At 48.9% G+C, this 235,519-nt stretch overlaps 5 protein-coding genes and 2 non-coding genes across 21 annotated transcripts; 3 read left to right on the plus strand and 4 right to left on the minus strand.

Moving 5' to 3' along the window:
* Positions 1-41,173: 41,173 nt before the first annotated feature.
* TEKT5 (tektin 5) lies at positions 41,174-77,471 on the minus strand. The gene is made up of 7 exons (XM_074345431.1): positions 76,881-77,471; positions 73,976-74,059; positions 73,324-73,394; positions 68,774-68,917; positions 65,111-65,333; positions 46,037-46,191; positions 41,174-41,563 (listed from the first exon to the last, which is right to left on the minus strand). The coding sequence occupies exons 1-7, from the start codon at positions 77,454-77,456 to the stop codon at positions 41,347-41,349; spliced, it is 1,470 nt and encodes a 489-aa protein (XP_074201532.1). The 5' UTR covers positions 77,457-77,471; the 3' UTR covers positions 41,174-41,346.
* On the plus strand, positions 41,984-42,056 carry TRNAA-UGC (transfer RNA alanine (anticodon UGC)). The gene has a single exon. It is a non-coding gene; the product is annotated as a tRNA-Ala (tRNA).
* A 7,114-nt stretch (positions 77,472-84,585) lies between the features above and the next one.
* Positions 84,586-84,658, minus strand: TRNAP-AGG (transfer RNA proline (anticodon AGG)). Its single transcript has one exon. It is a non-coding gene; the product is annotated as a tRNA-Pro (tRNA).
* A 12,462-nt stretch (positions 84,659-97,120) lies between these two features.
* NUBP1 (NUBP iron-sulfur cluster assembly factor 1, cytosolic) lies at positions 97,121-127,324 on the plus strand. 5 transcript variants are annotated; one of them, XR_006726694.2, is made up of 12 exons: positions 97,121-97,229; positions 97,307-97,411; positions 98,834-98,967; positions 105,000-105,068; positions 107,387-107,419; positions 108,038-108,128; positions 108,801-108,955; positions 112,161-112,271; positions 112,655-112,757; positions 116,495-116,590; positions 117,310-117,432; positions 117,518-117,585. XR_006726694.2 is itself a non-coding variant. In XM_074346776.1 (11 exons), the coding sequence occupies exons 1-11, from the start codon at positions 97,211-97,213 to the stop codon at positions 126,952-126,954; spliced, it is 909 nt and encodes a 302-aa protein (XP_074202877.1). In that variant the 5' UTR covers positions 97,121-97,210; the 3' UTR covers positions 126,955-127,324. The 5 variants fall into 5 exon arrangements, 3 of the variants coding, with proteins under 3 accessions (XP_074202877.1, XP_010958878.1, XP_010958943.1); XR_006726717.2 differs by having other exon boundaries at positions 116,495-116,578; XM_074346776.1 differs by lacking the exons at positions 117,310-117,432; positions 117,518-117,585 and adding an exon at positions 126,950-127,324 and having other exon boundaries at positions 116,495-116,578.
* Positions 115,168-169,677, minus strand: TVP23A (trans-golgi network vesicle protein 23 homolog A). Of its 4 annotated transcripts, none has more exons than XM_045520523.2 (10): positions 169,550-169,677; positions 146,327-146,717; positions 146,005-146,084; positions 121,414-121,558; positions 120,769-120,858; positions 120,220-120,348; positions 119,095-119,223; positions 118,429-118,488; positions 117,021-117,694; positions 115,168-116,867 (listed from the first exon to the last, which is right to left on the minus strand). In XM_045520523.2, exons 2-8 carry the CDS (start codon positions 146,333-146,335, stop codon positions 118,429-118,431), a joined length of 642 nt encoding a protein of 213 aa, XP_045376479.1. In that variant the 5' UTR covers positions 146,336-146,717; positions 169,550-169,677; the 3' UTR covers positions 115,168-116,867; positions 117,021-117,694. The 4 variants fall into 4 exon arrangements, with proteins under 4 accessions (XP_045376479.1, XP_074202878.1, XP_010959042.1 ...); XM_074346777.1 differs by having other exon boundaries at positions 117,021-118,034; XM_010960740.3 differs by having other exon boundaries at positions 117,021-118,034; positions 146,327-146,604; positions 169,550-169,674.
* Positions 169,678-187,967: 18,290 nt separating this feature from the next.
* LOC141573831 (testis-specific Y-encoded protein 1-like) lies at positions 187,968-188,692 on the minus strand. Its single transcript, XM_074345413.1, is given in 2 exon segments — positions 187,968-188,501; positions 188,618-188,692. Coding segments are annotated over 2 exon segments (609 nt in total).
* A 2,016-nt stretch (positions 188,693-190,708) lies between these two features.
* Positions 190,709-234,974, plus strand: CIITA (class II major histocompatibility complex transactivator). 8 transcript variants are annotated; one of them, XM_074346779.1, is made up of 20 exons: positions 190,709-191,094; positions 211,985-212,131; positions 212,371-212,466; positions 214,724-214,786; positions 214,963-215,043; positions 217,306-217,350; positions 218,879-219,031; positions 219,494-219,637; positions 220,573-220,737; positions 221,289-221,357; positions 222,203-223,853; positions 224,754-224,912; positions 225,568-225,639; positions 228,354-228,434; positions 228,992-229,084; positions 230,236-230,322; positions 232,585-232,668; positions 232,842-232,925; positions 233,614-233,711; positions 234,261-234,974. In XM_074346779.1, exons 1-19 carry the CDS (start codon positions 190,812-190,814, stop codon positions 233,687-233,689), a joined length of 3,633 nt encoding a protein of 1,210 aa, XP_074202880.1. In that variant the 5' UTR covers positions 190,709-190,811; the 3' UTR covers positions 233,690-233,711; positions 234,261-234,974. The 8 variants fall into 8 exon arrangements, with proteins under 8 accessions (XP_074202880.1, XP_074202884.1, XP_074202885.1 ...); XM_074346783.1 differs by lacking the exon at positions 190,709-191,094 and adding an exon at positions 192,835-192,908; XM_045520047.2 differs by lacking the exon at positions 190,709-191,094 and adding an exon at positions 198,304-199,095.
* Positions 234,975-235,519: the final 545 nt, after the last annotated feature.

A 235,519-nucleotide genomic window follows, 5' to 3' on the forward strand; every position in this document is an offset into this window, starting at 1 on the left:
GGGCACCTAGTCACGTTTGAAATCTCATGTTATTTACTCTACTATCTGGCTTCCAAACGAAGTTAAGGCAACTTGGGATCAAAGACATGCACACAATAGAGCTGACACAAAAGGAAATAAAAACTACAGAGACTGAGGAGGAAGCACATATAGGAGCCCAGAGATTTTGAAAGACAACAGCACATATGAATCACCTGGGGGAGTCTACTAGCCATGCAGATTCCTGGGCTCCCTGTAGGCCCGGGGTGGATCCCAGGAATCTGCACATTTAACAAGCTCTTTTCCACCCCACCCCAACTGCAAAGTGTTTCTAATGCTGATGGTGTGTGGACCACATTTTGAGAAACACTGCCTTAGTCCTTTAACCTAGCATGGCCATAGTCACTGAGCATCGAATTTAACATTGGATTTCCTGACACCCTGGGCACGTGTGAGTTGACATCGTACAAGATGGCTGGTGGAAGACCACCTTACTACCCCACAGAGGTGGGTCCCAGGAGAGCATCATTTTAACCACCTGGACCTGCAGTCGCATCTCTCTGCTGCTATAGAGGGCTTTGCATGAGCGCTCAGGTGGGTGTGGGCAGGTGTTGTCACTGAGGCAATGTGGAGCACCCGCCACTGGAATATCCAGGCCAGGTGTGTTCAACTGCTGGGATGTGCGTGGTGAACTTGGCATTGAGAATGGAGACAAGCAGGTGAGGCAAAAGGGCTAGGTTTTCTGGCCCTGGAACAACTTTTCTCCTTCCCAGGAGAGATCCTGGGCAGGCAGAGTGGGACCATCTTTGTCCAGCTCCCCCAGGTCTAGACAAACCAGCTCATTAGGCTGTGAAACCTCTTGAAGCCCAATGTGCTTTGCTCAGCTAAGCTCCTGCAGCATTTTTAATTCTGCGCTCCTTTGTAATTTCTCCTACTTCTCTGTTAATCCTTTCTTGGCTTTCACTAGCCACCTCCTTGCTTCTGAAATGCTTGAGACCTCTCCTCAGGTATTGAGCAATGAGAAAGGGTAGGCTGGATGGCTGATTAGGACAGACTTCCCTTAGGTCATTGCTGCTTAGGGTGTGGCCACAGACCAGCAACTTCAGCATCCTCTGGGAACCTGTAAAAAATGCAGACTTTCAGGCCCCAACCAGACGTATTGAATCAGAATTTGCATTTTAACAAAATCCCCAGTTGAATCATGTGCATGTTAAAGTCCTGGTGTCATTATTCCTTCATCCAACAACTATTTATTAAGGGCCTCCCGAGGGCCAGGCTCCATACAGTGTCGGGAGATGCATGAAAGAAGGATAAATGAAAATGACATGGTCCCCAACCCAGTGGAAGGTACAATTTGGTGGAGGAGTCATGGGATAAAGAGGTAAACAAATAAACATATAATTACAAGTTGTGGCAACTGCTATTAAGAAAGTGGAAACATATTAGTGATCAAAAAAAAGTCCAAAAAAAAGTTGTAAGACAAACAACAGATTTGGAGAAGGAGTTGTATGAGACAGAAGAGTCAGAGGGATCAAAGGGAGGAAGGCCTCTCTGAAGAGGTGTCTTTTGAGTTTGAAAGTTGGGTGATCCTCAGTGAAGGAGTTGGAAGATTCTAGAATGGATGCCCAAGTCTTGTCCAGGATCATGTGGTGAATTGGAACCTGGGATGTCAGAGGTCAGATTGTATGATTGCTGAAAAAAGAGAAGCCATTGAGATGGTTTGTTTTTTACTGAAATGGACTCTAAACAACCCCACTCTCAGGACTACCAACCACCTCTCCGATCAGTGGGTTCCGATGCATGGTGGGGACCCATAGCATCTGTTGAAGTCTTCACATGAGCCCAGCTCCTGAGTCAGTTTCCCTCCCTGCTGGCAGCATCAGCATCCCCTGGGAGCTTGTGAGAAGTGCAGCATCTCAGGCCCCGCCCAGACCTGCTGAGTCAGAAGCTGCATTTTAACAGGATCCCCAGAAGAGGCGCATGCACACTAAACTGAGAAGACTTGTCCTACATCGTGAGGTCACACAGGGGTCAGTCCACACGTCGGATCCCAGAAGACGGCTTACGGTGGTCAAATCCACACAGATCAGGAGAGCTAAGTGCTGGCCTGGAGAATCTAAAGACACTCAGCAGTCAAGCAAAGGCCTGTGAGAGCTGACCACTGGGCAACTGGGGACTATACCCATAGTCCTGGGTAACTGGTCCAGTTTTTACATTTCCCAAAGTGAGGGACATACACCCTGGCAGTCCTGGAGATGGTTTCAGGGGATACATGGGCATACACTTAGTAACTAATAACTAATAACTTATAACTAATACATAACTAAATTATGGATTAAGAATGCTGTTCTCTCTCCAAGTCCTGTTCAGTCTCTCTGATGACCAGGAGGAGGAGGGCTCAGTTGGGTGCTAGGATGCCTTCAGCACCTACAAATGGAGCTTGGTTGTTGACAGGTACTCCAGGCTGCCTGTATCCACGTATCCACGTCCAGGCTCTGCTCCTGTGTTAGCCCACTTGGGCTGCAATAACAAACGGGCACAGATGGTTGGCTTACACAACAGAAACCGACTGTCTCATAATTCTGAGGCTGGTAGTCCAAGGTCACGGTGTCAGCAGGGCTGGTCTCTTCTGAGGCTTCTCTCCTTGGCTTGTCGGTGCGCATCGTCTCCCTGGGTCCTCACATCACCTTCCTTCTGTATGTGTCTGTGTCCTAATCTCCTCTTCTCCTAGGAAAACCCAATGGCCTCATTTTTACTTTAATTGCCCTTCTAAAGACCCCATCTCCAAAGACAGTCACATTGTGAGATCCTGGGGGTTAAGACTTCAACCTAACCTACGTGAATTTGGGGGCTGGATACAACTTAGCCCATAATCATCTTCCTAGTTGTTGGAATTTTCACAAATTTCTCAACCTCTCTGTACCTCAGTTTGCTCATCTGATAAAAGGGGATAATGGTGCCCATTTACAGGCTATAGAGGGAGTTTAGCACATTAGTACAGATGAAATGTTTAGAACAATAATTGGCACCAAGGAGGCCCCCAAGGGCAACAGCAATTATAAGGCATGATACACTGTAGGCAGTCAACAACAATCTGTCGTATGAATGCGTGAGGGAGGAGGAAATTCTCCTCTACCATCCTAGGTCCTTTTTGCTGGTCTAGGAATTAAATTGACATGAGACAGGTTAACAGGAGAAAATCAAACAAAAGTTTAATAACATGTCTACATGGTAGAGACCCAGGAAATCTGAGTAACTCCCCCAAATGGCCAAAGCCCTCACCTTAAATATGATCTTCAACTGAAGGCAAAAGAGGATGTTGAAGGTGGTGAGAGTCAGTTCTGGGTCGTGACCAGGGAGAGCATAGTAAACAAGGGTAAGGTTGTTATGCAAATACAAGTCACTGCTTTCTCCACTGATAAGAGTTTCTAGAGATTTGGCCATTCTTCTTCCAGGTACAGAGACGCCGTTACAAACAAAGATTTCCCTTCCAAATTTTTCTTGCAAAAGGGTAACTCTTATTTGGTTTTCAGAGTTTTCCCCATGTCTTCTGTTTTCACAAAAAAGAACCAGCTTAAAAAAATTAAAATGCCAAAGAGACAGATTTTAGGGTGGCAAATTCTGCTCATTTACAAATGAAAGAATACTAGCCCTTGGCCCAGCATGTCCATGGCTCCTGGAAGGATGCCAGGGAATCTCTGGGCTTCTTGGGTTGAGGGTCCCAAACCTAGAGTTGGTGCTGACGGGGGCTGGAGAGACTGCAAACCAGCTGTCTCCCTGGAGTCCCTACCCATCTCTAGGGTGGGATCGTCACAGTTCTCTGGCTGGCACCCTTGCCAGCCCACACCCTATCCTCGCCCAACCAGTCGGACTACACCGCCCACATGCCAGGCAATGTGCCTCGACAGGCACACGGCAGGACCCAGCTCGCTGGCTGCCTGTCCTCCCATCTCCCCACGTCCCAGATGCCTCCAGTCTCCGTGTTCAAAGCTTCCTCCTTCCACGCATGTTTGTCTCAAAGAAGAGAAGCAAAGACTCCTTCCTGGAAGCTCAGGGAGAGGAGAAAGGGAGGCTTCTAGATGGGGATTCCTTGTCCTCGGGCTCATGAGTGTGGGAAGTGACCCCAAAGCCCACGCAGGCGAAGTGGAGAAATTCTGCTCCCTCAGGGAAGGCAGGCCAAGTGGACTGAGTTCTGACATGGCCACCTCTTCTCTTACTGGGCCCCAGTTTTCCCGTTTGAAAACAGAACAAAGAATTCCCTCATTGTCACATTCCTTGAAGTATTCCCTATGGGAATTCCCTGGGTTAGACTTAACCCATGGTCCCATTCATTCAAATTCATTCAAATTTATTCAAATTTATTGAGCACCAACCAAGTTCCAGGGGCTCTGCCAGGCCTGGGGTGGCAGTGGGAGGTGAGATACTCAGAGGTGGGCTCCCGTGGGACTGACCACAAGTGAGGGGAGGCAGAGAGGAACAAGCCAACAAGTAAATCAGCAAAACAAGCTGAGCTCTGATGTTGTGTACCATGAAGAATTCACAGCTGGAGAAAGTGGTAGACGCTGACCAGCTGGGTGGTACAGGGTTCACCCGGGTGATCTTGGAAGGCCTCTCTGAAGATGCCTCTGATGGAGGCTGAAATGATGAGAAGAAGCCAATCGTGTGACGGAGCTGAATGTTTCAAGTGGCAAGAACAGCAAGTGCAAATGTCCTGGGGTGAGAAGGAGCCTGGCTTTGTAACCGAGGAGGACACTCCGGGGCCTTCCTGGGACAGATCCGTCCCTCATATCCTCTGCCTTAGCTCCTCTCTGAAGCCCATAGATTACAGGCATGTTTCCTGAGTTGTTTTACAGATGCTGAAACCCCCCACCAAATGGAAGATGTTAACTACTTGATGACCGTGAGCACACAGCCCCCAGACCTACTGCTGTCTAAGGACTGGTAACATTAACTCCCACGACACCCACTGCCTTTTACCTCACCATCAACCCATCAGAGAATCGCGCAGGAGCTGATTGCATACCCTGGGACACCCTTCCCTCACTTGGCCTTTAAAAATGCTTTGCTGAAACCCGTTGGAGAGTTTGGGCTTTTTCAGCACTAGCTGTCCTGGACTCCTTGTACAACACCTCACAATCAGCACTGCACTTCCCTTCTCCACAACCCGGTGTCAGTAGATGGGCTTTACTGTGCGTGAGAGTGAGTGGACCCCAGTTTGGTTCCATAACACTTTACCTGGGGAATAGAAAATTGACAGTGTTGCCGGAATATGGCAAGTGATCAGGAAGTGGTAGGAAATGAGGTCAGACGGGGAGGCAGGGATTTCTGAGGATCATGAGTACAGCAGGGGGCTCCCCTGCGATGGGGGATGTGCACGCTTTGGGCAGAGTCTGGACTGAGCAACGTCTTCCTCCTTCCCTCCTGCTTCCCTGAGTCAGGGTCCCTTGTTTGGAGAGCGGATTTGATATGCTTCGGTTGGGTCACACGCCCACCCCATGGCCAGAGGACGGTGGGGCACCTTTACGGACAGCCCCCTCCCCCCAACCTTCCCTCCAACCCTGCCAGGGTGTGGTTCCTAAATGAGAATGGGTGCTGGCAGCAGAGGAAGAGGGCCTGGACACTGTGCGAGCAGAAACTAGAGATGTGCACCACACTCCACATCCCAGGTTCTGACCTGGATCTTCCTGCCTGTCCCTGCCATCTGAGCCCCACTCACTGTCATCTCCCCTGCCTGTCCCATCCTCTTTGCACTTTGGAAATGGGGAAACTGAGTCTGGGGTGCAGGAAGCAGCGGGGCTTCTGATTCACCCCACCATGAGATTCTGCTGCAGCCTGATTACACCCTTGTAGGGTGGCCACCTGCAACAAAATGGGTTCTCTCTGTCTTGTGCAACCCATCTAAGTGATTGGCATCACATCTCGTAGGTGGTACGTACAGCATAGAGAGCTGGCTATGCCTGGGTTTGACCAGCTCTGTGGCCTTGGGCAGGTCACTTATCCTCTCTATGCCTTCATTGTCTCATCTGTAAAATGTGAATAATACTTTTACTACCTACCCTACAGAGTTGTTGAAAGATTTAGTGAGTTTATATACTTAGAGCATGTAGAACATTCCTTGGCGTGTATTCCATTTTGGATGGTGATGTATTCATTTCTAAATTCCTATATGCTTTGAAACTCGGTCAGTTTCTTTCATTCGTCTATTCATTCATTCAGCCAACACTTAACTGCACACTTGCCAGGCCCAGGAACTCAGAGCAAACAAACCAGACAAGGTCGCTGTCCTTGAGGAGTTTACTTTCTCGGGGTAGAGACAGATCATGAAGAAAAACACCAAATCAATGAAGAAGACACATACTTACACTGAAGTCTAGTCGATTTACAATGTTGTGTTAGTTTCTGGTGTTCAGCACAGCGATTCAGTTATACACATATATGTTCTTTTTCATTATAGTTATTATAAGCTATTGAATATAGTTCCCTGTGTTATACAGTAGGACCTTGTTGTTGATCTATTTTATGTATTGTAGCTTCTATCCGCTAATCTCAAACTCCTAATTTAGCCCTCCCTGCACCTTCTCCTTTGGTAAACATAAGTTTGTTTTCTATGTCTGCGGGTTCCTATTTTGTAAATAAATTCATTTGTATCATTTTTTTTAGATTCCACCTATAAAATGATATTATGTATTTGTATTTCTCTGACTTCACTTAGTATGATAAACTCTAGGTCCATACATGTTGCTGCAAATGAAATTATTTCATTCTTTTTTATGGCTGAGTAGTATTCCATTACATATATGTACACCACATCTTCTTTATCCAGTCATCTGTGGATGGACATTTAGGTTGCTTCTATGTCTTGGCTATTGTAAACAGTGCTGCTATGAACATTGGGGTGATTGTATCCTATTGAATTAGAGTTTTAAAGATGTCTGAAGGATAACAGGTACAAGAGAGGAATGACCAGCCAAGGGAATAAAGAGCAAATGCAAAGGCTCTGGGGGTAGAGGGGAAAGCCAAGTGCGTCTGAGGAAAAGGCCAGGCTGGAATGAGCAAGGAGGGTGGAGGGGAGGAGAAGTCAGGGACCACACTGAACAGCTCTCACAGGACATGGGAGGAGTCTGAATTTGATCTTCGGGACAAAAGGAAGCCCATGAAAAATTTCAGCAAGGGAACGATTGATCCAAATCATGTTCTGCGAAGGTTCTTCTGGCTGCTGTGGGGAAAACAGGTTGAAGGGGACCAGGCTGGAAGGGGAGGGACTGGTCATGTTGAGATAGTCATCCTCAAGTCCCTGCAGAGCATTTAGACTGGCACCTGGGCTGCTGCCATCGAAGAGCATGGCTCACCAGCCAGCAGGCTGGTCCTTGTCTGCAAGGCTGTGTTATTCCAAGACAGAAAGAGAACTCCCTACCTCCTGGGTGCCCTGGGCAGACAGCTCGAGCTGCAGTAGCTTTGCCAGGAACACCAGTCCAGGATCAGCCCGCGGTCAGTCCGCCCTGCCAGGGCCACATCCTCTGGTCCTTCCCACCTCCAGGGAGTGCCCAGGGCAGAAATCCGGCCCTGCCCACCTTGGACGTGGTCCGATAACCTCCCTGAAGGGGAAGCCATTTGTTTGGAAGGAAATGGTGCAGAATGAGGCAGTGGCGACCCTGAAAATAGGGCTGCGGCACGTTTTCAGGACTGAGCTGGGAGAGTGAGGGCTGAGAGTGCAGTGGCTGAGAAATCAGAAGAGCTTCCTGGTGCTGGGGAGGTCTGATTCAGCTAGGCACCTGCTCCACCTTGCCCCAGGGAGCTTCCCAGAGTTTCCGTTTAATGCCACTTTGGGAGCACTGCGCCAAGCAATCAGGGACATGACGACTTTTTAACCCTCAGTCCTGTGAAGCGGGCTCAGGAGGAAGACCGTGACCCCACAGAGGGGCCTTCGGGGCTGACCCAGGACGCAGGTTTGCCTCTCTGTCCCTGTCTCCTCCTTTAATCTGGGGTTTTCTTGCCTCCATCCCACCCAGTGTAGAGCAGAGGGAAGACAGAATGTGGGGAATTACAATCGCCAACTGCACTTGGCAGCCCCTGGGGAGATTTTAAAAGATGCAGCTGCCAGGACCCCACCTTCAAACATTCAGTTCAGCTCTAGGGTGTGGCCTGGGCCCTGGTCTTTTAAAAAAGCTCTCTCCGGGGGATCCTAGTGTGCCACCAGGGTTGAGAACTTCTGCTTTAGAAAGCCTCTAATTCCGTGCTTCTCAGCCCTGGCTGATCCTCTCAATCTTCTGGGCAGGTTTTTGTTTTGTTTTGTTTTTTTTTAACAAAGCCGTGTCTGGGCCCCACCCTGGACCCATGAAGCCAGGATCACAGAGGATGGGATGTAAAAACTATAGTTTTTAAAAGCTTCCCCAGGTGACTTGAAAGGGCAGTCAGGGTGGAAAGCCGCTGTTACAATCCTCCTGGTGTACGAATAGGGAGACCAAAGCCCAGAGAAAGGTGATGGGTCTGAGGTCACACAGCCAAGTAGTGGTAAAGGCAAGCTCTGAAACCAGGACACCCAGGGGTGGGGGGCAGCTCAGCTATAGAGCACATGCTAAGCGTGGAACTCCTGGGTTCAATCCCCAGTACCTCCATTAAAATAAACACATAAATAAATAAACATAATTATACTGCCTTAAAAACAAAACAAAATAAAATAAAATATACACTCTGAAAAAGTTAAAAAACAAACAAAAAACCTAAGACTCTCGAGTGCCATGCCAGCGCAGCTCACCCTGACGGGCGGGTCTCAGATGAGGGGTGCGTGGTGCGTCTGGGACCAGATGGCGGCAGGTAGGCAGACTCAGGCAGACTTGGGCAGAATTGAAAGAACGGCTCCCAAGGGCGCTCGCCCTTGTCTAACCCTTTAGCCGTGGGGGGGCCTGTGGATATGATGAGCTATGACTCGTGTCTGTTACCTCACATGGCAAAAGGAATTTATCTTTTTTTTTTTTTTTTTAGAATGGAAGTATGTTTATTCAGGGAGATGCACACTCCATAGAGTGTGGGCTTTCTCAGAAGGCGAGAGGCCCGGACTGAGTTTTGAGTTCCTCAAAAGGGTGATTATCCAGGTGGGACTAATCTCATCGCACGAGCCCTTTAAAGCAGGGAGTTTGCGCTGGCTGGTGGCAGAGGAGGGAATCAGAGACTCCAGAAGCGCGCAGTGTGCTGCTGCTGGCTTTGAAAATGGGGCCACGTGAGCAGGAATGTGAGGGGTGGGGGGCTCCAGGAGCAGAGGGCAGCCCTGCTGACAGCCAGCAAGGAAGTGGGGCCCTCGGACAACACCCACAGGGAACTGAATCCTGCCAGCAACCAAAAGAGCTGGGAAGCAGAGCCTCCCCTCCAGAGCCTTCCGCTAAAAGCCAACACCCTGATTTCAGCCTCATGAGGCCCAAAGCAGAGAACCTAGCCCTGCTGTGCCTGGACCTCTGACCTGCGGAACTGGGAGCTAATAAGTGCATGATTTTGGCTTCACAGTTTGTGGGAACGTGTTATGTACACAGAGGGAGAAACCAATTCACTTGCTACAGCTGGAGAAGGAGCTGCTGAGTCCTGACCCTCAGCCCTCACAACCAGGTTTCTCCCAAAGCACATGGAACCGGGGAGACTCCAAGAAGAGAGTGAGGATGAGGTTGGAGGCCTGTTGCCAAAGAGACCAGGCAGACAGAGCAGCCAAGGGGACGGGTGCAAACAGGTGTGCAGGAGCACGGCCAGGGTCCCCCTGCCAAGACCACCCCCCTTCCTGCTGCTGCCGCTCCCTGTTTCAGTGCATCTCAGAACTCACGTTGGCACGTGCTCAGAGAAGGCGCTCAGGACTATTGTGATTTGCAGGTAGGAGGGGATGGCGTGGGGTTTGGGACAGATCAGTGCCATTCTATAGGCCACACCCCACATCCAGGGCGAGATCTGGGGACCCTGGGAATGAAAGCGGCTGTGAGCAGGACCACTTGGGAGGTGGGAGCAGGTCAGAGGGGGAGGTCCTCATCGTGCCTGTGGCTCTCCTCATAGAGGTGGCTGGGCTCCTCCAGGGTTGGGAGCAAGCAGAGAAACCAGGCTGACCTTGAACTTGGGCAGGGCAAAGCCCCCGGCACTCAGTTCCTCATTTTCTGCCTGTCACATGGTCCTGTTTCATTTCTCCCTGAAATCACCTGGTTCATCCACTGATTTGTCCATTGCCGACACCTGCCCCAGCCATGAGGGCAGGGGCCTTGTCTTATCTGGTACCTAACGCAGTTCCTGGGTCAAATTTACGGGACTGAATGATGGAGTCACAGGGAGAGCCCCCATGAGGCTCCAAGGGGAGGGAAAGGGGCTACTGGTGAAGAGGAGACCCCACAGCTAATTGCCCTCCTGGAGTCCCCTATGTATCCTACCCCAGGCTCCCGGAGCTCGGCCCTGGTCCCCCAGACTTCAGCAGAGCCGTGCCCACTCCCCACCCTCGAGGGGAAGCTCTGGAGGGTCCCGATGCTCCCAGGGATCTGAGCTCAGAGACCAAGGGAAGGAGGGTGGGGCCAGTGGGCTTGCTATCTCCCAGCGGAAGCTTTTTCCTGCCCTGCGGTACCCGGAGCTGGTCACTTGGCAAATCTATGGTGAGGAACCCTTCGGCTTGTTTGGTTTTGTTTGGCGATTCATCACCACCCAATACTTCCATAACATGGGACAATAATCACGTGCCTGCAGGTCGCAGCAGTGTGGTGTAAACACTTTGGGGGCTCAGAGCACACTCTGAGCTGGGTAGTTCTGGACACACTGATGACAGTGATGCCTGACGGTGGGTAGGGGGCTGTGCGCTACTCCAAGGCCCCAGAGGCTGGGTGTTCGGCTGCTCAGGGGGCCAGCAAGGAGAAGAGACCAGGGGTGGGAATGAGGAGAAAATCTCAGGGGCAAGGCTGGTGGAGGTGGGGAGGGCTCCCCCAGGCCAGCCAGCCTCCTGGGCCCTCCCACGGCGCAGGGGAAGCTTCTTCGGAGGAGGGAGCAGCTCTGCCCTGTTCTGTGCCTGCCACCACCACACCACTTTGGTCTGGAGTCCTTACACTTCTTTCAAGATGTTTGTTTTATACCTTTTGGCTCAGATTCCAGCCCAAGAGGAATGCACACTAGTGGCAGGGCCAAGGGACAGCTGGCTCCAGTCCGTAGGCATCAGGGCTCCCTGACGGGGTGGGGTGGCCATCCTGACCCAGCCCAGCATTCATTCGCGGAGATGGCAGCTCCAACCGCCCCGCCCTGCCCCTCCCCAAGCTCTCCAGGAGCCAGAGAGGCAGAGGAGAGGCTGGATCAAAACTCTCCCCACTCCTTCTAGAGGGGGCTGACCCCGCACCCCGCGGGCTGGCTGCCATGGTTTCTGGGCAGGGAGCTCAGGAATGCCTCTCCCCCGACGTCTTGCACACAGTAGGCACTCAGGGTATTTGCGAAGGCCACTGCAGCTGGGCCTGGATGGAACCCTGCCCAGCATCACCTCCCTGCCCTGGGCCCATGGTGATGCATTGTTCCGATTCCTCCAGGTTTGGAATGTCTCTGTTTACCATCAATGTCAACCTGACTCAGAGAGCATCCAGCTCCGAGGGTCTGGGGGTAGGAGAGACATGGGGCTGAGTGACGGGATCTGGCCACACATGGAGCTGCTGGCGTCCTTCATGATCTGCTGTGTTGGAGAAGCCAACCCAGGTGTGTGGCCACTCAGGGTCCTGGAATCAAGTAAGCGATAGGTGTCAGGCAGCGGGAGTTTGTGGGTCTCGAAGCTCTCTGCCAACTCCCAGGTGCCCTCTCATTGCCCTTTTCAGCAGAATACTAGGAACAGCGGGTCCTCCTCCACGGAGCGGCCCTCTCCTGTACCTTTGACCACACAGGTCTCTCAGTGGGACACGACCCCTCCCATCTCCACCTGTTCCCAACCCTCGCTGTCCATATGAGCTCAGCTCTGTCACGAGACAGCTGGGATTTGAATCTAACCTCTGCCATTTCTAGCTGTGTTGCCTTGGACAAGTCCTCCAACCTCTCTGTGCCTCTGTTTTCTCATCTGTAACGTAGAGCATTGGAGCCATTTCTCCTATTCGTGGTGCCTGGCATCTTGCAATCACCTTCTGTCCCTGGGGAAATACCCACATTATGAACTGCACTCACCAACGCAGAACTCAGTTTCGAATGAGTTATCTAGGACCCCCGCTCTGGATCATAAACCAGATGCAGCCTTGGAAGACTTCCATGCAAACGAGGGGTGGTCAGCTTGGGCACCATCTGCTTTTGATGCACATGGGGGCAACAGCAGCTGGGTCTTTAGGGGCTGTGATGGCCAGGCTCGTGTGTCTGCTGGAGTTCTGGCGTCAGGGCCACTGCGTGTTTGTCAGTGCACCCCCCCATAGTATGTGTTATCTGTCACTACTATACAAATTCAGTTTTGTCTCCCACCCGGAATACAGAGAGCAGCCTAATATTTCTTAGGAAAAGCTTTTCTGCCTAAATGAGCCAGAGTAGATTCTGTTATATGCAACCAAAACCCTTAACCAATTCATGGGACCATAATAATATATACCTCAGAGGCTTGGGGTGAGGATTAAATACCCCTACAGCCTTGGTGGGAAACCAGGAGGAAGACAGTCCAGCAGTATGAGGGTCTTCCTTGTAACTGGGGCATCCAGCTTCATGGTTTGGGGACAATGTGCTATGCCTGTGTCCCAGAGCACACCTCCCTCACAGGCAAGTTGCTTTTCCCCTCCCAACCCATGCATTCCTTCTCCCTTAGGAAGCCCAAGAAACACATCTGGTCCCAGGGTCATGCTGACCTACACTTACCTCCCAGTAAACATGGACATTGGGCCCACGTGCCACAGGGCCCCACTCTGAGTCCAGCATTGAAATAAGACGTGTCTGCCGCAGAGGGTACTGCAGGGGCCGGGACTCCTGCAGCTGGGAGCAGCCCCTGTCCCCGCGGGGAGTCTGGTGCAGACTGGGCGGCACTGAGGCTCCTGACCCAGAGGCACGTCCCCAGCCCCCGAAATGGCTGACTAGTACTGGGTCCCAGCTGGTGGTTCCCATGCCCCGGGTCACTGCCATGGAGGTTTGGGGGAGGCAGGTCTCAGAACCCACTGCCTGGCAGTCCCAGAACTGATGTCTCCCAATTTTCCATTCGTGGGGAGCTGCCACTCTGGGACTGGGCTGGCCTCCCCAGCGCCCTGAGAGTAACCTGTTGGTCCCTGAAAGAGATGATGCAAATCCGTTAGGGGCCGTGCCCATGATGCGGGTTTTTTTCCCCGTTTGCCTGTTTTAGTCAACAAAACAGTCACCTTGAAGAAGACCTCATTAGCCCCCCTCGAGTAGGTCCCTGTGCTGGGATGAACAACACCCCCCTCCTCCTAATTCAGGTGCACTGAAACCTCAGAATGTAACCTTATTAGGAAATAGGGTCTTTGCAGATGAAATTAGTGTTTAAGATGAGGTCACACTGGATTAAGGCAAGCCCCAATCCAATGGCTGGTGTCCTGGTCAGAAAAGGGAAAGTAGGACAGAGACACACGGGGGCAGGAAGTCAGGGGACATGTGAAGACGAGGGCAGACTGGAGTAACGTGGCTACAAGTCCAGGAATGCCAGGGATGCTGGCCACTCCCAGAGCCTGGGAACAGATTCTCCATCAGAGCTTCGAAGGAACCAACCCTGCCAACTCCTTGGTTTCTGACTTCTGGTCCCCAGAACCGGAGAAGAATAGATTGCTGTTGCTTTCAGCCACTTAGGGCTGGTGTAACAAGTTACCACAATCCAGGAGGCTAATGCAGTCCCTTTTTCATTAGCGTGGTTATGAGCAGGAAAGAGGGCATGGGAGCGAGTGCTAGTGGAGGTTCTGATCTGTGTTCTGTTGGCAGATGAAGAGGAATCACCTCTCCTCCTCCTGCGGTGTTTGCAATTTAAAGGTGGCTCGGATACGGTTAGGGCATTTTGATAAGAGACTCAGGGGCCATCTGAAAGGGAAACGATTGAGACACTGTCCAATGGACACATTTAATTTTATATTTTCTAGTGGCCACATGAAAAAGCTGGAGAAACAGATGAGAGTAATCGTAATATACCTTCTCTAACCTGGTATGTCTCAATATCACTGCCACATGCAGCCGAGATAAAATGGATCAATAAGATATTTTATATCCCTCTTTTTTGTATTAAGTCTTCAAAACCTGGTGTGTATTTTGTACCTAGAGCACTTTTCAGTTCTCATGGGCCACCCTTCAGACGCTCAGTGGCCACCTCTGGCTTGTGGCCTCTGTGTTGGACAGTGCAGCTACCATTTGGTTAAGTTCAAAGCTACTGAAACCTGCTGGGACATCCAGGGTGGTTTGACCAAGGCTGGGTGTCAGGGAAGAGAATGAGTCTCACTGAGACATGAGCCTTCATTCTCGTAATTAAAAATCTAGCACCACCCCCTGCAGGGCCTCTGATGAGCTCTGAGCCTCCATTTCCTCATCATGTGATGGGGCTAATTGCAGTATCTCTCTCAGGATGTTTACATGGAGGTCAGGATTAGGCGTAACATGGGTACTGAGTACCGGAGAACAGAACAAATGAAATTTATTTGTGGTGGGATTTATGTCTGAGCATCCAAGAGTGGCTGAAACAAGAGAAGCGTTAAGGAGAAGTGGCCCTATGACATCCTCATTCTCCTTCCCAGCTGGTGGCCAAACCCCGTGCCCAGGAGAGCAGTTCCTCATCTACAGAGGCTTTCCTCCTGGTACCGAATGGTGATCACACACCGGAACCCTGATGCCAAGGGCTGACTTGGACCTTCAGGGAGCAGAGCGTGTGCAAGAGCCCTGCCCTACCCCTTGGGGAGCTGGCACTCCGGGATCCCTTTGCTCACATGCCTGATGTGACTCCTTGCTGTAAACAAGGTGTGTTTTGTCCGGGGGTGAATGGGACAATTCCTTGGCCCTACTTGTCTATGCGATCGCCCCAGATGCCTGGCAGGGCAGGCTGGTACACCTGACTGCTTATCTGCAAGCCTTTGTACGTGATTACACACCAGCCCTTTGTGTCACAAGAGGTTGGAGTGGGCTGCACGCAGGTTCCCTCCTCTAAAACCCATCCCATCCCAAAACTTGTTTCATCCAAACCTGCACGACATGCAGGGGAACAGGTTCTGCACATACCTGGCACCTTCAGCTGCCGGTGGGAGGCGGGGCAGGTAGAGAGAGTAAGGATGGGGAGGGGCTGAGGAGTCCTTAGAGCCTGAAGTCCCCGGAATGCAGGTGTGTGAGCCCGGACTAGGCAGTCTGGGAAGAACAGCCCTGTGTACGGCTTTGGTGTTAGAAGATGTTTATACTCAATAAGCTGAAGGTGGATTTGTCTGTGGTCACTCAGGATAAAACTTGAGGCTTTGGACTCCTGTTTGCTAGTGCGGCATCTAGTAATTCCGAGGGCCCAGGGACTAAAGTAACGTTTCTCTAAGTATGGTCCCAGGCTCTCCAGTGAGGGGATCCCCGCTGGGTGTGTGGTGGCGGGTGGGGGGGTGGGCAGGGGAGGGGACAGAGGGGAGGGAAAGGTGGAGCAGAATGCTTGTTAGAACAGATTCCTGGACCTCGGGAAAGACTTACTGAATCAGAGCCTCTGGGGAAAAGGCGGAGGAATCTGCATTTTAACTACTTTCCAGGTGATTTTGAGAGGCAATGACATTTCACGGATGAAAATGCAGATTCTGTGTAATTTTTTAAATTGATACAGAGTTGATTTAAAATATTATATTAGTTTTGGGCGTACAACATAGCATCAATGTGTCTCTAGAATGTACTCCATACAAAGTTATTATAAAACATTGACTTTACTCACCGTGCTGTACATTACATCCTTGTAACTTGTTTTAACCCGATAGTTTGTACCTCTTAATTTCCTTCCCCTGTTTTTCCCCTCCTGCACCTCCTCTCGCCTCTAGTGACCACTCGTTTATTCTCTGTACCTGTGAGTCTCTTTCTGTTTTGTTATATTTGTTCATTTGTCTTATTGTTTTAGACTCCACATATAAATGAAAACATGCCGTGTCTTTCTCTGTCTGCCTCATTTCACTAAGCATAATACCCTTTACATCCATGCATGTTGTCACAAATGGCGAAATTTCATTTTTTTAAATCACTGAGTTAGACTCTGTTGTATGTGTATCACGTCTTCTTTATCCGGTCGTCTGTTGCTGGACACAGAGGTGGTTTCCACATCTTGGCTATTGTAAATAGTGCTGCTGTGAACATTAGGGTGCACACATCTTTTTCTTTTTTTCTTTTTTCCCCCCAAGGTTTTTGCTTTTCTTTTCTGTTTGTTTGTGTGTTTTTGTTAGGGAGAGGTACTTAGGTTTATTTATTTATTCTTAGAGGAGGTACTGGGGATTGAACCCAGGGCCTCATGCATGCTAAGCATGCGCTCTACCACTCGAGCTATGCCCTCCCCCCCATATATCTTTTTCAAATTAGTGTTTTTCTTTTCTTAAATACTCAGGAGTGGGATTGCTGGATCATATGGTAGTTACGTTTTTAATATTTTGAGGCGCCTCCATCCTGTTTTCATAGTGGCTGCACCAATCTACCTCCCCACCAGCAGTACACGAGGGTTCCCTTTTCACCACATTCTCACTAACACTTGTTCTTTCTTGTCTTTTTGAAGATCCCCATTCTGCTAGGGGCGAGGTGACATCTCATTGTGGTTTTGATTTGCATTTGCCGATGACTAAGGATGCTGGGCACCTTTTCCTGTGCCTGTTGGCCATCTGTGTGTCTTCTAGATTCGGAGTAATTTGTTGTATGACCGTTGGTGGTTGCCTTCCAGGGACTCAGTTTCCATGTGTGTAAAATAAAAGTGTTGAAGCCAATTTCTGAAGGGCTGTCTAATGCTGCTTTCTATGACTGTATTTATCCAGTGTGTGTGTGTGTGTGTGTGTGTGTGGGTGTGTGTGTGTGTGGTGGGGACGGAGCAAACGCAGAGCCCCTACCCCTGGAGCAGGCAACCACCATGAGTGTGGGACCACGTGGTGTGCAGCCAGCTGGGGGAGACCTTCCCAGCAGCTGTTCTGTCCAACCGCTGCCACGTGGAGATGTGGGTCCAGGGTTCCCAAACTTACAATTTTCCAAGAGGGAGCCAGGAGCCGGATTTTTCTATAAACTGAAACGCTGCATCTGATTTCTAAATGTTAAAGTGTTGTGTGGTAGAGCTGGAGGTGGCAGCTCGCGTCCTCTAATTTTTATGAAGCGTGCGGCCCCAGACTGTTGGTATAACTGTTTGTAGGTAGCTTTCCTAGTCTGTTCTCAGCAAAAGGCTCCCTTTCTGCTTTATTTGAGCAGTTCAACCTGTGACCTTGGGCCAGTGACTTAGCCACTTTGTGTCTCCGTTTCCTCATCTGTAGAATAGATGTAGTAGTTCCTACCTTGTAAGATTTCTGTGATGATGAAGTGAATTAATTTTGTAAAGTGTGCATGGAGTAAGTGCTTGGGATTTGCTCTATTATTGTTGTTGTTAGCAGCTTGAAGGGGGGGAATATCTGTGTCTCAGGATGTGGCCAGCTTAGCCCACTCTGAGTCCCTGCGTTTCCCCTTACCTGCCATCTGATGGCTCAGCCAGAGGAGACCCTGCTTCCTGATCCATTGCCACCAGCATGTGGGGAGCCCAGCAGGGCATGCGCTGTCCTTGCAAAGACAGAAATTACATCCTGCTTTCAGTGTCGTCAGGACACAGCCTTCCCAGACTCTGTGCCCAAAAGTCACGTTTGCAAAGCGATTGTTCAAGACCAATGATTGGGAGGCTGAACTGTTCAGGGTGGTTCCGGCTGAACAGTAGATGAGAAGGGCCCCTGGATTCCCAGAGGAAGGGGGAAAAGGACTGACTGAGGGACCGGAGAGCAGTGGGCAGAGGTGGGGGGCGGGGTGGGGGAAGTGGCAGCTCAGCCAGGAGCCCACTCGCCACTGTGGTGAACAAGTTAAAATTATCCTCCTCTCCTTTGCTTGACATCATTCCATAACTCTTGGAACCCTCAGGTTAAGTCCACATTCCGCAGCATTCAGGACCTTCCTCGAATGCCCCCTCTTCTCCCTTGACACCTCTGTCCCCTGGCTTTGAACTTAATGCTTAAAGCCTCCATTACAAGATACCCCGTCTCTTGCGCAGCAGCTTGCACCTGTTGTTCTTGTGCTGGGAAAGCTCTTCCCCAACCTCTCCACTCAGCTAGGATTCTTGTCCTCCTTACGATGCCTCCTCCAGGAAGCCTTCCCGATTCTTCCCAATGGGATCAGCACCATTCTTGATAAGCAGGCAATTTCTGTTCACTTGGCCATTTCCCCCATCTGGGGCAGCAGCACCACACGGGGTACTGTTGGGGAGGACCTGGAGGACCCTGCAGGGCACCTTCCATCCTCTACTCGCAAGTCGTTCCCCATCCCCCTAACCTTTTTACCAAAGTTCATCTGAGGATCTCAGTTGAGCCAGGCCTGTGAGGGGTACAGGGGAAAGAGGCTCTTCCTGCCTTTGAGGGGTGTTATAAGCTGAATTGTAGTCCCCAAATTTGTATGTTGTAGTCCTAACCCCCAGTGCCTCAGAATGTGACTGTATTTGGAGACAGGGGTCTTTGAAGAGGTAATTAAGTTAACATGAGGGCACCTGGGTGGGCCCTAACTCCAGTAGGACTGGTGTCCTTATGAGAAGGGGACATTAGGACACAGACACGTACAGAGGGAAGATGATGTGAGGACTCAGGGGAAGACCAACAAGCCAAGGAGAGGGGCCTTAGAAGAAACCAACCCTGCCAGCACTGCAGTCTTGGACTTCCAACCTTCGGAACTGGTAGAAGACACGTTTCTCTTCTTCAAGCTCCCCATGCGTGATACTGAAACTTTGTTACAGCGGCTCAGACTATTACAAGGGGCTTTTCGTTTTCTGTTTCTGCCTTTGTAAAATGAAGACGCTCGTGGTCCACACCTTGAAAGGCGGCTGGGAGGATTGAATAAGTTAATTGCATGTAAAGCTGACACTGACAAATGCCAGCTGCTGTTTGTTGTTGCTGTCATCGCTGTCACCCAGTTGGGACAGACAGGACTTGGTGAGAAATAAGAGGATGTCACAGACAGGAGCTATGAGGAGCTGATGTTTAGGAATCAAAGGATCCCTGAATTAAAAAACTGAAAAGGCCACTTGGTGTCCCCCCTCTTTGTTTGATGACTAAGGAAACCCCAAAGAGGGGAAGGGACTTGCCTGAGGGGTCTCATGGTGATGGGAGAACATCAAGGCTAAAACATAGCCTCCAGGCTACACCGTCCTGCTGGTTGTGGGTTTGGTTGCTTGGCTCGCATCGGACAAGCCTACTCTGGGATACAGGGTTGACCCTTCCCTGATGAAACAGAGACTTTGGGTAGGAAGCTAGCTGGCCGCTGGGGCGGGGGAATCAGCTACTCCCTGTTCACATCTGCTAAGATACTTACTCCAAGGGCCTCTCCACGTGTCCAGGCAGCCAAGAGCTCCTCTCATGTGGGAGATTTGCCCAGGATCTGGATCCTAGCGGACAGCAAGAGCCCTCCCTCTAGACAGTGTCTGGGAGCAGGAGAGAAGGGAGACCTCATGGACTGACCTTGAGCTGGTCTAAACCACAAGGACACAGAAAGCAGTCAGGGCCACGTCCTTCCTCTGGCCAGTCGCTGCCCCCTAAGCCAACAGTGTGTCATGTTGGCCTCCTGTTTGGAATAGCTGAGTCTTGCAGTGCAGGAGTGAGGGCTGGTTTCTAGGCCACCTCCAGACAGATGGTCAGCCTGCCAGCCAGGCGCTGAGCTGTAGCCCCAGAAGCCCCTTGGTGACGAGGAGACTCAGGCTGAAGAAACCCGCAAGTCCCCAACTCTGAAGTCCTCATGTGCCTCCCCTACTTCCCGATCACCCATCTTCAGCTTGAAACACTCCCATGATGGGGAACTCACTACTCGACCAAGCATTGCCTCCCATTGATGCAGGGTTCTGAATCAGTGCTGTCCAACAGAAATAGAATGTGAGCACATTCATGTTACTTTAAAAAGCAAAAAGAAATTAATTTAAAAAAATTTTTTTTTATTGAAGTGTGGTTGACTTACAATGTTAGTTTCAGGTGCATAGCAAAGCAATTCAGTTATACATATACATATATATATATAAGTTTATATTCTTTTCTATTGCAGCTCATTACAAGAAATTTAATATAATTCCCTGTGCCATACAACAGTCCTTGTTTAACTATTTTATATATAGCAATGTGTGTCTGTTAATTCCAAACCCCTAATCTGTCCCCCCCCCCACCCCTTTCCCCACCCTGGTCACCTCAGCTTGTCTTCTATGTCCATGAGTCTATTTAACAAGAAATTAATTTTAATGATATATTTCCTTTAACCCAGTACGTCCAAAATGTGATCCTATCAGCATGTAATCAACATTAAAAATTTAGTGAGATGTTTTACATTCTGGTTCTGGTGGGGATTTTTTTTTTTTTTTTTTTTTTTTTTGCAGTAAGTCTTGGAAATCCATCATGTATTTTACTCATCAGCATTTCTCAGACGAGCTACTTCGGTTCTCCATGACCACGTTGGGTTGGTGGCTATAGTATTGGACAGAGCAGCTCTTAGTCGGGGAGTTTTTTCCTTAGGCTGAATTAAAATCTAACAAACACCCTGCCATTTTTACATGTTGGTTTTGATTTTGTCCACTGTTTACAGACTTACCAGCTATTCGGTAATAATTAGTAATTGCAAATAAATAATTTTGTTACGTTCTTAACTCTGCGCCAGCCAGTGAGCTGAGCACCGTTATATGGATTCCATTTAAAACCCAGGCTGGGGAGGGGACAGCTCCGTGGTGGAGCACATGCCTAGCATGCATGAGGTTGTGGATTCCATCCCCAGCACCTCCGTTACAAATAAATAAATACCTAATTACCTAGTCCCCCCCCCATTTTTATGTAAAAATTAAACTCACACAAGCCCTATAGCACCATTTTTCAAATAAAGACATGGGAAACCAAAAAAAGTCACACAGCTAGCAAGTGACTGGGCCAAGTCTGTGGCCCATTCTCTTAGCCTCTAACACCTGGCTGCCCAGTATGGTAGCTGCCAACCATTTATGACTATTGAGCACTTGAAATGTGACTGGTTTGAATCAAGCTGTGCTGCACGAGCACCCCTGGGAGATACTGCGGGTTCAGCTCCAGACCACCTCAAAGGAAGCAAATATTGCAATAAAGCGAGTCACACAAATTTTTGGTTTCCCAGTGCATAGAGAAGTTATGTGTATACTAAGCTGTACTCTATGAAGTGTGCGATGGCATATGTCGAAAAAAACAACGTACATACCTTAATTTTAAAATACTTTACTGCTAGGGGGAGAGTAGAGCACATGATTCGCATGCATGAGGTCCTGGGTTCAATCCCCAGTGCTTCCTCTAAAAATAAATAAATAAACCTAATTACCTCCCCCCGCCAAAAAAAAAAAAAAAAAAAAAGAAAATAGATAGAAAGACTTTATTGCTAAAAAAATGCCAACCATCATCTGAGCCTTCAGTGAGTTGTGGGAGTAACATCTAAGATCACCAACCACAGGTTACCATAGGAAATAAAATCACATTGACAAAGTTTGAACTACTGTGAGCATTACCAAAATGGGACACAAAAAGACAGAAAGTAAGCAAATGCAGTTGGAAAAATGGTGCCAAATTTGCTTACTGCAGGGTTGCCACAAACCTTCAATCTATGAAACACACAATAACTGCAAAGGACAATAAAATGAAGCACAATAAAACGAAGTATGCCTGTTCAGTGTAAAATACACGCCAGATTTCCAAGACACAGTCCCAAAACCCAATGAATAATTTTTATCTTGATTATGTGTCGAAATGACGCTATTTTGTTTCAGTAAAATATATTATTAAAATTAATTTCACCGGTTTCTTTTTTGCTTTCTTGAAAGTGGCTACTGAAAACTTTTAACTTCATATACGGCTGGTGTTATATTTTATTGGACGGTACTGCCCCCATCTATTTCCTTCTGGGCTAAATATTCACCATGCCTTCAACCGTTCACACGTGACATCATTTCTAACCCCCTCCCGGAGCTGCTCCTTCTGATCAGTGCTTCTAGGAGTGAACAGCGGTCTGGCTGGCTGTTCCTCTGTGATTTGCTCGTTCATGTCCTCTGTCCAGTTTGGGTCTGAGTGGTTTTTCCTTTGGTCCTATTGTCAAGCCTCTTTGTAACTAGAGGTATTTGCATCTATTTGTCCGTTGTGGTGTTGCAAATATTTTCTCTCGGTTGTTGTGGGTCTTTCCACTTTTTCTGTGGTATCTGATTATACAGGTTTCTGTTTTTATGCAGCCAACCTGCAAATAGTCTCCTTTTGGGGGTTTCTGGATTTGGTGTCAAGCTAGGGGTGATTTTGCCCACTCCCAAACCCAGGGGAAAGTATAATCCTACATTCACTTTTTAATTCTTTCATCTAACTGGAGTCTATTCTGTTTGTGATATGAGGAAGGGAGCTGACTTAATTTCCCCTAAATGTGTAGCCAATTGTCCCATTTAGTGAACAATTCATTCTTTCCCCCCTAATTTGAAATGCCACTGAAAAAATCCTCTTTAGGCTCTGTTTTCCCTCTGTTGGCTGGCAAGTCGGCCATCAGCAAGTCGCACTTTATGGCTGACCAGCTCAAGAAGCTCCATAAAGAGAGGTCTCCTCCTCTGTCGCTGTCCCAGCACAAGTCCCAGGCCTGGCTCTCAGTGGGCAGCTTGAACCAGTATGGTGGCAGGGAGTGTGCCAGCTAGCCAGGGCTGACCTACCTGTCCCCATCTGGAGTGGAGGGGTGAGGTCACTTGAGAAAGTGGGGAGGGTGGTTCCTCAAAGGGAAATTGGGATGCTGATCAGGCAGGTGTCTACCACAGCGTGTACTCTCCTAGCCTTTTCCTGGGTGCCTCACAGCCCTAGCTCTGTAGGCATTTAAGAAGGGGGGAGGTCCTCAAATCCCCTCTGTTCTAACCTGCTTGTCCTTCAAAAGACCAGCTAGGGTTGTGCCTGCCCCAGGGACTCAGGTCTGACCCCAAGTGCCCTTGTAGGGGAATTCCTGCAGGCCTGGAAAGTCAGTCTAGGGAGGTTGGGGAGGACCGTCCTGCCCACTCCTGCCCCAGGACCCTTGGCCAGGTCCCTTCTCCCTGCCAAAGGAGGCAGAGCTCCTGGCGGGAGGGGGCAGAGGTGGGAGAAGGAGGCCAGCAGGGCATAGCTGCTGTTAACAAACAGAAAGTGCTCCTTCCTGCCCTGAGAATGGGGCTGTCTGGGCTGGCTCAGGCAGCGGAGCTCCTGCAGGGAGGGTCCCCCAAACGCCTCTTCAAAGGCCACTAGGGAACAGCCTGAGAATCCAGAGGCTAGGCTCTTCTGTAGAGAGGTTTTGCAACACAGGCTAGAATGTTAACCTTGGGGAGCTGACGCCTATGTTTCTACATAAGGTGCCCCAGCCCTCGAACCTCACGCCACAAGGCGGCACTGCAAGCCCCTCCCTCTCGTTCTAAGCCAGCAGGGAGCAGGGTGTGATTTGGGGCGGAGTCAGCGTGTGAAACTGGGATCCCATTTCTCTTTTGGTGGCATGCCATCTCCATCAGCCCTCCCAGAGCCCCACCCCACCCTGTAATAATACACCGACCAGAACTATAGTAAGTGAAAAGGTCACAGCAAATAAGAAGCAATGTCTCTTTATAAAACTTTGCTCCGCTGTTTGACATGGAATGGGACAACGGCAGGGAAGCAGGGTGCTCGCCACACAGAGCGAGGATGACTGGGTTCAAAGCCCAGCTCTGCCGCGCGTGGGCTGTGACCTGGGCGGCTTTGAACCTGCTGCGCCTTTGTAGATGCCCCTGTAAAAGGAGGCTGAGGACAGTCCCCACCTCACCTCATGAAGCTGTTATGAGGATTCAAGAAACAAATAACTGTAAGAAATGACCAATAACAGCAGCAATGGGCTGGGCGGTTGCAGCACACGGAGGGAAATGAGTGGCAGCCACGTTGTAAGGGAAGGGCGGGAGGAATAGGGAAAACCCTCTGAAGCAGTGTAGTGCTATTTGAAAGTGGGCTCAGATTCGTTGTAATGGATACTGCAAAACCTCGAGGGCAACCACTAAATTTTTTAAAAAATATATATAATGAATAGGCTAAAGGAGGAAGAAAAAAAGCAATCACATAAAACATCTAAAAACAGAAGGCGTAAAAAGAAGGGAAGATTTTTTAAAAAGGAAGAACAATGCACTGAATGGAGTTACAAACATGGTAAATATCAGTCCAACTACATCATTATATTAAATGTGAACAGTGTAAATACACCAATTAAAAAACAGACTGTCAGAGTGGATTGAAAAAAACAAGACTCAACCACATGTTACCTACAAGAAACCCATTTTAAATGTGAGCAAATGGGAGCTCTGGCAGAAGGTGAAGGGCCGTGGAGCCAAACTGCCCAGGATTGATGGGCTGCTATGTAAACCTCGCTGAGACTCAGTTTTCTCTTCTGTAGAATGGGAGCATAATAGCGATGATCGTGTGGAGATGTTGTGAGGATTCAATGAGCTAATTTATGTAAAGCATTTAGAACAGCGACTGGCACATAGTAAGCGCTGTAAGAGCGTGCCGTTTTGTTGTTATTTTTGTTATGATTACGGTATCCAAGCGTAACCTCAGGACAAGTTGCTCAGCTCTTACTTCCAACCAGGTTTTCACTTCCAAGCTTCCCCTAAATAGAAACTCTAGAGCCACCACTTTTTCCTTGAATTTTAAGACCAAGATCACCTACTTAATTTTCAGGGTCCAGTGCAAAATGAAAATGCAGGGCCCCTCCCTCAAAATACTTAAGAACTCCAAGCTGGGCCTGGCAGAGCATGAAATCGGGTGCAGGGCCCTTCTGTGTGGCCGCGTAGGTCTCACGCCCATAAAGCTGGCTCTGCTTAAGATCCACAGAGCGAGAGGGCAAAGTGAGAATCCAGGACACCAACCATGCCACCCCTCCCACCCTTCCCTGTCCCCTGCCCCAGCCTGTTCCACCCGCCCCTGGGTCAGGAACACTGTCACCTCCTGGCTGTGAACACACCTTACCCCTCCAGACACATGCAACCCTGGCCCAGATGTGCTTCTTGCCAAAGAGACGCTTTGCTGCATGCTTCCTTTTGAAATCCTGAACCCCAGATTCCTAGGAGACCTCCTTTCTGGACCCACCGGAGCTGGGTGCCAGGTTTGGGAAGGGGAATTGGGGAGCTGACGCTGATTCTGGGAAACCTTGTTCAGGAGTGGGCTGAGTGTTCCTGCTTTCAAGGGAACACCTGCTCCAGGGAGCCCCAGGCAGGAACAAGTCATGGCCCGTCCACACGCTCCCCTCTCCTGTCACCCAGTTGGCCACGCACAGGCCCCCCTCCAAGGGGGGGCTGGTGAAACTGGCGGAGACTTCTGAGTTTTTCTTTCCTCCCAGGGGCTATTTACCAGGCCTGGCAAAGTCCAGAAGCTCCAGTCACTCTGATCCCTCCCTGCCCTGCCCCAAGTTCACCCGGAGGCCCTTGCCCTTTGAGTCTCTCAGAGCTGCCCCTGAGGATGCAGGCGTGCAGGCAGGGAAGGGGAGGGACAGCTGACTGGCACAGGCAGTGGCGTAAGTGGCAGCCCCCGGGGTGCCTGGCCATGCAGGCAGTTCCCAGCGAGTGTGGGCAGCAGGCGAACAAGCCTTCAGTGTCGGCACAGCCCACCCAGCTCTGAAACGCTCCTTTCTGCCTTCCTGGGGTGGGGCCTAATAGTAACCCCTTGGGGCCCAGTGAGTGTAGGTCCCCGACCCCTCCCCCTCCCACTGCTTTGCATACCCATCCCTCCTCTCCCTCATCAAGGGAGAGGGACTCCCCGCCAGCCTGGGCGTGGGCCAGCTGGTTTTTTGATCTCAAAGATCCTGTCCACCCCAGCCTGGGCCGGGCCCAGGGAAAGCCTCTAGCTCCTCCCACCCTGTCTTTCCATTCCCTGCCCCCTCAGAAATGAACCTCGCAGGCGTCCTGCCAAGCTCAAAATCCTGAAATACAAAATGCAGCCTCATGGATGCCCAGACTTGGGGTGGAAAGAGCTGGGATGGGGCCTCCTCCCCTAAACCCTACACTCCTCACTCTCGCATCAGACAGAGGGGCCCCGCCACGACCCACACCCCTCCTCTAGGGCAGTGGCCATGTTTTCAGAAGCCAAAGTCAAGACCGCGGTGTGAGAGGCAGGCGTGCCAGCGTGGAGAGATTGGGGAAAGGAGGGGACTGCGTGAAATCCAGGAGCCGGCAAGGTGGAGGGAGGGACAGAGCTGCTCCAGTTCAGAGCTTAACACTTGGTGGGAGTTGAGGGGGAGGAAAGGGAGAGGGGGCAGGGCAGGAAATCAAGGTACTTTCTCGGCCCAAACAGCTACCTGATTGCATGAGCTAACTCGTGCAACCTCAGAGCAGGGCTCCCGCTACAGGGAAGCCAAAAATGCATGTCTTCATCGTGATTACTATTACTGCTATGGCTCTGTTGTTCCCCTGACCTCTCTCTGGGGCCTCAGTTCCCCACAGGCCCTAAACCATTTCTCCACCTCCACCTGTGTTAGGGGCATATTGTCTTCCCCGAAAAGGGGGTGGGTTTAGCTACCTCAGGAGCATCTCCAGAACACTTCCGTCCTCTGCTGTCACAGCATGGGCAGGGTCCCCTGCTTGGGTTTATTCACATCCTCTTCAGGCTGTCAGCTCGGGGGCACATCAGCCCACCTTGGGATTCTCCTAGTGTGGGGGTCTTGTATAGGCAGGGTAATAAATACTCTAGGAATTGAATTAAAATTAGTCACCAGAATTAATTCCATTTGTTCTATAGTCATCCATTCATTTAACAAATATTTCTTGAGGCCAATCGTGGACCAGACTCTGTGCTGGAGGCAGGGTTGATAGAAAAACGAGGTTGGTGCCCACCTCTGGGCCCTCAGAGCCAAGCGGGGGAGGGTGTACATGTATCAGCCAACCACCCGCGGTGATGGGGAGAATCACCCCGGTGGGCTTGCTCCTTAAACAGCGCCCAGCGCCCTTCTCCTGGAGTTGCTGTCTCTAAGGCTTGGGAAGGGCCCAGAAAAATACTTTACAAGGTTCTAATTATTGAGTGAGTTTGGAAACATTGCCCTAGAGAACAGGATTTATACACAGAGCTGGAAAGGAAAGGAAGCTGAGGACCCATCAGAGAGATTACGTAAGGCTTTCCTTGGGGAACTGACTGAGAGCTGTGGACTAAAGCACAAGGCTGTTAACTGGGTGGAGAAGGAATGGGCTCATGTTCCTGGAGTGGGAATAGCATGTGCAAAGGTCCTGCGGTGGGAAAGTGAAAGACCAGTGTGGCAGGAGGGAAGGGGAGCTAGAGAGGTGGAGCTTCTTTGAAAAGATTTTTCATTCTTCAGATACACACACTGAGCCTTACGGGGCCACCTAGCTTCTGGCAGAATCAGGCTTCTCTCCCAGCTGCCTCCTTCGTGGGGCCCTAGCAGAGGGAAGAAGGGAGCACAGGTAGCCTGGAGGCCCACCTTGGCAGGCAGGAGGCTCTGGACTTGGTTTCTGCTCTCACAGGCTGTGCCCACCTCTGCATCCCATCAGGCCTAGCAGTCAGGGGCAGCTCTGGAGAGAAGGAAGCTGTTTTCCAGTCCCTCTGCCAAGATCCACCTCTGGCTCCCTTGCCCCTCAGAAGGCAGTACCAGAACATATCTCCCCCTCTCCCCATTGCACCCACCTCCTCTGCCCTCTGGGGTCACCTGCCAAGGTGCTAAGAGAGGGGCGCAAGGGAATGTGGAAGAGCAGACATTCAGGCCCTCAGGGGACCCTCCTCCCCAACCCAGCATCTGACTGAGCCAGTTCTCCCACCACCCACACACCCTACACTCTGGCTGACAGACGGGGACCGGGGGGTCCTCAGCGCCTCCTCCATCCCATAGAGGCTGCTGGGTAGGAGGCAGTGGGAGAAAGTGGACAGTGCCCACAGGGGTTGGGCTGCCAAGCACGCTTGGCACGGAGCTGGCCTAGTGCCCTGACATCCACTCAGGGGCATGGGGGGTGGGGCGCGGGGCATGGGGCAGGGCTACGGACTGCGCCTTATTTGCCTACAACTCTGTGTGGCGGGGCCAGGTGGCTGGCGTAATTATTGATACCATCTCCCTACATCCACAGTAGCTGGACCTACCGCCCCTATAGCCCAGGGGACACTATCACCCACCCATCCAGTGTCTTTATCTCCTCTTTGACTAGATTTAAAGTTCCTGGACTAGTTCCTGGAATCCAGGGAGGGTAGAAGGGAGGGGAGAAAAGATGCCCATCTTTCAGATGGATGAAAACACTCTTGGGAAGATTTCTGGGAAAAGTTGAGACCACTGGGGTTTATGAGAAACCAGAATGGAGAGGCAGGGTAGGGCTGAACCAGCGTTTTCTACATCCTTCCACCTCAGTGGTGAGGCACCCCCTTCATTTCCCTGCTGCGGGCCTCTGACTCTTCCCCCTTCTTCTGTTCCAGGGAAGCATGTGCTTCCCCAGTCAGCAAGCTCACTCCACACTTTGCTAAATTGGCCTGTGGATCATCAAGTCCTGGACTGGCCAGGCCTCTGAAGGGCCCCCTGTGTTTGTAGCTCTCTGCCTGGCCGAGGTCACTAACAGATATTGGGTGAGCAGGACCAGCCTAACAGTCCCGACCAGCTAGGAGCCCCTGCAGTGTGCCAGTATCTGTGGCCTGTGTTTCATAGACATTTCCCCCAAATAGCTAGCTAAGCCCCTGTGAGTAATTGTTGTTCCCATTTTACAGATTAGGAAACTGAGGCTCAGAGCAGTTAAGTGAGTTGTCGGAGCAGTTAAGAGACTGAGCTGTAGTGCCTGGTTTTAAACCCGGGCAGAGGGGCTTTGGACCCCTCACAAGGGGTGCTTTTACATGCTGACCCACAGAGAACGTAGAAGTTGTCCGTCTCACTTATACCCAAGGGGAAAAGGGGTGACAATAGCCCAGAGCACTTCAGGAAGTGACTGGGGGCGGGGCCAGGACAGATAAGGCAAACCAGGAGCTGAATGTAAGGAGGCACTGGGGCTCCTGGGGGTGTGGACCCTGTACTTGTACTTGTTCTTGCAGGTGCCTGAGCCCGAGGGCCCCTTATTAAGTGTGTGTATTGATTTAGTACATAAATTTTCAAGATATTTTCCAGTTTTTTGATTAATACATGTTCTTGTATCTAATGGAGATGTCCCAGCGTCCACACAGATATTTACTTGGGGATGAGAGAGAACAGGGTTGGAAGGAGGGAACGGGCTGGGCCACACAGCTGTAACTGATTCTCTTTCCTTTCTTTTTATTTTAAATCGAGGCAAAATTCACATAACATGAAATGAACCATTTTAAAGTGTACAATTCAGTGGTGTTTGGTGCACCCCCCATGTTGTGCAGAATCACATTTCTAGTTTCAAAAAGATAACCTAAGCTCTCTAAGCAGCCTTTGACTCCCCATCCCCTCCTCTCCCAGACCCTTAAAAGTGAGGAGACCCTGCGTGGGGGAACACCTCCTTAGAGCCCTGCCCTGCTACGGTGCGAGGTTCCCTGGCCTCCTTCGCGGTTCCCCTCAGGATGGCCCCTTGTTGGGACGGGAGGCTGCACACCCCTCGGAAAGGCCAGTTCTCTGACTCACATCCTCCACTGATGGGTCTTCCTTATTTTCTGAGACCACCAACAGCCTGGGGCTGAGCTGTGGGGACCGCCTCCCAAGACACACACACACACACACACACACACACACACACACACACACACACAAACACACACACACGGGCATGGACACTCTGCCAGACTCAAACCCTCTAGGCAAGTGGCAGGGGAGGGGCCATGCCAGGATCCCCCCCGTTGCCCCCCCCAACTCAGGCTATCCTGGGCTCCTCGGCTCTGCTCCCCATGGGTGCCCACACCCATGCCTGCCCGCGGAGGAGCGCCAGGAATCCCAAGCAGCATAGTTGGGTGGGGAGGAGGGAAGGACCGGCTGTCTCTGGGACATAGAATTCCTCCGGGAGCCTGTCTGCAGTCACAAGGGGCCGGAGAAGGTACACAAGAGGCTCAGAGCCCAGCCCCCAGCCCAATATAGAGACCAAGAATGTTGTGTGTGTGTTCAGGGGAGGAACAGAAGGACTCCACATAGCTCCTTAGGAATTTTAATTGTGTGCCTCGAAACCGCCTCCCATGCCTGCCCCTCCCCCCTCGGCCTGTGTGAGGGGGCACTTGTCAAGAGCCCCCCAGGAACCACAGGAACAAACAGCCAGGACTCTGTGTGATGGTGACGCACTGACATTTCTGGGCAAGGCGAAAAATGCAGCCGCCTCCCAGCGCCTTTGGTCTGATGCTGGCCCGGGTCGGGGGAGCCACCTGGGGGCCAGTGCCAGCTTGTCCTAGCTGGGCCACTGTGGACACCCCATAACATGTGGTTGGGAGCACGGACTCTGGGCCTGACCGTCTGGGTGTGAGTCCTGGCTCCACCATCTCTGTAACCTTGGACAACCTCCCTAACCTCCCCATTCCTCCATTTCCTCATCTGTGAAATGGGAATAGTCATAGCAGCTACTGAGACAGAGGGGAAAGCGTTTGGCATCTCAAGCATTCAAGGTGTTATCATCAATTATTATTATTATTATTGCTATTTGTGAGCAGAGAACAGAGAAATGCTATTCCCCCAGGTCAGCTGCTTGGTGAATAAGGCTGTAGGGGGCCTCTGTTCCCCTTCGACCACCCTGCAGGGGGTGATTTGCCAGCAGCCTTGCCAGGCCCCTCCGGGACTCTAGGTCCACCCTAAACAATAGCTTGTCCTTGATTTGGGAGGCTGGGGTCAGCAGTTCAGCCCCTAACATCATACACCTGGTCTTCTGTACTACTGCCTCAGCCATTTATTCACTGTGTGACTGTGAGTGAGATTCTTAACCTCTCTGGGCCTCAATGTCCACTTCTATAAAATGACATGATAAAGAGAATCCATGTTCCAGGGCTGAGTGATGGTGAAAATGAGATAGTACTTTAAACAATTGCCTGGCACAAAGCCAGCACTGAATAAATGTGAGATGTCATTTGAAAAATACTACTGAATACCCTTTACAGACAGAGTCATACTTAGCCCTAATAATCACCCTATAAAGGGGTGTTTGGGTAACAACAGTGAAAGAGTGTTATTGACCCCATTTTAGGGATGAGGAAACTGAGGCTCAGAATGGCTAAGCAGCTCTCCTGAAAGTAGCATGGCTGGCAGGGAGTAGTGGAGTCCAAATTAGAACCCAGATCTAATTCAAAAGCCCCGCTTTTTACCATGACATTATCCCACCACTCATTTTAAACATCAAAAGGCTCCCATCCCCCCATGAAAGAGTCTTTGTTTTCAGAATTTATCAAGAAAAATCTGTAGCAATGGAAGGCCAGTACCAATTCCATAATGTATTGGTTCAACACAATGGCATCGACAAACATTTAAATCGTAGTTTAAATGCTGTTTGAAATGTATTACGTATTTTTTCTACCCATGTCTTCACGTTCACTGGGCTCAAGGGACTCTCTTCTGATAGTGCGGAGGCTTCCCAAGGGATCTGCACAAAGGTGGACCATTATATAGATGAGGAGACTGAGGCTCTCTGAAGTTCGGGAAACTTCCCAACTCAGATCTCTGTGACTTCCAAGTTTATCTTTTCTGAAAGATGACCAACTGAATGTTCACTGTGCCCTGTGTTCAGGCTCTTTCTCTCCTTGTGGCACCTGTAAGTCATAGGCAGAGGTGACTCCTCTCCATCCCCTATTGTACCTGTTGCCCAGGTGAGAGATGATGGGTGCTGGTGCAGGATGGTAATGGAGGAGGTGAGCAGAGGTCAAGTGCAGAAGAGGTTATGAAGGCAGAGCCACTGGGACTTGCTGATGGATTAAATGTGAGGCGTGAGAGGAGAGGAGCCCAAGATGACCCCCAGGTGGGGAGAGTTGGGGGAGGTACTTAGGGAGCGACAGGTGGTGGCACTGGTTCTGGACAGGTGAACCTGGAGATGCTGTCAGGCGGGGGACACGGGTGTCTGGGATGAGGAGACTGGAATCTGGGAGTCAGTAGCAGGTGAATGGGATTAATGGGGTGATACAGTTGAGATCACCCACAGAAAATGTGTGTGAGAAGGAGGACAGAGCAGCTCCAGGGCCTGCTGCTGTCAGAGGCTGGGAAAAAAATGTCTGAACAGACTCTAAATAGCCGGGGTCCCAGTTTCCCAAGTAGTTGGCTCTGGCTTCCAGAGTGGGAAATGAATCTTTTCACTTTGATTGACACCTGTGTGGGCCACAAAGTGGGCATCATCAAACCTACAACTGAGGGAGAGCGCAGAGGTGGAGCTGGGGGTCCCAGGAAACGGATCCTGGGGGCACAAGAGCCTCATTTCTGGGATCGTCTCAGTGGAATGAAGCCAGGCCTTTTGAGTACAAGACAGCCAGCAGTGGGACTGAATAAAGCCCTAAAACTGGGTTCGAGTCTGGGGAGGGTTCTGGTCTTTAGTTACTGCTTCCCGAAGTGGGAATTAAAATGCACTACTTGGTTCAAGTGTGGACATCTAACTAGATGTTCTGAAGTTTTTTCAAACTCTGTGGTTGATGGTTAATTCCATCTTTGTCTTACTGAGATTGTACTGGAGTTTTTTTTTAACCTAAACCTAAGCATCATTCATTCATTAAGTCATCCTGCTCTTGTGGATTTCAAGTGGTGGTAAGTTCTGTGAAGTTTGGAAAATAAGGCAATGGGGCAGTCACAGAGATGGGAGGTGAGGTAGAGAGGTCAGGCAGGCTTCACAGAGGAAGCGGTATTTGAGCTCAGACCTGAATGACAAGCTGGAGCCATACACACAAAGAGTATTCCAGGAAGTGGGGACAGCAAGTGCAAAGGCCCTGGGACAGACATAAACTGGATGTGTTGAGGAATGGAGAAAAATAGAGGATGGTCAGCACAAAGTGAAGGGAGAAATGGGTAGGAGCTGAGGCTGTGGAGGGAGGCAGGGGGCAGATCATGCAGGATTCTGGAGCGACAGTCGGAGACTTAGGTTTTATTCAAGTCACAATGGGAAAGACAGTGGGCTACTCAACAGTAAAAGGGAACCAACGACTGATGCATGCAACAACATGGACGAATCTCAGAACAAATATGCTGAGCCCAAGAAGCAAGGCAAAAAAGGAATGCATGGTGTATCATTCCATTTATGAAAAATTCTAGAAACCACAGACTAATCTATAGTGACAGAAAGCAAATCAGTGATTCCTTGGTTAAGGGAGGATTCCCCAGGGGAGCGACGAAACTTTGGAGAGTGATGGAGTCATTCACTATCTTGATTAGTGGCTGTGGTTTCTTGCGTGAACACATATGTTAAAACTATCATATTGCACTTTAAATATGTGCATTTGCAACTTGTCAGTTACACATCCGTGAGGCTGGGAAAAGTTGTGTGGGAAGCTGCCGGTGGATTTCAGCGATGAAGGGGCGTGGTGTGGGCTCAACAAGTAGACCTGGGGCAGAGCCTGGGTTGGAGCGGCACCAGGAGATGCTGCCCAGGCAGAGCAGGTGGTGGATGGGTCCCTGTGGAGCAGGCAGAGCTCAGCTTCAGGGAATTTCAGAGCCAGGTGCCTCTTCTGACCCTGCCCGTTGAGAAAAAGAAAGGCCTTGCAAATTCACCTTTTCAAGAGATGAGAATACATTTGGAGCACATTGTTTAAAATCTCATTTGATTCCTCAGTGAAACAGAATTGTTTTCCCCTGGGATGTTTGACAGACAACTGTGGCTGTGAGTTCCATGAAGGCAGGATGCGGCTGGTGGGAGTCCCTGCTGGGGCCACGATGCCCAGCACAAGTGTTGGCATGCGCCAGGTGCTCGGTGAATATTTCAAATGAAGATGTGAGTGAATGAATGAATGAATGCAAGCTCATATCAAGTAAGGCAGCTCCCAAGGCCTAAGAGTTCCAAAAAGAACAGAGGACCAGCTCCACCTCTAACTTGCTGTGTGACTGTGAGCAATTCACTGTGCCTCTCTGGGCATATGCTTTTCTGAAAAATGAGAGGTTAAAAGGCCCTTGTGAGCTCCACCTATATGTTCATCCATTCACTCAAGAAACCTCCTGTAATTCTAAAGGTTGAAACCAAAAAGGGGCCTCTGATTCACCCTCATTAAGCAGAAAATGAAAAATCCCCAGGACTTTCACATCCCTAGAACATTGCTATTGAGGTTTTACTATACTTTTCCTGGACCTGGTTTTGCTGAATTAGTGAAATGGGATCGGAAAAGAAAATACAATAGCATTCAAATTAATAAGCATCTTGGCCCCCAACAGCTCCAGCCTTTATGTCTCAGACCCCACGCCCCTTCTTTTAATGCACCCTGATTGGGAAGTAGACTGACTGCAAGGACAGAGTCACTTTTGGTGTCAGGCCCAATAATAAAGCATTCTGAAGCATTCACATGGAGAGAAGCCTAGTGTCATAGGGAGTCAACTGGTCAGGAGTCAAGTGATCTGGTCCCTACCCTAAATCTGCCTCCTCTTTGGTTGTGTGGCCACACTTGAAGTTCTTCTCCTCTCCACCCCCTGGATCTCAATTTTCTAGGCTGGATCAAAGGGTCTTTCAGGAGCCTCAACAAGGTTGAGCGACAAAGTCAGCTGCCTAAAGGGTCAGTAGGTGACATATGTGAGTGAAGCAGGACTAGTGTGTGACAATAGGGAGTGGTGTGGACTGCGGCAAAATGACTGCTGCGAGCTCAGTATGTCAGCTACAGGGGGAGTGGGTGCAGGGCAGCTAGATAATCCCATCTTTAAGAGAAGTGTTTACATATATATGTGTGTGTGTGTGTATATATATATATGCAGAATGTATTATTTAAATGTTGGCAATTAATTCAATACATTTTTGAAGACTTCCTATTAATTGAGACTCAGGTCCACACCCATCAGCCTTGTCAGTATTACATCTTCAATTTCATCTCCTTTCTTGTGGTTTCTCACTTTGTCTCCAAAGCCTACTGGATTTTGAGCACAAGTCTGGTCTCTGAGAAATGCTGAAATGCTGGCTGAGGCCATGTAGGCAGGAGATGGCTACAAGTGTGAGCACATGCTAACACGCATGCACACACACACGCACACACACACACACACACACAGCCTGCGTGGGGAGTGGTGTGTTCTGTGGAGCCAGCTGGAACAGCATCCCTCCTGAGCCCCCAGGGAAAGCAAGTTGATTGGGCTATCCTCCAAGTTCTCCCAATTTGTTCTCAAGCCTGGCAGGGAGCCAGCAGTGGGGGTTGTCTCCAGGATTTCCTGCCTGGGCTACAGCAAAGGAGCCACCCTCTGGGGCCGTGGTCAGCGTGCCAGCTTGTGAGAGACACAGTGAGGTCCCACATTACTGGCCCCTCGGCTGTAAACAGCAGAGAGGTCAAGAGGCTTACGTTCCCCGCATCCAAATGCAACTATACTCTTTTTCTCCTAAAACTCGAAATAACCCCCCTGTCCAAGATAGATACACATGCAGTTTGTACACACTTGTTTGGCCATTTACTATTTGTCCAGTAAAATATTTACAGACACCCACTGTGCACAGGGACTGAGGGCACAGAGGTGACTAATCTCTCAGGGCATCCCCATTCCTTCTACTTTGCTTTCTGCCCCTGTCACTCTGCCAAAACTACTTCTTACAGCTCATCAAACCCAATAGTTTTTCTTTTTTCTTATTAAAAATTTTCTTAACTATGAGGACATCCAATATCACTAATCATTAGGGAAATACAACTAAAACTACCATCTCACACCCATTAGGATTGCTACTACACAAAAATAACATTTTGACAAGTTGTGGAGAAATTGAAAACCTTGTTGATGGAACTAGTATGTTGCTTCCTCGAAATATTAAAAATAGAATTACTATATTATCTAACAATTGCCCTTCTGGGAATATACTCAAAGGAATTGAAAGCAGGGTCTCAGAAAGATATCTGTATACCCATGTTCCCTGCAGCCCTTATTCATAATAGCTAAAAAGTGGAAGCAAACCAAGTGTCTGTCAATGAATGGATAAGCAAAATGCAGTATATCCATACTATGGAATATTATTAAGCCTTAAAAAAGGAAATTTTGCAATATGCAAAACATGGATGGACCTTGAGGACATCATGCTAAGTGAAATAAGCCAGTTACAAAAAGACAAATATTGTATGAGTCCGCTTATATGAGGTACTCAGCATAGTCAAAATCACAGAGACAGAAAGTAGGATAGTGGTTGCCAGGGGCAAGTGGGGAGTCTGCACAGTTATTGTTTAATGAGTATAGACTTTTAGTTTTATAAGATGAGAAAGAATTATGGAGATGGATGTGGTGAGGGCTGCACAACATTATGAATGAATTTAACACCAATGAACTGGAAACCTTAAAGTGGTTAAGATGGTAAATTTTATGTTATATGGATTTTACTACAATAAGAAAAATTGGGAAAAAAATGTCTTAATGAGCATGCCCACCACCCAGACTTTGGTTTCTAAATACCATTCTCCAATAAAAGGAACCAGCGCTCTTGGAGAAATAGCTGATTCTAGCACTGAAGCAGGAAAAACAAAATTCAAGATGAGCCTGGAGCATCTCATAGGACCAGAAAGTAAGGAAGTGCTCAAAAAAACAAAAAGATGGGGACGGACGTGTCAAAGAGACTCAGGAACCAACCTGCAAGAGCTCCCGATGCCCAAAGCTGGAACAATCTGAGCAACACAACAAATAATGTAGTGCTGGATTGTAACCCAAAGTATAAAATAAATATCCATGAGTCGTATTGATACAAATAAGTACTAGAAAAAACAAGGGTGATGGGACATACTTTTCTTAGAAAAGAATTACAAATACTGTATCACCAAGAGGTAGAGCTTAATGACCCCTGTCCTTGATTGTGGGCTGGACTTAATGACCCAATTCTGAAGAATGGAGTATGGAAAGAGAAGAGGAGTGAACGGGCAGTGGAGAAACCTGGAAGATGCCACGTTAACCATGTGATCGTGTTAACATCACCAGGGATGTCGTGCGGTCATCATGAATGCCCTCATAGCAGCAGATGAGAAGGGCACTTTACCTCTGTGGTCTTCCCCCTCAAACCTGTAACCCCGCACTAGTCACGAGAGAAACAACAGACAAACTCAAGTTCGGAGACATTTAACAAATACCTGCGATTACAAGCACTCTTCAAAACTGTCAAGGTCATGAAAAACAAGGAAAGACAGAAATGGTCGCAGAAAGAGGAGGCTGACAACTAAGTGAAATATAATACCTGGGATTGGATCTTAGAACAAAGATAAAGAGTGGAAAAACAAATTCTGAAGTTTAGTTAATGGTAGTGGACTAATGTTAATTTCTTAGTGTGAATGAAAAATCTTGCCAGCCTATCAGTAAACAAAGGATTCTGTAGCCATCGAGTCATCAGCTGCACCCTTCTTCCCACCCAGTGAGCGGAGGGAATTCAGGATGCAGATAAGCAGGCAGCCCGCCCTCTGCAGCCACCTCCAACGGTGCACCCTGAGGGAGCTCAGGATGTGAAAGAACAGGACACTGGCCCTAGTTAGCTAGATGCACATCAAAGGAATGATTTCAATGAGCCCAGACCTTTGTACCTTCCTATACACAGAAAAGCGCTGAATTCCTTAACTTGAGATATCTGGTTTTCCTTAATTAACAGTAATCTTTTGATGTTCTATCTGGTCTTTGTGGCAAAAACTCCTATATATCCTGGTTTCTACCTTGCCACTTTGGATCAGCCTCTTAGAGCCATGTGAGAGGCTCTGTCCTGGGCTTGAGTCCTCAGGAAGTCTGCTGAATAAAACATAACTCTCAGCTTTTAGGTTGTGCATTTTATTTCAGTCAACATTAGGTTTGACAAATACACCGTAACAAATGGTTTACATAAGATGTTAACATCAGGGGGCAGCCGGTAAAGGATACATGGGAACTCTCTGCGTTGTCTTTGCAACTTTTCTATGAATCTAAACCTATTGCCCAATAAAAAGTCAATTTAAAGCAGCATTTCCTTCTTATTAAAAAGAAACACATGTTCACTGTAGATAATTTAGAATATAAACAAATAAGAAACCAGCAGTTACTTACCATCAACTTGTTACTCTATTAACATTCCAGTGTTTCAGTGCAATCTTTTTTTCCTGTGCACAATTTTGTACTCTGCACTTTTAGCCTCATAAGCATATTCCTTCAGCATTCAAGCATTTGATGAGCATGATTTTGGCAGCTACTTAGTATTCCATGACTTGGTTGTGCTATATTTTACTTAGCTGTTCTCTCTGCTGTTGGGCACAACTTTCCAAGGTACCTATGATAAGTAACTCCTTAATGCATAATCTTGGTCTGCATTTGGAATGGTTCTCCAATGATAGTCTTCTCTATGATTCATCAGTTGAAGGGTGTGGATATTTTAAGGTTCTTGGCACTTACTGACAAGTTGCTTTCCAAAATTGTACACCCATAGGTATCCAGGTCCATGGTATGTTTAGGATGCCTGCTTCCAAAGGACTTTCCTTATTCTTCATATGAAAATTCCCACTCTTGTAATTCTGCAGTGCCCTTGACATTGCTTCTTCCGGGCTCTGTTTGCCTCTGTGTGTGCTCTCTCCGTCCCCTCTTGGTCCTCTGTTCACCTCAGCATCACATTACTCCAGTGAACCTCTTTCCCACTTCAGCATCTCCTGCCGCAGCCCATCTGTTCCTGAGGCTGCAGATCCCCAGATCACTGATCCCAGATCACCAGCACAGCCTCGCTAGCCTCTCCCTTGAGCTCCAAGACCACATTTCCACTTGCCTGTCAGATATGTACCCCCGGACATCCCTCAGGCAATGAAGCAAACTCCACACATGAAGGGAAGATAACAGTATTTCTCTGCCTCTATCCAGAGTCTCCACTGGATGCTAAGTGTTCCTTAACACCTCTTCAAGACTTGCTTATCTCCCTTTTGAACAAAAGAAGGCTTCAGACATACTACCTTGGACAGACAATAACTCCTAACCAGACACCATTAGCAGTATTTTGTTTCTTCAACAGCTGACAAAGCAGGTTTCCTATTTGCAGTCATGCCACATATTTGCCTTTAAAATAGATTTAAGTTTTTAATTAAGTGCAAAGATCTAAGAGATTGAGTGAATAGCAGTAGAGGTGGTACAGGCAGACCTCAGAGATACTGCGGGTTCTGCTCCGGACCATTGCAGTAAAGCCAATATCACGATAAAGCAAGTCATATAATTTGCTTCGGTTTCCTAGTGCATATAAAGCTTATGTTCACGTTACACTGTAGTCTATTAAAGTGTGCAATAGCATTATGTGTAAAAAAGTACATACCTTATTTAAAAAACACTTCATTGCTAAAAAAAAAAAAAAAAAATGCTACCTATCACCTGAGCCTTCAGCAAGTTGCAGCAGTAACATCGAAGATCGCTGATCCCAGGTCACCACAACAAATACAATAATAAAAAAGTTAGACGTGCGAGAATTACCGCAGTGTGACACAGAGACACAAAATAAGCAAATGCTGTTGGGAAAATGGTGCTGATAGACTTGCTCGACACAGGGTTACCACAAGCTCTCAGTTTGTGAAAAACACAAAACAAAAACAAAACAAGAAAAACGTAGTATCTGCAAAGCACAATGAAGTGAAGTGCATTAAAACATGATGGCCTGGACTTGGTCACGGCAAACACTGCAGAGGTGTCATTTGAGTGCTACTCAAAGTCTGGTCCCTGCACTATCAGCATCATTAGGGAGCTTGGTAGAAATTCAGAATCTCAGGCTCCACCCAGGCCGACTGACTCAGATTCTGCGTGTTAACGAGATTGCCAGGTGATCCGAGCATGTGCTTTAAACTTTGGGAAGCACTGATGTGAATAATGAAGTTTGGGAAACATTGATCTCGGGAAAAAAGTTGGAACTATTTGTCCTTCATGATCTGGCCTCAGCTGACACTTCTAGATGATTCGCAGCCTCCCCAAGACTTCCCCATCCAGGACAACAGCTCCCTGCCTTAATCCACGCTGTTCTTCTCACCCTCTTCTGCCTCAGCCTCCTCATCATTCAAGACTCAGCTCCAACAGTACTTCTTTCTTCTCTTGTTTGAGGTGAATTTCACATAACATAAAATTAACCACTCAAAGTGAAGAGTCCTACAGCATTTAGCACATTGACAATGTTGTCCAACTACCCTTACCTCGTCCCAAACACTCTCATCACTCCAAATAAATCCCTGTACCCACTAAGCAGTCACTTCCCATCCCCCTTCTTCTTGGCAACCGTCAATCTGCTATTTCTATGGAATAGTCTATCCCAGGAATTTCACATCGGTGGAATCAGACACTATGTGGCCTTTTGTGTCTAGCTTCTCTTAGCGTAATGTCCTCAAGGTTCATCTGTGTGGTAACAGGTGTCAGCGCTTTGTTCATTTTTATGGCTGAATAATACTCAGCTGCGTGTATAGACCACATTTTGTTTACCCACGCACCCACTGGTGGACATTTGGGTCGCTTCCACTTTGTGACTACTGTGATTAGTGCTGCTAAGAACGTTCGTGGGTTAAGTATTTGTTTGCATATCTGTTGACAATGTTCTTAGTTCTACACCCGAGAGGATTGCTTGGTCGAATGGTGTCCATGTTTAACTTTCAGAAGCAGTGTTACATCTCCCTAGAGCTTTCCCTCAACCCTAACCTGCTTCCTCCTGCCCCACCCATAGGATGGATTTTGCCACCTCCCTCCCCCTACTGCAATTTCTAAAACACCCCAAAGCTAGGATTCAAACCCAGGACTTCTGTCTCCAAATCCTATTTTTTTTGCACTGCCCCTCATGGCTGACAGCCACCTCCACCTCGAACTGACTTCATTTTATAGAACACGTGCAGGTTGGAAGCTTGTTCAAGGCCACTCGTCTCCTAAGTGACAGCTGGTCTCTGATGTCTAATCTTTGGACACCACAGTCTATGCTGTGCTTCTAAGTGGACAAACAGGTTTAAAAACTGTGGCCTCTTTCATTCTTGGGGATGCTGACAACCTTGCCCTGCTCCGTCCCTAAGGGAGTCCCACTCTGTCTCCTCCTGGGATCAGCCACGAGGTGGGTTCTGCAGCAAGGAACTCGAACCATGGTTTGGGCACGTTTATTTTGGCTCTTTATATATATATACACTTTTTTTTTTTCATGATAGGAGGAAAGGGAGAAAATGACACTTTCTTTTATTTTGTTTTCCCACCTTTTCAAATTCTATGCTGCATAAGGAACCTGCTTGGAGCAGGGCGCCAGGGGCTGGTGGCAGCTCAGGGGCAGATCCCCATGCACGGGGTGCTGGGGAAGGTCTTTCTCATGCTCATGCACTTCTCCTTGTCGATGCAGAGCGTGTTGGCCTTGATGGCCAGCTCGTGCTCCAGTCGGCACTTGGTCATGACCAGCAGGTGCAGTGTGTCCCGCGTCTCCCGCAGCCTCAGCTTGAGGGTCTGCAGGGTGTCATCAATGGTGAAGACCTCGTTCACAAGCCTGCGGAGAGAGCAGAGCTGAAGGCACGGTTCATCCGGCAACACAGAGGCACTGCCTGTGTGCCAGGAACTGTGCCAGGCGCTGGGAGAGGCGGTGAGCTAGGAAGGCAAGGCTCAGCTGGCAGGGAAGACACAGGCGAACACCCAGCAGAACTACCGAGGGTGATGAGCACAAAGGGAGAAACAGATGAGATGTTCAGGAAAATAATCCGGTGGTTCCTCAGCTAAATGCAGACTCACCACAGGACCCGGCAATTCCACTCCCAGGTACACACCACGAGAACTGAAAACAGACACTCAAATACTTGCACAAATAATTGTACATCACTAATAACAAGAGTCAGGGGGCTTCAAGATGGCAGAATAGAAGGACCCAGCGTTAACCCTCTCCCACAAATACATCAAAAATATATCTATGGGGGGAGGATATAGCTCAGTGATAGAGTGTATGCTTTGCATGCACAAGGTCCTGGGTTCAATCCCCAGTACCTCCATTAAAAAAGAGACAGAGATCCATCCATGTTACTGCAAATGGCATTATTGTGTTTTTATGGTACACCAGAAATTGATACCTTGTAACTGACTATTGTCTAATTTTAAAAAATGAAAAATTTGGGGGGGGGAAGAGAAATACATCTACATGTGGAACAATTCTCACAATACCTACTGAACTCTGGCAGAGCTTGTACAAGTGGAACTACAGGGAAAATCTTCACAAAACCAGGTAAACAACAAGGTCCTACTGTAGAGCACAGGGAATTGTATTCAGTACCTTGTAATAGCCTATAATGAAAAAGAATAGGAAAAGGAATATATGTGTGTAGAACTGAATCACTGTGCTGTATGCCAGAAATTAACACAACATTGTAAATCAGCTATACTTCAGATTAAAAGAAAAAAGAATCAAAAGGTGGAAACAACCCAAAAGCCCACTGATGGATGAATGGATAAACAATGTGGTCCAGCCCCACACTGGGATGTTATTCAGATGTAATAAAAAGGAAGGAAGCCTTGACGCAGGCTACAACATGGATGGACCTGGAGGCATTATGCTGAGTGAGAGATACCAGACACAGAAGGTTATATATTGTCCGATTCCATTTATATGAAATGTCCAGAATAGGCAAATCAATAAAGACAGAAAAATCCGTAGATTAGTGCTGCCAAGGCTGGAGCCGGGGGGGGGGGGGGGGGGCGGGGCGGGTAGAGAGTGACTGCTGATGAGGACAGGACTTCCTCTGGGGTCAAAGAAGAGTGGAAATGTTTTGGAGCTAGTTTGTGGCGGTGGTTGCACAGCATTGTAAACGTAGTAAGTGTCACTAATGGCGTGTTATTTCATGCTGTGTGTATTTTATCACATTTTTTTTTTTAAAAAAAGCAGATGACTGGGCCAGCCTCATGCAGGTAAGATGGGCAGGGGTGGTATCTGGTCTTGGTCCTCGGCTCAGGTGCCCCAGCTGCTGTGAACATTGGTCCACACGTCGCCAGGGACGCCAATGGCTCCCTGACACGGGGGTGTGAAAGGCCATCCCCTGTCTCGGGGTGGAACCAGCTCCGAGGTGTAACTCACACTCCAGGGGTCAGGATGAAGCTAGGCTCCCCTTTCCTGCCTCCCTGCACCCCTTCTTCTGAAGTTCTGCTTCTGTGAGACCTTCCCAAGGCACCAGGAAAGGCCTGTCTGAGGAGGGAACTTTTGAGCTGAGAAAAATAGATGAGAATGAGCTGGCATGTGAAGACCCAGACGGAAGTGGTCTACAGCAGCTATTCAAGAGAGCTCCATGCGATGCTGGTAATGGTCTACACCCGCACCGCCCGATCTGGTTGCCACCAGCCACGTGGAACTCACGAGAACTTGCAAGGCGGTGAGATCAACTGAGGAGCTGAATTTTTCATTGTTTTTCATTTTAAATCATTTAAGCATAAATGGAAGAGCCACGTGCAGCTGGTGGCTATTGAACTGGACAGTGCCGTTCTGCAGAGACGCGCACGTGTGAAATCGACTGGGTGGGATTTTGTCCTCAGTGCGATGGGAAGGCGTTGGGGGTTGTTGACATAGGGGATGAGGTGCTGATTCCAGTTGGGGGATAACCTCCAGGCTGCTGGGGTAGGATTGGATTGGACAGGGACAAGAGTGGAGGCCGGAGAGAGACCAGGGTTCTGTTGCTATCCAGATGGAGTAGGTTGAAGAGCGCCCCCTCAAAGATACGTCCAAGTCCAAACCCCAGTACCTGTGAATGTGATGCTCTTTGGAAACAGGTTTTTTGTTGATGTAATTGAGTTAAGGATCTTGAGATGAAATCATTCCAGATTTAGGATCGGCCCTAAATCCAACAACTGATCTCCTTATAAGAGAAAGGAGAGAGAGATTTAAGACACAGAGAGATGCACAAAGAAGCAGGCCAGGTGAAGACAGAAGCAGATGCAGTGATGTGGCCACAAGCCAAGGACTGCTGGCCACCACCAGAAGCCAGGAGAGAGGCCGGGAAAGGATGCTCTCTCAGAGTCCCCAGAGAGAACCAATCCTGCTGACACCTTGATTTCAGAAGTCTGGCCTCCAAAAGTTTGAAAGGACACATTTCTGTTGTTGTAAGCCACCCAGTTTGCAGTAATCTGTCACAGCCGTAGGACATGGATAGACCTGGCGAGCTGTGATGGTGGACTGGTTGTGGGGCTGCACTGGGGGTCCCGCCTCATGGGGGAGGGACAGTGAAACAGGGCTCAGGACTGGAGGACACGCTGCTGGAAGGACTTGGGTTGGTATCAGGGTGAGCATCCCCTGTGACAAGCATGAGCCAGAGAGAGGTGACAGGAGCAACTTGGAAACGGGTCTCTCCTTGGGGCTCTCTAGACCAGCACCATCCAACAGGACTTTCTGCAGTGATGGAAATACTCTGTTCCGTGCTGTCCAGTACGGTAGCCCCCAACCACACGTGGCCCCTGACCACTGACCCATTTCCAGCCCAGAGGTGGCAAAGGAGGGGGCAGGGGGCAAGGAAGGTAATTTGTGGAAGAGGAAATTCAGCTGCTGGAGAAGGCAGACAGCTTGAGTCCTACTGCCTGCTCAGTTCCCAACACACATACACAACATACATATAGTTGTGCAGATACACACATACATACACATAGTACACACACACACACACACACACACACACACACACACACACTGTACTGCCTGGGGCTCCAGAGCCAAATACGCCCCGTCTGTGCTCTCTGTCTACACCCCTTCGTGGCACAGCTGGTGGACAAGGACGCCAGGAGCGTGTCCCAGGCTAGCAGGTCCTCCAGGACAACATCTGGTCAGTCCCCTAAGCTCTCCCCAGGGTGGACCAGTGGGCTATCAGAGCCTCTGCCCAGGGGTCGCTCCAGCCCAGCCTGAGCATCTAAGACACAGGGGTATGGGTGGAGGAGGGGTCGGGAGAGCTTCCCTAATCCTCACCCAGGACTGGCCCCCCTTCAGCCCAGGCGGGGCAGGACCCTGGCCACCCTGCACCCACTTCCAGGGTGAAGACCTTCCAGGCCAGCCGCAGGCTGAGGAGCAGGTGGCCAGGCCTTCAAGCTCAAAGCCTGGGGTTGCTTTGCATCCACCACACCCCCACCCTAGCCACACCCAGCTTTTCTGTTTCCTAAGTGATTATCTCGGGCGGTAACTGAGGCTGTGCAAACATCAGCAAGTGGAACCGCCCCGCATTTTCTCTCAGAACGTCCTTCCTCCTCCTCTTCACTCCTCCAGCTCTCTTCTCCACATCTCAGCTCAGAAGGAAGACAAGCTGTGGGGGAATTTGTTACGCAGCAATGGAGAATGAATACAATGCCCCTCGCATGAAGGGAACAGAGCAGCCGAGTGGCCAGCCCCAAGTCACACAGCACTGTCATGAGAAAATAGTACCCTAGGTCTGATGACCATTTCCTTCCTTGCGTGGCCATTGTCCCACTCCAAACCCCTACCGCAGGCACACACAAACCCTGTTCCTGGGCCTGTGTGAGCTTTTTACCCCTCTCCTGTGAGGAGGCCCTTTGGCAGCAGGCGCAGCCCCTCCTGAGCTAACCAGGATGGACAAGGTGAGTCTATTCCAAGGCTTGCAGAGAAGAACTTCACAAAAAGGGTGACGGAGGGGGAGGGAGGTGTGGGCTAGGCACCTCTTTCATGGGAGTCAGGAGAAAGAGGGGGTGAAGCCAGCGAGGGCAGAGGCCACGTCTCTGGTCTGGGCGGTTCCTCTTGTTGACCTTTAGGGGAAAGCTGGAAAGTTCCCGGGGGAGAACAGAGCTACAGAACCACCCTCACACAGGCAGGTGAGAAGACTGCCATGCAGAGGGGTGGCCTCCATCATGGGGGGCTATCGAGGGCAACCCCAGAACCCCAGTGCCCTGTGGAGTCTTGGGCCCGGATGCCCTGATTGGCAGTGGGACCATTTTCCAGACCCAGGTTTCCTGGGAGCCCCTGAGACCCTCCCCTCCAGCCTCCACCACTCACTTGAACTGTGGGATGTCCCTGCACAGCTCCACGTTGGGGCGCCGGGTCCGGCATTCCAGCCTCGTCTGTGCCACCTTCAGCGGGCACTCCTTGGCCATGATGGACCTTTCCAGCAGCATGATGGTGTTCTCTGTCTGGAAGATCTCCTGCAGCGTCTGCGGGGAACATGTGCGGTATCAGAAGGAACCTGATCTTGCACTTATCCAACCCAGAACTGAGTGTACTAAACAGACGTCACTTCACTGTGGCTGAAACATCCATTGTCCTCCCCACCGTCGCTGGCAGCCCTCGATCTGTGAGCAGTTCTTCTCTTCGTGGTGTCCCTCCCCTGCAGGAAGGCTCTTTGTGGTAGGCTGTGCTAAAGTCCCTCCCAGACTTGGCAGGACCCAACGGCGTAGTGATGTATGCTCTGCTCCTGACAAGCCTAAAAGCGGTGCCCTGCCACAATGCCCCCCCAGAATCCCTCCTTTGGCTCTTTCTTTGCTTGTCTGTCTCTCTCACTCGCATATAAGCTCCAAGAGGTCAGGGGCTTTGCTTTGTGCGTGCTGTATCCTCATCTCCAGGAACAGAGCTTGGTGCAGAGTGATGGCTATTGGATAAAATACAGGATGCCAGTTAAATGTGAATTTCAGACCGACAGCAAAGCCTTTTTTACTATATGTCTCAACCACTGCATGAGACACATTTAGATGAAAAATTCATTTGTTGTCAATCTAAAATTCAAGTTTAACTGGACATCCTGGAGTTTTGTTTGTTAAACCTGGCAACTCACGGTAGGAGCTCAAGGAACATTCAATGAAAGTAGAAGAACCAGTCTTGCCTTCAAGGACTTTACAGTCATGTTTTTTTCACTCTTTTCCATCAGCTATGAAATATTCACAAATCAAAACAGGTACTGGGATGACTATTTGGGGTCCATATTTTATGGGCGCCTAGAAATTGCTTAAAGGACACTTTTTCCCAAAGAAAGTCCTAGCTTCCTTGTTAGCTCAAGGAAAAAACCTAGAAAGAGAACATTTCACGACTTCGAGAGAACAAAAGGACGCCTTTTTCCTACTGGGGTTGAGATGGGGAGCCAGGGGAGCTGCACTGCCTCTTTCAAAGCCCACAGAGGCGGAAGGCTGGCCCCCTCACCTGGTCCCCAGTGAGCCCAGCACGTCGGAACACAAACACATCAGTGAGTGGGGGGAATACCTCTCTTAGAAGCCCCAAGGATTTTCCTTAGAAACCTGCCCTTTGGGTATGTAGATATGCGAAACTCAGAAAGCAGCACCCCAGCGTGATAGAGAAGGAAATTAAGCCTTCTAAACGTGAAAAATGCTTCTTAGTGCCACATTGCTCTGTGTGGAAACAGCCCCTCGATCTAGCATCTAGATGTCCCCACTGGGGGTTGGGGGGAATTACTGAGGGTGGGGCTGCTGGTGGTACCCAGCCCAGGATGCTCTGCTCGCGCCAAGAAGGCTGTTGCTGGGAGAACCTGAGGTTGTACTTCACCTTGGCTTCTTCTGTTTGCTGTCTCCACCCGCCCCTCTGGCCCCCAGCTCAGGGCCTGGCCAGCCTCACCAGGGGTCTGAAACTTTACCAAAATCCTATTTCTTGTCTATAGGGAAGGGGCTGACACTCATTCACGAGCTCAATCATTTCTTCATTCACTCTCTCTTTAATTTATGGGTTCATTGATTCACTCATTGACTTAAATGTTCACTCGGCATCTGTTGGGTGCTGAGCACTGTCCTAGGCGGTGGACACAACGGTGAACAGAACAGGCAGGAAACCCCACCTTCGCCAAGTTACAGTCTAGTGGATTATTTGCCCTTTCCTTTGCTCCTTTACGCAACATTTACCGAGTACCTACAAGCCCTTACTATGCTTGTGACCATCTTTAGCATCACAGAAGTTCAAGTTCTTTCCTCACCGTTAAAAACAGGCATTGAGGTCCTACTGTCTAGCACAGGGAACTATATTCAATATCTTATTATAATAACTTATAAAAAGTATTTAAAAGAATATATACATGTATAACTGAATCACTGTGCTGTACACCAGAAACTGACACAACATTGTAAATCAACTATATTTCAATTTAAAAAAAAACAAAACCAGGTACTGGAAGCCTTTAGTGTGCAGGACCTTGGTGACAGATGATGCCACCTAAATGGCATCCGATACATACTCATTTCAGTTTTCCAGGAACTCTCGTGGGAGCACAGCGGAGGGACAGGGACACAGCAACACAATGAACGGGAGCTTCCGGAGAACTGGAACTCACTAATTACTTTTCAAGCCTGTTGATCCCTTCCAGGAGTGCGGTGGGGGCCTGTCCTGAGCACCGCCTCTCTAGCACTCATTCCTCTCTCTTGATTGACAAAGCGCAGCTGGGGAATTAAGAGCTCTGCAGGCAACAGGCTCCGGCTACCTTTTAACAAGCTTGCCCTGCTTTCATTTCATGGATCTTTCTAGCCGCCCTCCACGTATGGCAAGTGCTGCTGGTTTTCCATCTGTAGAAGTAATATAAATACATTTTCAACAGCTTGATTGAAACAGCAACGCAAAGTAAATAACAGCCCAGGTGGCGCAGGAATATGGCAAAATCAGGAAGGCAGCTCAGGAGTGGCTGCATCTGGGAAACAACGTGTCATGCGGCGTCTCCCAGGCAGCTAGATCCAGCAGGAGAGAGAAGGGAGGGGAAGCTGGGGAGCTCAGCGGGCGGTGACAGCGGGTTGAGGATGCTAAGGACTGGGGGCCACTGTGAAGTCCCTTGCCCCCACCCCCATCTCCTCCTCAGGGCTGGCTTCTGGTGGTGCTGGGGGAGCGGCTGGAACAGACTGTTGCTTTTTCTCCATGCCACCATGCCCTGTCCCGCTCCTGGCATTTCTTGAGCAGGCCTGCCTGTGGATTTTCCAGAACACTAGGGGTTTTCCAGAACTGGCTGCTCTAGAACCCAGTGATGACTCACACCCAAGGCAAGTCTGCCCAGGTGGGTGCATACTCTGCCCAAACTGGTCCCTGCAACCTCCTGTCCATCCTCTGTCACTCATAGCCAGGATCCTCTTCACTAGAAGGTAGAAAAAAGATACACATACACACACACTGTCCTGGGGGCAGCCCCTGACACCCACCCCACTCTTGCCAGCCTTTGCACCTCCAGAAGCCCCGGGAGTAGTGACTCAACCTCCAGAAGTTTGAGGAATGTGACCCCCAGGCGTTGGGAGGCAGAGACCACGTGGGCTGACCAGAGGCAGGGGCCAGAGGCAGAGCAGCTTTGACCTTCGTGCTCAAAGGAAGGTAAGGATTTGCTTGGTGCCAACACTGAACTCTGAGCTCCAGGTCAGTCTGGTCCCTAGACCCCAAATTCTAGGACATCCCCTAGGAGAAGAGCCTGAAGTCTAAGAGGCTGACCCGCATATCCCAGCACGCCCACTGCGGGTCTGTACTGTAGGAACCCAGGACCACCAGGGAGCATACACACTAAGGCGGTTCAGTGAGCTGGCAGCACCTGGGTGCCCGTGACCATGGAGACAGACACGTAAGAGAATATAACTGAGCAGGTGGAAAATTTCAGCAGCCAAGAGATGAAGGATTAACCTCACCTAGGAACAAGGGTGGGTCTTTAAAATGATGCAAGGTGAGAAAACCAGGCAAGAGAACGAGCTACTTTACAGTCCCCTTTGAGCAAACTAAAACTCTGTGCACATAAACGGCCGTCTACCTTTTGTAAGAACACATTTAAATCAAGAGGCCCATATGCATTAAATTAACAAGGTCATAGTCATTCATTCAAATTCATTCATACTATGGGAAAGTCATCTATGGGAGAAAGGGAGTGACCACAAAGTTTGGGGATAAAAAAGGATAAACAAAGAAATGTGCCAGGAACTGTGGAGTGTGATAAACTCACCTCTTCAGCAGGTTCAAAAAGAAAAAAAAGTCCCCATAACCCTACCAGATCTAAAGTTTCCTTTTAAAATAATGTTTTTAGTTTTTTTAAGGGAGAGATTCAATTAAACAAAAATACTATCTAATAGTAAAGGATATTAATTCTTAAATTTGGTTGCATGTCAGAATCACCTGGAGAGTTCTTAAAACTGCAGATGCCTGCCCCCTCCCCCAGAGGGTCTGATTTCATTGGTCTTGGGAACACCCTGGGTGCAGGACGTTTTAGGAGCTCCCTGAGTGTTCAAAGGTGTAGCCAGAGTTACAAACCATTGGTACGAGTGATACAGAGATGTGTAAATGTTAAAAAGTCTCAGAGGACTGCGGTTAGGGAGTTGGTTTGTAAATCAAGGCTGTCTGGGTTGGCAGGAAGCCCCAAGTGGAGTCAAGAGAGAAATTTCATCCCTAATCCTGGCGGAGCAGGTAGAAGATATTTTTGGAGATGTGCACGCGGGTGATCTGTTTGCTGCGGGCTTGAGTTTCCAGGAAGGGGCCCGGGGAAGGGGTAGTTGCCTCCTCACAGGGTTTTCAGGTTTCTGGGGGAAATCTGATGTCAGCAACTTGAAACCGTGGTGCTCCAACCCCCAGGCCCAGAGCTGTGCCCTCATCCCACCATGGCTCAGGCAGTCCAGCCCCTGCCCCAGCAAAGGGGAAGCTCAGGGCACAGGCAGCCTTCCAAGGTGGGAAGGCCTGGGCAAGTTTGTACACGCTCCCCAGCTCAGGAGCCCTCAGACTCAAGGCGCCTGTCATATGCAAGTACGCCCGCGCACGCACATACACACACACAAAATGACTGACTGTCTCAGATGCCTCCACCTCCCTCTGCAGTCACCCATCCACTTACCCACCACCTACCGCCAGAGCTGATGTATCTCATACATCCATATCAAACCCAGCATGCTCCCACCGCAGGACCTTTGCACAGACTATCCCCTCTGCTTGGGATGCTCTTTCCCCAGGTAGCCACATGACTCACTCCCTTGTTTCCTTGCAGTGGTGGCTAAAATGCCCAGAAGACCTTCCCGGATCATTTCCCTTAAAATTGCAACCCCTTTAAACTGGCCAGCACTCCCAATCACCCAAACCCTGCTTTATTTTCTCTATAGTCCTTACACCTTCTGAACACTGTGTTTCACTCATTAGTGTTGTTCATCTTCCCCCACCAGAGAGTAAGCTCTGTGTGAGGAGGGGTTTTTGTTTTGCTTACTGCTGAATCTCCTAAACCAATCAATGCCTTCAATATTACTATGTGTATGTATATATTACTGTATCATAATAACAACAACCATAAGACTATCGAACACTTAAAATAGTGCTTACTGTGTGCCAGGCATTTTGCTAAGGGCTTTGCATATATCAACCAGTCAGTAAGTGCTCAATGAACACTTGCTCCCTGGATGAATCAATACAAGACCCTGGTTAAGAAGAGAATATAGATTTTGGCACTGGACTGCCTGAGTGTCTCCAAATCCCAGCCCAGCACATCCAAGCTGGGTGACCTTAGGTAAGTGTCTTAGGCTCTCTGAGTCTTTCCAGTAAAACAGGGATCACAACCATTCCCACCCCACAGAGTGGAGGTGAGGCGATTGGTGCCCGGCCTGGGAGGAGGAGCGCCTGGAAACCTTAGCAGGTGTATAAACCCCTTTGCTGTGAGCACGCAAAGCTAGTGACATTCACACTCCTTTGCAATCATGTGAAGAGCACCGGGGAGCCGTGTCCCACTCTTCCCAAAGCAAGTGTGTGCATGTGTGTGTTTGTGTATGTCCCAAACACACCCTGGAAAGTGCCACAAGAAACTCATCGTGCCCGTCCCCATCTTTCCTTGGGCAGCTAGAGAGAGGTCTCTCTTTCCCTCTCTCCCTCCCCAGTCTCTAAGCTGGGGAAGGGCCACCCTGAGCCACAGAAGCACCCTCCCCTTCAGTCCCCAGAGATGTTAAATTTCCTGCTCCCACAAAGCCAAAGCAAGGAAAAAGAGGCCCCTCCCCAGGGCAGGGCACAGCCTGGCTCAGCTCACTTGAGTGGCTGGAGGTTGGGGGCGGGGTCAGTGGGTGGGGAGTCACCCCATGAGCGGAGTGTCAGCAGCCTTGGCTGGAAGCTGGAAGTCAGTTCGGAAGGAGGGGGTGGAAGTGAAAGTGTCCCCTCACTCCGCTCCCTGGGCCCTGGCTCTATGCTCTGTGTGCTGCAGGCCCGCCAACTGAAAGCTTCCCACTGCCGGGCATAGGGGGCAGGAAGGGCAGGTCACTTCAGCTCACGGAGCCCCTCTGCGGTCACACAGATCTAGGCTCAAATTCCTGCTCCTGCTCTCCCCTGCTGTGTGACCTTGAATGGGTCACTTAACCTCTCTGTGCCTCATGCAATCATGTACTCAACATCTACTGAGCCCCATCTATGAAGCCAGATACTGTGCAGGGAACTGGTTCTCGTCTGTAAAGCCAACGTGATAACTCACCTACCAGGTTGCCGTGAGGCTTAAATAAGATAACGTGAACAACAAGTTTAATCCGGTGCCTGACATGCCGTGGGGCTATCCAGCCTCCCCACCCTCCTCCCAAACCCCCATCCTGCAATGTTCAGTCTACTAGGGGAATTGTCCTTTGGGACCACTGGTCTTTTTTTTTTTTTTTTTTTTCTTTAATGTAGGACAGTAGGAAACTCAGATTCATTTGACAGAATTTGCCTTGGCAGGCAACTTAAATTCCCTCAGGCCTCCAGTCCAGGGCTCAGGCTCAACCGCCACCAACCCACTTATTTGAGCATAAGGGGTCAAGGAAGGGGTCGCCCTGCAATGGAGGAGGACTGTCCTCTCGGCTTCTGGAATGTGGCTCAGAGAGGGAGTCAGCTCAAAGGGGCCACATCCCTCCGCCTGGGGAACCAAAGATCTTTTTGTTACCCAACCGCTCCTCCAGGCAGATTCCCAGCCACAGGGGCCTCCACGCAGGGTATCTTGGAGGGACGAGCCTTGAGTGGGCAGTCGGGAGGCCCGGTTCCCATCCAAGCCCTAACACAAACCAGCTGCGGAACTGACACCCCTACTGAGAAACCTGGGCTGTGTGGGGGCCCGATTTCCTTGTCCAGCAAATGAGGACTTGAGACCTGTGCTTGCTTGCTGGCTGGGGCACTGCAAGTGCCCTTGGACCATGTACATGGTCCAGTCCATCATCCACCCCCCGCTCCACGTGCCCCGAGCCACCTCCTCCGAGCTCCAGCCTGAGAGCTGGTAGCTGCAGGTATGCCTCTGGATATGTGTGTGTGTGTGTGTGTGTGATTTTGTTTTTAAGTCTTCAGTCATCCCCCTCCAAATAGCCAGGAGTCCCAATACACATCCTTCCAGAGCACCTTGAAGATGCTGTAGACAGTGGACACATTTTTCTATAAAGGTCTGGGTGGTAGATAGTTTCAGCTTTATGAGCCGTATGGTCTCTGTCACAACCACTCAGCCATTGCAGTGCAAAAGTAGCCATGGATAATACTAAACTATGGGAGGGGATCCGTGTTCAATAAAACTTCATTTACAAAAACAAGTGGCAGGGGTAGATGTGGCCCGGGGGCGTAGTTTGAGGCCCCTACTATGCTATCACAGAAGTCCTGATGCCTGTAAGCTGCCCACCTCACACAAAACTGCTGCTCCTCCGAGGTTTCCCGCCTTTAGAGAAGAGAATAATTTCTCTAGTGCCTTGCTACTCAAGGTGTGGCCTGTGGACCAGCATCACTGGATTCTGAGCACTTGTTAGAAATACAGCATCTCAGGCCCCACCCTAGATCTACCTACAGAATCTGCATTTTAACAAAATGCTCAGGTGATCATTGGCGCGAGACGTTTTAAGGCAGGAGGAGGACGGGCTCGGGTTTGCAGTTGCAGCAAGTCTCTCTGGCTGCCATTTGGAGAGTGGACAAAGGGTCAGAGGCAGGGAGCAGATGGCCAGTGGGGACCTGAGAGAAATGAGGGCCCACACCAAGGCAGGATAGACAGACGCAGGAAGGAAGGTCACGGAAGTTTACAAAAGGCAAAATGGGGAGCACTGGGAATGGCTAGAGTGTGCTGAGGAGACGGCAGCCCCTAAAATCAGGAGGTGCTTCCTATTAAGGAGAGGCTGGGGAACGCCAGCTGGTGTGCAAATGCCCCCACCACACTGCGGAGCACGCGGCCTTGGCAAATTGCCAACCTCTCCAAGCCTCAGTTTGCTTATCTATGTCATGGAGTTAATAATAGTGTCTACCTCAGAGGGTGACTGTGAGTACTAATGTAGCTATTCTATGTTTAGCACAGTGGCTGGTACATAACAAGCACTCTACCCATCCATCCATCCATCCTTTCATCCATCCATCCATCCATCCATCCATCCATCCATGTATCCATCCATCCTTTCATCCATCCATCCATCCTTTCATCCATCCTTTCATCTATCCATCCTTTCATCCATCCATCCATCCATCCATCTGCCCATCCATCCATCCTTTCATCCATCCATCCATCCTTTCGTTCATCCATCCATCCATCTGCCCATCCATCCATCCTTTCATCCATCCATCCATCCTTTCATCCATCCTTTCATCTATCCATCCTTTCATCCATCCATCCATCCATCCATCTGCCCATCCATCCATCCTTTCATCCATCCATCCATCTGCCCATCCATCCATCCTTTCATCCATCCATCCTTTCATTCATCCATCCATCCATGTATCCATCCATCTTTTCATCCATCAATCCATCCATGTATCCATCCGTCTATCTACTACCTTTTATCCTTTATTTTTCTTTTTTCTTTCTTAAGTCAAACCTTAATGCCAGAAGACCAAGGCTTTTCAGCCTTGGCACTATTGGCATTTGGAGCTGAGTTGGTCTCTGCCATGGGGGTAGTGATGTGCACTGTAGGGTATTTTGCCCATCCCTAGTCTTTATCCACTAGATGCCAGTAGCACTCCTTGCCAAGATGTAACAACCAAAAGTGTCTCCAGACATTGTCAGATGTCCCCTGGGATAGAAAATTGCCCCATTGGAGGGCTATTGATCTAGATATTACTGTTGTTGTTGTTGTTGCTGTTGTTGTTGTTGTTGTTGTTGTTGTTGTTGTTGTTGTTAGGTTGAGGTGGTGGGAGTGGGGGAGATGTTCACATTAACTTAAAGAATGAACTCAGCAGGATACTTAGATTCAAATCCCGACTCTGCCATTTACTAGTTGGGGTGGGTGTGGGTGGGAAGCTTGAGGAAAAACACGTGTCCTCAGTTTCCTCATCCATACAATGGGGCTAATAGTAACCCCTTCTTCATGGGTTTGTAGGAGGGAACGATGAGTTAAAGTAAGGAAAGCACTTGGCGCTCTGGCTGCACGGAGTAAGGCTAATGAGTCTTCTGTGGTGACGGTGAATTGTTTTCGCTTCTCCTTCCACTTGCAACAGGACAGCAAGCTAGACCATGACCGTCCACCCTCAGCCCTTGTAGGGGACCAGCTGAGGGCAAGCCCCAGGCCCCAGCATGGGGAAAGGGTGGGTTCCGTGCTGAAGATGGTCTCTGGCCCTGAATGGGGTGTGAAAGGCAGGTGCCAGATTTGCCTCAGACGAAGCCAGCCTCAGCTCAGCGGAAAAGCACGCTGATATTCCTGGCTAGAACAGAAATCCACCCAAAGGCTTTGAAAAGGGGGATGTGTTTGGCAGGGCTGTTTGCCATGTAAAACTATCTGCCTGCATCTTGTCTTGTGACAGTAGAGAAAGCCTCTGGGGCCAGGAAATTATTTTGAATGTAGAGAGGGGAAAAAACGGATTTAGCAGTGCTAGCCGGCTTTGGGCTCCTGGATAATATGTGCAACTTTGCAAATGTATTGTTTTCCAAACTGTATGAAGCCAAGGGGTTTCCAAGGAGATGCCTGGCTCAGTGCAGCTTCTTCAGCTCAGGAAAGGAGAAGGCAGCTTGGAATTCTTTTCTGGTCAAATGGTAGAAGGGTTTCAAATACAGCCAAGCCCAGGAGCAAGAAAAGCAAGTTGGGGAGGGCTCCAGGGGGACCTGGCCAGAAACACAGGGCATGAATGCCCCAAAGCAGGGAGTCAAACTCAGCACTCTTGACGTTTGGGGCTACAACGTCTTTGTTGTGGGACGCTGTCCGGTGCATTGCAGTCTTCAGCAGCCTCGCTGGGTTCTACCTACTATCTGTTAGTAGCACACCCCTCCGCCCTCTGCCCACAATCTGCAACAACCCAAATGTCTCCAGACACTGGCAAATGCCACTGGGTGAGAATTACTACTCTGGAGAAGAGATGTTGAGTCAACCCTGCTCACAGTTGTTTCTGTCCAGAGGCGGCCAGCTAGCTGCCTTCAGACAATGCCAGGCCAATACAAATATCGGCTGCTCAGAGGCCGTCTGGGGTCGGCTGTCCTGAAAGTTCTGGAGGGATCTGGAAAATCCTTGAGGGGTGGGGGCTCCCTGCTACAGAGGACACGTGTCTGATTCTGGGAAAATTCCTGGGAATCCACTCTCTCAGGCTCTTGAGGGGCTCCTTCTTAATGTTTATCACAATTTTTAATTAATTGTCTATTTACTTATTGTTTTAAAATGTCTCCACCATGAGAACATCCTCGCCCTGAGGATCTAACTCAGAGTCTAGCACACAGGATGTGCTTGGTAAATACCGACCTCAGGCATTGTGGGGAGGGGACTGGCAACCATTTGTCGCGTGTCTACACCTGGGAGACACACCTGGAGGACTGGTTAAAATTCGGATGGCTGGGCCCAGAGTTTCTGATTCAGAAAGTCCGGGAGGGGGCCCAAGCATGTGCACATCTAACAGGTTCCCTGGTGCTGCTGATTCTGCTGGTCCAGGGACCACAGCTTGAGAACCATTAGCCTGAGCTCTGAAACTCTGGTTCTCAGTCTTGGCTGGGGAGTTTGAAAGGCTGGATACTCCGGCCTAACCCCAATCAATTAAATCAGAATCCCTAGCGATCGGGGTGATTCCAACATGTGAAGGTTGAGAACTGCTCAGCTGCAACTTTTCACTTGATCCTCGCTGCTGGTAGGATTACTCCTCAGAGATTAGGAAACTGAGGTCCAGAGGAGTTAGTTACTTGCCCAAGATCCTTTAGCCATACCAAGTTCAACCCTGGTCTTTTGATTTCAGAGGCCGTGTTCTTTCAGTCACTTTGCTTGTCCTTCTCCATCAGCAGGTCACCAATCAGACCATGGCTTTGTACCATTTTTATAGCTAACAGTCACTGAGCACTTGCGAGGTGATCAGTGTGGATGGTCATGTTCTCACAACGAATATTTGCCAAACACTATTGCTCCCACATGACAGAGGGGAAACCGAAGCACAGAGAGTTGGGGCAACCTGACCTTGGCCACATATTCAGGTGGTGCTAGAGCCAGAATTGAACCCAGCCATCTGCACTGCACTTTGGGGCTCAGTGTGGGAGATGAAGAGTGTTGAGATGGAAGGGGAATCTGGACCAGGACAGGGCAAGCAGACGTAAAAGCTGGGAGTGTGAGGCTGGGCAGCGGGTCCCAAGCAGGCAAGGAGCTGAGGACCCAAAGGTAGACAAGTCACAACTTGGGAGAAACTAGGAGACTGCTGGGACACACCCATACCCAGGAGGTGCCAAGGCAGCCCTCTGCCTCGGCCAGGCTGCGTCTTATATTCTTCTGGTGTCAGCAGTAACCAATCCCAGTGATTGTCTCACGCGGAGCTTCTGGTCAAAGCATATGATTGGCTACCCTGTTGCAGGGTGCAGTAATAGCTTCCTTGGTTCACAAAATGAGCTCAGAACAGCTTCATCTGCACTGTCCCCAGTTCCTGCCCGTGCCATGCTGACCTGTGCTCATTTTCTGCCCCCTCTCCTGTCTGGTCCCTCCAACTTCCTGCATTTGTTGGCTACCTTCCCAGCTCTGAACCTTGGCTCTGTTTTCCTGATTCCAGCAGTTCCTTTCCCACTTGGCACCGTGTCATCATGGACAGATAACTGGTGACACAGCACCCTCCCATCACCCCACCATTCAGCAAAGCCCTAGGATGGCCCACATCTGAGCTCTCGTGGACCCCTCATGCTGGGTGTCCCCAGGCACACACTGCCCAGGTACAGTGATGAGACCTGAGCCCAGGTGACACGGGAGAGCCTTTGATTCCTCTTGGCACTCAGTGAGCATCAGGCAAAGAGACCTACTGTGTGCAGCCCTGAGATATTTTTTTCCTGAGAATTACTCTGCCATACCTACATACCCACAAACCCATGTATGTCTGTACAATTATTTAATCTGTTTCTTCAAATCAATTCTTTTATCAGCGTTGGACAAATATATTTGATATGGCATCTTTATATTATTGCCACATGTGGAAAACGAGAATGCCTTGCCACTAAGAGAGGTTACCATCATAATAGAGAAGATGCTAAAAAAAAAAAAAAAAAAAAGGGAGACATTAATTCTAAGTTCTGTGTCTCTCAAAGGTTCAAAGCCAGCCTGAGGCTTGGGGCCCGGCTGGCAAGGGGATCTCAAACCAAAGAGAGACAGCAAAGACAGGCGAGCATCACATCAAGTCTTGCTTGATGGAGGGAACTTGGAACGAGAACTCCCTCACTAGATGCAACGGTGTTTAAGGCCCTGTCCTGCCCCGTCCTCACCAGACTGTCCGCTGGGGCGCAGGCGGGCTGGCTCCACGTCCCCTGGGCTGGGCCAGTTTTAGAAACCAGCCGTCAGGAGCTTGGCTGCGGGCACTGGTGCTGGAAGAGATCTGGCTGCTTGCAAAGCACAAAAGCATTTCCCACTCTACAAAGGGTTCCAGTCCTCTCTGGACAAACAGACGGGCTGACGGCAGGCACTGGGGCCCCCAGATGGCAACTGTGGGCCCTCACCCAGGGACACCACGCCTTCCTGCTCTGGCGCTGCCTTCCAGGGGAGGGTGGTTCTGCTGGTGTTAAGGACCACTTGGAAGTCAAAACCCCAAAGAAATGTCACAATAAAAGCAAAAGCTTTCAATGTGGAAACTCAGAGGCCCCTCTGTTCTCTTCAGCTCTTTCCAGGCCAGACTGCTTTCCTGCGTTTCCTCCGACGCACAGAACAAAACGGGCCAAGGCACAAGCCTGCTGGAAATAGGCAGGGGGTGCAAATAAGCCAAGTGGCCCATGGGGGGTGGGTACCGAGGCCAGCTGGAGAGCCCGGGCCCTGGCCAAAGGGAGGCAGTGCCCACTCAACTCCTGCCCGCTGCTCCCCTGCAGAAATGTGGGCTCAGAGCTGTGAGAGCCACCAAGTTTTCAAGAGATTCTAGAAACCTGAACTTTTACCTAAAATCTCCATTTTTTAACCAAAATATTTTTTAAAAACTCTGAAAGTGCATAGAAATGGATGTGCACAAATCTTCAGAGCAGTTTTATTGGTAACAGCCCCAAACTAGAAACAATCCTAATATCCATCAGCAAAAATTGGGCTGTATGGACACTTTCCACACTAGGGCTGTCTATGTACAAGACTGTATCCATACAGGACATACAAGGCTCCAGAACAAGGGGGAGGGGATAGCTCAGTGGTAGAGTGTTTGCTTAGCATGCACAAGGTCCTGGGTTCAATTCCCACTACCTCCATTAAAAATAAAATAAAATTTAAAAATAAACCTAATAATTACCTACCTCCCCCTCCACCCCAAATTAAAAAAAAAAAAAAAGACTCAGGAATAAGAAGGAAGAAACTAACAATCACAACCACGCTGAATGAACAAAGCCCAATGAGAAAAAAAGAAGGCAAAAGACATGGCCCCTTTATATAATTATTCTAGAAAATGCAAACAAATCTGTAGTGACAGTAGATCAGTGGTTGTGTTGGGAAAGGAAAGGCAGGGACAGGAGGGAGAGAGGACAAGGGACACAAGGAACCCTCTTCATGTGCTCACTTCCTTGACTGAGGTGGTGGCTTCATGCCATATACACGGCACAGCTGCTCCAGGTCTACACTTAGAAATACCTGTCAAGCTAATTACGTGTCAAGTAAAAATAAAGCTGTTAAAAGGAGAATGCCAAATAACATGTGGGCCAAGTTCAACCCCACGGACTACAAGTGTTTATCCTCTGACTTAAAAGCCACTCCATCCACATTTAATTAGACCTCACCAGGCACCACGCATTTCGAGAGGCGCTGCAGTTGCAAAGGTGAGAGGTGCAGAGAAATCCCCACAGGAGCACCGCCTGGCCAAGGTGAAAGTCGCGACCCAGGGACACTGGCAGGGAGAGCCTGTCACCTGCCTTCTCCAGCTAAACTCTTCACAGTTTTCTGAAGAATCTAAAGCAATTATTTTTCCTCTCTGTGAATCTAGTCGGCCAACTCAAGGATCGAATGCCCTCTTAACAGGCCACCAGCTCATCAGTTGGCAAACAACAAAAACAGAGCAGTCAGGAGAATAGCAGCGAGAATCCAGGCAAGAGATGACGGACGGAGGCCCGGGTCAGGGTGGAAGCAGAGCAGAGAGTGGGAAGTGATGAGATTCTGAAAGTAGAACCAATCGTATTTGCTGATGGGGTGGATGTGGGGTGGGAGAGAAAGAAACGTCCACGTGGACTCCAAGATTTGGGATTGAGTCCCTAGAAACTTCTGGAAGAATCTGGAAGTGAGAGCCATCCACTGAAATGGGGGAGGAGGTGCCAGGTGGAGTAGGCGGGACGGTGAAAGGTCTGGCCCCTCCTGTTCGCTCCCTCTGGCTGCAAGAAAGCCTTGCACAAAGGTGAGAGCAGTTGAGAGAATGCAGAGAAATCTCTCCGTCTCTCCTACAATCTGGTCGAGGCTGTGCTTCTGGCTTTTCCTGCTCCCCCAGCTCCTAATGTCATTTGCTCTGACCACATTCATAACCAAGATGGGAAAACGAGATTTTGACTCAAGGGCAGGCATTGCTGAGGGGTGACAGAAACCGCGGAGGGGTGTTTGCATCTGTGTAAATCGGACACGATCCGTGTGGTGGGGTGAGTGGGCCTGATCCCTCGAAGCTTGGCTCGGAAGCTTGGAAGCAAGATGCAATTAGAGAAAATCTGATTCAAATGGGAGGACTGAGCCTTGCCCTGTGGAAGGATTTGGTTCCCCCCGTATTTGGAAAGGAGGAAGACAGAAAGGGTGGAAGACGAGGAGGAGGAGGGAAGGAGACGGCCACTTGGTCAAAGCCAACTCGCTCCACAACCTACACTCTGCCTGCTTCCCACAGCAACATTGGCAACCCCCTCAGGCTGTTCAAAATGCAGGTTCCCAGGCCCAGCCTCAGACCCGCTCAGTCAGAACCAGCACGTCGATGCAGTCCCCAGGTAACACGGGGGATTACTGCATACGCCGTAACGTTGGAGACACACGGGTTGACATTGCTGTTTTCCAACAGTCAGGATTTCACCTACCATCCTTTCCACTCTGTCCACATCCCCTCACACCCCTCGTAACACGATTAACAATCTTTTCAAAACCATTGGCTTAAAAAAAAAAAAAAACACCTGAAATACATTTGTTTAAAAACAAAGCATTATATCACTATTACCAGTGGAAAATCAGCATCATTTGCCATAATGGAAATAACCAAAAAAACGCATGAACAAGAGGAAGGTAAAACCACGTGATTTAAACTCTGGCGGGATACAGCTGCCTGCCCAAAGCTCTCAGCCTTTTCGGTTGAAAACGGAGATCAGCTGGTGTTAAAGAGGTGAGGAAGGCATTCCAGCATCTGACGGAGACTTTCCTCTTGAGGGCATCACAAGGCTTGAAAAAGGATTGAAGGAATAACTTCCTCCCCGTGTGATGCGATGCTATTAACGCTGCATGCATGTAACTAACACACCTACTGTCGTTTCCCACAACTTTAGAACAAGTGCTGCCCTACAGCAGTGTCCCTGCCCCCATGTCTTCTCCCCCAGGATCCACGCATCCCTTCCCCCTCCTCGAGTCTCCCTCTAAAAGTCACCTCCGACTGGGTAACTGGCTGCAGGCAGGGACTTATGATTATCCAGAAGACACGCCCCTCCCCCGGGCGCTGGTTCTCAGGAGCAATCAGTTTTCAAAGGCCATCAACTCTGTGGCCATCAACTGCTTCAGCCCAAAGAAGCCACCAGCCCCTCTTTAAGCAATCTGACAGAATGATTCTCCAGGGTCCCAAAGTACAAGGACCCAGGACAAGTTACAAAGTTTGGGGTGTGGGCTTGTGGACAGAACCCCAGGATCAGGGTGAACAGCTAAGGCTGTCTATGGAGCCCTAAACCACAGGGGCATTCAAAGTCTGCGTGGGGAACAGTGTAGACCTGGTCTTTCAGAGTGGATTCCTATGGCACGTGGGCAAGAATTGCTTTGCAGCATGGGTAAGGATAGGGGCCTAGAATTTTCCAGAACCATCTCTTGCCAAGGGGAATCAGGCCAAGCTCAACAATTAACAGTAGACATTTAAAGGGAGCATTTCAAATCCTCCCGCTGAAGCGAGCTGTCAAAAGGCGAAATGGTTGCTATATGTTGATCTTCATTACATCAACTCCTTCGTTTACTATCTGAGAAAAACACCATGTGAGGTAGTCACCAACCAGAAGACACATCAAATGTCGGTCGGGTCATTTTGGGGTTTGGTACATTTCAAATGGGTTATGGCTTATTTGCAAAGCAGCTGGTGATTCAATAGCACCTATTAATAATCCACGTGGTGGCAGAACACTCTGATCAGCAGTGATGAGGCTGTTAGTAAGCATTCAAAATTTCCCTGGAGACATGTGGAAAGGGAAAAGGTTTTGCTCCCCACTCCCACCTAAAAGATCCTTTTTCTCTCCATCAGTAATAATGTTAATCCTTACAGTTACCTTTTATCGAGTGTTTACCATGTGCCAAGCACGGCTTTAAGAGCTCCTCAGAGCTCAGCTCACGAATCCTCACAACAGCGTCATCAAGGAGGAATTCCTACTCCCCGTTTCCCAGGGAGAAACCAGCCGCCAAGACCCGCCACAGGAGACTTCCCAGGTCACCCCCAAGCCCTGGGCTCCAGGCTGTGAAACATGACGATGAACTATACTTCATCCACCACACGAAATGCCTCATGAAAAGAAAACACTTCGGCGACAGTCAAAAGGTGAAAGCAATCCAAGTGCCTCTGGAGGGACGAATGGATTCAGGGCATACACATCCACGGAGTATTGCTCAGCCTTAAACAAAGGGAGGACATTCTGACATGACCTAAAACAGCGATGAAACCTGAAAAAGACCGTGCGGAGTGAATAAGCCAGACACAAAAGAACAAATACCACACGATTCCACTTGTATGAGCAGTCAGTTCATCGAGACAGAAATCAGAAGTGGTGGGTTGCCAGGGGAGAGAGGAATGGGGAGTCATTATTTCATGGGCACAGAGTTTAAACACAGGGTTCTTTGCAAATGGGACGATGGGAAGTCCTGGAGACGCGTAACGGTGATGCTCGCTTGCTGCACCCCGTAAAGATGCGGAACCCTACGGCGCGGTGCACTCAGTAGTGGTTGCTATGGCCTGAATGTCTGTGTCTCCCCAGATTCAGGCATTGGCACCCAACCCCCTCTGTGGCAGTATCAGGATGTGGGCTCTGTGGGAGGGGATTAGGTCAGCAGAAGGCCCGTGAGTGGGATTAGTGTCCTTATGGGAGAGACCCCTGGGAGCTCCCTCACCCCTTCTGCCACGTGAGGACGCGGGGAGAAGACAACATCTGTGAACAAAGCAGCAGGTTCTCACCAGACCGCTAATCTCCCAGGACCTCGATCCCGGACTTCCCAGTCCTCGGAATTGTGAGAAATAAATGTTGTTGATAAGCCACCCAATCTATAATGTTTTTGTGACAGTAGCTCAAATGGACTAAGACAATGGCAAATGTTTTGTTATGTATAGTTTATCACAATAATAGAACAATTTTTCAAGAAAGGAAGGAAGGAGGGGAGGAAGGGAGGACCCGTGTGACCCGCCGAGCCGGCCCCTTCCTCCAGCCTCACCCCACTCACATCCTCTCGGGAACACTGGCTCCCCACCCGCTCCCGTCCTTCGGCGACCCGACTCCCTGTCCATCTGCTCTTGATGTAAATGTCACCTGCCTGTCTCATCCGCCTGGTGTAAGATCTCCAGGAGAATCTCCGGTGAATCTCCTTGCTTCTTCTCTCTTAACACTTATTACAACCTTGCAGTTAATTTTAGAGAGACTTCTGTTTTATCTGCTTCCTCCACACCCCAGGCCAAAGGGTGGCCTGGGTGGGTGGGTGGGCTCAGTCTGCCCCTGTAATTTCCATCAAACCCTGCATGCAGCCCACTAAACCTCCCTAAACACAAACACAATAAAAAGGGGTACTGTTTTGCAAGTTCAGGTTCAAGTCTAGTCCCCTGCCTCCCCACCCCCTGCCAACCAGATTGTCATCCGAAGTCTTTCCTGCACCTAAATTTCACAGCTGTCACTGCTCCCCAACCAGAACATAAATCCCCTGAAGACAGGGACCAGGTACTGTTTGTGTGGCTCCTCTTTTCATGCCAGTCCCTAGCACAGCATCTGGCAGCCAGTGGGTGCTCTAAATTGAGCAGAGAGGATAAATTCCACGCAGAGAGGACTCCCCCGGAGGTGGGAAACAGCGTGACGCATTCAAGCATGGGAGTAGGGAAAAGGGCACGTTGGCGTGGGAGCAGCAGGAGAGACTGGCAGGATTAGGCTGTCCTTCCGGCTCCTCAAATATAAAAAGCACCCACCCCTCCCCAGGGGGGTCCTGATGCTGTTGAAGCCTTTGAAGGTCAAGGGGTTACACTTCAAAGATGCTGCTGTGGGTGGAGAAGGGCTGCTCAGACCCATTTCCTGGGGCTCCGATATCAACACGCACCCTTGCTGGTCACTCTCAGCCACTTGGCCCTCAGATGGAGTGAGGGGCCCTGGGGGTCATGAGCAGCCTCTTTGGGTGCTGCTGTGACAGGCAGGCCAAGCTCCAAGCTCCATCATCCAGTGAGCAAGGAAGATGTACCCCCAAGATGCTCAAAGCGTCTCTAGGACGCTCATAGCCTCTGCCTCCTTTTGGGGTGGACAGGCTCGTAGACCGTGGGGTGGTGGGACCATCTTGGCAGTAACACGGTGAGTGGCAGCTTGGCCGGGAGGTGCTGAGGCCCCTGGGAGCAAGACGGGGGTTTGGCGGCATGGACCACGGTCCTCACACACATCTCGCTTACCTTAGCCAACTGCGTCTGCAGCTTGTTCTTTACGTCCGTCACCTCGGCGATGCGAGCGTTGAAGGCCAGGTTGGTGTTAGTAAACTGCTTCCACATCTGGTCTGACAACACCTCGAAGAGGTTCTGGGCCTCCTCCCGCAGCCGGATGCAGTTGGCCCTCATGTTCTGCGAGTGCCTGATGTTGTCATTACTGAACTTGGCCCAGGTCTCGGGCACGGAGATCCTGCAAGAGGCACAGATGCGATTTAACCCAGGCGAGGAGCCCAGGGTTTGTGGCAGGACTTGGAGAGCTCTGAATCCAAGGTTTCCCAGCCTGGGCACTTCTGACATTTGGGTTGGAGAATTCTCTGTTACAGGGGGCGTCCTGTGCACCGTAGGACGTTTGGCAGCACCCCTGTCCTCTGCCCACTAGAAGCCAGTAGCAATGCTTCTCCAGTTGTGACAACCAAAAATGTCTCTAGACAGTGCCAAATGGGGGAGGGGGCACAACTGCCCCCCGTTGAGGGCCATTGAGTTGATCCAAACCCCTCACTTTACAGACGAGGCAACTGCAGGCTAGCAAGGACAGCTGATTTCCCCGAATGGGCACGTGGTGAGCTGCAGGCAAGGAGAGATTCACTGGAAGAGCCGTTTTCTCTAACCCTCCCTCCACCACCAGCACCAAAAACACAGAGACAGACCAAGAAGAGGACATTGGGCATGATGCTGGATGCAGGGCTCCTTCGATTCAGAGATGAGCCTGGGGCCAGGCTACCTGCACTGACATTCATTCTGTGAATGTTCTTTGAACACCTACCACATGCCAAGCCTTATTCTAGACACTTGGGATAGAGCCGGCAACATCCCCATCCTCATGGTGATAAATTTCCGGGGGATGGAGGTAGACGATAAATAAAGAAGATGTTTACACGAGGTGTTATGTTCTGTGAAGGAATTTAGAAGCAGGGTGATGGAAGAGAGACAAATGGAGTGGGTCATTATGCGTCAGTCAGGATCGCAAAAGGAAATCAGTGGAATTTATACTCGGAGGGTGTTGAGATGCTCATGGATTTGCAAATGCAGGAAGCTGTCACCACCCTAGCTGTGAAAGGCAAGAGAGGGAACTGGTAAGAGAGGAGGAGCCGTGGAGAATGAATCCCCAACATCTTTCTCCTCCGTCTCCTGCTGGTGACCCTCCTATTGGCTGAACCCATCTGAGAACCAGATGGCAAAGAGCCGGGAAAGGCAGTATGTAGAGGGCAGACTCCCCTAGAGGACTCATAGCTGGGCAGCTGGGGAATGGATCTGGGAGGACAAACGCAATTCAGGCTACATTAGAAAGGGCAGACTGGGGAAAGGGCAGACTGGGGAAAGGGCAGACTAGGAGGGCTTCTTGGAGGCGGTGGCACATAAAGGATTTGGTTTAGGCAACAGAAAGTTGTTCCCGGCCGAGTATGTAAATCCCTGCAACAAGCAACCAACTTTTATACAGGAGCTTCCTCCTCTGGAAAGCCTTTCTCTGAGCTGGCTTCAGTCCCCAGGGAGACCAGATGAGCTAACTTTTCAAGGTCTTTTCTAGCTGAGAAGTCTCTAGTTCTTAAAATAAAGCAGATTTTTATTCTCAGGCAGTAGGAAAAAAAGAGATTCAATTATCTGAAATAGAAGACTCTTTTAGGACATGTTAAAGCACCCTCAGATTGCAGGGTGAATAGAAATATGTTTAAAAACATACAAAATGTGGTTGTTTTGTCTGGCTTTTGCAGGAGTTAAAATTAAGCTTCTGGAGAGTCTTGGGGTTCTGGAGATGTGAGAGGGCACTGAATCTGATCCGGAGCTTTCATCCAACAAAGACCTGAGGCTCAGAGAGGTCAAGTGTCTTTTCCAAGGTCACACAGCTACTCACCATGGATCAAGGAAGGAGGAGGCACCAAAGGCAGCAGGGAGCGACCTGTAGATTTACTCTGAGGGTACCTCCCACTGCTCAATGGAACAATGTCAATGTCACGGGCAGCAGCAGCCAGGCCCTCCCCTGGAGCAGACAGCTGAGCTCCCGGGGGAAAATAGCTCTCCTTATCACGCTCTCCCTGCGGGGAATACGCCAAGGCAGCCGGTCTCCTGGCAGGTGACATGCCTCAGTAGGGGGGACGTGCTTCCTGGAGCCCCTGTCCTCTGAAAACAGAGGACACAGCAGGCTTTGCTGGGGAGGCAGGAAGACATCATGGCAAAACACAGGCCCAGTGTCCAACGTGGGCTCAGATGGAGACTCTGCCACTTGCTGTGTGAGCTTGGGCCAGTCACTGCACCTCTCTGAGTCTTAATCTCCTCACTGTAAAATGGGGATAAAAATGGGGATAAAACCCCCTCTGGGGTTGTTGACTGACTAAATGTGGAACCCCCATCACGGCACCTGACAATAGTAAGCATTTGATAAATGTTTATTATTCATGAGATGCTGTATAAGGTCCCAGCATAGTGCCCAGGCTACATCAAACATCAGGTACAAGGCACGGATAGCATCGTTATCCTCATCAGCGGTTAATCCACGGCAATGAGAACTGTGAACAGAGATCAGGCAAAGCAGAGTCCCCAGACGTCCTCTTCCCTGCCCAGACGTGGCCCCGCTTTAGGAAAACCCCAGGTACAAAGCCCTGAGCTAGCACATCTGGGGAGCGATTAGTCGCCACAAATGGCAGCTTCAGTTCTCCAGCTGAATCACTGGACGGGGGGCTTTAAATAGCCAGCCCCTCCTGGGCATGGAACTCGGAGACTCCGCCAGCCAGCCGGGCTGCCCCACTTTCAGGGAGGCACCTTTTTGGGAAGGGAATTCTCTTCCTCCTGTTCAGATGGGCAGCTGGGGCTGAGGGGACTGGGTCCCCGGGGCCCACGACAGTGCCAGGCAGACAGAAGTCTCCACCTTCATAGCCACCATGACGAGAAAGTGAGGTCACACAGCAAGCACTCAATAAATGTTAGCCATTGTCATTCCCTACACGAGGCTCTGTGCTCTGTGCTCAGTGCTCCACGCCCACCTTTCCGTGCTCTCCGCAGCTCTGGGAGGTGGCTGCTATTTTTATTCCAGCAGTAGAAGTGAGGACACAGGGCCCAGAGAGATGAAGTCCTTTGTCCCAGTGTGCATATGGAGACTGGATTTGAAGGCAGGCAGCCTGGCTCCAGAACCCACCACCAGCCTGGTTCTCCCCACTGAACCTGGATTCCTCCTCCTCCTGGTCACAGCTGTTTTGTTGTAGAACTTGCCTGGTGCGCCCAGCAGTAGTGGCCGTGGGACCGTCGCAAACCAATCACTCATGCTCTCTTGCTGGAATATGGGTCTTGGGCAAAGTGGGGCAAGAGGGGAAAGACAGTGGTGCTCCAACTACAAAGCCGATTAGCTCCCTCACCCTGGCTCGTTCCGGTCACCGCAACCTCCTCCTCCAGCCTTCCCCTGGAACCTGTGGCTCCCTGACAGCCTTTTAGGAAATTCATTTCTATCCTGTCCTCAGTTAGCCAGAATCGGATTCTGTGGCTTGCAACCGAGGATCTCCATTCAACCAGAATTGAACGAGAAGACAGAAGGAATAACTTTGAGCAGGTTGACGCCCCTTTGTGGTTCCTTGGCGGGAGCAGACCCAGAAACCCCATTCCCATCAGGCATGGCCAGGTGGGGACCGAGAGCCGGGTACTTACGTGCCATCAATTTTCTCCACGCCGTGGAAGAAGCTGATGCAGTCTGACGTGTTCCTCAGGTTAAGGCACTTCTCATCGATGAACTCGGCTGAGTTTTTGTCCTCGAGGTCCCTCTCCAGGGCGTGCTGAGCATCCCGGTTATCCCTGTGGGGGCAAGGACGTGCCCCTGGGTTGTGCACTTACCCAGAGTCCCTCACCCAAGGTCACACGGGCGGTCAGGGCAGAGCCACTGCTGGAAGCCAAGTCTCTGGCCCCCCAGGAGGGTGCTCTGTCCACCCCCAGTGGCTTCCAGCCTTCTTTCCACCTCAATGCCCTACTACATACCCAGGGCCACCCTCACTCCCCACCCGCCCCCCAAGCCAAGCACTGTTGTCACTTAGAACAGGGCTAGGCAAACATTTACTGTAAAGGGTCGAATGCTAAATATTTTAGGCTTTGTGGGTCACACGGACTCTGCTGCAACTACTCAGCTACATAGGAAAGCAGTGCAAATGGTAATGTGTAAATGAGTGGTTGTGGTTGAGTTCCAAGAAAACTTTATTTCCAAACACAGGTGGTGGGCCAGATCTGACCCTCCAGCTGCAGTTTTCTGATAGAGAAGATATGAATTCATACTTGGGGTAAAGCCTGGAGTCAATTTAAACCAGTTCACAAATTGCTGCGCCTGGCCCCATGCCCAGCACGAAGGGAAAAAAAATATGAATAGGGCCCAGCCACTACCTTCAAGTTGCTCACAGATTTGTGTAAATAAACACAGTAAAAATAAACAGACTAAAGAATGATACCCGGGACAGCACAGATTTGAAAAGAATATAAAGTAACCCAGAGGAAGAAGCCGTTAACTCAGGGTGAGGGGTGGTCAGGGAAGGCTTCCTGAGGAGGTGTCTGAGCTCAGTTTTCATAACACTAGGAGTAGATATTATGGACAAAGTTGGGTGTGGGGTGGGCAGGGGCTGAGAATTCCAAGCCGAGGATGGGACATGTGCAAAAGCAGAGAAGCAAGAGACATCCAGTTGCTTAGGGACCCACAAGTAGCTCATTAAGACTGGCAGAAGCAGGGATTGGGTAGATTCAGGGACTGGGCGGGGCCAGGGACTGGATGGAGTCAGGGACTGAGCTGAGAGAGGGGAGGACAACTGAGTGGGGCCAGGACTTGAGCCTGCAGGGCTGGTATCTTGGCTGAGACGCTTAGACTTAAAGGCCACTGTTGGCCAAACTCCAGACATTGGAGAACCACTTTCGTGATTCTTGCCATGTTCCCAGAGGACCTGTACTGTTATTTACTTTCTACTTTTCTTTTTTCAGTCATAAATAAGTAAAACACGTAAATAAATGTATTTTAAAAGGAAAATCTACATCACACTCTTTAAAAGAAAACCAGTAACCCTTTTTTCCATTAATAGACAGTCACCTGACACGTAAATACTAAGTAAACGCTAACAGAATCCTAGCGAGAATCTCTTGTCTCCAGGAGGTTCTAAGCCTGAACCTTTCTCTGTTCCTCTTTTGGTTGAAAAAAAAGGAAATTAGGGTTAAAGACACACAAGCATCAGCTGGGACTTCCGCATTGGCATGCTCAGAGGAATTGAACGAGAAGACAAAAGGAATAACTTTGAGCAGGTTGATGTCCAGACACAACCGAAGTGATTGGTGCACATCCTCCCAGGCTGGTCTCTCTTTTTCCTCTCCTGCAGCTTCTCATTTTCTCCTTCTCTCCCTTCCCCTCTCTCTCTGTCTCTCTGTCTCTCTCATCTTTGTCTCTTCCTGCCTCATCTTGCTTGGTTTCTCTCTGTCTTGGGGCCTCGGTGTATGTCTCTTCCTCTCCCCATGTCCTTTTTTTTTTTTTTTTTTTTGCTACATTCTTTTTCTGCTATGGATAGTGGCAGCTGGTGAGGGGTTTCAAACAGGCCAGGAGCAATGAAATTAAATCCTAATACTGGGTCCCCACCCATCAGGATGCCCAGGGGGTCATGTTGGGCAGGAGGAGCCATCCTGGGGCCCTTGGGGACTTCAGAATTGGCAGAGCAATGGATAAACGAGGCTCCATCTTGCCTAATGAATTGAAGTATGAAGCAAGACCAGACTGTGGAGAGAAACCTGCCAGAGCATCAGAGGGCAACCTGGAGCCCCAGAATCCTGGGTCAGCTGGTCCAGGATCCTGCTCATGAGGCCCCCGAGAAAGAAGGCAGCAGCCCCTGTCTCCCCCAGCTGGAGACCCTGGTCAGTGGCAAGGTTCGCCCCACTGTCAGCCCACCAGGAAGAGCCCGAACTTGACTCCTGCTCAGTCAGGAAAGCCCTATCTGCTTGGCTGGGGCGCCTGGTGAGGTGAGGACACAGCCTCACCCAGATTCGGGACTCAGGCCTCAGCCAGAAAACCGAGCATCAACAGCCCAGCACCTGCCGGGGCCAGGGCGGCCGCCCGGGCGGGTCAGTGGCAGAGCCTCCCCGCAGGGCAAGGGCACTGACTTCCTCCCCTCTGCTGAGGCTCTGGCCAGCGCCCAGTCTATCAGGCTGCCCCAGCAGCACCAGCCGCCTCCCTGCAAGATGACAGGCATCCTCTGACAAACGGACCACTGCCCAAGGTCAAACAGCCTCTCTCCAGGGTGCCTGGGCCTACAGTCCTGGCAAAGAGGGGTCCCCCCTCCACCTGCTCTCAAACCCTCCCCACCTTCTCTGCCTCAGCTGGTTTCATCCCAGCCTCTCCTGCTCTTCCTCTTTCTCTGTGTCTGTCCTTCTCCATCTCTCTGTCTCTCTCCCCTCTTGATTTCTCTCATTGTCTGCCATATCTGTGTCTCTCTCTGCCCCTCACCTCTCTCTGATTATGGCTTCGTGTCTTTCCCTTTCTGTCCCTCCCTCCCTCTGACATCTGTGCTCACTCTGTTCTGTCTCCCTGTCAATGAGACCATCTTGGTCTCTTCTAGTTCTCCCAACCCTCCCCCTTCTTGCTTCGTCACCTGGGGTCACACAGGCAGCCCTCCACCCACCTCAGGTTCAAGATTTCTCTTCCAGAGTCCAGCTCCCCGATTTCAAGTCTGGGCTTTTGCTCCTTCTTTGGCTCAAACTGTCCCAAACTTCAGCCCTCTCATCACGCCAACACTGAGCTGTCATAGCCCCATGCCAAACACTGATGGAAAACCATTTTTTTTGCCAGTAGCAGGTGATCATAAAAATAAGGGCAAGGAAAGTACAATCAAGGCATTCGCCTGCCCAAAGAACACCCTTTGTTAAAACTTCCCTGCTTAAATACAAGTATTTAAGGGTTTTTTTAAGTGAATTAATTTATAGACCAATATTAGGCAAGCATAGTCCAAATGATAGGTTGAATTGTCAGAAACCAGGACAGAGGCATACAAATGGTGGAACTCGACCCTGCTTTCACCCATTCAACTGCCGCCTCAGCCACTGCTGTATCTGCACCTCATTTCGACAGGCCTGCGCCTCTCGTGTCTCCCTGGACCGTCCCAGCTCATCCGCCGCCGGCCACGCCCTTAGATCTGCTGGGAGCTTTTCAGCACTGCCCTGGATGCTGTTTTATCTGGGTGATTCTCTCCTATCCCTGCTACCCCTTGTTACTGCCTCAGTGGAGTTGAGGGGCTGCTGTGCGTGTGTTGGATGGGGGTGACTGCTGTTTCCGGGGTACAACCAATCAGGGCACCAAGCCCCCAGAGCCTCTTTGCAAGCTTCCTGACCCCTTAGCATCCCTTGCGGGCTGCCCACACGCCCCACACAGCAGGAAGGGGCAGCTCTGGCAAGGTTGCCAGCTCATCACCTGTGATCTACATCTGAGTAAACAAAAAGAAGAAACCAGCAGAGCAGTTTGCCCTACAAGAGTAAAAGGCACGCAAATTCATGAAGCATTCCACATTAAAAAAGAGAGAGAGAGAGTTAAAGGCCAGTACCCAGCTCAAAAGCCAGGAAGGAAGGCTGCTGCCTCCAGGGAAGCTGGGTGCCAAGGGCTTAGCAATGGGTCCCAAGCCCTGTAAAACTTGAACTTCCTTTTAATTACGGGGGGAGCCTCCTGGCTTGTCATGATACCAGTTACACAATCTTCCAAGAACAAAAAGCTGATTCCTTTGAAGACCCAAAGGAATGGTGGCTCAAGGTGTCCACTGGCTCCCCTCTGGAGATGCCCAGGCCCCTCATCTTGGTCCCCAAGGCCACCCACTCTCTGCCATGTTCCAAGATTCAAAACTGGCTTGGGGAAGACACCGGCTCAGAGGAGCCTCAGTGAGGTCAGTTTCTTTTGCCAAAACCCTCACTGCAAACAGGAACAACCAATAGTGTTTTGACTCAGGAAAGTCAGTCATGCACATCTCAGTAACACCATGTTGGCAGACTGAGATCAGCCACGACGGGAGCATTTACACCACTGAAATTGGCAAATACAGCAAATCAAGATTCTTTTCTTTTCCTGGCGAGCTGGTTGTTAAACACTTACCAGCACTAATCAAAAGAACCACGTGGAGATGTAGGACCCATCTGTCTTGCCCCCAGCAACCTGGGAGACCCCAAAACAAACTCGAAGACAGAGGAGAGAAAGCAGCTCTTACCGCATCTGGAGATCAATCCTTTGAGCTAGTTTTCTCATCTGTTCTTGGCAACATTTTAGCAAATCTACTTCCTGCAATGAAAAATGTCAGAGACAGCCCCTTAGAAACTCACAGCATCCTGTCTCCCAGGCCAGCGCCCCCATCCCCATCTCTCTCCCCACCCTCCATCCCACAAGGTGAAATTCCATTTCCTGCCTCAATTCAGTGATCCTTGGGCCAGGCAACAAAGAGTCAATGGTGGAAGCTCCACCTTCTTTGCCCTACTTTCTTTTCTTTTCCTATCCCTCCAGATCAAAAGAAAACACAGTATCTACTATGTGTCAAGTCCTCACTTACGCCTTATTTTATCACTAAATTAAACAGTGCATATGAAGTGTTACCGTATGTGACTTACAGTAGGTGCTCAACAATGCTAGCTTTTACTATTGTTATTTATTGGGGGTATTATGATGATGATGCCCATTTTGGAGATGAAAAGACTGAGGGTCCAATGACCTCATTTCTCACTGTTTCTGAATTGCAACCCAGGCCCCCACCCACGCTTTCTGAGCCCTAACTTTGCTCCTGGCAGGCAGCTCTGAAGCCTCTCTCACCTGCTGACCTTCCCTCCTCCCTCAGGGGGCTGGCTGGCCAGACCCAAGAGGCACCTTACCCGGATAAGATTTTTCTCCACGTTGTCATGGACCAAATCAATCCCGATCCTTTTCTCTCGCTGGTACAGACACTCCAGAGCCATCTACAGGGAGCAGTGGGAAATCCTGTGTTTTCCCTGCGGCTGTATGTAGACCCCGAGCAGAGGGGTGACTCACGTCTGCCTTTGCCATGGTCTGTTTCATTCCTGGGAAACCTGGATGCTTCATGTGGCCTCATCACTGTGCATTTGGGGTGGGGGTGGGGCTTCTGCCTCCCCTTCTCCCTCAGTCAGGGCTGTGGGATGCTGAGATGGCAGATGGAAGCAAAACTGGTGCACATCTCCAGTTTGCCGTGCCGGTTAAGTCAGCTTGACACGTGTCAAGCACTTAGAATACTGTCTGTAAGTATTACATATGAATATATGTGAAAATCCTTTTTTGGAGATCTCTAAATAGGGGGAGAGCTTTGGAAAGTGGTCAGGAACAAGTGAGACCCAGGCAGCCCTGCCACATGGCCATGGACCTTACAACCATCAGGGGGACACAAGCAGAGTAGAATAGACGCTCAGTGGAGCTCAGCTGAGAAAGAATGGTGACAGGCCATTAGCCTGTGATGTCACAAAGAGCAGCCAGAGTGAGAAGGAGGCAGGGGAGCAGAACATCTGGTGTCAGGATGCAGATGCATCTGGAAATTCAAAAAGGAAGCAGGGTCCATTGATTCACTTAGAATTTACTGACCCCTTCCTTCTCTGTGTCACACTTGATCAAGGTCCCTGGGATAATGCTGTGAACTACACAGTCCCCATTCTTCCATCAGAGGAGAGAGGACACACACACGCGAACACAGGAAGAAACCCCATCATTTCTGACTGTGAAAAGGGCTGTGATGAAAATAGGGTGATGTGGGTGAGTGGGGAGGAACCAGCAGGGTAGTCAGGGAGGATTTCTCTAAAGAAGTGACAGACTGAGACCTGGATTAGGAGATGCAGCAGAAATGAATGGGAATGATGTGCCAGGAAGATGGAACAGCAGGTGCAAAGGCCCTGAGGTAGGAGAAGCAGCAGACAGGAAGTCATTGGGACCAGAGTGGAGAAAGTGAGGCCAGAAGCCATGACAGGGAATTCAGATGTGAACTAGGGGGCACTGGAAGCCACTAATGGGGTTTTAGCGAGGAAATGCAGTGATCTAGTTTAATATTTAAAATCATCCCTGTGGCTGCTGTCTGGAAAATGGGTTGGAGGAGGCAGAAGTGAGGAGGCCAGGAAGGAAGCAGTCACCATTGTCCCATGAGAGGCACCTGGACTGAGGTGGTGACCTTGGAGTTGGAGACAAGTGGATAGAACTGAGATGTCGGCAGTCCCTGTGCCAACACGTGGCTATCAGAGGAGGCCACACGTGATGAGGCAGAGCTGGGCTTTCCAGAAAGGCTGGGGGAGTGAGGAGAGAGCGAGGGTAGCTGCCATGGGTCTCTGAGAAGCAGCCCTGCTCACTCGCCTTCCCGGGGAGAAACCTGGGGACGGAGGGGAACAGTAGGGACCCCACCCCATAGTGATCAGAGCCTGTCCCATGTCTCCTGCAGGATCTGGAGGCAGGACCTGGACTGTAGAAGTCCCCACACCAGACATGAAGCAGAAACAGCTACAGGAAGTTTCCAGGCAGGCAGTTCTGAGCCCTGACGTGCTCCAGGGTGCGGCAGAACATCAGTCTTGTGTGGCCAAGATTACCTCCCATGGAGCAAGGCAGATAATGCCACTTCCACGCCCAATGTCCACTCCAGGACCCAGTGAAGGATGCTCACTTACCCAGACTCCTCTGCAGCCAGGGAGCCCGCGGGAGTTCGGGCGAATGGGCTAAAGATGGAATCACATAAAGGGCCTTCTGGAAAAGCAACAGTCCCTGGTAAAAAGGGACAGATACAGTCCCCCCTGCCCTACCTCCCTCTTCCTGCCTCAGATGAGACTATCCAACTGCTCCTTAGCAGGTGGGAGTTTGCAATGTGAGATATGAAACATCCTTGAAAGTAGTTAAGACAAAAGCCACACGCTAAAGACGGCCGAGCAGAAAGCTAGGAACCTGGGTCCCTTCTGGAATCAGGCAGAGGCTGCAGTAGCCTCATCTCTTTCCCTCTGGAATTCTCATTAGGACAGAAAACAAAACCCCTATCAGACTGAGCCGCTGTGGGTCAGATATCTGTTCGCATGCAGCCCAAAGCCATTCCAGCTGCTCCAGGATATGACTGGAGACTAGGAGACCAAGGAAGGGTGGAGGATGTCCACATTCAGATATCCATCACTTATTCAGCAAGTGAGTATCCACTCTGTGCCACACCCTGTGCAAGACTGGGCGGATGTTCAGAGCATCAGTCTAGACGACAGGCAATCAGCACGGACACCAGTCCTTAAGGACCAGCATAGACGGACTGGTCCATCACAGCTGACTAGCAGTCCCTGGTAACAAAACAGGCAGAAATCCCTGCCCTCACGGTGCTTATATGCTAGCATGGGGAGAAAAACAATAAGTAAACACAAAAATTACAGAGTGTGTTAGCAGATCTTAAGGGCTATGAAGAAAAACAAAGCAGCTCTTTGCAGGACATCCTCTAAAGACCATCATATACACACATGCACACGCAAGCTTGTAATGTCTTATGAAACCCCTGTCATTTTGATGTAACTGCAAGGAGACAAGGAAATTCCATTCAGACAGAGGAACTGATTGCACTGGGATTATCCTGAATTGACTAAGATTCTATATGTATAATCTATGTATATATATTTACTTAAAAATTGCTTATAGATGATGCTGCGTTCAAGCTGAACTGCAAAGTGCCTGTCACCTTGCTCTTCACCCAAGGGGAGGGCGTGGGCCACCCTGCAGTGGTTGGGTGGCAGCGGCCGCCAGGCCCCCGCCCCGCCCCACACTCACCTGCAGGGGACAGGTCAGCTCCTCGGCCACACACTCCAGCCGCCGCTTGACTGCGTCCATGCTGTGGCTCTCGTTCAGAAGCCTCTCCAGCTCATAGCTCAGCTCCGACTTCCAGAAGCCGATGTCCGACAGCCTCTGGCCCAGGTTGCGGCAGGTCCCCTCCTGCATCTGGCGCGTCAGCTGGTCTTTGTCCTGCATGAGCCGCACGGAGTCGCCGGTCAGCCGGCCGGCCCACAGCCGCGAGGCCTCTGCCCCGCGCACCTGCAGCTGGTTGGACTGGTCCCAGTCGCGGGGGCTGTAGCGACAGAAGAGCGCGGAGCGGACGGCAGGCAGGATGGTGGGCGGCCGCAGGGCACTGCGGCACGTGGCCCCCTTGTCCCCGCAGGTCTGGCCGTTGGAGATCTTGTAGAAGAGGCTGGGTCTCCATGAGTTGAGGTAGCGGTACCCAGGCAGGTAATAGGGCTGATAGCACTCCTGGATCACTGGGGCTGGCACTGCCGGAGGCAGCGCACGGATGCCACAGGCTTTCTTGGGGCCACAGTAACTGGCGGTCTGAGTGGTTCCAAGAAACTCCATCTTCCCCCATCAGCCCCGCTAGGGCAAAACTCCGCCCAAGGGGGCCAAGGCATCACAGGAAGGAGAAGAAGCTTCTCTTGGGGACGGGCAGGACCTCTATGACTCAGCACTGTTGTCATAAAGGCTGGGGGCCCGCGGGGCCATACTGGGCCCCTTGCTCACTTGCTCCATTTGGGGCCCTATTATCACCATCAAAACACACACAAAAATGAACAAAATGAATGTGAGTGTTTCAGTCCACAGAGCTGGAGGTGCAAGAAATGGCATTTATCTGTTTTTCCATAATAATCGAATCTGCCTTTCCTGACCTAACTCTGCCTCCGTTGGGAGAAGATTTAATGTGCTCCGCTCCAGTAAACTCAGTCAGTTCGGGGCCAGTTTGGTCACAGTTAGTTGTCTTCCTTCTCTTTTTGTCCCCAAGATGGCACCAAAGTGGTCCGTCCACAGCTGGGGATGGTGCAGTAAAAGGGAATGAGCTCTTGGCACACAAAACAATGGGAGTGAATCTTAAATGGATTAAGCTAAGTGGCAGCAGCTAGACTCACGCATCCTGTACGCTCCCATTCAGAGGACATTCTGGAAGAGGCAGATCCATGTGGGCAGAAGACAGATCACTGGTTTCCTGGGGGTGGGGGGAAGACTGACCACAAAGGAGCAGGAGAAACTTTGGGAATGGTGACAGCACTGGCCTACATCTTGATGGTGGTGGGGGATTGATTACATGACTATCTGCATTTGTCAAAACCCATGGAATGGCCCACAAAAAAACGTGAATTTTACTTTGCATAAATTATACTTCAATAAAGCTGAACTTAATAAGGAAGGGGGAAGGGACTGAGAGCTCCATGGCAGGGCTCCGCCACGTAGAATCGGCTCACGGACAAGTCCCAGTACCCGGCACAGTACTGAACGGGTGAATGGGCACCTAGAGTAAGGGTGTCATTATTCCAGAAAAAGTATTCAAGGGGGAGAGAAATAGCTCAATGGTGGAGCAAGGTCCTGGGTTCAATCCCCGGTACCTCTGTTTAAAAAAAAACAAAAAACCAGTAAAAGTATTCAACCCTCTATTCTACCAGTATTTTTATCCCATCAGGAAACTTGCTGCCCTCCTTGGCTGGTGGGACTGGCAACAAAGTCTCAAGATATACAGCAGGAGAGGTGCTTAATGTGGGATGCCCTTCCTCCCTTTTGAAATGGGAAAGAAAATACTCTAACCCTCAAATGGTCCTTGTTAGCGGAGCGTGATGGTTAATGTGAATTTTCTCCCCAAATGCCTAAAACCAGGACTGCAAAATGGAGTGGGTGTGAGAGAACTAAGGCAGAGAAAAATAACGTTATTAAGCACCTTCTGTATACCTGGGGTTTTACATAGACTCATTTACTTAAACCTACAAAAAAAAAAGCAGCTTGACAGCCCATTTTACAGGGTAGGCTCTGGGCTCCTCTGTACCTACAATGTTCACCTTGCAGGATCCTTTAAGGGGCAAAGTCCCACACAAGAAGTTCTTGCACATTGAGGCAGCCAAGAAATGGGCCAGAAGGACTCAGGGTATTTTTTAAGCACTAAATGTTCATGGTAAAAACATTAATGTGAGAAATACCTAAGGGTATAAAGTAAAATTTGGATTTTCTCGTTACTCCTAGCTACTTCCGGTCTTTCCAGATACAACTAGTATTATCAGATTTTTGTATTTTTCTAGAGATAGTCTATGCATATACAAGCATATGTAAATCTATATCTTTTTTATTAAAGTGTAGTTGATTTACAATGTTGTGTTTCTGGTGTACAGCATAGTGATTCAGTTATACATATATATTCTTTTTCATTATTGTTTATTGTAAGTTCTTGAATATTTTTCCCTGAGCTATACAGTAGGATCTTGTTGTGTTTATCTGTTTTATATACAATAGTTTATATCTGCTCATCCCAAACTCCTAATTTATCCTTCCCTCTTCCCCTTTGGTAACCATAAGTTTGTTTTCTGTGAGTCTGTTTCTGTTTTGTGAATAAGTTCATTTGTATCATTTTTTTAGATTCCACATTTAAGTGATGTCATATGATATTTGTCTTTCTCTTCACTTCACTTAGTATGACAATCTCCAGGTCCATTCACATCACTGCAAATGGCATTACTTCATTCTTTTTCATGGCTGAAAAAATATATATATACACACACACACACACACACACACACACACACACACACACACACACACATATATACACCACATCTTCTTTATCCGTTCATCTGTCAGTGGACATTTAGGTTGCTTCCATGTCTTGGCTATTGTGAATAGTGCTGCTATGAACATTGGGGTGCATGTATCTTTTCAAATTAGAGTTTTCTCTGGTTATATGCCCAGGAGTGGGATTGCTGGATCATAGGGTAACTCTATTTTTAGTTTTTTAAGGAATCTCCATACTATTTTCCATAGTGGCTGCACCACTATGGAAACTGCATTCCCACCAACAATGTAGGAGGGTTTCGTTTTCTCCATGTCCTCTCCAGCATTTATCGTTTGTGGACTTTTTAATGATGGCCATTCGGACCAGTGTGAGGTGACACCTCATTGTAGTTTTGGTTTGCATTTCTCTAATAATTGTGATATCGAGCATCGTTTCATGTGCCTGTGGGCTATCTAGATGTCTTTATTGGAGAAATGTCTGCTTAGGTCTTCTGCCCATTTTTGGATTGGGTTGCTTTTTTGTTATATCTATTTTACATAAATGATAAACACCATACACACCATTTCCCTCATAACTGTAACTCTCGGAGATCATCTCATTTTGATACATAAGCATCTCTCTCTTCCATTGAGTAGCTGCACAGTGCTCCCTTATATGGAGGTGTATTTATTCGATCATTCTCCACGACCGGGCATTGAAGCTGTTTCCTGTCTTTTTAAATACAATCATCTCTGCAGTAACTGTCCTTCCACCTGCATTCTTTAAGCCAGGCTCCCGGACGTACAGTTCACCCTCAGTGCCCAGTCTCGTGGGTGCTCATGAGGGCATACAGACCCACCGCCACCACCAAGACAAGATCGTTCCCGTCACTCAGGAAGACCTTGGTGCTCTGCCCTCCGGCCCTAACCCAGCAACCACCAACCGGCCCTCTGTCCCCACAGAATGCCATGTAAAAGGGACCGTGCAGAACACGGTCCTTTGAGCCCGGCCTCTCTCCCTTTGTGTCCTGCGTAAACACAATCACCATCTTCCACATACATTTCTGGGCATGTCTGAGCATAACTTCTAGAAGAAGTTATAGGATGGAAGAGCATGCATTTGTTTTTTTCACTTGAAAATATATTGTCCTGAAGATTTTCCCATCTCTGGGTCGCTGGGGGGAGTAGTGCCCTAGAATGGCTTCTGATTCAGACACAGACGGACATTAGTGGTGGCTCCTGGCTGTGTGAGGGAGCCCAGGCATGAACATCACGGGCCCCCCGCCTGGCACCACTTACAGCGCTACTGCGGAAGGGGGTGGGGCCTTAGAAAAACCCAGACAGGTGGCAAAAGTGTCCCTTGGTGACTTCGAGGCTGGACAGCTTGCCGCAGGCTGGGAGTGTCTGGGGCCTCGCTCACCTGGGCTCCAGGTGGCTTGCTTGAATGATCTGGGGAGGAACCCCACTGATACCTACCATCCACAAAGCGAAACTGTCACTAGAGGAACTAACCCACCTGCCTGTCGGCCATCTGAGGCTCTGGCTTGATTTTCCTAAGGCAGGGGGGGGTTCCTCGGAGAGAAGAATTCATCTCCAAGTCCTGAGATTTGACTTTGTGTGTTCTATCTACGTGTATATGTGTATCATATATGCATGACCCATGTGCTTTTTTGGGGGGTTTTTTGCTTTTTTTTTTTTTTTTTTTTTTTTCTGTAAAGAGAGAGAGGAATCTATGTCGGGGTAGAGAGTTAGGGAGAGATCTTATATAAACAAATCATGTGCTCAGACCTGCGGAGCACAGCCTGGGCCCTCCTCTCCAGCCTGCATACAAACATGCCAGCGAGTGACTGCGATGTGACCAGGAAGCGCACATGTAGGGAAGTCTGTTCAGTGCTGTCAAGGCAGAGGAGGCCTTTCCCTCGAGTGGAATGCCAGCTCTGCCCCCTTGCCCAGCCTGGAAGATGCTGGCGATTGTGCCTCCTTCACATGGAAGCTGTAAGAACCAAGTGAAGGTGCAGCAAGGTATTTAGCACACAGTGAGTATTCAACAACTGTTATTGGTGTTACTACTACTATTGTCATAGGCTGCTTTGCCCCATCATTTCATGTAATCCTTTTGACAACACTGGGAGGTGGACGTTATTCATACCCTTCCTTTCCAAGGGGTCAAACGGAGGCTCAGAGAGGTGAATTCATTTGCCCAAGGGCACACAGCTAGTCCCAGAAGTGGCTCCAGTGATGCCCTCTGTTTCCCGCTGAGGAAAAGGAAAGAGAAAAACCCTAGATGTGCTTCCTGCAGGGCTGACAGGGAGCTCAGGGAACATCTCAGTGAAGTCCGGTTCTATTTCTCCCCCAACATTTTTAAATGCAGTGGTCTCAGAACACATTCTCTAGTACAGAAGGTTGTCTTCAAATAAACTGTCCCACAGAAGCAGGCCACGGGGCACAAAGCCCGGAGGCGCTCTGGCTGGAGGGAGTGGGAGGTGGGGGGACCCTTCCCCATGAGTCCCTAGGGCTCCACAAAGCTCAGAGGGAAGCCCCTGATTTAGTCCCCCACCCCCACCTCCCCTTTTCACAAAAGAAGAGGCACAAAGGTCACCTCACCAGGAAGTGGAAAAGCTGGACTCAGGTTTTCTAAAGTCACACTAATCAACTAGAGAAATAGTTCAATTGTGATGATAATCAAAAGGCATTCTGGGGGAAGAGATAGCTCAGTGGTAAGAGTGTCTGTCTAGCAGGCACAAAGGCCAGGGTTCAATCCCCAGTACCTCCACTTAAAAATTAAGTAGACAAATAAACCTAGTTATCTCTTCTCCTAAAAAAAAAAAAAAAAAAAAAAAAGGCATTCTTTCTTCTTTGGATGCTAAGTAGACTTACTGTGGTGATCACTCTGCAGTGTATACAAACACCAAGTTATTATGTTGTGCACCTAAAACTAATATAGGGGGAGGGTGTAGCTCAAGTGGTAGAGCACGTGCTTAGCATGCATGAGGTCCTGGGTTCAATCCCCAGTACCCTCATTTTAAAAAATTATTGAATAAATAAACCTACTTAACCCCCCACCAAAAACAAACTAAAAATAAATAAATAAAACTAATATAATGCTATATACCAATTTTACCTCCAAAAAAATTGGAATCATGGTGACTGTGGTATATTGGTTTCCTATGGCTGTTGTCACAAATCACCACAAAGTCAGCGACTTTAAACAACACAAATGTATTCTCCTACTATTCAAGAGGTCAGAATTCCAAAATCAGCCACCAGGAGCTCAAATCAAGGTGTGAGGAGGGCTGGTTATTTGTGAAGGCTCCTCGGGCGCTTCCGATTCCTTGCCCTTTCCAGCCTCCAGAGGCTGCCTACATCCTTTGGCTTGTGGCCCCTTCCCCCATCTTCAAAGCCAGCAGCTAGCATCTTCTCTCCCCCTGACCCTTCTGCCTCCTTCTCACAGGACCCTTAGGATCACCTCAGATTTACCCTGATAATCCAGGATGATCACCCCATCTGGAGATCTTAATCGCATCTGCAAAGTCCCCTTTGCCACATATCCACAGATTCCAGGCATTAGGACATGGACATCTTTGGGGAGCTATTATTCTGCCCACCAAGGTGAGCATTAAAAAGAACTCTGGGTGATAAGAAAGGCAGACAAAAGTACTGTGCTGTGGATTGTCCAAATGTGAAAGGACTCAGGGTTGGGGGTGAGAACTGGAGCATCTCCCAAACCATTGCTTGGCCCAAGGTCTCGTTAATTTTTGGTGCATTTGTTTTATTCTGAAAACAATACTGTGTCTCACCCAGACTTAAGTTCCCATGTAGTCCTCTCAGTCTGCGCCTCTCCCACAGGAATGGGTCCACAAACCGTGTGAGGGTTGTGTTCAAATGCAGATTCTGATTGAGTAGACCTGGGGCAGGGCCGGAGATGCTGCATTTCTTACAAGCTCCCAGGTGAGGCTGGTCCACAGACCACACCTGGAGTAGCGAGGCTCTGAAATAAGTTCTATGAGGGAAAGGACCTTGTTTGATTTTGCTCATCACTGAATCCACAGCACTTAGTAGAGTAACTGGAACATGAGGAGGTGCACAATTTGGGTTTGCTGAATGAATGAAAAATGGACAGATGGTTGGATGGATGAGTGGGTGTGTGTGAAGGTATGTAAGTGGATGGATGGACAAGTGGGCGGATGGATGGATGAGTGGGTGGTGGATGGGTGGATGGAGAGATGCGTGAGTGGGTGGATGGGTGGGCAGGTGGGTGGATGATTGGGTGAGTGGGTAGGTGGTTGGATGAGTGGGTAGTTGGGTGGATGGTTGGATGAAGTGACAGAATTTCAGATGCCATTAAATGAGAAAGGTAAATTCAAAACAGCTGGCTATGGTTCAACCGAAAAACAGCAAAAGGAATAGTAAAACCTGACAACTCAGGCCAAAAGACTCAAGAAATCAAATTCTAAAAATTGAGAAAGTGAAAATACTCAAAGTAAGGCCCTTTGAGTATGGTTGTGAGGGAACCCCTGAGCGCTGCCTCCCAGAGGGTGGGGCAGCAGGGCTCCGGGGTTCACCGTGTTGTCTCAGGTGTCACTGCTTCATCCCTTTTTATGGCTGAGTGCTATCCCATCATAGGGCCAGACCACATTTTATTGATCTGTTCATCTATTGATAAATATTTGGGTTGTTTCTACTTTTTAGCTATTACGAATGCTGCTGCTGTGAACATTTCTGTACAAGGTTTTTTTTTTTTTTTTTTGGGCATAAATTTTCGATTTCTTGAATCAATACCTAAGAGCAGAACCACTGGGGCCTGGTAACTCTGTTTTGGTAACTGTTGAGTTTTAATAAAATGCTTGCGAGTTTCGTATCAGTGCATTTTATTACTTATTTATTATTTTTGTTTTTGTGGGAGGAGGGGGAGGTCATCAGGTCTATTTATTCATTTGGTAGTAGTTTGTTTGTGTTTTTTTGACGGAGGTACCAGGGATTGAACCCAGGACTTCGTGCATCCTAAGCACACACTCTACCACTGAGCTATACCCTCCCCCTTTTATTACTTATTTTTAAAAATAAATATTGTATTATCCACAGAAGTTAATTCACAGAACTCTCAACTACACAGTCAGCCCCGCCATTCGCAGGTTTGGTCAGTCAGTTCCTCAAGGCCGGGAATCTCTTTGGGTGCAGTTCGTGTCTCCAAGCCCTGGGGCTGCTTTGTCTCCCAGAAGTAGACTCAACACACACAGGTGGGCTGTGATGGGAAGACGAAGGAACCAGAACACAGGCTACTTCCACTCTGTCATTCTGTGTGACACTGGAAGCTTTTATTTGTGTCTGGAATGTAAAAGAGTAAAGCAGCGTGTATGGGACCTGCGAGGCGTAATATTTTTGTTTGGAAAGGAGACGTTTTAGTTCACACAGGAAATCTTTTACTGAACTCAGTATCTTTGACATTGAAATGTAATCTTCGCGTCTGTCAGTTTTGTATCAAAACTAAAAAACGAACCAAGAATATCATAGTTATTGGCAATATTGTTGTGTAGAGGAGGAAGGTGTTTTAAAAAATTGTCTACTTTTGGTGTCAAATACAGGAGGCGCACCACTGCTTAAAGATCCCTCATCCACCACTAAAAGATCTTTTTTTCAATCTCTTGTAAGGTGCACTGATGGAAAACTCATTCTCTTTCTGAAATCTCTGTGGGAGGTGGAGTAGGGGAGGCTGGGGAGATGGGGAAGGGAAGACCAGACTGACCCCAGGCTTGGGGTTCCCAATCCTCCACCAGCTCCACCACCCAACCTTTGGAGACTGCAGACTCGGCACTGCACCATTTTTCTCTGCCTGGACTTTGCTGTTTTGAGATGGCTGCCTGACTCCCACAGGCTGTGAAGGGACCGCTCCACGTCTGTGAATTTAATGTGAAACCCATCTGTCTGCAGAGGGCAGGCAGGGAGATTGCCTTAGGTGATGGCCAGAGCAGTGCTGTCCAGGGATAGAACTTTCCACAGCCATCACATCGACTCAGCAAGCATCCCTTGGCTGCCCCCTGTGGGTGGGTAGGTATCTGTCACCTGTGCCTTCCCAGCGGCCAAAATCAGTGACTGGAAGTGGCCCCAAGCAGTGCTTAGGAAACCAGCAAAATACGGAAACACACAGGAAGGACAGAAAAAAGTCCAGAAAGAAGCTACTTTCTTTCTTTTTTTAATGGAGGTACTGGGGTTTGAACCCAGGACTTTGTGCATGCTAAGCACACTCTCTACCACTGAGCTACACCAACCCCTGAAATCTACTTTCCATTCAGCATCCACATCAGTTTGTATTATTCAAGAACACAAGTTACATTTTACCAATAAAGCTTTTTTTTTTTTTTCCACTTGGCATTTCAGAAGATATCCTTTTGGGGCTTAGAGCCCTGGCCCTGGCTGGTGTCCAATGACCCAACAATCTTTCTGGAAATCTCCCTGCGGATACACACATACCTGTGTGCTCAGCCACATGCACGCGTGTGCTCATGGATTATAGCAGTGGAAAAAGTGGAACGACACGTCCCTCAGTACAGGATCGCTAACGCAATACAGAACACCTACTGTATAGAGTTCTCTTCATCCTGAAAAGAAGTCAGGCCTTTATTTGGTGACATGTAAAGATTTCTAAGATACAAGTGAAGAAGGCAACGTATAGAACAGTTTCTGTGGTATGATACCACTTAAGCAGGCATACAGGTAAGTGTAGACGCACAAACACTCCTGGAAGGAAGCGTAGGACCCAGCGCCAGGGTCATCACCTTTGAGCTGGGGTGGGAGTGGAACGGGGACGTGGAGGTAGACTTTTTTTTTTTTTTAATTAAAAATTTTCTTTCGGGAGAAGCAAGGTTGCATTACTTTCACCAAGCAAGAAGAGCAGCTGGGGATCTTTCCCAAAGCGTGTCACAGACTTTCATTTTTGGATTAAGACTTCCATACTGATATATATGCATTTAGCCCTTGAACAGCACCTGCATGAGGGGAGCTGACCCCTCCACGTGGTTGAAAGTCTGAGGATAACTTAGAGCCTGCCTGTATGTGTGTTTCTCTCCATCTACGGAGTCAACCCACTATGGGTGCTGCAATGCCTGAGTATTTACTGTTGAAAAATATTTGCTTGTAAGTGGACCCGCGCAGTTCAAAGCCCATATTGTTCAAGGGTCACCTGTAATTTTATTTTCGTGTCTATCTATATATTATATATAACAATATATGTAGGATATGTAGAATAATATATATGTAATTTACTCATTTATATAACGTAATAGGACATCTACTTCTGGCCAAGACGGTGTAGTACGGGTTGGTGGTACCCTCCCAACTGAAACAATTCAAAAAACACTCAAAATACATAAAGCAATGATTTTTGGTTTTTGCTTTGTTAAAAAGTTTTTTTTTATTCTAATTTTTTTTTTAATGGCGGTACTGGGGATTGAACCCAGGACCTTGTGCATGCTAAGCACACTCTCTACCACTGAGCTATACATCCCCCCTCCCATAATACAATAATTTGAAGACACCGGATATCAGGCCTGAAGGACAATCCTCCACGAGAGATGGGAAACAAACAAAGTGAGTCCTACGACTGCCCCAGCTCACTGCCTGGACTGAGTTTCGTGTTTAGGAGATGGAGCTGGGGAGGTGGGTGTCGGTGTGTCTAGAGTCTGTGGGACGGAGCTGCCCAGAGAGGGAGCTCTGGACACTGGCAGAGGCCCCCCTCCGTCTCCAGCTGAGCAGGATCAGGGCACACATGCCAGGAAACAACCCTGGGCTGGGAAACAGCCACCGAAAAGCGTCAGAGGGAAGAATCCCCACGCCTCCCCCGGGCTGGGAACACCTCCCGTCACACCAACCTCAGGAGATTTCATTCTTTGTGCAGCATCAAGCCAAACACCCAGAGGGTGTGGCTCAGTATTAGGGCAAAATTAGCCCCGGACTTAATACCACTCTCGTCCTACCTGACAAAGCAAGACTCCAAAAGACTAAAATGTTTCCAGTCCATCTGCTGTGCCTCAGAAAAAAGATCTAGGATATTTGTAGAAATACAAAAACTTTCAGCAGAAAATAAGGTAAAATTCACAATGTCTGGCATCCCATGAAGCATGATTGGGCATACCAAGAAGCAGGGCACTGTAAACCATAATGGGTGTGGGGGCGGAATCCATCAATTGAAACCAAACCAGAAATGACACGGATAATAGAATTAGCAGACAAGGTCATTTTAAAAGTTACAACAGCTGCATTCTGTGTGTTCAAGAAGCTAGAGGAAAGACGGGACAGGTTAAGTGGAGACATGGAAGATATTAAACAACAAAACAGCTGAACTGAACTTCTAGAGATGAAAACCACAGTGTCTGAGGTGAAAAACACATAGGATGAGATTAAAGGCATGTTTTAGTCAACCCTGGCTGCCATTCAAAATACTATAAACACCGGAAATTTAGTCCTTACTGTTCTGGGAGCTGGAAGTCCCAGATCAGGGTGCCAGCTGGGTCAGGTTCTGGTGAGGTCTCTCTCACCAGCTTATAGATGGCCTCCTTCTCATTCACTGTGTCCTTACAGGGCCTTTCTGTGGGTGGAGAGAGAGCAAGCTCTCTGGTGTCTCCTCTTATGGAGACACTAATCCCATCAGGAACCCCCACACACCCACTCCCACCAATGACCTCATCACCTCCCAAAGGCCACTTCCCATACTATCATGTGGGGAGTTAGGGCTTCAGCATGTGAATCGGGGGGCATTGTGGGGGTCGGGGGGACACAACCATTCAGTCTATAATAAGGCAGATTAAATATTGTGAAAGAAAAGATTAGTGAAGTTGAAAAATACAGCAATAGAGGCTCCCCAAAATGAAACAGAGAGAAAAAAATAAAAAGACTGAGAAACAGAACTAAAAAATACTCCCAAGAGAAACTGAAAAGGACCTAAACAGATATAGCACGTGTGTGAAATGGGAGACTTAATACTGTCAAGATGTCAGTTCTTCCCAAATTGAAGGTTAGGTTGAATTTAAACCCAACTGAAATCCCAGCATGCTTTTGGGGATAGAAATTAATAAACTGATGCTAAAATTCAAATGGAAAGAAGAACCTAAAATAGCCAAAAGCAACTTTGAAAAGCAGAGTTGGCGGACTCAGACTTTCTGACTTCAAGACTTCTGTTAAAGCTGCAGTATGGTGTTGGCATAAAGACAACGATCAGTGGAACAGAATAAAGAATCCAGAGTATACCCACGTATTCATGGTCAGTTGATGCTCAGCAAAGGTGCAAAGTTAATTGTGTGGATAAAGAATAGTCTTTTCAACAAATGCTGCTGGAACAATTGGGGGGGTGTGTGTGTATATATGTATATATGTCTATATATATATATATAAATGTAAAGTCTGAAACTATGAAAATCCTAGAAAGAAACATAGGAGAAAATCTTTGTGACATCGTCTTAGGCAGATTTCTTAGATATGTTTTCCGAAGTACAATACATAAAAGAAAAAAACCTGATAAACTGGACCTCATCAAAACTGAGAACTGCTCTTCAAACGACATTCTTAATTTTCATCCTTAAGTCGCAGACTAGGGGTTACATTTAGAATATATACAGTATTCTCAAAATTCAATACTTAAACAACCAAAAAATTTTTAAATGGGCTTAAAATTTCAACAATTTGGCGAAAAAGATATGCTGATGATAAATGACCTCCTGAAGAGATGTTCAACATAATTACTCACCAGGGAAATGCAAATTAAAACCACAATGAGATATCACTACGCACCTATTAGAATGGCAAAAACCCAAAAGACTGGTTACACCTGCTGCAGGTGAGAATATGGGGCAACAAAAACCCTCAGACACTGCAGGTGGGGAGACACAGCCACTCTGGAGAACACGATGGTTTCCTACCATTGCACACCTAGGTATTTACTAAGGAGAAATGAAGGTGTGTGTGTCCTTACGAAGACTCGCATAACGACACTCATAGCAGCTTTATTTGTAACATCTCCAAGCCAGGAGCAACCCAGATGTCCATCCCCAGGTGAATGGATTTACAAGCTATGTATAATCATACAATGGAACACTACCCAGCAAAGCAGAAGGAATGAACTTCATACACGCAACAACACGGGTGAACCGGAAATCAGTACGCGGAAAGAAGCCGGGTGAAAAAGAGCACACACTATGTGATTCCACTTACACAAAATTCTAGAAAATCCACAGGAATCTATGGAGACAAAACAGAGCAGTGATTGCCTGCGAGGGGGCAGGGGGCAGGTCTGCAAAAGGTCATGAGGAAATATTGGGGAGGGGTATGTGTGTTTACTCCTGATTGTGGTGATGGTTTCACAGGTGTACACATAAGTCAAAACTTTGTACGCTTTTAATATGTGCAGGTTTTTTTCTATCAGTTATCCCCGAAAAAAGCTGTTTAAGAAGTAAGCTAATAATTGCTAACACCTATATACGGCTCAAATGTGCCAGGCATTTTTTAAAAACTTATTTTACTCATATTAACATATTTAATCCTTCCAACAATAACCCTCTAAGGTAGTTAACATTATTATTGCCATTTTACGGAGGAGGACACTGAGGCATGAACACAAGATTTGAAAGCTGGTTAAGTGCAGAGCTGGAATGTGACCACAAGTCACCAAGCATTCAAAAAAACCATGTTTTTAACCAGCACTCGAGTCAACTTCTCCATGTATAAAGGATCCAAACCTTATTTTTTGACTCAATTATGTTAAGTGCCTGCAGTGTATGTAGTCCTTTGTTAGATATTTTTGGTGGATTCAAGGGGAAAGGTAAGAAATTATCTTTAAAATGTTTTCCAGGTCCTATTTTGATCATAAAAAAGGAAAGACTGTCATCTAGTGGTAAAACACAAAACTGCAGGCACCTCCTGAGCATGTCACAGGGTCGTGCTTTCACCACCGGCAGTGTGTTTAAAACGCTCCAATTTTTAACCAGTTTGACCCAGGTGCTAGTCTCATTTCGTCCACTAGCCTGCTATGTGATTAGGGGCAACTTTCCCTGTCTAGACCTCAGTTCTCCCATCTGTAAACAGGGGTGTAGATCTCACCTCTGCAACTCACCTGCAACCCTAAGTTTACTTAAACACAAGTGTGTATTGGGTCTTTGCTCTCTGGATGCTCTGCGCTTGGTGCTTTGCATAAATTATTTTATCCCCACAGCAACATCATGGTGCAAATGCTCTTATTATCCCCAGTTTACAAGTGAGCAAACCGAGGCTGGCCACGTGAAGGGAATTGCCTAGTGTCATTCAGCTCGTTAGTCAGGATTTGGAGATCCTTGGAATTTAACAAGTGGTGAGAGCGATAAGGGTGTTTCTTGTTATGTAAATTAGGTGACTTTTAAACCTCATGTAAGGACGGTCAGGGGAACCAACCCAGTGATTGGAGGGTTGGAACTTTCAGTCCCGCCTCTCCAGCATTTGGGGAGGAGAGATGACCTGGAGGTTTAACCACTCGCCGATGAGTTAATCAATCGTGACTACGTAGTGAATTCTCCATAAAAACCCCCCAAAAGACAGAGTTCAGAGAGCTTCCAGGGTGGTGAGAACTCGGAGGTTTGGGGGAGAATGATGCGCCTAAACAGGGCTTGGACTCTCCGCTCCCTTTCTTCATGCCTTGTTCTCTGCACCTCTTTCGTCTGGCTGTTCCTGACTTACAACCTTTTATGATAAACCAGGATCTGGTAAGTAAAATGTTCCTCTGATTTCTGCGAGCCTCTCTAGCAAATTAATCACATCCAAAGTGGGAGGAGGTCATGGGTAGCTTTGATGTATATAGTCAGTGAGTCAGAAACACATATAACCACCTGGGCTTTTGCGACTGGCACCTGGGGGCAGGTTGCAGTCATGTAAGACTGTGCCTTTAACCCATGGAATCTGATGCTGTCTCCAATAGTGTCAAAATTATTGAATTGTAGGACACCCAGCTGGTACCCGGGGCATTTTTTGTTGCTTTGGGGAACCCCCCGCATCACTTCCCACCCACATAGGAAACTAGGTTCAGAACCTCCTTACATGCCCAGGCCACAGGCATAAGATTCTAATTTAACTGGTGTGGGGGAGGGGGGCCAGGCATAAAATATCCCAGGTGATTAGAATGTGTAGCCAGGTTGAGAAGCCCCACTGTAGGAAGTATGTACATGGCGTCTCAACAGTCTTCATGCAGATTTAAGCTCTAATAACTTCAGAAGTATAAACAAAGTTTGTTTTTAGAGCAGTTTTAGGTGTACAGAAAAAAAAAACAAAACCTTTCAGGAAGTTCAGATTTCCCATATATTTCCCCAACCCTGTTGCCCCGTTAGTTAAATCTTGCATTGGTGTGGTACATTTGTTATAATTGGTGCCCAATACTGATACATTATTATTAACTAAACTCTTTTTTTTTAATTGAAGTACAGTTGATTTACAACGTTATGTTAGTTTCTGGTGTACAGTGTAATTCAGTTATACATGTATATGTGTACTCTTTTCTATGTTCTTTTTCATTATAAGGTATTACAAGATTTTGAATATAGTTCCTGTGCTATACAGTAGGACTTGCTGTTTATCTATCTTATATATAGTTTGTATCTGCTAATCCCATACTCCTAATTTATCCCTCTTCCCTTTCCTCTTTGGTAACTGTAGTTTGTTTTCTATTTCTGGTTTGTAAATTCATTTGTGTCTTCTTTTTTTTAGATTCCACATATAAGTGGCATCATATTGTATTTGTCTTTCTCTGTCTGACTTACTTCATTTAGTATGATCGTCTCTAGGTCCCTCCATGTTGCAGCCACTGGCATTATTTCATTCTTTTTTATGGCTGAGTAGTATTCCATTGTGTATATTCAGTCATCTGTCGATGGATAGTTCGCTTGCTTCCACGTCTTGGCTGTTGTAAATAGTGCTGCTGTGAACATTGGTGGGGAGTAAGGGGGAGGGGTGCATGTATCTTTTTGAATTAGAGTTCCCTCTAGATATATGCCCAGGAGTGGGATTGCTGGATCATAGGGTAACCCTTATTTTTAGTGTTTTAAGGAATCTCCACACTGTTCAGTGGTTAGGGCTCAGCGTTCACACTGGCCCACGGCAGAAAATGAGGCAGGAGGGGTAAGATGGGGCATAGAGGCCACTGAAAACCATATGAAGATTGGGTGTTAGGCTGTGGGCCATAGGGAGCCATTGAAGGTTTAAGAGCAACAGAGTGACACGGTCTGATTTGTGTGGGAAAAGGACAGCAGACTTGCAGAGAAACCACAGGAGGAGCTATGGGAGATGGGCCACTGGCCACCGCTGTCCCCTTCCCTTCCAGGCATACATGACAGCACTGCCTGTGCCTTTCTAGGTGTGACCACGGGACTAAATCTCACCAGTGGAAAGTGAGCAAACAGGTGTCACATCTGGGTGGAAGCATTTAAACAGCAGGGCACAGTTCACGCTCTGAAGCCTGGTGTTCAGATGGTGGCCAAGTAAGATGGTGGAGCCTCTGTTGTCTGTATCCCTGAGGATTACAGTAAGCAGGGACCTCTGTCAATGAAGTGCTATATGTAGCAAGAGCCAAAAATAAACCTTGCTGCCTTGAGCCTCTGCACTCTGGGGAATGTTCTTTTTGGCAGCCTAGCCTAGCCTGACTGACACAGAAACTTGCAGGCCCAGGAAGATGAGGGCCTGAGCCAAGGATGATGGAAGGTGTGACATGTCAATTGTCGGTGGCTGCCCCAAACTCAGTGGCTTCAAACAGTATGCGGTTTTTTTGGTTCTGTTTTTAGCTTGTGAGTCTGTGGGTTGGCTGGGTGGTTCTGGTGGACTCACTCACGCATCTGTGTCATCGGTGGGTCTGCAGCTCTTAGCTGGATGCTCCCATGTGTCTCAGGGTCACTGGGTGGGGATGGCCGTGGCCGGTAGCACTGGGGTGTGGCTCGGCTCAGCTCTGTGCCTTACCTTCAGCAGGCTAGCCCGGAGAGGGTCTCCTAGCCATGGCGGAGGTCAAGAGTGAAAACAGGCAAGCGCTTTTACAAGGTTTTTCTTCGGTCATGCTTGCTAATGTCTCATTAGCAAAATAAGTCACGAGCCTGAGCCAGGAGTCAAGGTGTAGAACAGAATGCACCACAAAGCCGGACAGCAAAGGGTACAGATGAAGAGAGAGGCGTGAAGACTGGGGCTATAACCCCCGGAGGTGCATCCCCAGCACTCAATGCCTGATTGGATGTAAAGGGAGACATCACGTTGTCTCCAAGGTACCCAGCAGTGTTCACCCCCATCTGTGTACCTGCCTGCCACTCCACTCATCAAGACAGGGCATCTATTTCCCCACCCCTTGTGACTGGCTCTGACCTACAGAATGTGAGAGAGTGAACCTGTGCCAGTTCCCAGCCTGGTCCAGCTGCCATGTAAAGACCACTGGATAATGAGTGGCCATGTGGGGGCAGGAGGGCATGGGGAATCCAGGCAGCCATGAGAATGAGAACCTCGGATCTCCTAGTCGACTCCTGTCTAAATGAAGCCACAGGAGTGAGTCCAGATAAAACCAGAGGAGTCATGAGAAATAATAAACCACTGTCATCGTAACCACTATGTATTAGGGTGATGTGTTATGCAGCAATTGATAAGTGATACGGGAGAGATGGAGGGAACTTAGCAAGGCTGATGCCCAGACTGATGAGTTCTTCAGCTGTGGTGGCGCCACTCTCTGAGATGAGAGCTCCAGAGGCAGGAAGTGCTTCGAGGAGAAAAGTTGTGTGTGTGAGTTCTGTTTGTGGGACCTCCACGCAGTGAAACCTAATAGGCACCAATTGGGAGACACATGTCTGAACTTACGGAGAAATGGGGGCTGGAGATGGGAAAACATTTCATATTGGATAACAGGATGCCGTGGACATAAAACTGCTCACAGAGAGGATGTGGAAAGTCCGACTAAAAGTGGGCCAAGAATAGAGTCTTGAGGAGTGCTCATCTTAAGAAGAAGTCCTCAAATCTTATCGTATGTAATTACTATCTGGTGAGAACGTGAAGATGCAGAGTCCCTGGCCCGACCATCTGCTCTCTGACTCAGGAGGTCTGGGATGTGCCCGCGAATCTGCTTTGCCACCTGCTCCCACCCTTCTTCTCCCAAATACAACAGATGGAAAAATCCCACCCCAGGTGAGACAGATTTGGCTGGGAGAGTAGGAGAGAAACCTGGAGCAAAGTTAAGAGAAGGTTGATCTGAGTTTCTTTGACTTTTTGGTGTGAAACATGATCATGTTTACAGCCTCATGAGGAGGCGTGTGTAGGGAGGGGAAGGTTCAAGAACAGCAGACATTTCTCCCTGCCACTGAGTGGGAGGGCCGTGTGCAGTTAGGGACAAAAGAGCTCTTAAGGGACATCACCGCTGAAAACAAATGGGAGGAACACGCAGGAAGTGTCTTAGGGGACATCAGTAAGGGACGACCTGAAGTGGGCCAGCTTCAGGCCTCTGCAGTGTGGCTGCGGGAAAAAGAGCTTGTGGTCAGAAGAGTTCGGTGGAGCCTGCTGGCTGTGAGACCCTTGGCAAGCCACTTAACTTCTCTGAGCCTCACTTGCTTCAGTGAGAGAATGATTTACATCCTGCCTCCCAATGTCATGCATAGTAGTTAAGAGCCCAGGCCCAATACCAGACGGTGCTGGAATCCCAGCTCTGCAGCCTCAGGGCCCCAAGACCTCGGGCAAGTCATTCTCTGTGACCCTGTCTTTTCACCTGCACAACGGAGATCATGACAGTCCCTACCGCGTAAGGGAACTCCTCTGACCTCCAGGCTTTGCTCATGCTGTTTGCTCAGTTTGAAGTGCTACTTGGCCCCCACTCCAACCCTGCCCCAATCTGGGTGTCTCCTACTCAGCTTTCAGGAATTCTTCCCTGACCTCCATCACCCAGGTCCTCTTCTGTCCTAGCATTTATCACCCTGTAATTACATAATTCATTATCTGTTGTCCCAACCAGGCTGGGCTCCAGGAGACTAAGAACCAGGTCAGTTGGGTACCACTAACACCACCTGTGTGGATGCGAATGAAGGCTCTGGGGCCAGACGCCTAAGTTCATCAGTCTGACTCCCCCACTATTAGCTATGTGACCTTAGGAAAGTAATTTAACCATTGTGAACGTCAGTTTTCTCATCCCAAAATAGAGGTAGTAGGACCTAGAGGATAGGTTTGTTGGAAGAACATAAATTAGGTAATTTACATAAAAGCACCAGCAAATAGCTGGCAAATAGTAAGCATTCAACAAATGCTAGCTACAGTTGGTGGCAGTAGTAGGCAACTGACACATTACTGTCTAATAAATGAATTTCTATATCCTTAGTGACTGAGGCTGGGGAAAATTTGTTCACTCATTAAAATTTGCCCCAAACCTGTAAGCAATGATAATCTAGTAGCAATGAGCACACTTAGCATCCACATCTTGAATTCTCAACACCATTCTCCAGGAAAAGCAACCAGGGGTCCTTGGAGAAATGGCTGTAGCAAAGAAGGTAGAACTGGAGCCTGGAACATCTTACTGTGTCAGAAAGCAAGAAAGTACTCAAAAGAAGTCAGATTAGTGTCCAAGACACAGGAGCTGGCTTGACAAGGCTTCCTGGCCAAGTTTGGAGGGAAATTAACCAGTAAGAACAATGATAATTATAAAATACAGAACTGGGTGGAGGGTATAGCTCAGTGGTATAAGCAGATGCTTAGCATGCACGAGATCCTGGGTTCAATCCCCAGTACACCTATTTTTTAAAAAATCCATGAGCCCACAGTGATTCTATAAAAAAGCGGGGGGGGGGGACTTCTTATTTACTGAGGGGTGCCAGTTAATTAATTGAGATAATAAATAATGGCAAGACTGAAGAAAAAAAGCACAGTTTTGAAAACACCTATGTAACTGATCCAGGTAAAAATGATGCTAAAACTACTGAGTGAAAGGCTGGTTGAGAACAGGATATGCACGTGATCTCAATGGATCACCCCAGGGAGTCCGTCTTAGTTACAAAGGGAAAGTGGTCCCATTCACTGGAGGAACAGGGCAGACACCACCTTCATCAAGTGATCAAGCCCTCACATCTCCAATAATGGGACCAATTGGCATTACGTGCTTCCTGCTGTGATGCAACTGGTGTGTCCTGCCAAAAACTAACCTGAATCTAATTGAGGGGGAGGGCTCTTCTGGACTAAAAAGAGACTAAAGAATAGAGACGGAACAAAAGGCCAGGTGCGACTGGATCCAGGATTGGGGTGGGGTTTTATTTGGAACAACTGAGTAAATTTGCATATTAACTGTATATTAGCAAACAATTTTGCATCAACGTTAAATATCTTGGATATGAAAATGGCATTTAAGTCGTGTAGGATAACACTTAGTAGATACATGCTGAAATATTTATGCTAGATATCTGCAGCTCAGTTTTAAAAGGAACAGAAAACAATCCCAAGCTCCCGCCACATAGTTCGCGCGTGCGCACAGCCCTCTCTTTCTGAGACTTATTTCGCGTGGCTGGAGGGTTAGATTGGGTGCTACAGGGCGGAAATACGCAACGGGGGCTTCCGGTGACCGCGCAGCCGCCCAAAGCAGCGGAATGGAGGAGGTCCCTCATGGTGAGCGCGAGCGGGGCGTGGGTGGTGGGTCTGAAGGGACAGGAGCGACTCTTAACTGTAACTTTGTCTCTGCGCAGACTGTCCCGGAACCGGCAGCGCCCAGGCGGGCCGAGGGGCCTCATGTCAGGGGTGCCCCAACCAGCGGCTTTGCGCATCTGGAGCTGGTGCCGCTCCGGACCCGGGTGAGTAACGGGCAAGGCTTGAGCCGGAAGGGGAAAGCGCTGGCCCGGAAGAGGAGGGAGGTGTGGGGTGTGTTCGTGTGATGATGGTGATGGGGTAGGAGCCTAAGCGATGAATGACAGGGGCAGGGGCCAAAGGATACAGGACGTGGAAGGGGGGTGTAAGGGGCGGGGCTTGAGGGATGAGTGACAGGCGCGGGACCCTGAGGGGCAGGGCATTTAGAAGGAGAGGAGCGGAGAAACCTGGCAGGATTTGGGCGGAGCCTGTGACTGGCTCGGAGTCAAAAGGGGTCTTAGGAGGGGCGAGGCATGGGAGAAAGTCGGAGGGGATGAGGGGTGGGTGGGGCCAGAAGTTTGAGAGTAACTAGGAGTGATTGGGAGGAGGCCCTCACCAGAGGGAATAGGGTATAAATTTTTAAGTCAGGGAGCTTGGGCTTAAATCCTGGCTCCGCCAGCTGCTTTCTTTGGACAAAATTTTCTTCCTTTGGGAAACAATTCTCCAATTAATTCAACACAAGTATGTATTAATCACTTCCAGGCACAGTGCTCTGTTCTGTGAATGAGACAGATGAGGTCACTGCCCTACGGGAGATTAGTTGAATAGGAGAGACCCACAATAAACAAATCATCACAGTAGTAAATACTATGAAGGAGAAATTGGAGGTTGGGAGCCTGCGAAAAGGATCTTTAAAAGCAGAAGCAGGTTGGGAGAAGACTTTTGAAGGAATTCAGAGAGAAACTTGGATTTGGTTCTTCGGTCCACTGCACACAGTGTGACCCTGAGCAAAAGTCTTAACCTCTCTGAACCTCCATTTCCTCATCAAAAATGGGGGGAAAATAGCTACAGTGTTGTTTAAAGGATATGAAATAGGATGAAATATTGAAAGCATAGTAAATGTATAATAACTGATAGTTATAGTTACCTGATAGTAAGTGCCTGCAGTTTGTCAGTTTCTCAGTCTCGGCACAATTGGCATTCTGGGCTGGTTAATTCTATGTTGCAGGGTGTCTGCCCTGTTTTTCTGCCCTGAGCACCATAGGACACTTAGCAGCATCCCTGGCCTCTACCCACTATATGCTAATAGTGTCCTTCCTGTGACAACCAAAAATGTCCCAAGACATTGCCAGGTGTGCCCTGGTGGGGTTTGCCCCCAGGCTGGGAATCGCTGTATTCACAGCTCTGTCCTGGAGCTGGGAATATCGTGTGAACCCTCTCATGGAGTTTATTTTCTAGCTGGGGAGACAAGTAAACCAGCAAGTAAGGGCGTGTCAGATGTGCCGGCAGCGTTGTTTTTTGCAGCACTGACTGCCGTTGACAAAGTGCTCTTTCACTCAGTGCTCCTTAAAGTAACGGGAGGACTTAGCTTCCCAGAGTGACAGTCGAGACTGACAGGGGCTTTGTCGTCTGAATTGCTTTCTTTGCAGCCATAGAGGAAATCAAAGAGAAGATGAAGAGTGTGAAACACAAGATCTTGGTGCTGTCTGGGAAAGGTGGCGTTGGGAAAAGCACATTCAGTGCCCACCTGGCCCACGGCCTAGCAGCGGATGAAAACACACAGGTGGGACCTTGGGGAAAACTGGGAGAGGCTCCTGTCTGAGGGCTCATGATGGCTCGAATTCATCAGAGTCAGTTGAACTAGCCTCTCCGGAATCTCGGTCCCTGCAGAGAGAATGCGGTAGTGCGAAGCAGTCGAGCAGTGACATGCAGTGTCTCGTTGGGTTCTCTAGCCACGCACAGGAATAGCAGGTGTACATCTCTTTTGGCTTCTTGGTTATTCATTACGTTAAGTTCACACTTCTTGCTCTTTATTAACCCCCTTCTGCCTTTTTCTAGGCCAGGGGTCTGCAAACTGTAGCCCTTGGCCAAATCCAGCCCATCTCCTGTCTTTTTATGGCCTGTGAGCTGAGAATGGTTTTTACATTTATAAATGGTTGCTTTTAAGTTGTTATGTTAGTATCTACCTGTTATCCTTGATTTTTCCCACAAGGCCTAACATACTTGCCATCCGGGCCTTGAAGAAAGCGCTTGCCGACCCCGGTCCTCAGCCATTCATTTACACCCACTCCCCAGAGGAGCACGAAAACTCAGATTCCCCACGGCTGCTCTCGGGATTTCAGCTTTAGTAAAAGAGGTGGTAGGGTGAGGAACAAGAAAAATACTTTTACCAAAACAGTAAAATGGAAATTTGCAATACCTGTGACTTTAAAAAATACAGGTTATTCATTGGGACTTATGACAGTTTGGCATTGATCTTAGAAAATGACCCCATTGTTCACTTTGATACCATTTTATACCTAACAAAATCAAGAGGACTACAGTTTTTTATTTTTGTTTAACACAGAACATTCAACTTTTTTGTTTTTGCCAAAATGAGGTTTTGCTCAAAATTCTAATTTAAAAAAAGAAAAAAAAAATATATATATATGCGCATGCAGGGTGGAAGATATAGCTCAAGTGGTTGAGCACGTGCTTAGCATGCATGAGATCCTAGGTTCAATCCCCGGTACCTCCTCTAAAAAAATTAATAAATAAACCTAATTACTCCCTACCCCCCCACCCCCAAAATACACATGCATACCAGAAATTGCTAGAGAGGCATGGGTGTCTCTCAAAACCCACTTCCCAATGCGTCGAACCCTGAAACGAGAGACCTCACGACTTGTGTGTGTGCGGGCTGGGCGAGAGAGCCCGCCGTGCGTGATGCGAATCTCCAGCTCAGTGGTGGTTTTCCCTCAGAGCGCTGTTCGGGGCCTGCAGTGGAGTTCTGTGTAAGGTAGAAACGCTTCTGTTGTGTTCATGTGGAAAGCTGTTCCTGACCATTCCAGTTCTTTCCATGGTGGTCTTGCTATGTGCCTTCTTTTGCACATTGATTTATTTTTGAAAATTAGTTTTTTCTTTATGCGTTTTGAATGTTGAAAGTTATTTTTGTGTGAAAGGGCTAACTGACTTTTCAGTTTACATTTCTGTTATACTCTTGACAAATGGCCCTTCACTTTTGTTTGGCTTCTTTTTTTTTTTTTAAGATAGTACTGGAAGGAACTGTAGGGGTATGTTTAATATGGAAATTTCAGAACTGCCACATGTTGCTGGTTATATTTTTTAAACTCAAAACTGGAGAAATGTCAATACTCTCTACTTGTGTGAGGTAAACCATTGTACTCCAGTATGAAATAGCACTGTAAGTTCTTAATAATGTAAAGACTTTATTTCCTGTACAAAAAACCAGTAAAGCTAGCTACAGTGGGCAGGTGGAGGGGATCGAGCCCACCATTCTGACATGCCCTCCAGATATGCACACGGATACACACACGTGCGCACAGAGACACGTTGATACATACAGATGCACACACAGATTCACAGGTGTGCACACATAGATACACAGATACACAGTGGCCCCTGAGAGACCTCACCTAGGACCTCCAAGGGTACATTTTTTTAAATCATTGGGTTAAGAAAGTAGAGTTGGCTTCAGGGGCAGCAGACTTTTTCTGTAAAGAGCCAGGTGGTAAGTGTTTGAGGCTTTGCAGGCTGTATGTACAGTTTCTGAAGCAGCTATTCAGTTCTGCCCTTGAACATGAAAGCAGCCATAGACAGCCTGTCCACAGATGAGTGTGGCTGTGTTCTAATAAAACTTTGAATTTCATATAATTTGAATTCCATGTAATTTTAACATGTGAAATAAAAATATTCCTTTAATTTTTTCCCCCAACTCTCTAAGAATGTACTAACCCTTCTTTGCTGGGGGCTGTACAGAAACAGGTGGCAGGCTGGATTTGGCCCCTGGTGGTAATTTGCCCGCCAGGAGCACTAGGACTGGCTGGGTAGAAACTTTTTGGACTGAGACTTTGTGGAGGCCGAGGCCTTCTTGGGACATGGAAGAGGCTGGACTAGGTGATCTGTAAAGCTTGGTGTTTCTCTCAGTCACTCAGGCTCTGAATTCCTCTTGTAACTCACTTCTCTTCTGATCATTGCGTAACGTGTGGAGCTGCTCTCGTTGGCCTCTGTGACTGCTGTGCTCGTCTCTGGAATCCGGTGTCCACTACCCAAGATGTGCTCTAGGGACTTGGTAAAAGGGAGAAGTCCCTGGCAGGGGGCAGCTGGGCAGGCTCCTGGGAGAAGGCGGCCTGTGGACTACGCTGGGGGCGGTGGGTTGTGGCGGCGAGGAGGCGGAGGCAGAGGTGCAGAGCTGGGACTGCCTGGGCAGGCGTGGATGGGCCGGCAGTGAGGTGCCTCTGCCCCAGGGAAGGAGCGACATGAGGCTGAGCCAGACCTGGAGGCTCGACTGCCCTGGGAGGACGACGGGGCAGGAAAGAGGCACGACTGGAGCGTTGCTATAGGAGTGTGGCTGCACCAGCAGCCGAGTGCGTGATCGAGTGTCCTGAAGAGGCGATGGTGAACCAGCACGAGGTGTTGCTCTTGTCTCCTTCAGAAGCCACGAGGGCACCACCAGGGCAGCAGCTGGAGCAGATGGCAGGGAACAAATGAGGGCAAAGCTGGGGAGATGAAGAAGCAGGGCATCCATCTCTTGGAGAAGAGGGAGGGGTCAGAACTCCAGTTGAGCATGTAGGGCAGAATGTGGGTGCAGTCTGCCCACAATCACGTCCCAGCTCCGCCTAGACCAGCGCTGTGACCTTGGGCCTCAGTTTTCTCATCTGTAAAATGGGACACAAGACTGAGATGATGCACATAAATATAAAATGCTTAACTCCACACCTGATGTGTGGTGCATACCCAGTAAATGCCCCTGAGTACCATTGTTACTGTTACTTTATTCCACTAACTGGAATGTGGAGGGAGGATGATTATTTCTAATTTAGTGATCACGAGTTTGTAGCCTGCCCAGAGTACAGTGCCAGGCAGATTCACAATACACTTGCGGATTCATTTTTCTGTTGGTCGACAATCTCTTACCATTTGAGGGTCAAACTTGTATTAGCCAGTGGGATCTGTTTTCTGAGATCGTCCATGTTATCCAGAGTAATCTTTGCTTTTCAGAGCTGTCAGGCATCTTCTTAAACAGCCGTCTGGAGATGTGCTTTAACCAGGCCAGCTGCAAGGGACCACTTGTGAGTAGATAGCTGTTTAGTCACACTTCTGTGTGGTTCTGTTCTGAGGTCCCGCTGCACACATGTCAAGACTCTGCAGTGAGCTGAGGGGAAGCATATCACCTGTGTGGAAACATGGCTAGATAAGCCAGATTGCTTCTTGTAGTGGGGCTTTTAAAGGGTCAGCACTCAGGAAACTGTATCTTGCACCTGCAGACCTGCTCATGACAGAAAACATCGGTATCTTCAAACAGTGCCTCGTGTGGGCACAGAGTAAACGCTGAGTGTCTTGCTGGTTAAAGTCAGGTGGCGCACTTCCCTCCCTGCCCAGAATTCAGCAGGATGATGGAGACCACCCTGTCCTTTTCTCCCTGCCGCCTGGTGACAGCTCGTTAATAACTCCAAGCAGGGCTGTTCCACGATCACACTCTGAGACAGGCAAGTGTCTGACAGTCTGCAGAGGGCCCTGAGTCAGTGGGGAGCCCCTGAGTAATCGTAGGTGGGCCCGGGAGTATGCATGTTGGGTTGAAGGGAGGAGGAGGAGCCTGAACCCTGCAGACCTGAGCCTGAGACATCCAAGGATCACACAGCTTCTTTCGACTGCAAAAGTCAGCAGCTCCCGCAGGTACCAACCAATCGTCTTGCCGTGTGATCTGGAAGGCAAACTGTGTCATGAAAAAAGGTGCACGCTGGGGGCTGCAGGGCTCTGTTGTCTGAGGCCCGTCTCGGGGGCTTGTAGACTGGAGGGCTGGAAGGGGCCTCGTGACCTCCTGAAACCCTTGTTTCACAGACCAGACTCTCAGACAGTTGGGAGGAGAAGCAACTGGTATGAGGCGACGTGGCCTCGGAGTGCCGAGTTAGGACAGAGCCCACTTCCCGTGACCTCTTCTCAAGGGGAAGTGTGGGGCGCTGGGTAGGAGAACGTGCGGATCCCGGCAGCCCTGCAGCGCCTACTCCACCACTTTCTGGCTGGAAGAGGTGTAGCCAAGCCTTCTCTTCCCATCAGGCTTCTAGCACCTTCCACAGAGACCCTGGTGAGGATTGATGCAGGCGTCTTTCTCCCAGCTAGGATTCTCTGGCTTCACTGGAGCAGAAAGGAGATTAATTGGAAGGATATGGGGGTAGCGGCCAGTATCAGGAGGAAGCATGGAGGGGACAGGACACGGCCGCTGGGAGATCTGGATGGCAGGGGTGTGCCGCAGCCTCTTTGGTGCACCGCCGGAGTGAGTGCACGCCGTCTCTTCCTTGCATCATTTCACTCAAGACACTCCTTTGGTTGTGGGGAATGTAATTCCTCAAAAGGAAACTAATTAAATTGTTCTCCAGAGACAGTGAGACTTCCTAGACTGAGCGGCTAGAAAGTGTTGATAAAAGAGTGTTGATAAAAGTCTCTGTTAGGGTCGTAGTGATGGTATAATTTCCCAAGTCGTGAGTCTCTGCTGTAAAATGCCTGGATCATTAACGAACATCAGCCTGAAGCATCAAGAAGGGCAGGGAAGTCAAGTCTGCAGGATGAGCGTCGTCCTGTTGCACTCTCCTCGACATCCAGCAGGGGGCAAGTGAGGCAAACAGCGATGTACTGTATGACTGCTTTCCTGACCGCAGTGTGAGGTCATGTGAGGATCGTAGGAGGTCGGGGTTTGTTGAGAGGATTGAAGAGGAAAGCAAGAGATGGATTTGGGGCAAGTTAAAAAATTACCCAGAGGGGCTGCACTCTGGATCTAAGACGTGAGAGCTTTCAAGATGAATACCAGCCCTGCTCTTCAGAGGGTTTCTGAAGGCTGTCTCAGACTTTTCACTTCTCAGACGGGGAGAGCAGGGTGCAGGGGTGGAGGGAGTCATCTCCTGCACCCATGGTGGGCTGCAGTTGTCACTAGCAAAGAACTTTTGTAGAGTTCCTCATTTTCAGTTTCTTTTTTAGAAGCTGAGGCTAAGCCATGATTAACCTTCAGCATCACGGGAAAACAGGGCTTGGTCAGAGCTCAGCTGGGGGTCTACCCTTGCTCTCCTTGCCAGGCCCCAGGGGCTAGTGGGAAGAGCCCTGGTGTTAGAACAGATCTCCGGACTCCGTGTCCCAGATCTGCTCCTTGCTCATTGAACAAGTCTCTGGGCCTCTCTGAACCTCAGTTTCCTCCTGTAAAGCAGAGATAATGAACTCTAATGACCCCACGCAGCACATGATAAGGACCAAGTAAACAGTAGCTGGACCTGAATCTTCAAGTGACCTGACACTCAGGTCTATAAGATCACCCTGGAGCTAGACCAGACCCGGGGCGGCGGGACGGGGCAGCGGGGCAGGGAGGATCGCTGGTGGTGGTGTCCTCTGCCAGGGTCTCATTAGGAGTCTGAAAGTGTCTGTCTGTGGCCTGGAAGGTGAACATTGTAACTCTCCCTCACGAGATTCCACTTGGTCCAAGTTTGACCCGGGTTCTCTTTGTCTCCTCCCCTCCCTCCTTTTCCCCGAACCCCGTCCCCTCCCAATCGTGCACACCTGGAGGGCTGTACATCCAGTGACATCACAGCCTGGTCTCTTCTTTTTCCCCAGGTTGCTCTTCTAGACATTGACATATGCGGGCCGTCAATTCCCAAGATAATGGGATTGGAAGGCGAGCAGGTAAGTAGCTACGTTATAAAACGCAGGGAAGAGCGTTCTTCCGGCACGCTGGCCCCGAGCTCCTAACCCAAAGCCACGGGGTCCGCAGAGCCCATGCATTTTCACCTGGGCGTGATGACAGCAGGTAAATGTTCCCTAGTCCATCCGTCCACTTTGAACAACAGCCGTGAATTTTGGAGGTGGCGGGATTATATTTAAGTCCATCCAGACCATCTGAGAAGTGTTAGTTTCAGTGCCTTCTTAGAAGGGAAGGGAAACAACATGTAAAATGCAGAAGTCAGACACAGAAACTCGGCCCTGACTGGGGAAGCTCGACCAGGGCTGGCTGGGGTCTGTACCCTGGAAGCAAGGGAATATTTCTACCCCTGTGGTCACCAGTGGGGAAGTGAGACTACGAGGCGGACTAGTGACGCAGTGGGGGCAGGGCCACCGCGGTCTCGCAGGTGCTGGTCTCCGCTGTAGGCGGCACGAAGCCTGCCAAGAAGGGGTTCCACTGGGGTGGGGATGGGTGGAGGGGTGCCCTGAAGGCTAGGCTCTTCCAGGGGTGTCGACATCAGTTCATTCCTTTTTTTTTTTAATTTTTAAATTTTATTCACTTTTTGAAGCAGGGGAGGTAATTAGGTTTATTTATTTCAGTGGTGGTACTAGGGACTGAACCCAGGACCTCATGTATGTTAAGCATGCGCTTTACCACTGAGCTGTACCTCCCTCCTTGTCAGTTCATACTCAGCTGAAGCGCTGGGCACTGTTCTGGGTGCTGGGGTTCAGAGGGAACAAGGCAGATACAGACCTTGCCCTCGTGGGAGGGGCAGATGAGAGATAACAGGACACTGAGCCGGGTCAGGAGACAGGCAGGGCAAGCTGCTCTTTGGGAGGGGGTGCTCCAGGGCACCCCACGCGGGGAACCCAGAGAAGAGCACCCTGGGCAGAGGGAGTGCATGCCTGAAGCAGGAGAGGCCCGCGGGGCTCAGGCAGCCGAGGGAAGCCAGAGGCAGGCAGGGTCAGTCCTGGAGGCCTCCGCTCAGGACTTGGGATTTGCTTCTGAGGGGCTGGGAAGGGGCACAGCACCATCCAGGGTGGAGGCAAGATGGCAACCCTGACTGCACACCCATAAGTAATGGTCTCGGTAGTCCTCCCCCAGCCGCATGTCCGTGCCCTGCCGTCATCTGCACGTACGCCTTCCTGTGCCAGCACTTAAGTAGACCATAAAAATCAGAGCATTTAAATAACAGTGAGGTTAAGCAGAAAGTCGACTGTTTCCTCCTCCTGTGCCATAGGGTCACCATGTTTACCCCTCTTTTAAGACCAGTGATTAGAGAATGAGTATTAATAGGAATGAATGGGTTTTGTTTTAAAGTATGATTTCAAAGTCAGTGACAAAGAACCACATATTACGTGATTGCATTTGTGACGTGTCAGGAACAGGCATGTCCGTAGACACAGCAGATCCATGGTCACCGAGGATGGTGGGGGGACTGTGAGGATAAGGGGGTGACACTTAAGGGTGCAGGGTGTCTAAAGAGTCACAAAAGTGTTCTAAAATTGGTTGTGGCGATGGATGTACAATTCTGTTGTGAAGCCATTTAATTGTGCACTTTAAATGAGTGAGTTGTGTGGCATGTAAGTTAAATCTCACTAGACTCTTAAAAAGATTTCATCAAGGAAAATGGGCTTTCTGTTTTGGCTTCTGTGTTGCTTGAAGCCTAATTTCTAAGATTGATTGCATAAGTTCCAGTTTCATAATAAAGAGGGTGCAGAGTTGAACCCTGGCAGTTAATGAACACCAGCTGCGAGGAAGGAGCCTGGATCTTGAAGGAGCCCTGAGCTTCCTGCTGACACCCTTCCCCCAGTTCTTGTCCCCTGCGGGCGGCTGGTCAGTGCTGAAGCTCAGCCACTGATGCGCAGGTTCTGTGTCCCCCGTTTCACTAAAGGTAATCCCTCCACGCCTGGACTTTTACCAGGACCAACTCACTGCTCCACAGTCACCTGCATTTTCTCAGCAACCCCCAACCGATTTCGGTCACACTTTTCAAATACCCCAAATTATATTTGGACTCCAGTAACTTTGGTTCCCTGACCTGATATCTAAGCAGAGTTTCAAAGTAATCGGGAGGGGGAAAAGCATATGAATTATATTATCCATAACCCATCCCCCGGCCCCCAGCTCTCCACTCCCTGTGAAGAGTTCAGTGGTAGTGTTTAGGTTGACCAGTCGTATTCTGTACAACTGTCCTCTCACTGCATGAGCTTTGTCATGTGTGACGTGTGACCGGGGTGCACGATTTCTCACCAGTCAGGACCCGCTCATGTTTTCGCAGGTTCACCAGAGCGGCTCAGGCTGGTCTCCAGTGGTGAGTGCCCACCTCTTTGCCTTCTTTTCAAGGTAGCGTGTTATGGGTCGTGTGCACATAACAGGTACTGGGTGGGCTGGCAACATTTCTCTCAACCTGTTTATCAGGCAACAAATATTTATTAAGACACTTTTCTAGGCCCAGGGAACAGAGTTATGACCAGGAGTTGGCAAACTTTTTCTGTAGAGACTCAGATTGTAAATAGTTTGTGGGCTATACTGTCGCCACCATCATAGCTCAAAAGCAGTGATACGCAAAGGAATGCCCACGACTGTTTTCCAATAAAACTTTATGTACAAAACCAGAAGAGGGGACCACCCCAGGTTAAAGAAAAAAAGGCAGCGACGTTCATTTATTTCAGACACGTTCACTGTCATTGCTGCATAGGGCCATGGGGTGCCTCTTTCAATCCCCCCCAGTATGGTAACCTTTTTTTTTCCCAATGATTTCTTTTGGGGGAAAAAAAAGGATTTGAAGACTCAAAAGAGTGAATATACTCATAGATCACATAGTAATTTTGTCCTCCAAATTTTTTCAGCCAGAGTTCAGACAAAAGACATAGGGAATCACCTGGCACTGTGGTTTTAAGTAAAATGTTTCTCACGTCATCTTTTCCAGTTCCTGGAAGACAACTTGGGGGTGATGTCGGTGGGTTTCTTGCTCAGCAGTCCCGACGACGCTGTCATCTGGAGGGGACCAAAGAAAAATGGTTCGCCACTCTGCTTTCTGTCTCTTATCCCGTCCTCCCAAGGGCAGAACGGCGCCCTGTCCTGTCAGGGCAGCCTTGGGCTCATCCTGCTGGGCTTCGCTGAGTGTTATTCTCAGCATTGGATTGTATCTTTCTTCCCTGGGTGAAGGGAGCGAACAGAAATACCAGTTTTATTTAATAAATAGAATTTTGTAACTTTTCATATCTGTCATGGTACAATATCATATCGTGATATTATCTCTCCTGAAAGCCTGCATAACCCTGGAATTATTCCCACTGTGGTTTTGTGTTCTGACTGGTCAGGGAGAGAAGTGTGTGGGGTGAAGTCAGTGCCAGACTGAGGGCACTGAGGCCGCAGGTATTGATGTGAAAGTGCCACTCCGGGCCTCCTCAGCCCCGGTGCTGCTGGCATTTTGAGCCAGACGATCCCTTGTGAGGGAGGGGTGGGCTGTGCCACATCATGGGGTGTTAGCAGGTCCCCAGCCTCTACGCACTGGAGGCGAGTAGAACCCGCACCCCAGGCCTGACAGCCAAACCCGTCTCCAGACACTGCCAGACCCAGCTGCCCTAGAGCACAGACCAGCTGTGCGGAAAGGTCACAAGCGGCGCTTCTGGAGAGAGCGTCGTGGGGGCAGAGGAGAGAGGAGGCATGACTGCGATTTCTCTTTGCAGGCATGATCAAGCAGTTCCTCCGCGACGTGGACTGGGGTGAGGTCGACTACCTTATCGTGGACACCCCGCCCGGGACGTCGGACGAACACCTGTCGGCCGTCCAGTACCTGGCCGCGGCGCACATTGACGGGGCGGTGATCATCACCACCCCGCAGGTGAGCGAGGGCCCGGGCGGCGCTGGCTCTCTCTCCCCGACGGCCCCGGGGCCTGGTCTCCGCGGCTCTTCAGGATGTGGGCTCCACAGCAGACCCGAGTTGGATCTGCACAAACCTCATGTTTATGTTCGCGCCAGGCATTTTCAGTTGACAGGGAGGCAGTCCACAGTTGTTTGGTTCTTTTCATCCACAGATTAAGAAATAGTGGTTCAAAATCGCCTTTTTAATTCCCCTTCACAAAGCCAGCAAGCCGGCTGGAGCTGTTATAACTCAGCCGGTGCCCCGCGCGCTCGTCACCAGGCCCCGCGTCCACACTGCTCCTCTGCTTACTCTCCTGAACAGTTGAGGCACCCCCCACCAGCTTTCCACAGAACCAGCGTGGGCCCAGATGGGGGTTTCCCGATGAGCTGCCATGGGCCTGGCCCCTTCCTTGGCAACGTCCAGCTCCTTCGAGACAGTCACAGGGGCTGTGCTGAGCCCATGCTGAGGAGATGACATACTGTCTGGGTGAATCCAACTTGAACAAGTGCAGTCAGGCCTGTGTTATGCTTTATTATTATTTAATTTTTTTATTGAAGTATAGTTGATTTACAATGCTGTGTTAGTTTCAGGTGCACAGCAAAGTGATATAGCTATACATAAACTTTTTTCAGATTGTTTTCCACTATAGGTTATTATAAGATATTGCATATAGTTTCCTGCATTACACAGTAGGACCTTGTTGTTTATCTGTTTTATATATAGTAGTTAGTATCTGCTAATCCCAAACTCCTAATTCATCCCTCCCCACTCTTTCCCTTTTGGTAACCATAAGTTTGTTTTCTGTGTCTGTGAGTCTAGTTCTGTTTTGTAAATAAGTTCATTTGAATCATTTTTTTAGAGTCCACATATAAGTGATATCATACAATATTTGTCTTTCTCTGTCTGACTGACCTCACTTAGTATGATAAACTCCGGGTCCATCCATGTTGCAACAAATGGCATTATTTCATTCTTTTTTATGGCTGAGTAATATTCCATTGTATATACATATCACAGCTGCTTTATCCAGCCATCTGTCAGTGGACATTTAGGTTGCTTCCATGCCTTGGCTATTGTAAATAGTGCTGCTATGAGCATTGGGTGCATGTCTCTTTTCAAATAGTTTTCTCCAGATACATGCTCAGGAGTGGGATAGCTGGATCACATGGTAACTCTATTACAGTCTTTGAAGGCACCTCCCTACTGTTCTCCATAGTGGCCCCACCAGTTGCTTTATTATTATTGCCATTGAGCTTAGCAGGTCTCAAAAAACCAACAGATTATTCTCTTCAGTTATACTTTACTTCTCTTCATTATAATCTCCTTTGCGCCTAAGAAAGCACAATTAACAGGGCTTTATTTTTGTCAGCCTCTGAATCCGTCAATATCATACCTTGAGCAGTCAAGTCTGATTCAGGTGAGGGCTGAGCACATACTCCATGCGGGCCCTGGGCCGGCACCAGGGCAGTAAAACAGACCGGACCCCCACCACCCACCCCATCCCCCCGTGGCCTATGTGCTTCACTGAGGAACGTGGGTGCACACGTGTGACGCTGTGTCAGTGGGGTGGCAAGCTCAGTGGGCCACGCGAAGGTGCCCGGGTCAGGGAGGGAGGGGAGGGGGTTCATGCCTGTCAGGTCCCTGTGGTGCTCTGTGGGGAGGGACCCTGGGGGCACAGAGAGGAGCAGCACACTGCTTAGGTGGCAGGGGAGGGGGCACTGGCCCCGGGGACAGGGTAGAGGGAAGATGGATTTGTTGTTAGGAATGTTTTCTGCTGAATTTTTAGAGTGGCTGGGGCCCACCCTGAAACCAGCGGTCCTCTCAGGAGCAGGTCCCCAAGAAATGACCTACAGGGGGACAGTGGAGTTGGACCATCCACTCTGATGCGGGTGCTGCCAGTGGCCAAGGCTTTCCATGCAGGGTGGGGGCATGTGGGAAACTCTGCCTTCTGTAAACCTAAACCACTCTAACAGTCTTCCTGGCACAAAGACGGCCTCTCCAATGTCAGGTTTGTTGTGAAAAGAAACACAGAGTCCCCTTGGGTTCAGGGAGAGGGGAGTGGCCAGCAGATGCTGGCCCTTCTCCAGGGAGGCAGGTGGACGCACTGCATTTGTGTACCTCTGTATGTAGTTTCTCTGGAAAAGGTGACTCCAGGCTGGGGACACTTTCTTGGATCCTCGCACATCCAGCAGCCGGCTTGCTTTTGGGGTCGTTTTGGCAAGCAGCAGGGCTTTTATCTGGAGGACACCAGGAGAGACCCAGAGGTGCACTGAGGCGAGACGCTGAGTCACAGGCAGTTTACTTTCTAGCCAGTTTCCTTTTTGTCTGTACCCCAGCCTCAGAGAGGTCCAGGGCCAAATGTGTGCCTCAGGAGGAGAGAGGACACAAAGCCAGGAGCCTATGGGGGCCCTTGACTTAAAGCCACAGATCTTAAGGAGTCGCCATACTTGACGGCAGCAAGACACCTGGACACGTCTGCAGGAGCGTTAAGCGGGGGTATGGGGTTACTGGTGAGGGTGCTGAGCGCTAGTTGTCCCCAGTCCTTACGCCATAAGATCCACATCCAGAGTCCAGAAGTGAATTTGAAGCAGTCTCTAGATACAGTAACATTCCTCATATCTTTTTTGTCACTCAAGTTGTTTGTATTCGTGATAATCAAGGTCAGAGGTGAGCAGACCTTTTCGGGGATGGCCAGAGAGTAAATATTTTAGGCTGTGTGGGTCGTACACTGGTCTATGTCACAGCCCTACAGCTGACCCCCCCCGTGGGGCGACGCAGCCAGCACGTGTGAAGGAGTCGGCCAGGCTGTGCTGCAGGGGAACTTTACCCACGAAAACACACAGCCCACAGGCCGCCCCAACCTAGGATGAGGTGGCCGCTTGGCTCAGCACAGTACGTTGACAGGAAGGTGGAACACAGAAACGCATTAAAGGCCACTTTCCCGTAGTAACTGTACGCGTCATACTGGGTTGTTCAGGTCTGTCCTTTGCGGGTTCTGCGGGATGTGAACAGCACCAGGAACGGGGCTCACGTGGACGGCGTGAAACGAGTACGGAGCAAGGGGCCCAGGCCCTGAAGCATCAGGGTGGTGACGCGAGGGCACAGCAGCCATCCCTCCACCACACAGACCTTCTCTTTCTTCTGCTCTGACTCTGAAACAACCCATCTTCTTGAACCTTGGCAGGAGGTGTCGCTCCAGGACGTCCGCAAAGAGATCAGCTTCTGCCGCAAAGTGAAGCTGCCGGTCCTCGGGGTGGTGGAGAACATGAGCAGCTTCGTCTGCCCCAGGTGCCAGGTGCGAGCGCGGGCGGCTCAGCTGGGGCCCCGCCTCCGGGGCCGAGGGGGTGCTGCGCGTGCACCTCTGCTTCCCCACCACCTCGGGAAGCGGAGCCACACTTAGAGCCCGCTGCTGCTGATTTAATGAAAATTCTTTTCATATTGAAACCACCATTTTTTAAAAATGTATTGCCCTTGGTGGGGAAGTGGTAATTAGGTTTATTTTACTGGAGGTACTGGGGATTGAACCCAGGACCTTTGCATGCTAAGCACACGCTCTACCACTGAGCTGTACACTCTCCCCCGAAAATACCATTTTTTTTTAAGTTTCTTTAAAATGTGATCCATTCATATGATTCTGAAACGAAATCATGATTCCTCCCCTTTTACTTTGTCTCCCAGAAAGAGTCTCAGATCTTCCCACCAACGACAGGGGGCGCGGAGGTCATGTGCCAGGATCTACAGGTCCCGCTCCTCGGCAGAGTGCCCCTGGACCCGCGCATAGGTGGGTGAGTCCCCACGCCCCATCTCAGCTGCACAGTGCCACTCAGGACAGCGGGGCACTGGAGCCAGAGCCCGCCCGCTAGCCGAGAAGAGCCGAACAGGCAGGTGTGTAGCCAGGGAAGCATGAAGACCTTGAAGAGAAGGGCAGGGTCTGGAAGAGTGGAGGAGAGACTGGTCAGGGAGATGCTGGGGTGCAGGGAAGGCAAAGAACTCAGCAAAGAGAGGGGCCAGGAAGGGGCTGAGCTGGGGGAGGATGCAAAGGGTGTGCAGTTGAGTCCTCTTCACACAGGGCTTAGGTTCTGACGTGAAAATCATGGACAGAATTAGCCTTGAAACCCCTGAGGGAGGTGGCCCTGTGTCCTGTCCACTGGGAAGCCCAACACAGCCCTCTCTGTGCCCTGCTTCTCTCAGGTAGCATGAGATGAAGTCACTGGCCTGCCTTCAGGGGCCACCCTCCTCTCTAAGTACCAGAGTCCCCTGGGTCCCTCAAGCTGCTGGTGGGGCCTGGAGGAGGGGTGGCCGACCCCATCTCCACCCCACACTCTCCAGGGCATCAGCTTGCTGAGTGGATGGTGGGGAGGGCCACCCACACCCTTTCAATTACAGCCCACCTCCAGTCTTAGTTTCTCCTTGGGAACAGAGCTGGACTTGGCTGCAGTCAGATGTGCCTGGGCCGCAACCCCACCCACCAAGTGGGGCAGTTCTGTTTAGCAGAGGTGCCCGGGCTGGAGGGAAGATGAGAGAGAGAGAGAGAGGTCCGGGCTCTGACATCAGTTGAGAGGAAATGAGACTCTGGAGCGTGGGCACCATGTGTGCTTAGGGGCTGAGGCCTGTGGGCCGGCTGCCCTGGCAGGGGGAGGAAGGGAGGACTGGACCGGGGCCTGGGCATTGGCTTGGAGAGGAAGGGACACACGAAGTGGGGAAGTGACCGGATTTGATGGGGAGAAAGTGGTGTCACACACGTGTGTGCTGCACCCCATGAGCCACTGGGACCTAGGGACACCCTCCAGAGGTGGTGAGCCCAGAAGGCACTGTCGAGGGAAGGGCCAGCTCCCTCTTGGGTGCTGGGGGTCAGGCCGGGAGGCCTGGGTTTGACAGCAGGCTTGGGAGAGCAGAGCCGGCGGGAGTGGAGGGGCCATGCCCCTCCACATGCGATTGGGGCAGCCGGTGTAGTGAGGAGGGGGCCTGCCTTGCGGAAGAGGGTGGGAATAGCCCAGAGAGTCACGTGAGATCCCACTTTGCTTGTTCCCACGTCCAAAGGCACTTCTGCTGCGTGGCTTCCCCCACAAAACTAGAGCTACTTTTCCAGCCCTCCCTAGTGTTGGCATTGTCTTCACGCTGACTAGAGTGGCACTGAGTTTCCCTCAAGGTTGTAAGAGCAGGTACCTCCCACTCAGAGGCAGGCGGGCCCCATGGAGCCCGCCTAGGAATAGTCATCGCCGTTAGCTTCAGCTTGTGCCGCCACCGTAGGCCTCAGAGCGCTTTACAGAGGTAACGGCAAAGCGGAGGCAGCTGCTCCCAGGCTCAGTTCTGAGCTCAGAAGATTATGTGCCGTCTCGTGGGCGCAGTCCTCTGTGACAACGTACGTGTCCCCAAACCTCATCTCTGGTGGAAACCGCAGAGAGCCAGGCCAGTGAGCATAAAAGGGAAGGGTGGTTAACACTGTCATGTGATGTGGAAAGGTGGACAAGGGCTGAGTAAGGTCACCATGACTTTCCGGAGCCACTTCTGTCCAGTGAGGTGATAGCCACGTTACTGGGAGCAGACGGTGGGTGGGAGGCATGAAGGCATGTGCTCAGCCCCTTGTGGGAACTCGTGGCAGAAGGAGATGCCTCTGGTGCTGTGATCTTCAGCCCGTCCTGCCCCCTAGGCACCTGAGGGTCACATGGAAGCTTCAGACCCTCGCTGCTCCACTGCCAGCTGGGGCCTCAGACAGGTCTGTGCACAGCTCTGAGCCTGGAGGGCCTCACCTGTAAGATGGGGTGATAGTGGAGCCAACTACCAGGGAGCTGCACGGATGGAATGGGGTATGTGCAGGGTCTTGGGGCAGGGCCCAAAGGGCGCTACCTAGGAGAGGGAGGAAAGGGGAGGTTTTGTGAAGATGGCGAATCAACCAGAGCACATAAGGGCACATTTGAGAGGGGAGGGGAGGGGAGGGGTGAGCCCTCTGGGAAAGGGCGGACAAGAAGCCTGTGGACACTGGCGGAAGAGCAGAGGCCAGTGGCCCCACGAGCCTGCTGTGGGACCTGTGACTTCCCAGACCGAGTCCCGCGACTGAACAGAATTTCCCCAGCTGCTTCCACCACGTTCCCACAGTGCCTGTGTTGCAGAAAAGTGTTACAGCTTGGTGTTACAGCTCAGTTGTGACAGCAACCTGGATCCGGGTGAGAAACCAAGCAGCACTCAGAGAGTTGGAGAACTCGGGTTTATTACGCCAGCGGGCCCAGAGGAGTTAACACTCCAAGCTCTGGACCCCGTTTGTAGGTTTACACAGGCTTTTATAGGCTACCAGTTTAGACTTTGCCACACTTTGTAACATCATATGCAAATAAGGTATAACAAAGGTGACTAATTAGGAAGAAGCTTTGTAGAAACGGACCAATCAGGAGTGAGCTCCATGCAAATGAAGCACTACAAATGGACCAATCAGAAGTTAGCTCAGGGAACCAATAGACTCTTAGGGGTAAGTTCCTCTTTCCTAGAAGTAAGCCGTTTCGGAATTTAAAAAGCGAAATAATGCTGGGCCAGGGAACCAAATGTGCTGGCAGGAGGGTAGTGGCCCTGCCTGGGGGGTGCTGCTGTCTTTTTCATGGGGCTTCCCACCTCACCTGGGCCATGGGGACCCCCTCCTCTGCCATCCCCCTCTCAGGTGTCCCTGTCCCACCGGGCGACATGCTGGGGAGCTGAGAAAACCACAGCTCACAGTTGGCCTGGCCAGGGTCCACCTGGAGCCTGGGGAGTAGCCATGGGTTGTGGAACCACTGACCCTGCTTCTCCGGCCAAGCTCAGCATCCAGGGAACAGGATCAGAAGGAGGAGGGGAGCACACCGCCTGCCCGAGGCCCCTGTCTCACGCTCCCCTGGGCGCTGCGATGACATGCAGTCCTAGAGACAACCTGCATGTCCAGAGGCACTGGAGTGGACAGGCTTGAGACAGACTAGCCAAGATTGATGCCACTGTGGAACGACCTTCCAGATAGTTACACACGGAGGCGGCAATGGGCTGAACGTGTGCACCGTACACACCCATTCGTTGCTTTAAGTGCGTGAGTGTGTAATGTGTATATGTGCCACACTTACATGCATATACTGTTTCTAGAAAGACACCTGAAACACTGGTAGCCTCTTCTGAACTCACTTTTCACGTGTGACCTTTACATCCCATGCTCTGTTACCGTGTGCAGTCATTATCTTTTTACCCAAGGAATGGGTTGATCTTTCACCTGCAGGCTCCTGGGCCCACCCGGGAGCTGCCCAGTCCATCCTTCAGGGGGCCTGGAGCTTGCATGTGCTGCATATTCCAGGTGACTCACAGGGACACCACTGGAGAGCAGTGGCCAGAGCCGCAAGGAGATGCGAGCCAGGGTCCTTGCTGGGTGGAGGGAGGCCGGCCAGGTCCTGGAGACGTCAAGTGAGGTGGGCTCACAATCGTCATAGCGCCCCAGGCACAGCAAGAGCCCCAAGTTCATGTCTCCATGGTGCTTCCTTCAAGGATTTAACTTTCTTTCATTTCTTTAAGGTAAAAGTTGCGACAAAGGACAGTCTTTTTTCGTTGAAGCACCGGATTCACCAGCCGCTTTAGCCTACAGAAGTATAATTCAGAGTAAGTGTTCAGGTCAGTCCGTGAATCCAGATGGCCACAGGGCCAGGGAGTGACATGAGTGAGCAGTGGGTTGGGTATGAGGCGATCCCACTCAGGATTGTAAATGGGCACTGCCATGCAGCCTCGGCTGGGGACGGTGGGGGCAGTGGGGTCTGGGACGACCCCCTCAGCCCTGGAAGCCAGGAGCCTGTGAGAAATCTTTCAGTACATCAGCGTCGTGAACTGTAGCACAGTTCAGAAAGCACGGTGCAAGTGAAGACTGCGGTATGGGAAGGAGACCTCAGTAGAGCTGTAAAAGAAAATTAAGGGACAAGCACAGTGAGCCAAACCAAACCCGTGCGCAGGCCTGACTCGGCCAGCAGGTGGCTGGTAGAGGCCTCGAATTTAAGGCAGAGGTGCTGGTCGGTAAAACGTTAGGCTCCTGGTTGACGGCTGAGCTCACCTGGCCCGGTGAGACGGTGCGGAGGGGAAATGACACCATCTCTGGGAGTCCCGATCTGCAGGACGTGCTGGCCTGAGGCCTCCCACGTGTGGTGATGACCACGGTGGGCAGCCGGCAGTACCCCGCTCACTTTCGAAGGTTCAGGGCATCAGCTGAAACAGGGCTTCTTGGGGGATTAAGCCCTCTGGGGGCCCTGCCCCACCCAGATGCCGCCTCGCCAGCCCAGGGCAGGGCCTCCTGAGAGGCTGATGAGCCGTCCGTGCTTCTGTGCCTGCGTCCTGTCTTCCAGGAATCCAGGACTTTTGTAGCCTGCGTCAGCCGAAGGGAGAGGACCGCGTCAGTGCCTGAAACACAGGAGGACGTGGAGGACACAAGCAGCACGTCTGTCCCACCCGACTAGCTCGGGCACGAGGTGGGGGTCACAGGCAGGAAGGGACCAGACCTGAGCCTGGTGTGAAGTCACTTTAATCATCTAACGTTTGTTCACTTTTCTTTAGAACATGTATGTAAAGGGCGTTCTTTACAGATGTGCCATTTTAAAAATAAAAACACCTCATCAAACCTCTGCCCCGAAACCTACCTCACGTGGAAAACCAGCGGCCTGTGGGTCATGTCAGAAGCTCACTTGATTACAGAACCTCTCACTGAAGCCTTCACTGCCTCGGAAAATCAGCCTTAAAAAGAACCGAAAGGATGAATGCGTGGCTTCGCTGCAGATACATACAGTCAGGGTAGTGCAAACCGTGTTCTCAGATGGAGGAGAAATAAAGGCGGTGCTGGAGCCTCACGCTGGGGCTTGTTCTGAGCTCAGCACACACGACGCGCTGGGGCTGTGCTCGGAAATATCCCCTGTGAGCAGACCTGGGGGGTCTGCGTTGACACCCTCTATCTGAATGTGTGTCCACTGTATCCAGTCATTCCCAGTGTCGGACGAGACAGTTTACAGGGTTCTTTAAATGGAAAGGAGGGAGACGCAGACTCTGGGACGATTCTCGTTGCCATGAGACGCTCACTCTGTGTTTGGGAGACAGGAACCGAGACCAGCTGAGGGAAGAATAAATCCTGTTTCCCACCTTGTCCTGGGCACGGAAGTGGAAGGGCAGGCATATCCCCTTGTTCTTTCCCTCCCAGCCTCTTAGCGGCCCCCCACACCTCCCCCAAGCCTGCACAGGGTGGAACCTGCAAGTGTTCAAGGCAAGGAAGTTGGGATCCCTCTGAAGAACCTCTGGGCTGCACGGCCCGGGAAGGCCCGGTGCACAGGCTGGTTCCCCGGGCTACTCGCCCAGCCATGCGGGGCCCTGGGGGGAGCCCACCCACACCACAGGCACAGCTGAGCCTAGGGGGAGCTGCACTTCCAAAGCCCCCGAGCCCTGCACCGTCAGACTGCCACCTCCATCCCACCTCTTACCTAATGCTTGTGAATCTCCAGGCCCTCGAGGCCAGGCTTCTGAAGGTCGCCTGGGCTGGCCTGCAAGGGAACGAGTCAGTCCTGACTCTCTCACCTGTGAGTGGCCTCGTCCTGCCGATTCAAGGCCAGAGCAAACCCACAATGAACTGACGGCCTGCAGGGCTGCTTCTCCAGGTCTTGGCATAAAGCCGCACCGCTCACATTTAAGTTAGTTCAAACCATTCCAGGATGAACTGGGTCAAATTTAAAAGATCTGTTTCTTATGCCTAGAAATATAGTCGGTGAAAACATTTTGTTTATGGTTTACTGTGTGATTCCACTTATGGGAGGTCCCTAGAGTAGTCAGATTCATGGGGACAGAAAGTAGACGGTGGCTGCCAGGAGCTTGGGCGCCAGGGTGGAGAATGGGAGTTCAGTGGGTCCAGAGTTTCCGTCTGGGAAGATGCAAGAGTTCTGGTGACGTGACAACATGGATCTACTGAACCATATGCTTAAAAATGGTTAAAATGGTAAATTTCATGCTGTGTATGTTTTACCACAATTAAAAAAAAAAGCCAACAGCAGCCTGGCTAATATGAAAAACATTAAACTGCAGTTGCCAACAGGCCTCCTTGACTTTAAGTATCTGGGGACCAGGGGTCCAGGAGTTAGACTTCAGTAGCTTACCGTCTGGAACACCGTCTGGGACAGGAAACTGGCTGTGACCTTGCTGATGTCACTCTCGCCTCCCAGCTTACACAGGACGTAGCCGTACAGGTTCGCGGCTTGGAGAGAGATCCCAGCTATCACGAGGGCCTGCACTCAGACAGAGGAAAGGTAATTCTTCTAAGAGCATATATCGAAATGTTCCTCCCAAACCAAGTAGGAGTGGCTCTGACCCACGCCTAGTAGTAACAGCCAACCCTTAGGGAACACACTGAAATACTCATATTAAATACTTAATCACCAGGAACCCAAGACGTTGGTGCCATTATGGTCCCATCTTACAGGGAGGACACGGCAGCCCAGAGAAGCTACAGCTGCCCGAGGTCCTGGAGCTGGCGTGAGGCTAAGCCAGGATCCAAGCTCCAGAACCCACTCTTAGTTATGCTATTGCTCACACTATCTGGATATTTTGTTTTCTCATTGACTGAACCAGATCATGGCAGTGAAATACGATAACTCCAAAACACAACTCCAGGACTCTGAGGCTAGCTTATTGCTACCGAGGAAGAGTTCCCTATTCAAGGCAGGATGTCATCCACTTTTCCTAAAAACTCCCAGCAACTATTCATATGAGCCAAAAGGTAGAAACAACCAAATGTCCATCGGTGGATGATGGATAAGCAAAATGTGGCCCATCCAGATGATGGAAGGTTATTCAGCCATTAAAAAGAGAGAGAGCCCTGATAGGCTACAACATGGGTGAACCCTGAAAACATTGTTAAGTGAAAGCAGTCACAAAAGATCACATATTGTATGATTTGTTTGTAGAAAATGTCTGGAATAGCCAAATCTATAAAACCAGAGAAATCGGTATGTGGCAGGGGCTGGGGGAACAGGGGCGAGGTGGTGGTGATGGCTATCGGGTGGGTTCAGGGTTTCCTGTTGGGGTGATGAAATACCCTAACATTGTGGTCATGGTTGCACAACCCTGTGAAGAGACTAGAAGCCACTGAATGGTACCCACCAAATGGGTGCACTGCCTGGTGTGTGAATTCTGTCTCTAAGGCCGTCTTGATCAGTAATAACAAAAAACCCACTCCTGCAACCGCTGGTTCTGTGCAGCCGTCAGAGCGAGCGCTGCCTTACCAGCCACTTGAGCTTCAAGGAAAATAAGGAGCTAAAGAAGAACACGATCCAGATCATCGGGCAGATAATGAGGCCGAGCCAGAAGACCCTTGCTTCCGCTTCCGTGGCAGCTGTGTTATTTGGAGAGACCTGTAGCAGGAAAGTGATTTGGTTTTAAAACTAACGAAAACGAGGGGTGGAGGTATAGCTCTGGTAGAGCTCGTGCTTAGCATGCCCAAGGTCCTGGGTTCAGTCCCCAGTACTTCCATTAAAAAAAAAACAAAGAAATTAAAGCAGGTGAGGCCTTCAATCCCCAGTGCCTCTGTTACGGGGAAAAAAACGAAAGGAAAAATAAAAGGATGAACTGTATAAAAAGGTGAAAATGGTTGCAAAGGCACGTGCTGTCATTTTCATTCAGGTTACACGTTTCTGCCACGTGCGGCTGTGGAGCGCCAGCAGCGGTGGGTTCTGCGTACAGCGGGGGTCAGGTCGCACACAGCTCAAAAGGAACCCACAGAAACTTTTCACAGCCGTTTTCCCGGTTCTGGCTTGACATGTGTTGGAGAATACCTTTCTGGCTTCAAAAATCCAGTGGCTTTTCCCATCTTCATCTATCTGGTTCCACCAGCGAAGGCCCACCATGAGTCGTCCGGTTACATTCTGAGGACAATGGACAGGACACCTCTAGGCCACGGATCCAGAAAGAGGCCTCATCTTTTCATCGATGAATAAAATAAGTCACCAGTTCATGCTGAACTTGTACAGGGAGCAGGAGAAGGGGGCTGGTTTCCCAAGACTAGTTTTCCAGGCTTCTAATTTTTAACTAAGCTTACCCTAAAAAAGGGACAGAGTCCCCAGATATATATATATATATATATATATATATATGTATTCATACTATATACAAGATTTAAATATATTACTTATATATATGTAAATTTTACCAAAAAATTCAAAGCCATATGGGGTTGTCACCCTTATATGATACATGATTGCAACCATGACAGTGGACACCAAAAGCCATTTATTGACTTAAACAGTGTATTTTTCCTCTGATTTTAAGTGAAATGGGCTCAGCATTCTTAGATACATATCAGCAGTTTAAACCAAAGTTCCTCTTGGCCCAAATCAGCCACCTGCATCCAGAGCGCGACCTTCCAGAAAGGCAGCCCGCGCGTTTCAGGAGCGAGGGTGTCACAGGCGAGGGGGCCTTACCTTCACTGACCAGAAGTCGAAGGACAGGAGGAGAAGCACGGTGACAAAACAGCCCACAAAGCTTCTGCTGAACCAGTCACAGCACACGTAGGTGACGATGGCGCTCACCCGGAAAAACAGGTGGAAGAAAGTGGCCAACGGGTGCCTAGGAAAGAGCCCAGAAGCCCCTCACTCCAGGGCCCGAAAGGCTGTGGCTGAACCCACTCTTCGGTTTGGCTGCTTCGTGTTCCCCCCACCCTGTGCATTTAAGCCCAAACTCACTCAGGCTGCAGCTCCAAGGAAACGTCCCTACATTAGAAGGCTCAAAACAAGTCATTACCACACCAGCATTTTTTTCCCTCCCTCTCGAAGAATCCAGTACTTTCCCCTAATTTGATTCCAAATATTACTTGTCCTCTTCAAAACTTTGGAGTGAAACCCGATGGTGATCGCTGCCTTCCCACCTGGCAGGGACAGCGACCAGTTCCCCAAAGGGAAAGGTTGGGTTATTCCGCCAGTCACTGAACATCCACGTGCAGCCCACGGGTGCAGAAGCCTCACGTCACTGGGGGGCGCGTGCTCCTGGACGGAGGGAAGTGTGAACAATGGGCCGGGTCAAATCCACACTGCTGGTGAGGAGCTGCACTTCAGGGATGGAACAAGGCAGCCATGGAAGCCCCGTGATGGGGGACAATGAAATGCCACCCGGTGCTGGGGAGGAAGGGGAGGGAGGGCAGGTGACTTTGCTCTGCAAACCTCACCCAGGACTGCCAGGTCCCAGGATCTTCACAGGAAGCCAGAAATCCAGGTTTGCAAAGGGAAACCGGATTTTTAAATGATGGCGACTATGTTAGTAGAACATTGCAGGCTGTGTTTCACACTGGCCTGCCAGCGTGCCACGTCTGGGGGAGCTGAGGCTGCGGGCGGGCCTGCAGGGGACGAGCCCACTTGATCCTCCAGAGAAGGACCACGGTCAGAGTAAGTACACTGGAGGCTCCTGTAGAACTAGGGGCTCCTGACTCCCAAGAGAATGTTAACTGAGATACAGGGGCAGGAAGGTGGGGCTGTGCCCAGATACCAGCAATTCTGCAGAACGTTCTCACCTGCGCCTCGCGGATGCTGAGTTCTCCTGGCAGCCGTACCTGGCATTTAAGAACTACATGATCACACAGAAGTCGCAAACCTGGAATGTTACAGGAGATAAGACTCTTGGGAGTCTCTTAACACCCTTTCCGCCTTAAACCTTACCGAGGAGCTTTCAACTATCTTAACACAATCTTTCCCTCTTCACCCTGAAAATAAACGAGTCCTCTTCTAGTGGCTGAACATCCCTCAACAGCAGAGACCACGTTTGAGATAATTTTGTATCCCCGGGAGCGCCTGGCATCCCAGTTCTCGGCAAACGTCCCTTGTATCGGGCCATGTAGACCAGCCCGCGCAGGCCCACTGGGAACACCTGTCCTCGCTGTAGGACAGCATAGACTGAAGAGGTGTAGGACGGACCCAAGAGTACACTGACCCAGGGTGATACCTGGAAGGTATGCGTTCGAATAAATCCCCTGCCCACCCACTGTTTTTCTTTTTTAGACTGTGGTTTCCTGACAGAAAATGCAGAAAAAATTCCAGTTGTTGGAAAGTTCTGTTTAGTTGGGTCCTGGGTACCTGACTGTTTCCTTGAGTGGAAGGTATTACAGTTGTTGCTGCTGTTGTTCAAACCAAGCCAAAAGCAAGCAGAAAAGGATGCTCGTTGTACTTTCAGATCCTGCTTTCATCCTGTTTTATGCAGGCTGCTCTCTGGGCAACCCTCCAAAGCCTGACTCAGTCTACCTCTGGAGTTTGCCTGGCCCGTGCCCCCGGCGAACACGAATGTGGTCTCAGATCGGCTTTCTAGTTTTGGGGGTTTTGAAGGCTGTGGCTTGAGCCTGCCTACCCTTCCCTACCATGGGGTCCCCTGTGCCCCCAGCCTTCTCTCCTGCCACTTCCATAGCCACAGAGCACAGATGCACCAAAGTCCCCTCCATATCTCAATGCCACTGGCTTCCAACTCACCCTCACTGGCACCTACCTGGTCGCCCCCTTGAGAGGCAAATGGTACAGAGGTGCCTGACTGCCAGGGTCCAGATCCTGGCTTCAGCCTCTGAGTAGCTCCATCTCCATGGCCATCCCTAAGCTATATAACCACTCATCACCTCAGTCTCCACTTCTGTAAAATGGGAATGGCAACCATGGCCACTGCCTAGGGTACTCAGTGAAAAAAGATCAAGTGAAGGTGGCGCGTAGAAAGTGCCTGAAACACAGACCACACTCAGTAACTGAACAACTGTTATCTCAGCTTCACAGTCACTCGAAACTGTTCCACCTCCAAGGAGCCAAATGGTAAAATTCCCCCTCTGACCACAGCTTACTCTCTCTCACTCCCCAGGGGCTGACTTTTTCATCTGAGCAGGGATCCCCCAAGACTCCTGATCTGCCCTATTCCCCCAGCCCCTCTGCTTTCACCGAGGAAGCTTCCTTACCCTCAGCCTTCGTGGGGAGTGTTTGCCGGTCAGTATCCATCACGCTCCCCCAACCCGGAAAGGCAGAAGCCTGTTACCTCAAGAGGAGGAGGGGAGAATGACAGACAGTGAAAGGGGAGATGAGATTACCTAATTCAGTGTTAAGGTAGGGAGGGGCTTGCTGGGCTCTTGTTAAAGTGTAAATCTATTTTCACAGTTTCTGGGCCGAGGACACATGTTGTCTCCCCCTTGAAGGGAAACCCAGTAGGTTCTCAACCTGGCCTGTGCTTCACAGTTACCTGAGGAGGCCTTGAAAGGAGCACAGGGTTTCCCCAGTCCCAGAGCACGCAGGTTCAGATCTAGAGTGGGGCCTGGACGTGAACTTCACCAAGGACAAGCACTGCTCTATCCTGGAATCACAAACTCTGGCCCAAGGGCCAAATCTGGCCCACTTCCTGTTTCTCTAAATAAAGTTTTATTGGAATTCACTCATGCACTGGCCAGCACAGCCGAAAATATTCACCCAGAATTTGTGCCAATCCCTGCTCCTGACCGGCAGGAAGAATTTGGTGATGAATTTAGGCTCTGTTCAAAACAAACCAAAATGAAGCAAACTGCCACTAATGGCTTCTCCCCTTCAAAAAAAATTTCCTTTCCAAAGCTGCAGGCTGGGAGCTGCCTGACTGCCAGAATGGGTTGTGCTGGAAGTCAGAGCAGTGTTCTCTCTGGGATGGTAGAGGGGGCAGCGACTGGGAAGGCACACAGGGGGCCTGCTGGCTGCTGGAGATGCTCTGTATCTTGATCACTTGTGTGCACACATATTAAAAATTCATCAAACTGTACATTTAGGATCCGTGCACCTAACTTTATGTGCACTACACCTCAATTTAAACATTCTGATTGAAGCCATTGCCCAAAGAAAAATCTTGGCAAGTCACCCTAAAAATTCTACATGAGATACAGCCCAGCCGTTGCACTCAGTACTTGCTCACGTGAGCTGAAAACTTACGTCTGCACGCGCGCGCACGCGCACACACACACACACACACACACACACATGTTTATAGCACCTATATTCATAATTGCCCCAAATTGGAAGCAACTAAGATGTCCTTAAATAGGTCAGTGGATAAACCACCACACACCCACACAGTGGAGTAGTATTCAGCACTAGCAAGCAGTGAGCTACCAAGCCAGGAAAGGACATGGAGGAAACTTAAACGCATATTGCGCAGAGAGAGAAGCCAGTCTGAATATCTACTGTAGGAGTCAAACAATATGACATTCTGGAAAAGACTCAACTATGGAGACAGTAAAAAGATCAGTGGTTGAAAGGTTAGAGGAGAGGGAGGGTGAATAGCTGGAGTCCAGGGGATTTCTAGGGCAGTGACACTAGTCTGTATGACACTGTCACGGTGGACATATGACATCATACATTTGTCAAAGCCTGTAGAACGTACAACACCAAGAGTGAAACCTGATGGAAAAAAAAAATAACGTGTTAGTTCATAACAAATGTATGATACTAATCCAAGGCGTTAATATAGGGGGAACTTTGGGGGGGAGGGGCATCATGGGAACTCTGTACTTTTGCCCAATTTTTCTGTAAACCTAAAACTGCTCTAAAAAATGGACACAGGTTGGGGGTGGTGCTCTGTCTAGACAGCAGAGTCAGATCAGGGTAGGGAGGACAGCGTCCCAAGGCACACACATCCCCTTCCCCACGAACTTCTGGAGCACATTTGATTTGGGGGGGAAAAGGCTGATTTAATCCTAAATTCAGCAGTGATCTAACAGTATCTTTAAAAGTTGCCTTTTGTTTGTTTATATTACTTTGAAAACTGAGTTCCTCATCCAACATCCTATTTTAAATTCTCTAGTCATCCTACAGACCCTCTGGAAAGCTGCTTTTCACCTTGGTAGAGGAAAGACAGTATCTTCTCTCCTTGGTTTACTTTGCTACTAAAATAGCATCTGAGAGGATGTCTAGAATTTGCTTCAAAATAATCCGGGGGTGGGGAGTGGAGGTGGGGTGAAGACGAAATGGTCATGTGTTGAGCATGAGTGAACCCAGGCAGTGGGAATACCAGGGTCATTATTCTCTGTGCTTTTATGTAAATTTGAATGAAAAAGTTAGAAAAATAAAGAAATCAGCAGAGGCAGCCTCAACTTTGCATTGAGGCAACATGCCTTTCAGAATAAACCAAGCTCTTCAATTAATATTCTGGGGGCTACGTGTGATAAAAAAAAAAAAATCAGACTTAAAAATCCCCAATTGAGTAATTCGTCATTACAGCTGGGTGCATGAGGAAAATTCCAGAATGCAGGTCCTTTCATCTAGGCTTACCAGTCCCTCTGCCCAAAAAAAAGGGGGGAGCACCCCTCTCTATGGAGTACAAATGCTCATCCCAGCCCCCTCCTGGACTGTGGGTGCAGTGAAAGCCAGAGAGCCCTGATCCACATTCATGCTCCATCCTTGCTGGGTACATGGCCCTGGACCACGTAGTAAACCTCTCAGAGCCTCAGTTTGCTCATCTTTAAAATGGGAGAGTAATATTTACTTCAGATGCCCCAGGCTTCTGGGAGGAAAAAATACCAACGATGCCAGACCAGAGGGGGCCTCAGGTGGCTGTGGTTAATATCACTGTACTTATCATCCGACTCATTCACGGTCAGGATTTTTGAGAACGGAAGAAAGTGAGAAGCAGCCTTGGCCAGTGACGATCATTTTGGATCTTCCATTACGTGTTTCCCCCCACTGTTAAAAGCAAGTAGGGTGCTGCTATTTATTTCTTCAGCCCCAACATCCACTTCGAGTCAGGTGGCTCTTCTGCTCCTGAAGATGTGGGAGGAAGGCGAGCCCAAAGTGTGAGGGGGAGGCAGCTAAATCCACCTCTGCCCGCCCCTCGGCCACTTCTCCACATGCCTGGCGCTTCTCAGAAATGCGGGATCGGTGGCCCCCGACCCAGACCTCCTGAACCTGGATCTCTATTTTAACGAGACCCCAGGTGATTCGTGTGCTCGTTGCCAACCAAGAGCCCTCCCTCTATTTCCTTTTCAAGGTTAACTCAGTTCGAGGAACAAAGGAGGAAGGAACTCACACCCAACAAAGCAGAGGCCCCTATGAGCCCTTCAGAAACCCCAAGAGACTGGCTGATTCAGGGTGTGAACCGTCGGGGCTGAGCTGAGCTTTCTTCTCTAGAATGACCAGATGCACTGTTAGCACCATCATCCTTCCGACTCCAGCTTCCTGCTTCAAATGACAGCACCTGCTCCCCCGCCTCCTCCTCCATCTGGGCCCACAATGGGCAGGTTTGGGGCTGCTGGGACGTCTGAGTAGATTGCTGATTGCTCAGCCCTCACAGCTTTGATTCAGAGGTCAGCACAACACAGGTCTGAGTGTGGACGTGAATAAAAGAACAGACTTCCCTCTGGTCTCCACGGTTTTCCCTCGTTTCTGTTCTTTATTTCTTTTTAAAGAGACACCCCAACTTTACCTGCTGCGTATGCAAGGCAACAAAATGCCAGCCAACCTCCAGGGACAGGTCAGCGGGCCCCTGGCCACTCAGCCCCGGCTGGGCCCTGTGCGAGGGTCCCTACCTCTGTCTCTGGGGCACCCAGGAGGATCTCCCCCAGTCCCGACCCCCACACAGCTGCCGCCACCCACTCCCTCCTCCTGCTGCTGGACCCAAGGACCAGATTCCTTAAGAAATGGGAAAGCAAAAGAGCTAAAACTGGTCTTCAAACAAAAACTTTCACATGCACATTCACAGCAGTAACATTCACAATCACTGAAAAGTGGAAACAGCATTCAGATGTCCATCAGTGGACGAGCAGACGGACAATCGTGGTCCATCCATACAATGGGATATTGCTCTGCCATAAAAAGGAGTGAAGCACAGATACCAGCTACAGCGTGGATGGGCCTTGAAAACATTAGGCTAAGTGAAGGAAGTCGGACACAAAAGCACAGATACTGTATGATTGCACTTCTGTAAGTAAGCTACCCAGACTAGGCAAATTCAGAGACAGAAGCAGACTGGGGGACTGCGGGAGGAGGAAATGGGGAGTTACTGCTTAATATGCACAGGCTTTCAGCCTGGGGTGATAGAGAGGTTCCAGATATGGATGGTGGGGATGGTTACAAAACGTGCGAATGTACTCACTGTCACTGAACCATACATTTGAAAATGGCTAAAATGGTAAAGGTTTAGTTAATGTACGTTTAACCACAGGTTTTAAAAAGCTGAATTGAGTACTGATGGGTGCTACAACCTTGAAAACACACTAAGTGAAAGAAGCCAGACAGAAAAGGCCACATTCTAGGATTCCTTTCTTGTGAAATGTCCAGAATAGGCAAATCCATGGAGACAGACAGCAGATTTGCGGTTGCCAGGGGCTGGGGGGACAGAGGACAGGGAGTGGCTGCTTAATAGCTGTAGGGTTTCTTATTGGGGTGATAAAAATATTCTGGAATTAGATAGTGATGATGGTTACCCAGCAATGTGAATGTAGCAAATGCCATTCAATTGCTCACTTTAAAATGGGTAAAATGGTCAATTTTACATTATGCATATTTTACCGTTTAAAAAAGAAGATATACAGCAGAAACTGACACATTGTAGCTGACTGTACTTCAATAAAAAATAATAAAATAAGTAAATAAATGAGAGAGAAGAAATAGTAGTGGGGAACCGTGCCTTCAGAGGCTCTCCTTTAGAGAGAAGGCAGTGGAGTGGTGATGGGGGCAGTGAGTAGAGGTTTCCAGGTAAGAGTTCAGACACAAATTATCAGTTGCCTGGATTCAAATCCCAGCTCCACCACTGAGGACCTGTGTGGCCTTAAGCAGGTGACTTAACCTCTCTGTGCGTCCCAGGTTCCTCACCTGTAAAATGGGGTGATAAGAGTCAGGGCTCCTGAGTTGCACAACACCCTGGGGCGGGGGGGCGTTCAATCACAGTTGGTGTGAATCGTGTTCCCTGGCACCGAACAGCCCACGCGCCAGGAAACACTCACCTCGTGAAGCTGCTGGGAAGATTACGGGAGACTAACAATGCACACGGAGGGCTTAGGGCACTGCCTGGTGGGCAGTGAGAGCTCGGTACGGCTATTATCAGAAGTAATGGTGCATCTGCAGTCACTCCACTGCCCTCCTATTGTGCAACGCAGTGCTGCTCCACGTACGAATCACCTGGGTCTCTTGTTAAATGCAGATTCTGACTCGGGAGGCCTGGCGTGGGGCTGAGAGTCTGCATTTGAATGAGCACCAGGTGATGCTGATGCTGCCAGTCCAAGGACTACCCTCGGAGCAGCGGGAACAGAGGAAAGCGGGCACTGCTGGATGTGCTGCCCAGGGCTGCTGGAAAAAAGCGCTACAAACTGGGCCACTTAAAACACCAAGCTCATAGGGTCTTCAGGGTTAGTCCTTCCAGAGGTCTCTAAGCTGGAGTCTATCCTGACCTCCCTCCTACCTTGTGAAGACAGCTGGCACCCTTGGCGTTCCTCGGCTGGTAGCTGCACGACCTCAGTCTCTGCCTGCATGGTCTTTACGTGTTTGTCTTCACGTGGCCACACCAGTCATATTGGACCAGGGACCTACCTGACTCCAGGATGACCTCATCTTCACTAATTACATCTGCAAAGACCCTACTTCTGCATAAGGTCTCATTTTGAGGTACTGGAGGTTAGGACTTCCACACACCTCTTTTAGGGAGGACACAGTCAACCCATAACACCCGCCTTGGGACACATGAGCCCAAAGAAAATAAGCAAGGTTGGAAAGGGACAGAGAGCCATCCTGCAGACACGGGTCGGAAGGTCAGGGAGGTGAAGTTAACTGCCCGGGGGTCAGAGCAAAGAAGCAATTCCCTAGGTGAGGCGCTGCTGGAATGGGGCGCACGCTCGGCTCTCCAGCTGCAGACCCTGAAGGGAATCGACCACCCACCCCAGGAAGGGTTGTGTTTTCTGATTAGCACGGAGGCCCCTGTGGGCCAGCAGCTGCTCTGAGTGGCAGAATCAGCACCAGCACCAAGGGCCCCACTCAATCTCAGCCCAGTTTCATAGCTGTCCCACCTGTCGGCTGCCCCCGTGAACTGCAGATCAACGGAAAGGGACATGTGACAACAGTAACCCTTCTCTCCCTAAATACATCCATTAGGAAGCTATCAGCCCTGCCTGATGCACTTTCTAGCCATAACCACAGAGCCGGAAAGCTGGCGCAGGAGATGATCTCAGGTCTCTTTGGAGAAACAGCAGTTCTGGCCACAGATGGAGAAATGCATACATGCGGCCGGGACATGGGAACATCCCAGGTAGCAAGGAAGCTGTCAGACCGCAAGAGCCAGGTCAAAAGACTCGGAGGACAGTGGGTAGAGGCTCCCACTGGCCAAAGGTGGGGCTGCTTGAGTAGCAGGAAGAATGTCTTAATCCATGAGTCATGTGATACTTAAGCAAAACCCTCAGTGATCACTTACAGGGGGTCCTGGGCAATGAACCCGTCGCTTGAAAACGGAAAAATGAAAGGCAAGCAACAAGCGTTCATTATGCCTTTTCTCCATTAAGTATATGTTGCCGTGACTAAATATTTGGAGAGGGGAGTTTCTCTTTCTGGATACACTGCTTCACAAATGGGGAATGACAGCATTAGAATGCCATCCTGCCCCAGCCACCAAGGGATTCTGGAGCAGCAGCTGAGGACAAGCAGGCATTTGGAGCCCCTAATGGAAGAACTCACCCCCTTACCCAGCTTTGAAGCTGGCTGTGCCAAAAAAAAAGAAAAAAAAGCCCAAACAAATCATACTCATCAAGCCTCCAGTTCCAATTTACAAGAAACATAGGGAACAAAGGCAAATATTAAAAGATGCATCAGGGTTGCAGTCGGCAGTTTCCAGACTGAGAGCTCTACAGAACAAATCCATTACAAAGAGCGAAGAAAATGAGAGAAGGGAGAGGACTGGGGAAAGTACAGACTAAGAAGGACCTAAGAAATCCAGCCACCAATTGCAACATGTGGAAGTCATTCAATTGCGGTTCCAACAAATAATGAATAAAACTATGAGACAATCAAGGAAGTCTGGACATTAGCTTGATATTTCATGAGATTTGGGAATTGTTAATCATTTTAAAGTGAGAAAATGTTACTGTGGTTTTGCTTTTAAAAACAAATTCTTGTCTTTTAGAGATAACATATCAAAATATTTACATTTGAAGTGATGTGATGTCTGAGGTTTGTTTCAAAATAATCAGGCGGAGGGTGAGAGGCAGAGTATAAATGAAAAAAGACTGGTCATGAGTTGATAATTTCCAAAGCTGTGTAATGGGTACATGGGGTTCATTCTGTTATTCTATTTGGTATACGTTTTGGAACTCTCTTTAATAATTTTTTTTAAGGAAGCAGACTACTGCCTTTCAAATTCCAGTTCTGGCATTTACTGTGTGACCATAGACAAGTGACTCAACCTTTCTGGTCCAGTTTCCTCACCTGTAAAATGGGGATAATCACATCCACCTGATGTCAGGGCCTGGAGCACAGTGGGCACTCTAAGGCACACATGCATTTCTTCGTTCTTCAGGCTGGAATATGTAAGTAGCCAGCCTCTGAGATGGGCCCCAAGGATCCCAACCTCCTGGTAGTCACACCCTTGTACAGTCCTCTCCAACAACGAACCACCAGGGCCGGTCTGCATGACTGACAGAATACATCAGAAGTGATTCTAAGTTTGGTTATAACACATTGTGGCTTCTCATCTTGGTCACTCTCTCTTGCTCTCCCACTGCTTGCTTTCCCTGGAGGAAGCCAGCTGCCATGATGGGAGCAGCCCTATGGAGAGGCCCACATGGCAAGGAACTGAATCTTCCAGCCAACAGCCACGTGAGGGAGTTCTCTTGGAATCAGCTCCAGCTCCTACCACCCCAGTTGAGCCCTCCTATGACATGAAGGCAACCTCATGAGACCCTCAGCCAGAACACCCAGCTAAGCTGCCCCCAGATCCCTGACCTCCAGGTACAGTATGAGATCATAAATATTTGTTGTCTGAAGCTGCTAAGTTTGGGCTTGTTTGTTATGCAGCAATAGCTAATTAATACAGGCTCGCATTTTGAAGAGCTCTAACTCTGTATAACCCATACTGCGTTTTGCCAGGTGGTTTCAAAGGGCAGGGAGAGCCAGTTTCCTCTCAGAATCCAGGTGGTGAAATGAAGGGTCCCAGTCTTAGCTGAAGACAGCTAGGGGTCAGGGGAGACCAGGAGGGCAACTGCAGTTACACTCACCTCTTCTAAACAGGAGACTCAGTGTTATCAACTGAGGGGGAGAAAGAAGCAGAGAGGCCAAGACTGATTTTCCAGAAGGCGAGAGCAGAAGTCAACCAGCAGGAAGACGCTTAGAGCAGGTGGCGCCACAGAGAGGTTGAGGAAGGTATTTTTGTTTGTCTTCACCCTAGCTCTGAGTGGGATGCTTTTTGTTTGTTTGGTTGGTTTTGTACTGGAAATAGAAAGTAGAATTCACCCATTTATGTGCTCTAGCTACTAGATTCTGCTAGAAAGTGGGCAGGATTTGAAGGCATCGAATATAGCTCTTATGTGAGCTTGGATCTGTTACCTGGCTCTTGGGAGCTTCAGTCTCCTCATATGCAAAATGGAGAGAATCCTGTCTTTTCTTGCATTTTTAAAAAATTTTGACCATTTTAATGTGTCTGTAATCAGGATGCATCCACTAATGTTTGCAAATATCAAGATGGTACATATTCCCGACCCCTAGGAACTATCACTGGGCCAGTGCACCTTAAAATGATAGCATCTTAGAAGCAAAGAGCCATATGGGTTATTTAATGGGAGAACTGAGTAAAATCCTTATTAATTCATTTAGCAAATACTGAATCACTTTTGTAGCCTGGCCTGTGGGAGCCTCATTAAATTGGTTTCTTTCTTTTTTAGAACAGCCTGTGACACTTTAAAAAAAAAAAAAATCTATGTTTTCTGGCAACAAAAGGATGTTCCAGATGTGGTCTGACTTGTTTCTGCCTCAAGACTTGGGGTTGGCTCCTCTCTAAGGAGGCCTGGGTTCTTGAAAGGCAAAGAAAATCAAGGCCCAAAGTCTGGGGGCCGGGGTACAGGTATGAGGTGGTGGAGGGCAAAAAAAGTGCCACATCTGGGCCATCTTTGGTAGTGACAGAGCTTGGGGAAAAATGCCCTTTTAAGAAGAGTGATTTTTTTAAATTTGGGTTTCTTTTGGTGGGGCAGGAGAAAGGTAATTAAGTTTCTTTTTCTTTCTTTTTAGAGGAGGTACTGGGGATTGAACCCAGGACCTCTCATGCATGCTGGGCATGCGCTCTACCACTTGAGCTACACCCTCCCCCCCCAAAAAATGTTCTTTTAGAACACAACGTTTCTGCAGTATTTCTGCCAAAAATCATGACCTGTTACTCGTCATGAGTAACATCAAACAGACCCAAGTTCAGATGCATTCCTCAAAGTAGCTGGCCTGTACTCTTCAAACTGCCCATGTCATGAAGGACAAAAAAGACCTGAGAATAGTTCGATGCAACTGAATGCAATAGGTGATCCCGACTGATTAGTTTCCAATTTAAAACACACTTTGTTGCTGTGTTTTACAATTCTTTCTTCTGGGGTTTCATCGACCACTAAAATTCTCCATCAGTCACACTGAAAGCAGTAAGTTTTGTGATTGCTGTGCATGGGTGTTTATTGTTTGCAGGTTAATTTGGCACTTAAAATGATGCTTAATGCTAAGATGGAAACTGTGATTTAAATTGTCCAACGACATAAAATTAAGTTCATAATCAACATGTAGATGCTTTACATTGATCCTCAAAATTGTTTAAGAAATAAGGGAGTTTGAGAAATTGGGCTTAAAGCAAAGGCGCCACATTTATTGAGCACCTACTGTTTCTCAAGCACCATGTCAGATCCAAGTGAAATACAGTGGACCAAATGGACCGAGCCCTACCCTCATGGACGTCACCAGTCTCAGGGGCCGGGGGGTGGGCAGGGAAAAGAAGCAAACAGGCAATTTGAACTCAGTCTGAAAAGTGTCATTAATGGGATAAGCAGAGTCACAATCAAAATATATAACCACTCACATGGCACACCCACTGTCCAGGCAGAACAGTGATGCGGGGTCCCCCCAGCTGTCCTGCTGTTCCAGGTGCTAATCCTTTAGCTGTGAGAGCCCCCCCCCCCAGGGCAGGGTGTCCACAACGCTCTTGGCTATTTACTGACATTTTAACAAATCCAAGAGGTGGACACATCAGCTGGCCCCCAGGCTGGGGTAGACACGGGGGCTGCAGGGACTGAGAGGAGGGCACCTAGCTCAGAGTCGGGGATGTTTCTTAGTAGTAGTGAGGATGAAGATCTAAAGGACATGGGACAGCTCATGAAACTTCATAACAAAAAATAAACAACCCAATCCAAAAATGGGCAGAAGACCTAAACAAGCAATTCTCCAATGAAGACCTACAAATGGCCAAGAGGCACATGAAAAAAGGCTCAATATCACTAATTATCAGAGAAATGCAAATCAAAACTACAATGAGGTATCACCTCACACCAGTCAGAATGGCCATCATTCAAAAGTCCACAAATGATAAATGCTGGGGAGGCTGGGGAGAAAAGGGAACCCACCTACACTGCTGGTGGGAATGCAGTTTGGTGCAGCCACTATGGAAAACAGTATGGAGATTCCCCAAAAAACTAAAAATAGACTTATAATATGATCCAGCGATCCCAATCCTGGGCCTATCTCTGGAAGGAACTTTAATTCGAAAAGGTACATGCAACCCAATGTTCATAACAGCACTAGATACAACAGCCAAGACATGGAAGCAACCTTCAAGTCCATCGACAGATGACTAGATAAAGAAGTTGTGGTATATTTACACAATGAAATACTACTCAGACATAAAAAAGAATAAAATAATGCCATTTGCAGCAACATGGATGGACCTAGAGATCATCATTCTAAGAGAAGTAAGCCAGAAAGAGAAAAATACCATATGATATCACTCATATGTGGAATTTTTAAAAAGTAAGAAGACACTAATGAACTCATCTACAAAACAGAAACAGACTCACAGATTTAGTAAACAATCTTATGACTACCAGGGAAAGGGCGTGGGAAGGAATAAATTTGGGAGTTTGAGATTTGCAAATGTTAGCCACTATATATAAAAATAGATTTTTAAAGTTTCCTCTCTATAGCACAGGAAACTATATTCAATATCTTGTAATAACATTTAATGAAAAAGAATATGGAAAGGAACATATGTATGTATGTGCATGACTGGGGCATTGTACTGTACACTAGAAATTGACACACTGTAACTGAGTATATGTCAATTTAAAAAAACAAGGACACAGGGTTTCTTTGGGGGCAATGAAAATGTTTTGGAATTAGATAGTGATGATGGCTGTACAACCTTTGGAATATACTAAAGGCCACTGAGTTGTAGCCTTTAAAGGGGTGAATGAACTATATCTCAGGTAAAAATAAATGAATTTACAAAAATGTTTAAGATCTAAAGGACAAATTTAAGCAGCAGAGAACAAAGCATGTAAAAGGCCAGGGGATGAGCCAGGGCATTGAGGCGCTAGGTAAATGGGCTCAGATGGCCACACCAGCCTGAACCCCCGATGCAGGGCCACTGCAAACAGGCCCTTCGATCACCTGGTGGTGACTTCAAGAGGTCTGGGGAGAAAAACACAGCGTTAGAGAGAAATTTCAACTCAAAGCCTCTTGCACCTCTAGAAAGTATAGTAGAAACGCTATTGTTGGAGTAATGTTTCCTCCCCACTGTCCTTGAGGGGTGGTGATGGGGGGTGAGGGGTGGGGGGCTGCAAATTCAGGTGCTTATAGGGCTGAGCTGGGCTGGTAAATAAGTCAGTCTGAGTGAGAGCTGGGGCTCACCCAGGAGAGGCAGGTCCACTCTTTCAAATCTAACAGCCACTCACAAGAAGTCAGCAATCCAGATTAAAAAAAAAAAATTTTTTTAATTGCATATTAAGTGAAAAAAGCCAGTCTGAAAAGGCTGCATACTGTATGATTCCAACTACACAACATTCCAGAAAAGGCAAAACTAGGGAGGCAGTAAGGAGGTCAGGGGTTAGGGCGGAAGAAGTGAACAGGTTCTTCTGGGCAGTGAGACTACTCCGTCTGACACTGTAATGGTGGGTACGGGTTGTTACATTCATCCAAACCCATAGAATGTACAACACCCAGAGTGAACCCCAATGTAAACTACGGACTTTGGGTGATATTGACGTGTCCATGTAGGTTCACCAACTGTAGCAAATGTTTCCTCTGGCAGAGGGGATGTTGAGACTTGGGGAGGCTATGTGTGGGAGGGGGCAGGGGGCAGATGAGAATCTCTGTACCTTCCCCTTAATTTTGCTGTGAACCTAAAACTGTTTAAAAAAAAAAAAAGTCTAACATATAAAGAATAAAAATAATACAACAAAAATTTTTATTTAGGTGAAATTCATATCACATGAAATTAACCGTTTTCAAGTTAACAATTCATGGGAGAGGTTATAGCTCAGTGGTAGAACACTTGGCATGCCCGAGGTCCTGGGTTCAATCCCCAGTACCTCCATTAAAATAAGTAAGCCAAATTACCTCCCCCCTCCCCCGAAAAAAGCCACCACCAACAACAACAAAAGAATTTTTTAAAAATTAAAGTGAACAATTCAGTGACATTTAGCACTTCACACATTTCCATCATTCCAAAGTAATCCCCATACCAGTCGGGCAGTTTCTCCCCGTTTTTCTCTCCCCACAGCCCCCGGCAACCACCAACCTGCCAGCTGCTTCTGTGGCTCACTGTGTGCTCTGTGACTTCTGTGTACTCTGAGCAACTCAGATTTCTTATGGGACCCATTCCATTTTTTGAATTTAAATTCACATTCATTTAAAATACCTCCCTGGCCTAAGGGAGTATGTCTGAGGGTTGGAGTAGTTTGACTGTCTCTTTGCAATTTGTAAAGTGTTTTACAATCCGGGGAGAGAGACATTTGTATTGTAATGCAGAAAAAAAAAAAACAAAAACCAGGATCCATTAACATGATTTGTGGCTATTTCTGACTCATTCTGGAAGCCTCCCTACTCCCGTAATGAGTGAGGAGTGAGTAATTGGCCGTGCAACACCCAAGGCTGAGCCCGAGTGAAGAGAATTTCCTCAGTGCTGGACTAGGGCCAGCCCTGGGCTTTTCCCCTTGGATTCCAACTCAGATTTATTGAGTTGGTCTTTATTAAGGAAATGTCATCAGCATGACTTACTAGAATATATGGCTCAGGCTTGTATCAACACCTACCTCAATCTAATGAAGATGAACACACACACACACACACACACACACACACACACACACACACACCCCAGCGTGAGCACTCCTTGCTTATCCAGAAATGGACCATCTAGAAAAATACACCAAGTCACTCAGAGCAGAGCAGAATCAGAATGCAGGAGCCTTTCACATCCATTTCAACACTTACTGAGTCAACATGTTCAGGGATGGAGAACCTGAAGTTTTGGCCCTTTGTTTGTTGAGTTCCCTGGGGATGCTGATGAAGTTGCATCCTGGGATTGCAAGGCCCGAGACCTGCACCTGGGACCCACTGCCTTCAGCCATCCCTCTCCAATCTCAGAAGTCCCAGCAGCTGGCAGAATTTGGACAGAGATCAATTTGAGCCAAGTTGCCACGTGTGTCCCTGGAGTCCAGCCAGTTCAGGCCGCCAGCATCTTTCACGCTGACCCTCCACCAGCCGCCTTACAGATCTCTCTGCTTCTGTTCTTGCCCTATGGGCCACGCGGCCATCTCGGGCACCTTTCTCAAGGGTCAATAGATCATAGCTCTCCCCTGCTCAAATCTCGCCAAAGATTGCCCATCAAGGCAGACAAAGTTCCAATTTCCCATCGGAATTTTCAAGGCCTCCACATCCTTCCCCTAATGAAGCTCCAACTGTCTCCTCCTCCCACTGTCCCACTTTCTACACACCGGCATGGCTCTAACAATCCCTAGGGCCTTTGTACTTCCTGCTCCCTCTGCCAGAACTCTCTTCTTGTGGATCTTCCCATGCCTGGCTCCTCCTTGACATTTGGGCCTCAGTCCAAATGCACCTCCTCAGGCCTCCTGAGCCCTCCAGGACCTAAAGGGGCCCCCTGGCCCTGGATCCCTTTTTCATGGCACTTGGGACTCTCTGATGTTATTTTGTTTAGATATTTGTTTATAGGCTCACTGTCTCTCGCCAATTAAAATGTCAGCTCCATGAGGGCAGGGACCAGGCCTGTCTGGTGTTCTCTGTGGCCCTTAGAACAGTGTTTGGCACACAAAGGGCCTTGAAACTTTTTGTTGATTTAATGAACAACCGAGTGAGTGAATAAATCCGTGGCTCTCAGATGAGAAGTGATTTGAGGTTCCCCTGCCCCCAGCAATACCTGGAAACGTTTTTGGTTGTCACAAGTTGGGGAGGGGGGCTGCTACTGGCATCTAGTGGGTAGGAGGCCAGAGATGCTGCTAAACATCCCACAGCGCACAGGGCAGCCCCTGGAACATTAAAGAATGCCCAGCCCCAAATGTCAATAGTGTCAACTCTGGAATAAATGAATGAGTGAGTGAAACACTCCAGGCCCACGAGGTCAAGCTGGCGTCCAACATCGAACATCAAGGAGTCCGACCAACGTCCCTTTCTGGTCCCAAATGCCTTCCCCAGTTGTGTGGGTCCTGGTTCAGAAGAAATCTCTCTTTGGTGGTCCTGGTGTTGGCACTGCTTAGGCAATCAATTTCGTGTTAGCAAGAAATATAAATAAGAGGACGTGAAGCGGCTGGAGCTGGAAGGGGTTAATTTCAAAACATGTAATTCCGTGCCCTGATCAGAGAGAACTGAAATTTGTCTAGTTCCTTGATTCTGCGGGTTATTTTCCTTGGTAATCATGAGCCTTCCTTAAAATTGAACAATCAGCTCTTGGTGGGACCTGCTTGTGTGTTGTTATTTCTATATTTTTTTGAATAGATTTTAGAGTGGGGAGAGGGTTGGTGTGACTCCTTGTCCAAAGTCACCAGGGACAGGGGTCTGGGCAAGGGGGTCCTCACTTAGTGAGGCAAACAGACTTCCTAGAATGACAACAAAGAAAAGCCAAAATTATTTTTCTCATCTATGTGCTGTGTAGCATGATGTGTGCGTGCGTGCGTGCGTTCGCAGCCATTAGAGACGCACCTGTGTTGATTTCTGGAAACAAAGGATGACCACGCAGGCGCATCTGTACCATCACCTGCCCGCTCCTTTCTTACCCACACCCCACCAGCTTCACTTGGGTCAGTGTCAAACAAAGAGGCTTCAGGAACGCTCCGAGTTCCCGCAAATGCAAATGTGATTTCTCCAATTCGAAACCCCAGAGAGCGAGAGAATCATCTAAATCGGGGTTCTCAATCGGGGACAGTTTTCGCCCCAAGGGACATGTGGCAATGTCTCGAGTCATTCTGGGTTGTCACAACTGTGGGGGGGGCAGTGTCACTGGCACCTCGTGTGTGGTGTCCAGGGATGCCGCTGAAATCCTACAATGCACGAGACAGCCCCAACAAAGAATTATATCAACAGTGCTGAGGCTGAGGAAGTCTGCTCTGAAGAGTGGGAGCACCTCTGCAGGCTCATCTACATGAGGGGAATGTAAAGTACGCCCCACAGGAAGCAGGAAGCACTTGCTGAAGACCCGAGGATGCTGTGCACAGGGCAGAGCTTGTCTGGAGGGTCTCTCCCTGCGTGAGCGCCTGCTCCCCTAAGCACAGCGTCATGTAAGATGCAACTCCAGAGCCAGATCTAAAGGCTAAGATCCCCACCCTGCAACTTAACAGCTGTGTGACATCGGGCCAATCCCTCGACTCTTTCCCTCAATTTCTTTAATCTTGAAATTGATAAAAATCACAGTACCTACTTCATAGATTTGTAATACAGGTTAAATGAATTTTATGAGTAAAGCCCTTAGGACGGTGCCCACATACAGTAAGTGATAGGTAAGAGTTTGCCATTATTTTTCATTCAATATAACTTCCCTTAAAGAGCAGCCAATACCTTCATCTGCAGCTTGTTTTGAGGAACAGCTTTTGTACCCAACATGGGAAGATGAATAGATGGAAGATAGAAGACTTCTTGAAAGACAAAACGCTATTCTACCTGACAGGCGAGTTGGGGATTTGCAGGGTTAGTTCTGATTCCCCATGATTTCTGCCTCAGGACCCGGCCCCACTAACATGGACTCCCTGTGGCCCCTGAGACCAGAGGACAGCCAGCTCCCCTCAATCTGATGCCCACTGGGCTGAATGAGGACCAACCAGGGAACAACGACCAAGCCCCACCAACAAACCAGCCCTGAAAACTAAGACCAAAGTCAGATCCGATAAATCTGCCTGGAGCAAGAGTCGATCCCCAACACTGGGAGGGAATCCACTGGAAAACACAACCTTTGGGTCCATATGCATTTTGTGAAGACAGTGCCTCGAAAGCATAAACAGAACTTCCCACAGCATGGACAGTCTCCAGCTCCAGGGACAACCCCAGGGCAATGTCCTGTTGCAACTGTGGACATGACTCCACTTGGGCCCTGCCCAGAGTCAGGACACAGAAGTTATCCTTATGGTCAGATTTTTAAAGGGTACCATTTATGAAGGATAAGGTGTCAGGGGTCCCACTGGATTCACTGTATACATTCACCCAATTTAGTCCTCCCTTTACACAAACTTATGATGGAGCTAATATCGTCCCCATTTTACAGATGAGAAAATGGGGGCTCTGGAGGTGCCCTGACTTGTTCAAGGTCACTGTGAGTGAAAGGTTAACATCAGGCTTGCCTGGGGATGACCTGGGTATCCCACGGAGGTGTCGTATCTGCCTGTTCGTGCGTGGAACCTGCCCCCTCAATTCCCCGAGTTGGAGAAACTGTGAGCTGGAAGGCAGACCTTGGACTTCAGTGTACAGGGTCATAGAAAACATTAGCAGGAAATACAGCCGAAGCTTCTCCACCTCCAGGTGACTCACACAGCACTTGGACTCTTGTTCCTGAGAGCTCAACACAGCCCACATAGTAACAGAGGAAAAGAAGCTGTGTGTGAGGGTAGAGGCTGGCTCCCTCTCTGAGATGAAGATGCAGCCTCACTGCCTTGCATCCTTCCAGAGAGCCAAGTACACAGTTCTATATGAAAGCCTCTTTGTGTCTTGGGAGGCTTGTCTGCCAGGTCGAACCCACAACCACAGTTAGTTGGCTGGGGAATGATGGAACCAAGATTCAAACCTGGGATCTGCCTGACCTTGAATCCAGGCTCCCCCTGCTCCCCAAGACAGCTGGAAGCCCAGAGTACTCACTATAAGTTGCTCTGCAATACAGCATTGCTAAAGCACAGAGTTACCATATGACCCAGCAATTCTGCTCCTAGGTTTATGCCCAAGAGAATGGAAGACATATGTTCACACATCAACTCATACATGAACGTTCATAAGAGCATTAGTTACAAGAAGCAAAAAGCAGAAGCAGCTCAAATGTCTGTCAACTTATGAAGGATAAAGAAAATGTACTCTATCCACCCAATGAAATATTATTCAGCCATAAAAAGTATTGAAGGATCTGCCAAAACAAGGATGAACCTTGAAAACATGATGCTCAGCGAAAGAAGCAGACAAAAGGCCACATATTGTATGATCCCCTGTATATGAAATGTCCAGAGTAGGCAAATTCATAGAGACAGAAAGTAGATTAGTGGTTTCCAGGGGCTGGGGGAGAGGAGAAATGGGAAGTGACTACTTACTGGGTACATGGCTTCCATTTGGGGTGATGAAAAATTCTGGAACTAGATAGAGATGATGGTTGTGCAACCTTGTGAAAATACTGAAAACCACACTGAACTGTATATTTTAAAAGGGTGAATTTATGATACATGAATAATAGTTCAATAAAAACATATACATGCACAACATGACACCAAAAGCAAAGACAACAAAAGGAAAAATAGGTAAATGGAACTACATCAAATTTAAAAAAAATCTGTGCATCAAAGGACACAATCAATAGAGTGTAAAGGCAACATATGGAACTGCAGAAAATATTTGCAAATCATACACCTCATAAGGGGTTAATATCCAGAATATATAAAGAACGCCTACAACTGAACAACAAACAATCTAATAACAATTTTAAAATATACAAAGGATTTTGGATAGACATTTCTCCAAAGATGATATACAAATGGCCAACATGCACATGAAGATATGCTGAACATCACTAATCACTTGGGAAATGTCATTCAAAACCACAATGAGATACCACCACACATCCATCAAGATGGCTACTATGAAAAAAACCCAGAAAATGACAAGTGTTGGTGAGGACGTAGAAAAACTGGAAACCCGTGCATTGCTGACAGGATTATAAAATGGTACAACTGTTAGGGAAAATAGTATGGAAGTTCCTCAAAAAATTAAATATAGAATTACCATATGACCCAGCAATTCCACTTCTGGGAATATATCAAGAAGAACTGAAAGCAGGGTCTCAAAGATATTTGCACATCCATGTTCATAGTGCTATTCACAAGAGCTAAAACGTGGAAGTAACCCAAGTGTCCCTTGACAGATGAATGGATGAACAAAATGAGCTAAATACATACAATGGAATATTATTCAGCCTTTAAAAGGAAGGAAATTCTGCCTCATGCTACAACATGGATGAACTTTGAGGTTAAGTGAAATAAGTCAGTCCCAAAAAGACAAATGCTCTATGATTCCATTTACATGAGGGAGCTAAAGTTGCCAAATTCAGAGAGACCCTTAAAGAAGAAGGATGATTGCCAGGAGCTGGGGTAAGGGGGAGGTGGAGAATTGGTGTTTCATGGGGACACAGTTTCAGACTTTCAAGATGAAAAAGTTCTGGAGATCTGTTTTACAAAAACACGAATATATTTAGTGCTACTGAACTGTCCACTTAAAAATGGTTAAAATGTTAAATTTTATGTTGTGGGTTTTTTTGCACAATTAAAAAAAGTAAAATAGAAAAGGGGAAAACACACACACAGCGGCACATAACCAACAGTTCCTCCACCTGCCCCGGTGTGCTGTATCATCCTCCACTGATCCTGCAAGGTGCCCTCCCCACCACGCTGCACCTCACTGACCTGGAACCAGGGACAGGAAGGGCAGGGACCAGGTCTCTAACCCCAGGGCTTAGCCAGCACTTGTACACAGATGTTGCATAAATATGTACTGAACAAACTGTAGAGCAACCACGTGGTGAGGTCAGGTTGGTACAGCTGCCCCATTTTACAGATAGGTCAATGGAGGCTCAATAAAGGCAAGGAGAACATGGCTCAAAATCACAAAGCCAGCAAGTGGCAAAGGAAGAAATGGCCCCGATATCCCAGACTCCTGTTAATAGGGCCCCTTCCATAATTTCACCTCCCTTCAAAGTCAACCTGGAATCTGTTTCAACGTGGAATTTACAAATATCAATTCTCACCCTACAGTAGTGATTCTCAACTTGTTTGGATCATGGACCCATTTGATAATGTAATTAAAGTTTGAGTCCTTTTCCTAAAGCAGCACACATATGAAACCTAGATAATAGTTTCCAGAGGGTTCCTGGACCCTGTGAAGTCCATCCACGGGTCCCAGTTACAAACCCCCTTTCCATCCTGCTAACTGGGTGACTTCATTTATGCTCAGGATTTAGAGCCTTCTCTACAGTCTTGAGCATCGGAATCAACTAGGGATGCTATATGAAATTCCCCGGCCCATCCCCTGTGCCCTGGTTAAGTAGGTCCAGGGCTGGACCAGAAATCTGCTCCAGAGGATTCTGGGATCGGCAGCTCTCAGACACACACAGGTCCATGGGCTGCTGCCTCCCAGATGACCTCCCCGGAGCTCCCAGCCTCTTTTCGCAGCCGCCCACCAAACCTGGCCATTAAAACATTCCACCACAACCCAACAAAGGCAACCCTGGGCTCAACATCTTCCCCCCATAAGGGCTGGGTTACGAGGCCAGAAGCCTGGGCAGCACCCTTGACTATCCCCACCCACAAACCACATCTTGATCATCACCAAGGTCGGATCAGTCTGCCTCCTCTGTGCCTATGGGCCCCTCCAGTTCCTTCCATCACCCCTGCCAATGCCCTGGTCCAAGCTGCCAACTTCTGCTCCCTTCTGCCTCTACAGTCCACCCTCCATCCTGCAATTCCGACCATGTCACTGCCCCATGAAAACCCAGCTCTAGGACTGCACTGTCCAATATGGTAGCCACCTGGGCAATTAAAATTAAAAATATCCAAATCTCTGTCCCTTAGTCACACTAGCCACATATCAAGAGTTCAACAGCCACATGTGGCTGGTGGCTACCACACTGGATAGCACAGATGTAGTACATTCCCACACGTCCTGGAGGACAGCACAGCACCAGAACGTCACTTATAAGCCCTGCTGGGTGTGGCCCAGCCTCTGCTCAGACTACTTCCCAGTAAACCAGTCTCAGCTCCCTAAACTCATAATCTCACCTTTAAGCCTTTACACGTGACACCCCTCCACGCTTCCCTTAGCTAACTCCTACCCAGCCTTCAGGTATCAGCTTGGAAGCCACTTCCTCCGCCAGCCAGGATAAGCGCCCCAGCTTTTGCCGATCACTGCCTTTAAAGCACTGAATAATAACAGCCATGGGCATCACTACACCACTAGCTTTCAACCGCAGGCAAGTCTGCCTCCCAGGGAACATCTGGCAGTGTCTGCAGGCATTACTAGTGGGGCGCCACTGGCATCTGGTGCGGAGAGGCCAGGGATGCTGCCACGCATCCTACAGGGCACAGAACAGCCCACAGCAAAGAGGTATCTGGCCCAAATTGTCAGCAGTGTCGAGGCTGACCATCCCTGCCCAGACCAAGTAACTCCATGGAAATGGGGCGTGTCCTGTATACTGTGTATCCCCAGCCACCAGCCCAGAGCTGGGCATACAGGAGGTGCTCAGTAACGACTGAATATATAATGAGTTTAGATGTTCTAGAAAATTCTTTCCCGGGATACCTGTTCTCTTACGGTGTTTTTCCCTAAAGCCAGTCATTGGTCATTATGGTAAGCTGAATAATGGCTTCTCAATCAACAGTCATCCCTAGAACCTGTGAATGTTACCAGATACGGCAAAAGGGACTTTGTGGGTACGATTAAGCGAAGGATCTTCAGATGGGAAGATAATACGGGTGGGCCATAAATGCAATCACAAATAATCCTATAAGATGAATGCAGAGGAAGATTTGACACAGAGGAAAATGCAATGTGAAAATGGAACAGAGATATTGGAAGATGCTACAGCTGGCCTCAAGGATGAAGAGCCCTTTGGCCAGCAGAAGCTGGACAAGGCAAGGAACAGATTTTCCCCTAGAACCTCCAAAGGGAGTGTGGTCCAATGCACACCTTGGTTTCAGCCCAATAAAACTGATTTTGGACTTCTGTCCTCCAGAGCTGTGAGAGAATAAGTTTCTGTTGTTTTAAGCCAATACTATGTCTGTCTGGCTGCAGCTGAAACAGGGATAAGAATAAAAATTCAAGCCCTTGTCCACCTCTCCAGCCTCCTGCCAAACCCTCTCCCCTCCCCTGCGACCCTCCAAACGCAAAGGCTTTTCTCTGACCTTCCATCACAGCCTCCAGCCCTTGGACCTACTATTCCCTCTGCTTGGAATGCTTCCTCCAGTCTCCCAAGGCTGACTGCTTGTAATCATTCAGGGCTCAGCTGAAATTCACCTCCTCTGAGAGGCCCTCCCTGGTTGCACTAAGGCAGCCAGCCTCTGCCAATTACTTTCTCTTTCATCACCTTGTTGATTTTATCCTCAACTCTCCTCACGCTAATTGTCTTGTTAACATCTTCGTTTGCCTGTTCAACGTTGTCCCCTCTCCTTGGAGACTACAAGGCTCCAGGAGGGCAGGTCCTTGTCTGATCTGTCCAGGGTGTGTCCCTAGCCCCATGCCTGGCACAGGCCACATACTCAATACATTCTGAAGGAATGACTGAATGAGTGGGTGAATGAATGTGAATAAACTAAGTTGCAGCTTTGGGAGATGCTTGCCTATCGCGCAGTCCCAACACACCTGATCTTGGCTTTCCGAAAGGCCAGCTCCTCTTCGTTGCCAAAGTCCAGGGACACATCCTCAGTATCGTCCACCAGGGCCTGGGGTACACAAAAGGCAGGTGAAAGATCTCTCTGCGGTGCACAGGCCCTTCCGCCCTAACCCTCTCTGCTAACGGGACGCCTCCCCTTCGGCCTTCTCCACCCTCCGGCCCATTTGGGGTCCTGCGAGGCCCAAGCCCAGGCTCGCACACCTCTCCCCCTCCCCGCTTCTCCCAGCGCTCCCGCAGGCCTCTCTTGTCCTTGCCACCACCCTTCCATCCCCAGCATCCCCGCGGTCCTACCTGCTTCATCCTTCCCAGAGCCCACCTGGAGCCCACACCCCAGCCTCCGGCTCCGCCCCTCCGCCGAAGGGCTGGGATGCCCGGCGGCGGGCAGCGGCAACCGGAGCGATGCGGTCGAAGCCTGAGCCCCTCCAAGCAGCTTCAGCGCAGGACGCCGGTGGGGGCGGGGCGCGCGGGGCCCAGAGCGCAGTCGCGGGCTGGGGAGGTGGGCTCGGCTGCCCCGGCGAGGGCGGGGCTTGGGAGGGTCTCCCGTCCACCGAGCTCCCTGGGGACCAAGCCTAGGCGAGAAAGAGCTGACGCCAATTGGAGGGATGGAGGGCGAAGACAGAACGGCAGCAGGGAGGGGACGATTAGGGCTCAGAGGCGGACTCGGGAACCGTGACCAGTGATCCTGAGGGGAATAGAGCGGGTGGGTCAGTGAATGCGGTGGATGTTCCGTAAACATCAAATAAACGAATGAACGAATGAATGAATGTCAGTGCTGGGCAGCCTCATTCAGGGCTCAGAAAAGGTCAGTGTTTCCTCAGAAGCTCTGAGCTCAAGAATTCCCCAGGGCCCACATTAAACGCAGTCTCCCAGGCCCCACGCTGGAGATTCAGAAGACCTGGAGTGGGACCGCGGATTGTGTTTTAAACCCATGAATCTGCTGCAGCCACGGCTTGACATCTGCACGCATCTGGGTACCAGACACATATTGAGCACAAAACAACTATTCTTAGCGGGAATAGTACTGTTTCTGGATGTAAAGGCCTTTCCAGGTATCTCCCAGGAAAAAAGGCTTGCCACCTGAAAGTTTTTCCCTTCTTCTTTCTGCACTCTCCTCCTCCTGGCCACCCACCCAGGGGCAGAGGGCCGAGAGTCTAGATGCCAAGGCCCCTAGTCCTGGCCTTTGCCCTTCTGCCATGGGCAATAGGGATCTATGCGCCATCCCTGGTGACCCAGAAAAGGGCCAGGGGTCCACAAGATCCTGACACAATTGGTCCACTGCGGGCCCTCACAGGAGTGGCTGCCTGGGGTGTGCCCAGGTGGAGAAAGGGGTAGGGAGCAGAGGACGGACGTACCTAAGCTCTGGGCCCTAGACGGGCCTCCTCCACCCCCACCCCATTCCCTAATCTGATCCCACAAACGGTCTGCCAGGTGTGTGTGGAGGGAGAATATACTTTCTCCTGGGGACAGGATGCCATCTTCAGCAGTCAGGGGATCTGGCCAGGGCCTGAAACACTGCATCTCTAGCAAGCACTCGGGTGATGCTGATTCTGCAGGCCTCTGGACCACTCTTTGAATTGTAAGGATATAAACCACCAAAGCATGGCTTCCTAGAAAAGCCTGTTGGCTCTTCCAGCCCAAAGCTGGCTCCAGGCACAAAAGCATGTCACACTGAGAGGCTGGGGTGCCCTAAGCTCGCCTCTCCTGCTGGGACCCATCTGCCTGGGACAGATAATATGGGGAGGGGTGGAAAGGGGCCACAGCAGAGGGCAGGTGGAGGTGAGAAGCCGTTACAGAACATTTAGGGACTTTTCCTCTGAGAATCACCAGCTGTTGGTATCTGGTAAGTTGGGGCTCAGAGAGTCCCCATGGGGGTGAGGAGGTAGGAAACCCCCCTTGGAAGCCCCATTTGGGGACAAACTGTCATTCTCAGCCACCGAGCTGGGGATACCTGGAGCATAACCCCAGCTCCCACTGTGTGGAGGTCACACGCCACTCTTCCCTCCTGAGCTGTCCTCAGGGGGCACAAGCTGAGGGTACAGGGGTTGGGGCCACATCTGGGGCCTCTGGCATTCCCTTCCCAGGAGAAAGCACCCTCCGTCTGCACATACCAGGATGGCTCTCTGCAGGGTCTGGGGAGCAGTCTGAGAACCTGAGGAGTCTGCAAAGAATTCATCATTGGCTTTGAAACCAGCTATAGTGGTTTCTCCTGGGGCTGCTGGTTAAATGCAGACTCCAAGACCCCACTCCAGGCCTCTTGAAACTCCAGGGCTAGTCCTGGGAAGTTCCTGGGTCCAGAGACTTTTGGGAAACCCTGACCTTCCCGCCTTACATTGGTGCCACTGAATATGGTCACTGGATCCTCAGCTGGTTGTGGCCTAGGAGGGCCTTGAGGAACAGACCTTTGAGAAGCAGCCCCATCTCTGATCCCTGTAGGGTGGCTTCCAGCCCTGAAGCCAGAACAACTCAAGGGAAGGGGCTCCAGGCTTAAGGCAGCCACTGGCCTCTGGATGGCCCTCAGATGTCAACCTCAGGAGTCAGGCGGCCCTGGCTGGGAACATTGCTCCACCACTCTCAGGCTGGGTAGCCTTGGGCAGGGGACTTCACTTCTCCGGCCTCAGTCTTCACACCTATAAAATGGGACTGCACGTCCCCTCACCTGGCAGGGTTGATATAAGGACTAGAGAAAACATGTGAAATGTTCTCCTCAGAGTAGGGGCTCAAGAAACAGTGGCCCTGGTGAAACTGGCTGCAGTCATCAGAGGGGTCTGGGGTCCAAGGAATCCCTGGGGGCTGGCTGCACACAGGACCTGAGCCTCACGCCAGAGTTCTTCCTTCTGCTCGAGGACACCTGCCTTAATGGGGAGACAGGAGCTGCATATCCAGCCCCGTTAGCAGCTTCCCAAGCACCAACTGTGGGCGCCACTCTGCATGCACCCAGAACACATGGCAGCCAGGACAGAGGACCATGTATGGCCCTCTCCCCAAGACAGGATCCTGGGAGCCCTAGACCAGAAGGCAGAGGCTTGATGTGGACTAATACAGCTGGCCAGGGGAGGCAGGAGGGGTCGGGCTGGCTAGATTGTGCCAGCACCAAATTGCGCTGCCAGATCTAGCAAGTAAAAACAAGAACGCCTGGTGAAACTGCACTTGAGGTAAGCAGCTTTTTAGTATAAGTATGTCCCATCCACTACTTGGGACAGACTTGAACTAAAAAATGATCAGTTGTTTAGCTCATATTCAAATTTATCTGGTGTCCTGTATTGCAGCTGACAACCCTATGGCTTCAGGCCAGGCTGCATCCAGGCCCCTGAGGCCCGGGGCTCCTGCACACATGCCCCTGTGCCTCTCACCTTCCTGCTTCCCCACAGAAGCTGCACCCGCTTCACAGGGCTCCTCCCGTCTGACCCAGGGAGAAGGGCCCTGTCCTTCTCCACACCGGCAGCCATGGCAGGTGCCCAGGAAGGCAGAGCAGAGGGCCCAGGGAGGAAGTTGGGTCCCTCCTGTGGGCTGCCCTCGGGGTCCCCATCCACCTTGCCAGGGGCAGGCAGTGCACCAGGTGAGCCCTGGACTTCTTCCCAGAAGGACCTCAGCTGTGCCTGGGCCTCTGTTTCCCCACCTGTGAGATGGGTGAGATTCACTGCCCTGCACACTCCTCAGTTCTCTGCTTGCTCGCTCCTCACCTGCTCTGGGCTGGATTCACTGGTCTAGACACAGGGACACGGTATTTAGTGAGACACAGAAAGTGTTTGCCCTCTATGGGCCAATGCTCTAGTTGTAGACGGACTAAAACAACCAAGTCAAAAAAGAAGTCACAAGAGCATTTGAAAACTGCAGTAAATACTCCAAACGGAGCTGCCCTATCCAATCTGGGAGCCAGGAGTCACTATGGAGACCTTGAAATAGAGCGAGACCAGATGGAGATATTCTGTCAGTATTCGGGGTTTGAAGTCCTAGTAGGAGAAAAGGATGTAAAATGTCTTCTCATAATTTTTAAATTGCTCACATATTAAAATGATCATGTTTTGGATATATGGGGTTAAAGTACAAATCAACTTGCCCTGTTTCTTTTTACTTTTTTAGATGTGGCTACTAGAAAATTTAATGTGACGCATGTGGTTCACATTACGTTTCTTTTTTGTTAATTTTTTTTTAATTGAAGTATAGTCAGTTTACAATGTTGTGTCAATTTCTGGTGTGCAGTGCAATGTTTCAGTCAGACGTACGTATACATATATTTGTTTTCATATTCTTTTCTATTATAAGTTACTACAAGATATTAAATATAGTTCCCTGTGCTATACGGTAGGACCTTGTTGTTTATCTATTTTACATATAGTAGTTAGTATCTGCACATCTCGGTCTCCCAGCTTATACCTTCCCACCCTCTTCCCCCCTAGTTTGTTTTCTATGTTTGTGAGACTGCCTCTGTTTTGTAAATAAGTTCATTTGTGTCTTTCTTTAGATTCCCCACATAAGTGATACCATATCATGTTATATTTCTATACTAGAGAGTGACTGGGTGGGAATTCAAAAAGGGGGACAGGGAAGCCCTTCTGAACTGAGCCTTAATTTCAAAAAGAACGTTTATGCCCAAATTTAAACAGATAAAAACAGCGTAATAAACCCTGATGCACTTGCCCTGCTTCCAAATTCAGCTCACACAGCCTGTCTTTTTGCATCAATACATTCCCTGCTTCCTTTTTCCGTATGATTTTGAAGCAAACCCCAGCATTTTATCATTTCACTCTAATATTTTGATATGTAGCTCTAAAAATGGACTCTTGAAAAAAAGCCACAGGAATTCTACTCCCAGGTATATCCCCAAGAGAACTGAAAATCTTTTCACTAAAAAAACCTTGCACAGAAATGTTCATAGCAGCATCATTCACAACAGCCTAAAGTTAGAAACAGCCCAGATGTCTGTCAGCTGATGAAGGAATGAGCAAAATGCACCATATCCTTACGACGAAAAATCCTCGGCAATAAAAAGGACTGAAATGCCCATACACACTACAACGCGGGTGAACCTTGCAAACATCATGCTCAGTGAAAGAAGCCAGATGCAAAAAGCCGCACGCTGTCTGATTCCATTCATATGAGAAGCCCAGAACAGGCAAATCCATAGAGACGGGAAGTAGATTTGTAGTTGCTGGGAGCCTAGGGAGTGACTGGTAATTAGTACGATGTTGCTTTTGGGGGTGATGAAAATGTTCTGGAATTCGATAGTGGTGAAGACTGCCCAACTTTGGGAATATCCTGAAAATCACTACACATTACACTTTAAAAGGGTGAATTTTATGGTATTTAAATTATATCTCAATTTTTAAAAGCTGCGGTGTCATCATCACGCCTTAAAAAAAGCGACTAGTAATCCTTAGCATCAGTGATCTTATCCCAAACCCCATCAGCATTCATTTCCCAGTGGTCTCATAAATATTTTTATTTCAGAACAGTTAGTTTGAGTCGCATCCCAATGAGGTCGACCCTCTATCCGTGATTAACACACAGCTCAATCTCTCCAAACCGGAAGCTTCCTCTCCCCGGCTCTCCTCCAGCGATGTGTTTGTGGGGGACCCAGGCCCTCTGCCTTTTGCATCTTCCCGTGGTCTGTGTTCTGTTGTCTCCCTGGGGCGGGAGACCTCACATTTGCAGGCAGCCAAGTGGGCCACCCCACTCCAGCCCACCCGCAGGGGCAGCTGACTTACCAAAGAAATATCACGGCAAGGGAGGGGCTGGGACAGAGCCAGGGTGCCAAGTAAGTAGCCAGGGCTGGGCCTTATCTGCAAATGGTTACAGGAATGTTGTCAGAGAGACCAGAGCATCCCCAACAAACAGAACTTTCCCACGGCCCTCTTAATCTTTCCACTCAGATAACACAGGGCCCTCTCACCCCTCCCACCTCTGCAGCCACAGCTGTATCCTGCCCTGTGCAGAGGTGGGAGCAGGTGACTGGGTCTCTGTCCTCAGCAGAGGCCCCCACCTTCCACCTCCCATCAGGTGGACCCCAACTCCCACCCTGGCCCATAAGGCTTTGCAGGGCAGAACCAGCTGGCTCGGAGACTCACTCTGCTACTGTATGCCGGCCAGACTGCAGCCATCATCACAACACATCCGGGTCCTTCCTTCCTCAGAGCCTTTGCATGTGCTGTTTCTTCTGCTTCAGTGCTCCCCAGCACTCACACCGATTTTTCACAGGGCTGAAGACGTAAGGCTCCGAGCCACCCTTCCTGACCTCCCCCACAACGTCCCACCCAACCACTGTCTCCACACCTTTGCTCTGTTTGAGTTCTCAACAGACCTTTCAGGTCCCGCCTAACTCTTTTCTTCTGCTGGCCCTGTTTAGTCATTCTTGTTCTCTCTTAACTAGAATCTCAGCTCAGTGAGGGTAGAAACCTCTGTCTAGACTCAGACAGAGAGGAGGTGGATAAGCACGTAAATGAAGGACCCAGGAGTGTGCAGGGCAGTGAATCTCACCCATCTCACAGGTGGGGAAACAGAGGCCCAGGCACAGCTGAGGTCCCTCTGGGAAGAAGTCCAGGGCTCACCTGGTGCACTGCCTGCCCCTGGCAAGGTGGATGGGGACCCCGAGGGCAGCCCACAGGAGGGACCCAACTTCCTCCCTGGGCCCTCTGCTCTGCCTTCCTGGGCACCTGCCATGGCTGCCGGTGTGGAGAAGGACAGGGCCCTTCTCCCTGGGTCAGACGGGAGGAGCCCTGTGAAGCGGGTGCAGCTTCTGTGGGGAAGCAGGAAGGTGAGAGGCACAGGGGCATGTGTGTGGGAGCCCCGGGCCTCAGGGGCCTGGATGCAGCCTGGCCTGAAGCCATAGGGTTGTCAGCTGCAATACAGGACACCAGGTAAATTTGAATTTGAGCTAAACAACTGATCATTTTTTAGTTCAAGTCTGTCCCAAGTAGTGGATGGGACATACTTATACTAAAAAGCTGCTTACCTCAAGTTCAGTTTCACCAGGCTTTCTTATTTTTACTTGCTAGATCTGACAGCGCAACCTGGAGGGGACATGGGACCATTGCCAGGTGCCCAACGGGCAACTCTTAGGGACTAGGGGGAAGGCCAGCCTGAGGGTGAGAAGTGGCTGTTGGCCTGAAAATCACAGGCCTGGGTCTGCTGCTTTCCCTGTGTCTGATGAGGGGACGCGGGCAGCTCGGGGCCTTTTCCAGCCCCAGGTCTGATCACACACACCCTCCCCGCCACTCACTACTTAACCCTTTGTGCCCGCTGCCCTTGTCCCGCAGGATAAGGAGCAGAACGTTCGTGTGGCTTAGAGCCTGGCATGGTCTGCGACGTACTTATCTGCGGTGTGACTGTTTCCCCAGTGGCAGGGCCCTAATGGCCCGAGCCCCTCCCTGGTAGGGCGCTGTGAGGATTAACAGACGCACCCGTGTGGAGTGCGGGCATGGTGGAACTGCACGCTGCCCGTCCTTCCCGCAGCTGCCACTGTGCGTCCCGGCCGGGTGACCCCTCCTTTCTGTCGTCCCCCCCCCCCAATGAGGTCTCCTTCTCTGAAGCGCCTGACGCTGCCTGTCTGTGCGGGAAGCATGCCCCTTGCTCCGGTCTGCCCTTACTCGGTGGGGGTGGGCTTTGCTAGGCCAGCCAGGCACTCCCCCAAGAGGGGTAGTTCCAGACTACGGGACAAAGAGATAGCCAAGCTTTGATGTGTCCTGCCTGGCCTCCCAAGCACTCTGACATCTCGCCAGGCTGTGGAGGAGTCGGCAAACAGGACTGAGAAAACCTCTTATCACTCAAGGGCTGGGTCAAGGGCAGAAATGTCAGCTGCACAGTAGGGCCTCCTCGGGAAGCTGGGGGTGGGGGGGGTTGTTACCCATCTTGAGCTCTGGCCTCCTCTTGGAGCAGTTGGAGCTTGGCAGGTCCCTCCCAGGGGTCCAGTGCCTGGAAGATCATAATGCTGGTCTCTCCCTCAGCAGCTGTAGGTCTGGTTGGGTCATCCCCTGATAGAGAAGGTGGCCTCCACTGCCATGCACCCAGTGGCCCTGCTGAGTGGGGACCTACTGCCCTTTCCCACTTCATCATGCTCTGGTAACCGTGGCCTGACTCTAAGATTTCCACAAACCCCATCCCCCTTCCTGCCTCAGGGCCTTTGCACCTGCTGTCTCCCCTGCCAAGAGTGCCCTACTCCTCCAGATTTTCTTAGGACTGAAAATGTGAGGTCTCTCTCCAAGAGGCTTTCCCTGACTCCCAGCTTATTTTCCCCAACCGCCCAGGGATCTGGGATCCAGACATGTTTCGTTCTCTTTCTAGCACTTTCCATGATCTCTATGATCTTGTTTTCTTATTAGTTAGACAGCCTTTTTCTCTCCATCCCCCTACTAGGATATTATCTCTGTAAGAGCAGGTGCCCCTTCTATCCAACTAGCACCCGATGGACGTCCGATGCGTTTGGTGAGTAAGGGAGTGAAGAGATGAACAAGTCTGGGGGCTGTGCCAGGCAGCGGACCTCTGCCCATCGTGCAGAAGAGGATGTTTCAGGTCAGGGCAGACAGAAGCCCGGATTCCCCCGCTACCTGCCCCAATATATTCGACCTGGATCAGGTTTTTCTCAGAAACACACACATCACAGACACAGATTGGAATGGGACAAGCAGTGGAGACCTGGTTGGCCCAAGCCCCCATTTGGAGGGTCAGACTTCGTGGAGAAGGAGGCCCTGGGAGATCTGAGGGCCAGCAGTCAGGGAGCCGCCACTTACGGGAAATGCTCTGCTGAGGAAATGCCCTGCAGTTTGTTTGGGTCCAACGCTGGCCCCGGTCCAGACGGGATTAGAAAGTTTGCCACTCTGTCAACCCACGCTCAGTTCCTCCCTGGAGCAGCTGCCGCCTGACAGAGAGCTCTGTAAAAAGGCCAAGGGGCCCCATCCATCCATCCAGCCCCTCCTTCCTATTTACAGAAAAAAATTAGGCAGTTTGTAAAGCATTTTAATGCGTCCTGAGAGGCAGTCAAGTGCGCTGACTAAGAACACAGACCTGCCATCAGCTTGCCTGGCGCTGAGGCTCAGTTCCAGTACTCATCAGCTGGAAGATCGTGGGCAAGTTACTAAACTTCTCAGCCTCAGTTCTCTTGGGTGTGAAATGCAGATAATTGTGGTACCTACTTCCGAAGGCAGGTGGGATGAATGAAAGAGTTAATCTTTTACTACGTGCTCAGAACATTGCTTGCCGCCTTGTTTGCTAAATACATTATGCAGCAAGGTCATGAAGGTCAGTCACAACCACCCTGGGAGGTGAGCAACGTGTACAAGACAGTACCCATTTTATAGGTAGGGAGACTGAGGCTCAGAGAGGGTTTTTAAAGCAGGTGCACAGCTAACACATGGTAGAGCCTCAAGTAGATCTCAGGTCTCCTGCCTCCTGCCCAGAGCTCTTCTCATCACGTAAAGGTGGGGTGTGCAGTCCTGACCAAGCCCTTGACCCTGAGTTGCAAAGCATTGGCCCCAGGGGCCAAATCTGGTCCCCAGACATGTTTGGGTCAGACCCAAGTAGTTTAAAAGAGCAAACAAATGGAGTTCGTGGAATTAACCACCAACATTTAAAAATCAAATGTCACTTTAATTTTTTGGAAACCACATTTCTGGTTTCTCTTGAGAAACTGGAAGCTCGGGTGCTGTTGAGTCTGCATCCCTTGTGGCAGGGGCTGAGCTGTGACTGGGACACTGCCCCCAGCAGCCAGTTTGCTCATTTCTGTCCTCTGTCTGCCCCTGGAAACTTTGCCATCGCTCCTCAAAACCCAGTCTTAGGTAGGACTCCCCAGAAGCAGACCCTGCCCGGTGACAAGGACCTATGTGACCATGAGGTATTAGGCAGTGTCCCTGGGAGGGGAGGCGCGCTGGGAGGGAGGACGGCCATGCAGGCATGAGATTTTAGGCAAAGTCCCACAGAAGATGTATTATCTTCCTGGGGCTGAGATAACAAAGGACCACAAATCGAGCAGCTTAAACAACAGAAATGTTTGGTCTCACAGTTCTGGAGGCCAGCAGCCCAAGATCAAGATGTCAACAAGTCCCTGCTCCCTCTGAAGGCGCTAGAGAAGGACCTGTTCTAGCCTCTCTCCCAGCTTCTGGCAGCTCCTAGGCTTGTGACAGTATAACTCCAACCTTCACAAGGGCATGTCTGTGTCCAAATTTCCTTTTTATAAGGACACCAGTCATGTTGGACTGAAGGCACACCCTACGCCAGATGAAGATAACTTCATCTTAAATAATTACATCAGCTGCAACTTTATTTCCAAATAAGGTCACATTTTGTGATCCTGGGGGTTAGGACTTTAACAGATAAATTTGGGGAGCTGGGGGGACACAATTCAGTGCATCACAGAGGGTGACTTAGAGTCTCCACCCCGGGGAGGGAGTGAAGCATTTATACTCCCTCATGCATCAGCCACTGTTTAAGAGCTGCTCCCAGCAGGAATAGGAATCCCCAGGCGCTTCTGGTTCCGGGCACACACAGGCAAACCAGGATCTGGCAGCGTGAGGGCTGTGTGCCAGCAAAGAGGAGCAGGTGATGCTGTTGGGAGTGAAAGCTCACAGGGAGCTGGTGGGCACGAAGGTGGGGGAGGGATCTGAGGGATGTGGGCACCTGCTGCCCACCATCCACTGGGCGCACTAAAAGCCGCACCTTCAGCCCGCATCAGCCACCCACCTGCTTGGTGTGACTTGGCCTCTCAGTGCCTTCTTTTATCTACACACAGGCCACATGAGCTGGACTGGAGCTGCCGGGGCAGGAGTGGACACACTCCCAGTCTATGTGGACCCTGACGGGGCTGGCACTCAAGGACTGTCAGCAGATGGAGACGTGCAGAGCCCTCATACCTGCCGGCCTCACCTACAGAGAAGCTGAGGAGCCCGGGGAGAAACAAGGGCCCCACCTCTGAAACTACTCCTCCTGGGCACTCAGGGACATTCAAACACAGCTCATGAAATGCAGCATCTGCGCCAGAAATGAGGAGAACTGTGAGGAAATTGGGGTCCTAGACTGGTGATTTTGACTCAGCACTGAAGCTGGGGGTCAGGGAGGAGTGATGCTCCAGGAGCAAAGGTGCCCAAATCGGTCCCCACCCCAGCCACCTGGGCACTTAAGTGCTTGTGTTCAGTGTTCCTGGGGGTGCAGGCAGACTGGCCGTGGAGCACTGGCTAGGAGCATCACCTGAAGAAGGAGGCAACAATGCTGCCCAGGAGACGTGCGCAGACGTCTTCCCCAGGAGGGAGCCGGAGACCTGGCTGCCGATGGCAGCCTTGACCTGCGAGAACGTCAAGGTTTGAGCTAGAAGTCCCAGCTTGGCTAGCAACACCACCAGGGACAGCTGTGCCCTCTCCTGTTCCACGGGCAGTGGCAGTAGCGAAATGGCCCTGACCCCACCCTCTGCACTCCTGACTCTAAACCCACTAGCCGCTGAGGGTGGCTGAGGCCAGCGGATGTGCAAGGATGAACCAAAGCTGATGTGCTGGGGCAGGGAAATGAGGGTCCCAGAGTGCTGAATTTGATCCAGTGTGACTGGATACCTGTAGTCACCCTTGGGGTTCTTAGATATATTTAGGGAGGAGAACCACGGACAACGCTGGACCTGCTAGCAGCCAGGAGGCGTCGGGCATATGGGGATTCAGGGCATTAACATGACCACACCTGGACTCCGCTTAGGGAAACCCACGCATCTGCAGCCACACAGCTTTCTCAGAATCCAGTCCAACTTTCTCCACATTCGGACGTGAACGCTAAGCGAGCATCGTGTTGTCGGTTACAGAGAATAATCTGCCGCAGCGCCTGCCTTCCAGAGCCCTGAACGAGATGACCAGCCTCCCCAGGGCTGGCTGGACGTTGCCAAGATACCTCAGAGACTCAGTCTTCATTTCCCAGACACACTGGGTCTTCCTGACTCCAGGACACAGCATTCTTAATTCACAATTTGAGCTCAGTTCCCTTTTGGAAAAACCCAACCACGCAGCAGAGAGGCTCCACCCTGAGCCTTGAGAAAGGCTCCACCCTGAACTTGGCCACTTCTGCCTGAGGGGCTGCGTCAAGACCACTCCTTCTGCTACTGGCACAACCAGAAGGCCTGGGACTCCTGGGAGGGACTTCTGCTCATGGGACCTCTGATGGAGTCAGCAGATGCTCTTCTGAAGCAGACAAGGCTTGACTTGCTGGCTTCATTTTTCAGATGGAAAGCTGAAGCCCAGAGACAGGAAGGCACTGGCCTGAGGCCACACAGCTATGTGAGACCCTGGATAACTCAGGTTCTCCATTTTGTTCTTGGCACCCTTCCTGCAAACCACCCGAGGTGAGACTGTTGTCAAACAGTAACTGGATCCTGTTAGACTCCTTCTCAAAACTCTCCAAAGGCTTCCCATTGTCCACACAATTGGACCTCAGCTCCAGACTCTGCATGACTCTCCCTGGAGATTTCCCCACCTGGCCTCTGCCGCCACCCCTCCTCCAGCAACTTCAGCCACACCTCTATCCTGGCTGTTCTTGGAGCCAGCCTTGGAGTTTGCTTCTGCCTCGGGGACTTTGGCCTGGCTGTCTCCGGTGGCTGGTGTGTCCTCCACATGCCCCAACGTGCTCATCACAGCCCGGCACTTTCACATCCTTCAGGTGGCTGCTCAAGTGTCACTTCCTAGAACAGCCGTGGTTGGTGTCTCACCAGGACCTCTTGGCACTCGTGGTTCCCACATTTGCAAACACCTTCCAATCTCTGCTGGGGGCTTCCTCTGTCCTCCAGAAGCTGCTAAGCCCAGCGGTGGGTTGGTAAAGCCTCCAGGAGCCCCCCACACCAATGAGTTTCAGGAATTGGTGTCTAAATGCCCCAGTCGCCCTGCAGGTGGCTGGGCCACCCTAAGGCTGTTCTATGCAGCCTCCCAAAGGTCCCAGCAAGATGGAGTCCCCAGTGTCCACTTCTCAATACCTCCCTTCTCTGTCTCCTGCAATCCCCCTACTTCCTTGCTTTGGAGTCAGCTTCTAGAATGATTCACACCAAGACACGCGCTCAGAGGCCTTCCCTGCCCACTGTGTCTGTAGGAGACTGACTTGTAGCCCCAGAAAAGACATGTCCACGTCCTAACCCCTGGAACCCAAGAACATGACCTTATTTGGAAAAAGGGTCTCTGTGGATGTAATTAAGGGTCTGGAAATAAGATCATCCTGATGCACCCCAATGTTCACAACAGCACTATTTACAACAGCCAAGATGGGTAAGCAACCTAAATGTCCATTGGCAGATGACTGGATAAAGAAGTTATGGTATATTCCAAAAAAGGAAATTACAGGCCAGTATCATTGATGAACATAGACATAAATATTATCAACAAAATGTTAGCAAACAGAATCCAACAACACATAAAAAGGATCATACACCATGATCAAGCTGGATTCATCCCGGGACACAAGGATGGTTCAACATATGCAAATCAATCAACGTGATACACCCCATCAACCAAAGAAAGGACAAATATCACGGATCATCTCAAAAGATGCAGAAAAAGCATTTGATAAAATTCAACACCCATTTATAATTTTAAAAAAAACCTCTTACCACAGTGAGTACAGAGGGAACATATCTCAACATAATAAAAGCTGTTTTTGACAAACTCACAGCCAACCTAATGCTCCATGGTGAAAAGTTGAAAGCCTTCCTGCTAAAATCTGAAACAAGACAAAGATGCCCACTCTCACCACTTTTATTCAACATAGTATTCAAAGTCCTAGCCATAGCAATCAGACAAGAAAAAGAAATAAAAGAGGTCCAAATTGGAAGAGAAGAGGTAAAATTGTCTCTATATGCAGATGACATGATACTATATATAGAAAACCCTAAAGGCTCCACACAAAAACTACCAGAGCTGATAAAAGAATTCAGCAAGGTAACAAGATACAAGGTTAACATACAGAAATCAGCTCATTCCTTTACACTAACAATGAAATATCAGAAAAGGGAAGTAAAGAAACAATTCTTTTTTAAATTGTATCAAAAAAATAAAATAAAATACTGAGGAAGAAACCTGATCAAGGAGGTAAAAGGTGTACACATGGAGAACTATAAAACACTGATTAAGGAAATTAAAGATGATTTAAAGAAATGGAAAGCTAGCCCATGCTCTTGGATTGGAAGAATCAATATTGTTAAAATGGCCATACTTCCCAAAGTAATCTACAGATTTAATGTGATCCCTGTCAAATTACCCAGGATATCTTTCACAGAACTAGAACAAATAATCCTAAAATTTATATGGACTCACAACAGACCCAGAATTGTCAAAGCAATACTTATGAAAAAGAACAAAGCTGGAGGAATAACTCTCCCAGACTCCAGACAATACTACAGAGCTACAGTAATCAAAACAGCGTGGTATTGGCACAAAAACAAGACTTATGCATCAGTAGAACAGAATGGAGAGCCCAGAAATAAACCCACACTCTTATGGTCAATTAATCTTCAACAAAAGAGCCAAGACTATACAACAGAGAAAAGACAGTCCTTCGGCAAGTGGTGTTGGGAAAACTGGACAGCAGCATGGAAATCAGTGAAGTTAGAACACTCCCTCACACCATACACAAAAGTAAACTCAAAATGGCTTAAAGACTTAAATATAAGACAAGACACGATAAACCTCCTAGAAGAAAACATAGGCAAAACATTTTCTGACATAAATCTTAGCAATGTTCTCCTAGGGCAGTCTACCCAGGCAATAGAAATAAAAGCAAAAATAAACAAATGGGACTTAATTAAACTTATAAGCTTTTGCACAGCAAAGGAAACCAGAAACAAAACAAAAAGGTAACCTACGGAACGGGAGAAAATATTTGCAAATGATGTGACTGACAAAGGCTTAATTTCCAGAATATATAAACAGCTCATACAACTTAATAACAACAACAACAACAAAAACCCAATCCAAACATGAGCAGAAGACCTAAACAAGCATTTCTCCAATGAAGACATACAGATGGCCAATAGGCACATGAAAAAAAGGCTCAGTATTGCTAATTATCAGAGAAATGCAAATCAGAACTACAGTGAGGTATCACCTCACACCAGTCAGGATGGCCATCACTCAAAAGTCCGCAAATTACATACTGTGTAGCACAGGGAACTATATTAAATATCTTGTAGTAACCTATGGTGAAAAAGAATATGAAAACAAATATACGTATGTTCCTATGTGACTAAAGCATTATACTGTAAACCAATAACATTGTAAACTGACTATACTTCAATTAAAAAAAAATATATATATATATAAAGTCCACAAATGTAAATGCTGAAGAAGGTGTGGAGAAAAGGGAACCCTCCTACACTGTTGGTGGGAATGTAGTTTGGTGCAGATATTTTGGAAAACAGTATGGCGATTCCTCAAAAAACTAAAAACACACTTACCATACGATCCAGCAATCCCACTCCTGGGTATATATCTGGAGAAAATTCTAACTTGAAAAGGTACATGCACCCCAATGTTCATAGCAGCATAATTTACAATAGCCAAGACATGGAAACAACATAATGTCCATTGACAGATGACTAGATACATAAGTTGTGGTATATTTATACAATGGAATACTACTCCACCATAAGAAGAATAAAATAATGCCATTTGCAGCAACATGGATGGACCTAGAGATCATCATTCCAAGTAAAGTAAGTTAAAGAAAGACAAATATCTTATGATGTCACTTATATGTAGAATCTAAAAATAATGAGACAAAGGAACTTACAAAACAGAAACAGACTCATAGACTTAGAAAACAAACTTATGGTTATCAAAGGGGAAAGAGGGGGAGGGATAAATCAGGAGTTTGGGATTAGCAGATACACATTACTATATATAAAATAGATAAACAACATGATCATACTATAGAGCACAGGGAGCTATATTCAATAGCTTGTAATAACCTATAATGGAAAATAATATGAAAAAGAATATATATATATAATATATATATATATATAACTGAATCACTATACTGTACACCTGAAACTAACGCAACATTGTAAATCAACTATACTTCAATTTAAAAAAAAGCCATCCTGGATTACCCAGGATGGGCCCTAAATCCAGTGACTGGTGTCCTTATAAGAAGAGGAGAGGACACAGAGAGAGAGAAGAAGGCCATGTGAAGACACAGACGCAGAGGAGAACACCACGTGGAGATGGAGGCAGAGACTGGAATGATGCATGTACAAGCTGAGGATCACCAAGGATCGACGTGGCCCCCGGAAGTTAGGAGAGAGGCGTGGGACCAGCTCTGCCAACATCTTGATCTCAGAGTTCCGGCCTCCAGAACTGTGAGAGAATCAATTCCTGTTGTTTTAAACCACCCAGTCGGTGGGAATTTGCTACGGGAGCCACAGGAGATGAATGCAGGGCCTCAGGAGCGCTGCACCCCACAGACCCCAATTCACTCAACACATCACTCAATGGAACACCTTCACTGGAAATTATGCAGGTGACCATACCCCCACCAGAACGAAAGCAGGTCCTAACTGTCCTCTTCCCCAAACCCCGTTATCTCCAGCCCCCAGGACAGCACCTAACACAGGACAGGCTGTCTAGACAGAACCGAGGAATGAATGAGCCACTGAACCCCAGTCCAGTGGTCCTTGTCCACTCCTCCTCAGCTCCCACCTGATCTAGAAGACAGATATCCATCCCCAGCTAAACTGGCCTCATTCTCTCCAGGCCCAGAGCTCTCAACCTGCGGCATGTTAGAATCCCCTGGAGATTTTTTTTTCCGCAAGACCCATGCCCAAGCCCACCCCTGAGGCTGTATAAATTGGTCTAAGTTGGGTCCCAGGCAGCAGCGTTTTTTGAAAGTTCCTCCAGGTGATGCCAATGGGCAGCCAGGCTTGGGAAGCACTGGTTTAGGTGGGAGGGATGGGGTCCAAACTAGAGTCAGAGTTCTTAGGGTGACCCACCAGCCCAGTTTGCCTAGCCTGGAGGGGTTGGGGGTCCAGGGATGCAGGACTTGCATGCTAAAGCCACGACCATCCCAGCCAACCAGAACGAGCTGGTCTAAGTGTTCCTCCAGCCTCGTGAATGATGTTCCTGCCAGGCAGCCACATACTACCCTGGCCACTTTTAGAGGAAGGAATCCCCACTGTCTAGAGGATAGGCTCATGCTTGCCCGTTCCAGCCACATGGACATCAGAAAAGAGGGGCAGGGCTGCAGCGTGGGTGTGGGGCGGGGCCCAGGGCTCAGGCACCGTGGGTGCTGATGACAGATAGGTAGTCCCCCGTTCCACCAGGGAGGCACGATTCTAACAGAAGGATTTTCCCATGTGGCTTGTGGGTACTGCAGACTCATTGTGAGAGGTTTTTTTTGGTCAGGCTGGGTTTGTTTCCTCCTCAGTGTCCCTTACTAGGGCCTGGCTCATAGTAGGTACTCAAGAAACAGAGGTTGCATGAATAAAGGTATGTAAGAAATTGATAATGGTGTCAGCTGGGAACAACCAGGCCTTTCCCCACTTCCTTCTGCCCCAGGAGCAGCCCTATGATGGAGGATAAACGTCCCAGCTCCCTCACCCTGAGGTGGGACTGAGCCTCGGTTACTCATTGCCTGTTTCAGCTTCCTTTCCTTCCCAGGATCCCTTCCCAAGTAAACTATTTCCACCCATATCCTCACCTCAGAATCCCTTTTTGGGGGGCCTACAGGTTGGGCCCCATTTTGCTTCTGTTTCCTGTGTTCAGGTTACCCGGCCCCAGTTTGTGACCCCAAGTCTTCCTGGGCCTGAGAAGCCAACAGACCAACCCATATTTGCCCAGTGTCTGGGGTCACCTGGTAGGCACCAGTGTAGCCCTGCAGGTGTGCCCAGCCAGTGTTCATTCATTCTGATGGTCTGGTAACCCTTCTAATGCTGATGCCCTACTGAATTATTATGCCAGCCCTATTGAGATGTTATTCCCATCTCATAAAATTCATCCAGTTAAAGTGTACAATTCAGTGGCCTTAGTATATGAACTGAGATGTCCAACCATCACCATGGGCCGCTTTAGGACTTTTCCACTCTGGTCCAAGATACCTTGTACCCCTAATTCACTACTCCCCAAAACCTTCATCCTCCCTGACCCTAGACATCCACTAACCTACTTCCTGTCTCTATGGATTTGTCTATTGGGACATTTCATGTAAATGGAATCGTACAATATGTGGTCCTTTGTGTGGACCACTTTGCATTCTTTCACTTAGCATGATGCCTTCAAGGTTCATCCACACGTCAGTGCTTTACTCCTTTTTAGGTCTGAATAATATTCCTTTGTGTGGCGAGATCACATTTGATTTATCCATTTATCCCTGGATGGATATTTGGGTTGTTTCCACTTTCAGGCTATTACGAATAATGCTGCTATGAACACTCTTGTACAAATTTTCGTGTGGACAGATTTGTTTTCAATTCTCTTGGGTGTATATGTAGGAGTGGGAGTGCTGGGTCATGTGGTTTTTCTATATATCTTTTGAGGAACTGCCAGACTGTTCTCCAAAGCCTTACGAATTAAAAAAAAATTTTTTTTCTTGATGGAAGAACATAACGTACATACAGAAAAAGTGCAAAATCATAAGGGTACAACTTAGTGTGTTTTCACAAACAGAGCAGTCCCATGTTACCGGCACCCAGATCAAGGAGCCGGCTGCTTCGAACCCTCCAGTTCCCTCATGGTCCCCTCCTTCAAGGGAACCACTGTTTTGCCATCTAATAGCATAGTTTCCTGTTCCTTTCTGGATTTAAAATGTTCTCCATCCTGGGGAGGGTTGGTGGCCCATTGTTCCTAACATGCCCCCTTCCAGGGTGGGGACCTGTAGCAGTCCAGGCACTGAGGAATCCTTCCCCCACCCCCAGGTCAGAGTGGGGAGAGCCAGGCAAGCTTCAAGAAGGTAGCAGTTTGCCCCACCTCTCAGGAAACCCTTTTTCTGTTTTCTAACGCCAGAAGAAGGCAGGAAGTTCCGAGGAGGCTGGGTGACCTCAGGCTGGGAACACGCCAGGAGGTAAACCACACTCCCAAATCTGGAGGGAAGGAGGCTGTGAGTGGGGCCCACGGGCCTTCCTTCTGCAGCCCCCGTGCCTCCACTGCTGACCGCCCCGCTGGGAGTTTTAGGGGCTTTCCTGAACTTGCAGAACCAGGAGATGTTTCCTTAAGACATTTTCTTGATCTCAGTTTGGCCTCGAGCTCCGACACTCAGCCTGAAACCGAAAGCTGGGCTTGGTCTGGGCTGCTAGTTCTCTTGTCTGGGACTGGGGCACAGGCCAGACAGTAACTTCAGAGCTGTAACACGTGTGGCCTGAGGGCATGGGGGGAGTGGCTTCATTTGTCTGACATCAGTAGTCCCCCCGAGAGCCTGATGTCAGGGGTGAAACGACTGTTGTTAGACTGCAATGAGAGGACCCCAGAGGAAGCAGAGTGTGCCCTTCTGTTGCCCTCCAGATGGACCCTCCTGCCTTCAACATCCTCTCCACTTGCTCTCTGCGCAGGGCGCTGACCCACAAGGACCACATCAGCAGGCAGCCTTCAGAGCTCTCCAGCTTTCATTGGCCACCGGGGGACCCTGACAGGAAACTGGAGGATTGGGGAGACAGCTTGAGATAGTTATTCCCCTGGCTCCTCCATCAAAGGTCAACAAAGCCGGACACTCATTAAACTGACCAGGATGGGTTTATTTAGTGATGCTATTTCAATAGTGAAGAGTCCCCAGCGTGAATAGGACTCAACTTCCCCGAGATACAGAGAAGGCTGGAGACTTTTAAAGGCTGGGTCTCCTAAGGGAAAGGCACTGCATGCTGGGAAGGGGGTTTGTCCATGAGATTAGGTCGCCTGGATCTGTTAACTGACACCTGTCTGGAGGAGAAACAAACTTCTGCCACCTTTATGGTAGGAGGCAGTGATGCAGTGTGCACTGAGGTGCCCAAAAAGTTAGGTACTTATCCTCCCACAGGGACTAGGAGAGAGAGTGTTCTTGCCTGAATGTTTGCATTTCAAAGAGAAGACACCCAGTTCCTGAAGGAAATGGTTTGGGTAGTAGATTTACATTGCAAAGGGCATAGAAAGGATTTAGAAACAGCTCTCTAGCAAAAGATCCCAGTGACCCCCTTCAGGCCCCAGATCTTAGGGATGGTCTGCAATGCCCTCTTCAGCATCATCTGGGAGCTTGTTGGAAATGCAGAATCTTAGGCCCCACCCCAGACCCACTGAATTCAAATCTGCATTTAACAGAATCCCTGCGCAATCTGTGTGTGGCTAAATATTACTCTCAACACTCTCCATCAGTGGGTCTCACCTTGGCTACCCATGGAAGCCCAGGTCCCACCCCTGAGAGTGCGATGCAGCCTGGGTATCAGATGTTTTACAAAAACTCCCCAGTGGGATTCTAATGTGCCACCAGAAGTGTGAACCACTGGTCTAAGTCAATGTTCAACCTCGGCACTGCTGAAGTTCAAGGCCAGACAATCTTTGTTGTGGGGGTTTGTCCTGTACCCTGTAGGATGCTTGGCAGCATCCCTGGCCTTTATTCACTAGATGCCAGTATCACCGCTTCCCCCAGTTGTACTAACCAAAATGTCTACAGAAATGGCCAATATCCCCTGAGGGCAAAGCCATCCCTGATTGAAAACTACGCTTCTAAATTCTCTACTAAACGCCCTCCCAACACACCATCTGGTGGCTTTCCAGCTCGTTCCCTCCCTCCCTTCTCTCTTAGCTCTTCTTGGTTTCTCTGGGGTTTACTTTCTTCTAATTGGCCGGTTCTACAGCAGTGATTCCCCATTTGCATTCCCAAGACCAGCAGCATCAGCATCACGGAGAAACTTGTTAAAAATGCAGATGCTCAGGCCCCACTCGGACTTACTGATCCAGAATGTCTGGGATTAGGGACCAGGAATCTGGGTGGCAACAAGCCCTCCAGGGAATTCTGTGGCACCCTAATGCCCACCAACCCTGTGAAAGAGGTGTCCTCATCTCTGTTTCCACTTCGGGGAGGTGGGAGTGAAGGTGTCTAGGAGAACGAACTGCTCCAGGTCGCACGAATTTGAATCTAGCTCTATGTTTAGCACCCAGAGCTGCTGGAACAAATTCCCACAAAATGGGTGGGTAATAAAAAATTATTGTCTCATAGTTTTGAAGGTCGGAAGTCCAAAATCAAGGTGTCAGCAGGGCCTCACTCCCTCTGAAGGCTCTAGGAGAGAAGCTTTCCTTGCATCTTCTCATTTTTGATGTCTGTCTGCCAGAAATCCTTGGTGTCACTTGGCTTGTGGCAGCATAACTCCAGTCTCTGTCTCCACCTGTATTTGGCTTTCGCCTTTGTCTCTGTGTTTCAGATCTTCCTCGTCTTCCTCTGATAGGGCACTAATCATTAGATTTAGGGCTCACCCCACCTCTGGGCTGAGCTCACCTGCAGATCCTTCATTACATCAACAAAAATCCCATTTCCAAACAAGGTCACATTCACAGGTACCAGGGGTTAGAATTTGGACATACGTTGTTGGAGGACACAATTCAACCCACTACACTCTCCTCTCTCTATTTCTTCCCATCATTCTGTTTTCTATGTTGGACAATAGAGAGGTTGGGGCAGAACACCTGAGCAGGTACATAAGACTGGGGGGTCTCTTTACCCATTCTCCTTCTGGGAAGGTCTCTGTGAACAGGCTTTATCAGTACAGCGTATACTGGAATAGATTTTTTTTTTTTTTTAAAGGATAGGGGAAGAAATGGAAGAGGAGATAAAAGAGGACAAGAGAAGTCAATGCATTTTTGGAGCATAAAAGCTAATAGAAGGTGATTCTACCTCCACAAAATGGAAATGGACTTGCCAACCAGATCAATCAGGCAAGAAAATAAATATGTATCCAGATTAGAAAGGAAGAAATAAAATTAGCTCTGTTCACAGATGATATGATCTGATATGAGGAAAACCCTGAAGATTTTGCACTAAAAAATATGTTAGAATTAATAAGTGAATTCAGATAAGTAGCAGGATATAAAACCAACACACAAAAATCAACTGCATTCCCGTATGCTAACAATGAATGACCCAAAAAGGAAATTAAGAACACAATGCCATCCAAAGGAATAAAATGCTTAGGAATTAATTTAAGCAAGGAGCTGAAAGACCTCTACAATCAAAACTTCAAAGCATTGCTGAAGGAAATCAGAGAAGACATCGATAAATAAAAAATGCATCCCATGTTCATGGACTGAGAGACTTAATATTGTTAAGATGTCAATATTACCCAAAGCAATCTACAGAGTCAATGCTATCCCTATCAAAAATCCCAATGGCCTTTCTCTGAGGAAATAGAAAAATCCATCCCAAAATTCATTGGGAATATCAAGGACCCAAAATTGTCAAAACAATCTTGAAAAAGAACAAAGCTGGAGGACCTACATTTCCTGATTTCAAAACTTCCTACAAAGGTACAGTCATCAAAAGTGTGGTACTGGCATAAAGGCAAATATATAGATCAGCAGAATAGACCAAAGCACCTAGAAATAAACCGTTTTATGGTCAAATGATTTTTGACAAGGGTTCCAAGACCATTCAATGGGGGAAAGACAGCCTTTTCAACAAATGGTGCTAGAAAAACTGAATATCCACATGCCAGAGAATGAACTTGGACCCTTACCTAACACCATAGGTAAGAATTAACTTACAATGCATCAGAGACCTAAATGTAAGACCTAAAACTACAAAACTCTTCAAAGAAGACATAGGGCAAACGCTTCACAACATTGGATTTGGCACTGATTTCTTGGATATGATACCAAAGGCACAGGCAACTACAAAAAAAAAAAAAAAACAACACAAAAAATAGACAAATTGAATTTCAGGAAAGAAATTAAAACTGTGCATCAAAAGACACTAACAACAATTATAAATCAATAAAAAAAATGTTAAAAAAAAAAAAAGACACTAACAACAGAGTAAAAAGCAACCCACAGAATGGGAGAAAATATTTGTAAAGTATAGATCTGATAAAAGATTGATATCCAGATTATACAGAAAATTCTTAAAACTCAACAACAACAAAAAACAAACAAACAACCCAATCCAAGATGGGCAATGAACAGCTATTTCTCCAAAAATACATGTACCAACGGCCAATTAACACATGAAAAGGAGCTCAACATTAGTAACCATTAAGGGAATGAAGATCAAGGGTACAAGAAGATCGCCTTTCACCCATTACGATGGTACCTATTTAAAAAAAACAAAAACTGTTGCCGAGGATACAGGGAAATTGGAACCCTTGTGAATTGTTGGTGGCAATGTAAAATGGTACAGCCACTGTGGAAAACAGTATAGCAGTTCCTCAAAAAAGTTAAAAATAGAACTACCATATGATCCAGCAATTACACTTCTGGTTACATACCCAAAAGAACTGAAAGCAGGGTCTCAGAGAGAGATTTGTACATCCATGGTCATAGCAGTGTATTCACAATTGCGGAAACATGGACGCAACCTGCGTCCATTGATGGATGAGTAAATAATCAAAATGTGGTATATACTTACAGTGGAAGATCATTCAGCCGTAAAGAGGAAGGGAATTCTGACCTGTATGACAACATGGGTGAATCTTGAGGACATGATGCTAAGTGGAATAAGCCAGTCACAAAAAGACACATACTGTATGATTCCACTTACACAAAGTAACTTAGAATAGTCAATTTCATAGAGACAGGAAGTATGACAGCGGTTGCAGGAGGTGGGGTAAAGGGGAGAGTAGGGAGTTATTGCTTAATGGGTATAGAGTTTCAGTTTTACAGGGTGAAAAGAGCTCTGAGATGGATGGTGATGAAGGCAGCACAACATTGTGAGACTGTATTTAATACCACTGAACAGTATGATTAAAAATGATTAAGATGATAAAGTTTATCTGTATCTTACCACGATAAAAAAAAACTGGGAAAAAAAGGAGCTATCTTTTTTTTTTTTTAACTTCCTACAAGTAGCCTTTTAGTATATATAATTCAAATACTATCAAGAAAAAAGAGGCAATGTAAATGAGTAAAGCAGTGTCTGGCAATAGGGAATGGTGGGGACTGTGTCCAACTGAAAAGGACATTGCCTCTGTATTGGTTTGCTAGGGCTGCCATAATAAAGTACCATAAATGGGTGGCTTGAACAACAAGAATTGATTTTCTCACAATTCCAGGGTTAGAAGTCCGAGATCCAGGTGTCAGCAGGGTTGGTTTCTTCTGAGGGCACTCTCTCCTTGCCTTGTTGAAGGCTGTCTTCTCTCTGTGTCTGCACTCTGTACATGTCTGTGTACATGTCTAATCTCCTCTTCTTATGAGGACACCAGTCACATTGGCTTCAGGCTCACCCCAATCACCTCATCTTAACCTGATTACCTCTTTAAAGACCCTATCTCCAAATCTAGTCACATTCTGAGGTACTGGGGTTAGGACTTCAATATATGAATTTGGGGAGGGTGTTCAATTCAGTACATAACATTCTCCATGCGTATATTCCCTTTCACATTAAAAAAATTCATTTTACACGCCAATTATTTTTGCCTCCCGCCTATTTACAGGCTCTGCTGTAACATGTTTGTTGATTGAAGAACAGTGGGCATTAAATGAGGTTTCTTCCTAGATGAGGAGAAGCCGGACTTTGCTGGAATGAGGGTGATCTTTGTCTCCTGCACAGTTCAAATTTGGAGAAGCAGATTCATGCATTCATTTGGAAAGAAGAACTATGGCTTTTCCATCTTAGGAGGAAGTTCTGTGAAAAAAACAAAACAATACAAAACTTGCTTTTGAAATACTTTCTCCCCAGATATGTTGGATATTTAGAATTACCACCCCCCGTCCCCAGTGGGGACATGGAGGAACATGAACAAGCCTGGCTTAGGGACAAAGAATTTCCAGGGTTGAGTGAATCTAAGGCAGCAGCACATCCCCACCCACCTTTCTCCATGTCTCTGTAGTTGATCATCACATACGTTTATTGTGACCCACTCTGAAGGTGGCAGCTTCAAATAAACACCAATAGAGCACCTGCTGAATGCAGAACCTTTTGGTGGTAGGGGACAGAGGGGGAAAGAGAAGGTATGCGAGTTTGCAAGGGGCAAATGCTAGACTAGTTCTAATGATGTCTGGTCCGCTTTTTTGCTGTGAGGTCATGAGCAAGTGACTTTGCCTCCCTGAGCCTCAGTCTTCCTGTCCTCAAAATGAGGATGTGCCTTACCCTCCTTGCAGGGTGGCTGGGTGACTTAAGCGTGAAAACCTAGATGAGTGTGCTTTTGAAAGTCATGGAGGCCCAGGAAGCACGAGACAATGCCGTCACCGTTGGGTGAAATTCAAACTTTGAGAATGAGACACATGTCAGTGAGTGTCAAGTGAAGTATCAGAGACGGAATCCCTAAAAAGATGTGAAGTAGAGCAGAAAGGCAGAAACTTGCGTTTCAGCTCATTACTGTGAGCTACACAACTTGCTCCATCCCTGTGCTCCCTGCATTCCTCTTCTGTATAATAGAGACCAAAGTATCTACCTTTCAGGGCCATTTTGAGATCATAATAACCAATACTGATCTGTCCTGGACCCTTACTATGTGCTAGGCTCAGCTGTTTCGTTTACCATGTCTCATTTTAGCCTCATGGCAACTCCAAGAGGGAGGGACTTATTTCTATTTCTATCTCATGGATGAAGCTCAGAGAAGTCAATTAACTTGCCCAAGGTCACACAGCTTGGGAGAGGTCTACCAGGCTCCCCAATGTGTGCTCATTGATCTGTGAAAATGCTTATGAGAGGTCAAGCTTCAAACAAAGCTACAATGTTGTCAGTGATTGCACTGGGGTCAAGGAGCAGAGGTAAGGAGAATATGGAAGTAGTAAGCAGTAAGCGGGTTAATCTGAGAAGCCGTCCTGGAGGAAGCAGATGTGAAGTCAGGTCATGAAGTGGATTAGGGCTATTGACAAGTAGAGAAAAGGGTTAGGGAATTCCAGGTAGGTGGATTGACAGCGGCAAAGGCAGGGAGGGGGGAATTAGCAAGCTCTCTGCTTTGGTGGGGAAGCAGATTGTCTCTGTTTGGAGGGTCCTGGCGAGAGGGCCAAGGTGAGTTGAGGTGGGGTTAAAATGGTATGTGGGAAGAAATAATGAAAACAACCACAACTGCATTGGTATTCATTGAAGGCTTGCTGTCTGCTGGCTGGGTACTCTGCCAAGCACTTAGCTCTAAACTTCAGTTTTCTTATCCAAAAATAGGTTGAATAGTTGCCTATCTCACAGGGCTGTTATGAGGATTATATGAAAAAAATCAGTGTTGAACTCTTGTAAGCCCAGAAGCATATTCCACACTTGCAGCTTCCTAGTCCCCAACTTCTTGGGGGTGCTCCTAAACACAATGTACATTTCACTTATGCATGCATTCAACAATTCAACATTTACTGAGCACTTAGCAGGTGCCAGGCCCCAGGGATTCAACAGTGGACAAGACAGGAAACATCCCTTTCCCTGGGTAGCTCACATTCAGGTGGTAGACACATGCTGTGGAGAAAAATAAAGCAGAGTAGGAGGGTAGGGAAGGAGAGAGCCATGTGGATAACTCAGAGGAGAACATTCAAAGCAAAGAGAGCAGCAAGTGCAAAGGCCCTGAGGTGGATCACACCTGCCATAGTTGAGGTATTACAGGGAGGTCAACAGGGCTGGAACAGAGTGGGCAGGGGAGGTTGGGAGTGGTGAGGTCAGAGAGGTAGCAGGGGGTCAGAATGTCAGGCAGGGTCTTACAGGCACAATGAGGAGCTGGGCTTTTGATCTGAGTGAGACAGAAGCCATAAGAGCCATGGGTAAGCAGAGGAATGACCTACTCTCATGAGTGGAGAATACACTGAAAAGATTTGAAAAGAAAAATACATCCCAATGTTCATAGAAGCACTATTTACAATAGCCAAGACATGGAAGCAACCTAAATGTCCATTGACAGATGATGGATAAAGAAGTTGTGGTATATTTATACAATGGAATACTACTCAGTCATAAAAAAGAATGAAATAATGCCATTTACAGCAACATGGATGGACCTGGAGATCGTCATTCCTAGTGAAGTAAGCCAGAAAGAGAAAGAAAAATACCATATGATATCATTTATATATAGAATCTAAAAAAAAAGAGACACAAATGAACTTATTTACAAAACAGAAACAGACTCACAGACATAGAAAACAAATTTATGGTTACCAGTAGGGGAAGGGGGTGGAAAGGGATAAGTTGGGAGTTTGATATTTGCAGATACTACTATATGTAAAATAGATAAACAACAAGGTCCTGCTGTATAGCACAGGGAACTATATTCAATATCTTGTAGTAACCAAATGAATATATGTATGTATGTGTATGACTGAAACATTACGCTATACACCAGAAATTGACACAACATTGTAAACTGACTATACTTCAATTTAAAAAAATAAATAAATAAATAAATAAGGGGGAAAACATCCATCCCCATTCTTAAGAGGAATTTGTTAGGTAAATAATGATAATATCCATTCTGCACAATATTACAGAAATATCAAAAAGAAGAAAAGAGATGCGCATACATGGATAGAGAAAGATGTCCAAGATACATTAAATGAAACATTTGAAAACCTAGCTGCATAACAGTACGTGTCGTATGAACTAGAAAACCTTCCCAGATTGCCTCTAGGGAGAGGGACAAGCATAGCCAGCAGGATTTATTTTTCATCAGTTTAAGGAAAAGAAAGGAGGCAAAGACAGTGTAGGAACTGATCCTCCACTTTGCAGATGGACTTGTTCCCAGGAGACAAGTCGAACTTCCTAATCCCCTTTAAGAAGCCTGGGGCTGAGAAGTGCGGGGCGGGGTGGGGGAGGGGGGAGTTGATTCTTAGCCTCCGGGCACCTTCCAGGGGGCAAGGAAGGCGGCTTCACCCAAACTGGGCTTTTCCAAACATACCACTTCTAAAAATCCCCCAAGCTGTCTTCACTGATTGCGGGGGCCAAGAAGGGTATGTGGGCAAAATCACCTGATTGCATCTGCTAAGAGTAAGCAGAGTGTATCCTACGGGCAGGCTTCACATCACCTGGGGTGACTATGGTTACATCCAAAAATCAGACCAAGGTGTTCAGAAGAAACTGGCATGGCCCGGCCCTTCCCAGGGTTTAGCTGTGCCAGGGCCAGATCAGAAACTCAATCGTCTAGTCCCTTTGTTCACGTCTTCATTCATTTATTCATTCGCGTTACGTTTTTATCAAAGGTTTAATCCATGCCAGACCTCATAAATGGGCACTGGAAACAGAAAGATAAATAAAAATCCATTTCCAGCCATTAAGGAGTTCACAGTCCAATGAGTAGTTAAGTAAATCATTATAGTTAAGTAATTAAGTAAATAATTATAGTTTCATGAAAGAAGTTAGTGAAAACTCAAGTATTCAGTGAAAACTCCTACTCCCCACCTGGTGATGAGGTTGCCTAGGAAAGCAAAAGTGATCATCGCAAGAAAATTTTAATGAAGTATCTGATCCTCTGTAAGTCTAATGGATAAGTTTAGTTCTCATGTTATTTAGTCTCTGTATTTCCTTAGGCTCCTCTTGGCTGTGAATTATTTTTACATCTGTAAACTTTTATTCTGGAATAATTATAGACTCCTAAGCTGTTGCCAAAATCGGATCAAGCAGCGAGGTGCGTCCCTCACCCAGCTTCCCCCAATGGCAACATCTCAGCTAAGTACAATGCATTATCAGACCCAGGAAACTGACATTGCCCCAGAAGAATCAACCAGGGTACAGACCTGCTGACCCTCCCTGCTGAATGCAGCGTCTGAGTGTTTGCCACCATTTGCAAAATAAAACTGCTATTCTTGCTAAGTTACAGAATTTCCTGAAGTTGATGTAAGTGACATTGGGGAGCTATTCAAAGCACCCCCAAAAATTTCGACAGATGGCTTCTAGCCAATGTGATTCCTAGACCAAGATACAACTAAAGAAGAGGAAATGATGAAAAGACAGGACAGGTGCTTAAAAGAGAATAATTTCATTATGAAGGAAGACTTTCTGGGAAACTGTTAGCATCTGATAATAATTTTTGCAAATATGACTCTCTGTATGATCATGGTGTGAAACTTGTAGAAAAGTCTGTCATATCATGCTCTCAAGCAAAATTTTGTCAGGAAATTACCCCAAAAAGAAAACGAAATATCAACTCTGGCTTCATCATCTGTTTACTCTAAGAATTAGTACAGAATTGTAACTGTAATCTGTCAGTTAATGATAGAATAATGCCTGTAAATTGTAGTTCCATTTAGTTTCATTTTTAGAGGTAGAGTCTCAATCAAATCCTTCTTTTCTTCTTGATATTTACTATGAAATTTTAGTTTCATTCTAACTGGATTTGCTTTTATTTGACTTTTTCTGGTACAAATGATCCTTAAAGATCGAGAATTTCCTGACAAGGTATTATAGGGCAAAGGACGCAGTGACTAGTTCTTCCTGGGGGAGGTCAGGAAAGTCCTCCATTAAGTAACATTTGGACTGGGTATTGAGGGATGTGTAGGAGTTCACCAAGAAAATGTATGTAGTTAGAGAACAGTATGAGCTGAAGTCACAGACAGATGGGAGAGCATGGCTTCCCTTCAGATACTGGGAATGGGCCATGAGGTGGCTGCAGCAGCTTGGGATGGGGAAGGGGTATTTATGTAGTAGGAGATAAAGCAGTGGAGACTGCGCACATCAGCCTGATTGAAGAGCTGATGCTCGATCCCAAGTCAGTGGGGAACCACTGGAGGGTTTTGAGCTGAGGTAGGATGTGATCAGTGTTTGCAGTTTAGAAAGATCCCCCTAGATGCTGCGACTGTGAATTAGAGGAGGTGAGGCTGACAGTAGGAAAACAAATGTAGAGATGGCTAAGATGTAGGCTTTAGCTTAGACCACTGCATGGAGTCAGGCTCCACCACTGACCAGCCCTGGGACCATCGCTTAACCTTTATAAGCCTCAGCTTCTTCATTTGTATAATGGGAATAGTAACAGTACCCACCTCATAGGACTGTCAGGAAGATTAACCATCAAATAATGTTCTATTAGACGAGGATCCCATTGAAGGCTAGATGAGAGATGATGGGGAGGGTTAAATTAAGGATTATAATTTAGGCTGAGTACAGATGGAGGATGAAGATGGGTGAGAAACTCCAGAAATACAGGGGCCATATCATCAAATGACAGGGAACAGGTTGCATGTAGGGGGAGAATGTGGTACAGGAGGAAGATGGACTTCAGGTCTTTGACATGGCTCCCTGGGTGGAGGGAATGTCATTCACTGGCTCCAAGAGGGAAGACAGAGGAGCAGGTTTTGAGTTCAGAGTCAGTGGGTTTGGTTTTGAGCGTGGATAGAAACATGAGATGTCACATTATTAACTGTTAGCTTTGTGTCAAAAGTGCTTTCTTTTCATGCAAGTTTGTGTAAACAGTTCATAAAGAGCAGAGCAACAGTGGTGTCTACTCAACCGCTACAAATTGTGCCAAACTTTTATAGTCTAATGAACAATGGATTTTGTTCAAAGATGGAAAGGATGAAGAACAAAATTCTAGGAAATTTCACACACCATGAAGTCATTTATATATTAGAAGTAATATAATGTATGCATATGCATGACTGGGACATTGTTCTGTACACCAGACATTGACACATTATAACTGACTGTACTTCAAAAAAAAAAAAAAGAGAGAGAAGTAATATAGAGACTCCTAATTCTAGCCCTATGGAGGATTAGACACCCTAATACTCTGGCCACTGAAACAACTAAAATACTGCATAAAATACTTGAATGCATCTTTTAAACACTTTGCTGATCTAGCACAAAGGTAAGGAATCCATGGAATCTCCAAAGACATGAGGTCAGGGATATTGGGTGGTGAGCATCCATGGAAGTCAGATTTTTCTTGAGGGTTTCTTTCAAACTCTGTAGAATTTGAGCCTCGCCTTTAAAGGATGCAGAGGGTATAAGGGCAGGACTCAGTCTAGGGAACTCCGAAAGTTGAGAATTTAACAGTAGATTCTGTGACAGAGCTGAACCCCGAAGGACTATACCCTCTCTGTAAGGATGAGTAAGAAAAAAACCCTGCCAGACAGAGGAGACAGCTACGAAACTCGCCTGTCTCAATCTTAGGGGTGAGTGGAGGGGAAAAAAATCTCAACTGAGAATTCGTCATCACAAAGCGGTCCTCACTTGGTGTGTGTCCTGAATTCATGCTAAAAAAAAAAAGAAAGAAAGAATTAATTTAAGATGTTACAAGTTGAAAGTAGAGTCCCCAGGGATTAGTAGAAGCAAAGTTGACTGCTCACTCGTGGAACTTAACTTTACGCCAGAACTCAAGTATCACCTATAATAAAATTCCACAGAAATGAACAGGTCGCGGTCAAAAAAAAATCACACACACAGAGAAGGAAGTACAGCACCCTGAGTAGAAATGAGCAGAAACAAAAGACAATAGAAATAGACCACCAGCCTTCAGATACCAGAAAAAAATACAAACATGTTTAAAATCAGTGATGTGCTTATTAAGCTAGTTCATGCCAGCTCATGACCAACCCCATGTTCAGTAAAATATTGGTGTTGCTTAAAATTGGCCATGGTGTGAGTATAAATTAGGGTATCTATCCATCTATCTACCTTTCTATCGTTGTTGGAGAGGGAGTCAGTTGTCAAACATTTACTGGAAGACAACTGAATATATTTAAAGATTAAAGAGAAGCTTGGGAAAAAAAATTATAAGGGAGCTAGCGACTATAAAAACCCAGGGTTCCTGGCCCTCTTAGAGACCCCAGTAACTACAGGTTCTCAGGAGCAGCGGGCACAATGAATAGTGGGGTCTCAATTAGTGGATTTCTTGGTGGATGCTGGAGCCACCTATTCTGTTCTAAATTGTAAATTAGCTTCTTTAAGCAAGACCATCATTCCTTAAAAAATTTTTAAAAGACCATCATTCCCATAGTGGGGCTAACTGGCCAATCACAGCACTGAAGTCTCTTTAATGCAAAAGGCTATAAACGACAGCCCGTGGAGCCTGTCTCTGCTGAATACGAAGGTGTCTTCAAGGAGGAAGGCGGTATCATGGGCTTAGACATTGCACTTGCTGCACGAGGAGGAACCTGTGCTGTGATTCACGCTGCCTATTGTACTTCCATACCTGAGGAATCTAGAAATGTCACCTTATTTTTAAATGACTTGATGTCTCAAATTCAGGACAAAGGAGACGCAGAGGTCTATGCGTCAGAAATGAGTACCAAAATCTCCCACTGGTTTTCAGGTGCCCCAGATGATGCCCCAATTCAGCAGCTAGAGGAGACACCCGTTTCCCTGTTTCCAGAGAAATGGAAGCAATGAACTCACAGTGGGGATTTGAAGGCGTATAAAGCAAACTAACAAACTGACTTCCCTGGAAAACTGTCTGCTGATTCACTCTTCAATGAGAATAAATTTAACCCAGCGGCTACACTCCAGGAAGGAGAGAACGGGCTGATAATCTCAGAAGAATGGACAGACCTTCCGGAGTTTGTCCTTAAGAGTCATTAGGTTAAGATGAGTGTAGCGCCCTGTAAAATGTCCTGATTGTTATCACCCTGTCTATAAAACCTCAAGGCCCCAGTGCCATAATGGGCTCACAGTCTTTAAGGCTGTGACTTCCTTCGCCTGGCAAAGCAATAAAGCGGTTCTTTTCTAACCTGCCCTGCCCACTCCCCCCCCCAAAAGAGAGAGAGACACTATAAAGAATAACTGAACACAATTTTAAAATGGGCAGAAGACCTAAATACACATTTCTCCAAAGAAGACATTCAGATGGCCAACAGACACAAGAAAAGATACTCCACATCGCTAATGGTTAGAGAAGCGCAAATCAAAAGTACAATGAGGTATCACCTCACACCAATCAGAGTGGCCATCATCAAAAAGTCTGCAAATAATACATGCTAGAGAGGGTGTGGAGAAAAGGGAACCCTCCTACGCTTTGGTGGGCATGTAAATTGGTGCAGCCACTATGGAAAACAGTATGGAGATTCCTTAAAAAACTAGAGTTACCGTATGATCCAGCAATCCCATTCCTGGGCATATATCCAAAGAAGACTCCAAGTTGAAAAGATACATACACCCCAATGTCCATAGCAGCACAATTTGCAATAGCCAAGACATGGAAACAAGCTAAATGTCCTTTGACAGATGAATGGATAAAGACGATGTGGTCTATATATACAGTGGAATAGTACTCAGCCGTAAGAAGAATGAAGTGATGCCACTTGCAACAACACGATGGACCTAGAGATTATTACACTAAGTGAAGTAAACAAAGACAAATATCATACGTGGAATCTGAAAAAAATAACACAAATGAACTTATTTACAAAACAGAAACAGACTCACAGACATAGAAAATAAACTTATGGTTACCAAAGGGGAAGAGGGTGGTGGGAAGAGATAAACTAGGGGTTTGGGATCAACAGATACACACTACTATATATAAAATAGATAAACAACAGAGACCTACAGCCTAGCACAGGGAACTACATTCAATATCTTATAATAATGTATAATGGAAAAGAATGTGAAAATATATATGTGTATTATAATATATATATATATCATATGTGTATAACTGAATCACAATGCTATATACCAGAAACTAACACAGCATTGCAAGTCAACTATACTCAGTAAAAAAAAAAAAAAAAAAAATTTAAATAAAAGGAAATAATTTATTTATAGGGGATAGTGCCTTCAAAAGATAAAGGGGAGAGAGAACAGGAAAAGGCAGGCACTTTTGAAAAGAGACAGGGAGGACAAGAGGATTGTGTAGGAAAAGCCTCAGACTGGTGCAGCTCTGAGAAGGCTCAGCCAGGTCAACAGGGAGCCTGGGCACTTATACTGCCCAGAGGAGACCCCCACACTGCCCAGAAATGGCAGGACCTTGTGGCACTGCCATGCTCAGTCACTGGGACGCACCTGTCGTGAACTTACCAGCTGAGGCAGAGTCCTGAGTCATCCAGGACTGGACGCTGTCTGCTGAATGCACACCCTGCGGCAGGTTCCCTCTTGAAGAGGGCCAAGTGGCACGCTTCCATGGCTGCCACAGCCTTGAGAGTTTGCAAAGAACTTGCATCACCCCAGCTCTGTGACTGAGGCAGAGGTTAAGCCTGTGATCCTGTCGGCTTTGACAGCAGACACCCTCTGATTAAATCCTGGCAGTTACTGGCTGTATGACCTTGAGCAGGACACTTGATGTCTCTGAGCCTCAGGTTCCTGTGATTCCCAAACTCCTTTCGTAAGTATTAACCCTCTTGTAGAGAACTGTTTGCTCTTCTCTGCCTCTCCAGAACGGACCCACTGAAAGAAACAGCATCTCCATATTGGGTCATATTCCATGTTAACAGGTGGTCCCAAAACCTCCTTGTTAAGGGTGTCAAGAGGAATGACCTGGACCTAGTTTTGACTCTTCCTCAAGCTTCATTATATAATGGTGATAATAATACCCACCTGATAGGCTGGTGAAGCAATTTCTGAGTTGAAGTAGATGATGCATGGTGCCAGAGTAGTAATTATGCTGTGCGGGGAACAGTGCTTATCATGATGGAGGTGTGGAGCTGGTGGAGGTGATGGTGATCGTGAAGGTGGTGGTGATAATGATGGAGGTAGTAAAGTGGCAAAAGTAGTGGTGAAGATGGTAGAAATTGATAGAGATGGTGGGAAGATGATGATGGTGGAGGTGATGGTGATCATAGAAGTAGTGTTAGGAATAATGGAGGTGTTGGAGAGGGAAATGACGGTGGTGATAGTAGACATGGAGGAGGAGAAGATAGTGGTGGAGATCGTGGAGGTGGCAGGGAGCAGATGATGGTGCTGATATTGGAGGGGGAGATGGTGGGAGGGATGGTGGCCGTGAAGGTGGGGGTGATACTGACAGAGGTAGTAGAAATGGTGAAAGTACAGGTAGAGACGGTAGAAATGGTAGACGTGGTAGCAATAGTCATGGTGATGATGGAACTGGTCGGGGTAGTGGTGATTGTGATCATGGAAGTAGTGGTGGGAATGATGGAGGTGATGGAGGGGAAGATGGTGAAGCTGACTCCAGCACCCTACATGGCCGGGTCTCCTGACTCCAACTTCTGGCTCCCATGAGCCTGAGTGGGTCATGTGATCAACCCTGTAAACTTTCTGTCAGTCCCCACCTACTCGCCCCACTACCTCTGCAGTCACGAGTCAGGGGAAAACCCAAGTGTGGGAGCCCATGATTGGGTTAATACATTCTAACAGACCCCAGCTGCTTGTGACCTTTAGGAAGAACAAATGTGCTTTGCTAGCAGGTGCCTGTGCATCTGCATTCTTTGCCATAAAAAGCAGAGACAATGCCTTGCTTGCATAATTGAGGTTTTAGCTTAGGGCTGCGTCCACAATGGCAAAGCCATTGTGTGTCCCTTGCTATAAACGCAGGACATGGATTGTTTATCGTAAGCATAGGTCCATAGTTCAGGGTTTACTCATGACCCATGCCCTCAGCTATAAACACTGGGGATGCTTTCTGCTGTTTAAGTAGTCTATAGCCCCCAAGACTAGAAACTGGAGGTCTGGTGGTCTGTTTTGTAATCAACTTCTTACATCTGAAGAATGTACCTTGTTTCCCTCCCTCCAATACTGTCCTGAGGATAAATTAAGCCTTTGAACTCATTGTGAAATTTGATCTCTAACCTGATCTCTTACCGTTACTGTTTTTCCTTAAGCTCCTGCATTCCGTGACAATTGTTTGTGATTCATTCTTTGATTGTGCACAATCAATATGGGAGGGGTTTGAGAGGCTCGGGGAGTTGGTCTCAGACTCCCTCTCGCTCTCTTGACTTTCCAGAGTCTCGAGTAATTCATTCCGTCGCGGTGGGACTTCTGCCGGACAGAACCCACACCCAAGAAGCGAAGGCAGCTGTCCACATCCCCGAGCGGTGGGCAAGGTGACTCAGGCTGCGGTGCAGCAGCCCGTTGCCCTGGTCTGCTGTGGGCAGTCACAGGGCAGCCGCGGGGCGCAGTCCTGCCATGCTTACAAAGCCCATGGAGCCAGGAAGCTGCCCTCCCCGGCTTCTCAAGAGGAAGCAGCCAGGACCGCTTCTCCTTTTGCAAACCTATAGAGGGTATTTCTCCTCAGGTTCCTGCTCGGGTTCTGCGACTTCACGTCTCTGGGCCTCATCTGTCTGTAAACTGAGACGATTAATGTCTACCTTGCGGGGCCTCTGGTGATGGTGAGAGCATATACAGAAAGTGTCTAGCTCCCCACTACTCTCACTAAGGTTTTGGTATCTGAATCATCTTTGATCTCTAACCTAAGGAGCAGGAGGTAGAGAGAAGGCAATTGCCTCTCGTTCAGCAAATAGGTGACCTTAAGGACTACCCGAGCCCTGACCTTGATCTGGCAGCCTAGGGCGCGAGCACCTTGCCTGTGGCCCGGCTGCACTGCCTCTTCTCTGCAGCCCCTACAGCAGCACCCTCTCTTTCCCCTGTTGCTAGTCTCAGGCCACAAGTTTCTCATCCCCAAGGCCAGACCACAGGTCTCAATTTATGACAGAACCACGGCAACCTTTACTAAATCAGTGCTTTCCAAAGTGTGACTCCCGCACCGCCCTGCTGGTAACCAGACAACTGGAGAGGAGGGGTGCGCCTGCAGGCCTGAAATGTCAGTGAATCACACGACAAGAACGAGAGCCCCCTTTCAATCCTTTATCATCATCACCATCAACATTCTATGAGGTCACACCATATGAAGTGGCTATTTTGTCGATTAAAACAAATAGCAGCAATGCCATATGACCCAGCCTAATAGGGCACCTTAGACATCCAAGCAGCTATAACAAATAAGCGTAGGAGTAGTTTTGCAGTCGCAACTCTGCTAATGAAAGGAGCACTGAAGTTTTCTCTAAGTCCCCTGTGAATCCCTCCCTGATGCAGTTCCCCTTCATCCCTCTCACTGCCACAACGCTTTGCTCTAGAAATAGCCAGCCTCCAAAACAGACAGCTGATCATTTTCCTGCACATCTTCCCCCATCCCGAGGCAGCACTTTGCAGACTGCAGCTGGTTTTCTGCTGCTTAGGTTTCTGAGCTTGGCAGGTTCACATACATAGCCCTAGTTCATGCATTTTAACTGCTGTGTAAGATTCCATTGTAGCGATATATTGCAACTTACTTACCCATTTCCCCTTTGGAAGGATATTGATGTTGTCTCTAGGTTCTTAGGGTGATTCTTTTTAATGGGCCAATGAAATGACTACCTTCTTTCATTGGTTTTTGTTTATACATGTTAAGTTTCTACTTTCAATGATAAAATTCAGTAACTTTGATTCTATAATCATAAAGCCTTGCTTTGGGTATCATTTTCATGTCGCCAAGGTCTACAGCCACACAAAACATCACAAGGGCTAACTGGCTCTCCGCTGGGTAACATCGCACAGGATGGAGCTAATCAAGTCACAAACACCGGAAGTTGAAATTATAGATACGCACAGCATATTTGTCACTGTTCATAAATATAATGCCTATCTCTCTGAGACAGACATTCTGAAGCCTTGGACAGACACGGTATATAGAAATTTGCTATTAGCATAAAAAGCATCCAACTTTGTAATGATAATCAAGTAATTTTAAGAAACGTAGAATACCCCCAGAATTGGGCTAGAATTCAGATTCTCCAACATCTTTACTGTACTCCAAAGAACTGCCATCCACCAGGCAGGTTTAACTTGGACATTTTACCATTGTGGGATTGTCAATCGGAAATCATTTAAAGACATTATTCTTCCACACACATAAAGATGAACAACACTTTTTGCTAAAATTACCATTTTTTTTGTGGAAGTGCAGTCAGATAGCCTTAATGACTCATCACTTGTGGTGATTCTGAAAGGAATCACTGATGGGCAGTCATGAATGACCAATGCTACAAAAGGTGTGGAGGTTGTACAATCCACTGAGCTTGTGAGAAGATTCTGGAATGCCTATACCTGAATTCAGAGCCCTGAATAACCTGTTTTAAGATTCTCTTCTTAGAAATACAACACTCTCACGGATTTAGCAGCTTGTGGATTTACTTTTATGTGTAACACCATGCTATTACAAAACAGAAGGAGTGGAAATTGTAGAGACTCAACCACTAACCCTTTAAAGGGTGTGCTATATCCCAATGTGTAATTGATTTGACTGATTCCATTTTAAACAGCCATTAAATTCCTTCCCTTTAATTAGGTCCATTATGTTTCATCCATTAAAGCCACACATATTCCAGAATGCTTGTAAAAGACATTCATATCTATTTTTGCCTTGATTGTAATTTCTCATTTTGTGCTATTACAAATAATGCTGCTTCATGTGTCATAATGCACGTGGGCAAGACTTTTCCTGGGCTGTATAGTGAGGAGTGAAAATGTTAGATGTGCACTTTTTCCCGTTTCAATAGGTATTGTCAAATTGTCACCCTAGGTGACCACACCATTCTAAGTGCTGTCTGGCAGACTAAGAGAGTTCTGGTTTTTCAGCATCCTTACTGGTAGCTTTTAAATTTTTTCCTAGTTTTCTGATGCAGACAGCTTCAGCTAGTTGCTGGTCCATCTTTAACCTCTCTGGAACACCTGCTACATGCCCTTTGTCCCGCAGAGAGATTGGACCTCAGGATAAGAAACTTCCACAAGCAGAAGAATCCAAATATCATTTTACTTTCCATCTGTCACTGTTCTTGGGCAAGTGATAGGACTGTTCCAACTGTGATAGGAATAGGAACCTTCCTTTTATGATAAATTAAATAAAATTTAAAAGCCAGATTAAATCAAAATATTAGGTAAGTAATAGTATAGATTGCATGTGATTACAAGGGAAGAAAATCATGCAGGGGGGACTTGAAATGACAGTCAACAGGGGAAATGCTGCACGCATGACTAATCACAAGGGAATACCATGTGTCTGGACCAGTGGGTTCTGCAGCTACGTAACACCTCCCTGAAAACAGCATTTCGGATCGTGTAATCCCACCCACTGTTTCACAGGTGACGAAATTGTGGCCTAGAGAGAGGAAATGGATTGTCTGTGGTGGCGAAAAGTCAGTGGCCCAGTGGAGGCTGGCATTCAGGTTTTCCTGACTAAGCCCATGACCCCATAGTGGCTGGATTAATAGGAAAGAGGAAGGTAGCCTTAAAAATGGCTAGGAAACCCACCCTTTCCCCTGGTTCTGTGCACCCAACATCTGCTGCTTCATTTTCCATTATCCCCACCCTGGATCCTTGGGGACAGATTCTCACGGCCTGGTTCTCATCCCCACCTTGGGGTGTCTGATGGGTTCTCATGGCCTGGTCTTCAGCCACATCTTGGACGTCTGGGGATGGATTCGCCTGGTCCTTTCTCTCAAGTGCCTCCAAGTTGAGGCACTTAAGAAGCATTTCCTTATTCCTCTCAGCAACTGACCCACCTGCCAGCTTCTCCACAACCATGGCTGAAGATTACATACCACCTATTCCATCTGCTAAAGTTCTCTTTGGGCCCCCTTCTTTCCTAACTTCTAAGTTGTGAGCTTTCAAATCTCCTCTTCCCTCTGAGATAATTGATGGACGTTATCACCTTGTCCAAGAAACTATGTGCTCTTCCAACTGCTGGGAAAAGAAATCTCAGAAAGGGGAAGTGGTGGGAAAATTTCCTCTACCTCCCTAGCTGCAGTGAAGCAGACACTGTTCTGCACCACAAACTTAGTTCCGATCAGGTTGAGAACATTGGCCCAGGAATCCATCTCCTTCTGCTAAAAATGGGGGAAGTCCTGTGCAAAGACTTAAAGCTTTGTTTCATGATGTAAAACTGTTCCTAAAAGTATTACTGGTACCAAGAAATGTTTAAAGATACCCAGCCTGCAAAAATTTTTGATCTGCCCTGTGAATTACGACCTTTAATACCTAAAAAGGATGCAACTTTGATTATCTTAATTGATAATTTGTTGCCCTGGGGATAATATTTACATCTACATTTGCTTAAAAGTATAAAAACTTTGTTAGGTGAGAAGGCCTTTGGAATGTCTACGTTCTGCCTTTATACATAAAATTTATAATGTCATGATCTCATTGGACTGCTTATTCAAGCCAAGAGTTCAGTCCATCTCATTTAAAATTCTGTATTAATTTCAAATTGCTATTTAGCTGTACCTTCTTGCATTATGTTTTAGTGGCTGCCCAAGGAATTATAATATACGTCTTCCATTCACCCAGCCTACATGAAGGTAATATTGTGCCACTTGGTATAAAATATAGAAACTTTGCAGCCGTATATGTCCAACAACCTCTCTGTGCTATACCATCCTTTATACAATCATATATCTATTATTACATATACTTGAAACTCACAAGACAATACTGTATCTTTTTCTTTAAGCAGTTATGTGTTTAAACAAATTAAGAGAGAAAAAGCCAACCTTTTCTATTTCCCCAGAGATGACTATTTCTGATGCTCTTCAATCCTTATAGACCTCAGTTTCTAACTGTTATCATTCTCCTTCCACCTAAAGAACTTACGTTAGCATTTTTTGTAATGCAGTTCTGTTGCAACACATTCGTGTTGCTTTTAAAATCTGAAAATATTTATTTTTTTCCTGCATTCTTGAGGGATATTTTCATTGTATTTAGAAATTTGGGCTGGGACGATGTTTTTCTTCTCAATCCTTCCAAGCTATTGTTCCACTGTCTTCTGGCCTCCATGGTTTCTAGGGAGAAGTCAGTGATAATCACATGCAGGTTCTGTGTTCCTTTTGTAAGTTTGTCCTCACCTTTGGGCAGTTTGACGAGGACATGCCTACATGTGGTTTCCTTGTATTTGTCTTGCTGGAATTCATGGTTTTCTTCTCACCAAAATTAAGAAGTTTGGGGCTTTGGTTCTTTAAATCTTTTTTCTATCCCATTCTCTCTCTTCTTCTTTGACTCTAAAGATGTATAAGTTGGACCTTTTGACATTGTCCCACAGATCCTTGAAACTCATTTTTTTCCCTTTTTCTTTCTGTTCTTCAGATCAAATAATTTATATTGCTCTATCTTAAAATCTCTCTTTCTTCCATCATCTCCATTTTGCTGTTAATCCCGTCCACTGACTTTTAAGTTTTCATATATTATAATTTGCACTTTGAAAATAATTCCCATTTGGTAATTTTTATAAAGGGTTTCTGTTTTTCTGCTGAAATTTCCTATCTTTTTATTTTGAGGAGCATATTTTCCTTTACACTCCCTATTTTTTTCATTCATGATTATAGCCAGTGCTTTAAAACAAATCCTTGTCTGCTAATTTCAACATTTGAGTCATCTTGGAGTCACTTTTCATGAACTGTCCTTTTCTTTTGAGAGTGGGCCCCCTTTTCCTATCTCTATAGCCAAGTAATTTTGGGTGTATACCAAACACCATGAATGATATGTTGTAAACACTCTGGATTCTGTTATAATCCAAACAGGGTTAAATTTGCTGTTGTTGTTTTAGCAAACTCATATCTTACCTGGAATTAAATGCATAATCTCCTGTTCCCACCCAACCCCAGAGTACATTGCGACTGAAATCTCAGCTCAGTTCCTTTCGCTTTAGTTGAGCTGTCTGGAGTCTGCTCCTGAATGCATGAATGAACATGAGTCATGAATACAAGGTTCAGAGATTGGCCAGATCTTTGGGCAGTTTATACACAGAATTTGGAGCAACTTCTCTCTGTCTCTCTCCTTTCTGGAATTTCTACTCCCACTTTACAGCAGCTATATATATATATATTTTTTTTTTTTCATTTGTTAGCTTGTTTACCTCTTTCTCAGCATCATTCCAGGTAAGAGGTGCCCACTCTCTGGAACCTCCACTGGCTATCCTTTCCTAATTTCTCTACTGTACCCCAGAACCTGGTAGACACATCCACCCATTTCTTGCAGCTGTGGACACCTCCTGGCTCTTTTTCTACTTGGCCAAACTCTGATGCTCCGTCACCTTCATCTGCAGCTCTCTCCCGGTGCCTTCCTCCCTCGGGTAGCAGTGCAGGGGATTGGGCCACAGGTCCTTGCCGATGATCTCAGCAATCCTGTTAGACCCTGGGACGTTGTGGTCTGACAACCAGCTGAGGAAGTTAAGGCTGATGGTGTCCTGCCTGTGGCTGGGGGCTCCCTGTTCGTAATCCCAGAACCACTAGCCTGGAGTGGAACAAGACACCTTATATCCAGCAAAGCTAAGCTGATACTCCTTAACGACCAGAAGCAGGGATTCATTCCAAAAGTAGGGGTTGTTCTGAAAGAGAAACATCAACCTGCGGCAGTACGTGGGATGGCCCAGTTCCTGCACCTCCAAATTGATCGTGTAGCTGAGCGCACCTTTATCTTGGTCCCCGATCATGGCTGACATCCAGGGGTGGTTGGCTTTGGCCCAGAAGCCAAGGATGACCTGGATGATAGCCCTTCTTCGATCCAAATGAGGCTTCCGTCTCTGACCAATTTTGTGCTTTGGCCGAGATTAGGCCCCGCTGGCTCAGGCATTCACAGTGCTCAGTTCCACCTGAAGAACCCGCAGTGCCTCCAGCGGGGGCGGACGGTCCTGGGTCCCCACCCTGGCTCTGCCGGCCCCTGCTCCTGGTGCTCATCCTCCTCCTCCTCCTCCCCCACCATCTCCACCACCTCCATGATGTCCGCCATCATCAGCACCAATTCCTCCCCCATCCCCTCCCCACCCCCGCTGCCGCTGCCACCTGCAAGGACGCCATCCTGAAGATGGTGGCTTCCTCGGTGGTCCCACCAGCTAGTGCCTGCGCCACACTCAGCCCTGCGAAGGCACCAGGAGGCCCGCCGGCCCCTGCCTCCTGAAGAACCCCTCCCACAACTAAGACAACCCGGGATTCGCCAGGAGCCCCGCCTTCCCCAGGCCCTGCTTCCCCCGGGCCCCGCCCCACCTGGTGGCCCTGGCCCTGAGCGGGGGCGGCTGCGAAGGAGGAAGCAGCCGGAAGTGCAAGCGCAGCGCGTGGTCCGCGGACCGTGGCTGCCTCTCGTTGGCGCTGCGGGCGGGGTGCTTCCCAGGGCCCCTCCAGCAGCTATTATTATCCCAAATTCTGTCCTCTGGTTATTCAGGGCAGTAAAATTTTGTGTTTTTTACAGAGTTTTAGTTGCCCCTGCACAGCACTGATGGAGACCGTTGAACTGAGGAACGGGGAATTCACCCGCCATATTCTTGTCTTCACATGCTGACTCCTTCCACTATCTGCCTGCTCTGGTCACTCCCCAGTTTCTCACAGTTTAGAGTTGTCATCTATGGTCGAGTTGGTCAGATACAAGCTACTCAGTTATACTGGAAGCGGAAATCCCTATTTGTCTCACTGAAATAAACAATGTAAATGGTCCCATCTGAGAGATGGTAAAGCTGAGGCCAGGAGAGGAAACAAGGTCACAGTGTGTCTCAGGAAGAGCAATCAGCTATGAATTAAAAAATAAATTTGGGCTTTGTTTTGTTTTTTAAGGTAGAATCTTACAATAGTCTGGCTTCTATGCAAAGCTTCTGTTTTGTGTGTTGGTAAATTGGGGATAATATTAATATAGAGTCAATAGTCATTAAGTGCTTACTAGGTCCAGTGCTAAGCCCCTAAAATGCATTACCTCTTTTAATCCTCCAAACAACTTGATGAGATGGAATTACTTTTATTGGGAGATTTTGCAGAGGGACAGACTGAGGTTTAATGAGGTTGAGCCCAAGGTGACAGTTGCTTGCATGATTAATTAATAATAATAATGGCTCAGGCTGAAATAAGGTGGGTGAAAATGAATTTATGAGAGAGAAATCTGTTTAGCTTGAGGCAAACACTGAGAGGTGAAATAGTGATTGAGGGCATGGCCAAGGTGAGATCAGACTGCCTAGGCCTGATATAAATAAAATTGGACCTCCACTCACCAGCATTAATAATTTGGACCACTTCATACCATCTTTGCATCTCAGCTTTCCCATCTGTGAAATGATTCTAATAACAGTACCTCCCTTATAGGGTTATTGCGAATATGCAATGAAATAATCCATGTAGTGTGTTTAAAACAATGCCTGGTGTATCATAACCACTCAATAAATGGAGCTGTTCTTTAAAAAGTAGTAATAATATTTATTATCATATATTTTAATAATTATATAATTAATAATAATAATGATGGCTCATATTTGTTGAACTCAAATTTGTTGAACTTTTATCATGTTGTAGATAACTTGCTAGGTGCTCTACATACATTATCTCATTCAATCCTCCTTCCAACTCTAAGAGGTAAGTGATATTATCACTCCACCTTTTCAGATGGAGAAGTGGGGGCAAGAAGAGGCTAAGTAACTCGCACAACATCACGTAGTCTGAGATTTGAACCCAGGCAGATTAGCTCCAAACTCAGTTGCTTAACTTCTATGCCTCATTGCCTTCTTGTTATGACACAACATGAGACCTTATAGGTCCTCAAAGAGGCAAGTCCCCTTCCTCTTAGTAAATACTGGATTGGCTCTAAAGGAATCCACAAGGCTGTGGGCTTCTGTGGCACATGCACACAGGTGGTACCAGCGAATATCTGTGGGGTCTAAATTAGCCTCAGAACGCACTTCCATCAATTCATCAGACACCCCAGCATACCATGCAAATGAGGAAATCCTCCTAAGCAGGAATAAACTGCAATAAACTGCAGAGGTTCCCTCATCCTGTTTTTCACTTCATATTTTGGATGCTGCAGGCTGGGTGAGCAGAGATCCCAGGCTCTGGCCAGGGCCAGGGCAGCCGCCCTGCCTCCGAGTGCTACCATGAATCACTTCCAGACCATCCTGACTCAGGTCCGGATGCTGCTCTCCAGTCATCGGCCGAGTCAGGTGCAGGCACTCCTGGACAACCTGCTGGCAGAGGAGCTTCTCTCCAGGGAGTACCACTATGCCCTGCTCCAGGAGCCAGATGGTGAGGCTCTGGCCCGGAAGATCTCCTTGACCCTGATGGAGAAAGGAGACCCAGAGCTGGCCCTCTTGGGATGGGTCTGGAGTGGGCTGCCGACCTCAGCAGCTGAGAAGGACCCTGGCTACAAGGACCTTGGTGGTAAGTTGGCATCTCCTTTGCGCATGGACAATACCCGGCTGTAGGCAGCTCAGGGATTTTCCCTCTCCTCTCTGAAAGAGAGATCAATGTCATCATCCCTGCACCAAGTTGGGAAGGCAGACTGGACAGGAACCGGGGTCTCTGGTTGAGCTGGCAAGACAAGCGCTTGGAGAACTCAGTCTGTGATGCTGAACACGCTGGAGAAACACAGGGCACTTCCCAATCTACTTAGAAGCAAAGCCAGATGCAAAGGCACGCAGCCAGATGCCCACTTGGGTCGTTCTCTGAGCTGCCCTAATATCACAGGCACGGTGCTGGGCACTGGTGCGGGACACAGATGGACAGATCAGCTCCTGCCTGCAGGTGGGGAAGGTGGATGCAGGCACGATTAGCGTGTTTGAAAGATGGAGAAATGGACCCAAGAGCTGGAGAGCAGAGGTTGCAGTGTGTGCACATGCATGCGTGTGCACGTGAGTGAGCGTGTGTGTTGTGCATGTATGTGTGGGTGCATGCAAGCGTGCCTGCCAGCACGGTGTGCATATGTGAGGGCGTATGCGTGCATGTGCAAGCACTTGTGTGCGTGCGCAGGCATGCACGAGCGTGTCTGCGCATCTGTGTCATGGAGAGAGACAGAAACTGAAACACTCACAGAGAAGGAGAAAGGAAGGGAGAGACAGGAAAGAAAGAGACAGAGACAGAGATGCAGAGAAGGAGGCGAGGAGGGAGGCAGGATAGGAGGGAGGAAGGGAGAGACAGAGGAAGGAAGACAAGGAGGGAGAAGGTGGGGGAAAGAGAGAATGAAAGAGAGACAGAATAGGAGCCAGATTGCAGGGAAAGAGTGTCTTACTTTTTTTTAAAGAGTATTGATGACACTTGAATCTTAAATCAGAAAAAACAAGCCTATATCACACTCTCTTCACTCATACCCTTGGCTCTGCAAACGTTTTAAGTCTTCCTTCCGTGTTACAAAGAAGTTTCTCACTTTGTTGCAAACAACGTTCTTCCTAAAGACACAGGCTTGTTGAGTCTCCTCGTCGCAAATCTGTGCTTTTCCAATTTTATGACTGGGTGGCTTGGTCCCACTATGGCTTCAGAGTAACTTGAAACTTGAGATAATAACAATGATTCACATTTACGGAGTATTTACTGTGCGCCAGGCACCATCTAAGCAGGTGGTTCTCACATTCACCCTAAGCCCTTTGATGGTCTCCAACCTTACTTCACACACAAAGAAAAAACAGAGCCTGCCCAGAGGTGACCCACACTGGCCCCCAGATAGCAGGTGGTGGAGGCTGGATCTGAAAGCAGACAAGTTTTTAGCTTCAGTCTGAGGGGTAAAAAGCCTCTTGATGGCCTTGCCATGAACACCAGGGCGGTGTGGGTATTTCTCCTGCTCTTCTGCCGAGATACAAGTTTACGTGGTATTGGCTGTCCTCGTGGTTGAATTCTCATCCAGGTGGTCTCTCTCTGTCCCAGTGGGAGTGCAAGCAGCTCGTGTGGTCTGGATGGAGCTGCAGGTGCCAGCCTGGGGGGATGTCGAAGCCTTCCTTCCTCCTAGACATGCTCCCTGCAAAGTACAGCCTCCTTCACACCGCTTGCTCCTGCCCGACACCTCTGCCCCTCCCTCCTCCTCTCTCTTCTATGGCTGGTTTCTGTTCTTGAACTCTGTTTCCTCCCTGGGGATGTAATATTTTTATTTCTGATCCCACGTGATTCTAGAAAGGGAACTGGGCTCGTGGCAGTGTGGTCTCCAGCAGGCTGGGAGACAGGGAAGGACAAATCACTTCCTTTCCCTGCTGCTCCCCACCCTCCAGGTCAGTAAGACTCAACTCAGACTAGGGCAGGTGTGCTGCTGCGGGGCACGGGGGCGAGCAGCCTTCAGAGGGGGAGAAGGAGAAGGGGAAAGAGAAACACGTGGTTTGTGTGTAAAGGGCACTGTCTGTAGTTTCAAAAGTGGTGCAGAAAAGGAAATACATGTGTGAAGCTTTGTAACTCTCTCTGCAACCCTGTGCTGGTCTTCACCCGCTGCTGCTCTAAGCCCTGCACCAACTCCCTGTGTCACTGCGAGGAAAGCCAAGTCGGCACGGTTTCCGCAAGGCCCTTCACCATCTGTCTTTCATCACTGCTCTGCCCGCAACCTGTGCTTCTGCCTTCTCGTCTTCTCCAGACACGCTGGCACCCTCGCTGTCTCTGACACGGGCCTGGGATGCTCGCTGCCACAGGACCTCTGCACGTGCTGTTCCCTCCACCTGGGACACTCTTCTCCAGGGCCAACCTCCTTGAATCCTTTAGCTCTTTTCTCAAATGTCACTTTCTCCAGAAAGCCTACCTCGACCATCCCACTTAGAATTGCAACTCCCCCTGTGCTTCTGAGTGCCCCCCATTGATGTTTTCACCTTCTATGTATCTTATTTTTGTATTATGCTTGTTGTTTATTGTCTGACTCACCCACTGGAAAATAAGCTCCCTGTGGGCAGGGATCTGTGCTTTCATCACAGACGCATCCCAAATGCTTAACACAGTGCCTGGCACAAGATAGGTGTATGATATGTGTTTGTTGAATATTAAGTTGATAGATGGATAAATGGGTGGATGGGTGGATGGATAGGTGGATGGGTGATAGGTGGGTAGATGGGTGACTGGAGAGGTGAATCGATGATGAGTAAGTGGAAAAGTGGATGGGTGGTAAGTGGGCAGGGGAGTGGGTGGATAGGTGGATGGGGGACGGGTAGGTAGGTGGGTGACTGGAGAGGTGAATGGATGATGAGTAAGTGGAAAAGTGAATGGGTAGTAGGTGGGCAGGGGAGTGGGTGGATACATGGATGGGGGATGAGTGGAGGGTGGAGGGTTCATGTACCACTATTATTCTCACTTTATAGATGAGTACTCAGAGGCTCAGGGAGGTTAAGTGGTTTGCCTCGGTTATTGCCTGGGGATGGGAGGCTATTGGATCTCGTGAGTCCAGATCTATCACTGTACTTTCTGCTTGGCTGCTGCTTCTGAATAACCCAAAGGGATACCGTAAGTCTACCCAGAATAGGCTGGCCATCTTCAAACAGAAACGCGGCTGATGATTCAGAACTCATCTTCAGATATTGCAATGCTTCAGTTGCAATTGTGCAGAAACCCACTTCTGGAAACGCGACCTTGAGGGTTGACTCCATGCTGCACAGAGCAGAACGTGTGCATCCAGCCCCAGGCAAAGTTGGGGGAGGCCCAGGAGTCCTGACAGCCTCAATGAGGAATCAAAGCAAACACTCAGTCACACCGGGGTGGGGGGGGGGCAATCAGAGGCCAGAGAAGAGAGAGAATGGCAGTGCTGGAAAAAGAAACAGGCTGGAAGCTAGACAGTTCTGGTTCTGAGACCATGCTCTGCTGCTTACAAACTGTGTGACCTTGGCCATGTGACTGAACTACTCTGACCCTTGATTTCTTCATCTCTAAAATGGGAGTGATGACATAAACCTCCCAGGGCTATATAGCAAGGATTAAATGAGACGGTAGGTGGGAAACTTTCCAAGGCAGTGCTTGATGTTAGACAAATAACTCTAGAGGGGGGTTAACAGCAAGGAGAATTGGATGGGGAGTGGGGAATAAACCAGGGGTTTGAGTCTGCAGTCTCATTGGGGCCCCACATCATGTAGACACCTACCCCAGGGCTGAGTTCTTGGGTGCTGTGTGCATCTGAGAAATGAGCCAATGTGACCCCCACCCTCGGGTTGGCACATGGGTTAAGCACATGGGCTGTGGCCTCAGTGCCAAGTTGTGACCCCCTGATTCCAAAGGGTATGACTGTGAGCACTTCCTGGGACCCCTGTGGGCCTCAGATTCCCCGTCTATAAAATGGAGGTGATACTGGTACCCAGAGTGGCTATTCTGAGAATTCAGTACCATCATCCAAAATAAGGAACATGCATTCCTGGCAAAAGGAAAGCTCCCCATTCTGATTCATCAGCCTCGAGGGCGCTGTTTGGCGCAACCAGAGGCTGAATGTGAACAGAAGGATGACTGGGGTCAGGCCCAGCCGGCCTCGGGTTTGCGTCTTTGGGGGACACTTCCTCAGAGGCTGTAGGATGCCCCTGCCGCGGTCTTACCTATTGTTGTTTTCTTTGGCTTTCTTTTGTTGTTGTGTAACTCTGTGTTTTTATGATGTGGGGTTGTTTTTTGCCCATGAAGACTGTTCTAGGAACCACAGAACAAAGTCTCCTTCTAGGATATTGCTAGATTTCTTGGAAAGGGAGGGACACACCCCAGGCCGCCAAGCTCTTCATCCAGCTTCCTTCCCCATTTGGTTCTTGGAATGAGAGTCACCAGAGCCCAGACAGGGAGATGAGAGGGGCTGTGCCCCCCTCCCTCCTCCATCCTTTCCCCAAACCCAGCCCTGCTCTGAGCTGATCGGGGAGCCTCCTTTGACTCCCAGAAGGAGATGCGTCAGTGTTTTTCCACCTTGAGCGGCTGCCAGCCACCCAGCCCCACTTCACCTTCACCCACAGGAGCCGCAGAAGGAGAAGCACATGCACTGGAAGTTGGCAGGTCCCCACGGGTTTTCCCGGGCTGACCAGTCTGTACTCGGCTTGGCTCCAAGCCTGGGGCCTGACCCAGCCAGGGACCGTTTCTGTTCTTTGTTGTTGTTACCCCAGGGACCGTTTCTGTTCTTTGTTGTTGTTACCTGGAGCAGCTCACCTGTGTCCTTCCTTAACATCCGCTGGTCTCTCCAGCTACCTGCCCATCCACCCACCTGCCTGCCCTCACGCTTACCTGGGCTACCTAACCACCTACGAACACTGACTTATCAATTCCTCAACTTACAACTACTATCTACTTCTATCTACTTATCAATTTATCAGTCTCTCTCTTTATCTCATTGCCTGTATATTTATGTACCACCTAATTTGCCTGCCTTCCTACCAACTAATCCACCTGTATATTTACTCATGGGTTGCTACAGTCTCATGTCTCTTCCCACATGCCCAACTTGCCTACATACCAGTATCATTCTGTGTATTTATCCACCTGTCCACCGATCTCTTTTCCTTCCTTTCTCACCTCCTTCCTTCCCTCCTCCTTCATCATTTATTTAGCATCTGCTAGGAACCATGGGAATCGCAAACAATCATAAGAAATATCACTTACAACCTAGTAAGGAAGGACTCTATGCATTTGGAACTGAGTCTGCCTTGCTCATTCAAATCCCAATTCCATCCATTTGTTCAACCTGTCTTTAAGTCATGTATCTTTTCAATAAGAAAATAAAACACTGGGTCCCAGACAGTCAGGACTTTGTGACCTAGTCAGAGGCAGCAGGGGCTGTCCCCATGAAATAAGAAGTTCACAAGGTATTGCCAAATCCGCGGCAGCAGGTTTGCTAAAAATGGGTAAAGCAGAGGATTTTTGTTAGCTGGAAGGGTGGTGAAGGTGGGAGCTGGGGCCGTGAAGGATGGCTAAAATACAGCCAGATGAGAGGAGGCAGGAGTGCAGTCCCAGGGAAGGCTGGCAGGGGGAACCCTGCCTCGGCACAGGGGGCACCGAGCAAGGTCTGTCTGGGGACTTGCAGCAAGGGATGGCAAGCTTTCTGGAATGCTAATCCTATTGCGCTGGATCCTGTCTTGAGACAAATTCAGATGTCCAGGGCAGGGCTGGCCTCAACAACGCTGAGGCAGCCCCTCATTCAGGAGGGGATTGGCTTCATCTAAGGCAGCCCTGGGCTCTGGAGAATGGTCACCACCTCTGGGGGAGGTTTTGAGGGGGGTAATTAGGTTTATTTCTGTATTTATGTTCTTTTAGAGGAGGTACTGGGAGTTGAACCCAGGACCTTGCGCATGCTAAGCATGTGCTCTACCACTTGAGCTATACCCTCCCCACACCTCTGGGGGAGTTCTGAAGAGGGACATCATCAGGAACGCAGGATGCTTTAACAGGGAGAAACCCCGGGATTGGCTTAGCCTCTCTACCACCTCCTTGCCCGGTCCACTCAGTCCACGAGCTTTGTCACTCTACCTCAACGCCAGCCCACCCCTCTCCTTGTCTGTCTATCTCCACTGCCTCTGCTGAAATCCAGACCCCTATCAACTCCTGGCAGGGGCCCCACAGTGGCTCCTCCCCGGTCACTATACTCACAGCCTCCTTGTGCCGATTTATAGCCTCTGTTGTCAGTGAAATACACAGGCTGGCACATGTCACTACCCTGCTCAGAAACCCATGTTGACACAGGAATGACCAGAGTCAGGTCTTGTGGAGCGTGGGTCTGGGATGAGGGGAGGGGAAGGAGGACAAGGAGAGACCAGGTAGCAGACGGCTGCTGTAGTCCAGGTGAGAGATGCTGGCATCCAAACGGGTGCATCCCAGGCCTGAGTGACTCTCATTCCAAGCTCTGCCCTGCCACAAAGCTGATTCAGAGCTGCCTTGGCCACGGCCGTCAGAGCTGGCCCCCTCTGAGGACAGGAAGGGATCCCACAGTTGGCCCCAAAACACTGAATGGCCAGGTGTGCCTCTCCCTGGGCATCAGGTCATAGGAAGATGAGACCACTTGGGATTTCTAATATTCTGTTTTGTTAGCCTAACAGAGCAAGCCTTTGTTTCAAACTGACTCTTAGCATTCTCATTTGTCTGCCTACTTACCCCTCTGGGACTTCTGAAAGCAGCAACGGCTTCAAAAATAATCACCGTACAAATACAGCACCATTATCCTCATTTCACATATGGGGAAACTGAAGCACGCTCAAGGGAAGTGATGAGTCCAAGGCCACCCCTCTGCTAGTCACCGCAGGGGCCAGACCATGGCCCTTGACTCCCAATCAGTGTTCTCGCAGTAAAAATGCTGGAGGCGCTTAAGTCACTGTTTCCCAAATGTTCAGTACCACCCTCATGGTTTTTCACCCCATCTACACTATTACTAGCTCGACAGAATTTTTTTTCCAAACCACTCACATTTTTCATTCAACTTCATTTGCCAAGGAAAGTTTATGTCCACCATAAATGAAAAAGAACGCCATACAAAAAGGTAACTGTTAAACAGAAAAGCAGAGTAAGGTTATTCCATTCTAGCCAGATACTTCTGTCCACGGAGGGCTTGAGGCTGAGGGCTGCTCTCTGTGAAGTGAGGGGACCGTGCATGAGAAGAGGTGTTAAAGATACTTTAGCCCCCAAACTAAGACTTTCTCCTCAAGGCTTCCAGGACTATGGGCAGAGACTTGAAAGGGCACTTTCTCCCTGCATGAGATGAACTGTCTCTCTGCCACAACTACATGTTACCCCAAACCATCTGGCTATGAGTATGCTATCTTTGGGGTAACAATTTTTGGTGTATAATTCATGTTTCAGTCCAACGTCTTAGAATAAAAACGATGAGTGGACCACTCGTGTTCTTCAGTGCAATTCAGGTCAGTTTGGTGTGGGGCTGGGGTGGTGGGTGACAGCGGGATCTAGGAAGTCTGCTGAAATCCAGCAGGGGCTTTCAGCTTGTCTTGAGGTGTCTGTGGGGCTCTGACCCCCGACCCATCCCTCAGAGGATGGTAGATATTGGCAGCTGGCACCAGCATGGCTCCACTGTGGTCTCTTACCATTTCAGAAAGTCAGCATGTTGAAGACCCCTCAACAGACGATTCACAACCTTCTGTGGTCACCCCGTTAGATCCACAACAAGGAACTGAAATTAACAGCAGGCACAGGGAGGGTTTAAGGGAGCGTGGGCAAATTAGAACATGTCTAAATGTGAAAAATCTGACAACTCAGATCACCTCATAGCGGGAGAGTTTTCTACTAGTCCCTTACTTGCTTCCTTTGCATGTTTGCTTAGTCTTGGCGGGCTCCAGTCGGGTGTGGGGAGACCAGCCAGAGATGAGTCTACCTGCTCTAGAGTTGGACATCCGAAGGCATCGCTGGGCAGGCTGAGGGCACCAGGAAGGGCTGCCGGAGTCCAGGAGCTGCTACTTCACTGCGTTTCCCACATCATGCGTTGCCTGGCTCCACGCCCTGCCGGGTCCTACCTGCCAGAGCCCCAAGGTAAAAAGGCGGGTGGAGGATTTTGGGGCTGAGAATGCTTCTTCACTTAGGATGAAGTCTTAGCTGGTCCCACCATCCCAAATAAACAGGGACATTGCTCTGAATTGGGAGGTGAGGGTGGAGAGAGGGGTCTGTGTCCTGCTGGGGCTTTTGGAAGAAGTGAGGTGGTTTGCCATTTCCTTCTACGGAGGGACTTTCAGGTCCACCCAGACGCCTGGAATGTGAGAGGGCTTTATCAGCCTGGAGAGCACTAGAGGGCTGACTTCCAGGGGGCGTGTCTTTAGTTCTCAGCACTGATGGCCTGGCTCGGCCAACCACAAGGTCCTGTTTCTGCCAGGTAAACACTGAGGTGCCCTCAAAGGATGCTAGACCCACCCCATCCCCAGGAAGCAGGGAAACCGAAGCCAGGCTCAGCCCCTTGGTGTAGATGTTAAGCCCCAGCGGATGGGCAATAGCCAATCACCTGGACAAATGCTGCCCTTCCCTCAAGTTTCCAAACGGTGTTTTGGGGAATAACTGGGGACAGGGGACAGACGGTGAGAGACAGCATAGCCCAGACATCTGGTACCAGCTCTGAAGGCAGTACGGCAGGTTTGAATCCCCGCTGCACTGTTGGCTGTGTGTGAAGCGACCCTGAACGTGTCCCCAGCCTACTCCAAGGCTGTTTTCCTGGGCTGTAAAATGGGATTAGGGGAAAACTCTTATTACAAGGCCAAGGCCAAGAATCAGAGGCTCTAGCCCAGCACCTGGTGCACTGTCGGATCTGAAGCTCAACACAGGACCCCAGCGTTATTGATGTTGCTGTTGTTGTGTGGTTGAGGGGGGAGGGACTCCTTTTCTCAGATGCTGCTGAAGTGTGCAGCTCCCTCTAAATCACAGATTGAGGACAAGTCAGCCAGAGCTTGTTGAAGGAGTTTTCCAGGGGATGAGAGAGGTCAGAAGTCACCTTGACACACCCCTTCAATTCTAGATGAGGAGATGCAAGCCTGGAAAGGGAAATGACCTCCCCAGGGTCTCACAGTGGGTGGGGCAGGGATCCAGGACCTCTGGACGAGGGAGAGCAGGAGGAATGCCACCAGTGGGTGTGTGGTGATGGGAACTCAGAGTTGCCAGGGCTGAATTTCCAGCCAGTGAAGGTCCCTGAGGAATTTTCTTTTCCTGCCAAGGGCATCTGGCTTCCCAGGATCAGTGAATGGCTCAGCAAGCAAGCCTTTGAGTCCTTGTGCTCTGCAGGTGTCGTCTGCCACCTTCAAGGTGAAGCTGAGCTGCCGAGAAATCCAGGATCAGCCAGGGGTGGGACTGAGCTCTCTGCAACAGGGCTTGCATATCACATGTCCACAGGCAGGCTGCCTTCCCCCAAACCAGGCACTGGCTATTTCCAAGAGCTGACTGGACGCTTTGGGAGTGCCCAGGAGTGTAACGGGTAGGCTAGGCGCTTCTGAGAAGCCACGTGGTGGGCACAGCAGGAGGAAGCCTGGGTGCCTGCTTACTCCCCCGCTTGGGTTGGCCCAAGCCCCATGGAGCAGAAAGAAAGTGAAAGAGAATAAAGCTGGCCACAGGGGGGTGGAGGTGTGGTGGCCAGGCAGCTGCCAGAGCTGGAGGGAGGGAGACGCCACCGGCAGCACAAGTCGCAAGTCAGGGGAACAACGGTAGGTAACCAAGGCCCCCTCTGCAGCCCCTGAAGTCGGACTGGGAATAGAGGTAGCTACTTACCAGAGGTCACCCAGCAAGGCTGGGAGGAGGGGGGTAGTAACGTGATGAGTGTATGCTCTAGAAACCCCTCATTTCCAGAATCCCTGGAACGACTCCACGCAGGGAGCAGGGAACCGGGAGCTGGTCTGCTGAGCCCACAGCACTGTGACCCAGGGCAGGCGATGGGAAGAGCTGGTGGGAGGGGCAACATCTGCAGAGAGACTGGGACACAGAAGGAGGGTGCAGAGTAGAGAGGCAGCGGGCTCAGTAGACAGACACTCTATGCGTCCCAGAATCTGTAGAGGGGTGCAGGGGTGCACGCAGGGGGCACAGGCTTTCCCTCTACCTGGGGACCTTGGACCAGGGTTGCCCTTCTCTGAGCCTCAGTTTCCCTGCTTGAATCATGTTCCCACTCTGATTCTGGAGTGTGGGTATCTAGCCCTCCTGATGGGGTCCCCTGCGCAGGGGTGGTTATAAGGAGACCTTTAGCCAGCAGATTGGAGAAATCCTCACTTCTTTTTTACTATCTTGGGGAACAGGGGTTTTCCTGGATGTCTTTGACCGTTGACTTCTCTACTGCATGTTGGGGTCTTGAGTCACACCCTTTAAGGAGAGAAACTAAGAGTCCCTGGAAAGGGGTTGAGGTGGGGCTCTCTGGGGACCCAGAACATCGCAGCTGGAGCCACTGTGTCTAGCTCTGTCCCGGACCCTTAAATCCTGCAGTTCTCCTTTGAATCTCACAGCCTCTCTCCACCCAAGGTGACACAGGGGAGGGGCCATAAGCTCCCCCCCTCCAAGTGCAGCCAGGAGTTCCTAATTTGTCAGGGAGTCTTCCATCTACGTGTCGCTTCCCGTCCACCAAAAGAAATACAACCCCCAGCTAATCGGAAGGTTACGGAAATGAGTGCTTCTTTGGTGGAGCTGGAGGGGGAGACGAGGAGACCCCAGCAAATCATTACTTTCCAAACCGCAGACAGCCTTAGGCAAGGACTTAGTCTCCAAGATCTCAAGACATGGGGTGGGAGGGCCCTCAGAGATAATGAGCCAGGGGGTCCCAGTCTTCCCATCCATAAGGATCACGCAGGAGGCTGTTTAGTGTGCAGGTTCCTGGGCTCCATCCCCAGGCCCCATTGGCTGGGCCTGGGTGGAGCTCCCAAAGGCAGGTTAACCAGCTCTGGTAGGGGTGGAGGTGGGAGGCTGTGATTCCTATGTCAAGGTCCAGAGATCACACATGCTTTGAGAGGCACTTATGTGGTCCAACCCCTGTACTTTCTCCATGTTACAAAACCTCTGGGGATTTCCCTGGGAGGTTTAGTCACAGGCCACATAGCCAAGCTATTAGCAGAGTCAGAACTTGAACTCTGGTCTTCATTCAGTGCCTGGGCGGGGCTTGTGAGCCTCCACAAACGCAAGACAGGGCCTGGTTGTTATAGAGTCCAAACTCGTTCTGCTCGCTGCATGACAGGCCAATAAATCGGGAGACAAGGAGTTGGGCAAGGAATAGTGACTTTATTCAGAAAGCCAGCAGACCGAGAGGATGGCAGTCTAATGACTTGGAGAACCATCCTGCTCCAGTCAGAATACAAGCTCCTTTTACACAAAAACAAAAAACAGGGAGAGGGTGTGGTTGGTTGTTGCAAACTTCTTGGTGTAGGAATTCTTTGTTCCTGGGGCTGTCCACATGGACATGGACAGGTCATGGTGCTTCTGCAAAACCTCCAACAAAACAAATGTTATTCCCTGTTCTGCAGCCTTGTTATCTTTACCTGAGTGCAGAGCTAGCAAGACTAAGCCTAGAAAACAGGACACAGTGATTAAAGCTAAAGGAACAGATCTAACGTAGAGTCAGATTTGTTCTTTTCCATTACATGGACAGTCAGAGGGAGACTTGACACGCAAAGCCTGTCTGATGGCACAGACCTGGCACTGGCACCCTGTGAAGAGCAGAACCAGCAGTGAACACAGGGACACTGCACTAAGGCCTGGTGTCAGTCTTGGGCAATCAGGGACGTGGCCTGAGGGAGACGGTGAAGCTTACGGACTTGGCTTTGAGACTTGGCATCAGTCACCCTGGGCAAGTGACTTCCCCTCCTCTGAGGCACATGTCTAAGACGGATAAAATGTGATCATTTTTTTGATGATTTCCTGACCTGCACAGAAGAAGCACTTTGGAAAAACCACCAAAATCAGGAGTAACTGTTATAGGTTCTAGAGGGATTGCACAGATGAGCAGAAGTCATGGGCACGGGGAGGTTTCCAAAGACTCTGACACAAACAGGACCTGTGGTCCAAAGACAGTTCTCAAAGAGGCCTTGATTGATACTGATAGGGAGGACATTGGTGCTTTTCTGACCCTCTTTTAATTTTTAAAAAATTTTTTTTTCATTTTTTAAAGAAGGGTCTTTTGTTTATTTATTTGTTTGTTTGTTTGTTTGTTTGTTTGTTTACTGGGGGGTGGGCTTATTTATTTATTTAATGCTGGTTGCACACTCTTACCACTGGAGCGCTACCTTCACCCACTCTGATTCTCTTTTATTCCGTCTCTGTTTTTGTGTGTAGGCATCATTAGCAAATACTAATGTTTCTTTTCAACCAAGTGGGAGCACAGCTGACATTATTTTGATAACATTGTTTTATTTTCAGTGACACCTGATACTGTGTTTTTTCCCCCATGCGAGGTAGTGATAAAAAGTTTTCTTTTAAAAAAAATAAATAAGATAAAATAAAATAAAATATACCAGCATAATTATTTTTGAGTGTACAAGTCAGTGGCATTAAGTACATTCACAATGTTGTGCAACCATTACCACCATCTGTCTCCAGAATTTTCATCATCCCAAACTAAAACTCTGCCCCCATTAAGCAATAACTCCCCATCCTCCCCTCCCCCCAGCCCCTGGCAACCACCATTCTACTTTCCATTTCTATGAATTTGATTTCTCTAAGTGCCTCATGTAAGTGGAATTTGTTCTTTTGTGTCTGGCTTCTTTTGCTTAGCTTAACATCTTCAAGGTTCAACCACGTTGTAGCATGTGTCAGAATGTCATTCCTTTTTACGGCTGAATAATATTCCATTGTATGGAGTGACCACATTTTGTTTATCCATTCGTTTGTTGATAGACCTTTGGGTTGTTTCCATCTTTTGTCTTTTGCGAATAGCCTTGGTATGAAAGTTTGTGTGCAAGTATCTACTTGCATCCCTGCTTTCAATTCCAGACAATTTTCTTTTAAAATAGATATATTTGTTTCTTTAAAAAGTTAATTTAAGGAGAATACTTGGGTGAATTATAGAACAGGTGGCTGCAGATACCACACACACACAAAAATTTGTGAAGGAGGCAGGTGAATGCCTGAAGTTTGGGAGACTCCGAAATAGTGGACAGATCTGGTAGCTCTTGTAACAGCCTAGGCTAGGGGGCTCGGGGCTCCTAGGTCAAGGGATGGCTGCTGAGGGACTTCTGGAAGGAAAAAATATAGGAATGGGGGAGGTGTCCGATCTGATTCCAGGGTTTCCAGCTGGGGGAGAAGTAGAATGGTCTGAAGGCTCCCTTGGGGGAAAGAAAGCCATGCAAACTGGGAGGCCATGTTTTCTTGGCAATTGGGAGACTCAGGTTGTCCTGGAAAAAAAGCCTATGTTAGCTCCCAGAATCACCACAAGGCAAGTGCGTGTGTGTTGGGATAGGGGTGACCAAGGGCAATGCTCCCTGGAAAATGCAGATTCTTGCCCCGCCCCAGACTGACTGAGTCAGAACCTCTGGGGCGAGGTCCAGGCTGCTGTGTGTTTAGCACCCACTTCAGGAATTGTGCTGCAATTCCCAGACAGTTTATTTCCTAACCTCTTTTCACTCTGAGCTGTCACCAGGGCTGCGGAGACCCAGTCAGCATACTGGATACCACAACTTCCCTGATGCCTGCTCCTTCCTTTGTGGAATGGGCCAGTTTGGGCACTCAGAGCCAGTCCCCTCCAAGCCCTTCTATCGGAAGACACCCTCCTGTGCACCCCAGTCCCACTGTGGGGCAGGACAGAATTCAGTCCCGCCTCTCCCTGCCCCAGTCACCCATCCATCCCAAACCATCATCTTTCCAGCAGTTCAGAGGTAAAAGCGATCTTAGAAGGCCTCTAAGCAGAGGTTTGCAAACCCAGATGCCTAAGGGGCCATATTTGTGGGAAATGGGACCAGGCAGAATGCAATAGGGCATAGTAGGGACATCGGCAACAATCAGTTGTATACTCTACATGGAGACGTTGCCATGGTAATTAAGACACACACAGACACACTCAGATTGTCTTAGGAAACAAAACACCTAAGCCTAAGGGCCTGACTCACCCTTCATTTTCAATCCATACAAGCCAAGCCTCCTTTGGCACAGAGAAGAAGCCTGTGGTCAGAGTCAGGCACCAAAGCCAACCGATAATGGTATTTTCAGACCTCCCTCTCCACTGGCCTGCAGACCCCTATCATACGTTCATACGCATGCCCGTGCACGTGCACACACGCACACACACACATACCCATTCTAGTTTCCCTGCCTGGAGAAGTGACTAGACCTTCCAACTGCCTTTCAGCCCCATACCCCGTCAGCATTGCCACATACTTTAGTTTCGCCTCTGTCTCTTGTGACCTCCTCAAGCCCTTCCAGGAAGTGAAAGTCTTGAGTGAGACCAGCAGATTCCAGAAGTCCTCGTTGTCTCCTTTTCCGGGGTCGCCCACGCGGGGCTGGCAAACGGGGCCGAAGTGCAGAGGCTTCATCCTGCTGAGCCTAGCACAGCGGTGAGCATCCTCAGACAGGTGTCCTTGTGAAGCTGTGGGGGCATTTCTTTAGGATGCATATCCCCGAGAAATGAGTTGCTGGATTGTTGGATCTCTGCATCCTTGGGTATCCTGAGTGGTGCTGGGCTGTTCTGCAGGTGGCCGCACGCGTCCACTCCCACTAACCCCTTGGCTTGGCCCAGCTTTCTAATTTTTGCTGGCTGTATGGTGTCAGGTGACACTTTGCTGCTTTCAACTTGGAGCTTACATCTCAGTAGCTCTTCCTGGATATGTCACTTGAGGCAAGTCAGAGCAACCTAATGAGGCAGACACTATGCCAACTAAAGGCAATAGATGCCGCAACTCAGAGAAGCTGAATAAGTTACTTGAGGTCACACAGTGAGTGTGGAACTGGAATTTGAACCCAGAGCTCACACTGTTAACCACTATACCACTATCATCACATTTGGTCTCATTTCCAAAATATCATCTGGGCTTACACTGCAAGCCTCTTGGCAGGGGCTGTGTTTTAACCCTCTTTGCCCCTGGAGAACTGAGCCCAGTGACTTTCTTGTAGGAGATGCTCAGTAAATCATAGTTTTACAGGCTTAGAGAGAAAAAAAGTGCCAGACATCTTGTAGGGTTTCTCTGGGGGACTATGGGTATAAGAAGAAAGGAGGAACTTGTTTGAACTATAAGCTCCACAAAGATGCTGACTGGGGGCTGGCGATGGCAGATAAGTGGTCCTGGGCTCCCAGCTTCCCACCACCGTGTTGCCTCCGGAAGCAGCTTGTCATGAAGTTGGGGAGCAGAGTGGTTAGGAGGCCTTGGGGGAAAGGAAGGGGAGAAGGCTGACGGCCAGTGAGGAATCTAGAATCCCCAAATGCCTCATCTGAGTGGGCTCCCACACCCAGTTGGTGGAACTAAGGCTCGGAGGAGTAAAAAAAATGTCCTCTAGATCAAAGGTGGAGCCGGAACTCAAACTCATGTTTCTGGACACACAGTTCAGAGATTTTTCCATTCCTTCCTCAGGAGGAGAAGATCACGATCAGCAGGCAGGGAACTATGCCTTCTCATGCTCTTTTGTCACAGTGCAGAGCTGTGCTGAAGGCACAAAGGAGCCCCTTCCTCCCTCTCTGGGAAGGCTATACCCCCTCCCTTTCTGGGAAGAAAGCCGCTGATAAACTGAGGCTAACTTCATTGTCAGCATCTGTACGATGGGTATGATACTCATCCCCCAGAGCTGCTGTGACGATTGAAACAAGATAATAAACAGAGAGCGTCCAGCCCAGCCCCAAATGCAAAAGAGTCTCCCCAGCAGACACAGAGCTGTAGAAACTGAATATCAAGGTCTGAGCTAGAACATTCTGGTGATGCTTGATTTCCCTCAGGGGAGAGAGAGAAATGAACTTTTATTTCAAAAACCATTTTGGTGCATATGAGCTTTCAAAATCTGCAGTGTGGTATGAAGTGGGGATGGAAACAAATCCCCCGAAGGACTTTTGGGGGAAAAAAGATCAGGAACTTTTTCTCAAGTTGGATGTGGAAGATGGTGGTGCAGGAGGAAGGGCGGGTCCAAAGAGGACCTTCTAAAAATACTGCTTGTTTACCCAAAAGACATGGCCCACTCTTCTGCTGCACCCCTGACAGCTCCTCAAAAGGAGAAATCGTCTTGCCACCCATGCCTCCTCTCGCCAGCTGAAGGCACCTCCCCAGGGTGGCCGGGGGCCAAGAGCCAGGAAGAAGCTGAAACGGTGCCAGGCAGCTGGTTCAGATCTCAGCTCACTACTCTTCTCTATGAGCCTGTTTCTTCATCTAAGAAATGGGAATACAAATAGCTAACGTGTAATTTCGACTAAATGGGATAATATCTATCAATCATGTCATTTGGTGCCTGGCACTTGGGGGGCACCTATGAATGCTAGTTGTGTGTCATTCCTATTGATGGAGAGAGCCCACCATGTGCTGATGCCTAGGGGTAGGTGAGCTAGATTGGGGGTGTCCTGCCCTCGCAGGGCTCCTGGCCTATAGGATCTGCTCTGTGCTGGGGCAACTGAACAGCCTCCTGCCCCTAGTTCCCTCTGAAATTGCAGGTGGAGGGAAGAACCCAATTAGGAGCCTTTGAAGCACTTCCTGAGCATCTAGAGACACAGGAAATTTGGTTGTGGGAACACCGGGAGATCCCAGGCCAAGATGCAAGGAGATCTGGGCATGAATGGGTGGCACTGCATTCCTGTGGGGGGCTCTAGACTGAAAGCCTAGATTCTCAGCCTCCCAATGCAATGGGCTTCCTTTGACTGTGGGCCTCCTGTGTGCCTGGGGCACCACACAGAGCCTCTCTCGGCCTTTCGATGATGCCACAAGATAAGCATCATTATCCCAGCCTAGTGGTGGGAAATCTGATACTCAGAGAGGTTAAGTCACTTGCCTAAGGCCTCCTAGCCACGATTCAAACTCAAGCTCTCCAACGAAATGACGTGGGACAGGCCATTTCAGCAAGGCATGAGTACCTTCCTCTGTCAAATGGCTGGAACTCTCCATCCTGCCTTCTCCAGAGGGCTCTTTGTGAGCTCAGATGGGCAGCTGGAGGCAGAAATCTGTTGTGAGCTGCAAATCCATGCCTATTCAAGAGGAACTGTGCAAGGCGCAGGCTTCATCTTGGGGACGCAGGAGGGTCCTGAGGTATATGTTGGGAGTGTCTGAGAGCAGACCTTTCAAGGGGTACTGCTGGTTGTGGGGCTTACTTCTTCCTGTGGAGGCTGTGGAGTCTCCTTATGCAAAAAACCCAGAAAGCTCGGCTTCACAACGTGGTAATTCAGGAATGGAGGAGAAAAGGTCCCTTTGTCAACCTCACAGAGGTAAGAGGTGAATTAATGAGAGTGAGAATGGCCATCAGCCATACTGAGCTCATCATGTATGTCTTGAATGCTTTCCTGCATTTCCTTCCATGCATTAAGCACTTACTAAGTGCCAGTTACCTTCCTAAGGGGTCTACATGAATTAACTCACCTAATCCTTATGAGTTACCAAGTATTATTATTTCCATTCTACAGATGAGGAAACTGAGGCTCCAAGAGATTTTCATGTATATCAAGTTGAATTGTGTCCCCCTATCCCTCTGCTGCAAAGATATGTCCACATTAAATCCCTGGACTCTTTTCTGGGATTTTTGGAAAAAAGTTCTTTCCAGATATAATTAGGTTAAGGGTCATCAAATAATATTATGAACTTGCCCAGTCTGCGGTGACTTGGTAGATAGGCATGGTTTTGGAGTCAGGCAATTTGACTCTAAAGCTCAAGGGAGTTGCTTTGTTTCTGTACTGTCGGTGTATTTCCCTGGTGTTTGACCAGATTTGGTGATGTTGTCCAACGTTTGAAGTGGAGCTTGTCAATCAGCTAGACTTTTTCAGGCTCCTCCCCTCTATGCCTCCCTCCATCACCCATCTGTGATGGGACCTGGCGCCTATTCCTGAGCCTGGATAAATGGGGGTGCTCATTTGAATGGAAACATTTTGATTGGCAGGAAAGAGCATGGACTGGGAGTCTTGTGCTTGGAGATCAGGTACAGGCTTGGGCACTGGCAGACTCTGGAGCCTTGCGCAAGGTAAGTCCCCTCTCAGGGTCTCATCTTCTCCTGTAGAATGAAGGAGATTGAACTTGAAGGTCCCTGGCAGATCTCTTGAGAAAACTGAGAGTCTGAGTAACTTGACCAAAGTCACACATTTCACTCATGGAGTTGCTGGAGTCAGTCTGGAACTGTTGTCTTTAGATCTCACTGTCTGGGAAAAGAGACAGTGTGCTACAATGTAGGCTCTCAATAAAGACCTCAGATTGAAAATGGGATGCAGACAGCAGGCAAGGTTTGGGGCAGGGAGATCTTCTCTCACCACCCTGGAGAGAAAAGTAGATTGCTTGGTTGGCTACCAGGGAACGTGTTGGGAGAGATGGATCCCTCCCCACTGCCTGCCAGCCTTGGCCCCATTCCAAGAACAGGGTGGCCGCCTTGTCTTTCAGTTCTGTTTCCTCCAGTCACAGTTGGCTAGACTTTTAAAACAAGCCTGCTATGTTTGGGTTCCTGCGGCCCCCACCCAACCCATCATAAAGAGTCAGTCCTGGTCAGGGCCCCTGCGTTGGACTGGAAAGTTCATTCTCTGTGCTATCTGGGTGTGTGCCGAGACCCTCTGCGGCTAGTGAGAGCTGTTGATGACTGAAAGGAAAAGAAGCAGCTGGCAGGTGGTGGTGAGTTGTGTGTGTTTCTCACAGCCTTTCTCTGCTTTGATTCCATTTTCTTCTGGCCTAGGCTGGGCACTCAGAAAGCTACCTTGGATCCTCTGGACTTCACAGCCAGCTCTCTTCTCACCTCCTCCAAGAAGGTTCCTATGATTCTTTCCAGCGTGTGTCTGTGTCCCATGTACATCAAGTTGAATTGTGCCCCCTACCCCTCTGCTGCAAAGCTATGTCTACATCAAACCCCTGGACTCCCTTCTGGGATTTTTGGAAAAAAGTTCTTTGCAGATATAATTAGGTTAAGGGTCATCAAATAATATCATCCTGGATTATCTGGGGAGGCCCTAAATCAATGTCCTTTTTTGAGTGGGTAATTAGGTTTTTTTAAATATATGTATATATTTTTAGAGGGGGAGGTAATTAGGTTTACTTATTTTTATTTTACTTTTGGAGGAAGTACTGGGGATTGAACCCAGGACCTTGTGTATGCTAAGCATGTACTCTACCACTTGAGCTATACCCTTCCCCCAATGTCCTTTTAAGAGAAAGCCAGGTTAGGAGGCGATGTGAGCAGCAAGGCAGAGACTAGAGTGATGTGGCCACAAGGTCACAAGTCAAGGAATGACACCAATTCCCAGAGCTGGAAGAGGCAAAGAATTCCCCGCTAGAACCTCCAGAGGGACCATGGCCCTGCCAGCACCTTGACTTTTGACTTCTGGCCTCCAGAACTATGAGGGAATAAGACTCATTTACTTTAAGCTACTAGGTTTGTGGTACCTTTGTTGTGGTAGCAACAGGAAATGAACACATCATAGGATCATGGACTATCTGAATGAGGGATTCATTAGCCATTCGAGCCATGTGGATGAGGCTTTGTACTGGCTCTCGCCAGCAAGAGCTGCTGCTTAGCCTCTCTGAGCCTCAGGTTACCCATCTGCAAAATGAAGAGAATAATGCCTACCTTCCAGGGACGGTGGTTTGTTTTAACAGCTCTATTGAAGTATAATTCAAGTATCAGACAATTCACTCATTCAAAGTGTACAATTCATGGCATGTTTGGTATATTCACACAGTTGTGCTCCATCCTCACAGTCAACTTTAGAACATTTCATCATCTCCTCAGAAAAAAAAAAAAACCCATATTCATTAGCAGCTGTTACCCATTTTCCTCACAACTCTCCCCCTACTGTAGCCAAACACTAATTTACTTTCTATCTCCAAAGATTTGTCTGTTTTACATATTTCATATAAGTGGAATCATACAAAATGTGGACTTTGTGTCTGGCTTCTTTCACTTATAATGTTTTCAAGTTTCATCCATATTGAAGCAGGTGTCAGTACTTTATTCCTTTTTAGATCTGAATACTGTTCACTGTATGGATAGACCACATTTTGTTTATCTTTTCATCCACTCATGGCCATTTGAATTGTTTCTATATTTTGGCTATTATGAAGTATGCTTCTACATGCATTCGTATGCAATTTTTTGTGTGGATACGTCCAGGGTTGTTTTGAGGATTAAATGAAGTAGTACCTAATGTCTTTGATACGTTCTCCAACAAATGATAATAAAAGATCTTAGACAAAATCTGCCCCAACTCCTTCAATTTACAGATTAGGAAACTGAAACATGGAGAAGAGCACAGATTTGCTCGAGATCACCCAAGGCAGGAGAGCATAACCCTAAAATACAGGTCCATGAGTCAGACTGCTCAGTACCAAGTCCCGGTTCCACTTGGAGTTGGGTTACCTTATGTTGGCCACTTTACCTCTCTGAGCCTCAGTTTACTCATGTGTAAAGCAAAGTTAACAATTGTTCCTAGCTCATATGGTTGTTGATGTGAGTGTTAAATGTGCTAGCCCATGTGTCTGGCACATAGTGGGTGCTCTGTACATCTTAGCTGTTATCATTCATGGCAGCAGCAGCAGCAGAACTCAAGTCTCCTAGCTCCCAGGTGTGAGATATCTTGAATCTACACTTCCCCAGTTCCCTCTTCTGTATCCTGGGCATCTTTCCAGTGTGATTGTAAGTTCCTTGGAGGAAGGATATAGGGCTTCCTCTCCACATAAGAGGTGCTGAATGAGAGCCTTTGCTCACTTTCTTTGGCTCCCACCAACCCTGGCCTTCACGGAGCGACCCACCTGGGAAATGTGATAGATGTTAGTTCTCTGCATCTTTCCAACACCCCATAATTTAACTACGTGTGTCTCCCTTCCAGGCAGTGGACAGTGTGCCACCATGGAGTTGGGACCTATAGAAGGCGGGTACCTGGAGCTTCTCAACAGCAATGCCGACCCTTTGCAACTCTACCACCTCTGTGACCGGATGGATGTGGCTGGAGAAGAAGAGACAGAGCTCTACTCAGGTGGGCTCTCCTCCCTCTGGCCCCTTCCAAGCCCCTCCCCACCTCTCTGCCTACAGTGGAGATAGCAACCAGGGAAAGTGCTGGCCACAGAGCTCCGGTCAGCACTACGGACAGCTCCAGCTCTCTGCGAGGCTCTCTCCCAATAGGGACATCTCCCAGCCCGCCCTGCCTCTCCCTCCTTCCCCACCAGCCCTCTTCCCAGATCTTTCCTGCTTCATCCAAGTGGCTTTTCTTCCCAGAACCCGATACGGACACCATCAACTGCGAACAGTTCAGCAGGCTGTTGTGTGCCATGGAAGGTGATGAAGAGACCAAGGAGGCTTATGCCAATATCGGTGAGGAAGCAGTCTGAGTCCAGAAAAAATTTTTTGAAGGGAAAGATTCTTTTTTCTCTTCTGTTAATCTCACCCATTCACCTGGAGCCAGCAGGCTCTTCAGAAATCAGGGCAAGGGGGATGGGGAGCGAGGGCTAGAAGGATGGAGACTTGGGGAAAGAAGGGAGATTGGACATGGCAAGGGAAATAGAACCCTTCACTAGTGAACACCAGGCAAACAAACCTCACTTTTACATCCTCTGCCTCAATTTCTATACCTTTTTCTATTTGTTGCTCTTCTTCCTTCTTTCTCACAATGCACAGAACACACACTCCTCCCTCTCTTTCTCCCCCACTCCTAAGTCAAACTACTCTAGTATTTGTAATAACTACCTTTTAGGGGGCACTTGTAGTATGCTAATCCCTGAGCATGTTTTATCACATTGAATCCTTACAAAAACAAAGAAAGTAGATACTAATAGTTAGTATTAACCACAGAAAGGAAAGAATCTAGGGTAGGGAGGTTTGCTAAGGCTTAAGCTGAGAGGCTGGTTTGCAGCTTTAAAAAGAGCTACAGCTTTCAGACAAGGGCAGAACTTCTTGGGGAGAGGTGTTTCTGTTGCTGTGTTTTTTTGGTGGCGGTGGGGGGTAAAGAGTTCCTCCTCACCAGGGTCACCACTGTCTCATACAGAGGCTTCACTGAATTAGAAAAAGATAACACTCTTTCTGGAGGATGCAACTCCCATTAAGAAGTAACAGCTTGGCTGTTAAAGTGCAAGCTGGATTCTTGCCCCCCATTTGCCCTCTTGGCTGAACACCGTTGGACAGTGAACAACCTGCACAGATGTTCTTAGTGGCCCCTGTCCTGGCAACCCAAGAACATCACTTAGAAAGTCTGTGCTCGGCACAGAATGTGGCCAGTCTCTCCCTAGCATATGGCTCATCCAGCATTATACAAGGGCAGAAAACAGAGAGGAGCAGTAAACGTACGTGTCTCAAAAATTACAGAACTGAGAGCCTGCCTGCTTCCTTTCCTTTCTGAGAATTTACCTGGGGGAAGCAGAAATGCTTGGGGCTGAGGATATTCACAATTCATCACAACCGGGGGGAGTAATGAGTAATTTGGGCTTTTTCCCCTTAGGGGCATCTACACAGAAGTGGGAGGAAGCGGAGGAGGCAGCTTCACCCAAGTCTGTTCCTCGAGTCTGTGCTCCCAGAAGCCGTTGGCATACAGTCATTTGAGGCATCCTGAAATATTACCCATTGGCTTCCATATGTATAAAATGGGAATAGTAATCACATTTGCCTCATGGGGTGACTGTGAGAATTGAAGAAGTGTCTGCAGAAAATGTTTAGAACAGGAATTTGAAAAGAGTGAGCATTCAATGTGTGAGGTACCACACCACCACTACCATCAACACCATCATCATTATCACATTCTTCATCATCATCCTCATCATCACCATCACTGCTGCCCTCAGCCGTTCCTCAGCTCAGAAGCTTTATATGGCTCCCCATTGCCTATAAAATCAAGTCCTGCCTTTCCCCAACATGAAATTCTTACTGCAGATACCCATCTCTAGAGTTTCCCAAACACCTTGCCTCACTCTGTTCCCACTACCCAGAAAGCCCTCCACTTTGCCCCCAGACTCTGCCCCCATCTTTCAAGGTCTCCAGGATTCCTTCCTCTGGGAAGCCCTCCCTGATTGCCCCATCCCACTAGACAGTCTCTCCTCTTACCTCTTGTCATCATAATTGTCTTCCCATTGGCTCTAAGCCATGTTCCACTTCATCTAATTAACCACCATCTATTGAGTGTCTACTGTGTACTGGCTACTGTGTTGATTGCTTTAAATGCAGAGCCTCTAATTCTCACTACCCATCCCTGGGTTGTAGGCATTATTTATTCTCATTACACAGATGAGGAAGTGGAGGTCCAGAGAGGTTAGGTAATTGGCCCGAGATTGCATTGCTAGTAGGGCTAGTGGAGAGGGGGTGCATAGAGCTAGAATTTAAATTCAAACCCAAGACAACTCTGCTATGCTGCATTGCACTACTTTATAGCAGTAGATAAGTTTTCATGGATATAGATCAAGAGCCCATGAAGTTTCAGTGTTCCTTCATTAATGTGATCATTCATTCAGCAAACACTGATTGAGCCCCACTGTGTGCCAGGTCTGGGAGGTCACAGTTCCCTGCTGCCCAGCCCAAGGCCAGGGATACAATAAGCATTCGGTGAGAACTTGGTGATTGACTGCACTTTTCCTTGTCTGGGCAGCGGAACTGGACCAGTACGTCTTCCAGGATTCCCAGCTGGAGGGCCTGAGCAAAGACATTTTCAGTAAGTTGGGGGGGTTCTTGGCTCAGTCTACATTTCCTTCCTTGTTCCTTGGGGAGCACTATAACACCTGACGACCACCTTGCAATGAGTGGTCAGATCCCTCTTCAACGTAGGGACAATGGTGGCTCACCAGTCCACTGACCGTGTATGTTGCTGTCTTTGGCTTTTCTCCGCAGTCGAGCACATAGGACTGGAAGAAATGATCGGTGAGAGTGTGGAAGTGCTGGAGGAAGCAGGACAGAAAAGTCAGAAAAGACGTGAGTGAGCCCCTCCCTGATGTGACCTAGACTTGCTTGACTCCTGGCCCTGTCTTGGCTCTAAAACCTGTTGTGGCTCCCAGTTGCTTCCCTCCTGTCTTCTCCACCTGGGTTTGGGTATCCCACCCACCTCTCCCCTCCCCACTGCTCCCTGGTGACCCTGGGAGGGAGCAGATGGCCCTTCTCCTGGTGGCTCTCTGTCCCTGGCTGTTTTGATTGCCATTGCCAAAAGGACCTCCGGGCTCTGGCTTCGCCTTCTACTTTGGTTGTCACCCCTGAGTTTATGGGAGATCTCTTTAAGCACAGTTTCTGGAGTCAGCAAGAACTGGGTTTGAACCCTGGATCAACTATTTATGGTCTGTGTGACCTTGGGCAAGTACCTGCATCTCTCTAAGCCTTCTTGTCAGTCTCCCTGCCTCCTTAATCTGTCCTCACTTGGCAGCCAACATGGGCTTTTAAATGCAAATAAGATCATTTTGCACCCCCTGTTAACCCTCTAATGGCTACAAAATACATACCACAAGCTTTGTGTGATCTGGCCCTTCCCACCTCTCCAGATGTGCATGAGTCACTATGCTCCAGCCACCCTTGCTTCTTTCCATCCCTGTAACCCATGTATATTTCCAGCCTCAGGGCCTTTGCACTTACTGTTCCTTCTATCTGGAATGCCCTTCCCCTGATTCTTTCTCCTTTGAATCTTTTAGGTCTTGTCTAACATGTCACCCCCTCCTGAAGTCCTTCTTTGACCACCTTTTCCATATAAATTACCTCACTTATTTTTACCTTGTTGGTGTCTCTCCTGGCACTGTAGCCCTTGTCATAATCTGGGCTTATTTTACTTAAGCATTTTGCTTAGTCCCCCTGCTACGAGGATAGGGATCTTATCTTTCTTACTTATCATCACACCCCCAGCATCTGGCACATGCCTGGATGCAGTAGCACCTCAGTGAACATCCATTGAATGAAAATTTCCATAAAATAGGCAAAATAGTTAATCAAGTGTTTATTGTGTACTTGCTCCGTGCCAGACTGTGTGTCAGCCCTGTACCTATTTATTTAATTTGAACAGGTAAACAAGTGCATGGTATAAAAATTCAAAAGGTGCAAAGACTATTCAGTGAAAAAAAATCTCCCTCCCACCCTTGTCCCCTAGCCCCTCCGTTTCCCTCCTGAAGACAACCTATGTTGCCAATTTCTTTTTTGTCTTGTTGGAAATATTCTATTTGCCTAAAAGCCAGCTCTTTTTTTAAAAAAAAATCCATATAAATGACCACATTTACCTACAGTCTTCTATACCTGGCTTTCTCCATTTAACATGTCTGGTAGGTCATTTCTGTATCACTGATGGAGAACACATGGTCCTACTGCCAAAGAATTTCCCTTCCTTCTTTTATTTTTTCCCTTCCTTCCTTCCTTCCTTTTTATTTGATAAATAGTTTCCCTAATATTTTATTATGAAACTTTTCAACATACAGGAAAAGTGAAAGAATTGTACTACAAACAACCACATACCCACCACTTACATTATACTGTCAGTGTTTGGCTATATTCACCTCAACACATCTCTATCCATCTGTCCATCCCTCTATTCATCCACCAACCCATCCGTTTTATTTTTAGCACATTTCAGACAAGATCGGGCGCGTTCAGGGTGGTATGGCCGTAGATTATTTTTAGCACATTTCAAAGTAAATTGCAGACACCAGTACTGCCTCATACATCCTTCAGTATCCTGATTATTTTCAGGGCTGCGTGGTATTTCACTGGGTGAGTGAGCTGTAATTGGTTTCATCAGCCCCTTGCGAAGGGACACATAGGGTTTTTCTCTGTTGAAGTGCTACCTGCTTGATGCTCACTCACTGACCTCCAGTGTACCCCTGCAAAGTGGGAATCGCCACCCCCATTTCACAGATGAGAGAGCAAAGGCTCAGAGAGGCTGTGTTGCAAAGACTCACAGCTAAGAAAGGACCAAAACCAGGTTGTTTTATTTTTATTTTATTTTTTTAACTCAAACTCATCTTGTGTGCCCTCTGTGGTTCTGCCTCTTCCAGTGCCTCATTGCCCTGGGTGCTTCAAGTTGGGGCTTGGGCTTAAGCAGATGAGTCGGGGCAGAAGTGGTCAGAAGCAGCAGAGGGAAAGGGACCTGAAGGCCACTTCCTAGCCATGTAAGACAAGGTTATACAGCCTGCTGGAGTCTGCGAGCCCCTCGTGGTCTGGGACACCCTTTCCCTGAAGCTGCTGACTCTGGTGTTCTCTCTGTAGCCTTCCCAGAGGAGCTGCCTGCGGATCTGAAGCACAGGAAGCTAGGTGAGCAGGGCGGGTGGGCCCAGGGAGATTGCCAGGCAGGAAAGCGGGGGCCTCCACAGGTGCGCACAGAAACCGGCATTTGACTGGGATTTCAAAATGTAGAATAGATAAACGAGATTATACAGTATATAGCACAGGGGAATATATACAAGATCTTATGGTAGCTCACAGCGAAAAAAAAATGTGACAATGAATATATATATGTTCATGTATAACTGAAAAATTGTGCTCTACCCTGGAATTTGACACATTGTAAAATGACTATAACTCAATTAAAAAATGTTAAAAAAAAAAAAAAAAGAAAAAGAAAGAAAGAAACTGGCATTTGAAAGCTAAGACTCAGAGAGGTGAAGCCACTTGTCCGAGATCACACAGCAAGTGAGAGGTGGAGCTGGGATTCAAACCAAGATCATGATTCCGTAGCCTGTGCTCTGCAGTTCAAGGACTGCTGGGAGAGTCAGCTCCTCTTCCTCCTACAAAGCCTCTCCCCTAACCCCTCCCTCTTCTTAATTCTGAGTCAGACCTGAGACACACCCGCCCCCACCCCACCTAGCTCCACTGCCCCTCCAGGCCCCACCTCTCCTTTCCCAGTGCAGAATCACCTGGAGTCAGCTGGTTACCCAGTGCCTTCCTGCCTTCCTTAGAGCCCCCATGCCTCAGTGAGCCTCTTCCCCCAAGCTCACCATCCCCTCCCCAGATGCTTCCTCCCCTCCCATCTTGTCCCCTCCCCTTCCACCCAGTTATTATTGCAAAGGTGGGGAGACCAGCCTCTCTGTGGGGAACAGACTGAGGAATGAAAGCCTTTTAGTCTGATGGAGGAAGCCTGGTCGCTGCCCTCAGAATGTTCTCATCTGATGAGGGAGACAGGGGCCCTGCCCATGAAGACCCCAGGGTGATAGAGAAGCAGTCCCTGTCTTCAAGGAGCTCCCAGTCTGATGGAGGAGGCAAGTCTTTACCCTGCTGGACCTCCCAATTAATGGAAGAGATAAACTCCTGCCCAGTCTGATGGGAGGTACTTTAGAGGGTGGTGGGGGCCCTGGCCAACAGCCTATTCATAGGTCTGTTTCTATTTCATAGGGTTTTTTTTTTAATTTCAAGTTGACATTAGCACCCTTTTCTTTAAAAGTTTATTGTTTGTTTATTATGATGTTTCTTTTTTTTTTCCCCCGCGTGGGGAGGTAATTAGGTTTAATTATTTATTTATTTTAATGGAGGTACTGAGAGTTGAATCCAGGATCTCGGGCATGCTAAGCACACACTCTACCACTGAGCTATACCTGCCCCTAGCTCTCCATGGCAGGAAGCACTCAGGACCCAGTCACAAAGGGCAGGCTGCGGGTACGGGGACTACCTGGCACAGAGCAATTGCTGATCAAACCAGCTTCACCCAGGGCTGAGAAGAGGACAGGAGTTTCCTTCCACTGCCAGCAGAGAGATCCACTCCCAGAGTCCTCCCCACGCCAGGGAGGCCCCTCCAGGCACCCACCCACATCTCACCCAGCCTCTAACACAGCCCTCTTCCTCACAGCCGAGCCCCTCACCATGCCCATGGTGACTGACACTTTCCTGGTGGGGCCAGTGAGTGACTCCTTGGCTCAGCCCTGCCCGGCACCACCTGCTCTGTTCAACAAGGAATCAGCATCCAGCCAGACCCGGCTGGAGGACACTGTCCTGATGCCCGGTAGGTTAGGGGCTTGGAGAGGGTGGGTTTCCCCCCTCCCTGGAGGTGCCTGAAGTGTAGCTAAGGCAGGAGCCATCAGGGACAGGAATTCCCCGCCTAATAGTGTAGACACCCATGTCTGTCCCAGCCCATCCCATCCTCAGGGTCCCCATCGACTCAGTCTGTGCTGGACAACATGCCCAGGAAGGAATCGCAGCCCTGAAAGACACAGCAGGGATTCCTCGCCAATTAGGGAATTCACCCACAAGCCCGATGCTTTCATCAGCTATGAACTGAGTGCCTTCCCTGTGCCAGCTACGCTGTTGGGTGCCAGGAACACCACCATGGGCAAGGCATCACAGTTGTTTTTCTCAGGGAGATGGGAATCCTTTAGAAGGGAGTCAGATGTTAATTAACCACTAAACAGGATTACAAACTTAGGTGCTATGGAGGAGACTACCTCACTGCCTTTGTCTCTTGCAGGGCCCCCTTCCAGTTCATTGTTGAGCTGCTTCAGCCTCCCTGCTGGATCCATCCAGATCATCCCCACTGTTTCCACTCTGCCCCAAGGGCTCTGGCAGATCTCAGGGGCCGGGGCAGGGCTTTCCAGTATAGTCATCTACCGAGGTGAGTGTGCTCGGCCTGGCCCCCAGCCGCCTCTGTCTGTGCCCTGGCTGCTCCCTGACCCTCCCCTCCCCCCACCCCAGGTATTCGGCAGTTGTAGCGTAGTGCCTTCTCATTATCCACATCCCCCATAACAGCCTCCTCTGTCCCTATTTCCCAAAAGTCAAAGCAGAGGGGCAGAGCTCCCTAACATGGTCCAGGTGGGTGACCCACCACGTAGCTATGTGGCCTTCTATTTGTCACTTTCCCCCACTAAGCCTTAGTTTTTCCTTCTTTTTCAAAAAAAATTAAACTTTATTATATTTTAAAATCAGAACATCAATAATGCTCATTAACAAGGCAAATAGTGAGATACAAGAGTTACTGAGTCTCTTTCTCACTCTTTTTTAGTATACCGTTTTGAACAGTTTGGTATGGATCCTTGCACAGCTTTTTCTGAATTGCCTTGTTTCCCTGTTAGTAAAATGGTCCCTGCTGACCTGCCACATTGAAGGGTTGAGAATTTTCCCAGGGAAGGCATGTTAAGCTCTCAGGGATGGGAAAGAGAGTGGGGCTAGGGGAATACCTTCACTCAACTCAAGAGCACCCTTTCAAGATTGCATGCCAGTTTTTATATAATGCACTGGTGCCTCAGGAGCAAGGAAGCATTCTGGACATCTAGGAGAATGAGTACTGACCACACAGTGGGAAAAGTACTCTAGTAGCACTTGCCTTAAGCTCTCTATGAGCTGATTGTGTCCATTTCACAGATGGGGAAACCAAGGCTGCAGGAGATAGATGTAACTCCAGAGCCCTTTCCTCAACTCCACCCTGAAATGTGTTCCTTTGGAAGTTTCTTTCTCCTCTCTGCAGACTCCTAGCCTAACAGCCTAATTTGGGGTGGGGGTGACCCAGGTGGGTTCCTGGTTGTTCCTACACTCTTTTCCCTCCCAATGTAGGTGAGATGCCCCAGGCCAGCCAAACACCTACTTCAAGTGGCCCACCTGTCCACAACTTCCCGAAGTCCCCAGACCGACCTGGCTCTACCAGCCCCTTCGCCCCATCTGCAGCTGACCTTCCTAGCATGCCCGAACCAGCCCTGACCTCCCGTGCAAACCTGACAGGTAAGAACCAGTGGGGCCAGGGAGAGTTCTTGGCAGCAGGATTGAGACCCTGGGGAAGCAACTGCCTCAGACAATGAGGTCCACCTACAGAGCTGCCTGCAGGGACAGCCAAGTTGTGTTTCTGTAAAACAGGGCAGGGAGGGTCTCCAGGGAGTGGAGGGCCCGGGAAGGTGGGTGAGGGGAACAACTGGAGAATCCACGTCCCACCTAAATGGGGCCACCAGCCTTCACCAGTTTATCACTCAACAGGAAAACAGGCTCAGTGTGGCCAGATCTTCTGAGGTGTCAGCAGAATCTGGGGATCTTGATTTTCACATAGACACTGTGATTTTGAAAACACTGGTGAACATTTTAAAATTTACAGCAGGCCAAAGAAAGCCGTCTTTGAGTAGGATACAGCCTTGGGTCATCACCTTGGAACCTCCATCTCGGGGAGACTCAGCCCTTATCAGCTCTGCTCTCAGGACATTCAGAGGACTGGATGCCCCGGAGGGAGGGAAGTCCCCGGGGCACCCTTCACCCTAACTCTGACACTGGCTTCTTCTCTCCAGAGGATGAAACATCCCCCACCCAAAGTCCGGCAGCTCTCAAGCCCTCCAGCAAGCTTCCCAGATGGCCTGGTGAGTGGTGGCAGGACCCCTCCATGTTGGATGAATAAGGGAAGGGAAGCCAGGTTTGGGCTTCCATCTGACACATTGAATACCAGCATTCATTCAGCCAGTTGTGCTTACACTTAAGCAACATTATGGAGGACCTGCCCCTCGTAGGCCCACACCAGGAGGGCTTGTTTGCAAGGCAGAGAGAATGAATGAGGGAAGGGCAGGTAGCTGAGAGAGTGGATGAAGGCAGGAGTTGATGGCGAGTGTGGGAGAGATGGAAGGTGGGGGTGAAAGGGCGGCTGAGAGAATGGCAAACTGCCGAGTCTGACTCTTTTCCAGGTACCCGTCCAAGCACACAAGACACAGTAAACCATTAAATTTGCAAACAACCTGAATATGATCCCTGTTTTGCAGATGAGGAAACCAAGGCATAGTGGGGTACATAGCATGCTCAACATAACACAGATTAGTGGTGGGGACTGGGTACAGCTCAGTGGTAGAGCCCTTGCTTAGCCTGCATGAGGTCCTGGGTTCAATTCCCAGTACCTCCATTAAAAAAACTTTTTTTAAAGTGGTGGAGCTAGGACTTGAATCAGACACATGGATTCCACTATCTTAACACCCCCACAATGGCCTCCCCATGGTGAGTGAGCCAAAGAAGGTTAGTGAGTAAATAGAGGAATGAGTGAATGAGTTTAGGAAGAATTGAATTAATGAATGAGTGTCTGGGTCACTGACTGAGGCAGCTAATAAAGAAAGCAGTCAGGGAAGACTGTGTGGTGAAGGGACGAAGAAGCTAGTGATGGTGGCTGGTCCTGCCACGAGCATCCTCCCTTCCCCAACCCTGCATCCTCTGACCTGTGCAGAGAGCGTGGAGCAGTTCTGCCGCTCACTACGGGACAAGTACCAGGCTAAGCCTGCAGGCCCGGAAGGCATCCTGGTGGAGGTGGACCTGGTGAGGGTACGGCTGGAGAGGAGCAGCAGCAAGGGTCAGGAGAGAGAGCTGGCCACCCTGGACTGGGCAGAGCGGCAGCCGGCCCGAGGGGGTCTGGCCGAGGTGCTGCTGGCCACTAGTGACCGCCGGCGGCCACGAGAGACGCAGGTGATCGCCGTGCTGGGCAAAGCAGGACAGGGGAAGAGTCACTGGGCTCAGGCCGTGAGCTGGGCTTGGGCTTGCGGCCAGCTGCCACAGTATGACTTTGTCTTCTGCATCCCCTGCCACTGTTTGGACCATCGAGGGGACACTTACCGCCTGCAGGATCTGCTCTTCTCCCCGGGCCTGCAGCCCCGGCCGGTGGAGGATGAAGTATTCAGTTACATCTTGCGGAGGCCTGACCGCATTCTGCTCATCCTGGATGCCTTCGAGGAGCTCGAAACCCAAGACGGCTTCTTGCACAGTGCGTGCGGGCCCGGGTCAGCAGAACCCCGCTCCCTCCGGGGGCTGCTGGCAGGCCTCTTCCAGCGCAAGGTGCTACGAGGCTGCACCCTGCTGCTCACGGCCCGGCCCCGAGGACGCCTGGCCCAGAGCCTGAGCAAGGCTGACGCCATGTTCGAGGTAGCCGGCTTCTCGGCCCAGCAGGCCGAGACCTACGTGATGCGCTACTTTGAGACTTCGGGGGCCACTGAGCACCAAAAGAGAGCCCTGGCCCTCCTCCAGGCCCAGCCGTTTCTCCTGAGTCACAGCCACAGCCCCACTGTGTGCCGGGCCGTGTGTCAGCTCTCTGAGGCCCTCCTGGAGCTGGGCGATGAGGCCGAGCTGCCCTCCACACTCACCGGCCTGTATGTTGGCCTACTAGGCCCAGCCGCCCACGACAGTCCCCCGGGGGCCCTGGTGGGACTGGCCAGACTGGCCTGGGACCTGGGCCGCCGTCACCACAGCAGCCTGCGGGAGGACCAGTTCCTGTCAGCAGAGGTGAGGGCCTGGGCTGTGGCCAGAGGCTTGGTGCAGCCCACCCGGGGGGGCCCAGAGACTGAGCTGGTCTTCTCCAGCTTCCTCCTGCAGTGCTTCCTGGGGGCCTTGTGGCTGGCTCTGAGCAGCGAAATCAAGGACAAGGAGCTACCACAGTATCTGGCCTTGACCCCAAGGAAGAAGAGGCCCTATGACAACTGGCTGGAGGGCGTGCCGCGCTTTCTGGTCGGGCTGGTCTTCCAGCCTCGCCCTCGCTGCCTGGGAGCCCTGGTAGGGCTGGCAGCGGCCACCTCGGCGGACAGGAAGCAGAAGGTGCTCACCAGGTACCTGAAGCGGCTGCAGCCGGGAACGCTGCAGGTGGGGCGGCTGCTGGAGCTGCTGCACTGCGCCCACGAGGCGCTGGACGCTGGGCTTTGGCAGCACGTGCTGCACGGGCTCCCGGCCCGCCTCTCCTTCCTGGGCACCCGGCTCTCGCCTCCCGACACCTACGTGCTGGGCAGCGCCTTGGAGGCGGCAGGCAGAAACTTCTCCCTGGACCTCCGCAGCACCGGCATTGACCCCACGGGACTGGGGACCCTCGTGGGACTCAGCTGTGTCACCCATTTCAGGTGGGGACTGGGGACAGGAGAGGGGGCTTCTTTGTCCTGGGCACTTGCTGTGGTCTTGGGGCTGTGTCCAGTGCTGGCTCTGTGGGGTCTCATTTAGTATGCACGGCAGCCAGGCGGGGGCAGCAGTGACTCTATCTATTTTTTAAGATGAGGAAGCCAAGGCTCAGAAAGGCATAGTAGCTTGCCCAAGGTCACACAGCCAGTGAGGGGCAGCATCATTCTTTCAACCAGTATTTGCACACCCACCATGTGCCAGGCACTGGGCCACATATAGAATCTAAGAGTGATCGGGGTTCAAATTCATTTTCTCCTCTCCATCCCCTGATCAAGTCACCATTTTGTCATGGTTAAGTTAAAGCCACAGCCTCCCCTGACCTCCCTGCCCCCACTCTCTTCTCTTCCACTCCACTTTATATTTAACCATCAGAGCAATCTCTCTAGAAATTGCATCTGATCATATTCCATTCTTGCTTACAATCTTTAAGAAGCACTCCACTTCCCTCAGGATGAAGTCAAAATTCCTTAATTTAAATTAAGGAATTTAGATCCTTTAGCAATCTGTTTGATCACTTAAGCCTGATCTCCAGAGACTCTCCTTTTCCCCTAAGCATACTTTATCCAAGCTGTAAGATCCTACACCACTGTAATGGTTCAGCTGAGAATTTAGCACTGAGCTTCCTGGTAGCCAAAGCAAAAAGGAAATCAAAAACCACTGGGAGAATGGAGAAGAAGGAGGAATCGATAAGGCCTCAAGTGGTCATGGAAGGCTTTCTAGAGGAGGTAGGCGTGAAGCTGAGGGAGGAAAGTATCTAAATAGGTAGGAGGTCCCTTCATGGAGCCACCCCTCCATTATGGTCTAGCCCAGTCATCGTGCCTGGGTCTGAGGCCCTTCCTCCACAGGGCCACCTTGAGTGACACGGTGGGGCTATGGGAGTCCCTGCAGCAGCGTGGGGAAGCCAAGCTACTCCGGGCAGTGGAGGAGAAGTTCACCATCGAGCCTTTCAAGGCCACGTCCATGAAGGATGTGGAAGACCTGGGCAACCTCGTGCAGATCCAGAGGTGAGGGGGAGAGGGCATGGGAGGCAGTTCAGATCATGAAGGACCTAATACTAAGTTTGCTGTTAATGCTTCCAGTGCCTCCTCTTTTGGGGGCATCCCATGCCCTCCCCCTGGGCAGTGACCACCCAGAATCTCTCATTGTACTCCCCTCTCCAGGACTGACCACTTGGTGCTGTTAAAAACTTGCCACCATGTGCCCAATTCTTTCTCAGCTAGAGCCAGGGAGATATTCTCTCCTGCGAAGGCTTCATGAACTGCCTTCTGTATCTAGTAACAGAAGTGACACCTTTGGCCGCCTCTCCAGGACCAGTATCATCTCCATTTTATAGATGGTAGAAGTCTCAGGTCCAGAGGGCAGAGGAAACTTGACCGCATAACTGTCTTTCACTCATTCCTTCATCATACATTGACTGATCACCTACTGTGTACTGTCTGGGAGGGGTGAGGATAAGCGCTTACTCTGAGGCGCTTTTCCATGAAACAGACAGTAATGGGTTAACATCGTCCTGAGGTTTTTCTTTTTAACAGTGGGGCAACAGTAGCCCTGAGGAAGGCAGTCCTTCCAGGGAATTTTGGGCCTCCTGGGACACACAGGAAGCGGTTCAAGAGACAGGCGAAGAGCCTGCTCTCCACTAACATTGCCCCTTCTCTCTAGGACAAGAAGTTCCTCTGAAGACACAGCTGGGGAACTCCCTGCTGTCCGGGACCTAAAGAAGCTGGAGTTTGCGTAAGCACAGGGGTGAATTGTTTGGGGTCCCCTTGAGGTCTCTTCTCCAGCCTTAACTGGGCTTGTGCCACCAGAATGGAAATGGGTCTTCAGAATCATTCTTGCCCTTTTGCCCCACCACTCTAGAAGCCAACTTCCAGCAGCTGGGGCACGGCTGGTCCAGTCCTGGAGTTTCTTGAGGGTGAAGTTAACTGGCCTATTTGCCAATAAGCATGCTCATTCACATCCACTCATTCAACAGACCTACTTCTATGACGGAGGCCACTGTTCTCAATGAGTTTGCAGCCCAGTGTAAATAGACAAGTACCACCTGCTGTGATTAGTGGCAGGAAAGTCAAGGATGTGAGAGTGCAGACATGGAGGAGGTCAGGGGGACTTCCCGGAGGAGGTGACTGAAGCACTGAAGCTTGACAAAGGAATAGAAACGAACCATGCTGGGTGGAGATACTATTATTTTCTCCCTATTGTACAGAGGCAGAAACTGAGGCCTAGAGAGTATAAATTGTTTGTCCAAAGTCACAAACATCAGGTAAGCCTGGCTCTTGCTCCGACAAAGGAAAAAGCTATATTCGTGGTTGGTCCTTCTTATGGATCGAAAATCTAAAATCCCCTAGCAATTCAGCAGGAATTATTAAACACCTCCAGTGTACCCAGTGCCTTTTATATATAACCTCATTAATTTCAAGAGCTATTCTGGGAGCTGGTCCTTATCTTCCCCACTTTACAGATAAGGCAACTGAGGCCTGGTGAGATTAAATAACTTGCCCCACAGTCCCTAGCTTGTCACCCACAAGCTGCTCCTCCTGATCACTGCTACCCTCGTGCCCCCAGAAAAAAGCCAAGCATTTCTTCTTTTGAACAGAGACAAGGTGCCAAATTTGTGCAGTGATAAAAATGTTGCTGAAAAGAGGAAATGGATGAAAACAATTACCAAGGGCCGCTTCTGGCTTTGAATTATTTTCAGCTTAAAAAGCCCCTAGTTGGACATCGGAACTGTGCCCCAGGAACCAGCAGCTGTGGGGTGGAACAGCCCAGAACCAGGAGACTAGCCACCTGCAGACCGGAAGCCCCGAGAAAGTTCTGAGGAAAGAAGGGAGGAAGGAAGGGACTATTTTGGGCGTGTGATTGGCAGCCACTGGGCCAGGCATCCTGTAGCTCCCATCTGCCTGTAGCTCAGGTTGCGTGGCCACTCAGTGCCCTGCAGGGGCTCTGCTGGTAGATGTCCTTCCTTGGTTCGGCCCCCGTCTACGTCTTCACTCTCACGCCTGCGCTCTCTCCCACGCTTACTCCACGCCAGCCACGTGGGTCCCCTTGATGGTTTTCAGCCTCACTAGGCGTGGTCCAGCCCCTGGGCCTTTGAATGGGCTGTGCCTTCTGTCCAGGACGCTCTCCCCCAGATATCTGCATGGCCCATATCCTCACTTCCTTCCAGTTTTCATTGAGAGAGGCCTTTTTTGACTCCCACATTAAAGGTACAACTCTGCCCTGCTCACCACTGGCCTTTTCTCTGTGTCATTTATTATCCCCCACACCAGATAATTTCCCGATGTCTTTGATCATCCATCTTTCCCCTTGGAATGTCAGCTCCATGAGGGCAAGGATTTTTGTCTGTTTTTTTCACCGCTGTCTGTGTGACAGTCTTGTCTGGTCTGGCACACAGGAGGCAAGCAATCAGTATCTGATGAATGAATTCTTTAATCCTGCTAACAACCTCATAGGACTGGGGCTAAATTTGAGAAGACTGAGACTCAGAGGTGAGGGGATCTGCCCCAATAGGTCCTACAGAAGCTCAGTGGCAGAACCCAGACTCAAATCAGATTTCAGATGCCCTTCACTGAAGCAAATGTTTCCCAGACTTTGGGTTTTCAAAGACAGAGTATTTCAGAGTGAATTTGAGTGACTACGTGCAGTTACCATCTTTTAATTAGTATCAAATATGTTCATTGAAACCACTACTGGCGCCATAATGAACATTTTAGTATCATTTAACTATATTTTAACCATATATGGTACATTTAACCATATTTTAAAAACAAAACAGCCCTATGTTGTCTTTTTCTCATTCCCTCGAAGTCTGATCTAAATGTCAATCTGGGCTGTGTGATCTTGTGTGAGTCAGTTAACCTCTCTGTGCCTCAGTTTCCCCGTCAATCCGGGCTGTGTGATCTTGTGTGAGTCAATTAACCTCTCTGTGCCTTGGTTTCCTCGTCTGTAAAATGAAGATAAGAAGCACTTTTAGCTCAGTCATTGTGAGGGTTAAATGAGATCTGACCTGAGTGAGGGACCCAGTGTGTTCCTAGCATGTAATAAGTGCTCAAGAAATGTTTCTATTTGTTATTAAAAAACAATGGCAGATAAGTAAACCATCTTTCTCAGGACTGGTGGTGATCCTCAGGCCAGCATTTGGGAACCACTCCCCTAGGCCAGGGTGGGAGAAGGGTACCTGGGGATGTCGGCAGGAGTGAGAACTTGCTCCCCACTCAGAGATGAAAGTTGGGGAGCCCTCGGTGGGAGCCCAGCTGACCTCTTGAGTGGGCTTTGTGAAATCTGCCTGAAGCAGAAGGGATTGGGGTCCCACCTGGTGGGTTGGGGGGATGTAAGGCAATGGGGAGGCAGAGAAGGGGAGTGGGCCTCAGATGGGCGTGGCTTTTGTGGGGCCGAATTGAGGGGCCATGACTCTTTCAGGGTCTTAACCTCTGCTGTTTGCCTCCTAGGCTGGGTTCTGCCTTGGGCCCCCAGGCTTTCTCCAAACTGGTGAGGATCCTTGAGGCCTTTTCCTCCCTTCAGCATCTGGAGTGAGTATAATCCCCAGAATCTCTCCCAGAGACCTCGGGCTTTGACAGCCCCAGACCCTGGCCCTATTTCTGTGTGTGTGGTGGTGGGGGGGGGGGGGCTGGTGTGAATGACCAGGTACCCCCACCACAGGGAAGGGACGGCAGACGGAAATCCCCACCAATAAAAATAGGTTGAATCCTTTTGTCACCTTTGAAATTCTTTCCCCCTCATGCGCTGCTCCCGGCAATCTCGTGGGGAGACAGGGTCAGGGAACATGACTCCACTGTACAAATGAGGTCTCACGTCATTAAGGAAGCTGTCCCAGCTCCTGGGGCTCCCAGGAAGGAGAACAGGGATTCAGGTCCATGGGGAGTTAGTTAGAACCTTGTCCGCTGGCTGGCCAGTTGGCCCCCCAGGGGGATGAAGATTTGCTCTCAAAAGCTGGGAGCTGCAGCAGATGTGTTGTGTCCAGAGGTGGGGGGATGGGAGGAAGCCGCCTGCTGGGTCAGAGGGAGGGGGAGGGTCGAGTGGCCTCTGGGGTGCTGGCTGATGGCCCCCCATGTGATTCCACCTGCAGCCTAGACTCCCTGAGTGAGAACAAGATCGGAGACGAGGGGGTCGCCCAGCTCTCAGCCACCTTCCCTCAGCTGAAGGCCCTGGAGACACTCAAGTGAGTAGGCTAGGCCTGCGTCTCTGCTGGATTTGTCCCCCAGAGTGCAGCTGGCTTTTTTATTCTTTCATTCATGCATCCATTCAATCGTGCATTCATTTAATCATCTACCCATTCATTCATTCATTTTTTCATTTCTTTATTTAATCATCCAATCAACCGATTATTTATTCACTTAATCAACAAATATTTAAGGAGCACCTACTATATGCAGCCACCATTCTAGGCCCTGGAGACCCAGCTTTAAGTAAAACAAAAGCCCCTTGCTGGGGAGGGTATAACTCAGTGGTAGAGTACATGGCTAGCAGGCATGAGGTCCTGGGTTCAATCCCCAGTACTGCCATTAAAATAAATAAAAAATTAATTAAAATTAATTACCTCCCCCCCAAAACAAACAAATTTAAAAAAAAAAATTATCATCAAAATCTAGCCACACTCCACTCCATAACCTGGATCAGAGCAGCCACAGAATTCACCAGAATTTACTTAGGGATTTCCTTAATGGTAGGACACTGAAACTTCTCGAGCAATTTACAGCATCTTAGGAAACAGCTGTGAATAGGCCAGACTTCTCTCCCTTCATCCCTCCTCCCTTTCTCCCTCCCTCCCTCTCTTTGTCCCTCAGTCCCTCCCTCATCTTCCTCCCTCTCCTCCTTTTCCTTCCCTTCTTTTTTTCCCCACTTAAATATTTTATGAGCACGAACTATGTGCTTGGCACTGCTGTAGCTGCAAGGATACAATAACAAACAAAACAGACCTGACCCCTCGCCTCGGTGGACCCCACGTGGTTAAACAAATTATGTGAACTCTTATGTAATGACGGTGCTGAAAAGTGCTCCAAAGGGAAAAGAAGGGATGCTACAAAATCATAAAATAGATTTTGGGGGAGAGCCATCTCCCTCATCTGCGTCCTCACCCCCATCGTCCCCCTCAACCTCAGGTCATAACTGCATTCTTTTGTTAAGCATTAGCACAAGTCTACCCAAAGCACGACTCTTATGCAAGTAGACTGTCTTTTGCTTGCTGCTCTGGGCCACTCTGTGAGGAGGCTGGATTTTCCAGCTCTGCCCGAGCCTGGGACGAAAGATGCTGATGGGGAGGGGCATTCAAGTTTGGTCCTGAGCCCTACCCTCCTTGTTGTACCCCTGCAGCTTGTCTCAGAACAACATCACCGACGTGGGCGCCTGCAAGCTGGCCAAGGCCCTGCCCTCACTGGCTGCGTCCCTCGTCAGGCTGAGGTGAGTGGCCCCCATCGGTCAGGTGCTGAGCTGGTGGGCTGGGGGTGGGCAGAGAGCCCCCTTGATGCCAACTGTAAGGTCGCACTGAGACCCTGGAAGCAAAAACTACAGGCTGTTCTGTGTCGTCGTTGCACAACTTGGTGGGGGTCGGGGTGGAGGGGCACCAACCTAAGATCCAATATGAACACATCCCCTGGAGTAGGGCAATGCCACCGCCCCGAACAAGAGGATTAGTAGCACTTGGGGGAAAGGGGCGTCTGGAAAACTTTGGGCAAGTCGATTAAGTATTCCTAACCTCTGTTTCCTCATCTGGAAAATGGGTACCATCCTAAAGGCCTATGGAAAGGGCTTGGCGCAATGCCTGGCTCTGATGCTCAATAAATATTGATCTTCCTTCCCCATGGGTGGCAGGACTGAGCTTTTTCTGGAGTCCAGGGGTGGTGGTTTCTAAAAGGCTGACCACCATGCACAGGCAGCCTTGGCAGGCTTTTGTCACTCACAGACTGGTCTTTGCCTACACTGCCACCTTCTGGTCGGCTTTGGCATAGCAGGTCTTGCTTTTGATTACTTTCAGCCCGGCCCCTGGTGGGACCAAGGGGTCCTTCCAGCCCATTATCCTTCCAGCCAAGGTCCTTGCGTGCAGCTGCACAGGTTGTGTGCTGTACAGGTTGTAGTCTATGTGATTGGCATCCCCTAGAGTTGTGAGGGCATTTAATATTCTCTAAAATCAACCATAGGCCAGAACCTGTGCTAGGAACTAGAGATATGACTATGAACAAAACCAGTGTGGGTCTTGTTTTCAAGTTCCTTGCATAATAAAAAAGCACATGCATAAGCAAAATATTTAAAACAGTGATTCATACTGGGAAGGAGGAAACTAACAAAGGCCCCGGAGGGCAAAATAGAGAGTGTTGAATTCACCAAGGCGGGGGGGGACCTCTGAGGAGGTGACCCCTTACCGTCTATGCGAAGCTCTCGGGGAAAAGCATTCCAGGAAAAGGGAACAGCAGAGGCAAAGGCCTTGACGTGGGAAAGAGGTTGGGTCTTTGAGGGTCGGAAGGGCCACTGTGGCTGGCTGTGGGAGATGAGGTGAGAGAGGTCAGGGAAGGCCAAATCATGCAGGGAGGCCCATGTAGGTCAGGAGGGGGTTTTGGAGTTTTTCTGTTGTGAATGGAGAAGTAGGTGGGGCATGTGCGGGTGTATATGATCTGACTGACACTTTAAGAAACCTTATATTTTATGAACTCTAAGATGCCATCTGTCATAAGTCACCATTCAGAGGACAAAACACTGCTAATTAAACTATGACATTCATTGATTATCAGACACACCCTGATCTCAGTGATTTTCCAATGCGAACATGTACATCTTGGCATCAATGAAATATGGGAAGAAACCTCTGCCTGTGGCAGGGAGGAAGGGCCTCCTGGGTTCTAAGATCCATCCCAGGAAGAAATTATAAAACCTCTGCCTGGTTCCTGCCCTGGTACTGGCCGACCCATGACATCAGTGGATCCTGGAGTTTAGCTTGAATCCACTTTGCTGCAGTGCTTCTTTGACCTGTACCCCTGCAGTGTAGCTCTGAGGCTGAGTCATGGCAAAGTCATAGCCTTAAAATTAGAACCGTGGCCATACCTGGCTTGCTAAAAGGATGCTGGTTAATAAGTGTATAGCTTAAGTCAGCACCAGCAACACCCGTTGTGCTATTTTTGACACTGCTGTTGGTGACTGAACACACTATTGAAACCCAAGCCGGCCCAGTGACTCTGGGTTTCTCTCTCCCCTGCTATCCCCAGGGCTGGACACACCCCCTACGGTAACTTGTATAACCTTCACAAACCCCCTTGGGAGGTAGTAATAACCATAATTAAGATGTAGTTCGTTCCAGGTGTTGGACCCCGTTCCGGATGTTTTACCAACATTAACTCATTTACTCCTCCTTATAATTACTCTACTATCTCCATTTTATGGAGGAGCAAACTGAGTCACAAAGGAGTTAAGTAACTTATCAAAAGTCAGACAGGCAGCAAGCCACAGAGCTGGGATTTGAACTCAGGAAGTCTCAGTTAGGAAGCTACTTCCACTCAGTCCTGCTGCTTCTCCAGACTCACTAACTGCATGACCACGGAGAAGCAGCTCAGCTCCCTGGGACTCAGTTTTTTTCCTCTGTAAAATGGGGCAGTAATCCTGGCTGGGTGGGCTCCCCCTAGGTCCTGACCCCCCAGCGACCCCAGCCCCTGCCCTGACCTCTGTTCCCGGCAGCTTGTACAATAACTACATCTGCGACGCGGGAGCCGAGAGCCTGGCGCATGTGCTTCCGGACATGGTGTCCCTCCGGGTGCTGGAGTGAGTGTGGGAGCCCAGACAGCAGGGGGCGGGGACCAGGGCTTGGGAGGACCAGGGGTCTCCTGCTGGCCCCGTGGGCAGCTGAGGTCTGCTTGTCAAGAGCGTGGTGATGGCCTTGGCCTGGGGCTGGTTGGTCCCCAGGGCCAGGATCCACAACGGGTTTCTTTCCCCAGTGTCCAGTACAACAAGTTCACAGCCGCCGGGGCCCAGCAGCTCACCGCCAGCCTGAGAAAGTGCCCTCAAGTGGAGACGCTGGCGTAAGTCTCGGCAGTGGTGGAGAGTCAGTGTGAGGTTCATTGTGTGAGCCCTGAGCCCAGTCCCACTCTGCCCCTTACCAGCGTGCAACCTTGCAAGCAGACATTTCTTCCCTCTGGCCTCAGTTTCTTTGTCTATAAAATGGGAGCAATAATAATATTTACCCCCAAGCAGTTTTGTGGGGTTTAAATTAGTCAAGACATACAAAGCACGTAGAAGAAGGTCTGGTACACAAAAATGCTCACTATATTAGGCTGAATGATATGAAACCACTTATATTCAACTGTTTGTGATGCACACAATTGATAATTTCTTATGGTTCAAACTTATTTATTATTACGTCACCATGATGCTTACTGTCCAGTATTGTGCTTTATACTCTTCCAAAGCACTTTCGTCTGCATAATCACTCATATCTTCTAAGAGGAATAGAGTGGATCTTATAAGACCTGTTTTACAAATGAGACAAATAAGGCACAGAGAGGTTAACTAACCCTTTTGAGGTCACACAGCAAGTCAGCAGCAGAACCAGGTCTAAAAGAAGGGGTCTTGGGGCTCCTAGGCCTCTGGTGTCCCCACAACCCCACACTAGGCTGGGTGGGAGGAGGGATTTGGTGGCAGCTTGCGTTGGGGCTCCAGTCCACACTGTCTCCTTTAACCTGGCCTCTGGGTGCCATGCCCCCATCATAGGATGTGGACACCCACCATCCCGTTTGGAGTCCAGGAACACCTGCAGCAGCTGGACTCACGGATCATCCTGAGATGATCTGAGCTGTGCCTGGGACAAGGTAACTGAGGTGGGCGTGGAAGGGGAGAACCACGGGGCCCCCAGGGTCAATGTCCTGTGAAATCAGAATCCATAAAAAGTGGGCAGGCAGGGGCAGCGGTCACCCAGCTCCCACCACTGGACTGTGCTCCACCCTGTACCCTCCTGTGCTGGTCTCGGCAGGGTGTCTTCTAAAGGCTTGAGGACTTGGGCCCTGAGGATCCTCCCTGTGGGTGGTTGTGGAGGTGGCGGGGAAGGACAGACGGGTCAGCCGTGCATGCTTCACAGCCCTTAGCATAGGAAGGTCTTCCTCCGAGGACCTCCCAGCTACCCCCGCTGCTGTTTCAGCCTGTTGGTTGCCCTAATGCCTGACACTGTCCTCATAGGAATTTGCTCTACAAATTTCCTGCCTCTCTCTTTGCAGAGGACTGTCCACTGACTTTCGTGTTCCCCTGACCTATGACGTCCCCCTCCCCCATTCCTCCCCCTAGTCCCCACCACACTCTATCCATGTATTGAACTGCCCCATCCGAAAGCTCCCTGACCTCCCCATTCTCCTGACCTCCTGCAGCATGTTCTCTAAGGACACGGACCACGCTGGACCCTGACCTGGCTGTTTGTGGACACAGCTCTTTTGGGGCCATGTCCCAGGAGTCTCAGTGCCCTGGCACCCAGCCCTGGTGGCTCAGGGTTGGCCCCTGCCCAGCTGCAGGAAGGACCCACGTCCGGCTCTGTGGACAGACCCAGGCACGGCCCCAGGCTCCTCGGGGCCCAGGTTGATGTCAGCCCTGCTCAGCGGCTGTGGTCCTGCCAGATGGATGGGCGTCTGTCTGTTGGCAGCTGCTGTCCAACCGGGAGCCCTGAGGCCTTCCCTGCAGGACACCGCAGGCAGCCGTGGCCAGGCCAGAGCAAAGGATGAGGTGGCTGCATCTCCGCCTGCCCGGGTCCTGCCGGCCGGGGGAGAAAGCACTTCTCCACGCTGCTCCCCTCCCAGGGCACACCCGGCACTCTGACGGTACCAGCAGGCAAGCCCGCACTGCTGATTTCCCAAACCATGACAGCTGGGATTCCATGGCGCTGCCTTCTGTCTCTGGCGCTCCCTGGTTTGCACTCACTTTGTCTGCCGAGGCCAAAGCTAGGCCTGGCCAGACACGCGGACTTGAGCAGAAGAGCTGACGATACACTAATGGAGAAGGGGAGGGGTGATGGACTGGAGCCACATCCACCTTTTTGCCTTCATTTCCTGTCTTTTTTCACTACATTATAAATGGCTCATTCATTCTCACAGGCAGGTCCAGTGTTTGAGTTTATACCATGATTTGCATTTTGGGTGCCCACTGTTCTGGCTAGCTGGAGCCTCACAAACCACCCCAAAATGTGATGGCTCAAAACAGCATATTTATTTTGCTCACACAGCTGTCTTTGCGTCAGGGCTTGGTGGGGACAGCTCGTCTCTGCCCCACTCAGTGTCAGCTGGGGTCATCTGGAGGGCTCAGTCGCATATGTCCAGACCCTGATGCTGGCCGGTGGCTGGGGGCCTCGGTTCCCCCAAGGAAGTGTCAGAGGGGACTTCTCCACGTGGGCTAGCTTGGGCTTGCTCACAGCACGGTGGCTGGGTTGAAGGGTGATCATCCCGAAAGGAAGAGAGGTGGAGCGGGGAGACCTAGACCATGGAGAGAAGTCGTGTCCTTTCTATAACCCAGCTTTAGATGTCACACAGTGTCACCTCTGCCACACAGTGTCACCTCTGCCATATTCTATGGCCAGTTGACAGGGGCCATTACCTTCCTACCCTCCCCACTCCCCACCCCATCAGCCCAGCACAGAGAG

This window comes from Camelus bactrianus, chromosome 18, assembly GCF_048773025.1.
Source record: "Camelus bactrianus isolate YW-2024 breed Bactrian camel chromosome 18, ASM4877302v1, whole genome shotgun sequence".
In the NCBI taxonomy this organism is placed as follows: Eukaryota; Metazoa; Chordata; class Mammalia; order Artiodactyla; family Camelidae; genus Camelus; species Camelus bactrianus.

Coding starts and splice junctions, on each gene's coding strand:
- TEKT5 (XM_074345431.1), bottom strand. CDS start 77,456: ATGGAGTTTCTTGGAACCACTCAGACCGCCAGTTACTGTGGCCCCAAG. Junction 65,334..68,773: donor GTGGAGAAAATTGATGGCAC/GTAAGTACCCGG, acceptor TGCCTCTTGCAG/GATCTCCGTGCCCGAGACCT. Junction 41,564..46,036: donor AGGGACATCCCACAGTTCAA/GTGAGTGGTGGA, acceptor CTCTCTCCGCAG/GCTTGTGAACGAGGTCTTCA.
- NUBP1 (XM_010960576.3), top strand. Junction 105,069..107,386: donor TGGGATTGGAAGGCGAGCAG/GTAAGTAGCTAC, acceptor ATGTTTTCGCAG/GTTCACCAGAGCGGCTCAGG. Junction 112,272..112,654: donor TCGTCTGCCCCAGGTGCCAG/GTGCGAGCGCGG, acceptor TTTGTCTCCCAG/AAAGAGTCTCAGATCTTCCC.
- TVP23A (XM_045520523.2), bottom strand. Junction 121,559..146,004: donor TTTCGGAAAGCCAAGATCAG/GTGTGTTGGGAC, acceptor GCTCTTTCCTAG/GCACCCGTTGGCCACTTTCT. Junction 118,489..119,094: donor CCCAGACGGTGTTCCAGACG/GTAAGCTACTGA, acceptor GTTCCCTTGCAG/GCCAGCCCAGGCGACCTTCA.
- CIITA (XM_045520047.2), top strand. CDS start 198,795: ATGTCTAAATGTGAAAAATCTGACAACTCAGATCACCTCATAGCGGGA. Junction 199,096..211,984: donor CTACCTGCCAGAGCCCCAAG/GTAAAAAGGCGG, acceptor TCTCCCTTCCAG/GCAGTGGACAGTGTGCCACC. Junction 232,926..233,613: donor CCTCAAGTGGAGACGCTGGC/GTAAGTCTCGGC, acceptor CCCCCATCATAG/GATGTGGACACCCACCATCC.